General features: G+C 42.7%; 4 protein-coding genes across 13 annotated transcripts in view; 2 read left to right on the top strand and 2 right to left on the bottom strand.

The window, feature by feature from the left end:
- Window positions 1-4,661, top strand: part of ADIRF (adipogenesis regulatory factor) — a 5,446-nt gene extending 785 nt beyond the window's left edge. Inside the window, exons 2-3 of the mRNA XM_073354915.1 lie at window positions 2,644-2,706; window positions 4,555-4,661. Coding sequence (XP_073211016.1) covers window positions 2,644-2,706; window positions 4,555-4,661 — 170 coding nt within the window. The remainder of the gene's footprint in view (window positions 1-2,643; window positions 2,707-4,554) is intronic.
- A 38,822-nt stretch (window positions 4,662-43,483) lies between these two features.
- Window positions 43,484-102,782, bottom strand: GLUD1 (glutamate dehydrogenase 1). The gene is made up of 13 exons (XM_073353343.2): window positions 102,065-102,782; window positions 77,430-77,510; window positions 76,638-76,693; window positions 73,555-73,618; window positions 70,103-70,197; window positions 58,920-59,099; window positions 55,027-55,164; window positions 50,201-50,338; window positions 49,978-50,058; window positions 48,745-48,868; window positions 47,211-47,302; window positions 45,609-45,671; window positions 43,484-44,924 (listed from the first exon to the last, which is right to left on the bottom strand). The coding sequence occupies exons 1-13, from the start codon at window positions 102,765-102,767 to the stop codon at window positions 44,805-44,807; spliced, it is 1,935 nt and encodes a 644-aa protein (XP_073209444.1). The 5' UTR covers window positions 102,768-102,782; the 3' UTR covers window positions 43,484-44,804.
- Window positions 101,962-177,920, top strand: SHLD2 (shieldin complex subunit 2). Of its 9 annotated transcripts, XM_073353338.2 has the most exons (12): window positions 102,765-102,907; window positions 111,485-111,558; window positions 126,280-126,360; window positions 134,530-134,658; window positions 143,714-146,375; window positions 148,595-148,702; window positions 149,421-149,615; window positions 155,376-155,510; window positions 161,853-162,059; window positions 163,869-164,103; window positions 174,524-174,639; window positions 176,197-177,920. In XM_073353338.2, the coding sequence occupies exons 5-12, from the start codon at window positions 144,818-144,820 to the stop codon at window positions 176,367-176,369; spliced, it is 2,727 nt and encodes a 908-aa protein (XP_073209439.1). In that variant the 5' UTR covers window positions 102,765-102,907; window positions 111,485-111,558; window positions 126,280-126,360; window positions 134,530-134,658; window positions 143,714-144,817; the 3' UTR covers window positions 176,370-177,920. The 9 variants fall into 9 exon arrangements, with proteins under 9 accessions (XP_073209440.1, XP_073209436.1, XP_073209441.1 ...); XM_073353339.2 differs by lacking the exons at window positions 102,765-102,907; window positions 134,530-134,658 and adding an exon at window positions 101,962-102,748; XM_073353337.2 differs by lacking the exon at window positions 134,530-134,658.
- A 14,849-nt stretch (window positions 177,921-192,769) lies between these two features.
- On the bottom strand, window positions 192,770-210,447 carry SYT15 (synaptotagmin 15). 2 transcript variants are annotated; one of them, XM_073353325.2, is made up of 9 exons: window positions 209,993-210,447; window positions 204,889-205,099; window positions 203,932-204,074; window positions 202,946-203,241; window positions 202,133-202,303; window positions 200,891-201,011; window positions 197,631-197,675; window positions 196,255-196,434; window positions 192,770-194,778 (listed from the first exon to the last, which is right to left on the bottom strand). In XM_073353325.2, exons 1-9 carry the CDS (start codon window positions 209,997-209,999, stop codon window positions 194,642-194,644), a joined length of 1,311 nt encoding a protein of 436 aa, XP_073209426.1. In that variant the 5' UTR covers window positions 210,000-210,447; the 3' UTR covers window positions 192,770-194,641. The 2 variants fall into 2 exon arrangements, with proteins under 2 accessions (XP_073209426.1, XP_073209427.1); XM_073353326.2 differs by lacking the exon at window positions 197,631-197,675.
- Window positions 210,448-229,465: the final 19,018 nt, after the last annotated feature.

Below are 229,465 nucleotides of genomic sequence, written 5' to 3'. Positions count from 1 at the left end.
TATTCTGAACCCTTACAAATACTCCAGTGTTTTTTTGTTTGTTTTTTTAAATGGTTACTGCCTATGAGCAGTGTGTAACCTTTTTCATATACTGATCTCTAAACTGACCTCTGTAGAAGAAATTAGATTTAACCTGTGGTGGGTGTGTTTGAAACCTGGAGTGAATAACAATGCTTTGCAGAAATCAATTTTAGTATTTATACTGACTAAAAATATAGACTATTTATAATAAATAGAATATAATACTTTGATTTTACTCTCTACTATGAGCTTTCAGATTTCTCTAGCTTTAAACAAAAACCTTTATACTTTTTAATCATAGAGGATGTTTGATGTATTGCAATAACTATAACTATATTATGACTATTATTGTGCATCAGAGGTTTATATTTCAACTTAACATACAACAATTTTCTTTGTAAACTAATATATCCAGTCTCTATATGGCTTATTATACCATAAAATATGTTTGCTGTAGATTTATTTACCCTCTGCTGAAGGTTCTACAGTTTGTCATGAGGTCATATGACCTCCTTAGCCAAGAGCAGATCTTCAGCAGGTAGAGACCGTGCTTTTTGATACAAACCAAGGCTCTAAACCTGCGAATACTTATGTGTGTAGTTGAAGCATCTGAGTAATCCTACTGACTTTAAAGAAATCATTCTTGTGCTTAAAGTTAAGCATATCTGTAAGTGTTTGTATAGCTGCGGACAAATTTTAATATACAAACAAAACCCAGGTTATTTTGGTATCTACAGGTTTTATATTTCCATACTTGGGGAGTCCAGTTTCCAGAGATGCTGATTTTGAACATCTCACTTCAGGTGCTGCTCCAACCACACTCAAAAATGTGTAAAATTAACATATCCCAACCTCTTTAACTGCTGAGTTGCTAGCAATCCAGTTAAACAGCATCAGTTTAAGCCATTGTTCAAATATTACTTCCAAATTCATTCTAGAATCCAGGCTGTGATGCTCAGTTTCTTTCTTAATATATTTGATACTCCTTTTATGGCTTGAAAACAGGTACAGAAACAGGGTATATAAACTCAAGTTGTCCTTCATGGCATAAATACCTTCTCTTGCATTGTTACTCTCATTCTTCTTTCCTTACTCCATCTGTCTGTGTTAAACCAAATGTGCAGATCACTGATAATTGGATTTGGGGCTTGTCTACACAAGGAATTCACTGGGAAGTTAGTACAAAATAGCTAGGGTGTGAATTTAAAGGCACAGTGCCTTTTTGCAGATTAGGTTATTCCATTTCCAAAGTGGATTATCCCAAACCGCCCATAGACATTTAGTGTGGAATAAGAGTATCCACACAAAAAGTTAGTGCAGAATAGGTATTCCACAATCGCTATTCTGAGCTTTTTCTGTGTGTAGATGAGCCCTTAGACACATGCGTGCTGAACTTCAACCTCAGCCCAGCCCGAGCTTCTGACTTTCAGATTTAGGAATCCTACACAAATCTCTGTCCCACCAAGCCCACCCCCCAAGTTTTAGTCAAGGGTATATAGTAAAAGTCATGGATAGGTCACGGGCTGTGAATTTTTGTTTACTGTCCATGACCTGTCCATGACTTTTACTAAAAATACCCTTGAGTAAAATGTAGCCTTAATCATGATACGCTGACCAGAATTTTCCAATACAATTTAACTCCAAATCAGTGTGGATCAAAGAGAGGTGCAGGGCACTTCAGCTGGAGATTTCTATTGCTGTCTGTATAGATGTTCAGCACAGAAGAGATTAGGAAGTAAATGTCATTTAATGTTAATGTTTAATACTAACCTTACAAACTCTTCTCAATGTGGTATATGCACTCCTGTAACATAAGGTTTTTAAAAACAAAACGTACCTAGCTATGTTTCTAAATGCCACATATTTTCAGTAAATTCTTGTCATTGATAAGGTAGGTCACAGATAGTCACCCAAATGCTGTGAAAGTGAGACTGTACTTTCATAAATTGCTTATATCTTTGATGTGAAATGGCTTTTAGAGGGACATACCACATCATTTCTCATTATTGTTTGGTGTTCCTCAGTTGATCCATTATATTTTTACCTCTTGTTTCTCTAGCTGTTCCTTGTAAACATACCCCTTTCCCTGCTGCGGTCTGTCATGTCTCCATCCTTCTTCCCTTCCTGAAACCACACTCCTTCCAAAAAGTCTCCAAAGACTACTTTACCCTTTGAGGAAATGTTAACCACCCAGATGTCGAAACATCTTCAACACAAGAAATGTAAATACATAAATAAAAAACCAGCATCATGGAATTAGCAATATGCAGCTAAACGCTGCTGCTAATCACATAATTCTCCCTCTCTCTCTTCCTACATTGTCGTCTTATTTATCACTAACATGCCCAGAACACTGTTGTTGCTATATAATGGCATAGCACACTTCCCTGGTAGCATGCTTATGTACCTCATACAGACACCCATCAGCAATCTGCATAGCCTCAGCCTATTCTCTATTATTAATCTTCTGATATACTCCCACCATGGTCTGCAGCCCGTTAAACATGTACCAGAGCCAATGGTCATAAGCACTTCATGGGCTGTGGTGTGGAGAGTATGGGAAGAGAGAAGAGGAGAACATAATCTTTAACAGGTTACATGCATTGTTTTTCCTAATTACAGCAAATGCGCTGGGAAAGTCTGCACAGCAGGTAGTGAACCAGGCTACAGATGCGGGCCAGAAAGGTATGAGAAATTATATTACATTCAATGAAGGCAAAACTGGGCACGAAGGGAAAGCTAGCAAAAGACACAGCCATCTTAAAAAATAATTAAAAAAAAATAAAAAGAGAGTACAATGAACCCAGGGCCAAATCCTAATGTTCTTACTCAGTTTTTACTTGGTGTTTTCTCGTGCAAAACTCCCATTGATTTTAGTGAGAGTTTGACCTTACAAAAGGATTTCCTAAAATGTGGGTAAGGATTTCAGGATTTGTTAATTAGTGGATGTGTTTGTATTTACTCTTGTTGTAGCCGTGCCAGTCCCAGGATATTAGAGAGACAAGGTGGGAGAGGTATTATCTTTTATTGGACCAATTTCTGTTGGTGAGAGAGACCTGAAGAACAGCTCTGTCTAAGCTTGAAAGCTTCTCTCTCTCTCACAAACAGAAGTTGGTCCAATAGAAGATATCACCTCTCCCACCTTGTCTCTTTGCGTATTTACTAGCAGATTCACTACAATTTCCCATTGATTCTCTATTTCTATGGCTCAAGCAGTACATTTTGCATTGTGTTCAAAGTTCATCATTGATCACAGTGAGAGCTCTGGCAGTAGTGCAGTCAAAACTTTGTCCCTCTTTCCTAGAGGCTAAGTAAGCATGTGGTGTATCTTGATTTTTCCAGCTCTAAGGGCAGGAGGCCATAATGATCCCAAGCCCAGGTCCACTATGTGGCAGCTCAAGGAGCTGCAGAGCCAGCAATTATGTCAATAATTAAATGGTGCTGGCAGCCCTATGGTTGTTGTGAGGAGAGTATTTGCGTTTCCTTTCTGGTGATGAGAATTGCCAAAACCAAAAAAGGTCACTAAATCAGTTTCTAAGAATGATGGAAGCATTAGCAACTTTGGAGTCTAAATGTGCACTTATTTGAAAACCAGAAGCTAACAGTAATATCATATTCTCTCCCTCTAGAGAAGGGCCTCTCACATTGGTGATTGTGACACCAAGGAAGGTCACCAGGGAGTGGATTTGTAGCAAAATTGCCAAACTATGGTAGCTGCTAGGACCCAGGCAAGAGAACTAAAGGGACACCAGAAGCTCTACTCCTTCTTGCTGCTGCCATTCCCTTCCCTGCCATTCCAGCTCCACTGCAGTTTTCCATTCCTCTCATTTCCCCTCACTACCCACAACATTTATTTGCTCCATGGAAACACTGCTTAAAAATGGTGAAAAACCAGCTATTTTGTTCCTGCAGTCTTTCTCAGCGTGCAGCTCCTTGCATAACTAAACAGTGATTTCCTGAATTTATGCAAGCTAGGGAAGGAAGGGGCCAGGAAGAAGCACCTCCCTGCATGTCTTACCCCACTGACGAACACCTCTCTCCCTTTCACCAGTACCCATCATCCAGCCATACCTTCAGTAGCCACTAAAACACCTATCATCCCACAAAGTAGCATCCACCCACTCAGCCAGACAGCACCTCCACTATTCTTAACCAGCAGCCCCCCAACATCCATCAGTTCCAGCACCAGCCTCCCCAACCAGCATGCCCTATTATCCCACCTAATAGTTCCCCAAACCCACAGACTTCTGCCCAGCAGCACCCAACCTGTGTACCAACACTTAATATATCCCACCACCACCACACCAACTTGCACTAGCATAGAGAAGCTCGTCTTTAGGAAATGTAAGTAGCTGGTATCTGGTGTAGTGAACATGAGTTATATGCTGTAATGAATAAGTACACAGTTTGGTGTAACAACAATAGGGATACTTGAGTGTTTCTCACTTCCCCATTCCACGATAAATATGAAACAACATACATTTGAATGTATTGACTTTGCTTTTATGTTAGCTTCTTCTCTATCCTTCTCAGCTATTGATCAGGCTTGCAAGACTGCTCAAGAAGGTGTCGAGAAAACAACTGGACAAGCATCAGAAGCCGTGTCTGGCCTTGGGAAAAAAATTGGATTTAAGAAATGATGATAATTTAAACAAAAGAGTATGAGATGTAAAATCAATGTTTGCACTGCAATTCAGTAATCATTTGTGTAGAAATATGAAAGCTGTTTGAGATTTGGATCATTTACTGTGCTTAGCTTTATGCCATATGCAGAATGCTCACCTACCAAATAGTTTTAAAAAAAAATCTTGTATGATCTAGTCATAATCTCCCATTCAACACAAATCACAAAAGTTTCAGCATTGGCTAAGGTATTGTCTGTCTCATACAGTGATGTAAAGATTGTGGATACATTAGTTCAATGTGCCTAAGAATTTAAATGATGAAACTATTAATACTCCTGCCATCACATAGGTAATAAACAGCAGAAGGTTTACCTATGACATGCATGTCTTTTTTTCCCAGCCAGAGCTAGGTTGTTGTTACATTTCAAGCCAAATGTTCATTTATTCTAACATTTTAAAATAATGGATAAGGGAATAAGAAAAACATATGATAAAATTTCTTTCACAAAGGAAAAATAACATATCACCCATAAGTACACTGGTTAATTATACAGCGCTCTTCACCAAAGGATCTCAAAATGTTTTACAAACCTCTCTGACCTGATCCAAAATCCACTGAGCGGGCTAAGTAACAAACTGAGTCCCACAGAGGCTGAATTGTCTAAGGCCACAGAGGAACTCAGCGGAAAGGTCTAGAACAGAATAGAAGAGTCTTGGTACCTAGTTCTCTGTTCTAACACTGCCTGCCTCATTTATTGTTATATTGTGCATCTGTGATAGGCCTGGTCCTACTGCCATTGGACTCTCCCCCAATTTCTGCAAATGCCACCATGCTCTGCTCAGCCTGCCGAGGGTGAGGGGAATCTGTCCTTCCCATGCTGCGGGCCCCCCCGCCAGCATGTTTCCTGCCTGCTCAGCCCCTCTCCCTGGCAGCCAGGCCCAGGCGGGGAGCAGAGGGATGAGAGAGAGCTGCTTCTGCTGAAGGTAGCCACTCTAGGTTGCTCTCTTTGCAGCTGGACACCGCCTCCTGCCGGGTCCTAGTGACTGTTGCCCTTGCCTTCAAAGGTGCCTGCATGGCCACCATCTGGTTTCCTGTACAAGAGTGAGTACCTGTGGCGGGGGAGGAGGAAAGGGGATGGGCCAGTGGGGAAGGGAATGGGAAGGGGATAGGGGACTGGTGCGGGGGGAGTGGGGGAAGCAGGAGCCTGGCAAGCAACGTGCCCTTGGCAGCAGCTGTAGCAGCACCGCAAGGCACCAGAGCGGCAGCATGGCCACAGCTCCTGTGCTCAGGTCACCACAGAGGAAAGCAGCAGCAGCTGGGGCTCCCCTGTTAAGCCAGCCCAGAGCCCACCCCTCTCCCACAGCATCAGCAGCCTTGGGACCACTCCAGGCAGGGAGGAGAAAGCCAGTGAGCTAGAGGAACTGGCTTCACCGCACGCATGCACTCTTGCCCATCCTCCCACTCAGTATAACAGTCAAACTAGGTCTATCATGACAACTACAGACTTCATATACTTCACCACAGAGGGACCACATGCCTCATTATGAACTCCGGAACCCCAAATCGTAACCCCCACAACACGACACAGTATCCCAGACCAGAGTGGAACTGACTAGGTACCTCTCACCCTAGACTCCAGTGCTCTGCACCACTATGTGTTGTGATTAATGTTTTATTCCTAGTTATCTTAGGGTATGTCTACACTACGAAATTAGGTCAAATTTATAGAAGTTGGTTTTTTAGAAATCGGTTTTATATATTGGAGTGTGTGTGTCCCCACAGAAAATGCTCTAAGTGCATTAAGTGCATTAACTCGGCGGAGCGCTTCCACAGTACCGAGGCAAGCGTCGACTTCTGGAGCGTTGCACTGTGGGTAGCTATCCCACAGTTCCCGCAGTCTCCGCTGCCCATTGGAATTCTGGGTTGAGATCCCAATGCCTGATGGGGCTAAAACATTGTCATGGGTGGTTCTGGGTACATATCGTCAGGCCCCCATTCCCTCCCTCCCCCCGTGAAAGCAAGGGCAGACAATCATTTCGCGCCTTTTTTCCTGAGTTACCTGTGCAGACACCATACCACGGCAAGCATGGAGCCTGCTCAGGTAACCGTCACCCCATGTCTCCTGGGTGCTGGCAGACGCGGTACGGCATTGCTACACAGTAGCAGCAACCCCTTGCCTTGTGGCAGCAGACGGTACAGTACGACTGGTAGCCGTCATCGTCATGTCTGAGGTGCTCCTGGTCGCCTCTGTGAGGTCGATCAGGAGCGCCTGGGCAGACATGGGCGCAGGGACTAAATTTGGAGTGACTTGAGCAGGTCATTCTCTTTAGTCCTGCAGTCAGTCCTATTGAACCGTCTTATGGTGAGCGGGCAGGCGATACGGACTGCTAGCAGTCGTACTGTACCATCTTCTGCCGAGCAGCCATGAGATGTGGATGGCATGCAGTCCTTCTGCACCGTCTGCTGCCAGCCAAAGATGTAAAAGATAGATGGAGTGGATCAAAACAAGAAATAGACCAGATTTGTTTTGTACTCATTTGCTTCCCCCCCTCCCCTGTCTAGGGGACTCATTCTTCTAGATCACACTGCAGTCACTTACAGAGAAGGTGCAGCGAGGTAAATCTAGCCATGTAGCAATCAGAGGCCAGGCTAACCTTCTTGTTCCAATAAGGACAATAACTTAGGTGCACCATTTCTTATTGGAACCCTCCGTGCAGTCCTGCCTGAAATACTCCTTGATGTACAGGCACACCCTTTGTTGATTTTAGCTCCCTGAAGCCAACCCTGTAAGCCGTGTCGTCAGTCGCCCCTCCCTCTGTCAGAGCAACGGCAGACAATCGTTCCGCGCCTTTTTTCTGTGCGGACGCCATACCAAGGCAAGCATGGAGGCCGCTCAGCTCACTTTGGCAATTAGGAGCACATTAACCACCACACGCATTATCCAGCAGTATATGCAGCACCAGAACATGGCAAAGCGATACCGGGCGAGGAGGCGACGTCAGCGTGGTCCCGTGAGTGATCAGGACATGGACACAGATTTCTCTGAAAGCATGGGCCCTGCCAATGCATGCATCATGGTGCTAATGGGGCAGGTTCATGCTGTGGAACGCCGATTCTGGGCTCGGGAAACAAGCACAGACTGGTGGGACCGCATAGTGTTGCAGGTCTGGGACGATTCCCAGTGGCTGCGAAACTTTTGCATGCATAAGGGCACTTTCATGGAACTTTGTGACTTGCTTTCCCCTGCCCTGAAGCGCATGAATACCAAGATGAGAGCAGCCCTCACAGTTGAGAAGCGAGTGGCGATAGCCCTGTGGAAGCTTGCAACGCCAGACAGCTACCGGTCAGTTGGGAATCAATTTGGAGTGGGCAAATCTACTGTGGGGGCTGCTCTGATGCAAGTAGCCCACGCAATCAAAGATCTACTGATATCAAGGGTAGTGACCCTGGGAAATGTGCAGGTCATAGTGGATGGCTTTGCTGCAATGGGATTCCCTAACTGTGGTGGGGCTATAGACGGAACCCATATCCCTATCTTGGCACCGGAGCACCAAGCCGCCGAGTACATAAACCGCAAGGGGTACTTTTCGATAGTGCTGCAAGCTCTGGTGGATCACAAGGGACGTTTCACCAACATCAACGTGGGATGGCCGGGAAAGGTGCATGATGCTCGCATCTTCGGGAACTCTGGTCTGTTTCAAAAGCTGTAGGAAGAGACTTTATTCCCAGACCAGAAAATAACTGTTGGGGATGTTGAAATGCCTATATGTATCCTTGGGGACCCAGCCTACCCCTTAATGCCATGGCTCATGAAGCCATACACAGGCAGCCTGGACAGTAGTCAGGAGCTGTTCAACTACAGGCTGAGCAAGTGCAGAATGGTGGTAGAATGTGCATTTGGACGTTTAAAGGCGCGCTGGCGCAGTTTACTGACTCGCTTAGACCTCAGCGAAACCAATATTCCCACTGTTATTACTGCTTGCTGTGTGCTCCACAATATCTGGGAGAGTAAGGGGGAGACGTTTATGGCGGGCTGGGAGGTTGAGGCAAATCGCCTAGCTGCTGGTTATGCGCAGCCAGACACCAGGGCGGTTAGAAGAGCACAGGAGGGCGCGGTACGCATCAGAGAAGCTTTGAAAACCAGTTTCATGACTGGCCAGGCTACGGTGTGAAAGTTCTGTTTGTTTCTCCTTGATGAAACCCCCCGCCCCTTGGTTCACTCTACTTCCCTGTAAGCTAACCACCCTCCCCTCCTCCCTTTAATCATTGCTTGCAGAGGCAATAAAGTCATTGCTGCTTCACAGTCATGCATTCGTTATTCATTCATCACACAAATAGGGAGATGACTACCAAGGTATCCCAGGAGGGGTGGTGGAGGAGGGAAGGAAAATGCCACACAGCACTTTAAGCACAGCACTTTAAAAGTTGACAACGTTAAAATTTATTGAATGACAGCCTTCTTTTTTTGGGCAATCCTCTGTGGTGGAGTGGCTGGTTGGCCGGAGGCCCCCCCACTGCGTTCTTGGGCGTCTGGGTGTGGAGGCTATGGAACTTGGGGAGGAGGGCGGTTGGTTACAGAGGGGCAGCAGTGGCAGTCTGTGCTCCAGCTGCCTTTGCTGCAGCTCAACCATACACTGGAGCATACTGGTTTGGTCCTGCAGCAGCCTCAGCATTGAATCCTGCCTCCTCTCATCACGCTGCCGCCACATTTGAGCTTCAGCCCTGTCTTCAGCCCGCCACTTACTCTCTTCAGCCCGCCACCTCTCCTCCCGGTCATTTTGTGCTTTCCTGCACTCTGACATTATTTGCCTCCACACATTCCTCTGTGCTCTGTCAGTGTGGGAGGACAGCATGAGCTCGGAGAACATTTCATCGCGAGTGCGTTTTTTTTTCTTTCTAAGCTTCACTAGCCTCTGGGAAGGAGAAGATCCTGTGATCATTGAAACACATGCAGCTGGTGGAGAAAAAAAAAGGGACAGCGGTATTTAAAAAGACACATTTTATAAAACAGTCGCTACACTCTTTCAGGGTAAACCTTGCTGTTAACATTACATACATAGCACATGTGCTTTCGTTACAAGGTCGCATTTTGCCTCCTCCCACCGCGTGACTACCCCCTCAACCTTCCCCCCTCCCTGTGGCTAACAGCGGGGAACATTTCTGTTTAGCCACAGGCAAACAGCCCAGCAGGAATGGGCTCCTCTGAGTGTCCCCTGAAGAAAAGCACTCTATTTCAACCAGGTGACCATGAATTATATCTCACTCTCCTGAGGATAACACAGAGAGATAAAGAACGGATGTTGTTTGAATGCCAGCAAACATACACTGCAATGCTTTGTTCTACAGTGATTCCCGAGTACGTGTTACTGGCCTGGAGTGGTAAAGTGTCCTACCATGAAGGACGAAATAAGACTGCCCTCCCCAGAAACCTTTTGCAAAGGCTTTAGGACTACATCTAGGAGAACCGCAAATGCCAGGGCAAAGTAATCCTTTCACATGCTTGCTTTTAAACCATGTATAGCATTTTAAAAGGTACACTCACCAGAGGTCCCTTCTCCGCCTGCTGGGTCCAGGAGGCAGCCTTGGGTGGGTTCGGGGGGTACTGTCTCCAGGTCTAGGGTGAGAAACAGTTCCTGGCTGTCGGGAAAACTGGTTTCTCCGCTTGCTTGCTGTGAGCTATCTACAACCTCCTCCTCATCATCATCTTCTTCGTCCCCAAAACCTACTTCCGTACTGCCTCCATCTCCATTGAAGGAGTCAAACAACATGGCTGGGGTAGTGGTGGCTGAACCCCCTAAAATGGCATGCAGCTCATCATAGAAGCAGCATGTTTGGGGCTCTGACCCAGAGCGGCTGTTCGCCTCTCTGGTTTTCTGGTAGGCTTGCCTCAGCTCCTTCAGTTTCACGCGGCACTGCTTCGGGTCCCTGTTATGGCCTCTGTCCTTCATGCCCTGGGAGATTTTCACAAAGGTTTTGGCATTTCGAAAACAGGAACGGAGTTCTGATAGCACGGATTCCTCTCCCCAAACAGCGATCAGATCCCGTACCTCCCGTTCGGTCCATGCTGGAGCTCTTTTGCGATTCTGGGACTCCATCATGGTCACCTGTGCTGATGAGCTCTGCATGGTCACCTGCAGCTTGCCATGCTGGCCAAACAGGAAATGAGATTCAAAAGTTCGCGGTTCTTTTCCTGTCTACCTGGCCAGTGCATCTGAGTTGAGAGTGCTGTCCAGAGCGGTCAGAATGGAGCACTCTGGGATAGCTCCCGGAGGCCAATACCATCGAATTGTGTCCACAGTACTCCAAATTCGAGCCGGCAACGTCGATTTAAGCGCTAATCCACTTGTCAGGGGTGGAGTAAGGAAATCGATTTTAAGAGCCCTTTAAGTCGAAATAAAGGGCTTCATTGTGTGGACGGGTGCAGGTTTAAATCGATTTAACGCTGCTAAATTCGACCTAAAGTCCTAGTGTAGACCAGGGCTTAGAGCCCAAACTCTTTGACTCTTGACTAGAGCCCCTTACACATTCCTTCCCCTACTGAAAGCAGTAACGTAAGTTAGTTTGCCCTGTGAATTTGGGAGAGAATCCAATAAAACAAACTCGTCTCTGTCTCTGCCTGCCCTGCTCTTTCCAACCTAATGCAGCCCCTACCCTCCAAAGTCCTCACAAAAGGGAAAGTGAGGAAAATGCAATGGAGGTGGCACTTCCCCTTTCCCACATAGTCTAGGGGAGAGTCACCTTTGTGCATGAATCTCTGGGGTAATATCTAACCCATGATTTTAAGTTTCAAAGTATCAGAAGTGAGTTTGAGCAGTTCTTTTTAGTCTCTCGCTTTCTAAAAAGTCACCCCAAATTCTTCATGTTAGCTAAGGGAGGCTTAGAATATTAAGTAATGCAGTTTTTTATATGCAATAAAAACATATATATTTTTAAAAACAGCTTTCCAGCTTCAAAACAAAAACAAATCCACAAAGTTACATTCCTGCACTCGTCACAATTATTTGTCATCTTGTAGTTTCTGTTTCCAGCCACAGAGAGGAGCAACTGTCTGTGAATACAACTATGTGGTTTCTTCATTTATGTGGTTGGTAACTGTTACTCAGGTTTCCTCTGTAATTACAGCACCGTGTTTTGTGCAAACACAAAGTAACTTGAAATAAAATGAAAAACATTAAATGAAAAATATCCCCTTTTCAATTACTGTTCTCCCTCACTTTATCCCCCCTGTCCCCATGAGAGGTAAGTGTGAAGACGCATTCTACATGAGTGGTGACATGATTGTGGAGTGGAAGTATGTGGGTGCACCTAGAGGAGGGTGGGTGGCAACAGTACCAGTTGCTGGGCTAGGTGAGGGGGATGCAGCTAGTGAGCTAGACAGCCAGGCACAGACTCCACCACTCAGAGCCAGAAAGAGAAGCTAACAGGGGCTGGGGTTCTGTTGAGGAGGGGGAACACACAAGGGGGGATGGGTGCCTGAGACTAATGAAGAAGCTGAGGTTCAATGGGAAAGGGTCATCTGAGGAATTTTATTCATGTAAATATAATAAAAACAAAACATTTTAAGGATAAAACAGTAACATTAAATTCTGCCCAAAATAAAACAATTATAAAAAGTAAAAATGTCACAGGGCTCTAGCTGTAATTTGTAATTTTTGATCACAAAACACACTGGGTTTGTTTGGCATGTACAGTGACATTGCATCACATTGTGTGATTGGATAGGATATAGGAAAGAGAATGGGAGCAAGTAAATAAATGTATCGGAAAAGAATCAGTGTCTCCAGAGAGACCTATGGCCAGTCTAACCAAAGAGAGAGAGAGAGAGAGAGTGTACACGTGCACCTCTTCCAACACATACACAATAGGGAACTGTACTTTTCCTCTCTACTATGACTCCTACCCCCCACCCCTAATGCAGAGCAAATAGAAGACAGGGCACCATGTCAAAATTTGTTTTGGGGCTCCCTGTGCCCTTTTTGCTACTCAGCATGTCCAAACTTCTCTGAATATATCTGGTGAGCATATGGAGTATGGCTGCATATGTGCACTGATATGGCTTGGTGAGGCCACAGCCTTTACCCTGCTATTGGCCCTCAGTTAAATAATTGCCAGGTTTTCCTAGTATTGCTACCTCTTGCAATTTTAGCACAAGTCTCACATTTTTCAATGTTTTATTACAAGTCCAGGAGCTGGCTGCACGTGTCTGCTCCCAGGGTGATGGAAAGCAGGCAGGCAGAGGCGTTGGTGCGACCCCTCCATGCCTGTCGGATACCAGCCGCACGTGGCAAGTCTGAGGCGAGCAATAGAAACGGCTGGTGCTGCAGGCAGTCTTGTCATCAGGTGAGCAGCTTCGTGATTGGCTGCTTGCCCCGCCCTCCTGCCTCCTGGAGCGGAATAACCAGTCAGAGCTGCTAAGCGTAGAGCTCTCTCCACCCCCTTTCTCAAGAGCTGAGGGAGCTAAAGAGCTAAGCTGCTGTGTTCCCACCTTCCTTGCTGTGAGCAACCAGGATGGTACCTGTGCCCCTCCCCCCCTGCAACACCTGATCTGGACAGGGGTGAGGAGCCCTTGGAGCTGTCGCCAGCCAGAGAGAGACTGAAGAGCCCCAGGAGACGCAGAGGTGAGGGCAGTGGGCAGAACTAAGGGGTGAGCACTGAAGGAGGGGGGGTTAGTGTTCATTGTGGGGCAGGGGATGGGCAGAGGTGGGGGAGGAGAGCTCTTTCAGCACAGGTCTCAATCACCTTATCCAATAAATCTGGGGGGGCATGGGCAACACTAATTGCCACACACCTGAGGGTGGACAGGGAGACATTCAGAAATCAAAAGACAGATAAAAGAAAACTAATGATTTTTAATTATTTAACAGGGCTCAATTTATGACTTTTGATCTTTTGAGGTTGGTACTGAGGGTGCATAGGACAAACGTGGACTGCCACATCATCCTACTCTAGAAGGGAAGCTGGAGTCACATGTTGTCCAACTCTTCCTTGATTGCCATTCAGAGTAATCACTGGGTGGGCAAAGTCATCTGTGGAGTTATAGCAGGAAGCTTAGTAAGATCTTGCTAGTCTAAATGAGCCTGTTCATTTGGCTGTATTATGGAAGCATGTTAGTGACTCCCTAGTGAAGGTTGTGTCAAGTTTTTGCATTTGATGGGATATAAATACCTCTTGTCATTCAAACTGACTGATGTTTTAAAAACAGAAAGTGGAAGCTACTTTTTGAGGACTTGGATGAATTTTTAAAGCCATTCTGGGCAATGACAAATACTACTTGGTAAGGATATAAATATGCCAAACTCTCCCACTTCTAAAACTGAGCTAAGTGTTTCTCCGCTATTTTTCATCTATTGTCTGAACAAATCTACTGTGTACATTCACACCAAACTTGAAATAGAATTGGAATTTAATTTGCGTATGTAATGCAAATATGGCCATTTTCTCAATAGTTTGGTGAAACTGGAGTTATGTAGGAAAGGTTTTTAACCTGTACAGAGCTAGGCCAAGAAATGCAGGTAAAAATCTGGAGTTTCAGCACATCCTTCTACTTCTCCTGCCACAAACCTGACCACTGTAGAGGAGAATGTGAGGCAGGGAGCGAGAGTCAACATGTGGAGGGAAACAGTTGCAGGTGTGGGGAGGGCAAGGCACACAATTCCTCCCCTGTTGCTTCCCATTTTCATTGACCCCCATAGCTGGAGAGGGTCAGCCTCCCCAGTAGTGCTCCCACTTCAAACTTGAAAAGTTCATCAGAGCATGTGGGCTTTTGTGAAAGCATTGGAAATGGTATGGTTGGAGCAGGCAGGGATATGGGGAGAATCGCAAGTTTGGTAGCAGAACTCTTCCAATAATGAAGCTTCAATGTACAATGTGTCTTTTGTGCAACAGCTTCTTATCAACCTCAGAACCCTTACAGTTGAACAGCTGTTCAGAGGAAAGAGAATGAGTGGCTAACTCTGGGAATGAACTGAGACTTGTGGAATCTCTTTTTGGTATCTCCAGTGGGTAGAATTTGGTTTGTGGGTAGAGTTTAGGATAATATGTAGTGTACAGGAACAAGATAGTATTGTTTTAAATTGTTTAAATCCCTAATAGCTCACTGGCTTTTATGTTTGAGAAGCTGCCAGAACCCAACCAGACCAACAGTGCGTAAATGTAGTTAGGCCATGCATGTTGCCTACATTCTACAAATATGGTAATTTGGTAGGCCCTGCCATGCTGTGTGATTGTTTCATATTATATTTCTTGTGTGCATAGGAAAAGACACAACAGAATAGTATCACTTCTTTTTCTCCCATTTGACCTTTGCTCCACATAATAGGCTAGAAGTAGATGTGCTATAAAAAATAACACATGAAACAATCTGCTACTGTTTACAGTCCAGCTCAGATTTTAAAAATCCATTTTTCCCATTTCAGAACAACTTCAACTGCGAGGGCTTTAAAAGCAGCAGAAACTATGGCACAGGCTGCAACCAAGTGCTAGTTTAAATCCATAATAGAGATTTAAAGATCCTGGTGCCTTTAGAACACTTTGAATGGAAACAATGTAAAAAAAAAATGTTTGTAAGAAACATACTTATACCTGTTAGATTTGTTTAAATTTCTTAGTTATTTTTCTTAATGTTGAAAATTCTCATTTTGTGAGTGTAATAACAGATGCTATGTCATACTGGCATATCTGTCTTTGGCTTTATACTTTGCTATATACTTGCAGTGTGCCAGTCCTCACAAATCCTGCTGTTATCACAAATACATATAGGCCCAGATCTTCAAAGGTGTATAAATAGTTAGGCATCTATATACCTTTTAGTATCTAAGCCTATAATTATATATATATATATATATATATATATATATATATATATATATATATATATATATATATATATATATAGTGTGTATAACACACACATACACACAAAATGTGTAATGGGTTATATAATAGCCATTAAAGAGTTAATAGATGGATCAGTTAAGTCTCCAGCAGCAGCTACAAAGTGGCTAGCTACAGCTTAGGTAGAGAAGGGTGATTGCTAGAGAGTCACCTCAAAAAAAGGCCCCAGCAACAGACAGGGAGAAACCTGCCAGAGGGGTAAGACTTCCAGGTAGAGAGAGTAGAACTCTGTGAAAGATGCCCGCAAGCAGGTATGAGGTAGGAAGCAACAGTGGATTTTAAGAAACAGTCCTTTGCTGCCTAAACACAGGGTCGCTGGGCTGGAACCCAGATGAAAGGGTGGGCTTGGGTTCACTTACTACCACCTGAACAATGTGGAGGTGCAATTCTCTGAGCATAAAGGGACAAGGACTACTGAGTTCCATGTTAGAGATGAAGACCTAATTTAAGGTCATTGGACATTTGGTTCTGTCTGAACTTTGGTTACACCAGAAAGGGCAAGACTATGAGCAAACCGGCCCGAGGGCTGATTCTCCAGAAGGGGTAGATCACTGCAGCCATTGAGAGCATTTCCAGGAGGCACCTGATGCAGAGGGGCTGCTTTCTGCGACAAGGAGGTGCACTGACCAGTGAATGACCCTGCAACATTACATAATTTGAATTATGGGATTTCAAAGTACAGTTTTCCAGATAATCTGCAAAATATCAGCTGAGTAGCAGGGAAAACAGCCTCATTACTATTAGACCTGTTGTACCATGTGAGATAGTCACTCAAGAACAGTAGTGAACATTTGTTTGATGGAGACATTTTAAAAGCTATACTTATTGAAGCACTAGAAAATAAACTATAAGGAACAGCCCTTCACTGGCCATTGGGGAATGGAATATAAAGCAGATTATCTATTTGGACTTTTCTATTTCTAGATTCTATTAAAGTAGTTCATTACTTACTGTTAACATTCTGGTTGGCAAGTTTTGGCACTTGTTTGTTTCATTGGTCAGTTATGAACAGGAACTGGAGCAGCAGCAGCCTAGGACATGGAAATTGTTAGTTCCTGAAACCATTGCCAATTATCCCTGGTTAGATTATTTGGAAGGAACTGTAGACACATTTTTTCCACTGTCTTAATGCGAACTGAATCCACAAGGGTCAAATTTTGCTCTTGGTTATACCAGAGTAAATCCAGATGTAGCCTTATCTGTAGTTATGTGTTACTTTAACCAATTACCCACCCCAAAATGAGGGTTTACACCTACTTTAATCTGTGCAAATTCAGTCCCAAAATTGACTACTGTAGAGAGGTTATCAATAGAAGGGCGACCCCATAGTGCACAACAGGGACAACATGGTGCTTTTTTTATAAAAATTACTTTTATTAGCTAACCAAACAACAGTAATTACACTCTGTAGTCTGGTAAAGAAGAGAGAGAGAGATCACTACAGAATGCATAGTATTTGCACTACTCACATCATGCCTTGCAAAAAACCTCAAGTGTTAGTCATCTTCCTCCTCACCAGTGGTTGTTATCCTGGCATCTCCCTGAAAGCACACAGGCCGGGATACAGTTTTTATAATGTTATACTGATGTCCACTGGGATTCATACATATTTATGAAAGCTTTTAAAAAACCCTTTTCCTTATTTGAATTTACACATCCCACTATTTTTGGGGAGCCCTGTTTTTCATAGGCTAACTCATTAGTTCCCCTTATACTCAACATTTACATCACCTTATCAACATAGTAAAAAATGGTTACCTATCTCTCGTAACTGTTGTTCTTCGAGATGTGTTGTTCATGTCCATTCCAATAGGTGTGGGCGCGCGCTGCATGCATGATAGGCGGAAGGTATTTCCCCTAGCAGTACCCATCGGGTCGGCTGTGGAGACCCCTGCAGTGGCGCCTTTATGGAGGTGTATATAGGTCCCTGCCGACCCGCCGCCTGCTCAGTTCCTTCTTGCCAGAATACTCCGACAGAGGGGAGAAGGGCGGGATCTGGAATGGACACGAGCAACACATCTCAAAGAACAACAGTTATGAGAGGTAGGTAACTCTTTTTTCTTTTTTGTTTCCAATAGGTGACTTCCAAGCAGTTTCTCTGCGGGAGGAGTCGGTGTTCACCTGGTTGCTGAGTGCAGGACTGCCCTGCCAAAGGCTGCATCATCCCTTGCCTGCTGGGTAATGGCATAGTGTGATGTGAAGGTGTGGATGGAAGACCATGTTGCTGCCTTGCAAATGTCCTGGATAGGGACCTGCGCCAGGAATGCTGCGGGCAACGTCTGTGCGACAACACTCTGGTGGAGTGCGCCGTAAGCGGAGGGGCTGGAATTTTAGCTAGGTCGAAACAAGTCCTGATACTGGAAGTGATCCATGATGAAATGCGCTGGGACAAGATCAGGAGTCCCCTCATCCTTTCTGCGATTGCAAGAAATGGCTTTGTGGACTCAGTGTAGAATGCTAGGGCACACCTAATGTCCAGGGAATGGAAAATGCGCTCCCTGTTACTGGCATGGGGTTTAGGGAAGAACACAGGTAAAAATGTCTTGGTTCACATGAAACTGGAAAACAACCTTAGGCAGAAACGCAGGATGAGGGCGTAGCTGCACCTTCTCTTTATAAAAGACTGTATGGGGGGTTCAGAAGTCAGCGCTCTGAGCTTGGATACCCTTCTGGCTGAGATTATGGCCACCAGAAAGGCCACCTTCCAAGAGAGGTAGGACAGAGGGCACGTTGCCATGGGCTTGAAAGAGGGCCCCATGAGTGCGGACAGGACAAGATTGAGGTCCCACTGGGGAACGGGCCATTGCACCTGGGGATAAAGTCCGTCTAAGCCCTTGAGAAACCTGCCCACCATGGGATTACCGACCACTGACCCACCTACTGTCCCTGGGTGAAAGGCCGAGATGGCAGCAAGGTGTACCCTGAAAGATGATATTTCTAACCCTTGCTGCTTAAGGTATAACTAATCATCCAAAATAAGGGGAATTGGCACTATCTGTGATTCGGTTGCCCTTTGCCGAGACCAAATGGAAAAACACTTCCACTTTGCCATGTACGTGGCATGAGTGGAGGGTTTCCTACTTCACAGCAGGACCTCCCTCACTGGGTCCAAACACTGAAGCTCAAGAGGGTTCAGCCATGGAGTTTCCACACCATAAGGTGGAGGGACTCGAGACTGGGGTGTTGCAGACGGCCGTGGTCCTGTGTGATTAGGGTCTGACAGACAGAGAGTGCCACTATTCTGTCCACTGGGGTTCAACAGCATGGTGAACTAGTGCCGGCGGGCGCTATGAGGATCAAGGAAGCCCTGTCCCAGCGAGTCTTGAGGAGGACTCTGTGTATGAGAGGGAAGGGTGGAAATGCGTACAGCCTGTCCATGAAAGGCTTCCACGATGGAACCTGGGCTGTGGTTCAGGAAGGAGCAGAACCCCTGGGACTTCCTGTTGCTCCGAACAAGTCTATGCGGGCAGAGCCCCACTTCTGGAAAATCGCGTGCGCAATGTCCAGCCGGAGAGACCATTCGTGGCTGTGAAACAAGAGGCTGAGGCGGTCAGCTAGCTAGTTTTTCGCCCCCAGAAGGTGCGACGCCTCTAGGTGTATCAAGTGGGCAATGCAAAAGTCCCACAGCTCAAGGGCTTCCTGGCACAGGGGAGAGGAGCGAGCATCACCCTGTTTGTTTATATAGAACATCACTGCAGTGTTGCCCCTCAGCAACGACACACGTGTGCCCTGCAGGTGGGCCTGGAATGCTTGGCATGCCAGACGAACCGCCCTCAGCTCCCTTACATTGATATGCAGTGATAGTTCTGTGTGGGGTCCTGATATTACCCAGGTGCGCTCCCCAACCGAGTGCTGAGGTGTCCATGACTAGAGATAGGATAGGATGGGGGTTCGGCAGAGGGTACTCCTGCACAAACAACTTGTGGTTGGAGCCACCAGTGGAGAGACTTGAGGATGCGATGGGGGGAGGGTAACTATCTTGTCCAGCAGGTCCCTGCCTAACCTGTGCACCCATGTCAACCATGCTTGGAGGGGCCGAAGGCGTAACCTGGTGTGCTGGACCACATATGTGCCATATGCCCCAATAGTTTCATGCAATTTCTGGCAGTGGGAAACCATCGAAGGTTCTCGATAATGTCCGTGCCTGTGTGGAGTCCAAGAGAGCCCCTATGAATTCTATTCTCTGCGTTGGGGCCAGTGTGGATTTGGGCATGTTCAATATGAGGCCCAGCCTGTGGAATGTGGCCCAGGCCACAACCGCCATACACTTGGTGAATACGCGGAAGGCCACCGAGAGCCTGAATGGGAGCACTCTGAACTGACAGTGCTGGCCACTGACCACGAATCTCAGAAATTGTCTGTGGGCCGGGATAATAGATATATGGAAGTACACATCTTTCAAGTCGAAGGTGGTGTACCAGTCCCCCGGATCCAGGGAAGGAATGATGGTGGCCAGAGATATCATGCAAAACTTCACCTTCCTTATGAATGTGTTGAGATCTCGCAGGTCCAGGATAGGCCGGAGCCAACCTTTGGCCCTGAGGATGAGGAAATAGCAGAAGTAGTACCCCTTGCCCCTGAATTCCTGAGGAACCTCCTCTATCGCCCCTAGGGCGAGGAGTGATTGCACCTCCTGCAAGAGGAGTTGCTCATGAGAAGGGTCCCTGAAGAGGGACGGGGAAGCAGGGTGGGAGGGAACAGAATTGGATAGAATATCCTGCCCCTACCTTGCTGAGCACCCGACGATCTGACCAAGTGATCTGGGACCAAGAACGGTAGAAGTGGGAAAGTAGATTCACAAAGGATCCGAGACTGAAACTGATGCTCCGTCCTCGGGCGCATCTTCAAAAGTTTTGCTTCGGGCCAGGGGGCTGTTTGGCCAAACCCTGGCCTTGGCCTGAGGAGGACTGTGGTGGGCGCCTCCTATTATTTTTGCCCCATCTCCTTGATGAGTCTCGCCTAGAAGGCCCAAAGTAGAAGTGGGACGGGGCTGAGGCTTAAAAGGCTTTCTTTGAGGTGCCATGGTGTGGATCCCCAAAGACTTCAAAGCTGCCCATGAGTCCTTAAGGCTATGCAGGCGAGAGTCCATATTTTGGGCAAACAGGCCCGCAGTCAAAGGGGAGGTCCTGTATGTGTTCTGGACCTCAGGTGGTATCCCTGAGACCTGAAGCCACGCACTCATTGCGATGGTGATGGCCATGGTCCAAGCTGCTGAGTCTGCTGCGTCCAGCGTGGCCTGGAGGGAAGTTCTAGAGACCACCCTGCCGTCCTTAAGGAGGGCACTAAACTCCTTGTGCGAATCAGCTGGGAGTAACTCCTGGAACTTTGCCAATGAGCTCCAAGAGTTGAAAGCATAGCAGCTGAGTACCGCTTGCTAGTTGGCCGCTCGAAGCTGGAACCCCCAGTCGAGTAGTCTTTTAGGCCAAAAAGGTCCAGCTTCTTAGCGTCCCGTGACTTAGGCATGGGACCCAGCTGTCCTTGCTGCTCTTTGTAGTTTGCCGCATTGACCACCAGCGTCCCCGGCTGGGAGTGGGTGAAAAGGTGTCGTACCCTTTCTGTGACACAAAATATCATCTTTCCACCCCTTTAGCGGTGGGTGGTATAGAGGCCGGAGTCTGCCAAAGCACCTTCTTGGTGTTTTGGATCGTTCTTATGAGGGGAAAGGCCACCCTAGAAGGACCCTCAGGGGTAAGGATGTTTACCATCGGGTCAGACTCCTCCATGACCTCCTCCGCCTGGAGATTAAGGTTTAGGGCCACACTCCAAAGGGGGTCCTGGTGACCCTTAGAGTCCATTGCTGGCAGGGTGTGGTGGTGGTGCCCGCCGCCGCCTCATCTGGTGAGGGAGGAGGCCCACGGGACAGGGTGCTGCGCCTGAGCATGACCGTGCAAGGTCCCTGTCTCCTACGGGATCCTCAGGAGCCCTGGGGGTATAGTGAGCCAGCGACGTTGCTGGGGGCATGGGATGCAGATGTCACTGATGCCAGCCTGGAATCCTGAGCCTGGCGGTAGGCCCAAGGAGTCTAAAAGGGCTATTGGACTGGGCCCTGCCACTGGAGTGGCCATCCGACAGCTGGTACCGATGAGTCCACTGATCTGCGGTGATCTGAGTAGTCTGTGCCTGACCACGTGGGGGGGAGCAGAGCCGGATGGTGCTGGGGAGCGGTACCAGGGAGATAGTGGCGCCATAACATCATAGGCTTGCCATGATGATGAACCAGAGGCAGTACCGCCATCGGGGCCGGAGCCCCTCTCGCACACCTTAAAACCCTGCATGTCCCGGTACCTGGGGAAACTAGGACAGGGGGGAAGCCCCCTGAAGTAAGTCCAACTAATATAAAATGAACTAACAACTATATACAACTAAGAAAAGGGAACCACTAGGTAGGCACTTGTGAATGCAAGAGACTGAGCTGCTCCAACGACCATCACTGGCAGTAAGAAGGAACTGAGCAGGCGGCAGGTTGGCAGGGACCTATATACACCGCCATAAAGGCGCCACTGCAGGAAACTCCACAGTCAACCTGATGGGTACAGCTAGGGGAAAAGCCTTCCAACGATTGTGCACGGACCGTGCACACGCACCCCTGGAATGCACATGAGTAATCATTCGAAGAAGAACAGGTGGTTACCTTAAGGAAGTCTCTAACACTACATCCCAGCTACCAAGAGTTCTTCCATGGTGTCTGCTGATCTCTCATGGATATTATTATCCAAACTAAGTAGTTATTTTCAAAACCTCAGCATAGCACAAACATAAACACAAGCTCAACAAGTTTATTAATTTACTTATGCTAACTTACTTATCCTGGGTCCTAAAGCCTAATTTGGCTAAGCTAAATATCTAACAAGCATGAGGCCTGTAAGCCACATGTTACAACATTAATTAACATTTATATTTTACCTCAATATCCTAAATATAACAGCCTGTGTAGCCAAGAATAAAAGATAATTCCTCCATAGTTAATGGACAGATAACCCTGGTAACTGCAGGCAAAATTTAGCCCTGAGTCTGTAAATGAAGAGTAGACCAGAGTGGTTTATTTTAACTTTGAAACCTAGACCTCTTATGGACTTAATTCTAGGTGTGTCTCATTTAAAATAAAGACAGACAACCAAGATGTTAGTTTTGAAAACAAACAAACAAACCCACAATATATTGTGCTTAGTAATTGGTTTTACATGTGGTATGCACTCCCTTAGAAATTCACTGATGAGAATTGAAGGTAATTTGGTGTGGAATATAACAAAATATTTTTAAAATAGGATTTTGCAGTCACTAATAAACTTCACTGACTGGAAGAAAAGGCGAGAAAAGAGATTAAGGGACAAATGATGCAGTGTATGTCTGGTTTGGTTTTAGGGGCCTTGGGGGGAGAGACATAGGGAACCCCTGCCTCCTCTAATCCACCTTTAGGATAGCAGGGTGAAGGATATTTAGTACTTCAGTGAATGCAAAAGGTGGGAATGGCTGCCCTGGCCGTTAGCACTTCAAGACTCGAAATAGGCATAATCTGCTGTCTGTGGGTGTGACCAGTTCCCCAGCCAGCTAGCTCATATACCTTGGCTCGTGTGATATCCTTCCTGTTCAGGACACTCAGAACTGTACTGTGTTACCACTCTGCTTCTGTTAGAGTTAGCTTTACTACTGTTAAACTGTGTGTCAGTTCCCTGACGCAACAGTGTGTGTGCCTTCCAGCAAGCTCTTCATAGAATATATCAGGGTTGCAAGGGACCTCAGAAGGTCATCTAGTCCAACCCCCTGCTCAAAGCAGGACCAATCCCCAATTTTTGTCCCAGATCCCTAAATGGCCCCGTCAAGGATTGAACTCACAATCCTGGGTTTAGAGGGCACTACCAATCCAAACCTTGTCTTGCAGGTAACAATCAGTGAACCCCAATTCCTGAGTTCCCCAGAGTCTCTTTGTCATGTGCAGTCCCTCTCACTGGACGCTCACAGAAGTACTGAGTTTGCTGCAGACAAAGAGGCAGTATACACACCAGCCTGTTAGGTTAGCTGAGGATTCACCCTTCGCTGTTAATACACTGCATTGAGATGATTGTGTAATAAAACAAGAATTAGTTTATTAATAAAGAACAGAGATTTAAGTGACACTAAGCAAGAATAAAAGACAGGTGTGGTTACAAACAAAAACGAACATGCTTTCTGCTGACTAAAGCTGGTGTAGCTAGCCATGCATGCTTCATCCTTACCCAGGTGGGGTGTGGGTCGGGAGCATGTAAAGGGTGGGCAGGGTTCAGGATGGAGCTAATGCATTCTGTTCAATCCTTGACTAGTGCACCAGCCCCTATGAGATCACTGCAGCTGGCATACTTAAAACAATCCTTAGGCTGCTCTAAAATATGCTATGGACCATTTTGCGCTTACACACCCTAGGCTCTTCCCCCACCACTCCTTAATTGTGCAGTTTGAGCTTGATGCAGCTCAGAATTGAGCCCAGAGCTCGGGAGTTGGAGGGGGAGGGTTGAAATTGGTTTTAATCAACAGCTTAATTAAATTAGTATGATAGAACTGAGTTACTTGGCTCCAGAATAGATATCTTCTCTCAAATGAGATTATCCATATATGACCATTTGGTTAATAAAATTGTGTTTTATGTTTTCTTACACTGAATTTGTCATATTTACAATGCCTTAACTGGATAGGGAAAAATCCTTTGTAAGTGAACCCTTTTCCAAATCAGCCTTTGAAACGCCTGTCTGAGTGTTGGGCCAATGTTTATTTAGTTTTTTAGCTCTATATTCTTGAGCCTTTTTTTTTTTAAGCATGTTCTGCTGTTACTGTGTAGCCTCAGAGGCATTGCGCCTGCTTCAGGCTCCTCCAGCAACCTTCACTTGGAAAATGTTTTATAAGACCAGCTGTGGAATGTATTTTGTCTACTAGCTTCACACTGGGAAGCAAAGCTTTTATTCTAGGGCTATTCTGGATTAAATCCACACCTGCTCCTTGGGGAGAGGAAAACAATAATTCTAAACATCCCTGCCCTTTGATGTCTTAGGTATTAGTCACTCAGTGAAGTCTTGGGCCTCATGTGTTGCAGCTGTGCAGTTTGCCCTGTGGCTAGTGGGAGGAGCTCTGCTTTGTCTATTAAAAAAACAAAATCCAGCACATTTGAGAACAGTGTAACAGAATCAAATTTAGAGCTTTCACTCTCCCATCCTTTTATTGAGGGAAAAGACACACTGACCATTGTTTGGGATTGGAAAGAACCTTGCCAGCATAGGTGCCGACTCAGTAGGTGCTCCAGGGCTGGCGCACCTACGGGGAAAAATTGGTGGGTGCTCTGCACCCACTGGCAGCCCCCCACCCCAGCTCGCCTCTACCTCCTCCTCTGAGTGCACCTCCCCTGAGTGCGTCCCGCTTCTCCCCTCTCCCTCCCAGCGCTTGTGCCGCGAAACAGCCGTCACTACCCGCGGCAGCACTTGAATGTGGGCTGCGTATGGGCCAGTGCAGGTTCTTACTGGTACACCATACCGGCCCATACTGGCTCACTTCCACCCCTGCTTATGAGGTTTGCAGGTAAGTGTATTGGCTGATTGAGATGGAAGGTGGATGCCACCTTGGGAAGAAATTTGGGGTGGGGTCGCATTGTAATCTTGTTTTTGAAGAAAGTTATGTAGGGAGGGTAGGCCATTCGTGCGCTTATTTCCCCTACCCTTCTTGCCGATGTTATGGCGACCAAGAAAGCTACTTTCATGGACATGTGTAGTATGGAGGAGGTAGCCAGTGGTTCAAAGGGAGGTTTCATAAGACCCCGGAGAACTAGGTTCAGATTCCAGGTAGCTGCGGGTAGATGAATCTCAGAGTAAAGGTTTTGAAGGCCCGCGAGGAAGTGTTTTATGGTGGGGTGGGTGAAAACTGAAAACCCCTCCAGTGTGTCATGGAAGGTATTAACTGCTGTGAGGTGTACTCTGAAAGAGCTGAGCGATAGTCCATCTGTTTTTTTTAGCTGTAAGAAGTAGTCCAAGATATCAGAGAGAGGCATGGTATGGGGTGGCAAGTTTCATATGGAGAACTGTTTCCACTTTTGCAGATAAGTCTTGCGAGTGGAATCTTGTCGACTGTGCAGGAGGACGTGTTGGACCTGCTCTGAACAAGCTAGTTCGTGTGTTTGGAACTATGAAGGAACCATGCCGTCAGATGGAGCTTCTGCAATTGAGGATGGAGAATCTGACCGTTGCCTGGGAGAGCAGATCCGGTGTGTTGGGAAGAGTTCTTGGAAGGTGGATGGACATGCACAGCAGGTAAGGATACCATGTCTGTCTGGGCCAGGCTGGAGCAATAAGTATGACCCTGGCCTTGTCCTCTTGGATCTTGCGTAAGACTCTGTGTATCAGTGGGACGGGCGGAAAAGCATACACGAGTGTCTTGTTCCATGGAATGAGGAATGCGTCTCAGAGGGATGCGGTCCGGAGTCCCGCTCTGGAGCAGAATAGATGGCATTTACGGTTTTGTGTTGTGGCAAACAGGTCTACTGACGGGGTGCCCCACTGGCAGAAGATCTGTCACACTATCGTGGGATGCAATTCCCATTCGTGTTCTTGTGAGAAGTGTCTGCTGAGTGTGTCGGCGATATGTTCTGACACCCATGAGGTAGGAAGCAGTGATCTCTGTGATGTTGTATGCACCAATTCCATAGTTTGATGGCTTCTGCGCATAGGGAGTGTGATCACGACCCTGCCCCCGTGCTTCCCCCATCTGTTGATGTAGAACATGCATGCTATATTGTCTGTCAAGACCCAGAATAGATTTGCTCCTTATGATTGGGAGAAAGTGGAGGCAGGGATATCTGACTGCTCTGAGCTCTAGAAGATTTATGTGCAGACACGTCTCTGACTGGGACCATAGGCCATGTGTTGTGTGAGCTTCCCAGCCTATCAGGGAAGCATCTGTTGTGAGCATGAGCACAGGGGAATTTCTCCCATTGTAGGGAGACTAATACCTTTGCTGGAGGCTGTGCCTCCTGGGTTTGTATATGGAGCTGAGCCAACCCTGAAGGCACCTCATATGTAGTCTGGTGTATTTGACCATGAAAGTGGAGGCCACCATATGACCAAGAAGCTGCAGGCATGTTCTTGCCTCTACTCTGGGGCAAACGGATAATGTGTGTATGAGATGTGTGATGGTGAGGAATCTAGTGTGTGGGAGTGAGGCTCTGGTCAAAATTGAGTCCAGAGGAGCCCCGATGAACTTTATTTGCTGTGTGTGGGTATCAGGGTGGATTTTTGGAAGTTTGTTTGCAGGCCTAGACTGTGGAAGAGGGACATGGTAAAACGAGTAGCCTCTAATGTCTCATCATATGAATGGCCTTTGATAAGGCAGTCATCTATGTAGGGGAAAAGTATAATTCCGTGTTTGCGTAGGTGGGCCACTACTATTGCGAGAGTCTTGGAGAACACTCTCAGTGCTGTGGAGAGTCCGAATGGTAGCACTCTATATAAGAACTGTTCATGCCCTACTGTGAATCGCAGAAAGCGTCTATGTGCTGGGTGAATAGATATATGAAAACAGGCATCTTGTAGGTCGAGGGCTGAGAACCAGTCCCCTTGTTCCAGCGTGGGTATTATTGTGCCCAGTGTGACCATCTTGAATTTCTGTATGTGTACAAATTTGTTCAGTCCGTGTATGTTTAGTATAGGTCGCCATTCTCCGCTTTTCTTCCGGGTCGGAAAATAGCGAGAGTAAAACCCTTTCCTCCAATGTTGTGGTGGTACAGGTTCCACTGCACTGAGCTATAGAAGATGAGTCGCCTCTGCTAGAAGTAGGTGCTCATGAGAGGAGTCCCTGAAGAGGGATGGGGAAGGGTGGGTGGGCATGAAGTAGCCTGATTGTACTATTTCCAGGACCCAGCAGTCCTGTGTGACCTGTTGCCAGCTATAGTGGAAAAACTGGAGGCAATGGCCAAATGGGCAAGTAAGCGGTGGTGCCAAGGGATGGTCGTGGAGACCCCCAACCAAGGCTTCAAAATTGTTGCTTCTTTCCTGATGTGTGGGATATAGTTGGTTGCGCTGGGTTTTGTCTGCGCCTAGGAGGTCTGTTGTGTTTCTTCCCATTATCATATGGTCTCAACTGGGGTTGGTGATATTGTTGTGCGCGGGGCCTCTAATAAGGTTGATGTCATTGCCTCGTGGGGAGGGACAGGTATATCCCCAGTGTGTGCAGAGTGGCCCTGGAGTCTTTCATAGTGTGAAGGACTTCATCGGGTTTTTTGGAAAAAAGTTTATCATTATCAAAGGGAAGGTCCTCTACTGTGGTCTGCAGATCTTTAGGGATGCCAGCTGCAGACCGCCAGGAAGACCTGTACATCACTACCGCAGTGGTGGTAGTACAGGATGCTGTGTCCGCCATGTCCATGGATGCTTGTAGCGCCATCCTAGACACCAGTTGACCTTTGACAAGGACTGATTTAAAATCTGATCTCCTGTCCTCTGGGATATGGGAGGTAAATTTAAATAACTTGTTGTAATTGTCATAGTCGTAGCTTGTGAGGAGGGCGGAGTAATTTGCAGTTCTGAATTGCAGAGTGGCCCAGGAGGTCAAGTCTTTTGAGGTCCTTAGCTTGCAGAGTGGGCCGATATTGTGGTTGCTTTGTTCTATGCGTCGCTGCCTCAATCACAAGACAGTTGGGGTGTGGGTGGGAAAATAAGAAGTCTATGTCCTTAGGTGGTACATAATATTTATGTTCAGCCCTTTTACATGCTGGTGGGATGGAGGCAGGGGTCTGCCATATAGTGTCAGCGGGTTCCAGTTGGGCCTCGTTTATGGGTAGTGCGATCTTTGATGGCGCAGAGGGTTGGAGGATTTTCAGGAGTCTGTGCTGTGTTTCCTGTACTTCCTCTAATGGAACGTCCTGACTGATTGCCACTCTCTTAAAAAATTCCTGGAACTGCTTAAAATCATCCATGTTCTGTGGTGGTGGTGGCGGCATGAGAACTTCATCTGCAGCTGATGGAGAATTATGATCAGATGATTCAGGGGAAGATTCATATCCCACTTTTTCAAGGGGGGGCTCAGGAGCTCTGGATGTAGATGGAACTGGAGATTAGAGGTGCAGAGCAGGTCTGCAGTCTGACGGAGGGTCCGTGAGAAGGATTGGCATCATGGGCAGAACAAGGGTACCACTGTGGCCACTGTATAGGGTATGAAAAGATGGGCCCTGCCCATTTGGGGACAAAGCAGGGAAATTGAGGCTGGTTCTTGTGGGGTGCCATGCCTTGAAATAGGTATGGTTCCAGAGTGTTGCTAACAATACTGAATCCAATTTCTCTCTCTCTCTCTCTCTCTGTATATATATATATATATAAAATCAATATCTTAGCCAAAACCAGAAAATTAAGTTGACAATTATTTGTGACAAGTTTGGTTTGGGACAGGGAGTGGGCAAGTTTTCATCAGAGAAACAAAAAATGTTGACTGGCTTTCCTATAGCCCTGTTACTGCTAAACAGAGCCCTCCAACAACTGTAATATGCCCATCTCCTTACTAGTGTATAGAGTGATCATATGTTGTACTAAGATTCTCTTGGAGTTTTTTTTCCCAGTGAGTCAGTATAGTTTTTGCCAGCCCAGAGGTTGGGCAACCAATGTCTTATGTTTTCACAATGCTTTGTCCAACTTTCATAAAGTAAATACATGGTTAATATGAGTTTAAAAGGCCAGTGACACTTCCTTCTGAAGAATCTGTGCAGCAGATCATGCTAGAGCTGTGAAAATGTCAGTTTTTGATGGAACTTTAGAGGCAGTGATTTATCATGTATTTCTGGCAGTGTTCAAAATGTGCTGCTTTTGCTAACGTCTTTCCAAACAAAAATGAGGCACAACAGGACTTCTGTAACATTTCTGTCCTACCTTAATCTAGATGAGATGATTCTGTGCTGACTTCATTTTGGTCACTTTGTGCTTTATCTAGCAATAAAACTAGGGTTCTATTTTCCTGCTGCTTAGAAACCCAGCTTATTAAACTGGATAATGCCAGTGATCTATTTACAGTATAAGGTTGATATAGAGTTGTAACTAACATTAAGACTCATGTCCACTATACATTTAAAACTAAAAAGTGACTTTGTAAAAATGACATGGGTTTCCAACTCTACTGTGTCTCAGTCAGGGTGGAGCGCCTTGTGAGGGGTCTTCACACTAGCTCAAGGTCACAGACTCACAGCTATCCTATATGAGTTACTTTAAATAATAATTCTGATAATCTGACAATAATTTAAACAGTTATTTCTTTAAAAAACACCCTTATAAGTTATGTCATATTGAAAACAACTTTCTGGGTCACAAAAAAGAATATGGAAAGATGAAATAGGATTAGCTATACAAGCACAGAAGGGTTCTGTACTTAAGTTTGTACGTCATGAAAATAACGAAGTTGATCAAGATCATCAAGTAACTGCCAAAGAAAATTTTTATGCAGACGAAGCTCAAGAAATGCAACACCACACGGAGCAATCATTTGAAACAGATGCAGACACAAAACAAGAAATTACAACAGTTGAAACTATACTAGCATGGGATATAGATGACATTGGTGCATGGCTGCAGTCTTTAAACAACGAAGTACCTGCCATTATACTTGAGAAAGGTCCTGTGAGAATAAAAGGTCTTGAATAGCCTAAAGACATTAGAGATAGGAAATTCACAGAAAACAATTACTACAAAAGACCTTCTAATAGTGAAATTGTCAACAGACAGTGGCTTGTGTATTCTAAATGCAAGGATACTGTATTTTGTTTCCCATGCAAGATTTTCAACAGTTGCCATTTTAAGATAGCAACCATGGGTATTAATGATTGGCAAAATCTTAGTCACACATTACCACAACATTAAAAGGCACAACACCACACTGAAAGTATGCACAAATGGTGTGAACTGAGTATAAGGTTTTAAAAAAACCACACAACTCTTGGTGCCCAAAATCAAAAGATTGCTGAAGTCAGAGAAGCAGCTTTGGCGTTGTGTTCTTGAAAGTCTATTATCTATTGTTCAATATCTATCAACAAACAATCTTGCTTTTCGAGGAAGTGTTAAGAAATTATTCCAACCCAAAAATGGCAATTTTTTGGGCCTTGTACAACTGCTGAGAAAACCTGACATAGTGATGAGTGAACATCTCCTAAGAGTAACTGAAAATGAAATACATGACCACTCTTTGGGACCAAGAATTTAAAATGAACTGATCATGCTAATGAGTGATAAAGTGAAAGGCAAAATTATTTCATTGGTTACTTTGGCAAAATATTTTGCCGTAATTCTAGATTGCACTCCAGACATAAGTCATCAAGAAAGGATGTCGTTAGTAGTGAGATTTGTCAACAGTGATTCAGCACAAATTACAGTTAAGGAATAGTTTATCACATTTTTAGAAGTAGAGGCCATTACAGGTTTTGGACTTCTTGAAGCTCTCCTTGGTGAACTAAAACAAATGGGATTGTCCGAAATGAACATTAGAGGACAAGGCTACGATAATGGCGCCAATATGAGAGGATGCATTTCTGGTGTGCAAACTAGATTACTGGCAGAAAATCCACAAGCCTTTTTTGTTCAGTGTGCATGCCATAGCCTTAATTTGATTTTGTGTGATATGGCCAAGTCTTCTGTAGAAGCTATTACTTTTTTTGGTTTGCTGCAACACATTTACGTGCTCTTTTCAGCTTCCACTCAATGATGGCAAATATTCAAAGCACATGTCAATGGTATTACTGTTGGGATAGCAGAATAGAAAGTGCAGAAACATTGAGATATCAATCTGAGGAAGTTTACGAAGCACTGGTTGCTATTTCAGAAGAAGCCAGAAATCCAAAAGCTAAAAGTGAAGCACAGTCATTGGCCTCTGAAATATCCAGCTTCAAGTTTCTAACATCTGTCGTAATCTGGTATGACATTCTTGTTAAAAATCTCAAGTGTAAGCAAAATAATGCAGAGTCCAATGATGCAACTTGATTCAACACTTATCTTACTAAACACCACACAAGACTTTGTAGGAAAATACAGAGAAAATGCATTCAAAGAAGCACAGGTTACAGCAAGAGAGCTTTCACAGGCACTTGGTGTAGAACCAAAATTTCCATGTCCGAACAGGACACAAGTTTCAAGGAAAAAATGGCAAGCAGAATATGAAGGAGCAGATGAGCCCACAGAAGATCCAGAAAAGAAATTTGAGGTTGAATTTTTTAATGTTGTGATGGATAAAGCAATATCTGCCATTGATGAAAGGTTTAATATCTTATGAGTACACCATGAACAGTTTGGATTTTTGTATCACATAACTAAATTCAACAAAATAGGAAAACAAGAGCAGCTAATGACGAAGTTCAAGAACCTATTGAGCCTCCTGAAGCACAGTGATAGTTTTGATATAAATGGACTTTAACTGTATGAAGAATTGAGTCATCAATGTTGCCACATGCAAAATCAGTGATGGACATTGTAGTTTATTCATACCAGCAAACTTGTTGACATATCCTAATGTGTACATTGCCACTCATATTCTACTGACAATTCCTGTAACAGTAGCATCAGAAGAATGGAGTTTCTCAAAACTAAAGCTCATTAAAAACTATCTCCGTTCTACAATGAGTCAGGAATGCTTGACTGGCCTTTCCATTCTTGCAATCGAACAAGACATCACTTTGTCTTTGTCATATGATGATATTATTACTGATTTTGCAGTCAAAAAAGCCAGAAAGATTGCTTTTAACTAAAAACAAATCCTTGTTTCGATACCTCTTCATAGAAATTTCCAATAAAATGTTGACAAATTAAAAAAATTATATTATTTGCATCATTCTGTCAATAAATCAGAATTTTTTCTATAGCGCTGCTACTTTAGTGCAAGTATAGTCCATCAGCATTAGTGTGCTTAATTAGTTTAAACTGTTTTTAATAAAGTGCACGTGGCAAGTTTTCCAATACTGTAAGCTTATGTTTGTGTTGCTAAGAGCAAGTTGGGCACCATAAAACCTAAGGATTGTCCTGCCGAGTCCGTTCGTGGTGCCGGCAGGTTCGGTGCCGAGGAAAGCTGCCTGCTGTGGGGGGTCGAGTCCTTGTTTCTGTGTTGCGTGTGAACCGTGTTTGAGGTGCTGGGACGGTCGGCTGTGCCGGTTTTTGGTGCTGTCAGGACCAGGGGAAGTGACTTTGCCAGAGACCTTTTTCGTTTCTGTAGGTCTCTGAGTGGAGAGGTTGGGGCTTCCTGTCTCTTTGCATGAGAGGGCGAATCTGCGCTCCTGGTCAGTTCCGACCTGGAAGGGGAGCGTGAGGGAGCGGGTTTACTTGTGCCCATCTCTGCTGGTGGCTGCAGGGATTTCTCCATAAGGACCATTTTCAGTCGCAGGTCTCTGTCGCGATGAGCCCTGGTTTTCAGGCTATTACAATGGACACACTTTGCAGGGACGTGTGTCTTGCTGAGACACTTCACACACAGTGAGTGTCCATCAGACCACAGCATAGACTCATTGCAGGAGCCTCATTTTTTGAATCCAGGGGACCCTGGCATCATGAAACTGATTGCCTGGGGAGAAAGTCTCAGCGGGAGACAAACATGAGATGATTTTTTTTTAAACTAACAAACAATGAATAACTATTTTAAAGAAAGGGAAAGAACTGCGATATTTCTAGCTAACTATTTCTACTTGTTTCCTTCAGTGACCAGGGAAGAGGTTCAGCACTGTCCCTGAGTCCCGTCTTCAGCCAAGGATGGTTGAGAAGGAACTGAGTGGGTGCGAGACGCGCGCACACAGACAGACCCTAATGATGCCGTGAGACAACAGCTGGGCACCTGCGTCCCAACCAGGCACTGCTACCGAAGATCTCTGATCAATGGCACCACAACGCACCATCACCTGGAGTGGAGCACCCTCAGGGACAGCACTCGAAGAAGAAGCTTCAGCTGTTCATCCGTAAAGTGGGGATAGTAATGCATACCTGCTCACAGGAGTGTGATGAAGCTAAATTCATTATTGTTTATAGTTACTAGACTTAGATATTAAGTATCATTATAACCAGTAATAGAACTCCACTAATAGGTTAGGGTGGAGGAAACAGTGAGGAATATGCAAGTGTTAAAATGCAGGAACCCATCAGATACTCTGAAGGGTGAAGAGGACAGAAAGAAGTTAGGAAGCTGTGTCCCTTTCCATCCCCAGAGTGGTAGCACATAGATGCTGAGGCAGCCTTAGTGAAATTACTTCATTGTTTATGTATCAGAGGAGTAGCCGTGTTGGTCTGTATCCACAAAAACAACGAGGAGTCCGGGGGCACCTTAAAGGCTAACAGATTTATTGGGGCATAAGCTTTTGTAGGCATCTGAAGAAGTAGGTTTTTTACCCACAAAAGCTTATGCCCCAATAAATCTGTTAGTCTTTAAGGTGCTACCAAACTCCTCGTTGTTCACTGTTTATAGAGCCTTTCAATCTAAGGCAGGAGAGCTTTAAAGTTTTAGATACTCCAAATCACTCATTTTTTTTCTCCTGGAATTATTTTAGTCTTTTATATACAACAGTCACACCCTTTTTGTTTATGATGCATGTACCTGGTGATTTAGATCTTTTTGACACCCCATGTCAGTGTCTTTAATTGCATAGAGTACATAGTTCATCACGTCATAAGATATGTAATAACTGTGGTGGTTAACAAAACAGAAACATGGGTTTCAGTACCAGGTTTGCTCACCATCTTCCTACTCACTCTGCCCTCCTGGGACTGAGATCTCACTGACATAAAATGCCCATAACCAGAGGCTGATCACAGGTATGCTGACACCCAAATTCTCATTAGTATGTGCTATGCTGCAGTTGCTTATTACATGCTTTCCCACTGATGCTGCCCCATTTCACATATACATATATCTTTCTACAGAAGATCTCTTCCCTCCCCTCCCCACAATGTGAAACTACAGTGGTCTATGCAGATCTTTTTGAACAAGCAAAACACTGCTTTGGGCTGCAAAAGGAAAAATATTACAGACTAGGGGCTGCATTCTTTGATCCATGTTCACATTGTGCTGCTGCCACAACAAAGTGAACTGGAGGAAGAAGCTCCACAAACATAAAACTGGCAGAGGTTGCTCTAAGGCCTTCTGTACTAGAGCCTGATTGGCCCAATGTAAATGGGAGGGAGAGGCATATTGGAGAGGGCGAGCAGGTGTGATGGAACAACACGCTGCTTCACTCGATTCTCCAATAGGGTGGGGTCCCAGAGGGATCTTATATTGGTGGCACAAGCTAAAAGCCTCCCTAGCCTTAACTTGCACCAGTGACACCCAGCTGAGAATCAGGGAGCTGACACCACCAGCTTCTCTTCCACACTCTACCTGCACATCATTCCCCAAGAAAACATTCATTTGACCTCACAGTTGCTACCACATTAGACAGACTGATCCAAATACTATTAGAAATTCCTTAGGGGAACAGCTTTAACATTAAGGGGTGGGAGATATAAAGCAGGTTTATCTCGCATATTGTTTTTTTGTCCTAATTCCAGTTAACTCAGCAGACCAGACTGTGCAGCAGGTAGTGGACCAGGCCCAAGGATGCAGGTCAGAAAAGTGTGATTAAATTACCTTATGCAAATAAGCAAAGGTAATCAATGAAATACCAGACAAATACGAGAGGGGCTACTGAGTGATGCACTTTGGTAAACCATTAATTTTTTTTCCCCAGCCAATGGGAGTACGGAGCCAGTGTATGGGGCAGGGGCAGCATGTGAAGCCCTGTGGCCCCCTCCCCCTGCCGAGAAGCCAGACCTGCTGCTGGCAAGTCCCGGGGCACAGCACTGTGTCGGAACAGATAGGAACTAGCCTACCTTAGATGGGCAGCACCACTGGGACTTTTAAAAGCCTGGTCAGTGGTGCTGACCAGAGCTGCCACGACCCAGTGCCTTACATTCCACGACCCAGTACTGGGTCACGACCTGCTGTTTGAAAACCACTGCACTACTCTGCTGTCAGAACATAAGGCCAGTACTGTTCAGAGAAGCCAGTCTTGTAAGGGCATCTAGCCCACCCCTTCCCAGCGCAGGATTGCTCCCTAGAATGTAGTACACTATTTAATTTTAATCCTCACAACACTAAATTTTCCTGACATACCATTACTCCTAGTTGTGTCCTCATTATCTACCTTAAATAATTAATCTTTCCTTGAGATTTATTCTTAAATTGTCCTTACCCATTAAATACATTAACTGCCTATGGGACTGCAGTTGGATTAACTTTCAATATAGATCTTCTAGTAATGATGCTTATGAAGGAGACCGTGAGAACTGAAGTAAAAACTACATAACTGAGTCATAGTAAATTCTGAAGAAAGAGTCTGAAGTGGTAAAGTCCCCCCTCCCCCCCAAATGTCTGATTTGATAAGAATCTTCATATTCGTCTTGCCTCAATAATGAATACTGGCTTCCCATGAAATTTACCCCAATTTGTATTTCTTTCATAAGCTACACATGAAGTAGCTATCAATTTAGAGCAAACAGGACAGAATCAGGTGGGTATAATGGTTATAGGTCACTTGCTTCAGTTTCTCCCATGCTTTCCCCTGTCTCTAGTGGGAAAAGTAACAGACATTTGATTTGCCCACATGACCCTAAATTTACCTTCCACCCCACCCCATTTTGAAAGTGGCTAACATGTGCAAAGCTGCTCAGGAAGCTGGTGACAATGCTGTACAGAGTATACCAAATCTAAGCAACTGTTAATTGCTTATTTGATATCCTGGACGAAGTCACACCAGGAAGTATCACTGTTCCATAGCAGTACTTCTGGAAGTTGCAGCAGTGAAAGCTGATTGGGCCTTAATAGTTGTTCATTCCCTAGGTTGTTTTCAAAGGTGGTACTCATTACTGAAACTATGATCAAAACTTCTTGATTTAAACAAAACCCCTAACATTAACCTAGGTAGCTGTAGGAGAAAATGCAGGCAGAAGCCCAGCAGCAGAGTAGGGGCAATCCTATTTATTGCACTCAGTGTAGCATGTATGATTACCTGCCCTGTGGGCGGGTGGCGTATGTGTGCATTCAATGCAAGGAGCTCCTGGCCCTCAGAGAGTGTACGGGCTTTGGAGGCCAGGGTGGCAGAACTGGAGGAGCTAAGGGAGGCAGAGAGGTATGTTGATAAAGCTTTCCGGGACACTGTAGATTTGTCCCGCCTCTGGTCAGACAGCCCCTTTGCCATCAAGGAGGATGATAGGCCCAGAGAAGGAGAGCAGAGGGAAACCTTCCCATAGTTGGGACCCTCCTTCCAGATGATGTTGTGGTATCCTCTCGCACTGAGGTTACCTCTCCGGGGGAGGGAACTCCAGTCATTAGGAAAAGGCAGGAGTTAGTAATGGGAGATTCGATCATTAGAAACATAGTTAGCTGGGTTTGTGATCACCGGGAGAACCGTATGGTGACTTGCCTGCCTGGTGCGAAGGTTGCGGATCTCTCGAGGCATTTAGACAGACTTATGTGTAGTGCTAGGGAGGAGCCGCTGGTCGTGGTACATGTAGGTACCAATGACACAGGGAAGGGTAGGAGAGACGTCCTGGAGGCCAAATTTAGGCTGCTAGGAAAGAGACTGAAATCCAGGACCTCTACGCTGGCATTCTCAGAAATGCTTCCAGTTCCACGCACAGGGCCAGGTAAGCAGGCAGAGCTTCAGAGTCTCAATGCAAGGATGAGACGATGGTGTAGGGAGGAGGGGTTTAGATTTATTAGGAACTGGGAAACTTTTGGGATAGGGGGAGCCTATATAGGAAGGGTGGGCTCCACCTAAACCAAAGTGGATCCTGACTGCTGGCACTTAACATTAAAAAGGTTGCAGAGCAGTTTTTAAACAAAGATAGGGGAAAGCCGATTGCTGCAGAGATGCACATGGATCGGACAGTGACTTCTTTTAGAGTCTATTGATAGAGATTCTCTAGGTTTTAGTCAGGAGGAGGGGATGGAAGAGGATAAAGTATGGGCCAGATCAGATGAGAAACATTCACATAAAGAATCTGACACATCAGAAAAGGGCAGACAAATAAACAGTGACAAGTTTTTAAAGTGCTTGTACACAAAAGCTAAAGTCTAAATAATAAGATGGGTGAACTAGAGTGACTTTTGTTAAAGGAGGATATTGATATAATAGGCATCACAGAAACCTGGTGGAGCAAGGACAATCAATGGGACACAATCATTCCAGGGTTCAAAATATATCGGAGGACAGAACAGGTCGGGCGGGGGGTACTTATAAGTGAAAGAAAATGTAGAATCAAATGAAATAATCTTAAATGAATCTACATGTTCCATAGAATCTCTATGGATAGTAATTCCATGCTCTAATAAGAATATAACAGTAGGGATCTATTATCGACCACCTGACCAGGACAGTGATAGTGACGATGAAATGCTAAGGAAGATTAAGATTAGAGAGGCTATCAAAATAAAAAAACTCAATAACAGTGGGGGATTTCAATTATCCCCATATTGACTGGGTACATGTCACCTCAGGATGAAATGCAAAGACAAAATTTCTCGATACTTTAAATGACTGCTTCTTGGAGCAGCTGGTACAGGAACCCACAAGGAGAGAGGCAACTCTCGATCTAGTCCTGAGTGGAGCGCAGGATCTGGTCCAAGAGGTAACTATAACAGGACAGCTTGGAAATAGTGACCATAATATAATAACATTTAACATTCCTGTGGTGGGAAGAACACCTCAACAGCCCAACACTGTGGCATTTAATTTCAGAAAGGGGAACTATGCAAAAATGAAGAGGTTAGTTAAACAGAAATTAAAAAGGTACAGTGACCACAGTGAAATTCCTGCAAGCTGCATGGACACTTTTCAAAGATACCATAATAGAGGCTCAACTTAAATGTATACCCCAAATTAAAAAAACAGTAAAAGAACTAAAAAAGAGCCACCATGGCTTAACAACCATGTAAAAGAAGCCGTGAGAGATAAAAAGGCATCTTTTAAAAAGTGGAAGTCTGATCCTAGTGAGGTAAATAGAAAGGAGCATAAACACTGCCAAATTAAATGTAAAAATTTAATAAGAAAAGCCAAAAAAGAGTATGAAGAACAATTAGCCAAAAACTCAAAAGGTAATAAAATGTTTAAATACATCAGAAGCAGGAAGCCTGCTAAACAACCAGTGGGGCCTTTGGATGATCGAGATACAAAAGGAGCACTTAAAGACGATGAAGTCATCGCAGAGAAACTAAATGAATTCTTTGCTTTAGTCTTCACAGCTGAGGATGTTAGGGAGATTCCCAAACCTGAGCTGTCTTTTGTAGGTGACAAATCTGAGGAATTGTCACAAATTGAAGTGTCACTAGAGGAGCTTTTGGAATTAATTGAGAAACTTAACAGAAACTTAACCAGATGGCATTCACCCAAGAGTTCTCAAAGAACTCAAATGTGAAATTGTGGAACTATTAACTATGGTTTGTAACCTGTCCTTTAAATCACTGTACCCAATGACGTGGAGATAGATAGCTAATGTAATGCCAATATTTAAGAAGGGCTCTAGAGGTGATCCTGGCAATTACAGACCAGTAAGTCTAACATCAGTAGCGGGCAAATTAGTTGAAACAATAGTAAAGAATAAAATTGTCAGACACGTAGAAGAACCTAAATTGTTGCGCAAAAGTCAACATGGTTTCTGTAAAGGGAGATCATGTCTTACTAATCTATTGGAGTTCTCTGAGGGGGTCAACAAACATGTGGACAAGGGGAATCCAGTGGACATAGTGTACTTAGATTTCCAGAAAGCCTTTAACAAGGTCCCTCACCAAAGGCTCTTACATAAATTAAGTTGTCATGGGATATGAGGGAAGATACTTTCATGGATTGAGAACTGGTTAAAAGACAGGGAACAAAGGGTAGGAATAAATGGTAAATTTTCAGAATGGAGAGGGGTAACTAGTGGTGTTCCCCAAGGGTCAGTCCTAGGACCAATCCTATTCAACTTACTCATAAATGATCTGGAGAAAGGGGTAAACAATGAGGTTGCAAAGTTTGCAGATGATACTAAACTGCTCAAGATAGTTAAGACCAAAGCAGACTGTGAAGAACTTTAAAAAAAATAATAACCCCAACTATACATACAATATGCTAGGGGCTAATTTAGCTACAACTAATCAGGAGAAGGATCTTGGCATCATCAGGGATAATTCTCTGAAGATGTCCACGCAGTGTGCAGCAGCAATCAAAAAGACCAACAGGATGTTAGGAATCATTAAAGAAAGGGATAGAGAATAAGACAGAGAATATTTTATTGCCCTTATATAAATCCATGGTATGCCCACATCTTGAATACTGTGTACAGATGCAATCCCCTCATCTCAAAAAAGATATACTGGCATTAGAAAAGGTTCAGAAAAGGGCAACTAAAATGATTAGCAGTTTGGAACGGGTCCCATATGAGGAGAGATTAAAGAGGCTAGGACTTTTCAGCTTGGAAAAGAGGAGACTAAGGGGGGATATGATAGAGGTATATAAAATCATGAGTGGTATGGAGAAAGTGAATAAGGAAAAGTTATTTACTTGTTCCCATAATATAAGAACTAGGGGCCACCAAATGAAATTAATGGGTAGCAGATTTAAAACAAATAAAAGGAAGTTCTTCACTCAGCGCACAGTCAACCTGTGGAACTCCTTGTTCTTTGGTAAGCTTCTTACAGCTACTCACCCTGTAGGAAGGCAGTATCAGTTTCAATGAGTAGCATTAGATAGCTTTCTGTAATTCAAGGAGAAGCTAGGTATTTGCCTAAAGCACATGACATTGTAGCCTATTAGTCTAATAAATCTGAATTTGTTATGCAGGTAATAGCTGTAGAAGATAGTTTTGATTAGATAATACTTCAGGTTAAGCCCTATGCATGAAGGATGTCTTTATACTGTACCTAGGAAAAGGCCCAATTCTACTGTGCTCTACTGTAGCAGGGCTTTTTTGTGTATGTAATATTAAGGGGCTGAGTACTGGCAGCCTCACATCTACATTGCAGCCTCAACCCCAGTCTGCACTGGTAGCCAAATTATAGTCTGACACTGGTGCCCTCAGGCTACTTCCCAGAAGACAGGTGTCCAACATTACAAATATTACTCATTATAGGCTCAGGATATAGGGCAAGAATTGAAAAAGCATGAAGAATGTGGTCCCAGCAGGATAAAATAGATTCCTCACAAAGATGTGCTTCTTACATGTGTCATAACTTGGGGCATATTTGGTGCGGAGTTCAAGTAGAATTTCAAGCTGCGGGGTTGTCATTCCAGGGTCTTTTACAAGGATATTTCAACGGGTCACGCTGCCTTTTGAATGGCTGGTCATTTAAAAATGCTGGAATGTTACAAGATCAAGGTTTAAAAATCCCTCTACAGCCCTAGCTGCAAGACATCTTCCAGCAGGTATTATTGCAAGTCACTATTTGTTTGGCTCTGGGATTGACTGCTCTGTCTGTGTGCAAGAAGAGGAACAGTGGCTACCTTAGTCACCACTACCTCAACATGCTCTTATATGTTTAACTGCTTCTCCCTAATGCCTCATCTTCAAACACAGTCTACACATTTGACACAATGTAGCAGAGTCTTTCTTTCTGAAGCACTCAGTGATGTTGGCTAGGTATATCAGTCTGAACAGAGTTCATATAACTGTTAAATTTATATTTAAATAACCAATCACTGCCATGGTGGAACTGAGATTAGGCGTGACCTGTGGAAGACAAAACATCCTATATGTAGAGTGCAAGTGGCTGACAGCAACTCAGGGAAATTTTAGGAAGAGACTGCGTCTCAGTACAGCTTACTGCCTAGCTTCCAATGCATGTTACCTTCAAGAGCATGGACAATGCCATGAACAGCCTGGTTATATATGATTTTCCAAAACAAGAGGCTAGGTGTGAGTTCAGCAACAGCGGATAGTGGCAGGAGTTCAAAACCCAGCCAGTCTATGCCCTGCTGCTGACACCACCCTTGGGCTGAACTGTTCCTGATCTAATTAAGCTGGAAAGAATGATGGGTGCCTGAGCAACTGACAAGTCTGCCAGAGGCAGTCAGAACTCACTGTTGCTCAGAACAGTACAGCTGAATGACTTGCCTATTACCCTGGAGCAAGAAATACTCTTGGGTTAGACCCAAGTATACCTGTAAATCCATACAGCTACACAAGAGTGTGCCCAACTGCTCTGACTGCATAACGTCACAGGAGTCTTCCTCTCAAGCTGTTTATTTCCCGTAAGTTTTTTGTAAGCCAACTAGACTAGTTTAAAAACAAACCTATATTCTTAAATTGATAGCCAGTCTGTTCTTCTCTACATTTATCATAATTCAGGGTATGCGTACCACAAAAAAGCTTCTTTGCCACAGATATCAGTCAAAATATAATTTCAGCATATCTTACAATTTTATGTAAGCCTCCAACTCAAATACTATTATTAATCATAGTACATAATCCATCTGTTAAATATGCATCAAGTTGGCTACAACTGAACCCAACTGGTCTAATTTCAGGGCTAGATCCTTGGGTCCAATCAAGCTATACTCAATGCAAGCCCTGAGAAGAGGGGACAGAGATGGCATAGTGCTATTATTCCACTCACCCAATAGCTGGGGATTGCTGGAATATGAGGTACTCTGAGCAAGACCCTAGGAGCAGATGGTATAGAACCAAAAGCAGCAGCTTTTGCCATCCAGGGACTCCTTTATGTGAGACAAATTCCCAACTGGCAGCTAAGGCCTTGTCTACACACAGGAATAGCTCAGAATAGCTATTCCACAGTAACTCCTTGTGTGGACAATTATTCCGCACTCAGAGTAACTTTGGGTGGTTTAGCTTAATCCACTTTGGAAGCGGAGTAGTGCAGAATCACTATTGTTTTAAATTCACTCCTATCTTATTTTGCAGTAGCTGCCCTGTATGGACAAGCCCGATGCCAGATTTCCATTACCTTTGTGCATGGCTCCAACAGTGCAAGAGCACATGACCCAGGCTCTGGCTCTATCTTCAAAAGCAGCAGTGCCAGGGTATAACAAAGACAAGGAAGATATTAGTAATTTGCCCCAGGAAAGCACTAAGGAATTTTAAGCACAAGTACCCGAATCTCCTTACTGTTCCTTTTTTACATTATCTAGGCCATAAAAGATTCTGAATCCACTACAATTAGAACTGATAAGGTTTCAAAAAGTGACACCCACCCCCTTTCAATGTAACTGATAAGACTAAGGTTACTATTATTGATGTTGCAAACTTGTTGAGAGATTGATGCCACTTAAAATTTGTAAGGAGTAGATGACCTTAGACAAGGTCTTATTTTAGCACTTCATGGAGATTTACATAAAAAGCTATATTGAAAAGTAACCTCCCAGAAGTTCATTTTTGTTCTCTAGCTTTTGGATCTAGACTTGAGACATCAATACAGACTTACCTAATTTTTACTTTAGGTCTCTAAATAAATAAATAAATAAATAAATGCTCTGAGCACTTCAACAATCCAGTATCAATAAGCTATGCCGGCATGTGCATTATTTAGCTACTACTGCACTTCTTCGACAGCTGAAAACTCTATTCTGGCTTTCGGCCTCACCACACATGAAGGGGTAAGACACTAAGTGCCTCACCATGTTGTAGTTTATTGCTTCATATTTCTTCTATGAAGAAGGAGAATGCTAATTTCTTCTCAGAACTCTAGAAGACATGGAAAACAAAAGGCTGAGATGATTAACAAAGTTTCAAAAGTTATGTTGGGTAAATAAGTAATTTGTTTGGGGGTGGAGGTGAGGAAAGGTATAAAAATATTTTTATTTGTCCTGGGAATCAGAATGACTAGGGACTTACCACTAGTGATGAGTTGAATAAATGTGGAATTGTGTGACATTTCAGAGATTTCACTGTTTAGCAACCGCTACACGACAAAGCTATTACCATGTAAAGTGATTGTTGAAAACAGTAATACACCAGTATAGTAGGTTTGGAAAGGTCAACTTTTTAATAACTGCTTTTCTCACCCTGTTATGTCACGCAGTTACAAAGTACTTAGAAAAAACATGAGTTCCGCAGAGGGATTAGGTTTGGTTGTTTTTTAAAAAAATTCTTATTCATTACATAAATAACATCTGGCACTTCAATGGGACTCCACTGGACTAAGGCCTTGACAAAAACTCAAAAAGCTATGTTTGATCTAATACTATATCAAGGTCCATTTTGTTACAATTGAATATGTTCAGAATATGCAAGCTTTCCCAATAAAGAAAAAAAAAATAGAAAGTCAATGTGTGTTAAGACATTGCATAAGGTCTACAGCAGCAGTCTAGCTCCTTTGTAGTTAGCCCAACAGTTTCAGGGTTAGACTCCACTTCTAATTGTTCATTGAGGCAACTTAATGTTCAGAAAAAAGCCTCTAGAAATAAGATGACTGAAAAGAATTAACGTTAAAAAAAGTTAGGGTTTGCTGGACTACATATATATATGATTATACACATCAACTTCAGATAATCTTAAAAAAACCTATAATTGAGTGGTTATGTAGAGCGACTTGATTAAAACATAACCAGATATATGTTTGCTGGATATTTGTACACAATGATACTGTTTCACCTTATAAAAATTCTAGCTCCTGTCACCTCTCTAATGTATCTCATAATGCTTGAGTCAAGTTCAGGTTCAATTAGTGATTAAAGGCAGTCCTATAGAAGACACACAGTTTATAAAAGAGAAAAAACATTGCCTAAAAAAACCCCAGGCCTGGAGTTCTGCAACAAGAAGAAGTTAGAGAGTTCTATCAAAGTTACTCCCTGCAGGAGGCCCATTCTGCCTTGGACAATGCCACAGCATTGATCATACAAGGCCTTACTGAAAGTGCCAAAGCCAAAATTACATCATTAAACAAAAGTGCATGAAGTAATAGGATGAACTAACTGCTCATCTAGTACAGTATGTTATGAAATTTGATAGGTTGCCCACGTAACATGACTGTTTATCCATTCAAGAAGTGTACCTTTTTATTTTAAAGGTGAAATACCCAGAATGGCCCCCACAAGTGCAGATGAACTGGTTATCTTTAGATACATATTTGTATTCAATACCTAATCCATGGATTTTTCTTTATTATTTTTAAAAAATATATATATATATTTGGACTGTAACTAATTCAGAATAGTACCCACTATAATGTCAGAGGAAAGAGGAATTTTGTGGTTACATATAAACTTGCGATAAGCTTCCCAAGAAGAGGGTACACAATGGCAGGAAAAGTAAGGGTATCAATAAGGATAGGTAATGACCCGTTTATGTAAAGGTCAAACCAGCCTCATTGTACACCTTGAAGACTTTCTCAATTGCATTGACGTAGGCAGCTGTTCTCAGGTCCAGACCCAGGTTGTACTTCATGGCAGTGCGCATGATTTGCTGAAGAGAAATGAAAGAAGGAAGTTTTTTATGATTGCTTGAAAAGCCTTTCCATGTACACTGTTTTCAAGGAATTTCAGAGAGGGGCTAAGGCTCAGTACAGAGGGATCCTAGTATTCAGATTACAGCCCAGCATCCATAAGGCTTAAGTCTTTCCTAGATTTCCATGGTGCCACTTCTAATCATCAAAGACTCTATCCCCTCCATGTTTGTAAAATCTTCACAAAAGCCATGGAGTATCCAGTGGACTTCATGCCCCCTTCTGCAGTATTTTCCATTGGAGGGACAGTATGGTCTACATATATGTGGTGATATTAAATATAGCTTTGAAAATATTTTTGCCCCAAGAGATTTCTATAACATAAAAAGATAAATGATGGGGCTCTCCAATGGGTAAACTTTTTATCAAAAAATATGCTTGCTAAATCCACACAAGTTGACTTTAACTTTGTTTTCAGTTTCTGGATGGCCTACAACATCCAATTAAAGGTATCCACACAAACATCTATTCAGAGGAGCGTTATATGTGCAGTGACTACTACTATTGTCAATAGCGGTCTTCTATTTTAAGTGCAAGGAAATAGTGCTGTCCATTGATATCACTACATGCTGACTTAGTTTGCTTTTGTGACGGTTATGTTTATGTCCCCTTGCTACAACTCTGCATGTTAATGCAATACTTACTCTGGCGGAACGCTCCATGGTGTAAGCCAATCCAGAGTGGACGATGTCTTTCTCAGATGCACCCTGAAAGGGAATGAATGCAATCCGGGTTCAATAGGACATGAATAAATATGCAATATTATTGACTCTCTCTTAGTACATCAGACTAACACGCTGGGTTCCGATAATTAGTCAGCCTGCTTTCACGGTAGATTTCTTCAAATTTTTAATATATTTTTTTTAATACCTGGTGAAAGGAGACTAATATGTGAACACTGCTAATTCAGTGGGTGATCTTACAGACAGTAAGCCCTAGCATATGGTATGTGAAATGTTTAGAGGTTCAATAAAAAGGGAAGATAGACTCTGGATATCAAGCCCGCAGCGAATAAAATGCCCAGTAGTGGCACTCTGACTTTAATGTTTCTACAGAGAACTACAATTTCTTACTTTTACATTTATAAATTCAATGAAGATATATTCTGGAATAAGGAAGATTCTTTTTACAAAACACTTCTAGGATAAAATGTTGCTCTACTGAATGAGTTGGTCAGGACTTATGCAAGAATGAACAAGCTATTTGGTCCCGGTTTCTCAATACATTTCTTATGCAGAATACAGGAATACTTAAAAAATCCTGAAGTGAGATGACTAACACAAACCTCAATCTTCAATATTTTTATTCCTAGGGCAGCCACAAGACTGGTAAATTAGGACTGGATCTCATTCTAAGAGAATTTCTGTTTGAGATACAGCATATATGATCTTGACGCAACAGTTACAGTCTGAAGATCTACGGCCTGTGTTGTGAAAGTGTTCAGAACACATCACCCCACTGGTCCCTTCCGGCCTTAAACTCTATGAAATCAGTGTACTAGGCTTCTGACTCAGTCTAACATGTGACCTTTCATGAATATTTAGCTCACTATTGAGAAACTCTCTGCCTCTGAAGTACCTATTTGCAATTCCTCTTCCTTTCAAAATGATATAAAACAGTAACAAATTAATTGTCTATTGCCCCCCCTCAAAAATCTTTTAACTATATTTTCATATAGTTATGTATGTGTACGAAAGGAAGAGTGTTTTTTAGAATACTGGAGTTGGTGATCACTTCATATAAACAAGCAACAATTCTGAGTAACGTTTTTGGAACATATCATCTGAAGAAGAAGAGGTAGGCACATGAGAAACATGTTCAGTAAATCAACCTATGTATATAGTGTTACTGTAGAAGAGACTAAATACAGTTTAGATTTTGTAACTCTGCAAAAGGAGGCAGGTTTTTGCACTCTAAACAGTGAGTGGTATTACAAAGCAACCGTCTGATTAACAATGTAAGACCAAATGACTTGTATGTACACACTAAATTTCAGCTTTAGAAGAACTTTAGAGCTAAAAATGTTCTGTGGAGTCAGGTGCAAGATACCAACTGGACATAGCTAGCCAGCTTGCCATACTACTGGGCATTTCAGATCATCCTATTCGATCATGTAACTAACCACACATTAATGCCTTATGGCAAAAACATATGCCCAACAGAAAAATAATGGATTTTATTTACAATTATAATACCAGAATACAACTGGAGTAACAAAGATTAAAAGCATCACAGCAGCTACTTACTGATATCCTATCCTGGAATTCTGCTGTAGGCACAACTGGAATAGTTCCACCATGTTTCCCAAACTTTCTTTCCAAGCTTTCCTGGACAGACACTGGAAAGGGAAGGAAAACAAGGCAAGTTAAATTTCAGCAGCAAGAGAATAACTTTCCAGTGAGAGTATTTTTAAAGAGTTTCAGCACTCATTACTTCAACCAATAGCATAAACTGAGCTGTGCTAGGTAACCTTTTAAAGAACTGCAACAAAATTTGAGTCCGATTACTTTGATATACAAAGGCTTCAAATTAGAAACCTGAAGGTCCCAAGTACTCTCTTTGCTGCAAGACAATTTGGAAGACTGGGATGGCTAAGTAGAGATGGAGGTGGAAGAGCTGCAGCCTAAACTCAACCAGCTAATAGGTCACCATCTCAGTCCTCTATAAATGACCGCCTGAAGAGTATAGACCAATACTTCTAATGTAGAAACTTCAGGCATGGAGTTTCAGAGAGTAAAGTGAACAACCATTTCTCCTTTTTAGCTTATATTTAAGAAGGACAGCACTAACTAACAATAAAGCTTAAGAAGTTTTAAAAGCTTTCTAAGTTCCAAAGGAATTTAAAATGTCTGCACATAAGACACTATCTCTTATGCAAGTTTTTGCATTTATATTGGTTTTTGCATTTATATAACCTAACCATGTTTCAGATAAATGCAATTTTAAGGCATTGTTCTAAATGCTAGGAAGGACCCTCTACTACTTGAGCAATGCCAGAGCAGATGGGGTACACTATGTGAAGAGGCTATGTTTAAAAAAGATTCCTTATCTAAATTTTGTCAACTCCATTAAGTTCTGAGAAACTAAGGCATTTGTTACTGCTATTTCGTTTTGCGATGAAGTGTTATTTAAACCTGGTGACAAGTCTTACAGTTCTTCTACTCCATGAAGCTTATTTTTTTCATAAAATCAGCATTCTGGTCAGGAAATGGGAAGCCCAAACAATGGCCTCCAAGTCAGGAGCCAAGAGGGCCAGAAGCCACATTTCAAGAATAGCCATATCAATTACACTATTGCACTTCACAGAAATCCTACTGTGCTGTATACCTGCTCAGTGTCATAATGCAGGGATCTTCAAAGCTGTAATTTGTTGATTATATTGCCAAATACACAGTTGAAGGTTTTTGGATTTTGTTTTTACACTGAAGAGAGCTATATTTTCTTTCATAAGGGATTTGAATTAGTATTTGTAAGGCATTTTGACAATATCAAAAGCTAAGTATCACTTCATGAAGACACTGTTAGTTTTCTACAATGTTTTCCTACGTATTACTCAATACATTAGTTAATCTTCACACTAGGTACATTTGTAAGCTTTCCCACATACACTAGGAGCAGATTTAAAGAGAAGTCAAATTTAGAACATCTCTGTATTTGATTTCTTCCATGTTTGGCATAGAAATGTCAAATGTAACCTTGGTTAACTACGTAGTTGGTTAGAGTTCCTTTCTAGTTCAATTTATTTGTTGAAGAGCAAATAAAAGTAGAAGTAAGGCTTACTCAACAAGTGGTAGTTTGAATCCCTTTCGTATTTAAAAGTCAAGCGGCCATAGCTGACGTGGTTCAGGTTTTTCAGCCACTCAAAATAAGACACAGTTACACCACCAGCATTTAAATAGAGATCCTGCACGGAAACAACATTAACAGAAAGCTTTCTGAATGATAAACCTATAAGACACGACAACTTAGTTGTATTTTTAGAAGGCAAATTAAAATGCAAAAACATGAAAATCCTGTTTAAACATCACAGGCAGCACAGAGAATAATTCAGTCATTAATTCCCCTCAGGAGAGCACTGAAGTGATCAGGATTACAAGTTTTATTAATTTAAAAATGTATGAATTTAAAAAGCCTCAAATACAACTACACATGATTAACTGTTATTTTCCCCTCTCTCCACCTGTAAGTTTTTGGCAAGAAAATAAAAAAGCATGCATTAGAGTAGCCAAATGAGCAAGATTTAAAATAAATCACTTGGCAGCAACACCACTTTCTTTAGAGATAGCATTCCCCTTCCCCAAAACGGACCTTGCTGTCCTAGATAAGGTTTCTTTCAAGTAATCAGTGCAGCATGCAACCTTTTGTTATGGCTATACATTCCAGATTCATCTGTAGCACAAAGCTCTATCAAAACACCCATGTTCAGGTTTATTTCTAGAGCGCAGAAGACAATGGCCAAACTTTTCCCTACTTGGCTGCCTAACTTTAGGTACCCAGATAGGCAGCTCTGAGTTTCAAAAACCCTCCCACTGACTTCAATAAAAGTTAGACATCCAAGTATGAAAAATTCAGCCACTGCATTTAGACTCTCTCTCCCTACTCCACTCACTGGACTGGGCAGTTAACGAAGTGTCAATTCCCAGAAAGGAAAACCAAGGTTTTAGGGATTTGTGTCAGTCTTTGATAGGAATAACTGTAAATTGTTTTTCTTTTGAAAATGTCGCTCCCATGCAATAGATGAATTTAAGTAAGTGAACATGGCTGCAATGAGAGATCTGGGATTTGAGGATAGTTACCTCACAAGTCTTGAGTGAAGTTAGAACACCAATTTTCAAGGTAAGAGGCACAGAAGGGAGGGCATTGTAGGAATGGTTTTCATAGGAAAATTATTCTGAACACGTAAGTGATTCTTAAAGAATATTAATTCTAAGGTTGATCCTGTGATCAGGAGAAAGAATGCATTTGCAGACAGACCCAGTCTACTTTCCATTAGTGTTGGCAAAATAATCTTACAGGAATGACCATGATATTCCGCTCCAAAAAGATTTTATCGGCCTCTGGGGTTGTAGGTCCATTGGCACCTTCAGCAATAATCTAGGGAAAGAACCATGACACAATAATTATTGACACACAGAGGCATATATTTATATTCACACCAATAGCTGGAGTAAATATGGAGAAAGACATTTGCCATACTGTTTCTTGTTTTAATATTTAGTTTAACTCTTCTTCTTACTTTTGCTTTGACCCTGTGAGCATTGGATTTAGTCAACTGTTTCTCACTGGCAGCAGGGATGAGAATGTCACAGTCTGATTCCAAGATGTTGCCATCATATGGTTGTGCCTTGGGGAAGCCGACAATTGTCCCATGTTGCTGTTTGAGGGGAAGAGAAGTGTGACTATCGGTTATTTTCAGCATCACTATTGCACAACATAATCGTCACTTACTCTTTTATATTAAAATGGGAAAGACCATTGCTTTGACAGCCATGCATCCTTCTTTGAAGAATGTCTTTGCATGTGTCTGTACAACACTTTCCACAGCATGTCTACTGCACTACATTTTTAAAACTAACACAAATGCCCTCCTTCCCCTCCTACAGCTACTACTACCGCAAGTACCATAAAAAAATCCAAATACCATCAAATTTTCAATTAAACCTTAAATACTTCTAAACAGACACTGTACCATTCTATTAGGTTTGTATAAGCACTTTACTCCATTCGAGACAGGTGAAACACTTCATTTACTTGCACTTTAGAGAAACAGAATGTAAGTTTACCATACTAGAAGAGTGAGAAAAAAGGGGTCTGCTTCCTTGCTTGTTCCCCAATCTTGAATTAAAAACAATGTCAATTCAAACACCTACTAATCCATCTCAGTAAGTAAAAGAGATAGAAGGAACAGCATGTTCAAAAAGACAGTATAAAATGTGATTGCCATTCCTATTTACATGGGCAGCCAAGGATCATCCCACTAAGGCTGTTGGATAAAAAGTTGAGACTTAATACAGTTCACATTAAAATTAAATCCAGATCAGCCAGTGTCAATTAATTTTAATGCCTGAAATACATTCATATTGGTTAGATTCTACAATCTGTTTACAGTGCATCTGTGGGATAAGAATGAAAATTAAGAGTATGCTCACCCTAACCTCAAAAATACACTCTAAAAACAGAGGTGAATCTCATGCAGCATCTATGGAAGATCCTTACATATATTTTCAAAATATCAGTCTAGATCAGGGGTCGGCAACCTTTCAGAAGTGGTGTGCCAAGTCTTCATTTATTCACTCTAATTTAAGGTTTCACGTGCTGGTAATACATTTTAACGTTTTTAGAAGGTCTCTAAGTCTATATATTATATAACTAAACTACTGTTGTATGTAAAGTAAACAAGGTTTTTAAAATGTTTAAGAAGCTTCATTTAAAATTAAATTAAAATGTAGATCTTATCAGTTTAGTGCAGTGGCTCTTAACCTGGGGTGCACGACGCCCTTTCTGGGGGTGCGAGACGCCCTTTCTGGGGGTGCGAGACGCCCTTTCTGGGGGTGCGAGACATGCAAGATTTTTTTAAGAAGGTAGATCATCAAAAACAAATTAAGCACAGGCACACAAGTACAACTACACCTCTACCCCGATATAACGTGAATTTGGATATAATGCAGTAAAGCAGCGCTCTGGGGAGCGGGGCTGCTTTACCACGTTATATCCGACTTCATGTTACTGCAAGTGGTTCCTCTGCGCCCGCCCTCCCCCACCCCGCCGAGCATGCTGCAGCTCCGCAGCAAGCCTGGGAGGGGGGAGAAGCGGAGCTGTGGCATGTTCGTGGGAAGCGGCGGAGCGGAGGTGAGCTGGGGCGGGGGGCGCCCACAGCAAGTAAGGGGGGGGCCATGCAGAGGAATCACTCCCTGCCCCAGCTCACCTCCGCTCCGCCTCTGCCTCCTTCCCTGAGCGTGCTGCTGCCACTCTGCTTCTCCCCCCTCCCTCGCTTCCAGGCTTCCCGCGCCAAACAGCTGATTGGCGTGATAAGCGTGGAAGGGAGGGAGAAGCGGAGCAGTGGTGGTGCATTCAGGGGAGGAGGCAGAGGCGGAGCAGAGGTGAACTGGGGCGGGGAGCGGTTCCTTTCCCTACCCAGATATAACGCGGTCTCACCTATAAGACAGTAAGATTTTTTTGGTTCCCAAAGACCACGTTATATTGGTGTAGAGATAGATGTACTTTGTTTCATCAAATCTATGTATTTATTAATATTATACATTTTTAACCATTACTGTAATATACTAAGTTTTTAAGCTAGTTGTAGTGTAATTTTTGATAAGGGCTAGGCCAGGAGCAGAGCCCTGGGCTGGCTGCAGGTACTCCTCGACCCCAGTTAGCGGGGGGGCTGGGAAGCTGGAACCCCAGACCAGCAGGGATGTGAGCGGGGCCGGCGGCTAGTATCCCAGGCTGGCAGCAGGCTGAGCTGGGTGATGGACAGAACCCCAGACCAGCAGCGATGTGAGCGGGGCCGGCGGCTAGTACCCCAGGCTGGCAGCAGGCTGAGCTGGGTGATGGACAGAACCCCAGACCAGCAGCGATGTGAGCGGGGCCGGCGGCTAGTACCCCAGGCTGGCAGCAGGCTGAGCTGGGTGATGGACAGAACCCCAGACCAGCAGGGATGTGAGCGGGGCCGGCGGCTAGTATCCCAGGCTGGCAGCAGGCTGAGCTGGGTGATGGACAGAACCCCAGACCAGCAGCGATGTGAGCGGGGCCGGCGGCTAGTACCCCAGGCTGGCAGCAGGCTGAGCTGGGTGATGGACAGAACCCCAGACCAGCAGGGATGTGAGCGGGGCCGGCGGCTAGTATCCCAAGCTGGCAGCAGGCTGAGCTGGGTGATGGACAGAACCCCAGACCAGCAGTGACTCACCTGCTTCCGGTCTGGAGTTCTGCCTGCTCCTGCCAGCTGGGGTCCCGGCCGCCGGCCCCGCTCAGCCCACTGCCGGCCGGGGGTTCTGTTCATTCAGGCCATCAGCAGGCTTAGCGGGGCCAGCAGCCAGGACCCCGGCTGGCAGCAGCATGCCAGTAAAAATCGGCTCACGTGCCGCCTTTGGCACGCATACCGCAGGTTGCCGACCCCTGGTCTAGATTTTAAGTATATCAGAACATCTACAAATAATCACTACTGCTGCAGTACACAAATTACTATTTTATATTAAGATAGAAAAGGCACTTTCATTTTAAGCACTACATCTCTTGTCTCTAATATACACCTAGGGGAATTCTGCACCACTATGCACACCCAGAATTCATGCCCTCTGCAGATTTTTTTTCCTCCACAGAAAATAGATTCTGTCAGGGAGGTGCTGCAATTACAACTTTGCCCACCAGAGCCTGCTGTGGTGCTAGAAGAGAGGGAAGCAGGCTCAGGGCCAGAGCAGCCAGCTGCAGAGAGGGGGCAGTGGCTACCTTCCTCACAGTGCCCTGTCTGTGAGGCCAGGTGAAGAGACACTCGATATTAAGGGGGTGGGGGGGGGACGACAAAACGGGACACATTGGCTGCTTGGGAGGTCATAGATTGGGGCTCAGAAGGGCTAGTGGGAGGGATAGACTGGGGCGGGAGCACAGGAGCTAGTGGGAGGACACCAATGAGCCAAGTGCTGAATGGGAGTGGGGGTGCAGGGACAAGGGCAGATGTGCCTGACTGAATGGGAGAGACTAGGGGTCAGCCAGGGTCTGCATGGGGGAGGCTCCACAACTCCCTAACAACCCCTCTTCCCCAACAAAAATACCTGTTCTATACTTCTCCCCACCACACCCAACACCTCTCCAGGTTCACTCCCAGTCTCCTTCCCAGCAATTACTTCCCTCTCCCTCAGCTCCTTCACTACCCCTCACTCCCACAAGCCTTTGTACTGCTTCTGAGGGGTGCAGAAAATACATTTCTGTATTATAGTTTGAATGAATTATTACTCAAAGTTCTGTATTAATATGCCTAGCAAGGAATCTATTTGTCAAAAAATATTTCCTGAATCTTTTTAGTCATCTGTATTGTTAGACATGCTTGCTAAAAGGTATTTTGAAATAAGCGACCAAAATAATTGAAATTGGCATATTTATATTGTGTAATTTTGGCAAATAAAATATGCTGACTTTTGCAGCATTTTAAAATATTGTGCAGAAATTTTTTTTTTTTGGATGCAAAATTCCCCAAGAGTACTAATACGACTAATCAAGAGCTCTTCCTGGGAGCACGATAAAAGCCTAAAGCAAATGGTTAAATGCTAAGGATCCTAGTCTATTTAAAAAAAAAAAATGTAAGGAGTTTAGTTAAACATGAAGTAATATTTTATGCCTAAATGGACAGTGCCCCTTTAAATGTCTACTCAACATTGCTATATTTGGAAGCTAGCAAGTTAAAGCCACAATTTACAAGACCATATTCAGTTTCCTCAAAATGAACTTCATCTCTTTTCTTGAGCATGGAAGTTGCTCAAAAAACTTCTATCTGTCCATATAACAGATGGCACAGAGGCTGCAGCTATGCAAGCTCGCCCGTAGTACTACACTAGGAAGTCTAAATGAGAAGTTCTCATCCTTTTCCAAACCAGGACCCTTTCCTTCCCACCTTCTGCAATCTAGCTGGGACACTGCTGCTATTTAGCAACATGGGGGGGAGGAGGGAGATTGTGACACCCCCCCCCACACACACACACATTAAGAATTATCTAAACCAGGGTAATTTAGTCTGTTTGGATGCAATCCTTTGCCTTTTTGCAGAGACTCCGATCCGCAACTGTGCCTATCTGGGTGGCAATGGGCAATGTAGGGAAATGAACAGACTAGCACCACTCAGGCTATCAAAGCCATGAAACCAATTATTATTAATCAATTTGGTCTGCATTCAAGCTAGTGAAAATGATATACTAAAAACACAGTTGCCAATCCTGAACATAGTCTGATGAGCAATTTATAGAGCACTGCTGATCATAATTTGCAAATATTCCGCACGATTAACACCAGCCTCTAGTCATCTCCAGTATTTTCAGAGTTTACACACGGAGCAATATGTAAGTCTCATACCAATTTGTAATCTTCTAGTTCTTTTGGGTCAATCCCATCAGGATTCCAGATATTACCATCAATCTCTCCAATACCAACACATTTAGCACCAAAACGATGAAGGTATCTCATAGAATGCAAGCCCACATTACCGAATCCCTGTAAATAAAAATGGGGAGAATAGAAGGAAGAGCAGTTAAATCATGTGAAATGAGCCCACAAGTCTTAAAACATTTGATCCTTATAAGCATATATCTGCTTTTCACCTTTTTGTGTCATATGTTGGCATGGATATGGGATGGGGACATATTTGTGTACATTAACCACATTGGCCTGATGTTCTAGAGAGAGAATTACTGTTATAATGTACTTTGCAAGATTAGTGACAGAACTTACACATCATTCCAATATTTTTCTTCTAAAAAGTAGCATGCAAGTTTCCACTGAGATTCATTCAAGCTGCATATACTTGCAAAGATGCTACCAGTTACGTGATATGAAGAAGGTATTTATTTTGTGAGAGAAAAACTAGCCAAGATGAAGCCCTCTCCTATTCCTAAATTCTGCTTTTCCATGTTTTTTTTTTTTGCTTCCAGTTCCTGAACTATGTAGCAGAGTGCTCGTGGTAATTTTGGGGATCATAAAATTTCAAAGACTAAAACTTCAGTTGAAATTTGTCATAAGTTACTTTTAATTTTTACTGTATTAATGTACTTGTAAGTTTTCTTGAGGCTAGATGAACAGCTTTAAAGCTATTAATGTAGTCAATGTAATGTTTCATAACTACATTTGCCTTAATCACATATTTTCTGAATGTGCACATAACTGAATGTTGTATAGAATTCTGTGGACTTTGAAATGACAATTCCAGAATTTGCTTTACACTTGTGTTCCTCTGGTCACTATAGATATGGGATGCCTGCAAAATTTAAAGCCTCTAAGAGTGGCTCAAGTTCATTTTATTTATTAAAATACAACTGAATTATTTTCTCATGTTGACTCTTTAATGGAGCCCTGTTCTTCTGATAATCCATTTTATTGTCTCTAAAGCAGTCTTCCACAAAAACTATCGTTTTAAAGGATATGATCTTCTACTCTGCACTTCAATAGTAGCCTCTATCCATACATCAGACTGCTTTACAAATGTAAATTAAACCGTAGCTCCCTGGGATGTTATGCTGGTTTCTATATTTTACAGGTACGGAAGCAGGGATTAAGTGGCTTGCCCACGGTCACCCAGGAAGCCTTTGGCAGAGCTGGAAAAAAGATTAACTACAGGGAAGAGTGAATATGAAACTCCTCAATTTATTACTTTCAAAGTATTTTGCACAGTTCCCCTTTTACATTAGAAGCAAGCTTTGATACAAGAATTAAGTTCTATTTATGTATGGAGTTTATCTTCAGTGCTGTGTCCTCATTTTTTCTTGATTAGTCTTCAGCTGTTTTGCCAAGTTTTCAGTTTGCTTGTTCAGTTTTAGACTCTTATATTTAGGCGCTGCCAATATGTGAATTCCAAAGAGCGGGGATGTTGATGTGCTATTGTGTTTCTACATAGGGTACAGGATGTTTGTCTCAGGTCACTGGTTAACTGGCACAGGACAGTAGGTTGCAATTAGGTGATGTTGTGGATTCATTACTAAAAATGTAGCAATCAGTCCTCTGCCATTTCTAACACTAGCCACATTGATATGAGAACAGTTCCAAATAAAGCATTCTAGACCATCATCCAGATTCCACATTTAATTTAATAGCTCACTAATTATGTATTTATCCAACCTGATAAACAGGACAAATTTCAAAAAACCCTTGAAAGGATATAATTATGCATGTTAAGTAGTATTAGAAATCCATTTCTCAGTGTAGTCTCTTTCTTCTCACCCAATATTCATGTCCTAAAACATGTAGCAGCATAGTTTGAATTAAGGGTCTTTTGAGGTCTCACAAAAGCCAAAATAATTCAGAACTAAAATTGAAAATCTAGGTCATTATGTTGTCCTAAATACATCTCATAATACCACAGATCAGATCATATTCAAATTTTTCTGAGCTCTGCATTTTTTTCTTTAGGATCCAAAAATAAGGTAACTAAAGGGCTCGTGTTTCCATTATATGGAAGTAATTACAGAATATAATTTTGCAAAAAGTGGGGTTACATTACACATGAAATGTGTAATATCCCTTAGTTTAAAATCTCCAAGAACTTGGAAAAGTTGTCTAGAGCTGTAAGAGTATGTCTCCATAGCAAAGAAAAACCTGCAGCTGGCCCGTGCCAACCGACTCGAGCTCATGGGGCTCAGGTTGTGAGGCACTATCATTGCCTTGTAGACTTCCAGGCTCAGGCTGGAGCCCTAGCTTTGGGAACCTCCTACCCTACAGTGTTTAGAGCCCAGGCTCCAGCCCAAGCCCAGAAGTCTACACAGCAACAGAATCATAGGAAGGGACCTCAAGAGGTCTTCTAGTCCAGTCCCCTACACTCAAGACAGGACTATGTCTTATCTAGACCATCCCTGACAAGTGTCCCTTTGCTCTTAAAAATCTCCATTGATGGAGATTTCACAACCACCCTGGGCAATTTATTCCAGTGCTTAACTACCCTGACAGTTAAAGTTTTCCTAATGTCCAACCTAAACCACCCTTGCTTCAATTTAAGTCCATTGTTTCTTGTACCATCCTCAGAGGTTAAAGAACAATTTTTCTCCCTCCTCCTTGTAACCTTTTATACACTTGAAAACTTATGTCCCCTGAATCTTCTCTTCTGCAGACTACACAAAGCCCAATTTTTTCAATCTTCCCTCATAGGTCATATTTTCTAGACCTTTACTCATTTTTGTTGCTCTTCTCTGGATTTTCTCCAATTTATCCACACCTTTCCTGAACTGTGGTGCCCAGAAGTGGACATAATACTCCAGTTTAAGCCTAATCAGTATGGAGTAGAGCAGAATTACTTGTGTCTTACTTACAACACTCCTGCTAATACATCACAGAATGATGTTTCCTTTTTTTTGCAGCAGCAGCGCTAGACTGTTGACACATATTTAGTTTGTAACCCTTTATGACCCCCAGATCCCTTTCCACAGTACTCCTTCCTAGGCAGTCATTTCCCATTTTGTAACTGTGCAACTGATTGTTCCTTCCTAAGTGAAGTACTTTGCATTTATCGTTATTAAATTTCATCCTAGTTATTTCAGACCATTCCTCCAGTTTGTCCAGATCATTTTGAATTTTAGTCCTATCCTCCAGAGCAATGGTTCTCAACCATGGGTACACGTGCCCCTGGGGATACGTAGAGGTCTTCCAGAGGGTACATCAACTCATTTAGATATTTTCCTAGTTTTACAACAGGCTACATAAAAAGCACTGGCCAAGTCAGCACAAACTAAAATTTCATACAGACAATAACTTGCTTACACTGCTCTACATGCTATACACTGAAATGTAAGTACAATATTTATGTTCCAGTTGATTTATTTTATAATTATATAGTAAAAATAAGAAAGTAAGCAATATTTCAGTAATATCATGCTGTGACACTTTTGTATTTTTATGTCTGATTTTGTAAGCAAGTAGTTTAAGTGAGGAGTAACTTGGGGGTACACAAGACCACTCCTGAGCTGGCGGGCATGGGCCAGCCATGAGTTTTCCTTTGCTGTATAGACATACTCAGTCTATGAATACAATGTTGTTCTTAGAAAATGGCTGGAGTTTTGGCTGTGTGCCTATGTATATAATTTTTTTTAAAATGCAAAATAAAGGATAACTCTTGTCTGGAAAGTGCTTCTGAAGTTTAAATTGATTGCAAGACTAATCTCTACAGTTATAAAACCTTACCAGGTCTACCATTTTAATAGTGATTTTAAAAGCAGCTACATTTCCAATTTTCTTCACCAAAACAATTGCATTTCTAGACAAATTACCTGGACTACGAATGTCTTATCCCCAAATCCTGGAGTCATTCCCAGAAGGCTCATATATGAAGCTTCATTGATGAAGTTTTCAATTCCATGGAAGAGACCACGACCAGTGGCAGAGATACGTCCGTGGATACCACCTTGGCTGATAGGTTTACCAGTGACACAAGCATGGGCATTAATATCCTGCAAGACAGTTTAGAATTCTATAAACTGCATCAATCTTTCCAAGAAAAGGATCAGTCAAACAACAGCTGAGGTATAATGTGTAGGTGAGCTTCAAACACATTAACAGATTTCTTTCCATGATGTACTTACATTATAGCTTTTACTGACAGCAATAATGAAGATATGAACCACCTTTTTAAGCTTACCTCTCCAAACTCCCTTGCTCAGCTTACCATAAGCATCTTAGAAAAATTCTACCCTGCCATACAATGTAGTGTAATTACATAACCACAGTACTTGAGATACTGTGCAATTTTCTGAAGTGTTGTGATTTGCACAATTCAGCTCTATGTTTACATTAATTTACAGTGGTCTGTTTAGTGATGTTGTAAGGATGAAGGGCCCAGAGAGAAGCTGCCATCTGACTAGCCACAGAAAGGTAGTGAGCTGTATGACTACAATTGTGATAACCATCATTGTTCTTGACAAATTAATCCTTTAAAACAACATAAAAAGTTTAGACGTATCTATGGGCAGTTTAAAGATGATTAAACAGTTTTAGCTGCAAACAGTCACAACAGGAAACATAAATATTATTATCTGAAAGCATGCAGTACAGGCATACTAACAACTTTAGAAGTGAGTACACACTGATCTGGCTGAGATGCTATCATAAGAAATTTACCCCCAAGTAACAGGTTTTACCCACACATGTTATGAACTAGTCTTTCCTACTGTCTGAAAAGAGGGGCCACAGTTGACCTCAAGACGATAGCCTACAGTGCAAAGTCATCTGGAAAAACAATAGATAGGTATCTTTTCCCACATGGAAAGGCACTCACATGCCACCAAACCCCCATTTTTTACACAGTCTCAAACGAAATAAACCTTCTACCTAGTTGCCTTACATGTGCTTGATACCCAAAGTAAACCCTACTCCTTAAAACTCTGACAAAGATTAACGTATAGGAGTCTCATTATCCTTCATTTTCCAACAGTGAGGTCCATCTTATTAAAAACTTTATTCCAAAATCTAAATTTAAAGTGTTTCCTTCAGAAAGTATTCAGAGTAGCAGCCATGTTAGTCTGCATCCACAAAAAGAAAAGGAGTACTGCTCCCTCTGGTGGTAAGTCAGCTGTAACCACTTACCAGGGGTACAACCATCTTGGCCAATCCACAAAGTATTACCAAGTTTCCAATCAGTTACATTTAAAAAAAATCTAAACAGAAATGAGTAGCCTATAAGCACATAGCTGATGAACACAGCTTCTTTCCACAATTCCCTCCATCAGAGAGGCCAATGCCTTAGAAAATACAAGGGAATGTGGAAAGAAAGCAAAGAGTTGTACTAGTGCACTAATGTGAATTTCAGAGCTGAGAAGTTTAGTCATATTTCTTCATTCAGTGATCAAGAAACTTACTGTGGGTTTTCTGGACAACTTAATATGGTACCCATTAAAGACGTAATTGGTTTGGCAGGAAAGGGCCACTATTCTTAAAGCCATCCACATTCAGATAGCAATGTTGTATATGCCTCTGAGCCCAACTGTAGCATAGCTGAGAACTTGGATGATGAAGACGTTGAACAGTACAGGGGCAAGGACACAGCCTTGTTTGACTCCATTTGAAATGGGAAAGGAGTCAGTGAGATCTCCATTAAAAAGTACCTGACCTTGCATCCCCTCATGAAATAAACAAATGATCTTTACCAGTTTTGGTGGGCAACCAAGTTTGCTGAGGATCATCCATAATCCTTCTCTATTGACTGTATCAAATGCTTTTGTCAGATCGATGAAAACACTGAACAGATTCATGTTTTGTTTGATACATTTTTCTTGTATTTGCCGGATACTGAAAATCATGTCTATGGTGCTATGACCAGGTCTGAATCTGCACTGAGTCTCAGGTCTGGTCTACACTACGGGATTAGGTCAAATTTAGCCGCATTAGGTCAATTTTAAAATGAATGCATCCACACAACCAACCCCGTTCCATCGACTAAAAGGGCTCTTAAAATCGACTTCTGTACTCCTTCCCAGCTATAAAATCGACCTTGCTGGGTCGAATTTGGGGTAGTACGGACACAAATAGATGGTATTGGTCTCTGGAAACTATCCCAGAGTGCTCCATTGTGACCGCTCTGTACAGCGCTTTGAACTCTGATGCACTAGCCAGATACACAGGAAAAGCCCCAGGAACTTTTGAATTTCATTTCCCGTTTGGTCAGCATGGCGAACTCAGCAGCACAGGTGACCATGCAGCCCCCCAGAATTGCAAACGAGCTCCAGCACAGACTGAAAGGGAGACACTGGATCTGACTGCTGTATGGGGAAAAGCATCTGTGCAGACAGAACTCTGATCAAAAAGAAGAAATGTAAATATATTTGCCAAAATCTCACAGGGTATGTTGGAGAGAGGCTACAATAGGGACACACAGCAGTGCCACATGAAAGTTAAGGAGCTGAGGCAAGCCTACCAAAAGAAAAAGGAGGCAAACAGTCGCTCCGGATCACAGCCCCATACATACCCCGCTTCTATGATCAGCTGCATGCCATTCTAGGAGGGGACACTACCACTTCCCCACCACTGTCTGTGGACACCTGCAAGGGGGAAGTCTCACACAACAGGGAGGAGGATTTTGTGGATGAGGAGGAAGAGGAGGAGGAGGAGAACGCACAGCAGGCAAGCAGTGAATCTGGGCATCCAGCCACTCCACTCCAGAGGATGGCCCAAGCAACAGAAGGCTGTCATTCAAACAGTTTGATTTGTAGTATGGCTAAAATAAGCCATGTGGCCTTGTCCTTCCCTCCTCCACCACCCCACCTGGGCTACCTTGTCAGTTATCTCCCCTTTTTTTTTTTAAATTAATAAAGAAAGAATGAACGGTTTCAAAACAATAGTTACTTCATTTCGAAGGAAGGAGCGTGGTTGGCTTACAGGGAATTAAAAATCAACAACGGGGGCATGTTTGTATCAAGGACAAATACACACAACTGTCACACCAAAGCCTGGCCACTCACGAAACTGGTTTTCAAAGCCTCTCTGATGCGCAGTGCGCCTTGCGGTGCTCTTCTAATTGCCCTGGTGTCTTGCTGCTCAAAATCGGATGCCAGACGATTTGCCTCAACCTCCCACCCTACCATAAACGTCTCCCCCTTACTCTCACAGATATTATCGAGCACACAGCAAGCAGCAATAACAATGGGAATGTTGGTTGTGCTGAGGTCTGACCTAGTTAGCAAATAGCGCCAGCGAGCTTTTAAGTGTCCAAAGGCACATTCTACCACCATTCTGCACTTGCTCAGCCTATAGTTGAACTTCTCACTACTGTCCAGGTTGCCTGTGTATGGCTTCATGAGCCTTGGGAGCAAGGGGTAGGCTAGGACCCAAGGATAATTATTGGCATTTCAACATCCCCAACGGTAATTATCTGGTCTGGGAAGTAAGTCCCTTCTTGCACTTGCTCAAACAGCCCAGAGTTCCTAAAGATGTGAGCATCATGCACCTTTCCCGGCCATCCCACGTTGATGTCAGTGAAACGTCCCTTGTGATCCACTAGTACTTGCAGCACCATTGAAAAGTACCCCCTGCAGTTTACGTACTGGTTGGCAAGGTGCCAAGATAGGGATATGTGTTCTGTCTATCACCCCAGCACAGTTAGGGACACCCACTGCAGCAAAGCCATCCACTATGACCTGCACATTTCCCAGAGTCACTACCCTTGATAACAGAACGTCAATGATTGCATTAGCTACTTGGATCACAGCAGCCCCTACAGTAGATTTATCCACTCCAAATTGATTCCCGACTGACCGGTAGCAGGCAGGCATAGCAAGCTTCCACAGGGCTATCGCTACTCGCTTCTCAACTGCTAGGGCAGCTCTCATCTTGGTATTCCTGCGCTTCAGGGCGGGGGGAAAAGCAACTCACAGAGTTCAAGGGAAGTGGCCTTATGCATGCGCAAGTTTCGCAGCCACTGTGAATCATCCCATACCTGCAACACTATGTGATCCCACCAGTCTGTGCTTGTTTGCAGGGCCCAGAATTGGCATTCTACTATATCAACCAGCCCCACTGCCACCATAATGTCCCAATTGCCACAGCCTGTGCTTTCAGGAACGTCTGTGTCCATGTCCTCATCAAAATCATCTTTGTGCTGGCGTCTCTTAGCCTAGTTCTGCATATACTCCAGCATAATGCGCGAGATGTTTACAATGCTCACAAGAGCAGCGGTGAGCTGAATGGGCTCCATGCTTGCCATGGTTTGGCGTCTGCAGGAGAGCAGAGTTGCAGTGGAAGCGGTGGACGACAACAGATGCCACGAGAATAGATATTTATACAGAACGATGAGAGGACCTGCGAGGTGCATTCATGGCACCAGGAGAGGAGTAGAGCAGAGCTGCAGCAGAAGTAGTGGAGGATGAGAACATGGAGAAATTTGCTATTGAGACTGAGTTCATTTACAAGAGCAGGAGAGCAGAGTTGCAGCAGAAGCAGTGGATGACTATGGTTAGCAGTCGTCCTGCACCATCTGCTGACAGCAGCACCCAGAACACAACAGCAGCGGTGACAGTGAGCTGAGCGGGCTCCACTTGCCGTGGTATGGCATCTGCACAGAAAAAAGGTGCAAAACGATTGTCTGCTGTTGCTTTCACAGACGGAGGGGCGACTGACGACGAACCCAAAACCACCCGCAACAATGTTTTTTTCCCCTTCAGGCATTGGGAGCTTAACCCAGAATTCCAATGAGCGGCAGAAACTGTGGAATAGTTACGCACAGTGCACCACTCCATAAAGTCGATGCTAGCCGTGGTAGTGAGGACGCATTCTGCCGACTTAATGCGCTTCGTGTGGACATACGCATTTGACTGTATAAAAACAATTTCTAAAAATCAACTTCTATAAAATCGACTTAATTTCGTAGTGTAGACATACCCTCAAGTAGATTGGCTTCTGAGACAGACGAAATTGTTCGGGTTCAGGAGGACATGAGCAAAGATTTTTCCAGCGACAGATAACCATGTAATATTTCTCCTACTATCACAGGATATGTTGCTGCCTTTATTTTTAAATAAAGGAATAATTGTGGCATCTTTGAAGTCTTGTGGCATTTCTTCACTGTCCCAGATGTCAGTAAGGATCTTCTGGAGTGTTATCACTTTTGGACCAGCAGATTTATATATTTACCAACAGTAAAAAGCGTATCTTCCAACTTTAGTGACCAAAACTTAATGCAAAGTAGGTCTGAGTACGCCCTGGTCTACACTAGGACTTTAGGTCGAATTTAGCAGCGTTAAATCGATGTAAACCTGCACCCGTCCACACAATGAAGCCCTTTATTTCGACTGAAAGGGCTCTTAAAATCGATTTCCTTACTCCACCCGTGACAAGTGGATTAGCGCTTAAATCGACGTTGCCGGCTCGAATCTGGGGTACTGTGGACACAATTCGATGGTATTGGCCTCCGGGAGCTATCCCAGAGTGCTCCATTCTGACAGCTCTGGACAGCACTCTCAACTCAGATGCACTGGCCAGGTAGACAGGAAAAGAACCGCGAACTTTTGAATCTCATTTCCTGTTTGGCCAGCGTGGCAAGCTGCAGGTGACCATGCAGAGCTCATCAGCACAGGTGACCATGATGGAGTCCCAGAATCGCAAAAGAGCTCCAGCATGGACCGAACGGGAGGTACGGGATCTGATCGCTGTTTGGGGAGAGGAATCCGTGCTATCAGAACTCCGTTCCAGTTTTCGAAATGCCAAAACCTTTGTGAAAATCTCCCAGGGCATGAAGGACAGAGGCCATAACAGGGACCCGAAGCAGTGCCGCGTGAAACTGAAGGAGCTGAGGCAAGCCTACCAGAAAACCAGAGAGGCGAACAGCCGCTCTGGGTCAGAGCCCCAAACATGCCGCTTCTATGATGAGCTGCATGCCATTTTAGGGGGTTCAGCCACCACTACCCCAGCCGTGTTGTTTGACTCCTTCAATGGAGATGGAGGCAGTACGGAAGCAGGTTTTGGGGACGAAGAAGATGATGATGAAGAGGAGGTTGTAGATAGCTCACAGCAAGCAAGCGGAGAAACCGGTTTTCCCGACAGCCAGGAACTGTTTCTCACCCTAGACCTGGAGCCAGTACCCCCCGAACCCACCCAAGGCTGCCTCCTGGACCCAGCAGGCGGAGAAGGGACCTCTGGTGAGTGTACCTTTTAAAATACTATACATGGTTTAAAAGCAAGCATGTGAAAGGATTACTTTGCCCTGGCATTTGCGGTTCTCCTAGATGTAGTCCTACAGCCTTTGCAAAAGGTTTCTGGGGAGGGCAGCCTTATTTCGTCCTTCATGGTAGGACACTTTACCACTCGAGGCCAGTAACACGTACTCGGGAATCATTGTAGAACAAAGCATTGCAGTGTATGTTTGCTGGCATTCAAACAACATCCGTTCTTTATCTCTCTGTGTTATCCTCAGGAGAGCGAGATATAATTCATGGTCACCTGGTTGAAATAGAGTGCTTTTCTTCAGGGGACACTCAGAGGAGCCCATTCCTGCTGGGCTGTTTGCCTGTGGTTAAACAGAAATGTTCCCTGCTGTTAGCCACAGGGAGGGGGGAAGGTTGAGGGGGTAGTCACGCGGTGGGAGGAGGCAAAATGCGACCTTGTAACGAAAGCACATGTGCTATGTATGTAATGTTAACAGCAAGGTTTACCCTGAAAGAGTGTAGCGACTGTTTTATAAAATATGTCTTTTTAAATACCGCTGTCCCTTTTTTTTTCTCCACCAGCTGCATGTGTTTCAATGATCACAGGATCTTCTCCTTCCCAGAGGCTAGTGAAGCTTAGAACGAAAAAAAAACGCACTCGCGATGAAATGTTCTCCGAGCTCATGCTGTCCTCCCACACTGACAGAGCACAGACGAATGCGTGGAGGCAAATAATGTCAGAGTGCAGGAAAGCACAAAATGACCGGGAGGAGAGGTGGAGGGCTGAAGAGAGTAAGTTGCGGGCTGAAGAGAGTAAGTGGCGGGCTGAAGAGAGGGCTGAAGCTCAAATGTGGCGGCAGCATGATGAGAGGAGGCAGGATTCAATGCTGAGGCTGCTGCAGGACCAAACCAGTATGCTCCAGTGTATGGTTGAGCTGCAGCAAAGGCAGCTGGAGCACAGACTGCCACTGCTGCCCCTCTGTAACCAACCGCCCTCCTCCCCAAGTTCCATAGCCTCCACACCCAGACGCCCAAAAACGCGGTGGGGGGTCCTCCGGCCAACCAGCCACTCCACCACAGAGGATTGCCCAAAAAAAAGAAGGCTGTCATTCAATAAGTTTTAAAGTTGTAAACTTTTAAAGTGCTGTGCTTAAAGTGATGTGTGGCATTTTCCTTCCCTCCTCCACCACCCCTCCTGGGATACCTTGGTAGTCATCCCCCTATTTGTGTGATGAATGAATAAAGAATGCATGAATGTGAAGCAACAATGACTTTATTGCCTCTGCAAGCGGTGATTGAAGGGAGGAGGGGCGGGTGGTTAGCTTACAGGGAAGTAGAGTGAACCAAGGGGCGGAGGGGTTTCATCAAGGAGAAACAAACAGAACTTTCACACCATAGCCTGGCCAGTCATGAAACTGGTTTTCAAAGCTTCTCTGATGCATACCGCACCCTCCTGTGCTCTTCTAACCGCCCTGGTGTCTGGCTGCGCGTAACCAGCAGCCAGGCGATTTGCCTCAACCTCCCACCCCGCCATAAACGTCTCCCCCTTACTCTTACAGATATTGTGGAGCACACAGCAAGCAGTAATAACAGTGGGAATATTGGTTTCGCTGAGGTCTAAGCGAGTCAGTAAACTGCGCCAGCGCGCCTTTAAACGTCCAAATGCACGTTCTACCACCATTCTGCACTTGCTCAGCCTGTAGTTGAACAGCTCCTGACTACTGTCCAGGCTGCCTGTGTACGGCTTCATGAGCCATGGCATTAAGGGGTAGGCTGGGTCCCCAAGGATACATATAGGCATTTCAACATCCCCAACAGTTATTTTCTGGTCTGGGAATAAAGTCCCTTCCTGCAGCTTTTGAAACAGACCAGAGTTCTTGAAGATGCGAGCATCATGCACCTTTCCTGGCCATCCCACGTTGATGTTGGTGAAACGTCCCTTGTGATCCACCAGAGCTTGCAGCACTATCGAAAAGTACCCCTTGCGGTTTATGTACTCGGCGGCTTGGTGCTCCGGTGCCAAGATAGGGATATGGGTTCCATCTATAGCCCCACCACAGTTAGGGAATCCCATTGCAGCAAAGCCATCCACTATGACCTGCACATTTCCCAGGGTCACTACCCTTGATATCAGCAGATCTTTGATTGTGTGGGCTACTTGCATCACAGCAGCCCCCACAGTAGATTTGCCCACTCCAAATTGATTCCCAACTGACCGGTAGCTGTCTGGCGTTGCAAGCTTCCACAGGGCTATCGCCACTCGCTTCTCAACTGTGAGGGCTGCTCTCATCTTGGTATTCATGCGCTTCAGGGCAGGGGAAAGCAAGTCACAAAGTTCCATGAAAGTGCCCTTACGCATGCGAAAGTTTCGCAGCCACTGGGAATCGTCCCAGACCTGCAACACTATGCGGTCCCACCAGTCTGTGCTTGTTTCCCGAGCCCAGAATCGGCGTTCCACAGCATGAACCTGCCCCATTAGCACCATGATGCATGCATTGGCAGGGCCCATGCTTTCAGAGAAATCTGTGTCCATGTCCTGATCACTCACGTGACCGCGCTGACGTCGCCTCCTCGCCCGGTATCGCTTTGCCAGGTTCTGGTGCTGCATATACTGCTGGATAATGCGTGTGGTGTTTAATGTGCTCCTAATTGCCAAAGTGAGCTGAGCGGCCTCCATGCTTGCCTTGGTATGGCGTCCGCACAGAAAAAAGGCGCGGAACGATTGTCTGCCGTTGCTCTGACGGAGGGAGGGGCGACTGACGACACGGCTTACAGGGTTGGCTTCAGGGAGCTAAAATCAACAAAGGGTGTGCCTGTACATCAAGGAGTATTTCAGGCAGGACTGCACAGAGGGTTCCAATAAGAAATGGTGCACCTAAGTTATCGTTTTTATTGGAACAAGGAGGTTAGCCTGGCCTCTGATTGATACATGGCTAGATTTACCTCGCTGCACCTTCTCTGTGAGTGACTGCAGTGTGATCTAGAGGAATGAGTCCCCTAGACAGGGGAGGAGGCAAATGAGTACAAAACAAATCTGGTCTATTTCTTGTTCTGACCCACTCCATCTATCTTTTACATCTTTGGCTGGCAGCAGACGGTGCAGAAGGACTGCATGCCATCCACATCTCATGGCTGCTCGGCAGAAGATGGTACAGTACGACTGCTAGCAGTCCATATCGCCTGCCCACTCACCATAAGACGGTTTAATAGGACTGACTGCAGGACTAAAGAGAATGACCTGGTCAAGTCACTCCAAATTTAGTCCCTGCGCCCATGTCTGCTCAGGCGCTCCCAGCCGACGTGGCCAGGAGCACCTCGGACATGACGATGACGGCTACCAGTCGTACTGTACCGTCTGCTGCCACAAGGCAAGGGGTTGCTGCTACTGTGTAGCAATGCCGTACCGCGTCTGCCAGCACCCAGGAGACATAGGGTGACGGTTACCTGAGCGGGCTCCATGCTTGCCGTGGTATGGCGTCTGCACAGGTAACTCAGGAAAAAAGGCGCGAAATGATTGTCTGCCCTTGCTTTCACGGAGGGAGGGAGGGAACGGGGGCCTGGCGATATGTACCCAGAACCACCCATGACAATGTTTTAGCCCCATCAGGCATTGGGATCTCAACCCAGAATTCCAATGGGCAGCGGAGACTGCGGGAACTGTGGGATAGCTACCCACAGTGTAACGCTCCGGAAGTCGACTCTAGCCTCGGTACTGTGGAAGCGCTCCGCCGAGTTAATGCACTTAATGCACTTAGAGCATTTTCTGTGGGGGGACACACACTCGAATATATAAAACCGATTTCTAAAAAACCGACTTCTATAAATTCGACCTTATTCCGTAGTGTAAACATACCCTAAGAAGGTGCCATTGTTACATGCTTAGAACTAAATGTTTTAGTTATTGGTTTTTGCTTTCAACTTTAAATTCATCTTACTAAAGTTTGTCTGTGTATAGCTTACACCTCCGCAGAACCTGGCAAAACAAGTTGGGTTTATGGAGTGGGAAAAGGAAGCAGGAAAACTCTCAGTGCTGTAGAGTTTACTATTTTCCTGTGCAGTGGTTCAGCTCTTTTTAATAAACGTTTAGTTTTCCATTTAAGAATTACAAAGAAGATACTACAAGAACCTTCCATAAATGGACAGATAGTATTGAAAAGTATGGAGAAACTTCATTTTTACAGCACACAAGTCTTAGGTCCCTGCCTTGAGTTCTCAGCAGCACATAACCGACAGGTTGTTGGGTTATAATGAAATGTGTATTTTTGTATTTTAAGAATGTTTTACTGTGCTGGCGGTATACTATTTATAGTGTCTAGCTTTTAGTTTCCTTAAGGACTTCAATTTTGTAATTCACGACAGGGCAATATATTAGCACTATATTAACAAGTATGGTCAGAGTTACCAGGGGCTAATGACAGATCTCACTGAAAATTTGTTTGTGGGTCTTTATTTTTAAATACTGCTGTGAAAAGACGATGACATTGGACAAATGGTTTAATGCAGTTTGAATAGGACCATACTATTTGTTCCATTATATGCAACACACGAACACATATCAAATGATTGCTGAAGCAGCTTCTTTTTTTGGAAAATGGTCATATCAACTGAACTTTTACATTGTGATGTCTGAAGAGGAGGTCTTCATGCTTTTTTTTCATATACATGACCTAAAACCCCATCATTGAAGTGCTATAGTTACATGCACAATTAAATAAAATTAGAGGACTAGTCAACAAGGCAATAAATCTCTGACATAATGTTGGCTGGGTTTCTGCAAAGAGCAAGGAAGCTCTTCTACTTTGAAGCATTTGCTCAGAACTTACATAGTGTCCTATGGTATTGGCGTAGGTATCTGCAATCCAGGACATCTCCCGCTCACCTGTGCTCATATCAGGGGCAGGCACATCAATACCAGGCCCTATTAGCAAGAGTAAAAACAAGTCTCAAGGATTAAATACAAATATTTATCTTCAAATTCTCTCTCTCTGCTCCCCTTGGTGTGACAGCTGAGATTGGTTAAAATGACCTACTTTCATATTTAAACCTCAGTTATTCAAGGAAGAACAGACCATACTTTTAACAACTGTGGATTTTAGACACCATATCTTGTTTTAGTAACCTGGCAAAACCCCTTTAAGCTATCAAAATCATTGGCTATCTGGTCCACATTTTATTTAATCAAAAATGTAGTTAGTGTTAAGATAACACATCAAAAGCGTGTTTGTGCTTTTGCTTTATTTATCTAATATATTTCATGTGGACCATTGTAGAAAGGAAGGAGAGAAAAAGCTACACACATATACAACTTATACTTAGCATAACTACACTTGGTTTTAAATGTAAAAGCCATATACTTGAGTTTCATTCTTCTTTACATCAACGTTCTCAGTTTGAGTAAATTTTCTTGCTTGCAAATATTTGCTATGCTGTTCTAGATATTGCAGTCTAGTTTATTGATAACAGTTTTTCCTCTACTCATTTCTTATTCACTGTATCAGAGGTAACCTCTTAAGAATGGGAGAGGCAAGGTGTCTTTCATGAAGAACATTCCTGGAGGCATCTCCATGTAACCCCTACCAGTAATTACATGTACTCTTCTGGGTAACTGCTTACGGACTGTGCTAAGCCAAACTATTTGAAATAAACAAGGTCTAGATGTCCTTGGCAAGAATTTAAACAAATCAAGCCCCCTTTTAATTTTTCATAATTTCAAACAAATTACACAGAAGCTCATAAAAAAAAAATCAATGAAGACATTCTATCTAACCATTTCAGTTGACAATGCATCTTAGCTACCACTAAGTACAATACACAAATCATTTATCATTTTGATAAATATATTTGTATCGACACTGACAGACTCTCATGCATCCTAGAAAACAGATACTTCTGCCCATGTAGACAGCAATAAAATGGAAGATACATGAATATGCTTGTTGGGACAGCTATAGGGACTTTGTTTTCTTAAGAGGTCAGGAATGAAAGAAAAACCTTGCCTTATTCCTCTGCTGCTCCTATGAAACTAAGAGCTCTTTGCCTGCAAGTGTTTCAGCAAGTTCAACTAGGAACTCTTCAAGTAGATAGGCTTAGGTGTTCAAAGAGATTGAATGAAATGTATCACCTATAAATGTGCCACACAGGCTATGGGTTCATTTAATTGCCTGTGTTTCTTTTGAAACCATTTCTTGGTTGCTATGGGGTGGATCTTCTATTTCCTTCCTCTGATATCAGCCAAACACCTTGATTTTGAGACTACAGGAAACAGGGTAGTAGTGAACAGTTCAATCTAAAAAGACCATACATAACCAACCATATTTCAAGTGTGACAAATTAAGTGTTCTGAGCTAACCATAAATTAAGCATAGAGCTACACTTATCACCTAAAAAGAAAAGGAGGACTTGTGGCACCTTAGAGACTAACCAATTTATTTGAGCATGAGCTTTCGTGAGCTACAGCTCACTTCATCAGATGTTTACCGTGGAAACTGCAGCAGACTTTATTGCTAACTGCTAACTTTAAGAACTAACTGCTGCAGTTTCCACGGTAAACATCTGATGAAGTGAGCTGTAGCTCACGAAAGCTCATGCTCAAATAAATTGGTTAGTCTCTAAGGTGCCACAAGTCCTCCTTTTCTTTTTGCGAATACAGACTAACACGGCTGTTCCTCTGAAACTTATCACCTAAACTATTTTAAACTTTCATAGAAAATTTACTGCAACTTGAGAGTATGTAGGGAATTTAATTCTTTCTAAATGGGAATGTCATTACCTTAATATGTACACAGCAGAATTGGCATAAATCCTTTATTGCTAGGTACTCAGCAATTTGACATTAGCTGAAGCATGTTTGCATCACAGAGCCTACATCATACTAAAGATACCAAACACCTTCTTAAAAGCAGAAATCCAAATGATGTGCATCAATCTCACATTAGACCAGAAGGGGTTAATGAGAGCCTGTGAGCTTAATTTGCCTTACCCTGCTACACTCGCAGAAGATGTCAAGCATGGAGGGAGAAGTTAAAAGGGTTGGACCCAGCTCAGTTGGGGGCTGACCAGGAAGGAGAGCAGATGGCCGGCTGTCACTCAGTGAGAGAATTCTACAGCAAGAGAACTGATTTGGACTGTGGGCCAGCAGCACCTCCCTAAAGGTAGGCCTATCACAGGGATCTCAAGACAGTTGGGAAGGTAAGTGGGAGCAAGTGAGTCCCCCCAGAATTCTCTATTCTGCGAAAGGGGCTGCAGGAAGACTTCTGCAAGGTCATGGACTGCCCTGTCAGGGAACCAGAGAGAACTTCTACAGCAGAACCAGGTGGGTGGTAGAAAGCACGAAGAAGCTCTGCAGTGAGCCTATGGAAGAGGCTTAGAGAAAGAGGCACTGATACACTGTGAACCCAGGAAGAGGCTATGGCAAAGACTCAAGACAGGTGCAGGGATACAGCAAGGGATCTGTGTAGTCAGGCTCTGATTGCTTAGAAGAGTCCCTGAACCAGAATCTAGTGGAGAGGGAGGGCCATAGTTCCCCCCACCCACTGAGGAAGGTGTAACAGAAACCCCCTAACCAGGGGTAAAGACTATTGAAAACCCCTAATATCCAGAGTAAAAATTAACAAATCCTGAGTTGGACTGAAGGCCGAATGTGAGATTGATGAAGTATTGTCTCACTCTGCAAGGCAGGGGCACTATATCTGACCCCATCAGAGGGCCAAGTTGCAAGACGTATCACAACAGGCTGGAGCAGCTTAGCAGCAGGGGTGGTAATGGAGGAGAGCCTGCTATGCTACACCCAGCCACCAGGGGTGTACTGACTGGGGTGAGTCACATGTTTACAGGATACTATCTAGTCTACATTGCTAACACACATGAAATTAGATTCCCAAGTTTACTAGTATCAGGGGCATAGACACAGGTGGGCCAAGGCCCACCCACTTAACATCCAGACCCACCCAAATCTGAGCAGGGATGTAGTGCTGCCACAGCGGCCCGGAGCATCACTTTCGCACCTGAAATTCAGGATGGAGCTAAGCGCCCGCCCTTCAGAAAGCTACGCTCCGGCAGCTCTGCCTTGCTATTTTCTGAGCCGCCTCATGCACGTGCCCAGCTCGGCAGGTGAAGCCCCGTGTCTGGGGGCACCAGTGCTAGGAAGAGAGCATGACATCGTGGGAGAAGCTGAGCTAGCACAGTGTCATTGCTCGTCCACCCAAAAGTCAGGGCCCACCCAAATTCCCATTCCTAGCTATGCCACTGACTAGTATTAGTCACTGTACTTACATACCAATAAATCCCTTCTTTGCCAGCTCCATAGTAAATCTTCTTGTGATCTTTTCCAATTCATTATCCTATTAAGAAAATATAGTGAGTGCCACAGGAGTCATTAAGATTTGGTATAAATGTTCAAAGTTGGCCTAAAATTTCCCACGAAGTGTTTTTTTTAAAGCTGTTGATGTATTTACGCATCAATTTCCATATTGTCTGCCTGGTAACTCCCTTTTTTGTAAGGTCAGTATAGTAGGTGAATTGCTTAGGGAGGTCTTATTTTCTTTATGTATGTTTTCAGTTATTCAAAAGAAATCATGAATGCATCAGGGAAACAAAGGTAAGGACACTGTTTGGTCAAATATTTCAGTGTTGAAGACAACTTGTAAAACAACCATTATCCTAGCAAACAAATGGAATATAAATTAGATACATAGTAGATGAAAGCAATCAGTCCTGATTATTGCATAATTAACTCAAAGCTTCAGTAATTCATACAAATATTAAGTTTATTTGAACTTTGACATTTCATGTAGTGGCTCTTCTAGTTCTATAACATCTGATTACTGGAAAACATGGCTGCAATTGGCCCTCTTTAAAAATCAGTAAGCTAATCACCCATGTTATATAATACTTGGACTTTAAAAATGTGTCAACCTTATTGCTAGAGAAAGTTTATGGTACACTAAGTGCAAAATTATTCTGAGAAGAAAGGTAATGGTTGGGATTAAGCTTTCTGCATGAATAGCATCATTTGAAACAAAAATCTAGGCTGCAGACTAGTTGAACTGCCTTTAAGTTTCAGAAAAAGACTTAGCAAATTAAATGATATGATGTAAAAGAGTATTTGACCGTTTACACTGGGAGTTCTTAAATATCAAAGTGTTTTTGATACATCTTTGCCTGCCAGTTGGACACACTGTACACCTGGGGGAATTCTGCACCAAAATATTAAAAATTCTCCTAAATTCTGAAATGTTGTCAAAACAACACAATATAATCACTCCAGTTTAAATTATTTTGGTAATTTATTTGAAAATACCTGTCAACAAGTATGTCAACAATACACACAAAAACAAAAAAGATTTCCCCAGGCACAGACAGTTAAAGAAACCCCTATAACAACCCAGTTCCAGTTGGGGGTGTTGGAAGGGGCTGTGTGGGGGCCCCCAGAGCCCACTCCCCCCTCCAAGTCCAGGCACAGGGCATCTCCCTTCCCCAGAGCCCAGCCACAGAGCACCCCCAGCCCAGACACCTACACACCTCCAGAGCCTTTACTCTCCCCCACTTCTTTACTGTCCGACCAGGGGAGGTGGTGTGGTGCAGCTCTGCCCTTCCTCACCCTTTGCCAGAGCTGGGTCTCCAGGGCCAAGAGAATGAGGATCAGGCCTGGCAGCCAGAGTGTGCAGCCTCCATCCTCACTGGGCTGGGCATGCTGCTCATTGCCAGCAGGGCACTGCAGAGTCCAGCAGCCCCTAGTGGCAGCCAGCAGCCCCAGTTCAGTGGGAGAAAACATGGAATTCTGTGCAAATTCTCCCAGGAGTAACACCAAGACTTCATTTAATCCAGGGGTGGGAAATCTTTTTGGCCCGATGGCCACATCTGGGTGGGGAAATTGCATGCAGCACCATGAACAGGAAGGAAGAATCCCATGCACTGCTACAGGCTAGGGACCAACTGGGTAAGCAGCAGTTCTGCAGAAAAGAACCTGGGGATTACAGTGGACTAGAAGTTGGATGAGTCAGCAGTGTGCCCTTGTTGCCAAGAAGGCCAACGGCATATTGGGCTGTATTAGTAGAAGCATTGCCAGCAGATCAAGGGAAGTGATTATTCCCCTCTATTCAGCACTGGTGAGGCCACACGTGGAGTACTGCATCCAGTTTTGGGCCCCCCACTACAGAAAGGATGGGGAGGAGTACAGAGAGTCCAGCAGAGGGCAATGAAAATGATTAGGGGGGTGGGGCACATGACTTATCAGGAGAGGCTGAGGGAACTGGGGTTATTTAGTCTGCAGAAGAGAAGAGTGAGTGGGGATTTGATAGCAGCCTTCAACTACCTGAAGGAGGGTTCCAAAGACTATGGAGCTCGGCTGTTCTCAGTGGTGGCAGATGACAGAACAAGAAGCAGTGGTCTCAAGTTACAGCGGGGGAAGTGTAGGTTGGATATTAGGAAACACTATTTCACTAGGACGGTGGTGAAGAAGTGGAATGGGTTACCTAGGGAGGAGGTGGAATCTCCATCCTTAGAGGTTTTTAAGGCCCAGCTTGACAAAGCCCTGGCTGGGATGATTTAGTCGGTGTTCCTGCTTTGAGCAGGGGATTGGGCTAGATGACCTGCTGAGGTCTCTTCCAACCTTAATATTCTATGATTCTATGATAATGTAGGGCTGGGGCATGGGGTAGGGGTGCGGGAGGAAGTGCAGTGTGCAGGAAGGGGCACAGGGCAGGGGGCTGGGTGCAGGAGGGGGCTCAGGGCAGGGGGTTGGGGGCTCAGCACAGGGGGCTGGGGTGCAGGAGGGGACTCAGGGCAGGGGATTGGAGTGCAGGAGGGGTTTGGGGTGCGGGCTCCAGCCCGGTGCCACTTACCTTGAGCGGCTCCAGAGTGGCAGCGGCATGCAGCAGGGCTAAGGCAGGCTCTCTGCCTGTTTGCCCTGGCCTCTGGGGGGGGGAGGGCAGAGGGCACCTCGTGCTGCCCTCACCTGTGGTACCTCTCCCAAAGCTCCCATTGGCCACTGCTCTCTGTTCCCAGCCAATGGGAGCTGCAGGGGGGCAGTGCCTGCAGGCAAGAGCAGCTTGTGGAGCCCTCTGCCCACCCCCTCTCCCCCAGGGGGCACAGAGTCGTGGTGCCAGCTGCTTCCAGGAGCAGTGTGGGGCCAGGCAGGCAGGGAACCTGCCTTAGCCCCGCTGCGCCATGGGGCTGGTAATCCCGCAGGTCGGATCCAAAGCCCTGATGGACCGGATCCAGCCCATGGGCTGTAGTTTGCCCACCCCTGATTTAATCTCTTCAAAGGAAGAAATAATAGGTGGATTTCTACTGAGCTTTCAATGCTGTCCTACAAAAGAGCTTTTGTTAACACAATACATGTATATAATTTAGACTTACAGTATAGTTCTTAGTATTGATCTTAACACCAGCCTTTGCACCACCAAATGGCACATCTGAAAAAAAATGTAAAGGAGAAGAGTTTCATTTTTCAAGATAAAAGTAGAACAGAAATGACAAGATCTTTAAATTATGCAAAAAAGGGTAGCTTCGATAAGTTTGTGTAAACATAAGTATTTGAAACTTATCAGTCACTAAACCCTCACTGTCAACTGCAAAGCTGACTCTGCCGCATCCACAGCACAATTTCACTAATATGTTCACTAAAAATCTACATTCTGTTCATAAAAGGGGCAGTCTTTTCAGATCAACTGGAAGAGGATCTTCTAAACACAGGAAGTGTAAGATCTACTTGAATCTATTTCTTTCAAGTTTTGCTGTTTATTAAGGACACTTTTGTTAAAATACAATCTTAGACCTTCCTTACAGCCCCATCTACTCAATCCTGAAATAAGTCCTTATGGTCAAGTGGGATGTTTCCATGTGATAGTAACATATTAAGCATGGGATCATTTTACTGAGAGGAAGCACAGTAGAAGAGCTGAATGCAGAGAACAAAGTACTATTCAAAAACATGTAGCTTCAATAATAGCAAAGGAAATACAGCACTACAGTTACTGGGTAAGCATTCAAAATCACTTGTTGCAGATTTTAACAGGTCAGATTTTAGTAAAAGGAAATTAGTATCTAAAAATAACTAAATTCAGTCCTTCAGCTATTTCACAGTGACTTAAATCAATGCTAATTCAAATGACAATTAGAATCTGTACTTGACAAACTAGTATCACTTACCAACCACAGCACATTTGTATGTCATTAGAGAGGCCAAAGCTTTCACCTCATCCACGCTAACATCTGTGCTGTAACGAATACCTGAAAAACGGAGGAAAACAAACAAGAATAAAGTGAGTTTGCAATTAGCATTTGCAAATTGAAAACAGCAACTCTAGGACACCAGCCCACTACATGCAAGTGGGCAAACTCTCTCTCAGCTTGTCAAGATTGAAGTAAGAGATGATGTACACCAGCCTCAAAATAACAAAAGCAGTGTAGGAAATAAAATGCAAATCATTAACCTCAAGTTAGCAGTTTCTGGTAGTTTTCAATGGTAGAAATGAGAGGGGCACTTAATGTATACCATATAGTTAACTTGGGACAAATGATGTACCTTCAAATGAGGGGCAGTTGACAGGTATTATAAGAGTGGGACAGCTTTCCTGTAGCTAAGGTTAAGACCAGCTTTCTGTTTAAAGCTTGACTGTTCTAAGTGCTCTAAAATACATAAGGTTAATCAGATGGCCTTGAAATTTGGTGTGTGTCATGGAAGTACAGGGTAGAGTCAGTGTTCCAAATTTGGGTCCATTTGACTACGGGGTTCTAGAAATACAGCCCCCAGAAAGAGAACAGCTTTTCTTTATGTTGATATATTCTGGCACCTTTTTTTTCCCTCACGGATAGATATCAACTTGCACAGGATACCACCAAAAGCTATTATTTCCCCTACCTATCATTAAATCCACAGACTGTTCTCATATCCCACCTCACAACTGAAAATACCCAGAGGAAGAAGACCTCAGTGCCCTGCTACTGACACAACCTACACAATTCTGTACTGTAACGATGCAGACTGGAACCTCAAGGTATACATCCACCTCTTTCCTTTAATAAAAGCACGTAGGTGAATCTGATCCAGATTTCAGTGAATCATAATCACAACTCTACAATGCTCCTCAAACTAATCCCCAGATCTCATCACAAACACAACTCTTCCCAAGCTGTTCCAATTTACTCTACCATTCTGTACAACTAGGACAGTGAATGCAGCTTGAGTGCATGCAGATAATTCCCAATGGCTATTGCTAGCTTGGGGGAGAAGGCAGAGCTAAGTACTCTATACTTCCTGGTGTTCAGAAGCTGAACTCGACATTCTGGAAGGATATAAGCTATCACTGGGCAACCTTAACTCTGTGTTAACAAAGCTTGCCATTTAAGAATCAGTAGCTTCCAAAATGAATCATTCAGCAACATAATGCTAAAGCTTGCCAGCATTCCTCTAACCCAAAGCTTTGCAACTCATTCACTTGATACAAAATGAAGTGATTTGTCACTGGACATGGAGACCTTTACAATAAAAGATCTTGAGTATGACCTTGCAGGTAGGGTAATACGAAACAGCTTTTGTAAAATTTGAAGGGCTTGTAATATTTTGTACCTTTTTGACTTGGAGGCAGTTCAAAACAAACTGGAAGCTAATTTCACAAGGATTGGGATTACAAATTGTGTCTAAGAACTTTTATCTTTTTCTGATTACTGAAGCTGAAGACAGTGTGTCATATGTCAGAAATTGGTTTTTAAATCTTTTTATATTTAATTTTCATGGCAGCATCATACCACATTACCTGTTACAGCTGCAAAGTAGATAAATTTTTTTAGTCAACCCTATCTGGGTACATAAATAGAGCTTTAGATGCTCAGACTTGCAGTTTAGAATGTGAACTTAGTGCCCACAAAAGCCAGGGGATAACAGCACAAGGTTGCAATCAAAAGTAGCTACTGTGCAAGTTTCTCCCACAGCTCTACAGAGTCTAAATTCTAACCTACAATGATTCTCTACCCTAGTCCTATAATTCTTGAGCACAGGCTGTAAATTGTGCCAAACTTCGGGGGTGCGGGGGGAAGTAGTTGTAGCAGGGACAGAGTGTACACTGGAAACTAGAAAAAGACTCCACAGATTTCCTATTATCCAAAGAAGAGCACAAATCCAGGTCCTCAAACTTGAAAAGCAGTATCCAAAGTAAACTCCTGAGCTCCTATGAAAGCCATTCCTGAATGCACTGGAAACGATCCCAAGTCTACAAAGAAACTGAGTGCAGCTCAAAAGTTTGCAGCCAAATTTCTGCCCTCCTACGTGAACACACTTTTCAATAAGTCTAACAAAAGTTATAGGGCTGAATGCTTCCCTCAGAACAGGCATATGATTTTAGTTTTTGACTGACAGTGAATTAAAAGAGACTGTTAGATTTTTCATTGCAAATTCATTACATAAATGGCTACTGTTGAGACTAGAAATAGCACAAACCATTAAAGGAAATTTTAAGTTTTAAAAAAGGTACAGTGCATTAGAATAGTAATGTTTAACCTCTGAAATGCAGTTTACATGTTCTCCCCACTCTTGCTCTAATAACTCAGAGGAAGCGGAATTAACTAAGTTCCTGAAAATACTTCATCTGGAACGTACACTACATAGGGCACAGCTTGTTCCGACTGACTACAACATTCAATCTTTGTTCAGTTTTTCTGACACACCCATTTTTCTAGAACATGCTTGCCACTCAGTGTCAAACTAGAAGAGGTTGAAGCACCATCTACACCAGGGGTGGGCAAATTTTTTGGCCCGAGGGCCAATCAAGGTTGCAAAACTATATGGAGGGCCGGGTTGGGGAGGCACAGCCTTCCCTAACAGCATGGCCCCCACTCCACCCCCTCCCACTTCTCGCCCCCTGACTGCCCCCCTCAGAATCCCTGACCCATCCAACCCCCCTGCTCCTTGACCTCTGACTGCCCCCTCTTGGGACCCCCACCCCTAACTGCCCCCCCAGAACCCCGCCCCCATCCAACCTCCCCCCCCCCCCCGTCCCCTGAATGCCCCAACCCCTATCCACATCTCCGACCCCTGACAGGCCCCCTGGGACTCCCGTGCCCTATCCAACCTCCCCGTTCCTCATCCCCTAACCGCCGCCCCCCCAACCTCTGCCTCATCCAACCCCCCCCCCACTCCCTGCCTACCCCCACCAAACCCCTGACCCATCCAACCGCCCCCTGCTCCCTGTCCCGATTGCCACCCCGCACCCTTACCAGGCCGGAGCCAGCCACGCCATCTGGCAAGAGCGGTGAGTCAGAGCACTAGCAGTGCGGTGTGGCGTGCTCAGGCTGCAGGGGAGGGATGGGGGGGAGACAGTGGGGGAGGGGCCAGGGGCAAGCCTCCCTGGCCGGGAGCTCAGGGGCCAGGCAGGATGGTCCCGCGGGCCGGATATGGCCTGCAGGCCGTAGTTTACCCACCTCTGATCTATACTAAGTAGAAGCCAGCTTTTCTGTTACCAGGTTATGATATGCTTATTTGACTTAGTTACAGACATGGTTGTCTGTCCACACAGCAGCTGTTTCAACTATATGTCTGTCAGGGTTCCTTTCCCACTCCTAACTCTAGGGTACAGATGTGGGGACCCACATGAAAGACCCCCTAAGCTTATTCTTACCAGCTTAGGTTAAAAACTTCCCCAAGGTACAAACTTTGCCTTGGCCTTGAACAGTATGCTGCCATCACCAAGCGTTTTAAACAAAGAACAGAGAAAAAGACCACTTGGAGACGTCTTTCCCCAAAATAACCCCCAAGCCCCACACCCCCTTTCCTGGGGAAGGCTTGATGATAATCCTCACCAATTTGTACAAGTGAACACAGACCCAAACCCTTGGATTTTAAGAACAATGAAAAGCAATCAGGTTCTTAAAAGAAGAATTTTAATTAAAGAAAAGGTAAAAGAATCACTTCCGTAAAATCAGGATGGAAAAGGCTTTACAGGGTATTCAGATTCAAAACACAGGGGATCTGGGCAAAACCTTAAAGTTACAGAAAACAGGAATAAACCTCCCTCTTAACGCGGAAAATTCACATAAAACAAAAGATAAACGAATCCACCTTGCCTGGCTTACTTATACTGGTTGCAATATTGGAGACTTGGATTAGGATGGTTGGAGAAGATGGATTTCTGTCTGGACTCTCTCAGTCCCAAGAGAGACCAAACATGTAAACAAAGAGCACAAACAAAAGCCTTTCTCCCTCTCCCCCCCCCCAAGATTTGAATGTATCTTGTTCCCTCATTGGTCCTTTGGGTCAGGTGAAAGCCAGGTTAGCTGAGCTTCTTAACCCTTTACAGGTAACAGGATGTTGCCTCTGGCCAGGAGGGATTTTATAGCACTGTATACAGAAAGATGGTTACCCTTCCCTTTATATTTATGACAATGTCAAACAACATTTCCACAGAGATGTAGACTACCAGTCCAAGTCTATTTGGCCAGGCAGCAGAAGACCAACTTTGATGTAGTGAATAGACCCAGTCTTCTTTTTTAAATGGATGTATCCAAAATTTAAAAAAAGAGACATTATATGCTTGCTGAACTTCCTGGACACTGATGCAATTATTTTTCTCAGTTTAAACAGAGTTTAAGCCAGTATTTACCAGTGTCCTGTCCTAAACTATTTTTTCCTGGGAAATTGCCAGCATTTGCAGGAGGATACACAAAGATAAGACTTAATTTCTACTATACTAAGGACTTCAGTGAAATCTAGTTTGACAACTTCCTAGTTTAGCAAAAGACTCCGTCCAAATTAGATTGGAAAACAGCATTGCTATGCATCTGGAAATCCCTTCTGCACTGTGTTCCCACCAGAAAACTTGTGCACATTTTTCACATTAGAAGAAAGAACAAAGCTTGAAGCAATCCAACATTTTATGACACCCCAAAACATTTAAGAAACATAATGAAGACTATCACATACAAGCTGCACACCAAAATTAACATTTTAAAAATCCTAGCATGGTCCACACAATGTCTCTTGAACCAGTAACTTTTAAAGAGACAGTTAGACAAAGTTATCTTTTGTAATGAAAGCCTTAAGCTACAGTATGACTCACAGCTATGGAACATACTTTCCACTGGAAAAGACCCAGAAAGTCTTGTTTATAAGTGAAGGATTTTCTTTCCCCACCACACCCAAAAAAAGTTAAGCGAAGCCACAATACAGTAAGTTATTAGTTTCTTGTTCATTTTCTTTACATTGTTTAAATTGCTTCAAATTCCAACCTACTTTTCTATTTAATTGCTGAGGAATAGGGAAAGAAGTTCACATTGCAGGATCTCAGCTTTTAAACCCAGACACATACAATTTTCATTACTGATCAGTAGTACATTAGAAGAATAAAGGACTGATTTCCCCAACCTGTGACTCTGCTGTAGAGACAGAGGCCAGAGGCAAACCAGACAGCTGAATCACCTTTAGTCTGAATTGTCAGAGGTTAAAAATTAGTTCATACCAGAAATATTTAACTGTATAGTATATCAGGAAAAGTCCATACCAGCAGAAGGAAAGGAAAAAGTAGTAAAAATCATAAGTAGAACGTTGCCAAATACAATAATTCACTAAATATCACCTACCTCACCAGTCGGCCATTCTAGAATTTTTTTTAGACAGAAGAATAAAATGCAGAAGGTTTCAATAGTTAAGTATATTGATGCAATAAGTTAATTCCACAGGATAGTGTGTAAAAGAGTACAATCACTACAGTTAACCATCTAAAGCAGGGGTGGGCAAACTACGGCCCGTGGACTGGATCCGACCCTTCAAGGCTTTGGATCTGGCCCGTGGGATTGCCACCCCATGGTCCCCTGGGGCCAAGGCAGGCTCCCTGCATGCCCTGACCCTGTGCGGCTCCCGGAAGCAGCCACCACCATGTCCCTGTGGCCCCTGGGGGCCAGAGGGCTCCACGTGCTGCCCTTGCCTGCAGGCACTACCTCCCACAGCTCCCATTGCTGTGGTTCCCCGTTCCCAGCCAAATGGGAGCTTTGGGGGAGGTACCTGCAGGCAAGGGCAGCGCGCGGAGACCTCTCCCCTCCCACAGGGGCCACCGGGCCCTGACTCCCCCACACTCCGTGACAACTCAAAGGTGTCACCTGGCCTCAACCCCCCCTCCTGGGTTCAAGTTACATGCTCAGGTATCATCCCTCAAGTGAAGTCACACCCTGATATCCCCATCACCAATGCAGACAGTCCCAGTAAAACTCCCACACAACATTCCCAGGTCAATCCGCCTCACTCCCTACTCCCTCACAGCCGGATGTTTCTGGGAGTGGTGTGGGGCCATGGAGCCTGCCTTAGACCTGCTGCGTGCCACTGCCACCCTGGAGCCGCTCAAGGTAAGCGGCGCTGGGCCAGAGCCCACACCCCAAACGCCTCCTGCACCTTGCACCCCCTGCCCTGAGCTCCCTGCTGCACCCCTTCTGCACCTGCACCCCCTGCCCTGAACCCCCTGCTGCACCACGCACGCCTCCTGCACCTCAACCCCCTTCCGCACCCTGCACCCCAACCCCCTGCCCTGAGTCTCTTCCTGCACACCGCACCCTCTCTCACACCCCAACCCCCTGCTCCAGCCTTACATGCAATTTCCCCACCCAGATGTGGCCCTCGGGCCAAAAAGTTTGCCCACCCCTGATCTAAAGTCACCAAAGTTGAATGTGTACTCAACGATTACCCCTCCAACATATAACAGGACTGAAGTTCAATAATTTTTGGATCGGAAAGAGTAAGTGGAGGGTTTTTTTTTCTCATGTATTCAAAAAAGGAAGCCAGAGAAACCTTCACTACTGGATATCCTAAGGCCTAAATCAGATCACACTCTGGCAGATCCCTAGAACATATTTTTAATGTCTGACAAACTCAGATTTCAAAACAGACTTGCACATTTCTCACTGTGTCCAAGTATCACCCTCTAAGGGTCCTCGATGATTCAGTCACAGATACTAAAGCCACAAGGGATCATTAGATCACCTAGTCTGATCTCCTATAGATTGCAGACCATTAAAAATTTCACCCAGTTACCTCTGTACTAAGTTCAAAAGCTTTTGTTTGACTGCAGCACAGCTTCCAGAAAGGATGCTTGGACACGAACAAACAGTATTGCAAGATGAAATGGAAACTTTAGATCTGAATTTCTTCTCTTTACAAGTCCTGAATCAGTTTAGATGAGATTTTTGTTAAAGGACATGTCAAAGTAGAAGCTACTTATTAGCATAAGAACATCTTTTGGATTCTATGGGATACCTAATGTCAATGGAGTCTGCAATGGTGCTCTTATCTACAAATCATACTCCAGATGTACAGCAGGAGTATTCAGCCTAACCAGTTTAAATAGGAATTACAGAAATGAAGAGAACTGTCAAAGTAGCCATCAGGAACCCCATGAAAGACCTTGATTTTTTAAGTGAAAAAATAAAATCAACCTGGCTTCTCATCCAAGACTTGAATGTGTACAAGTTTTAATGTGAGGCATATTAATATGCTAAAAGAAAAGGAGTACTTGTGGCACCTTAGAGACTAACCAATTTATTTGAGCATAAGCTTTCGTGAGCTACAGCTCACTTCATCGGATGCATACAACCGATGAACTGAGCTGTAGCTCACGAAAGCTCATGCTCAAATAAATTGGTTAGTCTCTAAGGTGCCACAAGTACTCCTTTTCTTTTTGCGAATACAAACTAACACGGCTGTTACTCTGAAACCTGATATTAATATGCTGTGGCTTCTGAAAGAAATGGACAGTATGTTACTTTTAGACACTACAGAATAACCAAGTAAGTTTCAAATGCAAATTAGATTTCCAGGCATACTGAGAACCTAGTGATGCTTAATAAAATGTACCCATTTGCAAGTGGATAGATTCAGAATGTTTCTAGACCCTTTTAGTTTAGTTATCTCACAGCATGATCTCTACATTAAATACTCTAACATCTACAGAATATAAAGTATTCCTTCCATTTAAGGAGCAAATAAAGGTTCTCTAGTCACCATAGTAACACTCATAGCAAAACATCCCAGTCCACTACTCCCACTGAATTAAACCTCTTACAGAACTCGGCAAGTTTGAATAAGAGTTCATCACAATTTGGAAGCGTCCTTGCATCTGCTGGTTTGAATCCACTCATGTAAAGTTTAGGGTTTTGTTTTCTACTTTGAATTTCATCTGTTAAAAAACAAAAACAAAAAACACCACGCATACAACAACCCAAAAGAGAATCAAGATTGGAAGAGGATACCATACTCAGGCATTTTTAAAGATCACAATTTACCACACCCACCTTTTTTTTTTTTTTTTTTTTTAAGTGTAAGAAAAATATATTTGTTCTGTACACCTCTCTATATGCAAAACATATAGGTATCAGAAAATAAGCTTTTTCATGGCAGGGACTATCCTACCCTGATTGTACAGCACTTACCACAATGGGGTCCCAGATCTCAACTGGGACTTATAAGAGCTACAGCAAACAGATATTAATTGTAATCCCACATTAGCAACAGCTCTTTCGATGCTGCAATAATCAGTTTAAATAAACTTTCATTGATATAAAGTAATTCTGCTATAGATTCTCATTTTAGACATGTGATCTCCTGGTAACATTTTCACATAGGGTAAGTCTGGGAAGACTACAAGGGAAGAGGTTAGTTGGTTTTTGTACTAAAGGATTAGTCCATATTATGGATTTATTAACATTCAATTGTATATATAAAAGTACCACAACCACCAGCTTTCATATGTGACACTAGGAATAAAACTCTTAACTGCCTGCTCCTGGACACTACAGTGCTAATAAACCATGGTCACATAAACACCACCCTATACCGGAAACCTACTGACCGCTATTCCTACCTACATGCCTCCAGCTTTCACCCTGACCACACCACACGATCCATCGTCTACAGCCAAGCTCTGCGATACAACCGCATTTGCTCCAACCCCTCAGACAGAGACAAACACCTACAAGAGCTCTATCAAGCTTTCTTACAACTTCAATACTCACCTGCAGAAGTGAAGAAACAGATTGACAGAGCCAGAAGAGTTCCCAGAAGTCACCTACTACAGGACAGGCCTAACAAAGAAAATAACAGAACGCCACTAGCCGTCACCTTCAGCCCCCAACTAAAACCCCTCCAACGCATTATTAAGGATCTACAACCTATCCTGAAGGATGACCCAACACTCTCACAAATCTTGGGAGACAGGCCAGTCCTTGCCTACAGACAGCCCCGCAACCTGAAGCGAATACTCACCAACAACCACATACCACACAACAGAACCACTAGCCCAGGAACCTATCCTTGCAACAACGCCCGTTGCCAACTGTGCCCACATATCTGTTCGGGGACACCATCACAGGGTGTAATAACATCAGCCACACTATCAGAGGCTCGTTCACCTGCACATCCACCAATGTGATATATGCCATCATGTGCCAGCAATGTCCCTCTGCCATGTACATTGGTCAAACTGGAAAGTCTCTACGTAAAAGTATAAATGGACACAAATCAGATGTCAAGAATTATAACATTCATAAACCAGTCAGAGAACACTTCAATCTGTCTGGTCACGCAATCACCGACATGAAGGTCACTATCTTACAACAAAAAAACTTCAAATCCAGACTCCAGCGAGAAACTGCTGAATTGGAATTCATTTGCAAATTGGATACTATTAATTTAGGCTTAAATAGAGACTGGGAGTGGCTAAGTCATTATGCAAGGTAGCCTATTTCCCCTTGCTTTTTCCTACCCCCCTCCCCCGACGTTCTGGTTAAACTTGGATTTAAACTTGGAGAGTGGTCAGTTTGGATGAGCTATTGCCAGAAGGAGAGTGAGTTTATGTGTGTGTGTGTGTTTTCCCGAGGGGGGGGGGTGAGAAAGCCTGGATCTGTGCTGGAAATGACCCACCTTGATTACCATGCACATTGTAGGGAGAGTGGTCACTTTGGATGAGCTATTACCAGCAGGAGAGTGAGTTTGTATGTGTATGGGGGGTGGGGGGGTGAGAAAACCTGGATTTATGCTGGAAATGGCCCACCTTGATTATCATGCACATTGTAGGGAGAGTGGTCACTTTGGATAAGCTATTACCAGCAGGAGATTGAGTTTGTGTGTGTGGTTTTTGGAGGGGGGTGAGAGAACCTGGATTTGTGCAGGAAATGGCCCACCTTGATTATCATACACACTGTGAAGAGAGTGGTCACTTTGGATGGGCTATTACCAGCAGGAGAGTGAGTTTGTGTGTTGGGGGGGGGGGGGGGGGGAGAGGGTGAGAAAACCTGGATTTGTGCTGGAAATGGCCCACCTGATGATCACTTTAGATAAGCTATTACCAGCAGGACAGTGGGGTGGGAGGAGGTATTGTTTCATGGTCTCTGTGTGTATATAATGTCTTCTGCAGTTTCCACGGTATGCATCCGATGAAGTGAGCTGTAGCTCACAAAAGCTCATGCTCAAATAAATTGGTTAGTCTCTAAGGTGCCACAAGTACCCCTTTTCTTTTTGCAAAGACAGACCAACACGGCTGTTACTCTGAAACCTGCTCCAACATGATTCACAGGCCTCTTCAGAATGCATGGTCATTTTTCCACATGTGAAAGTTAACCAAGAGGTGCGCCAAGGGTTCCATACCAGGACTTGTGTTTAATGTTTATTAATCAGCTGGAAATGGGGGTGAACAGTAAAGTGGCAAACTTGCAGATGGAAAAAAATAGGTTATTTTAGTGAAACTCTAGAGGGACCTAACAAAACTAGGTGAGTGGGTAACACAATGCAAGATAATATTCGTTGTTGACAAATGCAAAGTAACTTACATTGGAATAAAGAAATTTAACTACTCATACTCATTCCTGGGTTCTAAATTAACCACCCAGGAAACTACATTAAACAGTGATTAAAAAAGGAATAAAATCCCTGCTATTCCCAGGGATTAGCCAACCACTAAACTAAAAAGTGGTTAGTTAGGGTTAGGAAAAAACCCTCTCTGTGGGTAGATTAGCCTACAGTTGTCTGTAATAGTGATTCTTCCATTTTACTTTGACATTAAAGACATTGTTAGAGCAGATACCAACTATGTGGACCACCAGTTTATTTCACTATGACAATTCCTGTGTTCCTAGCAGAAACAGCTCGACTACTTCAGACCTACTTAGCTGCATGTACATTCCCTCTTTGGATGGCTTATTTCTTCCAGGAGAGGGGTGAAACAAGACTGTTTGTTTATTAATGCCCTACAAAGATTCATTTTAATAAGCAGTGCTTGTCGTCCAAGTGCACAGGACATTAAGTAAATCATTCTCTACCAGCAACAAGTCAACAGTAGCTCTTCAAATCTGATATTTAAATATATACTCACAATTGCATCTATTCTAGCATGCCTAGTTTCAACTAAAGGGGAATGCTAAACCTAAATGAAAAGGAGTACTTGTGGCACCTTAGAGACTAACCAATTTATTTGAGCATAAGCTTTTGTGAGCTACAGCTCACTTCATTGGATGCATACGGTGGAAAATACAGAAGATGTTTGTTTTTATACACACCAATCATGAAAAAATGGGTATTTATCACTACAAAAGGTTTTCTCTCCCCCCACCCCACTCTCCTGCTGGTAATAGCTTATGTAAAGTGATCACTCTCCGAGGAGAGGAAAGTGATCAGGAACAGTCAGCATGGATTCACCAAGGGAAGGTCATGCCTGACTAATCTAATCGCCTTCTATGATGAGACTACTGGTTCTGTGGATGAAGGGAAAGCAGTGGATGTATTGTTTCTTGACTTTAGCAAAGCTTTTGACACGGTCTCCCACAGTATTCTTGTCAGCAAGTTAAGGAAGTACAGTCTGGATGAATGCACTATAAGGTGGGTAGAAAGTTGGCTAGATTGTCGGGCTCAACGAGTAGTGATCAATGGCTCCATGTCTAGCTGGCAGCCGGTGTCCAGCGGAGTGCCCCAGGGGTCGGTCCTGGGGCCGGTTTTGTTCAATATCTTCATAAATGATCTGGAGGATGGTGTGGATTGCACTCTCAGCAAATTTGCGGATGATACTAAACTGGGAGGAGTGGTAGATACGCTGGAGTGCAGGGATAGGATACAGAGGGACCTAGACAAATTAGAGGATTGGGCCAAAAGAAATCTGATGAGGTTCAATAAGGATAAGTGTAGGGTCCTGCACTTAGGATGGAAGAACCCAATGCACCGCTACAGACTAGGGACCGAAAGGCTAGGCAGCAGTTCTGTGGAAAAGGACCTAGGGGTTATAGTGGACGAGAAACTGGATATGAGTCAGCAGTGTGCCCTTGTTGCCAAGAAGGCCAATGGCATTTTGGGATGTATAAGTAGGGGCATAGCGAGCAGATCGAGGGACGTGATTGTCCCCCTCTATTCGACATTGGTGAGGCCTCATCTGGAGTACTGTGTCCAGTTTTGGGCCACACACTACAAGAAGGATGTGGATAAATTGGAAAGAATCCAGCGAAGGGCAACAAAAATGATTAGGGGTCTGGAACACATGACTTATGAGGAGAGGCTGAGGGAACTGGGATTGTTTAGTCTGCAGAAGAGAAGAATGAGGGGGGATTTGATAGCTGCTTTCAACTACCTGAGAGGTGGTTCCAGAGAGGATGGTTCTAGACTATTCCCAGTGGTAGAAGAGGACAGGACAAGGAGTAATGGTCTCAAGTTGCAGTGGGGGAGGTTTAGGTTGGATATTAGGAAAAACTTTTTCACTAGGAGGCTGATGAAACACTGGAATGCATTGCCTAGGGAGGTGGTGGAATCTCCTTCCTTAGAAGTTTTTAAGGTCAGGCTTGACAAAGCCCTGGCTGGGATGATTTAAATGGGGATTGGTCCTGCTTTTGAGCAGGGGGTTGGACTAGATGACCTCCTGAGGTCCCTTCCAACCCTGATATTCTATGATTCTATGAATGTGTATGATAATCAAGGTGGGCCATTTCCAGCACAAATCCAGGTTTTCTCCCCACCGCCCCCACACACAAACCCACTCTCCTGTTGATAATAGCTTATCTAAAGTGATCACTCTCCTTACAATGACAGGTTTCAGAGTAACAGCCGTGTTAGTCTGTATTCACAAAAAGAAAAGGAGTACTTGTGGCACCTTAGAGACTAACCAATTTATCTGAGCATAAGCTTTCGTGAGCTACAGCTCAGTTCATCGGTTGTATGCATCCGATGAAGTGAGCTGTAGCTCACGAAAGCTTATGCTCAAATAAATTGGTTAGTCTCTAAGGTGCCACAAGTACTCCTTTTCTTTCTCCTTACAATGTGTATGATAATCAAGGTGGGCCACTTCCAGCACAAATCCAGGGTTTAACAAGAATGTCTGCAGGGGTGGGGGGGTGGTTAAGAAAACAAGGGGAAATAGTTACCTTGCATAATGACTTAGCCACTCCCAGTCTCTATTCAAGCCTAAGTTAATTGTATCCAATTTGCAAATGAATTCCAATTCAGCAGTCTCTCGCTGGAGTCTGGATTTGAAGTTTTTCTGTTGTAATATCGCAACTTTCATGTCTGTAATCACGTGACCAGAGAGATTGAAGTGTCCTCTGACCGGTTTATGAATGTTATAATTCTTGACATCTGATTTGTGTCCATTTATTCTTTTACGTAGAGACTGTCCAGTTTGACCAATGTACATGGCAGAGGGGCATTGCTGGCACATGATGGCATATATCACATTGGTAGATGTGCAGGTGAACGAGCCTCTGACAGTGTGGCTGATGTTATTACGCCCTGTGATGGTGTCCCCTGAATAGATATGTGGGCACAGCTGGCAACAGGCTTTGTTGCAAGGATAGGTTCCTGGGTTAGTGGTTCTGTTGTGTGGTATGTGGTTGCTGGTGAGTATTCGCTTCAGGTTGGGGGGCTGTCTGTAGGCAAGGACTGGCCTATCTCCCAAGATTTGTGAGAGTGTTGGGTCATCCTTCAGGATAGGTTGGAGGGGTTTTAGTTGGGGGCTGAAGGTGACGGCTAGTGGTAATGCTAAGACCTAATGTTAAAATGTGGGAATGCTAAATGGTAATGCTAAGACCTAATGTTAAAATAAGGAGCTGTTATGCAAAATATACACACAAATTTAACTATTGGTAGAAGTGGTATCATCATAACAAGGCTCATTTCCATAAATGTTTTCCATCCAAGTATCCATAATTTGAAAATTAAGTTTTATTAGCTTTCAGGGTTCATTTTAGGTTGCAAGTGTCATACTGCATCCTCTGATGTATGGCCTCCTGTGACAGCTAGTAGCGTGAGCTGCACTAGAACTGGTTGACAATTTTAAGGTCCTTGTGGTAAGGTCCTGTAACTTTTTAAGGTCTGGTCTATATAGTTTTTGCACTGGTATAATTATTTGAGTTGGGGTTATTTAAAAGAAAAAAAAATAGTTATACCAGTACAACCCCTCTTTCTACTGACATAAAGATGTCTTAGATCAGTACAACTTATTCCCCTTCCCATACATGAATAAGATATACTGGTAGAGGCACCTTTTATATCAATATAATGGGGGATGGGCTTGTACACTCAAACTATATGGGTACAGTTAAAGTAGTACAATGTGTATATTCATAGATAAGGCCAGAAGGGACCACTGTGATTATCTAGTCTGACCTTCTGTACACCATAGGACTTTCCTGAGTTACAGCATCTCTCCAGGAAAAGCATCCACCTGAGTGACATAGCTTATATCTCCCACCAACTTACCTTCTGCATCTCAGCGAGGTCAAGTACTGAAGTCAACGGGAGAGCACTCTACCATCAACTTATCGCATCTTCACCAGACCCAGTAAATCGACGCTGCTGCATCAATCACAGTGGCACTGATTTAGTGTGCCAGCGTAGACAAGCCCTTAGAGAAATCAGGCCTTGTCTAAAAAAAGCCTGTATAATAGAGCACTGCCAGCAGCAGAGAGCCAATATTAGCAAACATCTAGTGTCCGATCGTAGAACCCCTGTTGGGGGAAGAGGATAACAGCAGAATGGGGAAGATAACCATAGAGGAATGAGTTATTAGGGTAAGAAACACACTCACATGCAGATACAGGACAGGAGAGAAGGTGAAATCTACTAGCCAGAGGAGAACAGAAAACAGAAGAGATAGAGACTAGAAAGTTTCTCAGCAGAAGTAAGTTCCCCTTGGCAGTCAGTCAAGCTAAGCTGCTCCATAAAGAAATGCAGATTCATCATCCACAGGCTGCAGGAGCAATAATTTAAGGCAGTCATCTGTCTCTAAAATAAGGAATAAGGACTGGGCCATGAATATTTGACCACTGTCTTGTGACATTCCATTTCAAGTTTATTGAAAATCCCTAACATCACAGGACTGCGAACGGTCTGACCAGAGATGCAAAATGTGTATGGAAACCAGAACCCTTAACTCTCAGCTACACTGGAACTAAAATATATGCTTGTTGCATCAGTTTTACACTATTTAAGGTAGCCAATGTGGACAGGGGCCAACCTGTTTCAGACCACATGGTCAATTTGGAGTAATTGACAGTGGATTCCTAAACAGTTAGCATAAACAAGCTTTAAGCTGTTTTTAAAAAGTGTACAATGTAAGCCCCAGTGTAAATGGGGCTCTATGAACATCAGTGAATCCATTCCTTACTACCAAGTAGCTGAGAACCCCACAGCAGACGTTAATATAAAAGAATGCCTTCACTGTCCTTAAGCTTTCAAGCCCCATTAACTCTAGGAAACCGACCTGTTTAACAATTGTTCTCAACTCAATCATGCGAAAAAGGCTTAATTAAACAACTTTGTCCCAACTATGCTATCAGTTACACAATTTTTAGACTGTTAAATAAGATTATAGATTTTAGTTAGAAAACAACTAGTCTAGGTCTACTTTGCCTTAAAGTCAGTTGTGTTCTGCTGACTCCCATTTCCTGTACCCTATTTGGATTGGTTTAGTTCTCTAGGCAGCTGTCGCTATGATGAGCAACAGCAGCTGTGGTTTCCTGTTAACTCCAGCTCTTAGCACGCAGGTCACCATGTAAGCAAAGGAAGGAAAAATTATTCTTAGCATCTCTACAGCTTTAGAAAAAGATGAATTTAGGGTAACAAGTAATTAACGTAATAAGCTGCAAAAGTTACACCAAAAAAAAAAGGGAGAAAAGGACCCTTACTTCTCAGAATTTGTAGAAGTCTTATTCTTCCTTGTGGTCATAGAAACTGGCATGTGTAAGATTTATAAAAGAATGATCTAGGCTGTCTCAAACAGAATATTTCAAGGGACAGCTAACTTGATAAATTAATGGCAGTTTTTGAAGTGTTCCTAGAGTTTATAGAGGAGAGGCACCAAAATGTAAAGAAAGAAAGATTTATGCTGCTGGGTTCCATGTTTGAAACCCCCAAAGTATATAATTAGTATCCTCTTGACTACTTAATCTCTTATAATAGAAGTGCCATGAATGCTTGAGCAAAAATGTCATTTGAGATGCTCTTTAATGGTTTCTGATGGCGAGTGCTTTTAATGATAAATTGCCTGTTTTTCCGAAGGCGCTCAAAACACTTCCCTTCATGTACCACTGAAATGAAGCAGCTGCTCCTTCCCTGAACTATTATTGTGTAGAGTGTACTATTCGTAGTGAATTATGGTACTCAAACGGATCAGATCCATTTTTGTTTTTAAGCCTTTAAAAAAAGGGCCACCAAACAAGTTCTTATCTATATTACCAACACCTTAGACTACTGAATCTAGAAGTATTAAAAAAACTTATTTAACTATTTATGCTGCTTACGCCTTACATTTAATTGATTGGACAGCCAAGTCAGTTTCACTTTTGGGTGAAAGACTCAGCACTAGTGTTTGAGTTGCAAATACTGCAGGGATATGTGAGCAAAGCCCACTTCCCACTGGAATACCAAATTATGAAAAGATTTCTATTTGTCTTAGATTTTGTAAATGCATATTTATAAACTTTGAGGTAACTCAAAGTTTGACAGGGTTATTGCAGAACTACTGAATCCAACAGATATCTAGAATATTCTACTTTTAATTTAGGTAACTGTATTAAAGTAAACTGGCCCAAGTATGACATTTTAAACCAAAATACATACAGGCATTAAAGACAGTAAATCACCATAAATGAATTACGGAACTTATATGAAGGAGATGGCAACAAGTGCAAAAGTACCCTGATCTAACGGAATAACATGTACCTAAGATCTTAGAGCCTTTGGTCTATAATCTTCAGACAATATTTAATCCTGATCCTTTTAAATAGCAGCTCTTATCTTTCAGCTTAGTACCTGGTATGACCTGGATTTTCCTCAGTTACACTTAAAATAAAGATGTAAACCCAAATTAGATTACTGTAAGTATTTGCTGAAGCTCACAAATAACCCAATGATACTGGAGTTTAATGTACAATGCTTATGCTAATTATTGATGCCCATGTACTTACTAACAGTACTTTGCACAGAGGTCCAAGACACCTGTTCAATCATGTTTATTTGGAGATACATTTGGTAAAGCTTGAAATAGGAAAGATTCCTATTTTGCCCCACAGTGAAACCCTTCCTTTCACCAGTGCTCAAAATTTGGGTTCACCAGCTGCAAGTGAAAAGTCTGTTTTGGTGATCGAACAGATCTATGAGCTGTGTGTGTCAGCTAGTACCATTAAAGCCTTCCCAAGAGCACTACTTGCCACGTCTCTCCTTGCAACAACAACTTCTGTTGCAGAGGCCTTAATTTCCCTATCTGGTTCTTGCTGCTTCTGACCATGGTCCAGACTATCTTCTGGCCTCCATAGCCTGGAAAAACCATAGCTAGCAATTTTCATATTTGACAAACAGTTTGCAGTACTAATTTTTGAGCTCTGCTTTCATACACTTAGCTTTTGACTCCAATTTAGTTTATGCAGACATCTAAATGTATAATAAAAGAACCAAGTGTTTTAAACACACAGGCAAGTCCTTAAAAATTAACTTACTAGAATAACAGGTTTCAGAGTAACAGCCGTGTTAGTCTGTATTCGCAAAAAGAAAAGGAGTACTTGTGGCACCTTAGAGACTAACCAATTTATTAGAGCATAAGCTTTCGTGAGCTACAGCTCACTTCCTCAGATGCCTCAGATCTGAGGAAGTGAGTTGTAGCTCACGAAAGCTTATGCTCTAATAAATTGGTTAGTCTCTAAGGTGCCACAAGTACTCCTTTTCTTTTTACTAGAGTAAGAAAACTTCTCTGGTTACTAGAAGGGCCTAAGTCATCAATTTCTGCAGAATGCACGTTTCCTGATCACAAGTATAACTTCCCAAATGTTTATCCAATACAGTACAGTATCTTCCAGAAGCTCCAGACAGTTTCAAAGCTTCTATTGCTACTCAGAATTTTGCTGAGCAGCAGCATATTAGCAAGACTTTGGTTAGACTCACTGCTGCTATGAGCAGCAACAAACAGTAAAGAATCATGTCCATTTCACTACACTGCTGCATGTGAAAGCCAGAAGTGGCAAAAGAGGCAGAGACTGGAGGACTCACAACGTGGAGTATTGGAGACCTGCCATCTCGTCAGGGCAACAAGGCAGCTCTGAGTGAAACTGAGTGAGAAAGGAGAAACAGAAAACTCCTTCATCTTTCTAGCAGTAAAGTGATGGTGCTTGAAGTTTAAGAGATATACTAGACAGAAGCTCACAAAAGTTGAAGCACTCGAAGAAAGGTCATGGGGTAGCACCAATGCAGAAATATCAGCATCATCCCATTCTTTTTCTACAATTCTCAGGAAATGGATTTTTTACCAGGGTTTCTTTCTGCCCTTAGCCCTTGCTGGTGCAGATCCCCCCCCCTCGTCTATCATAGCTACCTGCATAGCGGGTTTAGTCCTCCAGCTACCTGATGCACAGCAATTGTACAAGTCCCATCTTTATCATCTGTTTAAATATGATTTCAGGTACTTGAAGTCATCTGATGAACTATCAATTCCCAGTTACTGTATGCTATTAATTTGGTCTCCCAATAGGTAAATTACCAGTGTTCAGCCTAGATCAAATATGAAACATCCTATACAGCATAAATTAGATTTGTATTACATTAATCTTCAGGTAACAGCTCTCTTCCCTCCCACAAACCCATCTCCTGTTATTCGAACATTGAACAACATGTTCAGAGGTGGGCCACTGACACCAGAAGGGATGGAATGTTGGAACCTGAAAGTTCCACAGCAATTGGAAGTGACAGCTGAAGAGAGGATCTAAAGAAAGTAGAACACTTGCCCCACTGGGGAGAAAAGAGATGGGAAAGTGCACAGGAACTATGAGAGCAACAATGTTGGGAATGGGACAGGAAGGAGGAAGAAAATAAATGAAGAAACCAAGGCAGACAGGAAAGAGACTGAGAAAGACCCTTGGTCTCACTGAACTGAGGGGAATGAGGAGTTTCAACTATCTGGTCCACTGGGAGTAATGGAAATGCTCCAGAGTAAAATGTTTGTGTAAGGCACTGAGTTGAAAAATAAAATAAAATGTGTTTAAGACCTGACAGAATTACAATCAGAACTCAGATATTTAATGGTAAAGAACAGGGGTGGACAAACTTTGCGGCCCGAGGGCCACATCTGGATATGGAAATTGTATGGCGGACCATGAATGCTCACAAAATTAAGGTTGGGGTGCAGGAGGGGGTGAAGGCTCTGCTGGGGGTGCAGGCTCTGGGGTGGGGCCAGAAATGAGGAGTTCAGGGCATGGGAGTGGGCTCCGGGATGGGTCAAGAGGTTGGGGTGTGGGAGGGGGTGAGGGCTCTGGCTGGAGATACAGGTTCTGGGGTGGGGCTGGGGATAAGGGGTTTGGAATGTAGTAGTGGGGCTCCAGGCTGGGACCGAGGGGTTCGGGAGGAGGCTTCGGGCTGGGGCAGGGGACGGGGGTGTGTGAGGGCTCCAGCTGGGGGTGCATGCTCTGCTGGGGCTGAGGGGTTTGGGGTGCAGGAGAGTGTTCTGGGCTGGGATTGAGGGGTTCGGAGGGCAGCAGGGGGATCAGGACTGGGGTAGGGGGCTGGGGCGTGGGAGGGGCTATGGGGTGTAGGCTCCGAGCGGCACTTACCTCAAGCAGCTCCCGGATGCAGCAGCATGTCCCCCCTCCAGCTTCTAGGTGGAGGCGTGACCAGGCAGCTCTGCGTGCAGCCCCGTCCGCAGGTGCTGCCCCTGCAGCTCCCATTGGCTGCAGTTCCCGGCCAATGGGCACTGAGGGAGCAGCACTTGAGACAGGGGCAGTGTGCTGAGCCCCTGGCTGTCCTTATGCGTAGGAACTGGAGGGGGGACATGCTGCTGCTTCTGGGAGGTGTGGCATGCGCGTATGGAGCGGCCCCGAACCCCGCTCCCCGGCTGGAGCGCAGCAAGCCCCAGACCCCACTCCCCAGCAGGAGCTTGAGGGCCAAATTAAATCAGCTGGTGGCCCGGATGTGGCCCATGGGCCATAGTTTGCCCACCCCTGGTGTAGAAGGTTCAGGCTAAAAAGGTCAATTACCATAGTATGAGACATCCCAACAACCAACCCTCATTACATTTACCTGCAGAGTAAATTGCTACAGAACATTATTAACATTGATGTTAAAGACATTTTCTGGATAATACTGCTAATGGGTTTACAGTAAAAATCATTATGTTCATAATAACAGCATTTAATAAGTCACGCAGTTTTTTAGGTGAATCTGAAACTGGACTAGCAAAAATTAAATGTTAACATGATGACTGCAGAGATGTGGCTCTGACCAACAACAGCGGTAACACAAAGAATGGCTTTCTGCACAACTGCAGTATGTTGGATAAGATAACTTACAGAGCAGGAAAGACAGAGAAGCTATTACCAGAGAAAGCAGCATACTGCCATCTGTACTGCAGGGGAAATCTACACTACAAAATTAAGTCGACCTAAGTTACGTCAATGTACAGTCACTGAACTAATTACATCACTTTTGCATGTCCACACTACACTCCTTGTGTCGGTGGTGTCCATCCCCTCCAGGAGTGCTTGCACCGATTTAACTGTCAGTGTGGGGCATTGTGGGACAGCCTCTGAAAGGCATCAACAGTCAATATAAGCAATGCAGTGTCTACACTGACACTGAGTCAGCCTAAAAGTGCTATGCCTCTTGCAGAGGTGGAGTTATTAAGTTGGTGTAGTCGGAGCTACATTTTAGAGTAGATACACCTCTACCCCGATATAACATGGTTCACATACAACGCAGTAAAGCTCCGACACACTGCTCTGATCAGCGTGTTAAGGGGACCAGGCCGGGCCAGGGCTGAGGGGTTGGATAAGGAGCAGAGGGTCTCGGGGGTGGTCAGGGGCTCCTCCTCCCCCAGAGTCTGGGAGGCAGAAGTGGGGGGGGCACTTTTGGGGGCCCCACAGTGCCAGAGTGGCCTGGTGGATTAACGGGGGGGCCGGGATCAGCCCACTCCGCTTCCCTCGCCCTGGCCCCAGCCGTGTTGCTCAGGGGAGAGGGCTTGGGGGAAGGGATCCCCCCTGCACCCACCGGCAGCGGCGGAAGCAGAGCAGCCCAGCCCCAGACCGCTCCACTTCGCCACCTCCCAGCCACGGCGCTCCGCTTCCCGCCGCAGGTGAGTACGGGAAGCATCCTTTCCCCAACATCCCCGCACTCACCGGCGGCGGGAAGCGGAGCGCCATGGCTGGGAGGTGGCGGAGTGGAACGGTCTGGGGCCAGGCTGCTCCGCTTCCCGCTGCTGCCAGTGAGTGCCTCTCAGGGGGTGGCGGGAGGGTGGACAGGGGTCGGAGCAGTCAGGGAGCAGGGGGGGCTGGGTAGGGGGTGGGGTCCTGGTGGTGATTAGGGACGGGGGTCTCTGGAGGGGGTGGTCAGGGAACAAGGAATGGGGGAGGGGTCCAAAGCAAATTCGATATAACGCGGTCTCACCTATAACGCGGTGAGATTTTTTTGTCTCCCGAGGACCGTGTTATATCAGGGTAGAGGTGTACTTACAGAGTTAGGTCAACAAAAGTTGTCTTATGTGGACCTAACTCTGTAGTGTAGGCCAGTGAAGTGGCCCATTAACCCCTTTGTAAACATAGGCAAAAGAGGTGTTAATGAGTTACACACTGTTGTAAGAAGACACAAATCCAGTGTCTTTATTAAGACCAGATTTTAGTGTCCAGCAAAATTATGAATTTAAGCGCCCATGCACATCTTTTGACATTGTTGTGCACACTTCCTTTGAGGACGAGGACTGGGTGGGTCCCCATGTCTGGGCTCCAGCCCAAGCCTGAATGTCTACACCATAAGTAAAGTGCCCTGTAGCCTAAGCTGTGTGAGCCCAAGTCAGCAGACACATGGGTGCTAAACTGCAGCTAGGGTGACCAGACAGCAAATGTGAAAAATCAGGACAGGGTTGGGGGGTAATAGAAGCCTATACAAGAAAAAGGCCCCAAAATCGGTACTGTCCCTATAAAATCAGGACATCTGGTCACCCTAACTGCAGCACTGATATAAAGTTAAAAACTACGCAAACAGTCCAACTTGCAGAGCAAAAAAAAAATCTCTAAAGTAGATTATCTGTACCAAAAAACAGAAGAAAACTTCCTCTTGAAAGACTGAGGCACTTAAGGAATCCAAATCCTAAGCATAATTCCAATAGTCATACCTAGACACCACCTATATTTAATGATTTATGAGTAAGTGTTCTTAACACTCCCCCCCAATCTTTTTCTAGCAACTATAGAGATGAGGTCCATTATGACAACATGCAGGGGTGTGTTCTGTACAGTTACAATTTCAGATGTCCGGCAAAGGTAAGGTGTTTAGTTTGAAGTCGTATACACGCCTGTAATGATCTCAAAGTGACGGTTTTGAAAAATTAAGCAGCTAACAGAGTGCACAGTGCTGACTGATCCAGGCCGGAAGCCAGGGTGTCTAACTATCTTTCAAGGGGATATAGTACTGGTTGAGTCCTTAATGGTAGTTGGGAGTCTTGCTTCACAGACTCACAGCCCTGGAGGTATTAGGGATGCATGGTTGTCCATACTGGGTCTTGGGGTGGGACAATCTTTTCAATTCCCTTATAAAAGGTGTGACGTTCTTTTCCTAGAAGACCACTAGTTTTTGGCTTTTTCTGTACATCTACCTAGAAACTTGACCAATTGTCTATTTTCCTGTTCTGGGCTGGAGTGGGATTTTGTACGAAATCAAAGTATGTATTAGCAACAGCCCTTACATTATAATGTTTTCAAGTTATTTATTGTTTTTCCCCAACTTTTCAATTAATAATTAAACAATGCAAGTGTACACAGTTCCTCAAATTTCACAATTCAAGTTGTGAAAGTTTGAGATTTGCTGAGAACTTGGGCTGTTTTGGATCCCTGACATTAGTGTATAACTTTGGGATGTCACGATCAGATCTCCTAAACACACTAGAAAAGTTGTTAAAAGCACCTTAGCATTTTAGGGGTTAAGCGACCATTTAAATATTAACAAGAAATGAAATCCCTCTACTTCCCACCTTCTTTGTAAGCACAGAAATATTGAAAATATGGGAAATACGGTACTAAAATTATTTTCCCTTGTAGAAGGTGCTTATCAAGCTCTAAGTGCCCCACAGATGTAAGCCAAGTTCCTCCTCTTCTACAAATTGAAGTTTTGTTACAATGCAAGCTGAAAACAGGAAAGTATGTGCTTCAAATGACTTGCAGTTGAATTTATGTAAATACACGTATATTTACACTCTACTGCTAATTGGCAGGCATGTGGCTAGGTTGGGACAGAGATAGGAGTAGACCTCTCTTGCAGAGAATGCATGGACGGATGTAGGGGGTCAGTGGCAAGGAGCTCCCCACCAGCCTTGGAGGGGCTGCAGGGCTATGGATATGCAGTATTGGGAACATGGACTCCTTTTTGGGGTTCAATGTTGGCTATATACGTGTTTCCTAGTTTTTGCAGGGAGCCAACACTAGCTGAGAAACAGAAAAAAGACTCTCATACTCCTTTCACAAGGTACCGTTCCAGCTGTGAAGTATAGGAGGGAATCTCATTACTCTTACAGGTTTCAGAGTGGTAGCCGTGTTAGTCAATATTTTTCACGTTCTCGGTGTATATATATCTTCCTATTGTATTTTCCACTGCATGCATACGATGAAGTGGGTTTTAGCCCACAAAAGCTTATGCCCAAATAAATTTGTTAGTTTCTAAGGTGCCACAATTACTCTTACAGTGGATATATTGCTAGCTGTGTTTGGAACAGTTGATAACTAAGGGGGAATTATAGCTCCTACTCTGCTGAAAGCAGATGGGAGCTCTCCCTATTTGTGGGTCTGGGTAAGCAGTGATTCCCCAATAACTGCCCTTCCCTCCTTGGCTGGTGCAGCGAAAGCTCTCACTCCTGTTTCACTCTACTTTGATCACTTGTTTGTTGGGTGTAGCGCTGGCTCTGCATGCATGGGACATAAAGAGATTCTCTCCTGCTTTGCAGAAAGTTGGAGGCTACCTATGTACAGATGGAAAATGAAGTGTTATCCATCCATGGGGCTAGGGTGTCCCCTTTCCTGCAGGTAGTGCAGTACTGGCAACGCATATGAGGAGGTCTCACCAACCTTGCAGGGGTTGCCCCGGGTATGTATGGCTCTGTCTATGCGTGATCTCATGCGTGGATCTCACTTTGCAGGTTGGCGGGGTGCTAGATGTCTGTATAGCAGGGTAGCGGGGCTCTCCCCTCCCTTGCAGCAGGTGCAGGGCCGGCTGCATGAATGGTGAGGGGGGTGCGGAGCCGGCTGCGTGTAGGGTGGAGGCGCAGGGGGGCGCGGTGCTGGCTGTGTGTGTGCGCGCACGGAGGTGCGGAGCTCACCTCCCTTGCAGGGGGTGCGGTGCTGGCTGTGCTGCGCCCGGTAACCCTCGATCACCTCCCACTCGCCGTTGTCGCGTTTGATGGGGAAGGAGACGCTGAGCACGTGGTTGCAGGGCTTGATGATGCGCAGGATGCCGCGGACGCGGTGGCGCCGCTCCTCGGGGCTCTCCCGCGAGCGCAGCCCCTCCACCAGCTTGTCCTCCACGATGCCGGCGCCGCGGTCGAAGAAGCCCTCCACCATCTTGAAGAAGTTGGGGTCGTCCTCCCGCTCCGCCTCGCTGTAGCGCCGCCGCTGCGGGAGCCCCCCGCTGGGGCCTCCCCACAGGGCTGCCCCTACCGCCGCGCCGGGCTCCGTGCCCGCCAGCACCGAGCCGGCCCCGGCGCGGGACGCCAGCAGTTCCCCGAGGTAACGGTACATGGCGGCAGCTGCAGCGGGGCTGGAGGCCGAGCCGGTGCTGAGAGCTCTGGCCCTGCGCGGCCCGATGGCACAATAGAGGCGGCCTGCCGCCGCCGCCGCCTTTAAATGGCCCCGGGGGGCGAGGCCGGAGGGGGGCTCGGGGTCACACGCCACCGCCCTGCCGCGCTTGCGCACACGCCTCGCCCGGAACTCCTCCCCTCCCTTGGCTCCGCCGGGAGCAGCTGGGCGCGGTGCCAGGCTTCGGCCCGTCTGCCGGAAGGCCCGAGGTGGGTGTGTGGTGCGCATGCGTGTCGGGATCTAGCCTCGGTCGGTCGTGGCGCTCAGTCCGGGGCGCTGGTGCGGGAGCGCGAACCTAAAGCGCTTCCGCCCGGGCAGGGGGTGCGGAGCGGTCGTTTCTCCCGCTTGCGGGCGCGGGGAGCCCCGCGGTAGGTGGCTGGGGGGGCCCGCGCCTGCGCCGCGTACAGGAGACCCCGTCATCCTTCCCCTTCCGCTGCGGGGAGCGGCAGAGCCCCTGACTTCCCCGGGCCCCGCGGGCACGGCCGCCCGCCCCGCTGCACCCACCTTTCCTGTTGCAGCTGCCCGCCCGCCTCCGAGCCATGGCCACGCTGGCTATCCCGGCTGAGCGAGCTGTAGCCCAGTGGCTCTCAACCTTTCTAGGCTAGCGTATCCCTTCCAGGAGTCTGATTTGGCTTGCGTACCCAGGTTTACCTCACTTAAAAACTACTTGCTTACAAAATCAGACATAAAACCAAACGTGTCATAGCCCACTATTACTAAAAATTGCTCATGTTCTAATTTTTTACCATATAATCTTGAAATAAATCAATTGAAATATAAATATTGTACTTTTCGGTGTATAGGATATAGAGCAGTATAAACAAGTCATTGTTGAAGTTTTAGTTTGTACTGACTTGGCTAGTCCTTTTAAGTAGGTCTCAGAGTAGCAGCTGTGTTAGTCTGTATTCGCCAAAAGAAAAGTACTAGTGGCACCTTAGAGACTAACCAATTTATTTGAGCATGAGCTTTCGTGAGCTACAGCTTGAAGTGAGCTGTAGCTCACGAAAGCTTATGCTCAAATAAATTGGTTAGTCTCTAAGGTGCCACTAGTACTCCTTTTCTTTTTGCTTTTAAGTAGCCTGTTTTAAAACTAGGCAACTATCTAGAAAAGCAATGATTTTCAACGTACCCCTGGTTGAAAATCATTGCTTTAACCTACAGTGCTCTGATGGGCTCTGCTGCGTCGCATATCTGGGGTACAGGGACCTTCTACCCTAGGTAACACAGGGCTCAATATGCCACCCTTTGTATCTTAGCTTTGGGCATTCCCTGTTCTGCCTGCCAGGCCTGTCACAAGGTGACACGGAGAGCCTTGTTCTCTGACCCTCTCAGAGCAACGTTTTTGTACTTTTCGATGGGAGCCAAGATTAGAGCAGACATGCATAGCCAGGGAGGAGAGCTGCACAAGTAATCTATTGGTCAGTAAAAAGAAAAGGAGTACTAGTGGCACCTTAGAGACTAACCTACTCTCTAAGGTGCCACTAGTACTCCTTTTCTTTTTGCGAATACAGACTAACACGACTGTTACTCTGAAACCTATTGGTCAGTGTGTGTTGTGTCCCCTTCTGGGCCCAACCCACAGAGGATGTGAATATGATTGTGGTGAAAAACAGTGCACTAACTTCCTTGACAGAGTTAGACAATAGCAGTCTCTTTATCTGTTATTCAAGGATGTCATTTCAGGGGGAAAAACTACTGGTGTATAGAATATATGTGATAAAATTATATCCTGCAAAATCTTGGGGTGGCAGGGAAGGAAGTAGAGCATATAGATTTATGAAAACTTCCCCGAGGGGGGCAACAGCTGCCCCTCTGGCCCATAGCAAATGATGCCACTGGTTTTCTGAAAGACTCATTTTTTGTGGGAAAATATCCTTCCTAAATAGGAGCAAGGAGGGAAAGCATAAGTGGAAATATTTATTGTTGAATACAATTTCAGGCTTCCTAACCTGGACGGGATATTTTTTCATTTGTTCTCTAGTTACAGATGAATAAAAGTACTGTTTAGTACAAATCTGGCTAATTTTGGCTAGAGCATATAACCCCCTTGCCAAGCAAACATGCTGCTCTCCAGACAGTGGAAACAGAGACATCTGTCTATCTAGGGTGGATTGGTCTATCTAGATAGATATGCTAATCTCAAAATTCTTCAGGCATTTACAAGATATATGTTGTACAGGAATCAAGCCACGATCCGGGGGGGCTTGAAAAAAATGGGCCAACTGAAGTAAAATAAGCCTACCTTTTGACAGGAAGAGAGTTTGACGTCCCCTATATGGGAAACAAATTTCAGGACACAGTCAGAAATAAGATTATTTCCTGGAGGCCAAATCCAAGCACTAATGCTTTGCAAACTGTGTGGACAGACCATCTAGCGCAGGGGTTCTCAGACTGGGGATCGGGAACTTTCGGGGGGTTGTGAGGTTATTACATGGGGGGTCGGGAACTGTCAGCCTCCACCCCAAACCCTGCTTTGCCTCCAGCATTTATAATAGTGTTAAATATATTAAAAAGTGTTTTTAATTTATATGGGGGGGGGTTGCACTCAGAGGCTTCCTATGTGAAAGGGGTCACCACTGATCTAGCTGCTGTGCAGATGTCTGTGATGGAAATACCTCAGGGCTTGTCATCCTTGCAGTTAAATTGAGTTTTTCCCTAATTTGAGTCACGTCCCTCAGAGGTCATGTTTTCTAGACCTTTAATCATTTTGTGTGGAAGATTGAAAAAATTGGGTTTGTTTAGTCTGGAACAGAGAAGACTGAGAGGGGACATGATAAGTTTTCAAGTACATAAAAGGTTGTTACAAGGAGGAGTGAGAAAAATTATTGTTCTTAACCCCTGAGGATAGGACAAGAAGCAATGGGCTTAAATTGCAGCAAGGGAGGTTCAAGTTAGACAGTAGGAAAAACTTCCTAACTGTCGGGGTGATTAAGCACTGGAATAAATTGCCTAGGGAGGTTGTGGAATCTCCATCATTGGAGATTTTTAAGAGCTTGTTAGACCTGTCAGGGATGGTCTAGATCAGGATGGGCAAACTTTTTGGCCCAAGGGCCACATCATTGCGAAACTGTATGAAGGACAGGGTAGGGAAGGCAGTGCCTCCCCAAACAGCCAGGCCCCTGCCCCCTCCCACTTCCCACCCCCTGACTGCCCCCCCCACGCCAGAACCTCTGACCCATCCAACCCCCACCTGCTACTTGTCCCCTGACCGCCCCCTCCCGGGATCCCCCGCTCCTAACTGCCCCCCTCGGAAGCCCACCCTCTATCCAGGCCCCCCTGCTCCCTGTCCCGGGACTGCCCCGACCCCTATCCACACCCCCACCCCCTGACAGGCCCCCCGGGACTCCCATGCCTATCCAACACGCCCTGCTCCCTGTCCCCTGACTGCCCCCCCCCCCCCCCCGGGATCTTCTGCCCCTTATCCAACCACCCTCTGACTGCTCCAACCCCTACCCACACCCCCGCCCCCTGACAGGGCCCCTGGGACTCCCACGCCTATCCACCCCGCCCCCATCCCCTGACTGCCCCCCCCCAGCCCAGAACCTCCGCCTCATCCAACTGCTCCATGTCCCCTGACTGCCCCTTATCCAACCCCCCCCCCCCCCCCGACTCCCCGCTCCCTAATCATGTTTCTCAGAGCGGCAGGACTGGCTTATTGGAAACCCCGGGAGGTGGGCGGGCACAAGCTGTGCTGCCTGCACAGCGGCGTGGCTGTGGGGGAGGGGGCTAGCCTCCCCGGCTGGGAGCTCAAGGGCCAGGCAGGACAGTCCTGTGAGCCGTAGTTTGCCCACCTTTGGTCTAGATAGTACTTAGTTCTGCCATGAGTGCAGGGGGCCGGACTAGATGATCTCTTGAGGTCCCTTCCATTTCTATGATTCTAAAACTCCTTATTTTTAGTGTGGGGTGTGCTTTTAACTTTAGTTGGCCCATCAGGGGTATAGATAAAGCTCAAGTTAGCATGATTTGCTACCTGCTAACACAATCAGTTTGTGCAGCTCAAAGTGTTTTGTGGTGGGGCAGCTTTTGCTCAAAATAAGGTAACTCGAGAGGAGTTAGGTATAGATAACTTGATTGAACTTGAAACTGTACGCTAAGGCAGACTGTGGTGGCTACAGTGTCCCAGTTTGAAGAAACTTTGAGGAGGTCATCTAATTTCAGATTAACCAGGTCATAGCAACATGAGGAGCAATCAGACATCAGTTTAGTTCTCTGGGTTGCAGCATTTTCCAATGAGTTGGTTTCAAAAGAAAAACCCACTTGTCTTTCTCCCTGGAGCTAATGACTGCTTTACTGATAAGAATTTTCTCAATGGGTGGAGTTATTTCCATTATTTTTGTTTTTAATAGATGTTTACTATAAAAGACAAAGGTACATAATGGAAGTATAAAAAGTAGCAGTTGGCAGGTAAGCACTACACAATTTGCACTGGATGATAAATGCTCTTCCTCGCAGTTCTGTGGGGCCTTTGCTGGTTTCAAGATTGTGCCAAGTTCTCTGGGAAGCTCCCTGGCCCCTTGTTATGAAACAAACCCTGTAATTCATTCTATCATGTCAGGCAGGAGCTCATACCTCTCAGTGCAGTGAAACTCAAGAGTCTTACATTAATGGGGCTTTTCAAACTGCCAGGAAACCTTTAAGTTCTGACATTTCAACCTTTCTCTGTGAGAGGCATCACCCAGAACATGTTTGCTGTAAGAATTGCAGGAGAGACCGAAAGAATGGCTCTCCCCTCTGTATCCTGTTGTGTGGACATCCTTATGCCTGCTTTTCAAGTATTGTATTTAGGAACATCTGGGCCCAATTTTGGCTTCAGATAAATACATGTAACTTTCATTGAAGTAAATTAAAGTTGTGTGTGCTAATCAGAAGTCAGAATTGGGCTCGGAGTGTGTGGCTGCCCAATACTGCAGTTGGTGAAGATATCATTTGTTAACGTCAGAAGCAGGAGGTAATATCACAGGAGCAGGAGGTGCCGGTCTATATAGACACTTAATTTGCAGCAAACCAGAGTGTAAATCTACCTTGTGTTAGCCTGCACTAAGTGCCCATATGGATGTGCTGCTGCACACAAGAGTTCTGTAGTGCTCTTTGCTCTACTTCGCTTTGAAACAGACAATTAAAGCACACTAGAAGTTGCAGTGCATGGCAGCAGGGTCCACACAGGTGCTTAGTGCAAGGTAGATTTATGCCCCAATTTGCTACAAACTAAGCGGTCACCTAGACAAGCCTTAAGTGACAAGCTGAACTAAAGAACAGTCATAAAAAAGGAATTTCAAAAAAATACACAAAACCTCCTGTGTACTCGTCTCAAGAAGTGATATGGGTAACCTGCAGTTAGTGAACATCAGTATATTTGATGCTTTTTATTGTGGGGTCAAAGACAGAAAGGTCTTTGCAAAAGTCAATCTGTTTTTGTTAATTTTTGCAGTTTTGAACGGGAAAGACTGTTGTACATGAAGTGGGAAAAAGTCCAAATTATATGGAACAAAAGTACTATGTACAAGTGCAGTCCCACATCACACAGTATACACTTATGCAACAGTATTACAAGTATTTTTTACAAAGGGGTTTTTACATGTACACAGTAGATCAGCGTTTCTCAAAATGGGGTCCGTGAGGGTACTCCAGGGGGTCCACGGGCCCTGCTAATCATCTCCCGCTCCCTCCCAGTGCCTGCTGTAGGTCGTGGAACAGCTGTTCAGCAGTGTACAGGAGGTGCTGGGAGGGAGAGGGAGGAGCGGGGACAGGGCGTGCTTGGGGGTGGGGCGGGAAGAGGTGGGGTGGGAGTGGGGCCTTGGGGAAAGGAGTGGGGTGGGCCCTGGGGCTGAGCAAGGGACTTGGAGGGTCTGTGAAATTTTTTTAAATCAAAAAGGGGGTCCTCCGGTTGTTAAAATTTGAGAACTGCTGTAATAGATCAATGAATAAAGGAAACTGAATAGATAGAATCCCAGTCTCTGTTTTATATTGTATCTGCATGATAAATATCCCTAATTGTCAGTGATAAGAAGTAGGGAAGACCACTGAAGAGAGAATGGCAACTCCTGCTCACCTTCAGGATTTGTGTGGTATATCATTATGTATTATTAATCATGTTTATTACGGTAGTTCTTAAAGGCCAACCAAGAATGGGACCCTGTTACACTAGGTGCTGTGCACTCGGGACTGCCCTGACCCCTATCCACACCCCCACTCCCTGACAGCCCCCCCGGGACTCCCATGCCTATCCAACGCGCCCTGCTCCCTGTCCCCTGACTGCCCCCCCAGGATCCTCGGGAATCAGGGCAGTCAGAGAAGTACATAGTCCATGCACTGAAGAGCTTACAATCTAAATAGACAAGGCAGGCACAGGATGTGGGAATGGGTATAACACACAAGCAGAGAACAATATGATGGCAGCAAATTACGTTAGTTCTATGATTTTTTTGGAGGGGGGGGCGTAGGGGCTTACTTAGGAGGGGATAAACTAAAGAGGAAGGGGAGGAGACAGCAGGGGTTATAATTATCATGTCCAGAGTCTGAAGATGCCTGTTAGTAAAACACAGGGAAGCAAAAGCAAGAAATGTTTCTTTTTAGGGAGAACTGCTTATGCAGGTATTGTCAAGCCTGCTTTAGAGACTCAGCCTCTCAATATATTTACATTATTAGAATTGCTCAATTACTTTGATATATGAATATGGGGATAGGTACAGTCAAGGCTAATTCCCCACTCTGGCACTTTGAGTGCAGAAGGTGGAGGCCCACAAGGATTCAAAAAAATAATATTGGCCACTCCAGGCTGGTATTAAACTCCCAAGGTCACAGTTTCTCTCTGACCTTGGATGGGTAGATGCTGGCACCAGCCATGTGCAAAAGAACCCCTTGAGAACCAGGAAGGCACACTTGGGAATTCCTTCCTGTGGGGTACTCTCAAGCCCTTTCACACCCTCCATTCTGGGGAAGAGCTGAGAATGAAAACAAAGGAAATTTGCTGTTGCTCCCAGCTAATTAAACAACATATCCACAAACCTCTTAGGACACCAAAAATCCAATCCTGTTCTTAAAAAAGGTAAATTTTATTAAAAACAAAAAGAAAGAGAATACATCTGAAAACTCAAGCTATTGCTAGATTTTAAAAGAAACAATTACAAAAATTAAGCATCAAGATAGCTCTCTTGAGGTTCAGCTTAAAGGTTACAAGCAAAACAAAAGCATCCGGGGTTAGCACAGAGGAGTCCATTAGCTGTAAGAAATAAACAGAAATAACCCTAATCACATCTTCCTAGTCATTACCTGATTTACTTACATATTTGAGGTTTCAGATAAGTAGGATTGAGGTATGATTTGTTGCTTTTTCATACCTAGTTTTAAAGCTGCTTACAGCATTGCTGCTCTGTGTCGCTGCTCCCTGGAGAACAATAAAAGCAGACAGGGAAGTTTTTTTCCCCATTTTAAAAAGTTCTAGCCCTCCCATTGGCTCTTTTGGTCAGGTGCCCACTCCTTTCCTTTTACCTGTATCAGAGTAACAGCCTTGTTAGTCTGTATTCACAAAAAGGAAAGGAGTACTTGTGGCACCTTAGAGACTAACCGATTTATTTGAGCATAAGCTTTCGTGAGCTACAGCTCACTTCAAGTGAGCTGTAGCTCAAAAAAGCTCATGCTCAAATAAATTGGTTAGTCTCTAAGGTGCCACAAGTACTCCTTTCCTTTTACCTGTAGGCTTGTTAACCCTTTACAGGTAAAGCAAGTAGAGTGCAGCTACTAAGAGGAATTTTTTTGGCTGGCTGGCTGGCTGGATGCCCATAAAAGGGAGCTATTCCCTCCCCTTCATTTATCACAGGTACTAATGAGAATTTCATAATAGTGTCAGAGAAGTGAGGAAATGCAAAAGGAAATACACTGTCATTTCTGTGGCCTCGGTAGGGAAACATTTGGCTTCCATCATAAAGCACTGAAGCAACAGCTGCTCCACTGCTGAAACACTGAGTTTAAAATGTGTGTGTAAAAGAATATGAACTAAGAAACAGGTATAGAGACAAGCACTAAGTTCTAATTATTATTATCAACCAATTCTCATAGACCCCTGAGGTATAGGAAATAGTATTCCTATATTACAGATAGGAAAACTGAGGCGGGTTAAGTGGAAAATGTGACAATTATTTGACTTGTTCAAGAGCTCAGAAAGGCCTACATCAGAGTTAGAACCATAAAGTTCCTGGCTTCCAGTTCTGTACTCGATCACTAGAATACACCTCTCTGAAAGTGTTCCTTACTTAGTTATCAGCTGCATGCATTGACCCAGATATGTTTGATACATTACTTCATATGTTAGGGATTCAGAATGGTAAAACACAATGCAAGAGTGAAAATGAATATTCTTTTCCACCAGTTTCACTAGCATGTCTTTCTATGAAATAACAGCATGAGCAGAGCCCTTCTGCTTTGATAAAGGTGAAACTTCAGTATTACTGAATTCCTACAAAATATTCAAGTTACACTTGGAACTCTTCAGAAAAAGTAAATCAGAAATTATCTTTTATTTTTGTAATGTTTGAAGACAATCACATGTGAGAAGAATAATTGTGTATGTGTGTATAATATATATATATAAACACTTCACCAGCATAATTGACTTTCACTGCGCCCATGTGAGGTTGATAATGAGGTGAATGTAGAGGTTAAGTGACTTGCCCAATGACACAGAGCAGGTCTTGAGTAAGAGTTAAGATTAGAATTCAAGAGTTCTTGTGTCTTAGTTCCTATAAGCTAGGCCGCATTTCTTCTCTCTATTCCAGTCAAATATCTGTCTGTCTTGTGTTAAGGAGTAAGCAGTAATTAAGGGAGCTATTTCTCGTGGTCTCAGAACATTGCTCAGTATGCATATATGTCTGTTGTTAGTTTACTGTGACTTGTAGATATGAAAACAATAATTGTAATAATGAAAGATACACTGTATGATCTTTGTTTAGAGTAACACATGGAGGACATTGGAAGACTCTCCTTTCAGTTAAACTGGTAAAAGATCACTTGGATGGTTTTAAAGGTAATTTTTTATATTTTTTGTGTGCAACTAGAAATTGCAGTAAATTTCAGTTACTTTCATACTGAAATTGAATTATTTTTCTCCCAGTCATTTAAACACACAAGTACAATGATAAACAAATGTATGTGCTGAAGGAAAATTATCTGCGTGGATGATGGACTTATTTAGCTCTAATTTATGGGACACGGTGATATACTTGTTCATTACAACCTAAGAATTGGGAAAACATTCTGAATTTGGAAAAAGTAGAACAGACAACTTTTCCTGTGCCAACTATTTTGAAAATAGCTTTTACTTCCAACTTTAAATATTATGGCTTATTTCATTTTAGATGTAATATAAACACCTTGTTTTATTTATTTTGTGCTTACCCGAATTGAAAAGATCCATGTCTCTTTAAAAAGATTAAAGATGTCATTTTTAAGATATGGATACTATTTTGGCAAATTTCATTACAAAAAAGTATATTGGCTAAAATTATTGTTCAAGGTGTACTAAGAAAATCAGAAAATCAAAGCCAGGAACCCAGTAGACTTTTGCATTTGCTTTGATGACAGAGTATTAGTCAAAAGCTTATATAATTTTACTATCTGAAATTACACAGGAATGGCCACTGGGTATCCTTGTTTGCTATTCCTGAAACTGTGATTTCTTCACACAAAAGAAAAAAAAAATCCCTAATAATTTTACAGAGTTAAAACTAGAACTGGTCAGAAAAAAATTAGAAATATTTTTTTCTTCAGAATTTGTTTATTTCATTGAAATCAACACATTCTGCAGGACTGTGTCAGTTTTGACAGAATTCCTCTAGAAGCTTGGGGGGGTTTCATCAGTTTTCTGCCAGTTTACCAACTTGATTCCTCTTCTGCACACCTGCTAGGCTTCTAGGCAATCCTGGCTCCTCAGCAGCCCATTTTGTGGGCTGCCCCCAGCTCCGAGGCTTGTAGCTTCTGAACAGCCTTGGTTCCCAGGGCTTCTAGGCTTCCTGGCTGCAGGCGCTACCTTGGAGTTGGAACACCCAACCGGGCAGACTGCCCTGGAGTCAGCACTCTAAGGGCTTCCAGGGTCCCTGGTTTTGTGGCAACCTACCAGGCAGACTCCCCCAGAACCCAGGCTCCTAGTAGAACTGGGTATAGAATGAGCATTCCAGTTTGCAGAAAATTTTCAAAATTTTGAATTGGGTTGAAACCACTTTTTGGAATCTCAAAATTCTCCGCTGTTGGCAGTTCACATTGGCTGCTTAGAAGTGGGCCTGGTCTTTATTTGGATGGGAGACCTCCAAAGAAAATCCAACTACTGCAGAAGATCGTATTGATGATCTGTTAAGTGATGTTGTTTCTCCAAATCAATTCTAAATCAGTGCCAACAAGATATAAAACTGAGGTTTTGGCCAAATGTGGTCATTAAAGATCACATGATACTTTAAATAAGTGATGGGGGCATTACCCCCTTAAACTTTGTATTCTGTTGAGACTCCAGTCTGAGCAATTACATTCTGCCTACCTAAATTTCAGCTGCAGTTTCAATCAGTTAAAGTATCTTTCTTTATTTCCTATCTTAACCTGTTGTGTAGAGTTCACTTAGGCATTTAATGCTTGTGGTAGGTGAAATGATACCTGTGTGTGTTTGTAAAGCAATGTGCACAATTCTGATTGAGGTCTGTGGAAGTTCTGTGTTTGGAGCAAATGTGTGAAATAAATGCAGAATATACCATTGATATCTGCATCGTAGATAATAAATTTGCAGTGTGTATAGAAGGTAGCTATTTTGTGTATAACTTATACCATTTTGAGGTCCTTGGGATCAAAAGTCCAGTCTAAACTTCAGTTGTAGCAGTCTTTATTTTTAAAAGAAGCAAGGAGGCTAGAAAGCAAAAGATTGTTTTAGGATTTTGGGGGCAGGGTTTGAATGTATAAAACAAACAGCATCTTAGACATGCAAAACAGTCACAGAAAAAGTCAACCAGTAAGTATCTGAGCTAAATACATTGGTTATGTCAGACAAAATCAAATAAATCTATTATTGAAACCCTAGATATGTACATTTTTAGCTAAAAATATTGATTGCTGCCTCTGGATGTTTATATTATACAATCAGATAAATGGGCAGTTTTTTACTTGAGGACTATGATCTGTCTTAAGATGGAGTTTCTCTGTTGAGCAAGAAAAAAAATCTTGTTTGCTGTATTTAGCTGAATGTTGCAGCTGGTTCCCTTATGAGCCACTAAGCCTTATAAGCTCCAAGAATTCATTTTCTCTCATCAGTAATGCTCAGTGTATTAGAAGATCACTCCACTCAGTGTTCTTATCACTTAGTATTCTGGTGGTGTGTTTATTCCTTAAGAATTTTTTCCCCAATCTCTCCCTCTTCCCCCCACTCTTGTAATTCTACTGATTTTTTTTTTCCCCTGGTTACTCTGGGTTATTGAATTTCAACTAATTCTACATCATATGATATTTTTCAAACTGAATTGGTGTCCAAATAACTGCTCTTTCCAGTGTAATAGCTCCAGAAAAGTGAACATTTGGAAGAATAATCAGATTTTTTTTTTCACACTTATTGGCGGGAGGGGTAGCTCAGGGGTTTGATCATTGGGCTGCTTAAACCCAGGGTTGTGAGTTCAATCCTTGAGGGGGCCATTTAGGGATCTGGAGCAAAAACTGGGGATTGGTCCTGCTTTGAGCAGGGGGTTGGACTAGATGACCTCCTGAGGTCCTTTCCAACCCTGATATTCTATGATTCTAATACTTCTTGATACAGCCTTTAATATGGGTACTAACGTATGTGACAGCAAATGCATTGGATTATATAAAGACACAGCTGTCATTTTTTGCAGCTTCATGTGTTGACATTACATGCCAATTATTGAATGAACTAATTTTCATATTTGCAAATAATCTGCATATACGTCATTTTAAACCATTTTGGGAATTCGTGCTTATGAAAGGTATCCGCCTCAGTTCAGCCTTGAGTGTCTAGGAATTAAGATTCAGTTTCATAGTATTTTCTCCCATATGGATCATCAACAGAGATTAAACCCAAGGTTTTCAGCTCAATAATACAAACCTTTTCTACTTGAGCTGCAGGATTAGTTGATGAAAGTTATTATCAGGATAGACTGATTCTATTTAAATCAAAACAATTTAAATCACTGATTTTAATTGTGATTTAAATCAGCAAGAAGGAAACATTGATTTAAATCATCCGTTTTAATTGTGTTTTTCAATAGTACTTTTTAATTATTTTCCAAAAAAAGATTAATTCTTATTCATGTCCAGTAAAGCAGTGCTTTTCAAATTTTTTTTTCTGGGGACCCAGTTGAAGAAAACTGTTGATGTCTGCAACCCAACGGAGCTAGGGATGAGGGGTTTGGGGTGTGGGAGGGGCTCAGGGCTGGGGCAGAGGGTTGGGGTGCCGGGAATGAGGGGTTCAGGGTGTGGGAGGGGGCTCTGGGCTGGAGCAGAGGGTTGGGGTTTGGGGGGGGGTTAGGGTTCTGGGCTGGTAGTACAGGCTCTGGAGTGGGGCCGGGAATGAGGGGTTTGGGGTGCAGGAGGGGCTCCGGGTTTGGGGAGGGGCTCAGGGCGGTGTCGAAACAGGTAGGCACTAGCCTACCTTAGCTGGGCAGCACCGCCGATGGGACTTTTAACGTCCCCGTCGGCAGTGCTGACCAGAGTGACCCAGTGTCTGTCATGCCGCAACCCAGTACTTGGTTGCGACCCAAAGTTTGAAAAATACTGTAGTAAAGCTTGTTGATTTGCAACTAAATATAGACTTTCCACTAATTTTGCTGCTTCCTTTTACTCACGAGGAGGATATACTCTATCTATATGTTTGTTTAAGCAATTATGTAGCATAACTTACATTTTTTTCAGATTCTTAATTTTTATGTATTTTATGTTAGAAAATGGTGACCAACTCATTTTATTTACTAGATGATTATTAATATTTTACTTGCAATTTGCATCAAGTTCTATTTGGATGAATATTCAAATACAGCACAATTTTAATTGTTTTATTAAATAAAACTACATTAAATGTACTGGCTACATAAGAAAAAAAGTTAGCAAATGTGTCTTACTAATTTATTAAAAGGAAGTGTTATCTTTAGTTAGCAAACTGAATGATTGTTTCTGGTCAACATATCCTTCAAGGTTCTGGAACTATTAGATCTTCTTCTCTCACACCTAGTTGTTGTTCCTAGGGCGGAAGAGGAAAATGAACTTTCCTGCTTTTTCAGCTCTCAGTTGGTTTCTTAACTTAGAATGAACTAGTCATTGAACTGAACTAGTTAAATAAACTGAAATGAAGAAAATATTCTCTCTGCACTTGGAGAAGAGGCTTCTGCTGTCAAAAGCTGGTTTAGCAAGTCGTCAAACTCTGCTCCAGATGCTTAGCCAGTGTTTTCCACCAATTCAGTAGTGTGATTTTCTTTAAAACTTGGCAGCAAACATGTGCTTAATATTTTTTTTGTATTTAATTTAAATTATTTTAATAGATTATAATAAGTTTAGGCTTTAACATAGGTTGCCAATTTCAAAATTAATTTACCATAGGTTAATTTAATAAATATGGATATCTGACTTAAATAATAAAAATAATTTATTGTTTTTAAATCATCAGGTTTTTTTTATCCACCCTAGTTATTATCCTTGATAGGGACTGACCCATAGAGGGGACACAACACACATTTGACCAGTACACTGTATAATTAATTATACATGAGATAGCACTGAAATATCGGGGATCAGGATTCCCAGATTCTATTCCTGATTCTGGGAGCAGTGTGTGGTCTGTCGATTAGAGGTAAAATAGCTAAGGACATATTTTCGCATATTCATTCTGAAAGGTAATGTAGCTAAGTGGTAGAACAGTGATCTGTTATCTTAGAGACCTCAGATTTGTTCCCAACTGTTCCTGAAGTAATCTTGCACAACTTCTCAGTCATGTAAAAATGGGTGAATGATAATTGCTTTCCCTAAGATGGCAACGTTACAGGTCTGTTTGAGGTCTCCCTGTTGGATACTCACCAGACTGGTGTGAGGGGATCCAAATGCAGAATCCCACATGCCCCTCACTTGCTGGGGCTGGGCACTCTTCCTGGCTTTGGCCTCTAGGCACACGCCATGGTATAGACCTCATATCTGATACCTCTTTTGGTAAAGCCTGGATTAACCACTGTGCACTCTGTACACTTGCACGGGGCCTCCATCTCAGGGGGGCCCTTGACCAGCAGAAAACAAAACAAATATATCCCATTCACCAGGTTGCAATGCCAGTCTCTCAGATTTGGCCCAACTACTCCTCTGTCATGACAGAGGGGCAGCCAAGCCAAACCTGAGTGGTGTGGGGCTGTGTAAGTGAGGGGCACGCAATGAGAGTGAGTGGAACTGGACATCTGGCATCAGGAGGATCCACCCTAGCCTGGGACAGGAGCAGTGCCAGTGAGTGGCCAGGAATGTAAAGGGACTAGTGGTGAGTTGTTGGTGGGCTCTAAGGTGAGTGGGGACTCTTTGTGGGTGAGAGGTTGGGGATGAGTGGAAGATGTTGGAGGGAAGGACCAATGCAGCTGAGGTGTTGGGGGCTGCAGTGAGCCAGATGTATATCAGGGCTACTGGGATGTGTGTAGGGATTGTCAGAATAAGTGAGGGCTCTGATGAAGAGTTACTGGCATATCTGTGGGGTGCGAGGGCCATTCAGGAGTCTACGTGAGGGGTGGGGAGAGGAGCATTTAGAGTGTGTGTGTGTGTGGGGGGGGGTACGTATGGGGCAGGGGCACTTTAAGGAAAGTTGGTGAGGGGACAGCTTCCACTGCACAGGGCCCCAAAACTCATTAATCTGGGCCCCATCTTGGTAGTGGGGACCCTGCCCTTGATCCAGTTGGACACGCCCTGAAACTAGTGCCCTCTATCCCAAGCAGCTCTTGCACATGCCCCAGAATTGCACCAAAGGGGTATGAAGAAGTCCGCAGGAATACTAACAGTGTAGGAGCTGGGACTAGTCCTCATGGTCTTCTGGTTTTGAAGTCCAGTGCATGTTCCCCTAAGCTATTAGATATTTTGTGGTGAAGTCTCTAGCTCATTTTTCTTTGTCTTCCTCACCTACTCGCCATGAAAATGCATGACATTTTACTAGTTAATTTTTGTTTTTTCTCACTGTCTTCAGTACAATATGCTATACCATATGGAACCTTCCATCTGTGGAAAAGAGAATATATAACAAATATATATACAATGCAGCAATATAGTTTGTCACAATTTAAAAAAAAAACACACATGGAAACATGGCTTCAATATAAAGAGAATCTGCTTTGATTATAATTTTCATCCCAAACTTCCAGGTAAATCACAACTTTCCATTCATCAATTAGGTCAGCAGTTAAGGCTCACATTTCTGGGCTGCTTTGTGGCCTATTATGCCAATCCAGTTAGGGCATGTCAAGGTCAGGAGCAGTTCTCTGGCTATTCTGGGCTGCCAAATGGCTCCATAGGGATCTATCACAGATGTTAATTTTTATTTGAGAAATATGTGGTATTATGTTTGATATTTCTTTATATGCAGCATGGCCAATTTAACATTAGTGTGGGAACCTTCACCTAAAGGTACCCCGTAAAACTGTTCAGATTGAAGCTGGTGTAGAATGCAGAGCTTTGTTTGAGTGCATCATCATCCTGGGAACATATGACACCAGTGCTGTTAGATCTGCTTTGGTTGCCCATTGAACTCCAAGTGGAGTTTTGAGATACTGTTTAGAATCCATAAAGCCCTAAATGGCTTGGGACCAACAGGCCTAACAAATCATTTCTCTCCAGGTCCTTCTGCCACAGCTGTAGTCCCCAGAGGTTCCTGAGCTGGAAACTTCTCATTAAAAAAGACAGAGGAGCTAGCGAGCAAACCATTTCCTGTGAGGGCTTCCGAACTTGCTCCGTCCATTTCTGATCTGAAATAGCCCAAATCTGGCAACTGTCCAGACACACTGAAAAATACTTGCATGTATCTGGGCTTTGGAAGACAGCTGAGATGTGCTTTCCTCAACACTGAACAGCTGGAAAGGACCTTTTTGTAGGTGGCTGGCCGAAGTTCTGTGGAGATAACTTTAAAGCTCCTGGGATTTTATTGTATTGTAAATGATGTGTAAAGGCATGTAGAGTATTGGATAGGTGTCTTTTTTTTTTTTAATTATATAAATACATTTTAAAACAGAATAAAATTAATATTTTCGTGAACATTAACCAATGGAGTTTGCTCAGACTTAAAAATAAATCACTTTTGGTCTTAAATTGAACATGGGGAGCACTTTTTCAGAAAGTCATAAGCAACAATGGGAGTGTCAAATGGAGTTCCCTTTTGTTAGCTGAAATATTGCTGCCAACAACACTGATAAATTCAGCAAGTAAAGTTAAGAAAAATGCTGACAGTAGTGTCATTAAATATTTATACTGTATAGTAACATTTGAAATATGGAAAATAAGTAGGTGTAACAATATCTGTTTAGGACCTCACCCCGCGCTCATTAAAGTTAACAGTAAAACTCCAGTTGACTGCACTGGCGCAAGATTGTGCGGTGCCATATACTGCTATCAGTTTTTAAGATATTAGCTATTTAAATCAGTGGGGAGTTACTTATAAACAAATGGCATGATATGGCTGTTCTTTCAAAGTTTTGGTTCCAATATGAAGATCAGTTCCAGTTTTATATTCAGTATGTATTAAATGAAAGGATTCCAAAAGAATACAATACCTGGACTCTGTAACTCCTTCTTTGCAGAAGGATTTTTTTATGTGGTTCTCATAATCAATACATAATGTCTGGTGGAGCTTTGGGTTTCCAGGTAGCTTTTCTTTTTCTTTTTGCCATTAACATTGAGAATGAAGAAATGTTGTATAGGTCTCAACTAGGGCTGTCGATTAATTGCAGTTAACTCTCAAGATTAACTCAAAAAAATTAATTGCAACGAATCACAGTTTTAATCGCACTGTTAAACAATAGAATCCAATTGAAATTTATTAAATATTTTGGATGTTTTTCTGTATTTTCATATATATTCTATTCTGTGTTATAATTTAAATCAAAGTATATATTTTTATTACAAATATTTGCACTGTAAAAATGGTAAAAGAAATAGTATTTTCATACAAGTACTGTAGTGTAATCTTGTTGTGAAAGTGCAATTTACAAATGTAGATTTTTTTTTTGTTACATAACTTCACTCAATAACAAAACAATGTAAAACTTCAGAGCCTGCAAGTCCAATCAGTTCTACTTCTTGTTCAGCTAATCACTAAAACAAACAACGTTGTTTACATTTACAGGAGATAATGCTGCCCTCTTCTTATTTACAATATCACCAGAAAGTGAGAACAGGTATTTGCATGGCACTTTTGTAGCTGGCATTGCAAGGTATTTACGTGCCAGATATGCTAAACATTCATATGCCCCTTCATGCTTCAGCCACCATTCCAGAGGACATGCTGCCATGCTGATGACGCACGTTCAAAAAATGTGTTAGTTAAATTTGTGACTAAACTCCCTCTCGGATGATGAAAATGAACATGCATCAGTCCGCAGTGCTTTGGATTGTTATCGAGCAGAACCAGTCATCAGCATGGGCATGTGTCCCCTAGAATGGTGGTTGAAGCATGAAGGGACATATAAATCTTTAGCACGTCTAGCACGTAAATACCTTGCGACACCGGCTACAACAGTGCCATGAGAATGCCTGTTCTCGCTTTCAGGTGACATTGTAAACAAGAAGCAGGCAGCATTATCGTCTGCAAATGTAAACAAACTTGTTTGTCTGAGCGATTGGCTGAACAAGAAGTAGGACTGAGTGGACTCGTGGGCTCTAAGATTTTACATTGTTTTATTTTTGAATAAAGCTTTTTTGTACATAATTCTACATTTGTAAGTTCAACTTTCATGATTGCACTACAGTACTTGTTGGAAAGTACAGTACTATTTCTTTTGTCTTTTTACAGTGCAAATACTTGTAATCAAAAATAAGGTGAGCACTGTACACTTCGTATTCTGTGTTGTAATTGAAATCAGTATATTTGAAAATGTAGAAAACTTCCAAAAAATTTAAATAAATGGTATTCTGTTATTGTTTAACAGTGCAGTTAATCACAATTGATTTTTTAATCACTTGACAGCCCTAGTCTTAACTTATTTTTCACATTAAGTAATAGAATTTTGGGACACACAGGAATTCCTATGGTTTTTTTGGCATTATGAGCTAGAATTGTATCCCAGTAATTTGACAACTTTGGACCAGTCCAAAGCATCTGAAACAGGGTACTAATCTTATTTTACATCTTTAGCAGCAGGGTGGCATTTTTGGCAAGATGCCAATTTGCATGGAGTAATTAATATCTTCTGTAAAAGACTGTAATATGACATGAAAATTTTGCACTAATTACAATGGTTCTTTTATTGCTACATATCTCTTGCTAATGTGTTTCAGACCAAGTGTCTCTGATGGCAGTTTCCCATGCTTTTAAAATGTTACTTATTCTTCTGTGGGAGCCAAATAATACTGAATAGATTCTGATAACTGCCTTATGCATAAAAATAATCTTGATTGCACTGTGAAGCAGCGATGCTTATGTTTGTCTTTTGTCTCCATCTGTTTGCATTGTTGCTGGTCGTGATGATTTAAGACTGTCAACTGCTTACTTCATCTCTGTGATAGAACAGATATAAAACCGCCTCATGTGCACAGCAGATAATACTCTCATCTCTTGTTTAGATAGTCTGCAGACATGCAAAGACTGTATTCTAAGTTATGTTTAGGTACCTTGTTGCTCTGAGCCCTGGTCTACACTAGGACTTTAGGTCAAATTTAGCAGCTTTAAATCGATGTAAACCTGCATATGTCCACACGATGAAGCCCTTTATTTCGACTTAAAGGGTTCTTAAAATTTATTTCCTTACTCCACCCCTGACAAGTGGATTAGCGCTTAAATCGGCCTTGCCGGGTCGAATTTGGGGTACTGTGGACACAATTCGACAGTATTGGCCTCCGGGAGCTATCCCAGAGTGCTCCATTGTGACTGTTCTGGACAGCACTCTCAACTCAGATGCATGATTGTTTGCCGTTGCTCTGACGCAGGGAGGGGCGACTGACGACACGGCTTACAGGGTTGGCTTACAGGGAGCTAAAATCAACAAAGGGGGTGGCTTTACATCAAGGAGTATTTCAGGCAGGACTTCACGGAGGGTTCCAATAAGAAATGATGCACCTAAGTTATTGTTCTTATTGGAACAAGGAGGTTAGTCTGGTCTCTGATTGATATATGGCTAGATTACCTCGCTGCCACCTTACCACCTTCTCTGTGAGTGACTGCAGTGTGACCTAGAGGAATGAGTCCCCTAAACGGAGGGTGGGGGGGGGGTTGCAAATGAGTACAAAACAAATCTGGTCTATTTCTTGTTTTGATCCACTCCATCTATCTTTTACATCTTTGGCTGGCAGCAGACGGTGCAGAAGGACTGCATGCCATACACATCTCATGGCTGCCTGGCAGAAGATGGTACAATAGGACTGCTAGCCATCCTCATCTCTTGCCTACCCAGCAGAAGATGATGCAATAGGACTGCTAGCAATCCGTATCACCTGCCTGCTCACCATAAGATGGTTCAATAGGACTGACTGCAGGACTAAAGAGAATGACTTGATCAGGTCACTCCAAATTTAGTCCCTGAGCCCATGTCTGACCAGGTCGTCCTGATCGACCTCACACAGGCAACCAGGAGCACCTCGGACATGACGATGACGGCTACCAGTCCTATTGCACTGTCTGCTGCCACAAGGCAATGGGTTGCTGCTGCTGTGTAGCAATGCAGTACCACGTCTGCCAGCACCCAAGAGACATACGGTGACAGTGAGCTGAGCGGGCTCCATGCTTGCCGTGGTATGGCGTCTGCACAGGTAACTCAGGAAAAAAGGCGCGAAACGGTTATCTGTCCTTACTTTCATGGAGGGAGGGAGGGAACGGGAGCCTGACAATATGTACCCGGAACCACCTGCGACAATGTTTTAGCCCCATCAGGCATTGGGATCTCAACCAAGAATTCCAATGGGCAGGGGAGACTGCGGGAACTGTGGGATAGCTACCCACAGTGCAATGCTCCGGAAGTTGACTCTAGCCTCGGTACTGTGGAAGCACTCCGCCGAGTTAATGCACTTAGAGCATTTTCTGTGGGGGGACACACAATCAAATAGATAAAACAGATTTCTAAAAAACCGACTTCTATAAATTCAACCTAATTTCGTAGTGTAGACATACCCTTAGTGTTACTAATAGGCCTCGCAAGTTTATGCATTTGCAAAACAAAAGGCATCACAAAACAAGTATATTTACTTCCTACAAGTCCAGTATTGTTTTCAGATGAGTAGAACTTGAGAGGGCTTTCTATGGAGTACACAGGCCTGATCCTATGCCCATCTGAGTCAATGGGAGTCTTTCCACTGTTTCAGTGGGCTTTGAATTAAGCTGTATCAGCACAGCCATGCACGAACCCAGAGATATTACGCAGCGCGAGAAGAGGACTCTCTTCCTTTCCTAGGGTTGCCAACTTTCTAATAGCAGAAAACTGAACATCCTTGCTTTGCCCCTTCTCTGAGACCCCACTCCCTGCTCACTCCATTTCCCCCTCCCCCACCTCACGCACTTTCTCATTTTCACTGGGGTGGGGCTGGGGATGAGGGGCTTGTGGTGCACGAGGGGGCTCTGGGCTGCGGTCATGGGGTTTGGAGTGTGGGAAGGGGCTCTGAGCTAGGTCGGAGCCCCCGTGGCCATCACTCTGCCTAGGAGCCAGACATGAGGGCCACTTCCGGGAATTGTGGAGAGCCTGCTAGCCCTGCTCCGCCGGCAACTAAACTTTTAATAACCCAGTCGGCAGTGCTGACTGGAGCCACCAGGGTCCCTTTTCGACCGGGTGTTCCAATCGAAAACTGGACACCTGGCAACCCTATTTTCCCCCTGGTCCAGGGACTCAGAGAGCTGCCGCTGCAATGTTTGTTGGACATGCTCGTGAAGCAGGAAAACGGACTGTGTCAACTCTCCGTCTTTGCAGAACACAATGAATCATAGAAGATTAGGGTTAGAAGAGACCTCAGGAGGTCATCTAATCCAACCCTCTCCTCAGAGAAGGACCAACCCCAACTAAATCATCCCAGCCAGCGCTTTGTCAAGCCAGGCCTTAAAAACCTCTAAGGATGGAGATTCCACCACCTCCCTAAGTAACCCATTCCAGTGCTTCACCACCCTTCCAGAGAAATAGTTTTTCCTAATATACAACTTAGACCTCCCCCATTGAAACTTGAGACCATTGCTCCTTGTCCTGTCATCTGCTACCACTGAGAACAGCCTAGCTCCATCCTCCTTGGAACTCCCCCTTCAGGTAGTTGAAGGCTGCTGTCAAATCCCCATTTCTTGCACAATTTTTGTTTCCAAAACTTTTTTTTTTTTTTTTAAATCCACTTGTTTTTTACTTTTAGAAATGTTGGCTATTGAATTCTGAGTTAAGCCTTCCAAAACTTTCTGGTAACATAAAGTAGACTACAGCTTTTAGTGATCTGTATGGAATGTCTTTGGAGGTTGAGGTCCAGATCCTAGAGAACAAGATATGCCTTTGAAAATCACCAGCACAACTGGCATTGATTGGCAGTTTCACCAGAGAGGCCAAGCATCAAACAGACCATTGAGTCCAAGGATTGAATTAGACCTCTCATCCCAGAAATGGTCCAGCCAGGGTGGGACAACAACATAGCAGTCCTGGGAAAATTGGTGCTTCTACTAACCAGGCTGTAGCTGTTTTCTGTATGAAAAAAATCTATAATTTTAAAACAGTAATACAGTACACCACAAATTCATTTTAAAAATATATTTTTACTTTGTAAAAAAGTAAAATAAAAGACTTCCTTCCATTTTGTAATTCAGAGTACACCAGGCTCTGGGAAAACAGTATGATACGTGTAATGCTTGATTAAAGGCCTCGTTTAGATCTGTGAAAATCCACTGATTTCCATAAATTTGCATGGATGTAACTGAGAACAGAATTTACCCTGAAAGATTTATTGTAGCTCTATTTAGATGCTCATATCTTGTTGTTGTCCCCCCGCCCCTCCTTCCTTCCACTGTCCCCAAAGGAATCTGAGCATTTATTTACATGCGTTTCTGTAAGTACTGGAGTTATTCCAAAATTGCACATATATCAGAAAATGAATGACTGTTTGGTTATTTCATTTACCAAAGGTAAATGAAGCAGATATTTATGAAGTCATTGGGAGGTAAATTATCTTCAGTTCAGCAGGTTAATCATTAATATTTGGAGGATTTTTCTTGCCCTGCTGTATTAGGAGGAGAACATCACCCGACAGACATTTAAATTGTTTTATTTAACTAAAACAACGATATGTATTCTGGATTTTTTTCTTCAACAGCAAACATATAATATTTTAACAAAACAAGCATTTGAATTTAGTTAAACATCCAATTTTTTTAAAATCAGGTTTGTTTTTCTTTGTTTAACTAAAAATAGTTAAATTAAATATTTTTTAAAAAATAGACTGTCAGCCAGCTCAACATGAGAAACTTAAAATATTGGCTTCTGCAGCTAACTCAATTGTCTTCACCTTCATTTTCCTGTTTGTTCATAATCTGGGAAAGAAAAACAAGATATCCTGCTTTTTCAGGTCCCAAACGATTTCTCAGTTTGGAATGAATTAGTCCAAAGGAAGAAAATATTCTTTCTACAAGGGCAGAAGAAGCTACTGCCGTTAAAAGTGAGATTATCACTTCAACAGACTCTGAATCCAAGGGCTTAAGTGACTTCCACCAGTTCACTGGTGTGACTTTCTTTAAAACATTATCAGCAAACGTATATTTCTTGAATGGTTCACCTTTAGCTCTGAAGTTTATTGTAGTTGCCATTGTGGAGGGATTATTGCTGGATGTCCATGTCATAACCAACTCCTTTTCTTCAGCAGTTAAGGTTTGACCTTGGTACTGAGTATTGAGACTATTTGCAAGAAAATGAGCTGGAGATAGTGCTTGTCCCATTTGTTTTTTAAAAGCTTGTAATTTAACTCTGTCATTGCATATGTCTCTTTTTAAGATCTCCCTCAGTTCCTTGCAAATTTCAACAGCGTCAGCAGTAAAACAGCTATTTCCCTGCATTTTGTTCGAGGCTACAGAAATAGGCTTCAGGGTACTCAGCATGTGTTCAACGTTTCTCTTACGCCCAATGTTAAGAACTTTGGCTGTGACAGGGCCCTCTATTTTTTCACGATTTTGTTCACAAACTGTGATCAGATTAGGCCAGTTCTTGATATAGTGCCCAAAACAGTCCACTAGAGTTCCATCACACGTGTTGTGGGAGAGTTACCTTGGTTCCTCCCACTTTTTTCAAAGCACCTGCTGCAAAATGGTTGTTATGGAAGTATTTTGCAATTTCAACAACATTAGCCTTTATTTCTGGAACACTGAAGTCTTTGGCTAGGAGGTGCATCAAATGAGCACTGCAGCTGTATATTATTAGCTTGGGACTCTCTCCTAAATAATTTCTTATCTTGGATACATTTGTAGCATTGTCTGTGACCAAGCTGCATACTAGACATTTAAATTTTGTTTTCCACAGTTCGGTATAGCTTTTACTGCTACTTTTTGTAAGTATTCTGCTATGTGTGCATTTCCTCATGTATCAATTGTTTCTGTAAGGAAGACCTTCCCTCCTTCTGTTGTCACACGAGCACATACAGCAGGATCGCTGGGGACATTGCTCCACCCATCAAGACTCAGGTTAGCAATTTTACCCTCTAGACCTTTTGTACACTGCTCAATTTCTCTTTCATACACTTTATCCAGCAATTTGCCTATGACATCTGGTCTTAATGGCTGAACCATATTAATGAAGTGTGGGTTCTCAGTCGTACAGAAAGGAGAGTTTGTTGCATAAACAAATCGGGCAAATTTTTCATCAATTACCTCTTTTTGTAATCTGCTGGTTCTTATCACAAATTTATCTATGGTTGTTTCTGGGTGATGAGGATTTTTTTTCTTTTTGCTACATGTGATATACTGTGGCTATGTGACATACATGATGTGGCTGAAACACTATCATTAGCAGATAACTCTGAAACTATAGAAAATGATGGTGATCTTGAAGGTGGATAGTCTTCAGAATCCTGTATGTTGTGGATGGATTCTCCTAAACAGAATAGGTCAATGCAGTTATTCAATTATTATTACCATACTGCTCATTTAGTATTACTCATTGCATTCACTGACACTCAGTACTACTTTAAAGGTGAAATTGAAAAGGAAGATCTGCCTATTTCAGCTATTTATTTTTTATCACAACTGCATCTGAAATGATAGTACCATTGAGCAAAAAATATAGCTGTTACTCTAACATGAGAATTCCAGAAGAATAGTCCAGAAGGAAGACAGGCAGTCCTTAAGAACGAAGTATGAAATAAAAAAAAGTTTACCAGCCTGAAGATTCTGCATTTTCAGACATATTCCTTTCATCGTCTTCAACATCTCATGATGTTGTTTCATTTAGGCAACCAGGCCTTGCATTTCATTGTTGCACTGTTTGCATTTTGCACGCGTGCCTGTCTTACCCACAGTACAGGAACTTTATTAAAATATTCCTAAAAATATTCTTTTACAACTTGCTGCCATTATAGATTTTTCCTTCTAGTGAGAGAATGGTATGGTAGATCTCAAATCAATGAAGGCTACGCTCGGAAGGACCTCAAGACTTCTGGAATATGCTGCTCAAACAGTTCAACTTTTGTTTCTACTGCCTGTCCCTCCTTTGTCACATTTGTCTCCAGACTTCTTCTCCTTATCCAGATCTGTTCCGCCCCCAACAATCTTCTATTCATTGAACTTTCTGAAACTTTGCACTTTTAGAGACAGGGAAGGAATTGACTCTATGTACACAAATTTGCAGAGGGACAATAGGGTTGAGGTCTGTTATTTGTCCCCTCTATATGTTGTTTGTTTATTTAAAAACATTTTTGCTCTTAACATGCTTGTTATCTCTGGAGACACAAATCCACAGTTTGAGAAGTGCAAAACTAAGCATCTCTGATAGTATCTTCTAGACTGAGCACTGAGTCCCATTGGGTAGATAGAAAGATTAACCTAAATAATCTATACAGAAGCCCCTGGAACTCCATAAGATTGGATCCCTAATCCATGAACTATTGTAACTCATTTAAAAACTTTTCTTAAACATTACTTGAATATATTGTTTCATTCTATAGAAGTAGAATTTATAATCCCTATTCCATGATGAGATATCTTTGAGCTATAATGTATCTTAATTAAAACTGTAGCTCACGAAAGCTCATGCTCAAATAAATTGGTTAGTCTCTAAGGTGCCACAAGTACTCCTTTTCTTTTTGCGAATACAGACTAACACGGCTGTTACTCTGAAACCCTTAATTAAAACTATCTTTCAATAGGTTTGTTCCTCAAAAAGCATTTTATCAAAAAAACCAATTTTTATCTACCCTGTTTATAACTGTATGGTAAAATGAGAAAGTAGGCAATTTTTCAGTAATAGTGGGCTCGGACACTTGTATTTTTGTGTCTGATTTTGTAAGCAAGTAATTTTAAAGTGAGATGAAACTTGGGGGTACACAAGCCAAATCAGGCTCCTGAAAGAGGTACAGGAGTCTGGAAAGAGAACCACTGTACTAGGTTGTTAATAGATTTCATTACTTTACTGGAAACAGTTTTATATAAAGATGGGTTTCCATTTTGTCACTGAAGCACTTGAGACTTTTTTATACACTATGGTTTATTGTGAGCAAAGAAAATTGATATGTATGTATATTATCCACATAGTACTGTAGCAAGTTAAACCAATAAAAGTTGCTTTTGTTCTACTGATAGCCTCTAGGCATCAGGGATTTCCAAACATCAGGATTATTTCTTGACATCGTGCTTGGCACTGTACAGAACATTGGAGAAAACCGTTTCTTAGAGGCAAATGTAAGATAACAGATCAGGTTTTTTTGTATAGGGTTTTTATAGGCTGTCCAGGGTCGAAGAATAGATATCTGGAGGTGGGGCCACTGAGTTCTGTAATCCTCAAGTGACCAAGCGTATTCCCTTTTGAGTGGGCAGCTAGAGAGGGACTTACCTCTGTGCCCTATGAAGATGATGATCTATCATGGCTTTTGTGGTCATAAGAACGGCCATACTTGGTCAGACCAAAGGTCCATCTAGCCCAGTATCCTGTCTTCCGAAAGTGACCAATGCCAGGTACTTTAGAGGGAATGAACAGAACAGATAATCCTCAAGTGACTCATCCCTTGTCACCCATTTTCCAGCTTCTGGTAAAACCGAGGCGAGGGACACCATCCCTTCCCATTCTGAGGCCTTTCAGAAACTGCTCAAGGAGGAAGAGATCAGTTAAAGGGTTTGTCTGCACTAGAAAGGGTTTGGCAATATAGCTATACCAGCAAACTCTCCTAATGGGGAGACAGCTTATACCAGCAAAAGATATATTTTGTTGGTGTAATTTATACCAGTTCCCCCAAACAAAATAAGCTATGCTAGCAAATCGACACTTTTGACAGTATCGCTTCCACTACACTAGAGCTTTTGCTGGGATAACCATGTAAGATAGGGGTGTGATTTTTGTCAAACACCCAACTTTCCCAGGTGCCAGCAAAACTTTTAAGTGTGGACCAGGGCAAGATGTTAGCAGTCTGCAATTCATGAAGTTGACAAGCAGCTTGTTTCATTAACAGAGAGAAATATAATCAACCCATTGTGAGAACAAAATTAAGTGCATTTATTTCAATACGATTTGTGTCTCTGCCTTAGAGCAGTGTTTCTGAACCACTGGTCTGGGGCCTCCTGGGGGGCCACGAGCAGGCTTCAGGGGGTCTGCCAAGCAGGACCAGTGTTAGACTTGCTGGGGCCCAGAGCAGAAAGCCAAAGCCCCACTGCATGGGTCTGAAGCCTGGAGCCTTGAGCCCCCTCATCCAGGGTTGAAGTTGAAGCCTAAGCAATGTAGCTTCGTGGGGGGCCCCCTGTGGTGTGGGGTCCCAGCCAATTGCCCTGTTGGCTAACCCCTAATGCTGGCCCTGGCTTTTGTATACAGAAAAAACAGTTGTGGCACACATGGGCCATAGAGGTTTTTATAGCATGTTGAGAACCCCTGCCTTAGAGCACACAGTTTAGTTTAAAGGTAGAAGAAAAAGGAAAAGGAGTGGGGCAAACTACATCTAAAATGTAAAAAAGCACCTTTGGTGCAGTCATGTATGTTTGATAGTTACTTAGGGCTTGACTACACTTACATTTTATAGCGCTCTAACTTGCTGGCTCAGGGGTGTGAAAAATACCCCCCCTGAGCGCAGCAAGTCAGAGTGCTTTAAAGCACGAGTGTAAACAGGCTTCGAGCATGGCTCCCAGCGCTCGGAGCTAATCCCCTCATGGAGGTGGATTACCAGGAGCGCAACCACACCTGCTCTTCAAAGCACTGCTGCGGGAGCACTTTGAAGTTTCCAGCGTAGCCATGCCCTCAGTCACCTGTTTTCTGTTAAAGCTTAACTAGTTTGCCGAACTAATATCTATCCATACAACTGAAAGCTAAAAGATCATGTATCTCCTATTCTGAAGGACACCAAAACTCCCTTCTTCAAAACTGAGGTTTTGGAAAATTGTGTCTCTCATCATAATGTGCACTTGCTGTGTGTGAGAAGAGTACCTTGATACTTTTTTCTTGAAGACCTGATACCAAAGCAGTCAAAGACTTGAATATTTCATCCTTTTTGTGTGTTTCAGTTTTACCTGACTTTTTACCTTTTATCTCTCATTCTCTGAAAGGTCACTGTTCTAAAGGACTTTTAACTTCTGTTGGTTGTAATGGTCGCTGTATCCTCATGTCTCTAATTGTGTGTGCTGTATGTATTGCAAAACAAAAATCAATGTTTGTTCCTTTTCAAAAGGAAAAATCCTGCAAGTGATGCTTCAAGAATCAGCAAAGGCAAAGTAACTGCTCCTTTTATTCTAATTTTTAAAGACAAAAGGACGACATCTCAGTTGTCTGAATGTTTTAATATTCAAAACTCGCAGCCTTATTTCTATATTTCAGAGTAGCTATTCTGGAATACAAGTGACTTTACTTCAGTTATTCTGGTAACAAAAGTGTAGTATTTATTCTGGAACAGTGTCCACATGGGCAACATTCTATGAGGACAACTATTGTGGAATCATTCCACAGTAGCTATGCTAATCAATCTCCCCACTTAGTCAATCCCTATGTCTATTATTTTCCTGTGAGGCTCTTCTTATAGCAAGGATGAAATTGGCTCCATGTAAATAGTATTTACACTTTTCATTGAAATTCAAATCTACATTAATGATGAATGGGAAAGCCATTTATTTTTAACAATATTAAAATCCTGCTCCCCCTCAAAATTATCTACTTAGTACAGGGGTCGGCAAACTATGGCCCACGGGCTGAATTCGGCCCATCAGGGCTTTGGATCCGGCCCATGGGATTGCCACCCCCGTGGCGCTGTGAGCCCTGCACCACTGCTGGAAGCAGTTGGTACCACATCCCTGCAGCCCCTGGGGGCGGGGCAGGGGCAGAGGGCTCTGTGCGCTGCTCTCACCTACAGGCACTGCCCCCCGCAGCTCCCATTGGCCAGGAGCGGGGAAATGCGACCAATGGGAACTTTGGGGGAGATACCCTCAGGCGAGGGCAGTGTGTGGAGCCCTCGCCGGAGCCACCGCCCCAGGGGCCACAGGGACATGGTGCCAGCCGTTTCCAGAAGCGTTGTGGGGCCAAGGCAGGCAGCCTGATTTGCGCCGCTGCACACTGCTGCCACCCTGGAGCCGCTACCTTACCCAAGTAAGCAGTGCCGGGCTGGAACCCACACCCCGAACCCTTCTTGAACCCCGCATCCCAACCCTCTGCTGCACCCCAACCCCCTGCCCTGAGCCTCCTGCCACACCACTCCTCGGCCTCAAGCCCCCTGCTGCACCCCGCACCCTCCTGCACCCCTGCCCTGACGCAGGGCTGGGCATGCGGGTTCCAGGGTGAGGCCACAAATGAGGGGTTCAGGGTGCGGGAGGGGGCTCCAGGCTGGGGGTTCAGGTACAGGTGGGTTCGGGCTCTGGGGTGGGGCTGAGGATGAGGAATTTGGGGTGCAGGAGGGTGCTCCTGGCTGGAACCAAAGGCTTCCGAGGGCAGGAGGGGAACAGGGGTTGGGGCACAGGAGGAGGTCAAGGGTGCAGGCTCTGGGTGGCGCTTACCCCAAGCAGCTCCCAGAGGCAACGGCATAGCCCCCCTCTTCCAGCTCCTATGCAGAGGCATGGCCAGGCTGCTCTGTGCACTGCCTCATCCACAGGCGCCGTCCCCTCAGCTCCTGGAAGCAGCAGCATGTCCGCCCTCCAGCTCCTACGTGGAGGCGTGACCAGGCGGCTCTGCACGCTGCCCTGGACCCAGGCGCCGCTGCTGCAGCTTCCATCGGCCCTGGTTCCTGGCCAATGGGAGCTGCGGGGGTGGCACTTGGGGCAGGGACAGCATGCAGAGCTCACTGTCTGTCCCTACACAGAGGAGCCGGAGTGGGGACTTACTGCTTCTTCCGGGAGCTGCATGGAGCCACGGCACACGCGGAGCAGGGCAAGCTCCTGACCCTGTTCCCTGGCAGGAGCTCAAGGGCTGGATGTAGCCCATGGGCCATAGTTCGCCCATTCCTGTTCTGAAAGAACAGTCAGTTCAGAAAACAGAGCCTAGAGTTTAAAGCTGACCTCACTGTGAGATACTTATTTCTTCTTCATAACCCCTTCATACAGTGATTTTACCATTACAATAGCTTACTGAATGGGAAGTAGTCCAATGTGACTACTCAAGTGCTTGAAGTTAAGCATGTAAGTGTTTGCAGGATCAGGACCAGGAGTTTCTCAATTTCTGCTCTGTATTTTGTTTTTGCTTATAATGGGCTAATTGATTTTGTCTAGTTATTCCCTGAAAATAGACAGCTTACGTTTGGGTATTTTCAGTTAGAGTTAAATATAATAGACACATTATTCATTTTAAAAGATGAAATGACATAGTGGCAATATAGATTAAGACTAAGTAGATAATTTTGAGGGGGAGCGGGATTTTAATATTGTTAAAAATAAATGGCTTTCCCATTCATCATTAATGTAGATTTGAATTTCAATGAAAAGTGTAAATACTATTTACATGGAGCCAATTTCATCCTTGCTATAAGAAGAGCCTCACAGGAAAATAATAGACATAGGGATTGGCTAAGTGGGGAGATTGATTAGCATAGCTACTGTGGAATGATTCCACAATAGCTGTCCTCATAGAATGTTGCCCATGTGGACACTGTTCCAGAATAAATACTACACTTTTGTTAGCAGAATAACTGAAGTAAAGTCACTTGTATTCCAGAATAGCTACTCTGAAATAACTCTACTAGCTGATTTTGCTAAGTAGTTAAAATCATAATCTCTATGCAAAGACTTATATTTAAGGTTTAGATGAGAGGCATTGTGTGTCGGTTACAAGCCATGAAATTGGGATAAGGAAAAAAGGAGGACGAGGATGACAAAAAGAACTCATGCAGTTCTCTTGTGTGTGCACAGATTTTTTGATTTCTTACCATCTTGCACTGTGACTGCTACTCCAACAGATCATCCAAAATCATCTTATTTTTCTGGACCCCCACTTAATGGTGGGACTGGATACTCTTCCAAGCTCTGCCCATATAAGAAATTACTTAGTATATTGTGCAGATGTTCAATATGATCACCTGTGTCATCTTATCTGGCTTTCCTTTCCTGATACGTGTATGTTCCTTTGGCATTCTTGTGCATGTCTCTCCATGGGAGGGCTCAGTGTCCTCATTGGGCTTTGCTAGGCTCCTGGGCTTGGCTTTTTCCTGATTTGGGGGAAACAAAAAGTGGTGATAAACTCCCTAGCTTTCCTCACTTGTGGCGCCAACATGAGCGGTCATTGTAGATCTTCATAACCTGATCCTTCCTCTCCTTTCTTATTTGAATTAATGAGCAGTGACATGGTTACCAATGTTGATATTTAAAGGATTATCACTGAGCATCTGAATGCTTATTGAGATGAATGGGGCAGATGTGACAGTCTGTGCAGATTACATCTTTCAGCATTTCCCATGCTGGCAATGCAGGGAAAAGTCAGTACGTTGGTTAGACTTGTTTCACCATGTTTTGAGGCTATCTCAGAGGTCACAGCAGCTAGAGACTTACTTTAAAAAATAAATAAATATATGCTGCTATTCTGGAGAACATGAAAAAGATGCCACTATGTCATGCAGCTGTGTACCAGTGCAATCCTAGCCCTGATCCGTAGCGATCTCTGACCCCTTCATTCCCACTGTGATATTCCTTGTAGCTGACACCTTACCTGACCAACCTTTCACCACCTAGGACAGATTATTTTTCACCACGGACTCTAAACCCTACTTTGAACTGAATTTGAATGTGAGATAAACGAGATTATTAGCAAGAAGACTTTTTTTTAGTTCCTTTGCACTGCACGGCCAGTGGAACTTTAGTTCGGTCTTATCTTTGTGTAAACTGAAGATGGGAAAAGCCTGGAAGTAACAGTGAAATGAACAAAAAATAAAAGCACTGCCACTCTTTACAACTGCAGGGGAAATCCTAATTTATTTATAAGACACTAAACATACAGGGCCAGATTCACAGCTGGGCTCAATCTGCATAGCTCCTTTTAAATATAATGGAACTACTCAAGTTAGTAACTATCATCCTGAGTAAAGGGGTTCACAATCTGGCCCTTACCTATTACCATCACAGAACACCAAATCAAAGGTTTAAGTGCAATAACATATTGGCATTTTCACAGAATGTATTGAATGAGAATAATTAAGCTTTATGCACTCCATGAATCTATTCCTATTGATCTTTTTTGGTACTTTCTACCAGATTTTTTTTAATTTACCAATTGAATGTATGAGCCGCCATACTGGGTAAGACCAAAGATCCATCTAGCCCAGTATCCTGTCTTCCAGCAGTGGCAAATGTCGGGTGCCCCAGAGGGAATGAACAGAACAGGTAATCATGAAGTGATCCATCCCCTGTCACCCATTCCCAGCTTCTGGCAAACAGAGGCTAGGGATATCATTCTGTGTTATAGATATATATTGAAACTATCATCTGAGGTGGAACTGTAGTAATTTTTTTTCTAAATAGGGAAATAATCCTTCTGAATCAATACTGGAGCTGTGATATTTTTAATTTTTTTTCCAGAAATTTAAAGGGAGTTAGGCACCTTACTCGCATTACATTTCAGCTTGAGTCAGACCCCTTTAAAGGTTCCAATCTTATGTGTAACGATTAATGTACTAGCTTTAGAGGATGCAGAGACACATAATTAGGTAATGGAAATGGACTTGTAAATTCATTTAATGGTGTTAAGCATCTATCTGTTTAAAACTATAGACATTTAAAACTGCTTTGAATATTAGGCAGGTCACAAATTTTTACAAATGCTAATAAATGATATTGGCATGGTGGCTTCAAAAGAGTTGTGTTAAAATCAGAATTTGTCTTATTGTGTAAGCTGGAGAAAAACGTATTAATGTGCTCTACCAGATTTTATATGATAGCAGTTTTAATGATTAGTTGCAGTGCATTGCAAATGCAAAACTTGCTGAAGCAGCTAGTTGTGTTTTAATAGATCATTGACCCGTCAATCAGACTCTGACCACTTCAGAGATAAGAAGCTATGTTTCCATTGGTCTGAGTACAGCACCCTTCTGCAAATTGAGAAATGGTGTAATCATTAACAGGAGTAATGGATGTGAGCATTCAGGTTTCAGCTAGTATCTCTGAGTTTCAAGTCCTATTATCTTTAGTGTGATTAACTCTTTAACCTATGTGTGCATGACCAAATGTGTTGTAAATAGGCATTAGTTCTATGACAATGGTACATATGTCAGCAGGTACTCAGGTGGCTTTTTGATCATTTTAAAGGTCTGCAATCTTAATAAGAAATTCTGATTTGTTTCTTTTTTTCAGACTTGTTTCTTTGAGTGCAAAACATGTAAAGACAGAGAAAGCACTCCGGTAGTGAAACTTATTGAAGTAAATAAGTGATAGAACTACCTACCAAAGAGAGTTGTTTTAAAGTGCCATCAACGCATTCAGATTTATAGAGAGATTTTTCCAGAACCTCATTAAAATATTACCTATTTTTCCATGTGAATACTGATTATGTAGAGCTATTTAATGTCGTCAAAGTTCAGTGCATTTGATGTAGTAAATCACTTGGGTATTGCCAAAGCATATTGCTTTATTGTGGCATCGCTAAATGAATCAGGGAGTAGACCAAAGGCTGATAATGCTTCTTCTTAATCTTCCAAAGTTCAAAAGAACATAAGAAAAATCACAGTGCAAAAAGCTTGAAATGAAGTGGAATTAATTTCTTTACCTTACTCAATAATTTCTGTAACCTCTCCTTCTTAATTGTGTGTTTGTGATGTAATTTATTTACTGCAGAAAAAGTGTGAGGATACAAGGTTCATCGTATAGAGGTAGATGTTAGTGTAAATTGAGGCTAAAAAAGTTATGCTTTCAAATAGGAGAATACCTGAATTTACATGCAGATATTTTGCTTTATCAGCAAAGATGAGAGAAAAAGAAATGGAGAAGAAACATGACAGTTTTAATGAGAAGTTGCTAAAACATTCCCTAACTGAGAGCTTGCCAGCTCATAGCGTAGATTTCTGATGTTTTGAAAACTGCTTTGTCATTTAATAAGAACCAGACATCTTTAAAGCAATGCTATATGTTTAAGTTGCGTACATTCTGCATAGAGCAAAATTTATTCCGAATACGTTTTCATGTACCAAAAAATTTGTTTCAAAATAGATGACTTGCTAGAGTAAATGACATCTTCATGCAAGTAACGTTTTGTTTCTATATTAAAAGTTGACAAAAAATCATCAGATTGCAGTCTCATTTAATCCACTTCAGGGAAAGCATTTAATGTAATGTCACAAGGTGCCCCCAGGATTGTACGGTACATGTACGGTATTACACCTTGCCAACATTCCAAGTTTATTTCCCCATCTGCAGCTGGCAGGTCTTTCTCTGCTTGACAGCATTTTGGTATTTCAGTAAACAAGTCTTTTTGTTTATATAAGGCATGTGTATATTGCTAGATCATGAAATAGCTGAGGCATTAATGCAAAAACTGTTGTCTAAAGAAGAGAACATGTTAAAATGGCTTTGAAAATATTGTAGTCATGTATTTATATAGTGCCTCTTACCAAGGTGGATCCCAAAGCAGAGATCGGTCTCTGTCTGTATGTGTGTGTACACGTACAGACACGCATAGATGACTATCACTTTTCGCAGGCATACATATAGATGACTATCACTTTTCCCAGTTCTGAAATCCTCTGGGAGGAAATGAAGTAACTTTCATTATTAACCTGTCTTTCCTTCCCTCCATCTTCTTGTGCTCTGGTATACCCTACTTCCTTTACCATGTGTATACTTTACTGCTTTTATCTCATGTATCACAAACCCTATACACACACACGTATGAACAGCAAGCACAATTACTTAAAACAAAACATAGAGCTATTTAACCCACAACGAACCAAAAAAGTACATAATCATAGTGTTATAAGCCTCGTCCTCCCTTCCCACTGTTTGTTTGTATCATTTGTTTTGTTATGTCTAAACTTAAATTGTAAGTTTTTGGGGGGCAAGAACCATGTCTTCTTTTTTCCCCTTAAGTTCTATGACAACACTGTGCAAAATGAAGAGAGAATGTTTCATCCAGTTGAATCTTCAAAGGAAATTTAGATAGGTAGAGTGTAATTACCTATGTTAGAATGTGGTAAAATCCATGCTATGGAACCTTTAAAGACAGGTCTGCTGGGACCTCATGTCTGCCAGGACCTCAGTTTTACATCTAATCTAAAATACCAATATATACTGGGATAAACGGCCATAAATACTGTTCATGTTCTCATACATTAACAGAAAGGAGCTAACTTTGGGCTTCTTTAGTTTTACCTTTTGCAGTTTTATTCTCATATGTTGATGCAGTTTTTCATGGAAACTAAAGATAGTAGTGCCTGGGGATTAAAAACAAATCTAGTTCCCATGTTTTTAATAATAGCCAAAATTACAAAATAAAAGAACTGCATATCTTTGAATGTAATTTTCCACCAATGTTTTCCCTTCAACAGTACAGTTAATCTATTAAGTCTGAGCACAGTCATCTTGCAGATAGAGTATGTATGAAACATGGTATTCAGCACACTGCTGGAAATATTGTAAAACAACACCACATTTCTAAGATATATTTCTTTTTCATATTTGAAATTAATGCTGAAATTATGTATTTATCCCTTTTAATTAAAATGATTTTTCTGTGTCTCAGCTAAACACTGCTGGAAGCTGCTTTAGACTGCCATTTGAATCCCTGCATAGTATTTACAGAAAACAGCAGCTGGGTTTTCATTTTAACTATGATGACTGTACATTTTGGTGACGTTTTTAAATGCCAGTTTACCTTCAGATATGAATATGTGATGAGATATGTCTTGCAGTGTTGATTTGTAAACAAGTTACTCTCTAAGCACAGGTTTCAGAGTAACAGCCGTGTTAGTCTGTATTCGCAAAAAGAAAAGGAGTACTTGTGGCACCTTAGAGACTAACCAATTTATTTGAGCATGAGCTTTTGTGAGCTACAGCTCACTTCATCGGATGCATACCGTGGAAACTGCAGCAGACTTTATATACACACAGAGAATATGAAACAATACCTCCTCCCACCCCACTGTCCTGCTGGTAATAGCTTATCTAAAGTGATCATCAGGTTGGGCCATTTCCAGCACAAATCCAGGTTTTCTCACCCTCCACCCCCCCACACAAATTCACTCTCCTGCTGGTGATAGCCCATCCAAAGTGACAACTCTTTACACAATGTGCATGATAATCAAGTTGGGCCATTTCCTGCACAAATCCAGGTTTCTCTCACCCCCTCACCCTCCTCCCAAAAACCACACACACAAACTCACTATCCTGCTGGTAATAGCTCATCCAAAGTGACCACTCTCCCTACAATGTGCATGATAATCAAGGTGGGCCATTTCCAGCACAAATCCAGGTTTTCTCACACACACCCCCACCCCCATACACACACAAACTCACTCTCCTGCTGGTAATAGCTCATCCAAACTGACCACTCTACGTAAAAGAATAAATGGACACAAATCAGATGTCAAGAATTATAACATTCATAAACCAGTCGGAGAACACTTCAATCTCTCTGGTCACGCAATCACAGACATGAAGGTCGCTATCTTAAAACAAAAAAACTTCAAATCCAGACTCCAGCGAGAAACTGCTGAATTGGAATTCATTTGCAAATTGGATACTATTAATTTAGGCTTAAATAGAGACTGGGAGTGGCTAAGTCATTATGCAAGGTAGCCTATTTCCCCTTGCTTTTTCCTACCCCCCCCCCCCCAGATGTTCTGGTTTAACTTGGATTTAAACTTGGAGAGTGGCTAAGAACTGAATCACACCGTGGGCACACAATTGTTCTCTGGACTCTATCTCAAAATCACAATCCACCGGCCTCCTTTTTCCTAGAAGCTTATCCTGAGGGAGGGTGAAACAGATAAGAGAATTGAATAAGAGAACTTTGACTCATACGCATTTCATTCAATCTTTTTCTCTTGAGGTAGATGACAGTATTGGAACTACAGTCTTTTCACCAAGCTTTCCAGAGGTATACAGTTTAGTTTCCACAGATATGACAGGAACATGTTTACATATTTCTACATACAAAAATTTTCAAAGATTTTGCCCTTCAGGGACATACATTTTTGAGGCACCGCCTTTCCTTCCTTCTATCTGTGCCTTTGATCCCATAAGGATTTAAAGGTTGTTTTCATCCTAGTCTACAGGTATTAAATTTGTTATGTTTAGAAGTCATCCTACTTAATGCTGCATCCAAAGATTAGCTTATAATCAAAAGATAACTGATATCCCTTTTTATCTCCTTTAATGTTTCCTTTATCTCTTTCCCACGTAGACAATCTGTAAATTCAGAGTGAGTTATTCTGGAATAAGCTAGTAATAGTTATTCCGTGAAAACTTCTCCACATAGGCAAGCCCTATGTCTTTTTTTCAGGCTGCCCCATATGCTTGGAACAACCTCCCTTTTCCCATGTGACAAGCATCTGCACCTTCTCCCAGCCTTTCCTTGGAAACCCATTTTGTTAGGCTTCCTTTCCATTACCAATCACTTCTGATTATATTTGATCCCACCCTCTTGCCTTGTCCTTTGTTTGTTTTGCAGCAGTACAATTTAGATTGAAAACTCTCAGAGAAAAGGACTTGTGTTGTTATAAAGTATTCATCTCACCTATGACAATAAAGTAATTAATAAAATAAAAGAATTCTGGGGGCTAATAACACAGGAATAGCCTATACAAGAGCTGAAAAATTAAATTACTTCTTAATTTTTTACATACGGCTGTCTAGAGCCAAGGTACCTCAAGTGGAAATAAAAGTTCCAGGAAACGGTAGTTTCACTATCACATCTTAAAAAAAAAAAAAAAAAAAAAATTAAAATTAAAAAAAAAAAAAGGTATGCGGGTCTTAAATCACTGAAAATTCTAGGACCAGATGGGTTAAATACTAGAAAGGACCCTAGAAATGGAAGCCTAAAGAGATTGTTCATCCAGTATTAAATAATTTTAAGACATCCTTGGGGCCACTGAATGGAGTAAAGACATAACTCAATATTTAGGAGGCTAAGGAGGAGGTAGGACATTGTCAACAGAAAATCTGACCTCAGTGATAGATAAATTGATAGAGGTATTCCTAAGGAAAGTGATCTCATAACATTTGAAGAAATTACATGATCAAATAGAAATTAGCAAGGTTTTCTAAAGTATCTGACAAATCTAGTAGCTTTTTTTTTTGGGGGGGGGGGGAGATAGGGTTGGGCCTTAATCCTTTTGGGTTTTTAAAAGCGTACTTGTCACTGCAAACCACACTGGCTGACATGCTTTTATATATAAAGGAAACAAGTACAGTAGAGAAGACCCAGATTTTGAGTGGGTCAGAAGCTGGTGAGGTGAGCTGAAGCTGATAATAAGTGCAAAACATTTGGGGTCAGCAAGGAGAAAAATAACAAGTGGAGTGCCACGTGAATCTATATTGGGAGTAGACGCGCTGCACACACAGTGCATGACCTATAGGGCATGATCTGGTATCTCAGATTGCAGACAGAACTAAACTGGGTAGACCAACTGATATACAGGAAAGCATCTGATCAAAGAAGACTTAGAGAGAGGACAATTATTGTAATTTTTACAGCAAGTATGAGCTGTTCTACATTCCTAAATGGCTCCATTTCCTATCTCAAAGTGAGCATACTGTGAACTCCCCTATGGGCATCCAGGCACTGATGTGCTACAGCTGTTTTTACAGATTCTAATGAACGTTTTTCCCCAGATCCTGTGTCCTAGGGATGCATGAGCTCATAGATAAGGTAAAGGGACTTGAGGCTTCATTTGCTTTCTAGTTGTGACAACACTTTTCATAACTGAGAAAGTAGGCACTGCTATTTGGCAAACAAACTTATCCTAAAGGAAATGGCTGGAAATATTATTTTCAACATGTCTAATTTGAAGTGTGGGAGGGAAGACCAGGTATGTATAGGGAGCTTGGAATATCCTACCCTAAGGAGTATCTGGACAATGTCTGCCATTCAGTGAAATCTAGCCCTGTTCAAAGGCAAAGCATCTGCTCTTCAGAAGTATTTTTATGAGACCCAAGGATAAGTTGTTTTTGTAAGGGATGATTTAGCAGAGCTCAAAGGAAAGAGCCGATTAGAAGCAGGAAAATCATTTCAATCTCCCTTTCATTTTGGAGGTAGAATTTTAACAAGAGCCTCCTGGAAGTCCAAATACCTCTCTCTAGCTTATCTGTGCATCCTGGTGCCTTAGCTGGTACAGTATGATGCTAATACATCAGGACTCTTGCTATTTAGGTCAGGAACTGGGGGCATTGGAAAGCTAGTGCTTTCAATACTAAGGGGAAAGAATAACATTTGTCAACAGAAACACACCCTAGAAAATGGTTTTGGAAATAAAAATCATAAAAGAAGATGCTTGTCTTCATTTTGACAGGATAGATACTGCAGAAGGGAGGTAGAGAGTGCTACTGTATTTTAAAGAGGATTAAAAATGTGCAGGAAAAACTGCAGCCTGCAACACAAAGACAGATGAAAATAATTAAAAGGGCTAATACCTTTGAGGTAGTAGTCATGGACCACAAAAAGAGAATGAAGCTGTTACTCTGTGAACAAGCACTGTATTAATAGTAAAAAGAAAAAGAGTACTTGTGGCACCTTAGAGACTAACCAGTTTATTTGAGCAGGAGCTTTTTTTGGTTAGTCTCTAAGGTGCCACAAGTACTCCTTTTCTTTTTGCGAATACAGACTAACACGGCTGTTACTCTGAAACCTGTATTAATAGTGTCAATTGTCAATCACAGTTAATTCAAGCAATTAATGCAAAACAGATTAAAAAATTAGTCACAATCACAATTTGAATCGCACTGTTAAACAATAGAATACCAATTTAAATTTATTATACATGTTTGGATTTTTTCTACATTTTCAAATTGATTTCAATTACAAAAGAAGAATACAAAATGTACAGTGGTCACTTTATGCTATTATTTTTATTACAAATATTTGCACTGTAAAAAAGATAAAAGAAATAGTATTTTTCAGTTCACCTCATACAAGTACTGTAATGCAATCTCTACCATGAAAGTGCAACTTACAAATGTAGAGTTAATTTTTTATATAACTGCACTCAAAAACAAGACAGTAAAACTTCAGAGCCTACATGTCCACTCAGTTCTTCTACTTGTTCAGCCAATTGCTAAGATAAACAAGTTTGTACATTTATAGGAGACAATGCTACCTGCTTCTTATTTACAATGTCACCTGAAAGTGAGAACAGTCATTCGCATGGTACTGTTATAGCTGGTGTTGCCAGGAATTTACGTGCCAGATATGCTAAATATTTGTATGTTCCTTCAACCACCATTCCAGAGGACGTGCTTCCGTGCTGATAATGATCATTAAAAAATAATGTGTTAATTACATTTGTGACTGAACTCCTGGGAGGAGAATTGTATGCCTCCTGCTCTATGGCTTTACCCACATTCTGCCATATATTTCATGTTATGGTAGTCTCAGATGATGCAGCATATGTTGTTCGATTTAAGAACGCTTTCACTACAGATTTGACAAAACACAAAAGGTACCAATATGCAATTTCTAAAGATAGCTGCAGCACTCGATCCAAGGTTTAAGAATCTGAAGTGCCTTCCAATGTCTGAGAGGGACGAGGTGTGGAACATGCTGACAGAAGTCTTAAGAGAGCAACACTCTTATGTGGAACTACAGAACCCAAACCATCAAAAAAGAAAATCAACTTTCTGTGGTGGCATCTGCCTCAGATGATGAAAATGAAGGTACGTTGGTCCGCACTGCTTTGGATCACTATCAAGTAGAACCCACCTGTTCTCAGTTTTAGGTGACATTGTAAATAAGCGGGCAGAATTATCTCTCAGAAATGTAAAAAAACTTGTGTCTTAGCGATTGGCTGAACAAGAAGTAAGACTGAGTGGACTTGTAGGCTCTAAAGTTTTACATTGTTTTATTTTTGAGTGCTGTTCCATTAAACTACAATCAGAGAACATTATTAAGGTTGCAAAGTCAAGCACTAAAAAGTTAGGAAAGTCCAGAATTGAAGTTGCATTTGCCTCCTTAATTCAGCCTATTTATGTGTATGCATTATAATGAAGTCTTTAACTACATAATCACATACTATTTTTTCCAGCTTCTGAAATAGCACAAGTCTCTGTGTCACAGCACTATTATACTGCCTTTCTCTGGTTCCTTTTATGAGTTTTGTGAATGTGAAGTTTGTCATAGGGTTTGGCGACCCCTAATGGGCAATTAAGAAACTGACTATTAAATAAATGAAACTAATAAAAAATATCGTTTTTTTTCATTGTGGTGTTTAAATGTTTTTCTCTCTTCTATCTGCAGCTGGATCAAATTTCTGAACTTCCTTCATGTGATTTTTTATGCTTGCAGCTTCAACAGGATTCACAGTTCCATGACTTCCAAAACATTTAGACAGAAATAAGCAGATGTCTACACTTTCCTGAAATTCCATATTAGGCAGCTATCTTCGGACAGTATCCGGATTAGGGTATTATTCCAACATACAGTTCAATTTGAAGACTCATAGCATCGATGAAAAATCTGAGAGTCCTTTTTTTTTTTTACAAACTGTTTGTTTAAGATGGACACACTGTTGTTAATTTGGAGAAGAGACTAGTAACTTCCTAGACAGGGTGTCATTACTTACATGAATAAGAGCTGCTGCTGAAGCAATTTCTCAGATATAGTATGGGCTTTTTTAGTGTGTATTGAAAAAGTAATTAGAAATTCTGCAATAACATTACCTGCTTTGATAAAATAGTCCTATAATCAATGTCATTTTTATGTTAAAGTAGTAAGCTTTTCAATTTGAAAGTAATTTTTAAACCAGATTCAACCTTTTAAATTACTTCTTATTTATTTGAGAATTTTCCCCCCCATAACATGAAAACGACTGGTAATCATGCAGTAAGAAATTTCTGATATAGGTATTTATTTCTGCCAATATAAAATGAAGATGTAAATAACCAGTTCATGTTAAATTGTTGTAGTAGTTGATGATGATGATATTTGAATCTTCACAGAAATAAAGGAGGTTTAGCTTCCCGGGAATTTGTTCAGGACTGTTCGGTTTTCCTTTGTTTGCACTGCAAATTTACATATGTTTCATAGTGACTAGTATAAAAATGAAAAATGTAGCCTAATTATCACTGTAGTTCTATTTACAGCTGTAGGGCAGACAAACTTGTTCCAATTTCTCTATATTATGAATCTGTGACTATTCAAAAATATAAAATGGTGGTATTTATAGCTTTAGCCAGTTAATGTATAAAACACGTTTATCTGTATGAATTAATTATTTGAAAATTTAACATGACTGCCAGAAAAATAAGTTAATGATGTTTTGTGGCATTTTATGTTAAAATTTGAAGTTTTATATTTATTGCACAAAAATATATTTTCTCAAAAAAAAAAAAAAAAAAAAGCATGTCTGGAAGACCCCAAATCCATATTTTTTTGGGAGCACCCATCATTCCAACCCCACTGGAGGTGTCAGAGGAACAGAGTTTTTCAGTAGTCGCGACTGAAACATGGAAAGAACTCCACCTTTCATCTGACAAACATGCCTTCCATCTTTTTGCTGGAAAATGCAAAAGCATGGATCATGTGGAACATCAGGCACCAGACCCTAGAGACTCAACTGTGTACATAAGAGATCATTTCTCTGTGAACTCTGAACAAGGGAGGTTTGGAGTGGCAGATTATTTAACATCATGTGTACCTGTAGGTGGAGGGATGAAAACTCATGGCAGTACATTGAAGAGGACTGGTGATGTAACTTCCTATTGTTCTCAAATATCCAGAGATAGAGACACATGCACAAATATGATTCAAGTTGCATATCAACAGCTTCCTCCTATATTTACAAAAACAGATGGACAGTATACAAGACCCTCAAATGACTGCCTTCCAAACCTCTCTGTAAAAGGTGTCAGACATCTGGAAGATAAGTGCTGTGATATTTCTGATTTGGTTTCTAGTACTAAACAGATCAGCATACATTTAAAGTCTATGGGAAAAGAAGATGTTCCATCAGACAATCATAGTGTCCATCATGAACATCTTAGTCAGTACCTGGAAATGTTTTTTCCCAAAATAGCAAAGGAGTCAAAAACAAAAAAAACACTGTGTGATTGTTCAGACTTTGCAATATCAACAGACACCGAATTTCTTAGTATCATGACGTCAAGTCAAGTTGCTATTCTTTCACAAAGGTCCTTTAAAGAACAGAATCAAATGCAGAGAGAAGCGATGAAACTAAAGGGAATAGAAGGAGGAAAAAAATATAGAGAAAATAAAGTATTAAATGAATCTTTCCAGACTAATTTTGTTGTTGGAGCATGTATTAATGTGCCTGAGAGTGACCACCAACAAGAGTCTGCAAACTCCCTTGAACTTTTCAGTTCGGAGGGTGCTGGGAACATTATCTGTCTTGAGGCTACAAGAAGAGAAACAAGTTCTCAGGAGAATGCAGAGGACTCTCAAGAACTTGTCAGTTATGAACAACTGCTGAATGAGATCCGTATTGAACCATTGAGCGCAGGAATATTGTGCTCCCAAGAAGATAATTATTATAAAGGCTCTTCTAAAAGAACCCGAACATCTGAAGATGCCCTAAGTATTTCTTACTCTACACTTAAAACTCAGCAGAAATCAAAGAGACCTAAATTGGTTTGTTCTCCAACCAGTCCTGAAACAAAAGTAGATCAAGAGATGTCAAGGTTTTTGAAACTTCAGAAGAATCCATTGCTACTTAAAAACTGCAGCTGCAAGAGCCAGAAGTACAGTGTTTTGGTCACAGTAGTACATCCTTGTCATGTCAAAGAAATACAGATAAAGTCAAGACCAAAATCTTCCTCTAAAGTTCCCATAGCAACTATTGTAGTTATTGACCAGTCAGATATCGAGAGGAAGGTTGTGCTGTGGCGGGCTGCTGCATTTTGGTCACTCACAGTGTTTCCTGGAGATATTGTACTACTCACAGGTAAAAACTCCATTTTTAATGCGTTTGCTCTTTAAAAATTTACCTTTTTAAAACGCTTTCTGACATAGAATAATTTATATAGAGAGACTTGTAATCATTAGTTTATTCACTGAAAATTATCTCAATTATCCTGCCACTTAAAAAGCAACAAATTGTGATTTTTGGGAGTGGGAACTTTACATTATCGTACAATATGTATTGATTCTTTGATCTCATGCATGCACCATGTAGAAGAGCAGTATATTGACCTTGAGATATTGCAGTAAGTCAAGTCAGGTATATTCTGTGTATGTAATCTATCTAGCCAATGAGCGTTTATAAAGCAGCTATCATTGTGGCATCTAGTTGCTGCACACATATCATAGAAAACACTGGGATCTCTCCAGAAGGAACAATTTGTTCAGTGTTTTGCATTTTGATTTAATAGTTCTGCTTTTGAGATCCATATTTGGATTTCTTCTGTTATAGTTTATCATTGGTAGTCCTGTACCAGACCATTATAACTGTTGTGACAAATCCCAGAAGGAGAGGCAGTCCTTGTCAGCTTTGGCCTATGCCATTAAGGACTTTGTACATCAATATTAGAAACTTGAATTGAATATTCAGTGGATGGGGAGCCACTGTAGGTTGCAGAGCATTGGCATAAAATGCTCTATTTGGTTCATCCAGCTCAGGATAAGTTAGTTAAGATTGATGACAGCTCCTTATTCTACTTGCTATCTCCTGGAACTCTTTTGATACACTTGGGATCAAATTCATCTCTGGTGTAAGAAGATGCAACCCAGGGAGAGCTACATCCGCTTAAGATATGGCTGGATTTGGCCAAAATAAAGCAAAAAAAAGGAGGAGGATGTGGAACTTTAGAACTGTCATCTTGTCCATCCAATCAACTCTACAATACATTTAAAAGAGATTCCAGGATGTATCTACCCAGCCTGTCCCATTTCATATGGTGTGATAACAGTTCTAAACTGTTTCTACACGTGAAAGTGGGAACGTAATCCAGAATCTTCCAAGGTCTGAACAAAATCCTCACTGCTATAGGGTTTCATAATCTGACCATTTATTCCTTGAAGGTGATATAGGATTATTCCTATTATCAAATCCCACAAGCACTAATGCTGGGGTATTTTTATCTGGTTATCCCTACTTTTATGTAGACTCTTATACTGTGCCGAAGACTGATACGTTGAATTCTTAGAAGTTCAGATGAGAAATAATTGTGATTCCCCTGCCCCCCCCGACATTCTAACAGAATTGTTTCTAATATTGATAGTTTACATTACCTCTTGCATGTTGTGACTTTTTCAGTCAGAGTTTTGAATGTTTGTTTAAATTCTGTTTGTGTATAGTTTTAACTTTTTTACTCTTGCTTAGATACTGTGGTATTACATGTTCTAGAAAAACTGAAAGTAAAGATAGAGGAAAGGGGCAGGGGGGAAGCTTTTTGTTTGCCTTATCTCAGACTCCATCCGACCTATTTTTAAGCCAACCTACCACTGCCTGCCTCAGTTAGGCTATATGAGTCAATAAGAAACTGTTAGTCTATCTGCCTTACTGTTTGGAAATCATACTTGATAAATGTAATTCCCTTGCACAATGTGTCTTTATGAGATACTTGGTGTTGGACTATTAAATATCATACAGTAGAGAATGCCTACCATTGAGGAGACTTGATAAAGCAATGCTTTTATTGGTTCTCTGTGAATTCTGAAAATTATTTGTTTTAAAATTAAGCTGTTGTAAAAAGATAGTCTCTTCTAAAAACACTCTTCAGTCACAAGTTAGTGCTCCAGTCCTGCCAGCGGCTCTGCATGGGCCATGCAGAGTTCCAGTGAAGTAAACAGGGTTCTGCATATACATAGAACAATTTTTCAGGCTCAGGTCCTAGGAATATATTTAAAGCCAAAGTAACAGCTTGGCTGCGTCTTTCAAGGTCAGCCCTAGATCACTGTTTAGATAGCACATAAAAGGAAAGTAGCCTACCTGAGTAGTGGAGAAGGCCACTGGCAAGACAGGAACAGCAGGTAGGCCATAATGCGTTGGAAAAGACCAAGGAAATAGATGGAACAACTTAAACATTAGAGGAGTGAAATAAAGGATTCCAAATTCAGATTCAGAGCTAAAGTCACTTTAAAGATTTCCAGTGCTGAAGTAGGACCTGTATATATATCAACCATTAATGTGCTGTGGATTGATGTCTGCTTTTTTTGTTGCAGATGTCACAGTGTTTGAGAACCATTGGTATGGAGAAATGATGCTGCAGTCAACATTTACCAGTCAGTTATTTAATCTGGGGAGCTGCTCAGCTATCGATCCCAAACAATGTGAGACTGCAATATGTGAATAAGAGAATCTTTATATTTTATCTAATTCTCAACTTCTCTAGATTTGAATTCAAAGAGAATTGTTTACAGATTAAATCACTTATTTTCCAGATTTTAGTTCAAAAGAAAATTGGCTATTTAAAAAATAATCTTTTTATTGTTGTTTGGCTTTTCCTTGCTAAGGTAAACATCTAAAGTGCGCAGAACACTAGAAAGTGATCTGTAAAGAGCAATCCTGGACTGTTAGCCAGATGGACTATGTGACACAATTGAGCGTTCATCATACAAAGCAAACATTTACAGAACTATCTGAGTTCCCTGTACTTAGAATAAGAAATAACTGCTATATTTCAGATACAGTTCTTTAGTAAATGCTGACTTTTTAATGAGGACCACTTTATATGATTCTGTACCAATGTAAGAGCTATTTTTGTTTGTTACTAATTTTGGGTGCATTTAAAGCAACACACATGTTGTGCTGAAATTCTGTCAAATAATAAAGTATGGTTAGTTTGTTTTTTTTTAAAATGGCAAAAAAAATTTGAATGTCAAGTCTGAATCAAATGATAAACTGTTTATGATGATACTTCCAGGTGCTGTCCTTGTTCAGAATTATTTTTTCAATTCAAACACTCACTAATCAGATTATAATACATTTCTTGGCCAAAAAAAGAGAAGGGTCAGATGATTTTCTTTTTTTTTCTCTTCTTTTTTTAAGTTTCCCATGTTGTAGATGTTGATGGTCTCCAAGATTTATTGGCATATGTGTCTTCAAAATTTGCCTACTTGAAAGATCTCCCACACAGACAACCGCAGAAGTTGGATAGCATACAGCATGTCCAGCTAGACCAACTTCAGCCAGATACATTGGTGCATTCGGTACTAAAACTTGTCAGCATCACTCTACTAACAGGTAAGTGGACTTGTTAGACCTTAAGTGACTCAAGTTCATGATTATGTTGCAAGCCCAGATACCTTGCCAATATGCTAAAAGGTAGTTAAATCCTGCTCCACAAATCAGCATTTTTAACTGACAGTAAATTTTAGAGAATTTTTTTCTAACTTCTTAAAAATCAGCACTTAAATTTTAGATGATGTTTGCTCTTTCCCACCCCATACCTCCATATTCTGCTCTGGTCACCCCAGAGAGGCCAGGCTTTGCTTTCAGTCAGAACTGTGTTCCAGCACAAAAGATGATTGTTGTACCAATGAAAATTGTTTTCCCCTCTGACTTCAATTCAGCATGAAATCTCCAACAGCTGATTGTTGGGGTAGCCGGGGGGAGAACCTGAAAACTGCTGGTTGACTGGGAAGGGGGTATGACCCCAGGAGCCCATCGATGCCAACTGGCAGAAGGCTCATCATACCATAACTCACATCAGGCCTGACACACTCATTGCCCAAACTCATTGTTGTCATAATCTGTATCTAAAAGGTGTCATGTAAGGTATCATATGCAAATTGGTAACATGCTGGTCATTAATATTACTGCATTACATATGTACAGGTGGTATATAACGAATTATAGATGTGTGCTTGAAACAGTCTTATAAAGGAGTTTGGCTGGCAGTGTATAAGCCCAGTCTGTCATAGACAAAAGAATGTTGTTTTGTCTGCTTGATTGTCTTTTCAATGTAAATTGAGCAAGATGCAACCAGAAACAATGGAAGTACATTTACATAGATGGGAAACAAAGCCATCAAACTGCAAGTAGGTGAGATGACCACTTAATGATCATGATGGGGGATGGAAGGTGCACCTTCAGGAAGCCGTCCTGGCTCTTGAAACAGAGACAGTGAAATTATGGAAATTATAAGCAGAAACAGAAAGCCATTTTGTCGTCATCACTAGAGAAACACAAGAGGCCAGAGCTCTTGAAATCTGAGAAAGGTGGATCTTTCAGCTAAGGGGGTTGAAGTCTCTGGAAATTGACTATAGGTGAGAAACCTGCTTGGACAAGGATTGTAACTTGCTGAAGTTAAGTTTTAGTCACTCGAAAGCATCTTTTGTTTGTAACCTTTTCAATCTTTTTCACTTTTACTTGAAATCATGTTGGATCATATTAAAGAAGTTCTGTAGTAAAATCACAAATGAATTTGATTCCCCATAGTTTAAATTCCAGGGTATTACTAATTAAGAGGTCTCTTGGTTTTTGGTACTGTTTCTCTCCCTCTATGTGTGAAACTTGCAAGCTGCTAATTGTGTTAGTACATTCTAAGACAGAGTCTGTTCTCAAAGCAATTCTTCATAACAACTGCTACTCACACAGAGAGAGACTCAAAGCAATACTTTGTAACAATAGAAACAGCACCTAGAGACTCCCCGCCCTTTTGTTGTCTTCATCTTGCTTTGTTAACAATTGTGATTAAAATAGAGATAGAGGATGTATGTGGATGGATGTTTGGTATGGATAATAACTGAATGATCAGGGAGGTGCCAGCCTAAGAATCCAGTGTCCATCGGCTGAAGAAGGCGTCAAGTGGAAATAACCAGAGGACCCCCGGAGTGCAGACTGGAATCCACCCAACAGCCTCAAGAATGGAGAACCAAAGAACAAGATAACATCTAGCAACACGGAGTCGTCAGGAATGTGCCATCTGCTGATTGATTCAGCAACAGCATGATGAAGCAATTCCCATAGACTGGCATAGGAAGAAATTCCTATAAAAATGGACTCTAGAAAGTGATAACTTGGGGGGGGTCTGATTCTGCAAACCAACTTCCAGGAGCATCAGATGAGCATCTGACAAGGCCCTTCTCCCTCCTCATGTCCAGGCCACCTGGCCAGTGGCTTGGCATGAGCAACTCTAAGGCTGGTAACTATGATAACAACCTTGCAGAACCTGTGTGTGTGTGTTTGTGTGTGTATGAATGAATGTGTGAATAAATATGAGATTGAATGGAATGTTATAACTATAACTAACTGCTTACTATGATTCTTTCTGTATTCACAATAAATGTGGTATTTTGCCTTTTCCCCTTTAATAAGATCCTGCTGGTTTTTAATTTATTGGTACAACAATCACTCAAACCTGTGTTTTTTGTTGTTAAACTTATTCCTGTTTCATTACAAAGCCATCTCAGTGCTATGTAAGTGCTGTGTGCATTGAAGTGTAAGTCTTCTGATAGGCTTTCTGTGCTCTGTCTCTTTGGAGACAGAGATCTTAATAACTTCGATGAAAGTCTAGTGGACATTGCAAGAAGCTGTCTCCAGGGAACCTGGAAAATGGTGTTCACTGATTGTTACCTGCAAGGCAGTATTTGGACTGGTAGAGTCCCAAGGAGTTTGCTGACCAGCCGGTGTGACAGGGAGCTAACACATAGCTTAGCAGAAACAAAGCTCACTCTTGCTGAGACAGAGCAGTAACGCAGTGGCTCACAGTACTGGGTGACCTGAGCAAGACATAACGGGGTCAAGTGTGAGCATGACTTGACAGAGGGGGAGGGAAGCTGATAGCTTTTTGCCTAGAGCAGAGAAGATAGCCTTTGGTTTCTCTAAGTGGTCCTAGACTGGGATCACTGGCATGAGCTGGCTCCTTCCTTCAGTGAAAGCAGTAATAGTCTCCCTTTTACCTGTATCTTCTACTTCCCCACACTGTTATCTGTAACTGTCAATATTGTCTTTATTCTCCTACAGACTGAACTGTCTAAAGGTGCAATTCTCCATGATGTATGCTTGCATATACTGTACATACATCTCAACAGTTATATTTTGACCAGAATTTGCTATTGGAGAACTATGTTAAGTATTTGTGAGAAACACTGAATGTAGGTTTAAAGCCCTAAACTATCCCAGAATACTGAAAGAACTGGCACATGAGATTGCTAGTCTCATAGCAAGGATTTTTAATAATTCTCTCTGTTGGGAGGTAGTATCATATGACTGGGGAATAGCTAACATCATACCTATATTTAAGAAAAGGAGTGGGGGGAAAGTGATCCCAGCACTTACAGATCTGTTAGTTTGAGCTAGGTAGTATGCAAGACTTTAGAACAAATTGTGAGGGGAAAGGATAATTAAATTAATGGAGGTAAATGGTAAAGGAGATATAATCATAGGTAGGTAATGCCAGAACCATTGGCTCTTTTCCTTTGAGAAAACAACTGATTTTTTTAAAAAAAGGGAAATGCAGTAGATCTAATAATGTACTTGGACTTCTGTAAAGCTCTTGACCCAGTGCCGTATGAGAAATTATTAGTTAAATCAGAGAAGGTGGGAATTAGTACAAGAATTGTAGGATGGATAAGGAACTGGCTAAAGGGGAGAAGGCAACAGGTTGTGGTAAAAGGTGAACTATTGGATTGGAGGGAGATTACTAGTAGAGCTCGCCAAGGATCAGTCTAGTGCCCAGTCTTACTCAGTATTTTATCAGTGACCTTGATATAAAAAATAGGAATGTACTAATGAAATTTACTGATGATACAAAGTTCGGAGTGATCATCAAAACAGAGGAGGATCAGAATATTATACAGGAATATCTGGATGACCTTGAAGACTGAAGTGGCTGTAATGGGATGAAAGTCAATAGTACAAAGTGCAATGTCATGCAGTTAGGGTCTAATAATAAGAATTTCTGATACAAGTGTAGGCTGATCATCTGGAAGTGATGGAGGATAATTGTGTGTATCGGTTGATCACAGAATGACTGAGCCAGCAATATGGTGCAGCCGCAAAAATGGTAAATGCGGACCTAGGATGTATCAGGCAAGGTGTTTCCAGTAGAGAGAGAGAAATATTAATAAAAATTTTGTATAAGGCACTGGTAAGACCTCATTTTGAATACTCTGTACAATTCTGGTTGTCCATGTTCAAGAAAAATGAATTCAAACTTGAATAGCGCTGAGAAGCGCTATTAGGATGATTAGGGGAATGGAAGGCCTATCATATGAGAGGATACTAGATGAGTTTGGCTTGTTCAGCCTAGCAGAAAGAAGGGGAGTAAACAGCAGGGAGGGAGGGTGAAGATCTATTTTAGCTAAAGGACAGTGTTGACACAAGAACAAATGGGTTTAAACTGGCTATGAACAAATTCAGTCTGGAAATTAGAAGGAGAACTATCAGGATTGAGGTTCTGGAAGAGCCTCCCATAGGAGTTGTGGGGGAAAGCAACTTGCGTTTTGAGAGAGCTGGACGAATTTCTGAGTGTGATTGTATGACTAGTTTGTTTTGTGGTGGCTGGGGGCAGTGACAGCCCTGGGGCTCACTTCCAGTTTGTCTTCTGTTCCTAAAAGCCCATGCTTCAGGGCTTCAGCCAGCCACCTGCAGGGTTCCCCAGCCCCCTTCCTCCAGTATATTTTGTTTTTTTGTTTTTGTTTTGTTCTCTTTAATCTGAAGTATTAGAGATGGAAATGGGCCACTGGAATAGGTGGGACGCGTGCTCTGATATGTAACCAGACATTCTCACCCTTATGTGCTTCAGTGCCTGGTTTTTGCTCAGATGCTCAGCATCTGATTGCCATATAAGGGGTTGGGAAGGAATTTTCCCCCAGGTCAGACTGACAGTGACATTGAGGGTTTCTGGCCTTCCTCTGCGCTCTGTGTTGGGGCGGGCGGGCTGGTCATTTGCCAGGATTATCTGGGTATATTTCACTTAATCAGTGCACTGCCATTACGGTGGCCTCTGGCACTGGTGCTCCTTGGTCCTTCCTATTCTCTTCCTGTGGCACATAATAGTTTAGTCTTCTGTGGACTGTAATATTTTGGTCATTGGGTTTAATATGTGGGTGCTGGTTGGTGTTGATGATCTGTGATATCATGATCTGGTGATCCCTTCTGGCCTTAAACTCTGTGACTCTAAGTGACTTCAAGAATTAAGAGATGAATAGGACTCTTATAATTAATAAATTCAAGATTTACCACTGTTATCCCTTTTAGTCTGTTTGTACACACTGCAATAATTCTTGTTTTGAGTGAATAGTAGTAGAAAAATATTTCTCTTTGAGAAAGCGGTTAAAATATTATGGCATTTTTTTTCTAGCTTTGACTTAGAGCTTCATCCTGAGACCTGCTGAATGCCCTCTTATCCCACTGACGTCAATCCAAGGGGCGCTCCGTGCCTGTCAAGATCATTGCCATAAATGTTTGGGGCAAGATTTTAAAAAGTCCCAGTACTCGGCACCTACCACTAAAGCACCATTAATAGTGGCGCTATTTTCAAAAGTGCATCTCCCCTGTTCTCAACGGAAGTCTCCTATTTCTCTGACCCACCCAGTGCTTGAGCCAGTGTCGCCACAAGTTGACTTCTTGACAAACTCCTGTGCACTGTGCTGCAGGAACAGACTTGCCGCATTCCAGGTCGCAACACCATTTGGCCCGGCCACCCCTCCATCTGGTCACAATGCCTCTCACTGAAATTTGGCCTGGTTGCAACTCCATCTGAACAGAGTTAGGTCCAGTTTCAGTGCCATTGTGACCAAAAAGCTGAAGCAATGCTCTATGTGCAATGATATAGTATGGGACCACTGCTTAAAAGTGGTCAGGCTGTATCCCCCACCCCCCATGGCTCTGACTTATGGAACTTGAGCAAGTGCAAAAATGTGGGAGTGAGGGGAAATATTTGCTGCCCCTCCTCACTCGTCCCTAACTGGCGCTGTGGGTTCACAGGTATTTTCATGTAAATTTTCAATACGTTTTTTTGTAAAATCACAGTGATATCATTTAAAACCTTTTCAGAGTCTGTATACAGTTACAAAGGAGAAAAGCAAAGAAAAATTATTCTAACAGTGGAACAGATCCGAGATCAGCACCATCTGATGGTATTATGGGGAGCAGGGGCAGCCTGGTGTCCTCAACTTCAAAGGAAAAAGGGTAAGTATAAATAAACTCTTTGTATGTATTATCCAGGTGAATGATTAATATGTGTAATCTGCAGTCATAGTAAAGGTCAAGAGAAGAGTGAGAAAAGGTAGAATGAGAATATGTTTTGCATGGTGCTGTTAATTGTGTTAAAACATTCATTTTGTAAATATTTTTATTCAATGGGTAAATATCCCTCAGTCCTATTGTGACAATGTACTTGAGGTTTTTAGATGTTTTAACAATTCCCACAGCTCTACGCTATCTTTTGTCATGCAAGTTGGCTCAGAAACTTCAGCTTGCTTCATCCACTTATTCTGGAACACCAATGAGAGTTTTAAATGGCTGTTTAAGGGTTTAGCAGTGATTTTGTAATGCTTTATCTATATTTTCATATATCAGAGTCTCACAGGGCTTTACAGATGTTAGTCTAGCTTTTACTTAGAGCTTGATCCTGAGAAATGCTGAATGCTCTCTTATCCCATTGATGTCAATCCGAGGGTGCTCAGTGCCTATCAAGATCATTACCATAAATGTTTGGGGCAAGATTTTAAAAAGACATCACTTTAGTGAGGTGCAATATTATATACATTTTTACAGATGGGGAAACTGAAATACATAAAGGTTAAGAAACTTGCCCAAGTAACATAGTGAATCTGTAGTTGAGCTGGAAATAGATCCTGGAAATTCTGACTACAACTTCTCTTGCCCTAACCTCTAGTCTAGAACATACTCTCTTTCAGAACTCAAGTAGCTGCAGGTAGAACTAAAGCAATAAGACACAAAAAATAATAATGGGAAGAGAGTAGACTACCAGCAGAAGTTGAGTATTAAGATGATGAAACCTTCATGACCTTTATTTTTGGTATGTTGTAATAAGAAGGGAATAGGACATGTGAATACTGTCCAAGAGAAATAAGGAACTTATGGGAAAGTAACATGAGGTGAAATCCTGAACCCACTGGAGGCAATGACAAAACTCCAGTAAGTTCCTTATAGAACTGAGAAAGGTGAAGTATTAACTGTTAAATAATATGGGAGATCATTGAAAAGTTTCTTGACGCTACAGTATGTGCTGCAGCAAGTTAAATAGTCACAGCGAATAATCAAGCCATAAGCCATTATACTACAATAAAGGCTTTGTTGTTTGGTCCCTTCAATGGAAGACAACAGGAAATTTTAATAACATATAGACATGGATAGGATTATTATAATTGTTTTAACTGTGCCAGAGAGCTTGTAATTTATTCTCCAGTTAGTGTTCTATGAATCTAGCAATTCACATATTTTAATCATTAAAAGACGGTATCTAAAATACAAGATAAAGGACTGATTTCTCAACTGTCCAAATACCCATCACTGATAGACAAGCCATGAACATTTGATCCCAGCAAGACAGCCAAGAAAAGTCCACGTCATGCCAAACAAGTGTATAGGTCACAAGAACTAATTGGCATGGCTGGGTCACAAAAAGACAGCACATGATGGTCATTCTTGCCAGGAGACAAAAACAGCTAGGCATGTGATGGCCATGTGTACTAGAAGGTTAAACTTTACATAGTAGTCCTGATAAGTAGGGATGAGGAATTGCAGCTTTTTTCATACTTCCCTAGAAAGACAGAAGGATATTTAGCGATATTAATAACTCTACCTTGAAGCATAAAAGCAAATTTTTTTTAACAAACAGGTACAGTTATTTTCATCTGTCACTGAAGTTGTAAAGAAAACTCTCATATTCTGCCACTAAAAACTGTGCTGGTTCTATAGACTTTCTTTGTAATAGCATCAGGTAGTCAGACTCCGTTATCTATATTACTCTGATCTGGCTGAGATTACCAAACATGATGCCTTGAATAATGAAATACTTTTCTATAGTCAAACAGCCTTTGGAGAGCAGAGCAGGCCTAGTAACATGGGGTAAAATCCTGGACACATTGAAGTCAATGGCTAACTTCCATTAAGGACAGGATTTCACCCATGAAGATTTTACAACTAAAAAGTTTTTCCTTATGTTCCTAAAAAATGAATTTGTGGAGCACACTAGGTAAGGTTAAGTGTCAAAATATTGCAGTCCTGACTAAGATATGTAAGTAGCTCGTCATGACTAAGTAGCAATATGCAGTTTATGTCAAAATCCTAGTACAAGTAGAGAATTTACTGCTGATAGAAATTAAGCTTTTGTGAGACCAAAGAAATAAATGTACCATTAAAAAAAAAAAAGGCGGTAGTCTCTGCTGCCAAGTTGAATGAATGTCTTCCATGCTATAAAGAAAGACATGAAAATTAACATCTGAGAGTAGTAGTTATTACAACAATTATTTTTATACTGCCCTGGAAAGAATACAGCAAGAGCTACTAGAATGATCCCAGCTTTTAAGAAAAGTGAAGCTCTCTCTATTAGAGAAAAGCCAATGTGGGTTAACTGAAGCAACAGAGAAAATTATTATGAAAGAGTTTGAAAAAGACGAATTCTCACACTAGTGAGGAGTATTAAAAACCATAGAGAACAATCTGAGAATTGAGAATACTGACGGAATTGTTTCCCCCCAAAGAGTAGTAGTAGTAGCACTGGGGACTGGACAAGTTGCCAGATGAGGTCATAAAAGCAAATAGATTAAAAGATATTATAAGAGCTAGATAGACCAGGCTACAGTGACCAAGCACGCAGCGAATGGTGACATGAGCATGGCAGATATGATCGAAAGCCCATGGAAGTCTGTGGAAAGTCTCTCATTAACTTTAGCGGCCTTACAATCTTCTGTGCTTGTTGAGCCAGTAATGTATTTTCTCAACCATAGTAAGGTGATTTTAAAAAATCAATTTAACATATGAAAATTGCTTTCTCTAGAAACGGCTTTTGAGATGATTTTCTGAAAAGAAATTAAATTATATGGCAGTCGTGTTTAGGATCCATGTGATATTTTTTTCAAGACACCTAAAATACAATTCCGCATAATTGCGGAATCTGCACTAACCTGCTCTAACCCAGTGTTCATAGTGACAAGGCAGGACTTTCTTCAGCTTGATGCAGAAAAAGAGCGAAAAGGCAAACAAAAAGTGGCTTGCTTCAGCCAGAGGAACATAGTCTTTAGTATTACTTCTGGGCAGTATAATTTGTCTGAGGCCTTGTCTACACTACAGGGGAAATTTGATCTAAGCTATGCAATTTTAGTTACATGAATAGCATAACTCAAATTGATATAGCTTAGACCTACTTACCACAGGATCCACACTATTCGATGTCAACGGGAGATGCTTTCCCATTGACTCCCCCTACTCTTCTCAATCCAGTGGAGTACAGGAGTCAACGGGAGAGTGATCTGGGGTTGATTTAGCAGGTCTAGTGAAGACGCGCTAATTTGACTGCTGATGCATCGATCTCTGCTCCTCAATCCGCTGGTAAGTGTACACTAGCCCTGAGGGCCGGTCTACACTACACAGTTAGGTTGACAAAGGCAGCTTATGTCGACCTCATTATGTCAGTGTCTACACTACAGCCTTTGTCCTGCCAATGTAAGTGCCCTACTTTGCCGACATCATAACTCCACCTTCACGAGAGGCATAAGGCTTATATCGGTGTAGTTAGTGTGGACGCAGTGCCTGTGTAGATGCTATGTCCCTTACATCGGCTGTCTTGTCAGTTTCATGGCAGGAGCCATGAAATTGACAAGAAAACCCCCACTCCCCTTGTGTATCTTAGTCTGAGGTAACTACACTCTCTCACATGTTTCATATGTTATTGCATCCAAAAAGAGACACTACATAGTCTTCACATACTAAATAGTATGTGATTGTGATCATCCATAGGCAACCTTGATTGGCATTCTTAATTTTTTTGCATGACTTTACAACCTTAAGATTCTTTGATATCATCATTTTGTTTAATGTAGCTTCCTTCATTTTTAAAAAAAACTTTAAAAATTGAAAAAACAAAAATGTCATCTATAGAATCATATTGGCCTCCCACATGAATCATTAGCAGGGTTGGGACATTTAGATTCACAGTGTATGTAGTCCTCTACCGCTTGAGCTAACAGTGTAATGAGTAGCCGTAGAGAATGTTATCTTCTGTGTAAACCAGTCATTAGGGTGGGCTGGAGACAGACACTTTGCCCCTGGTTTTCATAGCTAATTGCTAGACAGCAAAGGAATTTTGAGATTCAGGAACAATGCGTTCAGTTTCAAAATCTGTAGGAGAGTATGCTCTAGCAGTGATCATACACAATTCTGCTCCTGTCATCTCCTTTCCTCCCAGCTGTCCTGTGCCGCCTTCTGCTCCTATCTCACCTCTGCCCAACTCCTGCCCCTCCACTCTTACCCTCCTTTTTGACTCTTGCCCCTACCTATCCTATCACCGTCTCCTGCCTCTGTCCCCCACCACTGTTACTTCTAATCTCTGACTTCCTGCTTTCATCTTGTAAGTAACTGAAAACAGGGTCTTTTAGTGGAAAGTGTCAGGCAACCTTAACTATAGGTGGCATTACAAGCACCACCGGTAATATAATTGTAATCCCCATATTGACACTTTTTTCCTCCTTTCTCCAAAAATAGGTGCTTCTCATCTAAGAAAACAAGTGAATAACTGAAGTTTGTAGGCTAAGCCATTTTGAAGATCTGATAAGCTGAAAAAATTTAGGAGAAGTCAATGCCAGGAAATTGTTAAAGAAATATAAAAACTTTTAAGCTCCTTTTCTGATTTTCCCCACTCCAGACTTTCCCTTGCATGAGATGTGTGAAATTTCACATGGGTTGGTTTCTTTTGAGAAGTTTGGGTCAAGGGTTGAAAATTGAGTTCATTATAACCCTCAAATGTGAGCTTCAGCCTCAACTATGGAGTGACTAGCACTGCTCCATAAAACAGTTAACATTGTAGGGGTTGTATTCTTCTCTCGATGGCATGCATTTCTCCCACAGAATAGAGGAGCAGATTTAAACCCCATTTGAATGAAATACCTACTCAAAAAGATAGTCACCCCATTGATTTAAATTTTGGTTGAAAAGTAGTGTAACGCTTAGAGGGTACTGAACTTCATGCCTCAGTTATGCAATGGAGCTTCATCAAGTGATTGTGTTTCAAGAATATGCACAGGCATGTGGTTTAGTGACCCCTGAAGCAGATAGCAAATGACGAAGGCATTAAAATACAGAAATACTACACTATGTGTGATCTGTAATTGTGCAAATCGGTAAAATGAAATGTCCTGAACAAAGTACAGAGTTTTGGGAAGATGGATCAATGTTTGGACAATGGCAAAATGACACTTATCAGTGATACCCACTATAATTCTCCTACTAATGTAATTTCCTTCTTCAAGTTCCAGGATTCAACTCCATAACCACATGCCAATAAACTAATTCTGGACAACAGTTGGGTTTAGCAGTGTGTATTGACAGTTGGGCCCTTTTTACAAGTCATAAAGGGAGAAAAAATCCACCTTTGAGCAGTTGCTTTATTGTAAGTTGAAGGATTGCTGTTGCATATTTACAGCTAAATTCACCACACCAAACCCCTTTCCCTCCCCCCACAATTGATTTCTTCATGGCTGTTCTACTCTCCCAACATGCACTGAACTTCTTTCAATAGGAGTTCCAGGCATAAAGAGAAACCAGAATAGCTTTAAAGAGACCCATTTTGTGGACTGGAGAGGAGAATTTAGCTTAGTGGTTTTAAGTCCTTTTTTCCTAATTAAACCTTTCAACATTTAGCACATTTTTCCCTTTGTTTTCCCAAACACAGGTAGGAACTTTTTTATAAAAAACAAAAATATAAAAAAAAATGTTTAGTTATTTTATAGGTAACGCCTAAGGAATAGTAGTATTAATAATACCAGGTGTTCTGAAAAAGAAATTTTACAAGAAATTATTACAATACTATTTCACTGCATTAGTTAAGAATGTTTTATAGTCTCATGACTGTCCTATGTCAGAGAGCAACAGCATTGCCAAAGACAAGCAGACAGTATTATCAGCCAGCACCCCACCCCCAGTTATTAGATTGCCTTAAAAAAACATGAGATTTTTAAAAGGATAAAATTGGGGTTCATTTTACTTTCTGGGTTTGCTTTTTGTGTACATTTGGATCATGTTTTCAAATTTTTATATGGAACCATGAATACTAAAAAGCTTAAAATTTTTAGTGAAACCTGAGAGTCTGGTGCAATCAGTTTGATCCAAGAACTGTTTTTAAGAAAAATTCCAGCTATCATGAAACTTATGATACAATCGCGATAGCAGACAACACTGAGCACATTATTTTGTTTTATTAAGGAATCTCATAGGTGTTTGCAGCTTTCTACAAGCATGGAAGTTAACTCAATTTCTTGGGTCTTTATTTGTTCTTGCTTTATTTTTCAGATCACATATGGGAATTTAAATATCTGCTTGCCCAGCGTAGTTCTATTTCAGGTGACATTGAACTGCACACAACTCCATGGTCATCCTGTGAGTGTCTATTTGATGATGATAAAAGGGCAGTTGAATTTAAAGAGAAATTTCAAAAAAGTGAAAAGTCTCTCATGAAAATGACAAATCTGTCAACACACCTGGAGGAAAAATGTTCAGGTGAGATTGTAATCCATAGCTCTTTGTTGACTACCTATTTAAGTGAGAGACACATTGCTAAGCAGGAAAGCTGACTATATTTATGATAGTTAACAGTGTTTTCATTAAGAAAAGGAGTACTTGTGGCACCTTAGAGACTAACCAATTTATTTGAGCATGAGCTTTCGTGAGCTACAGCTCACTTCATTGGATTAAAACCAGACACACGCAGCTAGCTGTAAGCCTGAAATTGTGTGTCTTGGAAGCAGTTGTTCAGTATCCCAGTAAAAGTGTGAATGCAGCCTTCATTCAGAAGGCATAGAGATGACCTGTGAGGGGGAACAGAATAAAAACAGCTTGGATTAAATGTGTTCGTATCGCCATCTACTCTCCACTGTAACATTTCTTTTATTGTGAGGATAATTAAGCATTGGAACAGTTTACCAAGGAATGTGATAAATTCTCCATCACATGAAGTCTTTAAATCAAGTTTGAAATCTGTCTAAAAGATATGCACTAGTTCAATAAAAGTTACTGGGGCAGGTGTAGGAACTACTAGATGAGGTTTTGTGGCCTTTATTATGCATTATGGTCCTTTTCACTTTAAAAACTATATAAACCCCTGGAGCAGAACAAAAGAGACCTTTTCTCTCGGAGCATAGAATGGACACCTATGTCTGTGTATAGTCATTCAACAAAACTGTGCTGGAAGAACATTGTTGAGGATGCAAAGTCAAGTGTTCAGAAGATAGGAAATGAAAGAATTATAGTTTCCTGTGCACTCTTGTGTGTATGCATTATGATATAGCTTTTAATTATATTGCTATGTACTGTGTTTTCCACAAGACCCCTCTCTGGTTCAGTGCACAGGCTGGACAAGGCACCTGTTCAATATTTTTTTTATCCAGATCAATAACCAGTTGTTTTCCATTGCCTGTAATTCTGATCAGTTTGAACAGTACAGCCATTTTTGGGAACTTAAGTAATGAAAATAAGGAGTTTTGCTAGTATATTTTTTTGTAATCCCATTTGGAACAAATCTAACGCCTTCAAAGTTTGAATCACAGACTTAAAATTTGGCAGGGGCATAGTCCTGAGGTTGGAGAGGTGTCTTTTGCTGTACCCATGAAACTCTGTCCAGATTTGGTTAAGTTATAAGCTGTGGAAAATCACCATTTACACGTACACAGTAGGACTTGTTTAACATTTATCCTTTTATTTTCTGAATGTTCCAGCTGCACTGCTCATGCTCCTCGGGCACACAGAGCTAGAACTCCAGGTGGAACAAAGGCAAAACAAATTCTCGTCCTGCTGCTGCTCCCCTCCATCAAACTGCCCTTTGATGCTATAAACTTTTGGTGTATCATAGCATCCTGTTTCCCCATTGTCTGTTGTTGTACCTGCCATAGAAAGTTTTATGTTTCCAGGTTTACTTACCAAGACACCTCTATATGTGAGAAATGTTTGACTAATCCCTGGCATTGTTATAATCAGAGAACATCTAAGTTATTATTATGTATTGCCTGTCTGATCTCAGTCTGTTTTTTAAAAAAATATAGGCATCTATCACAGTAATATTTAAGCACATAGGTCATTACTTTCAGATTTTTTTTTATCATAATGATTTTATCACTGAGGAAATCATTCTTTGTAAAGCATGTCAATATGCAGTTCCAAAAAGATAAAGTAAATCTCAGGCTATTGTTATGTTATTTTTATACGCAGTGTTTTGAATCAGTTGAGCTATATCTTCTTGTTACTGCTTTCTATGATAATATTATAAAATACTAAAACGGCACAAAATTTGATCTAATCCTTTTGTTTTTGTAGGAGTGATTCAATTGAAAGCCCATGTCTTAGACTTGAAGTTTACCATTGCTACTCCCCAGTACAGGCAACTCATCTTAGATGCTGACACTTCATTAGAATGTATTTTGGCTTCTCTTCCTATGATCATCTATTCAGGTTGTGCAAAATGTGGGTTGGAACTACAGACAGATGAGAACAAGATCTACAAGCAATGCCTTAGCTGCTTACCATTTAACAAAGTGAGAAAGTTCTACAGGTAAATCAAATAAGAAAACTAAGACTAGTAAAACCAACGTTTAGCATTAAAGAGAGATTTAAAATATATTGAATAACCATAATAAATTTCATGTAAATTTGGCTTCACATACATTAACATTGTGAATGGGAATGTGTTTTATTCTTTACTATACTGTATGTGTGCTCTTTCAGAAATAGCAATTTTTGGTGGTCAGAGCACATTTCTGGGACTCAGAAGGCAGTTCTGTTCCTGGCCTTGCCACTGACTTTTTGTGTGACATAGGGCGAGTCCTGTAACTTCATTTTGCCTTAGCTTCCCTACCAGCAAAATGAGGTGCTAATACTTATCTTCTTCAAAAACAATATCAGGTTTACTACATTTGTGTTTGTAAAGTACTTTGGATGGAAAAATTTACAGAATGCAAAGTATCCTTATGTGTTATATTATTTTTTATCATTACTTAAAGGTTATATTCCATCTTTAAATAAGCCATCATAATTTGTTGACTCCCATTTAATGTGATGAGGGGATAGTAGTGATGTTTGGGGGTTACTGTAACGCTGGACTGGGATCAAGGAGGATCCTGGTTCTAGTGCTTATGTGAGAACCCAAGAAATCCATTTGACCATCCATGCTTCCTCCTAGCTTTCAAATTTGGTGAAAGCAGAGCTTCATCCTAGAATGAGATACGCCATCTAATTTAAACTAAGGGGGACAAAAGGCAAAAAACCCTGCATCTTTCCAATTGATTGCATACCTCCAATAATGACCAGCAGGTGGCAGCATGAGATAGGCTGTGCAAACACTTGCATTTATAACAGGTTCAAGCAAACGTAAGCCTCATCGTTTGATTTAACAACATAATTATTAAATGTAGAAATCGTTATTTGTTTTAAAGAATTTATTATTTCAAACACATATTTACCTTTAACTTGTTTGCAGAGTGGATTAAGCATAGCATGCATGTAGTACAGGCGAATTCTGAGGCAATGAGCATAAAGTCTGGCATATAATTTGCTTTTACATATAACTCCTTATTTTCCTAAGTTATCCTAACTTGCTTTATAATGGGATAGAACAGGGAGTGTGGTGATTGAGTACCAGCAAATAAAGCAGTCATTTCTCACTCTGTACTAGCTCACACAGCAATTAACATAGGAGTCCCTTTTATTGAATAAGGTAATATTGGCTTGGTCCTTGGAATTACCCCCTACTCAAAAATACCAGGGCATTAGTTTTTGTATTATTAGAGTATTATTAGTAATTACTGTTTTGTTGTTTTCTGAGTGCTGACAGCATGCTTAGGACTGTATTAAATTATCATAGATGACAACATGATCCCCTTCCCCAAAGAAAGCATACAACCAGAATTAGTCATGGACTATACAATGTGAACATACATGGGTACAGTCCTGCCTACTACTGTGAACTACATAAGTGGGGAATAGACACTGCACAGTATAACATATGGCTAGAGGGAGCTAGAGAGTCTAGCCAGTCCCAAACTTTCAGACTGTACTCCCTAGAACTGTAGTGTGCCAGCACCTGCAATTAGGTAGGTCCCTCCCGCAGCGCTCAAGAGAATGGTAGAACAGTACCCTGCTGCTTGGGTGCTGAAGTAGTAGGACATCATCTGTACCTTCTCTTCTTTATGCAACACTGTGACAGCCTGCTGGAGGCCTCAGGGTCCAGCCACACACTATCCCAGAAAGAAGCAGAAGAGAAGTCCTTCCAGTGGCCTAGAGTTGTTGAAGGGAAGAAGCCAATGAGAGAGGCTTCAGGGAGCAGCAAATCAGGGCCCAGCAGGGCCATAAAAGAAGCAGCTGCAGAACAGAGCAGTAGTCAGTTGCTGTCTGGAGCTGGAGGAGAGACGACTGTGTTCCTGGCTGGCTGAAAGAGCAACAGGACCATGGACAGCTGCGGGTGGGCAGGGACTAGGGGAGCTAAGAAGGAGCTCCTGGCTGACTGCTGGGACTGAGCCCAAGACAATGCTGGAAGGGACTGGGGGAGCTGAGAAAAGTCTTGGCTGGCTGCTGGAACTGAGCCCAAGAGAATTGCCGACAGGGACTGGGGGAACTAAGAAGGACCTCCTGGCTGACTGCTGGGACTGAGCCCAAGACAATGCTGGAAGGGACTGGGGGAGCTGAGAAAAGTCTTGGCTGGCTGCTGGAACTGAGCCCAAGAGAATTGCCGACAGGGACTGGGGGAACTAAGAAGGACCTCCTGGCTGGCTGCTGAGACTGAGTAAGGACTGAGCTCAGGGAGGGCTGCAAGAAGACCATGTCTTCAGGGAGGAATCCCTGGGGTTACAGCTCCCATACCAGTGCCAGGACAAGGTAAACACTGTATACCCTGGAAGGGGTTTGTTCTGTTTCACCTACAGACAGTGTGTGTGACTCGGCCGGAGGGCTGAGTCACTGAAAAACCGCCTGAGAAACCACTAACAGGAGTCACCATAAACTGAAAGATTGCAGACATACCCGACCAGAAGGGGGCGCTTGCGGAAGGTGGGTGCTGCCCTGTTACAAATACAGATAAGGATTTGGCATTATTTCTTTAACAGAAGGCATAACAAGAATACCGAACCCAAACTAGTCTAAACCTTTTGAGAAAAATACATAAATTACCAGCTGCATAAGTTAAAATCCATATGAAGTAGCCATCAGTCAGTCAGCCTACCTTATAATAAAGCCAAGCCTACCTACCTACTGTAGATACAGAAGAAAACAAGTGTGCACATGACCAGTCCTGCAATAGGTCTGGAGCACATGGGAGGAGATTGCTTCTGTAAGATGTTAATAATGCTCATTTTGTTCTTGTACAGTTCCCTAGACCTTCAATTTGTATATATCAGAATTGTTAGTAGGGGATTTTTCGGAAGAGGCCCTTAACTCTGGAATTTGCTTCTCACCTTTGCTGTAACCCAGGCCAAATATTATGACTTTCAGGGCACATTGCAAAGTTTATCTGTTTACTCAGTCTTTTCTTATTAGCATGAATTAAATGAAAAAGGTTTGGTTTTGTTCAGCAGGGAGAGATTTCTTTTAATAATGTTGACATTTTATCAGAGGAAATTTTTTTTATATTTGTTTTTCAACTTTTTGTAAGAGCATGAAAGAAATATGGTAGATTCACGATATAAATAAAATAAGGTGCCCCTGCCATGGAAATTTTTAACTTTCTCTTTTCAAGATGAGCCTAAAGGACATCTGTGTAACCTCTCACCCAAGGCTGGCACAATGATGGTGTGACAATCTCCTAGAGTTGCATTGTATATCAGTTCCTGAGACTGAGCCTTTATGTGGACCTTGAACCCATAACTTTTTTAAAGAGTAGTTGTATCTAATGTTTTCACATTGACATTCTGGTCTTTGGTGTTCTAGTAAAACATATGCACATCTTAATAGCAATTCCAAGTTGCGTGTTGTAACACTACTTAGTGCATGCTAACAAGAGAAGTCTCTTTCCCCTGCTTCACCAGAGAGACATCTCATCTAAATGAATGAGATACAATTTTTTAACAAAACATGTTGTTCTCCTCTATTTCTGTATTTTTGTAAGAGCATGAAATGTGAAAATTGGTTCAATTTAAAATAGTTAATATTCGTGATTGAGATCAAATAACATTTTTCTCCTTAGCCCACTGAATCATATCCCCCATGACTTCTTCAGAAGGTTATTTAAATCTGTTTGCATGAGAGTGTTGTAAATTCAGCATGATTGGTGGTTTCAGAAACAGAATTGCTCCTTGAACCTTTTTTGCGAGTCAAATTTTTATAATCTGCATGTTGTTTGTACTTTGTTATATGAAGAGTTCTAATATGGATCATCTGTGACCTTTAAACAGGTCTCTTTTTAACTAATTCATATTCATAATCTTAAACACTTTCACTAATTTTTAGGGCATAATTAGGAATAAGATAATATCTCATAGTACATTTGTTTGTGTTTCTTCTGGTGTCTCACAAAGCAAGGGAAATGTCTAACATGAAATAGCATCTGATTTTGATTCAGTAGCAGCACAAGAAGCTGATAAGGTATTAAAACAGTTAGCTCAACAAATACATCATTATCCCTAGAATTATAAAATATTTTGACAGCCTGGGCTAGATTTTTTTTTTCCTTTTCAATGTTTAATCTTTATTTATGAAATGCAACCATGATCTGCCCATGCCCAGGTTTAGTAACCTTCCAGCATGTTATAAAGCTCATATTTCCCCCCATTGACTTAGGCTGTACATGGCATGGGCTGACGTGGCTATTACGGTGTTTATATATAAATGTTTGTTTTAGATTTTTAATTTAAGGACTAAGAGCCCAGAGCACTGAATGGGTGCCTACAGTTGTATTTTAAAAACTCAAATAAATAAATAATAAAAATAAACCATATTCCTTCTGGGCTATGATTACAATGGCCCAGAAAAAATATTGTCAACTAAGGGAGATTGTATTAAAAGTTTACTATTCTTTCTAATCATGTCTCTCTCTTGAATTTCAAGGGTCACAATGCTATTTCTTTTCTTCCTCTTTCCATGTTTTTATCCCAGATATCTACCCTTTTCCTCCCCTCCTTCTACTTTCTTTATGGAGGATGAATATGTAATAGTGTTTCCTTCAAGTGGCACACAGCCAGAAGATATTTTCTTTATCTATAGCTAACAGCACTTTGTTAGTTGGTTAGAACACAGTAGTGCCAGAAATAATGAGCAAACAGATTCCCAGTGCACAGGGAATTACACACACAATGCCTGTTTTAGTTCTAGGGGGTTATATGCTTTAGTCCTCAGGGGTTTCTTTAAATGGAGTACACATAGCATCAGACTGTTTTGGCCCAGAAAACTTGTATATGTTGTATATTGCTGTGAAGAGCTGGAATTCTGGCAGCATTTAAGGATTAGAGAGTATTCTGGTAACATGGAATGAAAATACTCAGTTTCCCAGTACCTATCTGTACCATTAGTGAATTTTAGGGGTATTTTTAGAGAGCATGTTTGACTTGACAGAGGTGGCTATATATATTCTCTCTCCATGGTCACCAAATTGTAGCTGGATATCTAGTTTGTAGTTGCTTAAAGTAGCCATATTAGAAAATATAGTACTTGTGCAAAAGAGATTAATTACAGATCAGTATTTTCTGTGGTATGTTACTGTAAATAAAAACTGACATAGGCTATGTCTACACTCCAAGCTAGGAGTGTGATTCCCCTGCTCGCATACACATACTTTCACTTATTCTCATTGAGCTGGTCATGCCAAGTACATAATCACCTAAAACCAGTGGGTATGAATTCGGTGTGACTACGCTGGTCCTCTGCCGCTACCTGTGCTGCTGTGACTACATTGCTATTTATATTTGCATTAGCTTTCATCGAGCTAGCTGAAGTATGTGTATGTGAGCAGGAAAATCCCACGCCTAGTTCATAGTCTTAGTCGTTGTGTCATGCACCAAACAGAAGGTTGATTTGAGAGTGACAGACATTTGAAAAAATTACTTCTAGGTATTACAACAAGATGTTGATTTTTATTAAACCATGTAAGACCCTGTAGCGGGGTGGTCACCCCACTCTGGCCCTGAAGGGGTTAAAGCAGCTGTGGGGAGGGCTGCAGCTGGGGAAAAGCTAGGCTGACTGGAGGAAGCAGCCACAGCTGGGGCCATGCCCCAATCAGGCCACAGTTGGCCCTTATAAGAAGGCTGTGGGCCAGAAGCTGGGAGGAGTCTACTCTCGCCCTGGAGTGGGAAGGGCTAGCTGCCAGGAAGCAAGGTACCTGAAACAGAGCAGTGCTGGGGAAGGGCAAAGGGAGCTGGAGAGCTCCAGCCTGGTAAACTCCCAGGCCGCAGGCCTTGGTAAAGGCCCAGAAAGGTACTGGGCTGTGGAGGGGCAGCCTGGGAATAGGCTGAGGCAGCTGGTCCTAACCCCTTGTCAATTGTGAGTGGCCATTACACTGCAGTCTGCCCCAGTGAGCGGTGGCTAGATGATGACTGGCAGTAGCCACTGAGGCAAGGTGGGTTTAGAGGGTTGGGGTTCCCCTGGGAGGGGAGACAGAGTGTGGGGGTACTGCTGGGGACAGGATCCTGAGGTAAAGGGCACTGGGGTTCGTGAGGGACACGGGGCCAGTGGCAGGCGAGTCACCAGCCTGCAGAGGGTCCTCCGAAGGCTGAAAAGAGCTAATTCCCAGGACAACCAGCAGGAGGCGCTGCACCAGTGAGTCCTTGCCTCGCTACAGACTCTCAGTGAAGTTAAATGACATTGGGAAGAAAGTCTGAATTAAGAACCTGAGATAAGGCAGCATCCCAGAATAAGCAGAACCAAGTAAATGTAAATCTTTTCCAAATGCCTCATCTGATCCACTAAAGGCTTTTTCCGCAATCTATTTTGTACTGTGGATTGCAAAAGTTTTAAGTTTTGTCCAGAGCCAGTCTAAAAAAGAAATCTACCTAAGTTTGTTAACCCACTGCCCTGAGAATCCCAGAAATGATGAGGCAACAAGACTCACCCACAAAGTATTAAGGATACAATTTGTAAGAAAGATACCATGCAAAACGCAATATTTTGCATTTCAGAAATCTAAAATGAAATCATTTCTGGCTTATCTCTGATGTAAAGATTTTTTGCAGTTAAGCAGTTTCTCCAGGAGATTATTTGAATTTATTAGGAAATCCAGTGGACAGTTACTTATTTCCATATTTTTGGAGGAAGTAAACTATATTGGATGAATGCCCACAATTTCATAGAAGATGAATAATCAGACTAAATCTTATACAGAACAGAATCCCCTCTTCTTTTTTTGGTTACTTTTGCCTTGGATAGTGCTTTACTTTCATTATCTTAAAAAGTATCCCCCAATTAGGTTTTTCTCATCTTTTGTGATTTAAAAAAAAAATGGAAATAAATCCAGCTTCTCTGCAGTCTTCTTAACCTCTTTGATTTTACCACTTTACATTGTCATGGTCCCACAGACCCTTGCTTCTTTCTTTTGATGCACTAAAAGAATTTCTTGTTTATCTTTATATCTCTAGGTATTTATTCAAATTTTTTCTTAATCGACATCTTCGATAAAGTTTGTTCCTTTTTTTTAGCTGATTATATGAACTTTGATTTCCTAACTCTTCCCTTCAGGCAATTTTAACTAACTTCCTCATTTTTAAAAAAGACCTGAAGCACCAGGTCTTGGTATGTTCCCCTGAAAAGGTATCTAAATTAATTATAGATTCATAGATATTAAGGTCAGAAGGGACCATTATGATCATCTAGTCTGACCTCCTGCACAAGGCAAGCCACAGAATCTCACCCACCCACTTCTGCGATAAACCTCTTACCTATGTCTGAGCTACTGAAGTCCTCAAATCGTGGTTTAAAGACTTCAAGGTGTGGTTTAAAGACTTATATTGCAGTCAAGGTGTGGAAGTGGCATTTCTGGAAGCCACTAATAATTACTTACACTTACATATGTCCAAGGATCACAAAGTGATCTAAACTATCTACACGGAAATGTAACCATCTCTTCTGAAGTAAAACATTGCATCTGTTCAACAACAATTCTCCATAACAGCTTAGGGAATTGAGTATATAGCCTCCAGTTAAAACTACTGGGAGAATTTTGAGGAAGCAGAATAGCAGTACCCAAATTTAGAATTTAGCCAGGATACTATGGTTATTAAAAGTATCACCAGATCTTTGAAGACCACATGGTCAGGGCCTTGATTTTATTTAATCCAACAGATTTCAGCAGCACAGAGCTAATATCACCAACACCACTTTCTATAGCTCCTCACTAACTTCTTAGAGGTCTCCTATCTGAATTATTTACCAGGACTGTCCATGTTTAGATAATGAGATGTGGTTCAAAGAAATATGGCTATGCCCTAAGTGTTAAGGGGATAGCAGATGGTGTGTCAAAGAATTTGCCCATAGAGAAGATGTCACAGGCACAATCAACTTAACTACCTGCTGCAGAAATGTTGAACGTTAAGCATTAAAAGGTAGTGCAGTTTGGTGCATTTTCTCCTTGTATTTCCTGCTCAATTATTATATAAATCCTGATAACAGCCAAACCTACCCCAAATAGGATGCAACACACTGGAGCTAAGGAAATCTGCCTTTCTTACGTTGTACCTTATCTGTGGTTGCAGATCTCTTCTACTGAAGTGACTCCTTCCCTTTCTCCTGTCTCCCTCATGCCATCCTAGTGTGGTGGCCCCTGAGATGTGGGCATATCCATTGTAAAGACCCAGACTTGGAATGATTTTGTGCCTGCCTTTTATTTATTTATTGTATTTATTTATTTAGATTTAAAATGATTAAAAATACACTTATCCAAGGCTCTGGATACTTATCACAATTAATGATACAATACAGTGAAACTCCAGCAGCATTAAAATATTCATTCCAACAAGGAGTCAGACAGACACCTAAAAAACGTAGGGTTGAAGTTCAAATTATTATTGATTTGACTCTGAATTATCTACATTATCTATCTAATATTTGCCTGAACAAAATAAGCTATATATATATTTCTTAGCATTATACTTATTAATATCTGCATGTGATAGCTGGTGTCATTATAGATTAATTATACCTTTGGCTATTTCTCAAATGTCTTTTACAGTGAATCCTGCAATGTCCTTAGTTCTTGTCAGTGTTTGTTGGGAACTCTACTAAATATAAATGCAATTGGTCAGTCCTTGTGTAGTCTTATGGGCTTTGAGCTTGCTTATTAGAGTGATGAACTCTTAGTTTTGCTGTGAACACATGGACTTCCGAGAATCAATTTCTTGATGTTTATCCTGTTTACGCTGGTAGGCTACATTGTGATGTCAGCACCAAAATAGGAGACATAATGTGAAGAAAAGATCCAAAATGTGAGCAATTAAAATATATTAGAAAAGGGAAAAAATCGATTTCATATGATTAATTGGGAGAGTGAGGATGAGTCTCTAAATGTGGGATTATTTTCTGTTTCTTTAGATCTGATGATAAAGCTTTCTGTGGCTGACATTCTGTTATACACTTGAAATAATTAATTTAGTTTGTGAAAGTTAATAGAGAATTTTTTTAAAGATTTTTAAATTGTCACTGGCTCCAAGAGTAATATCAAAAACTGATAAAACCATAAATTAATTAAAACTTACTGTTCTATTTTCATTATTTATTCATTTTTATTTATTTCTGAAATAGAAACATCTGACTCTTTTTCTCTTTGATATTGCAATTTATTCTTAATTGATTAGAAGTTTCAGCAGGGAGTCTGAAACGACTGCTAAGCTGCCAACAGGTTCTGCTAGCTTAATTGCTTGCATACAGAGAGTACGCTGATTAGGCTGAATCACTGGTCAAGGGTCTGGAGTTAAAAGCAGAGAATGTCCTTGGCTCCTGAAATGCCATAGCTTTAGGCACTTGACTATATTTGTTTTTGCTATAATTTAATTGTAAATTGTGGCAGGAATGGTAAGCACACTTGTGCACTCTTATGCTCTCTCTCTCATATATATACACACACACACATCTTTGATGTGCTCATTCTGGGCAGTAGAGAATTTAGCATTTCACCCTCTGTTAAAAATATCTACACTTTTTTTAACCTCCAGAAAACTTAGTTAAAGAAAACGGTTATGACTATATCCTTGCCAACTTACTTTGGAAACAAATGCCCTTTCTGTTTGTGGAGGTCAGGCCAGATGTTATCATTACTAAGGTACAACTTTCCTTTGCTGAATGGAAGTTGTGCCCGCTAAAGATGGCAGTTTTTGGCTCGGAGTGAATAACTCATGTTAATACATTTAATTGAAACAAAGTTGAATTGCCAAAGGCTGTAGTGCATTCTCTGAGTGATGAAGGGAAATAGTTATTTCCCATTGAATCACAGAACTATCAATTCTCCTGGCATCTTCTTAAGGAATCTTAATCTCAAGACTAAGGTTTTGAGCTTGAAGAATGTATCAGATACTCGGTCTGGTGCAAATCAGTAGAGCCCTACAAATCTGTGGATATTTGTTTTATATCCATGGATATCCGGAGACCATGTTTGTGGATTGCGGGTTGGATGCAGACACAAACTTTGTATCCGTGCAGGACTCTACAAATCAGCCTAGCTCCACAGCTTCATCATCTGAGGGTCTGGCCCTAAACGTGTTGTATGGTGAAATTTCATTTTCTTTCAATCTAAAGCACAGATTGTGAAAAGCATAAATCTATCCCTATTTTCTAAAATCCCAGCTTGGTTGATAATTCTATGGCATCATCATGCACAGCCATTAGAGAATCCATTAGACTGCCAGGTTGGCAGAAATCAAGAGCATAAAAGAGATTTACCAGATGAAAATATTAGGTAAATAAAGGCAATATTATATTTAATTACCTTGACCATAAATTTTGTTTCTGTTGCAAAAATAAAACCATTTCAAATGCAAGCATGTATGGGAATCTGTTTTCTGATTTAGACCAGCCCTGATGACTGCAGAAGACAAAGGATGTGAGATTTGTATTCAAGTGGTGTCAGAGTTAATGGAGAAAATCTTCCTGAATATTCCTGCAGACTGGTTGAACAGATTCATAGGTACTGTACCATACATCATTTGTTAGAAGAACAATCAACTGCAACACAAAACCAGAAACACTAAACTGAAACAAAGTTATAGTTACTGCCCACACACACCAGAGGCCAGGACATTGATCTGGTTTGGTATGATCTTTCTGAGGTTTTATGTAACATTTAGCTTTAAAAGAATTGCATATGTTTCACTGTGGATTTGTCAGACATTTATACTTAATTCCAGACTAATAATGTTTGGGAATTAAGTTTATAAACATTGATCAGTTGTTCAGAATCCTGAAGGCAAATATTGTAGTTGTCACAAAAGACAAATGTGAGAGATCTAGGAAGTTCAGAATAGAATTTAGGTAACAGGAGGTATTGTGAGATGATTATTTATAACTAGGACTATGTTTTAGTCATGGATATTTTTAGTAAAAGTCACGGACAGATCATGGGCAGCAAACAAAAATTCACGGCCTGTGACCGGTCTGTGACTTTTACTAAAAATACCAGTGAATAAAACTTGGCTGGGGGGGAGGACTGCCGGGGGCCCCGTGAGTGCTGAGGGAGGGCAGCCTGGTTGCTTGGGGGGAGCGAGCAGTACCGCACGGTCCAGGACCTGTGCTAGTGCTGGAGGGTTCCTGGCCAATGGGAGTTGCAAAGCCTGCGCTCTGGGCAGAGGCAGCCCACAGAGCTGCCTGCCCACACCTCTGTCTAGCAGCTGAGCAAGAGGGATATTGCTGCTTCCAGGAAGTCCCCCAGGTAAGCACCGCCCAGAGCCCACCTCACTCCGTCTAGTGCCCCTGCCCCCTCCCACACCCAAACACTGCTGCTGGGGCGGCGGGCATGGAGGCCCAAAACTGCCCCAGCAGCGGACAGTGCGTCTGGTGCAGGGGCTGCTTGAACTGCACCTAAGCTAGACGTGCTGGCTGCTGCAGAAGTCAGACTATCACGGAATCCATGACTTCCATGACCTCCGTGACAAACTCACAGCCTTAATTATAACATTACATAGCTGAATACAGTTACGAGCTGAGAGAGAGAGAGAGAGAGTGTGTGTGTGTATGTACATTCGTGTGTATATATATATGTATATATATATATATATATATATATATATATATATATATATATATATATATAATATGGATTTTCATCTCAATTTTTAAAAATAACTGCCATAGTTTCAGAATGTATATAACTGCAAATGTTGTTGGTGTCTTGCTGAGAACTCCCGTGTTGCTGACACATCCTCAAAGTAGACCTCCTGCTTGGGAGCTGCTATAGGGTAAGTCACAGGAATTGTAGTTTAGCTTATGAATGACAGGCTCAGCAAATCAGAACCTGTGCAAAACTCTTCTAGGAAAAGGTATACTTTTTTTAATTACTAAATTAATTATTCAGTGTTGTTGAAATGCTGAGCGGTTTTTCCTGTGTTTTATCTCTTCCAAGGAGGAGATCTAATCGGAGGATGTGACATTACAATGGCAGCTCTTTGGGGCTTGGGGGAAGAACTCAAGTGTAGATGTTAGCATGATAACAATGAAGCATAACTCTCTGGTTCACTGTCTTTTGCAGTGCCTCCCTCAGATACTACCTATGGCATGATAGTGGCAGACCTGTGCCACTCCCTACTAGCAGACACTGAAGCATCCTACCTGTTGGACATTAGGAGCCATTTTGTGCTGGATGAAAACAGCTATCCTTTGCAACAGGATTTCTTTCTGCTGGATTTCCATCCTGATCTCTGAAGCCTTGTCCTCCACAGTGACTGATTAACAGAGACCTTATGAACAAGCAGATTGGGGAAAAAAAGAGAGAGAGAGAGAGAAGAAAAATTAATTATCTCATGGAAGGAAGTTGTAAAAAAGCACAGTGAAAAAGGGCTTTATCTTTACTTTGTACCAAAAGCTAAAAGACTAAAAATGAAAATCCACCAATTATATATATTGCTTCTGTAGTATTTTATGAATTGTCATATAATAGTCATATAGGTTGTATATGCTGTACTTAAAGATTTTTCATATATCTTTATTTTAAAAATGATTTCACCAATGTTTTCTCCTCGTCTTCCTCTTTTCTCAGCCCCTTCAGAAAAGTCTTCTGATGTTGATAGACAGTGAAGTTTTATGAACATTGGTAGAGGAGAGGGAAGCCACTATTCTGTAGTATGGTCTTAGTTGTTAGAAACTCTGTTTTCGTTATTTCTTATGTCTTTGCTTTGGTTCCCCTCCTCTCTCCTTCAGATAGCAGAGTCTTCTTCATTTTCTCCTAACAATATAGTCTTGCCTCCCTCCCACCAGAACACTTCCTCATTCAAGAATCCCAGTTTCTGAGCCCACCATACAAATTGGGACTGGTCTTCACACACAAGTCACACTGGTTTAACTAAAACTGATATTAAAAACCTGTTGAGTTAAATTGCTGCAAACTCCTTTGTGGACCCTCTTAAATTAATTTAACCCTGGTATATATTGATTTATCTTAAGCTGTCAAGAAATTGATTGAAGCCAAATCAATATAAGCCAAATTTCTATCTCATTAACAGTGTCCATGCAGGGTTTTTCACCAATTTAAATGGATTTAAAAACACATCTTCAGTTACATTTTGGCTCACCTTTGCATGCAGACTGGGCCTAAAGCCAATGGGTAGCAAATATACAGAAATTATGAGTTGACTCCCATCTGGTCCACAGTTTCACTGCTGGAGGGGCTAATAGAGCCAGTCCGTGTGTGGATAGTTCTGTGTCTAGCCTTAACAATTTTCCCATGTTTAGTATTTAAGAGAAATCTTGTCTGAGCACAGGATTGGTACCGAACAACTCCTGAGTTGTAATTCTGGCTTTGTCATTTGCTATTTCTGTTTTCTTGGACCAGTCATTTAACCCTCTATCATATTTGTACCTCCTGCTCTAAAACGGGATGACCTCTCAGGAATGTCATGAGGATCAGTTAATGTTGGTAAACCACTGAGAGAGCAAAAAGTGCTGCCCAGCACTTTCCAATCTTATCCAAGTATAGACCTTTTCCATCTTTGTTTTGCTGTAGTCCTCTCCCCTCTATATCCAGCCCATTTTAGTTGTTTCTTATCTCATTGTGTTATTGTGTTCATACTGAGTTTGAAAACTTTAGCTTGCAAATAAACTATAAAGCATCTTATGATACAAAAGTAGGTTGAAATTCTATTAATTCCTTTCCTGAAGAACCTCTCATCTGGTGCTTGCAGACCTGCCCATCATAGTTTTAACTGCTAATTCAACATCTATAACCACAAATCAAATAAATTCCTTTACGCTCAACTATATATGCATGCCAGTTTATCGGTTATTTCATCTTACTTCCTGGATATGCATGAGGGTGGCTCTGCAGAGCAAAAACATATGTCTATCTCTTGGACAGTAACATGGTTTTAACAAACTAGGGAAAAAAGATTGTTATACTAAAACTGTAATATTTAATAAATGAAAATCAAGAGTTCTGGTAAACTTAAACAGATACACAAAACAACAATCTGCTTATTAAGCCATATTTCTTGGCAGAGCACGTCCCGTTGGTGCTCTGCATTGCTGCCTATACAGTTGCCTGTAATAACCTGGATCTGCTGACCTTCAGGGCATACTACAAGGTGTAACCATTGGCTTTTCTGTGAAGGGAGCAATGTAAAGGGAGCTAATGGGGTTGGGGGAGGAGTTCTGTTGTGAACTGAATTTTTAGGGAGCAGTTGAAGTGGTTAGCTGCTTGTTTCAGCTTTTATTATTTTATTTTATTAAGACCAAGGTGTGCAAAGTGCTAGATAGGCGCTTTTTTGAGTACTTTTTATACATCAAAATAAACTATGCTTTCCTCTTTGCTGATTTTTATTGCCAATACATGCTTGTCATATCTTGTTCTGGGTTAGTTTTTCATGGCAGTTAAACAATTGTCACCTTGTGCCACTGATAAAAAAACAAATTAGCATGTAAATGAAGATCATTCGTTAACATGTATCATCCTATGTTTCCTTAACAGTTAAGGAGGGAGTTGGTGAGCAGGAGGGATATTTTCTGCTCTCATTGTCTAAAGACCTCAGATGTAGGCTGGAGTGAGAAGTAAATGTTTGTATTATAACGTCTTTACTCTTAGACTTGGTCTGTACACAGTATTTTTACCCGTATAACTATTTCTGTCATGGGCCTGATTTTTTTACCAAGATAGCTACATCAGTACAAAATCTAGTACAAAATCTAGGGGACGCTTTTATCACTATAAAGATGACTTATACTGGATGTAGCTTATTCTCCTTCCCCTGTGGGACTAGGTATGCTGGTATAAATCCCCTTCTCATCAATGTAACTGGATGTAGGTTAGGCAGAGTCTTTTTGTGACCAAAAAGATTTTGCATCATATAAGACACTGGTTCTCAACTGGGGGTCTGTGGTCCCCTGGGGGTTCATGAGCAGGTTTCAGAGGGTCTGCCAATGACTGGACTTCACCCCAGGCAGTGGACCTCAGGCTCAGGCTTAAGCCCTGGGCAGCGGGGCTTGGGGAGGGAGCGTCACCTCCATCCCCTGACTCACCTGAGTGGGCCACCCAGCCTGTCTGGATTAGGGGGACATAACAAAAAAGTGCAGAGTCACTGCAGGAGAGAGCTCTCCCTGCTATCAGAAGGTGTTGCCTTATAGCCATTGACTCTGTGAGCAGGCAGCAGCTAGCCAAGAAGACACACCACTGCTCTTCCCTGCTACATCAGCTCTTCAGGGAGCAGGGCCAAATGGAAGGCAGAAATCTGGGGTGGGGAGAGCATGTGGCATGGGCCAGCTGCAGGTTTTTAATTGCAGTGTAGAAATACCCTTAGTCTCTAGCGTCTGCAAGCCTTCAAGGTCTTCAAGTCCATGGTCATGCCCTTTTTTCATCTTAAGTACTTCCTTGCCCATACTTCAGTGCATTGCCACTTGTCCTTTCGCTCTGTGACACAATTTTTTTTAGTAATTCCCAAATCAAGGAGATTCTGGGATTTATAGTCCAAGGACCATTGGAGTTGTAGGGCCTCAGAGCAAGCAAGGCCTGCTGGAAAAGGAAATGGAAGAAAGGCAAGCCACTTTTCTCAGGATGAGGAGAGATCTGGGGAGAGTCAGAGCTGCTGGCAGGTATCTCCAGTGATTGGTGTGTTCAAGAACTGTGGTGGGGCTTCTGCTGAGAAGGAGTTGGAGAAAGCCCAGGAAAGGCTGTGCTGAAGACACGTGTGGAAAGGCTGAGTTGGAGGCCCAAGAAGCAAGTAAGCAGAGGAAGTAACATGGAGGGGAGAGTGAAATGAACATTTTGAGACTGACGAGGACATTTGCTTCAGAGCTTAGGGCCTCAAGGCTGGAGACTATGGTAGAAGAGAGAGGATGGGTTCCCCACATCTTAGTAGTCCACCTTGAAGTGTTGTGCTGAGACTCCTCCAAACAAAGAGGCAAGGACTGTTTGTGCCAGCAAGAAGGATGAACTCCTGATACAACAGAAGAAGTTTGTGCTCTCAGATTTGGAGAGTCCTGTAGCCCAGGAAGGTGTTTGTGGAACCTTCCCTGAATGGTGGCAGTTTGGACTTATATTCTAAACTTTTGTTTATCCCAGAAGAGGAGGACATTTTAGTTTAGTTTTGAAGGCTACAAGCAGAATGAAACAGAGGCATAGAAGGGGAAAATGAGGCAGTGATGGCCATACCATGACATGTATATTAGTAAGGGCTGGTAGTTTCTTCTCAAGTGTAAGGTGAATCTGGCAATGTTGGGAGTGGGAGAAGCTACAACACAAAAATATAATTTGACTTGTTCTCTCTCTCTGTCTTTGCAGGTCTTATCTCATTTATCATCAATCTCCCTCCTGGTAAGCATGACTCCACTGAGCTCCCATGGACTGTTGTGGAATTGGTTGGACCTTTTAAACCTCTCAACACTGTTTCCAGGAAAAATTAATTTCCTAATGAGTCAAACTGTCAGCTGCAATAGAGAAAATGTTTATAATCTAGTGATACAATTGAGCTGAGACGATACTGAACAGACACAATTTTCTTTGCTGTCTGATGTAAATAGTTGCTTACAAATGAGAAGCACACTGTTCTTCAAGTATCTGTCGCTTGGACCTTGAGCATGCAACGCTAGAGGGTTTTTTATTTAATACAAGTATCTGTAGGGGCCACATGTATGCCCTGTACCTCCTCTTGCTCCCATATGAGAGCAGAAGGGGCAGCAAGAGTCCAACCCCCTAGGTCTTAACTTAGGCTAAACCTTTTTAAAATCTTCCATATTCTTCAGTTCCACTTCTGATTATTATATCTGACTACATGAACTGATCCAAACTGTCTGTCTGGCCCAAACTCTGCGGATCAGACGCTTCTTGCAACCACACCCCTGTACAGGATTCCTTATCCTGCTAGACTCAAAGGTTTCAAGCCTTGTCCATCCTGTGATGGATTAATTCCCCTGAAGATGGACACAGCAGGTGTCTCTTTTGCCTTGGGGGACTCATGTATTCTGAGTAGATGCTGTTTGCTTGTCCTTCTCTGCTGGAACATGGAAGCTCTGGGACGAGGCTAAAACTCCATTTTCTGGAAAAATCCTTGAAAGTCTCATCAGACCCTAATTAAACGAGCTTCAGAATCCTATTAGTGGATAAGATCTCTTAATCCAGCAGGCAACACCTAAGACAGCACCTAGGAAAGATTTGGTACTGACTGCAGCACCAAGCTGGTCCTGACTGCAGCATTGACACCTCCAATATTGAAGCTAGGCACTGAGGCTGCTCTAAATATCAAGAAGTCTGAGAAAGGGGCTCAGTGTCATCCCATAAATTCAAACACAGCAAAGCCTCTGGAAAGGACTCTGCGAAGCCTAATGTGGTGTCAAGGACTGGGGAGAAGGAGGAGTTTGTGACACAGCAGTCTCTGCTGGCACCATTCCTGGCTCCAGTGATGCACCCCTCAGTGTCTACCCCAGCCTCGGTGGAGGGGAGTAGGCCTGAATATGAGTCACCATTGGTACCAAGATACCTAGTGGCACTGGTACAGACTTCAGCACCAAGAGTGCCTTATGTGTTGACACCACCTGAGAAGAGGTTTGCTCCGCACTGTCACCGGAGCATACATTTTCCCCATCATCAAATAGAGAATCCTGTCCCCCGAGATCTGTGATCGCACGACCAAGACCAACTTCATCTCTACCATCCTGTCAAGACTGGCACCAGACTGGCCAACCCTCATTAAATCAAATTGTACTCCTATAGCGTGTCACCGTGGCCCTATTGGGTAGTGAAGGTCCACCATCACAGGCATCAAGAAGCTGGTCTCCATTGCCGTCAATGCCCCACTGAAGGCTCTCTCCTCTTTGTCACTGGATGAGGCAGTATACTTTGCACCGATATTAGCACTGGATGACTTTTAAAGTATTCCAAGAGCTCTTTGTGATGATAAGATTAACTCAGGACTGAGATGTTTGTCATACTGAAGAAATCCCACAAGCCGTTCAACATCCTGTCAACTTCTGGTGTAGCCAGGATTGCCCTCCCCATTGATGAGACTCCTTGACCCAGTCAAAGCTCTGTGACAAACGCCAGTCACAGTAACACCAACAGCAAAGCAAGTGGAAAAAGAAGCACCAGGTTCCCTCTATGGGGTTTGAGTACTTCTGCACTTAACCCAACCCAGGCTCCTTGGTCATGTCTGCCATACAAGAGAAGTCGACTTTGAACAAAAGAACAGCCAAGGACTCTAAAAGACTTGGAAGGAAGGGTTGCATTCTGCTTTACTGCAACAGCATTTGGCGAACCGCCAGGTTGTGCTGTCCAACTACGATGTTCACCCTGTCCCATGTGAGACACCTTTCCTCATGACAGCAGAGAGAAGCTTAAGGGTATAATTAAGGATGGTCAGTGGATGGCCAAAATAGACTTGCTGGTGGTGATTGATGCCTCAGACATTGCAGAGAGGTTATGACCACCACAGTGACCATGCATAGAGCATTGTAGCTGCAAGCATTAGGCATACTGAGAGAGGTACAGGCCACAATTGAGGATTTGTTCTTTGAAGTCTCAGAGCTCTATAGTGTGAAAGGAAAGATGGCACACTGCACTCACTGAAGGACTCTGATCACATTTCCTGTTCCATACCACAAGTTGTCCCGTCTTCAGCAATACCTGTGAGAATTCACAACATCCTACCATAGAATATCTCACCAAGAAGAGCTCAAGTCACAGCAGAGGGCAGCAGCCTTCCTCTTACTGTGGAACACACCGTGCTCCTTCAACATGGCAGCAGATTTTACAAGACCATCAAGAGCTACATCAGACCCAATCTACAGAGCATAATGTTCAGAAGCTACCTTTTCCCATTCCATTATGTGACATCTGCCATTACATCAGACAGGTGGATACTAGAGATTATTGCCCAAGGCTACCTCATCCCTCTTTAGGGAATCTTCTTACAAGAGCCTGCTACAAACAGAATTGTTCTTGTTACTTTGTTTAGAAGCCATTGAGGAGTTCCCAGTAGAGTTGAGGAAAAGAGGCTTCCATTCCCAGGATTTTTTTCCTCATTCCAGAGAAGAAAGTGTGTCTTCTTTCTATCCTAGGCCTGATCATTCTCAATAAATATATATGCCATCTCAGGTTCAGGATAACAACACTTGCTTCCATCATTCCATGTCTCCAAGCTCAAGACAGGTTTGTGGCGCTGGCTCTTGACTTTCAGGATGCATACTTCCACATAGCCATCCACCTGGCCCACAGGAAGTACCTAAAATTCACAGTGTGGCCCAACCACTATAGAGCTCTATCATTCAGACTTTCAGCAGTACTCAGTGTATTCATGAAATGATGGCAATAGTGTCAATGTGTTTAAGAAGACAGGGAATCCACATCTACCCATACCTGGACACACCTGGCTGATTAGGGAGGGTCCCAACAGGAGACTGCAAGAGCCTTGCAATACATCCTTTCCCTGTTTTCTCGATTAGGACTCCTGGTGTACTATGAGAAGGGGTGCCATTCTTGGTCCCTTCCCTGATGATAACTCTTACCATGAACGTTTGAAGGACAGATTGGGGTGCCCACCTGAACTATCAACAGATGCAAAGACATGTCTCAGGACAACCTGGAACCTCAAATGACAGTCTTAGCTCCAGGATGTTCATACTGGGCTGCATAATATTCCTGCCAGTTCTATGTAACTTCACGGTGCAAATCCTGATGGACACGCATCTGCAATGCGCTCTGTAAACAAGCAAGGAGCTGCTCAATCATCCCTTCTTTGCCATCAAGCTGTAGATATGCGGTTATCAACCGGGGGTAGCCCCACTAGCTCTACATGTTCCATGGTTACCAACAACCTAGCAAACTTCTTGAGTAGACAATGATGACCAACCACAAGTGTCACTGCAGAAATCGATCTTCGACCCAATATTCTGTCATTGGGGACCTCCATCATAGACTTATTTATCACAGAGGTCAACACCAAGTGTGTTTGTACTTCTGCTCCAGAGGACACATGAGCCTGGGCTCCCTATCAGACATCCTTCTCCTTCGATAATCTCAAGGATCCCTTTCCCTCCAAGTCCCCAGATCCCCAGGATAATATCCAAGATCAGACAAGACAAGGCCTTAGTCATCATGATAGTCCCATACTGGCCAAGTCAGTTTTGGCTTGTTAGAGTGTTATAGATATGCAGGTGGCCTTCCACTCATCTCTAACCTTGTCCAGACATAATTTCTCAGAATCAAGATAAGATACCACACCTAGGCCTACAGTCGTTGTACCTGATGTCAGCTGGTTCAGCTCCCTACAGGTTAAGGAGATTCTTACACAAATCAGGAGTTCTTCCACCGGGAAGATTAGTTCTCAAAATGGAAGGGAGTCTCCATATGGTCAACTCAAATAAGGTTGACCCAATGGAGGCTCTGATACTGAAGATCCAGGAGTACATCCTGCTCCTTAAACGCACAGGGTTAGCACAACTGTCTCAAGGTTCACTTTGCTGCATATCTGCATGTCACACTCTGGTACAGTCATACTCAGTATTCTCATGCCCTATGTTATCAAAATTCCTCAAGGGCCTTCTTCACGCTTGCCCTCCAGTCAGAGACCCAACTCCCACATGGGACCTGAACATCGTCCTCCTGAAGCGTAAGGAGACACTGTTTTATCCACTGTCAGAGCACTTAATACACCACCTTTCCATCAAAATGGTCTTTCTCATGGCCATTACCTCAGCATGGAGAGTGAGTTTGAACTCCAAGCCTTTATGACTGGACCACCTTTACATATCCTTCCATAGGGACAAGGTGTAATCACACTCCAAGTTCATTTCTAAGGTAGTCTCAGAATTCCACTTAAACCAATCAGTTACTTTAGCAGTCTTTTCCCTGAAGCCACACTCAACGTTAGGAGAGCAAAAACTGCATATTTTGGACATCGCCAGAGCTTTGCCCTTATTACCTCATGTGACATATGGTCAGAAAATGTTAAACAGCCTGCAAAATAAATAACCCACAAAAGACATGTGAGGAGATAATGTTTGTGTTTTTGTGTATTTACATATATATGAGTAGGGTCAAGGATGTAATCAACAGTCCCTGTCTATGCTGTATTCTGATAGTTCAGAGATCAAAAGAACATCCTAGCATTTAAATGAATTGTAAACATGGGATATCTTTGTATTCATCTCTCTTTGAAATGTACTGTGAATGGTGGAGGAACAAGCAAATTGCCTCATGTTAATTCATATAGCTAAGTACCAGTGATGGACCTCTTTCAAAGTCATCCTAATTACCTTTTGTTCCCTGAGGAAGTCCCAACTTGTCAAAGAGGACAATGAAATTGTATAAAAGATCCTTGGGTCCTGATTCTGTCATCTCACATCTGCTTAAGCTTCATCAGAGAAGTTTGAGTCGCAAGATTCTTCATATTTGACTTAGGTATCTGGATGGAGGCCTGAGGCTGGATCATTTTAAGGGAACTGTGTTTGGACTTCTGAGTAACCAGTAAGGTAATTAAGATGCTTTCAGGCTGTCTCCCCACTTCCTTGTGTACATTGAGAGGCCAAAGTTTCTCATTGTAGCAACTCTCTAAGTGGATCACACTCTGTGTTTCCACCTGCTGTCAAATAGCTGGTGAGCCTCTTCCTCTGAATGTCAAGGCCCTCTCAACAGGGACAGGAGCTGCATTCTCTCCTGCTTCAGAAACATGCCAGTCTCTGAGATCTGCAGGGCAGCTACATGAAGCATGACCTTTGGTAAACATTATGCACTTGACATGGCAGCAAGATCAAATGCCAAATTAGGCAGTGTAGTACTTCAGTCACTGTTTGTTTGATACAGGTGAAACTCCTCATGCCTGCCATCCAAAGAAGATACTGTTTGCTGGTCCCCTACAGTGCGATCTACACTGACATATATACTCAAAGAAGAACAAATAATTAGTGTGGCTCTTTGAGGTGCTGTAGTCAGTGTTGACTCCATGATCCACCTTCTGTCCCTGTTTTTGGAGACCTCAGCAACATGGGCTTTGAACTGCAAGGAACCTGAGGGAGGGTCGTGGCTGCCCCATCCTTTGTGCTCTCACATGGAGGAGGCAGAGAGTGGATGTGCAGCCCCAAACGACACTACTATTAAAGAACCTCCAGCCTTGCACTCATGAGGTGCATGTACACTTACAGTGGTATCCACACCTATTACATCTCAAAGAACCACACTCTCTGTAAGGTAAGTAACACTCAAGTGTTACGCTTAAGGCAATGGAGTTAATCCACATTTACACTGCTATGAAATCAGACTCAGGCACTCGTAGAACAATAAGTTTTAGACTACGCCGGGAGAATAGGATTTGCCTGTCTGCAAAGCCTCACATGGAATTCTTTTCAGACATCTTTTGCTGCTGTTTTCTTTTGCTGTATTAAATTTGAAGTACTTTCTGTCTCAATCTCTTCTGTTCATAAAGCCTGAATATGGATCTATTAGGACCTTAGCAAACTTCAGAAGGAACAGACACTGCACTGAGATGAGAATATAATGTTGTGTACAGGAACTGGTCATCAGAGACAAGTGAAACAGCACTATTCTAAGCTTTGCATACACAATCACCATAACTCACTGTTACAAAAGAAACAGTTGCTGAGAAATGACTGTGTTGTGTTTTCAGCTCTGGCCTATGGGGCACTCATAGGTACACATCTGACTCTAAAAACTCTCAACTGTCCTTTCCCTCAGAACCTATGCTTCTTGGCTATGCTTCTTGGCAATGCTTCACATTGCAAGGTGAATGTTGCAGAGGGCCTTACCCAATCTGGCTTTGAGCCCTGCCACTGCCTCAGTTTCTTCCCCTTGAGCTCCTCAGTTACTGCACTTAGGCTCTCATTTGTCAAACAGTACCCCTTGTGGTCTGGTTTATTAACACATCACAGTTCAATGTAAATTTAAATAAAAAACAGACTTTTTTCAGCACAACAGTTCTTAAAGCCCCTTGCTGGAGTCAATGGTTCCTGAGCCCTGCTCTACACTAGGAGTTGAAGTCAAATTTAGCAGCGTTAAATCGATTTAACCCTGCACCCGTCCACACGACGAAGCCCCTTTTTTCGACTTAAAGGGCTCTTAAAATCAATTTCCTTACTCCACCCCCGACAAGGGGATTAGCGCTGAAATTGGCCTTGCTGGGTCGAATTTGGGGTACTGTGGACACAATTAGACGGTATTGGCCTCCGTGAGCTATTCCAGAGTGCTCCATTGTGACCGCTCTGGACAGCACTCTCAGATGCACTGGCCAGGTAGACAGGAAAAGGCCTGCAAACTTTTGAATTTCAATTTCCTGTTTGGCCAGCGTGGCAAGCTGCAGGTGACCATGCAGAGGTAATCAGCAGAGGTGACCATGATGCAGTCACAGAATCGCAAAAGAGCTCCAGCATGGACTGAATGAGAGGTCTGGGATCTGATCGCTGTATGGGGAGAGGAATCCGTGCTATCAGAACTCTGTTCCAGTTTTCGAAATGCCAAAACATTTGTCAAAATCTCCCAGGACATGAAGGACAGAGGCCATAACAGGGACCCGAAGCAGTGCCGTGTGAAACTTAAGGAGCTGAGGCAAGCCTACCAGAGAGGTGAACTGCCACTCCAGGTCAGAGCCCAAAACATGCCACTTCTATGATGAGCTGCATGCCATTTTAGGGGGTTCAGCCACCACTACCCCAGCCTTGTTGTTTGAGTCCTTCAATGGAGATGGAGGCAACACGGAAGCAGGTTTTGGGGACGAGGAAGATAGCTCACAGCAAGCAAGCAGAGAAACCGGTTTTCCCGACAGTCAGGAACTGTTTCTCACCCTGGACCTGGAGCCAGTACCCCCTGAACCCACCCAAGGCTGCCTCCCGGACCCGCCAGGCAGAGAAGGGACCTCTGGTGGGTGTACCTTTTTAAAATACTATACATGGTTTAAAAGCAAGCATGTTTAATGATTAATTTGCCCTGGCATTTGCAGCTCTCCTGGATGTACTCCCAAAGCCTTTGCAAAAGGTTTCTGGGGAGGGCAGCCTTATTCCATCCACCATGGTAGGACACTTTACCAGTCCAGGCCAGTAGCACGTACTCGGGAATCACTGTAGAACAAAACATTGCAGTGTATGTTTGCTGGCGTTCAAACAACATCCGTTCTTTATCTCTCTGTGTTATCCTCAGCAGAGTGATATCATTCATGGTCACCTGGTTGAAATAGGGTGCTTTTCTTAAGGGGGCATTCAGAGGTGCCTGTTCCTGCTGGGCTGTTTGCCTGTAGCTTAACAGAAATGTTCCCCGCTGCTAGCCACGGGATGGGGGGAGGGGGTAGCTACGTGCTGGGGGAGGCAAAATGCAACCTTGGAATGAAAGCACATGTGCTATGTATGTAATGTTAACAGCAAGGTTTACTGTGAAAGAGAGTACCCATTGTTCTATAAAATGTGTCTTTTTAAATACCACTGTCCCTTTTTTTCTCCACCAGCTGCATGTGTTTCAAGAATCACAGGATCTTCTCCTTCCCAGAGACTAGCGAAGATCAGAAGGCGAAAAAAATGCACTTGCAATGAAATGTTCTCTGAGCTCATGCTGTCCTCCCACACTGACAGAGCACAGATGAATGCGTGGAGGCAGACAATGTCAGAGTGCAGGAAAGCACAAAATGACCGGGAGGAGAGGTGGCAGGCTGAAGAGAGTAAGTGGCGGGCTGAAGAGAGGGCTGAAGTTGAAAGGTGGTGGCAGCGTGATGAGAGGAGGCAGGACTCAATGCTGAGGCTGTTGGAGGATCAAAGTAATATGCTGCAGCGTATGGTTGAGCTGCAGGAAGGGTAGCAGGAGCACAGACCAACAGCCCTCCTCCCCAAGTTCCATAGCCTCCTTACCCAGATGCCCAAGAATGCGGTGGGGGGGGGGCCTCCGGCCACCAGCCACTCCACCCCAGAGGATTGCCCAAGCAACAGAAGACTGGCATTCAATAAGTTTTAAACTTTTAAAGTGCTGTGTGGCCTTGTCCTTCCCTCCTCCATCACCCCTCCTGGTGCTTCTCTCATCCACCACCTCTCCTGGGCTACCTTGGTAGTTATCCCCCTATTTGTGTGATAAATTAATAAAGAATGCATGAATGTGAAGCAACAATGACTTTATTGCCTCTGCAAGTGGTGATCAAAGGGAGGAGGGGAGGGTGGTTAACTTAGAGGGAAGCAGAGTGAACCAAGGGGCAGGGGGTTTCATCAAGGAGAAACAAACAGAACTTTCACACCGTAGCCTGGCCAGTCATGAAACTGGTTTTCAAAGCCTCTCTGATGCGCACTGTGCCCTCCTGTGCTCTTCTAACTGCTCTGGTGTCTGGCTGTGCGTAACCAGCAGCCAGGTGATTTGCCTCAACCTCCCACCCTGCCATAAACATTTCCCCCTTACTCTCACAGATATTGTGGAGCACACAGCAAACAGTAATAACAGTGGGAATATTGGTTTCACTGAGGTCTAACCGAGTCAGTAAACTGCGCCAGTGCGCTTTTAAACGTCCAAATGCACATCCTACCACCATTCTGCACTTGCTCAGCCTATAGTTGAACAGCTCCTGACTACTGTCCAGGCTGCCTGTGTATAGCTTCATGAGCCATGGCATTAAGGGGTAGGCTGGGTCCCCAAGGATAACTATAGGCATTTCAACATCCCCAAAGGTTATTTTCTGGTCTGGGAATAAAGTCCCTTCCTGCAGCTTTTGAAACAGACCAGAGTTCCTGAAGATGCAAGCATCATGTACCTTTCCTGGCCATCCTACGTTGATGTTGGTGAAACATCCCTTGTGATCCACCAGTGCTTGCAGCACTATTGAAAAGTAGCCCTTGTGGTTTATGTACTCGGCGGCTTGGTGCTCTGGTGCCAAGATAGGGATATGGGTTCCGTCTATGGCCCCACCACAGTTAGGGAATCCCATTGCAGCAAAGCCATCCACTATGATCTGCACATTTCCAGGGTCACTACCCTTGATATCAGCAGATCTTTGATTGTGTTGGCTACTTGCATCACAGCAGCCCCCACAGTAGATTTGCCCACTCCAAATTGATTCCTGACTGACCGGTAGATGTCTGGCGTTGCAAGCTTCCACTGAGCTATTGCCACTCACTTCTCAACTGTGAGAGCTGCTCTCATCTTGGTATTCTTGCGCCTCAGGGCAGGGGAAAGCAAGTCACAAAGTTCCATGAAAGTGCCCTTACGCATGTGAAAGTTTCGCAGCCACTGGGAATCGTCCCAGACCCGCAACACTATGCGGTCCCACCAGTATGTGCTTGTTTCCCAAGCCCAGAATCGGCATTCCACCACATGAACCTGCCCCATTAGCACCATGACGCCCACATTGCCAGGGCCCGTGCTTTGAGAGAAGTCTGTGTCCATGTCCTCATCACTCTCGTCACCATGCTGACGTCGCCTACTCCCCCGGTTTCGCTTTGCCAGGTTCTGGTGCTGCGTATACTGCTGGATAATGCGTGTGGTGTTTAATGTGCTCCTAATTGCCAAAGTGATCTGAGCGGGCTTCATGCTTGCTGTGGTATGGTGTCTGCACAGAGAAAAGGCGCGGAACGATAGTCTGCCATTGCCTTGACAGAGGGAGGGGCGACTGACGACATGGCTTACAGGGAATTAAAATCAACAAAGGGGGTGGCTTTGCAAGAAACTGAATGGCCCCCTCAAGGATAGAACTCAAACCTCAAGGATAGAACTCAAAACTGGGTTTAGCAGGCCATTGATTTCACGGAGGGAGGGAGGAGAAAATGAATACAAAACAAATCTGGTCTATTTCTTGTTTTGATCCACTTCATCTATCTTTATACATCTTGCTGGCAGCAGACTGTGCAGTACGACCGCTAGCCATCGTCATCTCCTGGGTGCTCGGCAGAAGACGGTGTAGTATGACTACTGGCCATTGTCTTCTGCTGGCTGCTGATTAAAAGACAGCACACTGCCGGTAGGACTGAATTGCCACGAGACGAAACAAGGGAAATGACCTGGCTGAGTCACTCCCATGTTTGCCCAGGCACCCGATTAAAAGAGCACCCAGGACTACGTCGATGATGGCTACCAGTCATACTGCACTGTCTGCTGCCAAAAGGCAATTAACTGCTGTTGTGTAGCAATGCGGTACCGCGTCTGCCAGCACCCAGGAGACATACGGTGATGGTTAGCTGAGCGGGCTCCATGCTTGCCATGGTATGGCGTCTGCACAGGTAAGTCAAGAAAAAAGGCACAAAACGATTGTCTGCCCTTGCTTTCATGGAAGGAGGGAGGGAAGGGGGGCCTGATGATATGTACCCAGAACCACCCGCGACAATGTTTTAGCCCCATCAGGCACTGGGATTTTTACCCAGAATTCAAATGGGCGGCGGAGACTGCGGGAACTGTGGGATAGTTACCCAAAGTGCAACGCTCCGGAAGTCAATGGTTGCCTCGGTACTGTGGACACACTCCACCGACTACATGCACTTAGAGCATTTGTGTGGGGACACACACACAATTGACTGTATAAAAACGCTTTCTACAAAACCGACTTCTATAAATTTGACCTAATTTCATAGTGTAGACATACCCTAAGACTTTTCTCCCTGTCCCTCAAAGCAAGAAGCTCCAGCCAGGCCTTTCCATCTGGTTGATGTGGAAAGACCCATCCCAGGGCCTTCCTAGCTCTGGGTCTCCTGCAGGAGCCTTCCTGCTCCTTGCAGGTCTCTTGTCCACTGGTTGATAAGGCCCCTCTTATGAGAAGCATCACCTTTTATCTGAGGATCAGGTGACCTCCAAGCAAACACCTAATGCCTAGCTTCAAAAAATCCATCATCTGGGAAGGCAGTTTAGACCTGGTATGGATGAGTGTAAGCACCAAATCCCTTAAAGGGCTATCTCATCCTATGACATATGTCATTTACATTGTGGAGCTGTGTTGACATGGCTAGAGAATGACTCAGAGAAGTACACATCTCTACATGCTAACTGCAGAACAACTGTTGAATAAGCAATTCTCATTTGTGGGGATAGTGATAGGAAATACTGTGAAAGATGCTGCATCTTATACAAACTTACAGCTTCTGTTTCTTCTTTTCTATCTACTTTTAGGATCTGGATTAATTGAATCCAGGAATTGAATGATTGCTTACATTCAACTGTGAATATTTGTGCTTTCCATATTTAGGAAGTGAGGAGATGCCAGCTAGGAAAGTGATTGAGGACCGGTAAGTATTACAGTTCATTCCTCATCTTCATAGACCTCTCTCAAGGACAATAAAAGACCCATGGGCTAAACATCAGCTGGTGTGACTTGCCATTGCACCACTGACTTCAAGTCAATGGAGTTATGGCATTTTACATGAGCTAAGGATCTGCCCCCAGTTCTGTCATGTGTCTTTTTTGTGGTTTTGTATTAGAGCAACAGCATTCTCTAGTGAGGAATCAGATGTGACCTTTCCAACTTCTGTTAGTCAGATTAGCCTTGAACAGCAATTCCAACACCCATGACAACAGCCCAGGTGCAAGGTTATTGATGAGTATCCTTTAATCCCCTCAGATCCATTTCTCCATCACTTCATTTAGAATCGATGAATAGCAAACCTTCCGTTGTCACAGTACTTGTCATTCTGTAATGTATAACAAGCATGGATAAAGGAGACCGCATTGGTGCAATGTACTGGGTTTTTTTTAATTACATACAGGATACTGTGCAGCGAGACAGAGATGGATTTGCTGTCAACTTGAAAAGTGCAAGCAAAGAAACAAAAATCCTTTGTTTCCTAGCCTAGCAGCATTAACAGATATAGTACGTTACAAATTTAAACTACATAAACACACACATCATCTAGTAAAACCTAACTAACTGAAACACATTATTGTTTACCTTCATTTACAGCCAAATTAGTTAGGTTTTACTACCTTAAGCGGGGGATGCACAAAGAGTAATTTTAGCGTCCATTACAATTTTACTATAACAATATAGTTAGCACACTGTCGTATATTGTTTTCCTCCTCAAATCAGACTTGCTTGATATTAGACTGTTTTTAAACAGCTTTTGGGGAATAGAATTGGGAAACCAGATCTATTCAAAGTTTCGGGGACTTAATAGTATTGATTCAAGACAGACGTAGTGTGTCCAGGTATTTTACAAGTTTCTTCACATAACCAGTCCAATATGTCTTCACCTGATTCACCAATATTGGACCTCTCTTGTACCATATTCATAACAAACTATGAGATATGAGGATCCCACATGACTTCTCCCAATTAGATTGAAGCCCCCAAAATATTTCACTTGGCACCTCAGGCAGATTTGAACCTACTGTACTATTGCCCATTTCAGACATATTCCAATTCATGCTACCACCTTCAGACAGCAGCAATGTTTTCAAAAGGAAAAGTGCTCTGGTTCTCAAGAGAGCTCTACTTTTAACATATTAGGTTAATTAACACTGTATCCGGTTTTAAAGGAAGTCTGTTTTATCTCAACTGCAAAGATTACAATGCTGATTGAAACATATTATACTAAATGCTGCATTAGAAGGCAGTTTGGTGGTCTGGTTTATGAATTTAGGTTAGGATGTAAAAAGTACTGTGTTCAAGTCCTAGGTGAGCCATCAAGAAGTGACAGCTGTCCTGTTGCTTTTATTCTAATTAAAATATAGTTGATCCACTTTACTTAATAAAGAAATGAAGGAATCACCACTACCTCCACCACAACAGTTCATTCTGCCAGAGTTTAAGCTAATAACAAGGCTGTAATATGATCAGAATTTTAGCCACCATTTTCAATACTTTTACCTTGTCTTCAGTGTCACCAGAAGGTGTGTTATATTTTGGAGTCAATAGCAGACATTCAACTAAACTGTTGATAGAAGTACAGTGTTATGTTGAGATTCACAGAAATGTGTTATGGCTGCTGGGTCATTATAAACCAGATTCAGATTTACACTAGATTTGAAATATAAAGCAGTTGTCCTGGATAATTCAAGTATTTCTTGTGCTTACTGTATTCAGCTGACATATTTTGAGCCTGATTGGCCCCATTATGTTAGTCCAGTTCTATGCCTTTGGCACTCCATTAATTTCAGTAAAGCTGCACTCGTCTAGAACTGAAATAGTGTAGTGGTGAATCAGGCCCAGTATCCTTGAGGACCGTTTGTAGCTTGTTTGGGGTTCAGTCCAAATGAGGAAATTAGTGACCAAGGGCCAAGATTAGCAGCTCAAATAACTGGTCACGGGATTAGAGCACTCTTGGTTTGTCTTTCTGCTTTGTGTGATCTATTGTATGTTGATCAAACAGTACTGGAAAAACATTTTGGAGGGAGAGAGAAGACTCTGTTTCAGCCAAGGAGAGATTGAGTTTTCTGTATGTTTAATGGAGGATAAATGTTAAGTTGTTGGCTGGTTGCAGAGGTTAATGGTGGAAAGGTTTTCTGTGCCTGTCTTTGGATTCAGAAAAAATATGAGTGTGTCTACATTTTAAAGGAGTCCTTTGTCTTTCAGGTGCTGTTCAGAGAGAGTGATGCTGCTCAATTAGGTGTTGCGGCACAGAGCATGCCATCGTTTAACCAGCTCCTTGGGCTTGCTGATCATTTCATTCCAGTGTTCCAGCTCTTTGCCCCTCGTGTACATGAAGGGCCCAACCACTACACGACCCAGCAGGTGGGTTTCTGAATAGAAAAAAAGAGTGTGGTTAGTGGCCAGCACCCTTACTATGTTCTGGTTAGATTCTTACCTCGGGGGGAAACAACAGCATTTCTTTTACTCTCTGTATAATAGGAGAGAGTATTTTTTAAATCAAAATTTCCAATCAAAGTGTGTGCTATAGATCTGGGGATATAGTGTTCTCTCAGTGTACACACACATTAAAGATGATCACCCCTACCACGGCAGAGTTCCCACCAGTGACTCGGCTATTGGGAGCTATTGCAGGCGGCGCACACCCAGTCAGATCAGCTTCAGCCTGTTCCATCACTTACAGTGTGCTGCCAGTCAGAGCTACAGTTCTGGGCAGACCAATCTTTATCTCCTCAAATCCTTCCACCTAGAGATGTATTTCAAAGATGTGCCCTGCTGTGGTCACCACCAAGTTGGCTAGGATTCAGACCAATGTTGGAAGGTGAAAGGCTTTTGGCTCATGGAGGAAGCATATTTAGTTAGTGGAGCACCTGACTGGGAGTCAGAAGATCTGGGTTCTGTTTCTGGCTCTGCCAATGACTCTGAGACAGTGGGCAAATCACTTAACTGTTCCAAGCCTCAATTACCCATATGTAAAATGGGGATGTCATCTGAACCTGTCTCACAGAGAAGTGTTCGTGTGTGTAAAGCACTTTAAGATCCTCACATAAAAACGGTTATACGTTTACATCTTAATTACAATGCAGGCCATTACCAATCCCACAAAGCCAGTCCATTCACCTAAACATTTTATATGGTAACCCCATGAAAGCTTTTGCGTTTCAATACTGAATTCATGCTTGGGCTAGAGAGAGAGCAGAATGCAGCTGCTAATATACAGAAATTGACTAGATTGTAGCAGTTCTGGTGCTGATTTAAAGTTTCAGTTAATCTCAAATCTTTGGAACAGGTTCCCTCTTTCCCAACCCAAATTTCAAATGACAAACTGTTGTCTGTCTAGATTACTTCTTTACTGATGTTGCTGTAAAGCAAGTATTGGATTTATGAGTATATGTGTGGAGAATTTCCAAATGTCATTCTAATATCATATTAGATATCTAATATCAAAGAACATTCCAGATATATCCAATCTCTGAAAAATATGTAAGGAACATACCCAAACAGACTAGTGAATGGCTCTAAAATGATTGTTTTTCATTTTCCTCACTGTGAGACTCAAAAATGTACATGATTAGAATGCTATAGAATGAATGACAGCTAACATGAATTGTATTTAAAACCATTTTTTAAATGCCAGCTCTTTTAAGCTTTCTTCTGGTGGTTTAGTCATCTAAACAACAGCCTCTGAAATACCTGGCTGTCCATTAGCTCCTGATGGTTATCATGCAGGTTACTGTGACTCTCCTGTGTTTAGAATTATCAAGAGTAAACCTTGCCTTTCTGCAAATGTACAAGAACCTAGGAAGAGCTTTAGTATATCTCAGATATAGTAAATTCTGTTTTCTTACTGTCTCCCTCAGCACTCTGGAGCACAGAGAGGCTCAGGCTTGCTGTATCCAGCTCCGTCTGGTCTGCCTTGAAGCTGAAGGTTTCGTTATAGACTGGATTGGGAGATCCCAGAACAGCTGTTGTCTTTTTACATTTAATGAATTTATTGTGGTTCATTAGGGACACTTTGATATACACACCTGAGGTGAAAAAAAATTCCAAGAAGAAGAAAACAACATGTCAGGGGCACTTGAGAGGAAAAAGATAAAGATAATTCAAAACAATTTCATGATTTCAGAAACTATATTTAAATCAAATTAGGTCATAAAACTAATCAGATGAAAGCCTAATGATACATGCAGAAGGATGGCAATATGCAATGACATTATCTAGTGAGCACACTAACTATTTAGACCCTCATTCAGGAAGGCAGAATCCCTGTTCAAGACTGCACTTAAGCAGATAGTTGCGTCTCATTGACTTTTTATCCTCCCTTGAGTGGATGGGTAAATTTGCAGAAGGTATTGGCAGTTGGGAAATAAAGAGGTGTCTGGTGGTTGTTTAAAATTGTCTCTTTGGTTGGTTGATTATTTCTTCTACAGACAGTGGTTCTCAAACTAGGGCTGCCCCTAGTTCAGGAAAAGCCCCTGACGGGCCGGGCTGGTTTGTTTACCTGCCGCATCCGCAGGTTTGGCCGATCGCGCCGCCCACTAGCCGCGGTTCACTGCTCCAGGCCAATGGGGGCTGCGGGAAGTGGCGTGGGCCAAGGAATGTGCTGGCCGCCCTTCCTGCAGCCCCCATTGGCCTGGAGCGGCGAACCACGGCCAGTGGGAGCCGCAATCGGCCGAACCTATGGACGTGGCAGGTAAACAAACCAGCCTGGCCTGTCAGGGGCATTCCCTGAACAAGCGGCGGTCCTAGTTTGAGAACCACTGTTCTAAGAGACCGTGCAAAATAGAAAAAGAAGGGTGGGGTGGGGAAAGAATAGCAAGAAAAAGTCTTCCTTGCTTTCTGTCTGGACTGACCCTGCTCCTCAGTGGTGTTCAGCCAACATTTGAAAATAAGAGCCAAAGCAGCCTCTAAATGATTCCATTTTCCCTCTTCAGCTTCAGTATTCACTGGCAAGCATAGAAGAAGGTTGATCTTGGTGGCTAAACAGTAATGTTTTCCTGAGGGAGAAATAAGAGCTCCTCTGCTGCAATTGTTTATTACTCCCTGCCACTCAGGCACACCATCATTTCCAGTCTTTATTGCAAAACTAATTAAAAATATGCTAAGGCTGGTCCTGAACAGTCTGATTCACTGGGGAATGGTATGGGGAGCCCAATCATCTTCAGAGTAAGAACATAACCCCACTTTCAATTAGTAGTTTTTGAAGATAAAGTTTAGGAATTACCATTTTGAGTCAAACTCAAGGTCCGTGTAGTCCAGTATCCAGTCTCTGAGGGAAAGGGGCAAAAACGCAGCAATAGGCAAATGTAAGATAATTCCCTTCCACACTCACCCAGCATGGATCTCCTCCTGGTCTCTGTGGTTAGGGATTGACTTAAACCCTGAAGCAGATGATTTAATATCCCTTCCAAAATGTTGTTATAGTTCATTATGATAACTAGATACATAATAATTGGATATTCTTGATTTCCATATAAATATCCAGTCTCTTTTTTAATCTTGCTAAATTGGTTTTGAGTGATGTAATTTCTCAATTCCTTTTAGCTCATATCTTGGTTTTGCATGAATAATGGTCTTTGATCAGAAGAACAATTGTTTTGGTATCATTGTGGATTATCCTTATAGCTAGAGAACCAGCTTTTGAAGGGACATTTGGAAGTTCAAGTAAATTATAGATGATGTTTTAGATGCTCTGTGACCCACTGTAGATAGTACATGAGATTTTCATCTATAGGGACCTGAGTTCAACTTAAATCTCAGGTGACTTATTGATCCTGCTCCCCTTCAAATCAATGGAAATCAGTGGTTCCAAACAGGAGTTTGGAGATTAACATTTTAGTCCTGGTTTATCTACATCACAAACTTAGTTAGTCAGCAGTTTCTCCTCAAGAGAGACCATGGATTTTTCAGAGTAGGTGGCTTTTCACCCAATGACTGAGGTATGTCGATTGTGGTAGGCCTTGGCTTAAAGAAGTTAGCCCATAAACTGCCTGCACTAAGCCTGGCTCAAGCTACTCCTCATTTACACAAGCACTAAAGTCACTCAAGTTTTAATCAACCAGTAAACATTCCCTTATTGGCCTATACCTTGCTATAGAATTCAAAGCCCTTGCTCTCAAGATCAGCTTTTTGGGGAAGGGACCTTTTCTTTGTTCTGTGTTTGTACAGCACTTAGCACACTGGGGCCCTGGTCCATGATTGAGGATCCTAAGGGCTATAGTAATACACATAATCATAATTAACAACAACCAGTATGGAAACAGACAGCCTATAAACTGTAAGAGCCTTCTCAATCAAGTTCTTCCCTTTAGGATTTGCCAGAGAATCTGCAGTCACTAAGTCAGCTGTAGCAGTGGGCATTATCAAAGGAAATAAGGGCTGTTTGTTTAAAGGTCTTTAAATTTTAGCCATTTATCCTGAGGAATTGCTTATTGACAGCATTTCCTTCCTTCCTTCCTCCTGGAGAGCTTCCACAGCCCTGTCAGTGCACTGATTACTGTAATAATGTGCAAGAGCCTGGCATCAAATTAACACAGTCGCTCAATGGCCGATGTGTTGAAAGAAGCAAATTTAATCAGACTTTTACTGCTGCAAAATTTAAAATCCTGCACTTTGGGCCAGAGCAGAGATGAGCTGTGAGAGGAATGCGCTTGTGTGTGTGCACGCACACACAGAGTTCACACACACACACACAGAGTTCACACACGTTGCAGAACCCCTGCCTTAGCCTCTTCCAATCTAAGGACCCTACATTCACCTCATTTGCAATTCATCTCCCGGAAGTCAGTTTTATAAACATCCTTATCTTAGCTAGCTGTTCGCTGTCTAGTGCCATTTATAATAGTTGTTCTCTGCCTGTCCATTATTTACCTCTTACTGCAGAGGCATTGCCTATTAGGTCATGACTTTGCTTACTAGAAATATGGGTATTTTCAGTGCTGCTCCTACTGTACAACTCCTCTTACAACATTCCTGGCCTAAACAAGGCAAATTCATCTCTAGTAATGTTATAAAAAATTTTGAGAGAGCATTCATTCTGGGGTTAATAGCATGAGTCCCACTGCCTGGATCTTTATAGATATCTTGTACAAAGACCGTTTATCTCCATCAATGAGACTGTCACTCTACGCACTTTACAAATACAGCTACTGAAGATCTCTGTAGAGAAAATTAAACTGTACTCAACTGTAAGAGAAAATCTTTTACATTGATATGGCTCCTTTTATCTCCAATCACTTCACAAATCACTAGAGACGGACACTGTTGGATTCAGAGATGTATTTGAATATCCACCAGTTCAGGATGTTTGGATCTGCGGGGTTTTGGACCATTCTCTACATACATCAACTCTGAAATGCAGCCCCCGTCTCCACTTTCCCCCCAGACTGAAGGACAGCAATCAGCTGATATTCACTACATAAAAGGATGTTGGGAGAACAAAGCTTGGCCAAGGACACCAGGCCAAACCATTTGCATCCACAGTTAATTGCAGGCACAATCCCACACGCCTCCTTATTTGTAGACACAATATTATGCCCCACAAAAATGGAGGCCCGGTTGAGACCTATTTCAAGGACAGGGCCTACTTATCAAGATGTGCCACACACAAGCTTTGATTCACATTGGATCTACATACTGGAAAAAAGCCTGACTGTGCACTCGTATATGGCCATCTTTAATTAAAGAGCCTGTGTGATTTTAGCACTTGGAGATTTCAAATCATTAAAAAGAACAGGTATGATCAGACCTAAAACTAAGGGAATGTCAGTGTCTTGCTAGCTATTACCTGAGCAGCAAACATCTACTAACAGACTATATTAGTGCTGTTACAAATATATATGCATTTTAAACCTATATACATTTTTCATGCTTTGAAAGTTCAGTGGTAACTGTATACTTGTCCAAAGCCATGTTTCCTGCCTCCTCTATCTGCTGTGCTTTTTCTTGCCATCAATCTTTGTCTTGAGCAACGGACATGTTCAACAGATTTCCTTGCCCATTGAGCCCTAGTCTGCCTTCAGTCCACATGCTGAAATCCCAGGGACATCTCCAAAATGGCCCAACAGACCTTCCAAAAATCATTTGCTTCTGGGCTGAACACTAACTTCAGAAATACAGGGTTTGTCCTGGACATGCTCTCTCAACTGTAACAGCAGATTCACCGGTGCAATGCTCTACCCGCAGCTTCCTTAGGTTGTAATGGAGGCAAAGCAGGACACAACAGGATTTGCTAAGTGTCTTGCCTTCCTTTCATTTCCCTCCTCTCTGCAAACCACTTTCCCACCCAATGAATACGCAAACAGCAAATATCCAAATCTAGTTAGCACCGGAACACAACACAGTTTGCTTCTGTGCAGAAATTAAATCTCCCTGGTGTTTGGCCGGTCAGTGGAGTCACTTAACGTAAGCACTGGGAAGATGGGCCAGGAAGAAGCAAACCAGAACAGGAATCCAGGGGTAGTAACAGAGGAAGGTAATACTCACTGGCAATCTCTCTCTCATCCTGGAATTTTAATCCCTTCGCTCTCAGCACCACTACAGTGAGACGGCTCAGGTAGTCATTGTAGCTGAGAGAAAACTGGATATCGCCGTACTCTGAAGGAGGCTTTGGAAGCGGAAGGTCACTATTAAAATGCATCTAAAAGGCTTTCTTTTCAGTCAGATATATTGGAAAACAGTGATTTCTGCAACTTTAGGAATGGGACATGAATTCTAGCATCTCTGAATTTCACTGTTAGAGGTATTTGAAAGGAACAATCCAACACTGGTATAATTGCCTACATAGTGATTATTGCTCTTTGGTTCTTTGCAGGAGATTCTGACTTTATCGCCTCCCACTGAAACCTGCTTGCCCTTATTCACATAAATAGTTATTTACATCAGTGAACAGGATTTGACCCTTCTTTGTGGATCCCAGTCTTAGCTGTGCCTCTTATCCACCCAGCGCTATCAAGGTGTCATTTCCCACCCTCCACCCTTATACACACTCTCTCTCTCTCTCTTCCCCCCCCTGCACCCTCACCCCCCAAGGCAGGAAACCATCTTCTCCTCCTCCCAGTTCCCCAGCACCAGCAGGAGTAACCCTGCACTGTTCAGTATGAGGTAGTCTTAGAACTGTCACTAACCAAGCTTCTGGCTTTACATAAATGGTGGTCAAACCGTCTTGATGTGTTAGGAAAGTGTTACCCACGGAGTCATATTAACACACACGAAAAACTTTCCCTGAGGGCTTGCCAGCAGCTTTCCTGCATTCCTATCCCTCCTCCTAATTTGGGATACAGCATCGTTCATCCTGCTTTGTCCTGGGCCTTTCTTGTGTCCTCATTAATTCATAACAGAAGCAAACAGCAGCAGGTGTTTTTTCATTTGGCTTTTACGCCTCATCCTAGCTGCTGGGGAGACAGCTGTGTACAAATGCAGCCATTTCATTCCTGTGCTAAACACTGTGACGAGAAACATTAAAGCGTTAAAGTGCTGCATGTGACACTGCCTCCTCCACAGCGCACGTTAGGACCCCGGTAAATACTAATCCCCATCTTTTAACAGAAACAATCCCATATTCGATCTTGCCTTCCTCTGCCCCATCTGAGCCCATGTGCGGATACTACATATATGTTCTGTAGAACTCCCTAGTCTCCCCAGTAAGCCCATCACCATGGGAAAGCTCAAAAATACAAAACAGAGTGGTATTTGCCTAATGAGTGTACTCTTTAATTAGTTGCCTACCTCCAAGTTTTCTGCTTCTAAATCTCTCCAAATTACTAGTTTGCTGTCACCAGTTAATGTCTCATTTTTCAAAGGAAAAATCACTTGGCCTAGGAGATGGTGCTTTTTCTGTTTATCGACATGGTAGAGTGAGAACTTCAGAGTCCGTTGACACAATGTCTTACTAGAAACCTGTACAAAAATAGGCAGAACATTTCAATATAACAATGTAATTTATTACATAGCCCTGCAATTTATCATTACCACACGTGTGATGCATATATCTCTGAAATATTTTAGGGCATGTAGTTTCTGTACTTAAAATAGGATATATATTTATATTTCTTACAAGCAAAATAGCTATGATAATCTGCATCCCAGTATGCCCACTGCTTCTTCTGGGTTTTGAGGTTGTATTTTGATTTGTATAAATGCACGGAGAACTATGATAAACGTAATATATTATAAAAAAATCAGAAATTAAGATGCCAGTATCTACGCTACTTGAGGCAAAATGGTGTAAACTAAATAGTGGAGATGAAATATCAAATGAGATTTGTTTGACTTAGCTTGTAAGTTTGTTGGGGTATGGGACCATCTCTTTTTTGTGTTTTTTACAGTGCCTAACATAAACACACACCCTTGCCTGGCCCTGGCAGTGCAAATAATAATAATAAACTGCCTCACAGCCAGAGGGCATTGTGACAATGTATGTGCCGGGAAAGGTTCGCCATGAGATGACATAGACCTCCTGGCTGCACAGCCTAGTGATCTTGTTTCCCTGACATCCAGAGTGACACATCAGATGTACCATTCCAGTTAAAAGGCAAGTACCTGAAAAATAAAATTTTCATCAAACTGAGGGTTGAGGGTTTTGCGTTTGGTTTTGGACTGAAGGTAACGCCTTTCATCAGGCAGCAGATAAATTTTCACAAAGGGACTGCAGGAATCTGTAGGAGGCTGCAGTTTTCTAGCTTTTATCAAGGAGACGAGAAGCCTTTCAGCCTCTTGCTCATATTCCACTGAGAACCAAAGACGGCCAATGTTGCACTCAGGGAAGTCTGTCTCGCTCTTGTCTTCAGGGAACTTGTACAGCTCTGGGTTGATAGACCCTATGACATAAGCTCCAGCTTTGCAAAATAAAAAACAAAACCAAGCAAGTTAACCTCGGACTACAGCAGTATTTCTTACAGCTACTGCCTCTTTAGGGAAACCATGTAAAGCTTTTATTTATTCACAGTCTTTCTCTGTTTATAAATTCTGCCTCTGAATTCCCTTTCCCCTAAAGGTTGAGGAGAGTGTGTACACTCGTCTCTTTTGTTCTTAATATTGTTATGGAGGCTTCTGTAGTGACTCTGCCTTGGACAACTACTGGGGGAATGTAGCTGCTGTTTGTTCCAGCCCTCCAGAGTGCAGCACGTGCTCCCTTCTGCAACTGGCCACGCCTGCCCCTTGTGGGAGATGCTAGCACTGACTGGACACTAGCCCCCAGCAGCTCTTGTGTTGTCCCTATATTGAAGGGACTTGCAAGGAAAGACTTGCTTCTTGTGCTCTACCCTCTCCCTTGTACAGCAGTGTAAGGGGTGGCCCCACTCTGGCCCAATTCCTATCTAAACATACAGTACAGTGTTTGGGGCTATTACTGTAGAATACTGTAGTGTAGCTACACTTTGTGATTGATATATATATATATAATCAATATCACTCCAGAGTGTGGACAGATAACAATTGTAGTGTATAATATTTGCATAGCAAATGTGTTGCACAGTACTCAAGCTTCCTTTCCAATAATCTGTCCCACCTTTGCAGTGTCATCATACCCAAGGAGTGAAAAGAACACCGGGGTCCAGACTCCGGAGTCACGTAGGGGTCACTGTCCTTCTGAACCTGCTCTCCATTTGTCAGGTTAATCCAGTCTCGCCCATGAAATTTTGGTGGAATGATGAACGGAACGCTTCTAGTTCTGCTCAGAACAACAACAAACAGCTCTTCCAGTTTAACTAAGGAAACCAAACTCAATCAGAGAATAATACATTTAGTTGTAGTTCCATAGTTCTGCAGAAATCGTTTGTAGCTGCATTAGTCCTTAGGTGGATGTGATTGATAATGCAATACCCCTTGTTTAGCCCATATAAAAATCATAGAAAGTTATTTATTTGTATGAAGGTAGCACCTAAAGGTCCCAGTCAGGGATTTGTGGCCCTCATTATGGCGGGCACCTTACATACAAGTAAACGTTCAGTCAGATCCCCTCTCCTTATCTTTAATTAATGCTTCAAAGAAAAAAAGAATCAATTGAACTTTTTTGTTTTAGAGATTGAGATTGAGCAGATCAGTAGCTCTCCAACTTTTTCAGTCGACTACTTCATTAGCTCATTAATTACCTTCCCCCATGTCCAAAATTCTCACTGCTTGGTTCTTAAAATGTTTCATTCTAAGGACCACCAGGAAGGGCTCTGGGCCATGGATCAGAGTTTGAGAACCAACAAAGTTATCCATGTTCCAAGTCAATTTGGTTTCCCCACCTTTTTTATTGTTAAATTATATTATATACATCGGAAATAAAGAATTACTGAACTGAGGTTATAGTAACAGTCACTTACCCTAAAGGCATGAATCCCACAGCATTTTACCTTTCCTACATGACTGATTTCTCCCCCTCCCCGCATCATTTTGGGTTCCTGTCATACATTGTCCCACATTTGGGTCTTTGGCAGGTAGAGAAGTATGTAGCTTGATAAACAGTAGCCCATAAGAAGAAGGAGACGTCTATTCACCTTATGCTTTTTGGTTGAATTGCCGAAGATTGCTGGCTTAAAGTCTGATCCTCCAGACTGGCATCTGGATGTGTTGGTGTGACTGAATTGGGGAGTTCCTCATAGGAAGGTAGGAGGCATATCTTCTTCCAAAGCAGATACACTGCTATTCCAATAAGGATCAATAAAAGGATTGCTCCTATTACACCTCCAGCCACAGCAGCTACCTGTTCTGGTTACAGGAAAGCATACAAAGTGGGATCATCAATACATATAGGGTTTTTTGGACAGGAATATTTAAATTTAAGAAAATGCTCCTAAGACTAAGAGCTTACAGTTTTTTGGTTTGCTGAAAGATTTATGAGAATGGATTTGCTTATTTCACTGTCAATTATACTGGCTGAAACTTTGGAAATAGAATTTGACCCTCAAGAGTTTTCTTGGGGGTCCAGTCTGAGACTGGAATGAATTCCTTCAGAACCTAGTGGCCGTCACAAACCCTCACCATCTTCCACTCCATCTGCAAAGCACATTTCTTTGACCTGCTTTCTCTAACACAAATATATAGCAACATATAGTTAACAAAAACCTACCAAAACAAAACACTCCCGTGGGTAGAGGATGGGAGAACCAAACACCTGATAGATATTAGTTACATCTCTTAATACTCTACTGGAAGATGATCAGATACTTTGATGATGAGCATGGAATAAGAACCTGCATGGAATATAAGTAAATGCCAAAGCTTTCTTATTTTTATTCCAATTATCATGAGAGATCTTGTAGTACTCCCATTACAGGAAAAACAGGCTAGACAATAGAGGTGAAATACCAGGCATCACATTATACCATTACTTTGATTTGTTTCCTTTTTCTTCAATGTTCAGTTGAGACAGTGTGTCCAAATGAAGAAAAAAGCAAAACATAGTTTAAAAATGAAACAAAGCAAAGAATCTTTAGTACAAAGGAGGTTTAGAAACACAACAAAACAGAATTAGAGGATACGTATGTTTCCTGATCTGAAAAGATCAGCTCAGGCACGTCATCTAAAAGTTGTATCCTGAATCCTGATTTCTTAAGATAAAAATGAAACCCTGAAAGAGCAGTTTTGTAGCCAGCAAAAATGAAGATAATTTATCAAAATATCAAAGATGCTTTAATTTAAGATGAATATGCAGAGATTCCTTGATGAGGATCTCTTATTCAGTAAAGAACAAAAGTTGGATGTTGATAATGGACTCAATTCATTGGTATCCCAGAGCTACTTTATGCTATCTCTGCTGGAATACAGAAGCCATAAAGAGACCATAAGGCCCCACCACCACCCAGACCAGGAACTCCATTGGAAATCAGAGCCACCATAGCCAGTGCTATGCCACCCCAAGCAGGAGTCTTTGGTGCAAGTGGCATGCCACATAGATTCCTAGTGGGGAGAGATGCATTCCTATCCAGGGAACCTGGCTGTTCCTGGCTGCTGGAACAGTCTGGGGCATTGGGGGCATTGCGAAGTAACCCCTCAGGCTGCTGTAACCTGAGCTGGGGACTAAAATGTCAACCCTCAGCCCCAGAATAGAGGGAGGCGCTGAGGTGGTGTAAAGCCACTTCCTTCAGTGTGGCCTCTCAATCTTCTTACACATAGGAACAAGAGCCCCCTAAATCTTTTAGTGAGCATAGTCAATGGGGCCCCTCATCACTTCCCTTGTATAGCATTCCAAGGGCATAAAAGAGGGAGTCGCCACAACAGTTCTGCAATTCCTTCTGATTGCTGAAAGTGTGGTGAGCTCTGAATGTGCTTGGTGTCCTCTATGAGGTTTCCTTGCATTTCCTTTTCTTATGCCTCACTTTTTGTAAGTGATTAATTTTACCGACAGAATCACTTCCCTCCTAACTGCATCTGTTGTGTTCTCCTACTCCAGGACTCCCCTTAGGCTTTTAACTCTCTCTTCTTTTGAAGGCTCCAGACAACCTCCTTCTATTGCTTTAAACCCCTTCCTTAAAACACATTTTTTTTTCTGCAAAGACTTTTAATGCTGATCATTGCAAAATTTCTCAAGTTCATGCTATTCCCTGGTGATATGTTTTGGGGTCACATGGGCCGGAGCCACAAAGTCTAGATCTGGAGCTGAACTTTCCCAGAGTTTGGTGTTATTTGAAACCAGGCTTCTCTCTGATTTCTGAATTGTTCTGGCTGTATTTGAAGTTCTGAACTAGATTCTAAACTCTTTTTGTGATGGAAGAGGAATCCTGTCTTATTTGTACAACATCAAGCACAGTCTGCTTTCAGTAAATAATACTGGATAAAATATTTGTTCAGATTTTGAAGTGACCAAATAGTACAAAGTGTGTAAATGGTTCTCTGGTAGCGATACTTCCAATTATACTTCACACATACATGTTATTTCTGAATTCCCTGCTCTTCTTTATCTCCTCCTGAGGTGTGGTAGAGGTGCTGTATTTAATCAGCAGCTCTCATGGCAATACAAGCAAAAACTATTCATTCAAAGATTTTTAGGGCCAGAAAGGACCATTAGATGATCTAGTCTGATCTCTGTGTGATTAAATAGAAGTTGTGATCATACTTCTTTTTTGTTTATTTTTTAATCTGCTTTTATATCTTCCCCTGCCTCTCAACCAACATATGGACTTTTCAGAACAATGAATGTCATCTTTTTCTTTTCTCTTGTAATCTGAAGAGAGTGTGTCTAGAAACCAAAACATATCCAACCTATGATTGTAATAATTGCTTTGGGAAACTCATTTGCCTGTTTGCTGTGGGTTGAAAGTCTGGATGTGCTAAACTGGCAACCTAATTTCTTAACTGTTGCATAACTTTGAAGTTTGGGGAAACTGGCAACTCAGAAATTCGCTCTTGACCAAAGAACTTCTGTAGATGCACATTACCTGTTAGTCTTTGAGAGCATACTCATAAATTTCCACTGAAACCGTCATGTAGGTAAAACTGGCATATGTACAAATCTTTATCCATTGCTTTTTGAAGAGCAGAGTGAGAAGTGTCTGATGAAGGTAAGTCTTCTAGCTAAATTCCATGATAAAATGAACACTGGTAAAAATGAAATAGTTCCACAGGTGTAATATCTGCACTGCAAATGTTTGTATGGTTCATGGTTTTATTCTCCACCCTGATGTATGTATATTAAAGAAAGGCAAGCATTTCAAGGGCCATAAAAGCTTAACCCACTTATCTTCTTTGCTATTTCTCTGTTTTCAATATATTTCCTTCTCTCCATTTCTGAGCACTTACTCCTTTTCCAACCATCCTGTGTTCTGCTTAGGTAGCCTGCCCATGCAGCCTTATCCACACAACCATCAGTGACAATAAACCAATAGGTGTTGTGGTGTAACTACAACAGCCATCCATGGAATGCAATGAAGTAAATCCAAAGAGAATGAGCTCTTAACATTTGCGCAAATTCAGTGAGATTAATTTGTTCACTGTTGAATCATGCCATTAAACATTTCTGACCCACTGACAGCACATTAATCTTTTATTCATATTTGGGTAAATCCACAGGAATTTTACTGGATTCAACAGACCTGCTTAGAATTCACCCGTTTATCTAAAGCAGAATTTGGCTTATTGTCTTTTTTTAAGAGGTTTGCCTTATCTGGTTAAGCCAACAGCAGTAGCCAACAGATTAGGAGGATACAGTGTGGCATAAATCAGAAAGACAGCTATTAAAATAGGTGTGATTGGTTGTGTATAAGAAAAAAAATGTTTGTATGATTAAATAACTACCTATGTTCATGAGAAATTGGTGTACTGTATGTATGATATAGAGCATAGAAGTTAGAGATGGACAGAACCAGTTAGAACATTCAGTTAATCTCCTCCAACCTCTTGCTCTGTAAGGATGAGCTATCAACATATGTAAGATATTATCCTTGATTTTAGCACACACAATATTTTGATGGGTGGACTTTCTGTCTCCCTCAGGCTTATAGTCTCTTGTTTATTATTTGCAAAAATAGCTGTGCATATAAGCTTTCTCCTCCTACCACTCCCCATCCTTCCCACCGTTCTCTGGTAAATCTGCAGCCTGAAAAATGACCATACTGATACCATACCAAATAAACTGTATTGTGGTTATATAGTCAGGCAGCAGTGCCTCACATATTAATTCATACTCAAGTCTCAGATCTGCAATGTATTTTCCTCTTCATTCTCATTATAGTTGAGAACCAAGGGCATATAAACCATATGAACCAAGGGCATATAATAAAATCAAGTGGGAGACCTGAGAATTAGGGGGACTGTGCTTCATAGCTGGAGTTCTGGAGGAGAGGTGAATAACTGTATAGTAGTTCATGTTCACAATTGTTACTAGAGATGGGTTGAAGGAAGCTGCAAAGTTCTGCTTTGGATCCATAACTAAGCTTTTCTGAAGAGTTTATTATTCTATTTATTTAAGGAGCATATTAGCAGATTGGAGCAGGGCAGTCCCCCAGCACAGAAGCAATCTGGAGATTTCAGCAACTCAGGAACCTTAGAAAATCGTTTGCCTGAGGAGCAGTGTGGACAGGGGCTGGATTTCTGAAGAGGAGGGAAATTTCAGTTCAGATTGGGTTCACAGGAACCTATATCAGAGAAGAGCAAGGATGAGATTGATGCAGGCATGGGGTCCTGGAGGCGACCTAGCCTGGTACTGACATGCCCCCTCTCCTAGGTGATGAATAGCTGGTAATGGTTTGGTATCCAGGCCCCGGAGACATTGGGGAGGTGAAAGGGGGAGAATAGCTGTGCCTGTGTGGCCCCTGCATACCAGGCATCGCCCTCCTCTTGGTGCTTGGGCAGCTAAGTGTCCAGCCCCAGCCCTGACCTCCCCAGGACAAGGGGTACTGGGGGTGCTGTTGCACCCTTTGGCTTGAAGTGGTTTCCAACATATGCAGGGTTTAGAGTTGAGTTCAATGGCTCAGCACCCCCACTGTGGGGGTTTAGTTCAATGGCTCAGCACCCCCACATTGTTCCAAGGACACTGGCCCTAGGTGTGGGGCGGGCAGAGATCTGAGCCCCAAGTTACACCTGACTAGCTCCCCTTCGATTGCGCCCCACAACCCCCTGGCCGGGGGATGCCCTGGGCCCCTACAGGCCAACTCCGGCACTTACCAGACATGGGTCCTGGGGCCTCAGCTGCTGGGCTGGATCCTTCGTCCCTCAAATTCACAGGCTCAGCCCCATCTCCTCCAGTCCCCGGCAGGGCGATCAGCTCCTTGCCTGCCCTTCCCCCGGCGGGCGGCTGGGTGCACGAGCTCCCTGCCCCCCACCAGCACTCGCACGGCCCCAGCTGCCAGCTGGTGATTTTTTCCCCACGTGTGTCTTGTGTTCCCGGGCAGCAGCCGGAGATCAGGGAGCGGGAGGCAGCGAGTCCTTGGCCAGCTGGCCGCTGCTTCCCTCGCTCCTGCGGCCCAGCCTGCTCCTCCTCTAGTCACAGATGAGCTGCTCGGTATTTAAGGGCTGCGGGGACAACGAAGCAGGCTCTGCAGTCAGCCCCTGCCGCCCACCCCTGGGGTTTGTAGCATCCGTACAATAAAAGCACCAACACCAAGCCGCTTCCTCCGTTGGCTTCCTGGTCCTTTAAGCTGCGCTCTTCGGCGGGAGGGGAGGCGCCTGGTTCCTGCCTGCTGCTGGAAAAGTCACGCCGGGCTTTATCGGGGCGATGTTTGTTCAGCTAAGAAAACCGCCCGAGTCCGAGTGTATTTAAGTGTACAGATATCTAGGGTTGGGAGAGCATGTTATTAAAAAGGAGTTTTCTGCTCGCAGAGCGATGCCCTCTGCACTGGAAGACCTTGAAGGGCCCATTCTAAGCGGAGCTGAGTTGAATAGGGCTCAAACTTCAGGGCAGGGCCTGTGGCAAGCCTGACATTCGAACCAAGGTTTTAGCTGGGAGGCAGGCTGCAGCGGTCACAGGGGAGTGGGATTTTGCCACTGACTTGCTGTGGGTATAGCGCTTCACCTCTTTGCTTCAGTTTCCTCCTTGTTAAAGGGGGAGTTAATGATTCCTACCCTCCTTTGCAAAGATCCTTGTGCCTTAGTGCTATAGGCGTGCAAAGCCGTATGCAAGAATGATCAACTATTTATGCATTTCTTAGTGTAAACCTTGATAGGCTGGTTCACTTGTTTTAAGCCCCATAAAGAACAATTAATCTATTGTTTTTATTGCAGAGCATTTCACAAAGTTGAAAGGTGAATTAAGTCTTCTCCTTATCCACTGGGCAGGCAAAGACAGCAGGAGAGCAAACTTTCTCATGATGCCCCACCTATATACCTCAGACAGGTCCTGAAGGGGTTCCCTGCAGGCAGAGTTCTGTTCTCATTTAACACCTTTATAAATGGGCTAGAAGAGAGAGAGAGTAAACTGCATAGTAATGAAATCTACAGTTGACACTAAATCTGGAGGAGTTCTGAATACCCCTGGGGACAAAGAAATAATACAAAGGGGATAGATTGGAAGCATGGGCATAAATTAAAAAAAAAGATTCATGTTGGAAAAAAGTAAAGTCCCTCATCTAGAGGAAAACTAACTGAAACACAGGGTATTAATTGGGGAGGGAGATAAAGGTGGAAAGCAGCAAGGCTGAAAGAAATCCAGGGGTGATCAGAGATGTCAAATAAGACTCAGGCCACCAATTAATTTCACATAGATGAAAGAGCCTAGCTTTCCTACAACTGACACTGGATTTGGACTGGCAACTTCTACCCCCTTATTAAAGGTGAACTCAGTGGTGTAGTGATTAAAATAAAGAAGTAGGTAAACTATATTTTCCATTGGAGAAGTGGGTAAACACTATTTACCTGTGATTACCATCAACTATACTACTGGGTGAAATGTAATGGTTTATAGATTGTAAGCTCTTCAGGGCAGGGAATGTGAGTGGGATATTCAAAAGAATCTAAATGAGGAGTATAAGTCCCACTAAAAGTCAATGAGACTTGTGCTCCCAATTCACTTAGGCACTTTTGAAAATCCCACGCCATGCCGTCATATTTGTTTGTGCCGTGACTAGCACAATGGTGAAGAAAGCAACCCTGACTGAGGTTTCTGGGCCCCACTATAATTTTCATAATGACGATTGTAGGCAGGGCTGGTAGCACCATCTATTATTAACGTTTCCTGTTATAAGACCCCATTTTCAGTTGTTTATATCTTTGTCAACCATTAATCATTTGGGCTGAAATTTTTCTGGCTAGGCATCTTCCACGGCCAAAATGGTCCAGCTGTTTCGAGTAACAAGGCTATGGAAAAACACGTTGTTTTGCCATGTCAGAAACTTCCGGCAACCTTTTCTTTTGAAATGCTTTAGTGCCCCAAGCTTTGGAACAGGAACTTGAAATTTAGCAGCTGGGGAGGGCTCTCTGTCAGGCCTTTTTTCATCTCTGAAAATCCACCCAAATTTGACCAAGTTATAAGTTTTGGTAAAATTGCAGATTGTTCATGCTCAGTAGAGACTTTTTAGCTTTTAGCAGCTAAAATCTCTGAAGATTCCTGTGGGAAAATAGTATGTTATATATTTTAAATATTGTATCATAATGCATATACACGCAGGGGAGGATTAAGGTAACACAGGTAACCTTAACTCTGGGATTTCCTAACTTTTTTGTGTCTTGACTTTGCAGCTTTATTACTGTTCTTTTCATGTTGATTTTGGGTATAATAAATATACACAGACTCCAATTAATTAACAAAATATATGTGTGAACTTAAAAACGATAAAGGAGTATATTTGAAAACAAAATTGTTCAGTTTTCAATTCTTCTTTCACTTACCTGCCAAGACATAGATAGAATCCTGAATTCTTTCTCCTACAGCAGCAGATGCCATTACTAATAAAACCTTAAGTGCTGTAAGGAATGCAGCTCCCTGCTTTCTTACATCTTTGAGTGACATTGGCTGTTTTAGAAGAGCTCCTGAACTTAGACTATGGTAACTACCAAGACTTTCAGTGTAATTTTAGACTGATTTATACTTTTTGGATGTGTCCTGTTCATAACTTGGGCTCTGTGATGGGGTGTGCATACTCCACACCAGGCAGGAAAGGGTTAATCACACACCATGGGTGGAGGAAGTCCCGCCCCTCAGATCCTGCTGGGCATGCTCCAACTGCTGTGCTAATATGAAGGAGAGCAGCCCAGCCCACTTTGGGGCTGACCACTAAGGAGGAAGGATGCTTGGTGAAGGTTCCAGCCTAGGAGCCATTACAGCCCTTCCTTTGCTAGAGATCCCGAGACACAGATTGAAGACCTGTTGCTTACAACTGACTGGCTAGAGTCAGAGTCCCAGGGAGTTACCTGTGCTGAGAAGACCCTGATGTCATATGGACTGCAGCTTCAGGAAGCCCGGTAGAAAAGGGAGGTGGAGTGAGTGGTGTCTCCCACCTGTGTAAGGTCAGTGTTGCAGTTGGATTCCCTGCTGATGCAGTGGCTGGCCACTCTGCCACTGTTAGGGCCCTCGGTTGGGACCTGATGGAGTCAGTTGGACCTAGTTTCCCCTACCCTGGCTGCCACCCCTTTTGGTGACTGCCACTCAATCTGGCCATTAGGCTGTGCTGCCCTGCACTCAAGGATTGCCATATTGACCCTGGCCACTTAGCCACACTGCCCTGCCCTCAAGGACTGCTATATAAACTCTGTCTGCTAGACCACACAGCCCTGCACTTGAGGGCTGCTCTAGTGACTCTGGCCACTAGGTGACACTGTGCAGCGTCTCGAGCCATTAGGCCATGCAGCCCAGAACCCAAGGGCTGCTGCTTTGACTCTAGCCATTGGGTCGCACTGTTATGAGGTCTATGATAGTCTGGTAGGTTGTAACCGCTATATCAGTGCACCCATGATCCACCCCAAATGGGGATGGGGTGTACATACACTACCACATGCTCTCATATACTTTAAAAAAAAAATTCTTCTTAATGCTTATAGAAGTTAAGAGGGGATGAAACCAATAAGGGTCTAATGAAATTAAATCAGATTCAATAAAATTTACTTTAAAATCCTTTCTATAGAATATTTGAATCCATCTTCATAACACTTAAAATTTCCTGCTATAACTTTTAGCTAGATTGGCTTAATACTCTAATTACTTTGTATAGGACTTTTCCAGCAGGGAGATAGCATTTCAGGTTACCTTTAAATATAAAGCCATTTATCTCTCATGTATATTTAATTTCCACCTTCTCACATGTTGCTAGTTCCTGAATGTATTTATTTCCCAACTGATTTTTTCTCTGTCAGTTGCTTCTACTATATTTATTTCTACAATGGATTCATAATAATTCAGGATTTGGGCTAGACACCCACCCCGCCCCCCGTGCTCCCCTCCCTGAGCAGACTTCTTGCTGCTTACCTGGAAGGCATGTGGAATGCCATCACCACAGTATCATGCCCCTTTCCTTGTACACTTGTAGAAAAGCCTTTCTGCTGAGCACTGCAGGGTTGAGACTCCTCAATGATTGGAATTGTGTGGGGACTGCAGAGGACTGACAGCTTTCCATGCTACTGTCCCCTCCACAGCCAACAGAAATATTAGCTGATATCCTAATGGGAGTGACTGCTTCATGGACTCTTGGACTGCTACAATGCTCCATGGACTGCTACAATGCTCCATGGACTGCTACGCAGCAGTTACAGGGATACCAGTCAGTGCAACTTGTTTCCTGCTGGAACCATGCTGCCAGTGTGGGGATTACCTGGGGATGGACAGTCATCCATATGTACATCTCCTGCTTTCATGGAGTGGGTTCTTTCTTTGCATATCTTGCTATATTAGTAGGTTTAATTCCCTACAAACTTTGTGGCTATCTCATACCTTTCTGTCTGATTTTACTTTTTTTCTCTCTTTTCATTTTACCTTTTAGCAAATAACCATTACCAAAACAACTTGTCATCCAGAGCAGGTATGAGTGTTTTTGCTATATTTTTGTATCCTTGATTGCTATATATTTGTATTTGTGTACACTGTAGTCTTGGGGCAAAAAAACAAAAAATCCCAAACCAATTGCAATTTGTATTCATAAAACAAGATCCAGGTGATGTCAGCAAATCTGATATATCAATGGAGTGATATCAATTTTTCTTCCTAACAGAAAAAGGGATTCTGGTTTATTAGGAACTGGAGAATCTTTTGGTAAAGGAGGAGTCTATACAGGATGGATGGTCTCCACCTAAACCAAGATGAAACCAGATTGTTGGCATGTAAAATTTGCCAACAGATGTGGAGGAGAACACACTTCAGACAGAGACATCATGTAGGGGAGGATTAATTAAAGAGGATACACTATATCCTAGAAAAGAGAAGTTGATAAAGTACAATAAGAACTGAAAATGAGAGTCCCATTCAATAACATCACATGACCACAAACAACTGAATATTGACAAATTTTATAAGTGCTTGAATACGGATGCTAGAAGTCTAAATACTAAGATGAGTGAACTTAAGTGCCTGGTATTAAAACGAGAATATTGATATAATAGGCATCACAGAAACTTGGTGGTAGGACAAAAAAATCATTGGGACACAGTAAAAGCAGGTTACAAAATATATAGAAGTCCAAAGCAGACTGCGAAGACTTACAAAGGGATCTCACCAACCTGGGTAACTTGGCAACAAAATGGCAGAAATTCAGTGTTGATAAATGCAAAGTAATGCACATTGGAAAACATAATCTCAACTATACATATAAAATTATTGGGTCTAAATTAGCTGTTACCACTCAAGAAAGAGATCTTGGAGTCCTTGTGGCTAGTTCTCTGAAAACATCTGCTCAATGTGCAGCAGCAGTAAAAACAAAAAGCTAACAGACTGTTAGAAACCATTAGGAAAGGGATAGATAATAAAACAGAAAATATCATATTGCTATAGTTGAAATCCATGGTACGCCCACACCTTGAGTACTGCATGTTGTTCTGGTTGCCCCATCTCAAAAAAGGTGTATTAGAATTGGAAAAGGTACAGAGAAGAGCAACAAAAATGATTAACGTATGGAACAGCTTCCATATGAGGAGAGATTAAAAAGCCTGGGACTTTTCAGGTTGGAAAAGAGACAACTAAGAGGGGATATGACAGAGGTCTATAAAATCATGAATGGTGTGAAGAAGAAAGTGGTGGTCTTTGCCCCTTCACATAACACATGAACTAGGGATCACCTAATTAAACTAATAGCAGATTAAAACAAACATAAGGAAGTACTACTTCATGATGTTCCATGCCAATGAGTTCCACAGGTTATGACTGTGCATTGTGTGAAGGCCAAAAGTATAACTGAGTTCAAAAAAGAATTAGAAAAGTTCATGGAGGATATAGGGTTATTAGTCAAGATGGTCAGGGATGCAATCCCATGCTCTGGGCATCCATAAACTTCTGACTGCCACAAGTTGGCACTGGATGGCAGGGGATGGATCTTTTTTCCATAATTGCCCTCTTCTGTTCACTCCCTCTGAAGCCACTAGCACTGGCCACTGTCAGAAGACAGGATACCAGCCTAGATGGACCATTGGTCTGACCCAGTATGGCCATTCTAATGTTCTTAATTAATCACACCATATATATCCTCCTCAATATGCAGCATCACAAAATGCTTTTCGTAGAAAGCTGTTGCTTTCAGGCTGCAGAGGAAAAGGAAGTTTTAAAGCGAGCAAGTGGCTAGGAATGAGAGAAACTGATGGATGGTCATTTGAAGGAATGACTCCACTTTCACTATGGAGACTCGGAGGAAGAAAAGAACAGTGGGAGGCTCCAGGAGATAGGATGCTAGCCTGGGGTTTGAGAGACCCAGGTTCAGTTCTCTGCTCCACTGCAGACTTCCTGTGTGACACTGGATAAGTCACTGAGTCTCTCAGTGCCTCAGTTCCCCCCAATAAAATGGGGATAATAATACTTCCCTACCTCACAAGGGTATTGTGAGCATATATAAATGAGGATTGTAAGATGCTCAGATACTACAGTAATGGGGGCCATATAAGTACCATAGGTAGTTTCTTCTCACTCAGCAGATCTGCTCCCTATGTGTATTCAAATAGCACAGGGAATGATGATGGCTCAATTTTGTAATTATTTTATTCTCCACTCCCCCACCCCCCAAAATCAAGTGACTGAGGATGCATTTCCATTTTAAGCCTCTCCTCTTCAGCCTTAACTATATAGTGTCTACTATGAGGCTATAATACTATGGGAAACAATATAAACAACCAATTGCTTGTGGGAATAAGCTTATTTAAAACCCTTACCACCTCATCCAATCTTTATCAGAAAGGAGTCCATTTATGCCAACAATTACATTTTGGAAAGCAATTTAATATATCCTTGTTCCTCACTTCACCCTTCCTTATGGATCAGTATAGTACTATTAAGCCTTCCCTTACATATTTAGAATAAGAGGTGTTTACTGCTATCTTTCATACCAGTACTTCTGATCTATATGATCACTTGTTATGTAATAGCATTCACAAACATCATAAATATAGATGTAGAATTATTGACTCTGGATCCCTATATCATCTGTGAAGGAAAGGGGTGTGGTCACAGCCACACAGATGATGTTGAACTGCCAGTGATTGAGTCTCATGTTCCTGTGCCACCTGAGGTATGCATGAAAATATCCCCACGTTCACTTCTTTCAGCTGTTACCTCTTGAATGAGTTCATCCTAAGGAATGATTCTAAACACTTCTTGGTGTGATGTCTTCTCTAATCAACATGAATTATACCACTGAGAAATTATGCAGGCAGTGGGCACAGTCCCATAGATAAGGTTGAGTTGAATTCTCTAGATACTATAGAACAGTGTGATGTCTAATTTAGGATTCTATAGACCCCACATGGTATAAATGTAACTTTAGTACATTACCTTCCTCACTACCCTAGCTTCACCTTGTAGATAGAGACCCCTCACCACATCTTTCAAACCAGCCAAGCCATCTAAGCACACTCCAACCTCCCAAGGCTAGAACTTCAAGAAAAATTTGTGACAATACCCAGGACTCTGCAATGTTCACCACATTGGCTGTTTCTTTGCAAACTGTAATATTAAAGGCTTTATACAACTTCTTGTAGGAAGCAGACTGTTAACTCCCTTCTGTCTTGGCCAAATTACAATTTGGGTAATTGCACTTGGCTTCCTTTAATTGGCTCTGTTTCAATTAAGTAAAGTAGTTTTCTTCAATTCCTGTTGTAATCAGTCCTTGGGGTATTGCATTAAATAGCTACTAAAAAATCCACATCTGAGGACGTTGCAATTTAGTGAAGTGTAAAGCTCCACCTGTGTGTGTGTGAAGCCTTTTGTGAACGTTCAGGATGAAAAGCACTAAAATATTTTAGCAAAAGTTTACTTTTCTGTTACAGTATATACAGCTTCCTATACTTATGCAGCTTATACATTACAAAGCAGATGACCTCAGCCAGTCAATATCGTGAATTTTAACTCATCCCATGTTTCTCCAGGATTTTAAGACAAGGTGGGACTGGCCAAAATTTGGTTGTCTGAGAAATTTTCTTGACCTTCAAAATGTGAAAATGTAAATTCTCACAATTAAATGAGAAGAACTTCAACAGTACTGTGTACTTGTATTGTTATTTGTTTGTATTTTGGTAACACTCAGAGCCTAGTTAGGACCTCATTGCACTAGGCACTCTACATAAACAGAATAGAAGATGGTTCCCATTCTAATGACCTTGGTAATCTAAAGATCAAACAGATAAGTAGCAAAAAGGTAAGTCTCAAAATTTTCAGCACAGTGTCCCGCACTTTCCACTCACATAGAAACTCCTTCCTGCCCTCCTGTCTAGCCAGCTGACAATCAAATTCCTTCACAGCCCTTATTTACCACAAAGGCCCTGCTCTTACCCTGTACATCCTGTAGTAAAACATTTGGCCTCACTGTGCTTGGAGAAGGTAAATTAAACAATCCAACGCACATACTGCCTGCCAAAAGCATCTGGAGGTGTGTTCCGGGACACTTCCACCTCCTGGCAGACGAGGGCCCCATTACCACTCCATGGGAAAGGGGGCAGATGTCCATGGGGTTACTTTCTGCCCCCTATCCTCTGTGTCTGGCTGCAGCCCTAACTACTTCCACCTAGAATCTGGAATTTATTTTTCTCTGTCTTAAAGCATAGCCTTGGGTTTAACTACAGGAAACTGCCCATCCACTCCTTTTCACACTTGCACAGAAATTTGTTAGCATGCAGGGAAACTAGAAATGCCTCCAGGGAGAGTTCAATACAGAGGGCTAAATTCTGCCTCTCAAACAGGCAGACAACTCCCATTTAATTCCATTGGAGTAATACGTGTGTGTCAAAGGTAGAATTTGGCCCTTTTGTTTCTCGCTAGTTGGCTGATTTTGAACGTTCTTCTGGGAAAAAAATCAGGATTAAAATTGCCAGTGCTCTTTGTTTCCAAATTCGTGCTGGAGTATTTACTCACTTGCATTGATTATCTATGGTAGGATGAGAAATAGACATTTGACATGAAGTTTCTCTCTCTCTCTCTCCCCCTAAAAACAGAGCGAATTTTAATTCTAATTATTACCCTTGGAAGATGTTGGGGGCAGGCATAGTGTTTTGTAGATGTTCTGTAGGGTTCCTAGCACATTCTTAGGTGCTGTAAAAATAATAAATATTTCTGCTGTAAAGATCAAGATTTAGTTTCTAATAGCAAAATCTAAGAGTTTAAAGGCACAGCATCCATGTGAAAATCTCATTTTCATCTCCAAATGGCTGTACCTGCTGTTGTTATTCAAGGTAACAATTGAAATGACTTTTGTTATAGCAAATTGAGGGGGTGGGGGAAACAAATTTTTCTCCATTTTTTTTCCCATGGCGTTTACATTCAAAAATTGTCAGAGCCCAGAAGATTAAAAAAAAAAACTTTGAGGGTTTGGGTTTTTTTGTTTGCGTTCTGGTATTTGAAACTTCCTTTCAAACTCGGTCATTTTTTCAAAAATGAGGGTTAGAAACATTCCCTGCAACATTTAACAAAAAAAGAAAAAGTTGTGATTCTAATGAAATAACATGACCCCAGGAGCTGAGGAAATACCAGTTATCGCAAGACTCACTAAATTGTGAGAGTTGACAACACAGTGGTGACTTCATGCAACTGACACTGCTTCATATATAGGCAGTGTCAGGGTTTTGTTAATGGGGAGTTGCTCTTCCTGTCTCAGGCCCTAGAATGAGGACATCACTCTAGTGCTGCTCAGGTGCAGGCTCACCTACAACAGCTGCCGCAAAGAAGGCAGCAGGCATGTACCCAGAGAAATGTGGTAGGAGAGAGCTTGGACATGTTTGAGGCAAGTCTGAGACCAAGACCACCAAAGATCATTCTAAACATCAGTAGGGAAGCTGGAAAAGGATTAGAATTATTTAAGGATTTTTTTTAAGAAGTCAAAACATGCTATTTAAAGGGCACTCCATTAGAAAAGTTTTCTTAAACGAGTCAGTTTAAAAAAGACCCTTCAACTTGTCAATGTCCTGTCATAAATATAAAGGGAAGGGTAAACCCCTTTGAAATCCCTCCTGGCCAGGGGAAAGCTCCTCTCACCTGTAAAGGGTTAAGAAGCTAAAGGTAACCTCGCTGGCACCTGACCAAAATGACCAATGAGGAGACAAGATACTTTCAAAAGCTGGGAGGAGGGAGAGAAACAAAGGGTTTGTGTGTCTGTCTGTAGTCGTCTTGGCCGGGGACAGAACAGGAATGGAGTCTTAGAACTTTTAGTAAGTAATCTAGCTAGGTATGTGTTAGATTATGATTTCTTTAAATGGCTGAGAAAAGAATTGTGCTGAATAGAATAACTATTTCTGACTGTGTATCTTTTTTGTAACTTAAGGTTTTGCCTAGAGGGGTTCTCTATGTTTTTGAATCTAATTACCCTGTAAGATATCTACCATCCTGATTTTACAGGGGGGATTTCTTTATTTCTATTTACTTCTATTTTTTATTAAAAGTCTTCTTGTAAAACACTGAATGCTTTTTCATTGTTCTCAGATCCAAGGGTTTGGGTCTGTGGTCACCTATGCAAATTGGTGAGGCTTTTTATCCAACATTTCCCAGGAAAGGGGGGGTGCAAGTGTTGGGAGGATTGTTCATTGTTCTTAAGATCCAAGGGTCTGGGTCTGTAGTCACCTAGGCAAATTGGTGAGGCTTTTTACCAAACCTTGTCCAGGAAGTGGGGTGCAAGGTTTTGGGAAGTATTTTGGGGGGAAGGATGCGTCCAAACAGCTCTTCCCCAGTAACCAGTATTAGTTTGGTGGTGGTAGCGGCCTGTCCAAGGGGTAATATTTTGTACCTTGGGGAAGTTTTGACCTAAGCTGGTAAAGATAAGCTTAGGAGGTTTTTCATGCAGGTCCCCACATCTGTACCCTAGAGTTCAGAGTGGGGGAGGAACCTTGACATGGTGGCACAGTGGTGGGATTAACCTGAAATCATTTTGAGATCCAGTTGAGATTTTTTGAACTAGAAATACAGATTTTAAAAAGGAATTTTTAGGAAGTCCAGAAGGCAGCTTTGAAACTGAAAGCAGCTTGGTTTCTCTCTGCTTTGTGGCCAAGCAGAGACAAAAGGGGATTATCTTGTGAATTGCAGATTTTCTTTGCCTGGAGGCAGGGTACTTAACTCCTGCAGGGAAATTCACAGTCTTCCAACCCAGAGGTTTGTTTTTTTTTCTCTTTTCTTCCTAAAAGTAAATAGGGGGTGTGTGCTCTACCCATTTGCCTGGAGACAAAAGTGGCAGGGTTTTTTTTTAGGATTTTGATTTTTTTTTTTTTTTTTTGTTTTACAAGGAGCACAGGTTTGAAAAGAAATTTTTTTCTTCTTTGGGCTGGGTAAGCAGGTTTCCAAGTAGTTGGAGGTTTTTTGCTTTAATTTGGGCCCAGAGCAGAGACAAGGGAATTGTCTTTTTCTGTAGGCTGACAATCACTATCAGAGAATAGGTATTCTATTCCAGCACAGCAAAATTTTACAGCCAAGTTTTGTTTGTTTATTTCTAAACCTCGGGTGTAAAGTTAGTTAAAAACAGAGAGGTTAGAATGGCCAAATCCTCAGCTCGACTACAGCTGGAATTAGCCAAATTTCAGGCTGAGGAAAAACAAAGGGAACATGAAAGACAGATAGAACTCATGCAGCTGAAGAAGGAACAAGAAAGGGAGGCAGAACAACACCAAGAGGCTGCCCACAAGAGGGAAATGGAGGCAAGGAAGCATGTGGAGGAGGAGAGGGAAAAAGAGAGGAAGCATGTGGAGGAGGAGAAGGAAAAAGAGAGGAAGCATGTGGAGGAGATGGAGAGGATAAAGGCCCAGCAGAATATACCAACAAACCCTAGCAATCCTTCTCCAGGTACCACTTCCCATCCCAGAAAGTTCCCCACCTACAAGGCAGGTGATGATACTGAGGCCTTCTTAGAAAACTTCGAAAGGGCCTGCCTTGGGTACAACATCTCTACTGACCAATACATGGTAGAGCTGAGGCCGCAGCTCAGTGGACCCTTAGCTGAGGTGGCAGCTGAAATGCCTAAAGAACACATGAACAAGTATGAACTGTTTAAATCCAAGGCGAGAGTCAGAATGGGGATAACACCCGAGCAGTCTCGTCGGAGGTTCAGAGCCCTAAGGTGGAAACCAGACATGTCATTTACCCGACATGCCTACCACATTGTAAAACATTGGGATGCCTGGATATCAGGAGCAAGTGTTGAATCTCCAGTAAATTTGCCCTTCCTAATGCAAATGGAACAATTCTTAGAGGGTGTTCCTGAGGAAATAGAAAGATACATCCTAGATGGGAAACCCAAAACTGTAATTGAGGCAGGAGAGATTGGAGCCAGATGGGTGGAGGTGGCAGAGAAGAAGAAAACTGGTCGCAGTTGGAGCGGAGACCAGAAGGGACCACCCCAGACCACACCCTATTACCGGGGGCCGCCCAAAGCCCCACCTACCTCCCAAAGAACCCTCCAGACCCCTTATCGTCCCACCACCCCGTTCTCCAGCAACCCTCCTCGCCCCAGTGACCCGTCAGCTGGACGATGTTTTAAGTGTAACGAGCTGGGGCATGTAAAGGCCAACTGCCCCAAGAACCCCAACAGATTACAGTTCATTGCACCGGAATCACACCAGAGGTCCACAGGCCCAGATACCTCCCAGATACCCTTGGAGCGGAGGGAAACTGTGAGTGTGGGTGGGAAGAAGGTCACCGCGTGGAGGGACACCGGAGCACAAGTGTCAGCTATCCATGCTTCCTTAGTGGACCCCAATTTAATCAACCCAGAGATCCAAGTGACGATTCAACCCTTCAAGTCCAACTCTTTCAATTTGCCTACAGCCAAGTTGCCTGTCCAGTACAAGGGCTGGTCAGGAATGTGGACTTTTGCAGTCTATGATGATTATCCCATCCCCATGCTGTTGGGGGAAGACTTGGCCAATCATGTGAAGCAGGCCAAGAGGGTGGGAATGGTCACCCGCAACCAGGCTAAACAAGCCGTGAGGCCTAGCTCTGTTCCGGAAACTTCTATCAGGACCCAGTCAGAGGTGATGGACCTGGACCCCAGGCCAATGTCTGCAACAGCAGTAGTGGATCCAGTCCCAGAGACCCAGACGGAACCAGTCCCAGAACCGGAACCAGCCGAACAACCAACACCAGACCCCGTGTCAGCACTGAATCCAGTACTTGCAACCTCAACACCAGAGGGCCCCACCGAACCTGAACTGGCAGCAGCCGATAACCCTACACAAGAGGCTCAGCCGGAGCCTGAATCCCAACATAGTACACCAGCGGAGAGCGGTTCACAGTCAACAGAAACAGCTCCATCCCCTATATCGCTTCCAGAGGGACCAAGCCTAGGTCCACAATCCCATGAGGAACTGATGTCTCCAGCATCAAGGGAACAGTTCCAGACCGAACAAGAAGCAGATGAAAGCCTCCAGAGAGCTTGGACGGCGGCACGGAGCAACCCACCGCCTCTCAGCTCTTCTAATCGATCCAGGTTTGTTGTAGAAAGAGGACTTTTATACAAGGAAACTCTTTCTGGGGGACACCAGGAAGACTGGCATCCTCAGAGACAGTTGGTAGTTCCAACTAAATACCGGGCCAAGCTCTTGAGCTTAGCCCATGATCACCCTAGTGGCCATGCTGGGGTGAACAGGACCAAAGACCGTTTGGGGGGGTCATTCCACTGGGAGGGAATGGGCAAGGATGTTTCTACCTATGTCCAGTCTTGTGAGGTGTGCCAAAGAGTGGGAAAACCCCAAGACCAGGTCAAAGCTCCTCTCCAGCCACTCCCCATCATTAAAGTTCCATTTCAGCGAGTAGCTGTGGATATTCTGGGTCCTTTTCCGAAAAAGACACCCAGAGGAAAGCAGTACATACTGACTTTCATGGATTTTGCCACCCGATGGCCGGAAGCAGTAGCTCTAAGCAACACCAGGGCTAAAAGTGTGTGCCAGGCACTAGCAGACATTTTTGCCAGGGTAGGTTGGCCCTCCGACATCCTCACAGATGCAGGGACTAGTTTCCTGGCAGGAACTATGAAAAACCTTTGGGAAGCTCATGGGGTAAATCACTTGGTTGCCACTCCTTACCATCATCAAACAAATGGCATGGTGGAGAAGTTTAATGGAACTTTGGGGGCCATGATACGTAAATTCGTAAATGAGCACTCCAATGATTGGGACCTAGTATTGCAGCAGTTGCTCTTTGCCTACAGAGCTGTACCACATCCCAGTTTAGGGTTTTCCCCATTTGAACTTGTATATGGCCGTGAGGTTAAGGGGCCATTGCAGTTGGTGAAGCAGCAATGGGAGGGATTTACACCTTCTCCAGGAACTAACATTCTGGACTTTGTAACCAACCTACAAAACACCCTCCGAACCTCTTTAGCCCTTGCTAGAGAAAACTTACAGGATGCTCAAAAAGAGCAAAAAGCCTGGTATGATAAACATGCCAGAGAGCGTTCCTTCAAAGTAGGAGACCAGGTCATGGTCTTAAAGGCACTCCAGGCCCATAAAATGGAAGCATCATGGGAAGGGCCATTCACGGTCCAGGAGCGCCTGGGAGCTGTTAATTATCTCATAGCATTCCCCACCTCCAACCGAAAGCCTAAGGTGTACCATATTAATTCTCTAAAGCCCTTTTATTCCAGAGAATTAAAGGTTTGTCAGTTTACAGCCCAGGGAGGAGACGACGCTGAGTGGCCTGAAGGTGTTTACTACGAAGGGAAATGTGCTGGTGGTGTGGAAGAGGTGAACCTCTCCATGACCCTTGGGCGTATGCAGCGACAGCAGATCCAGGAGCTGTGCACTAGCTACGCGCCAACGTTCTCAGCCACCCCAGGACTGACTGAACGGGCATACCACTCCATTGACACAGGTAATGCTCACCCAATTAGGGTCCAACCTTACCGGGTGTCTCCTCAAGCTAAAACTGCTATAGAACGGGAGATCCAGGATATGTTACAGATGGGTGTAATCCGCCCCTCTGAAAGTGCATGGGCATCTCCAGTGGTTCTAGTTCCCAAACCAGATGGGGAAATACGTTTTTGCGTGGACTACCGTAAGCTAAATGCTGTAACTCGCCCAGACAACTATCCCATGCCACGCACAGATGAACTATTAGAGAAACTGGGAAGGGCCCAGTTCATCTCTACCTTGGACTTAACCAAGGGGTACTGGCAGGTACCGCTAGATGAATCTGCCAAGGAAAGGTCAGCCTTCATCACACATCTCGGGCTGTATGAATTTAATGTACTCCCTTTCGGGCTGCGAAATGCACCCGCCACTTTCCAAAGACTTGTAGATGGTCTCCTAGCGGGATTAGGAGAATATGCAGTCGCCTACCTTGACGATGTGGCCATATTTTCGGATTCCTGGGCAGACCACCTGGAACATCTACAAAAAGTCCTTGAGCGCATAAGGGAGGCAGGACTAACTGTTAAGGCTAAGAAGTGTCAAATAGGCCTAAACAGAGTGACTTACCTTGGACACCAGGTGGGTCAAGGAACTATCAGCCCCCTACAGGCCAAAGTGGATGCTATCCAAAAGTGGCCTGTCCCAAAGTCAAAGAAACAGGTTCAATCCTTCTTAGGCTTGGCCGGTTATTACAGACGATTTGTACCGCACTACAGCCAAATCGCTGCCCCACTGACAGACCTAACCAAAAAGAAACAGCCAAATGCTGTTCAGTGGACCGGAAAGTGTCAGAAGGCCTTTAACAAGCTTAAAGCGACACTCATGTCTGACCCTGTACTAAGGGCCCCAGACTTTGACAAACCGTTCCTAGTAACCACAGATGCATCCGAGCGTGGTGTGGGAGCAGTTTTAATGCAGAAAGGACCTGATCAAGAATTCCACCCTGTAGTGTTTCTCAGCAAAAAACTGTCTGAGAGGGAAAGCAACTGGTCAGTCACTGAAAAAGAATGTTATGCCATTGTCTACGCTCTGGAAAAGCTACGCCCATATGTTTGGGGACGGCGTTTCCACCTGCAAACCGACCATGCTGCACTAAAGTGGCTTCACACCGTCAAAGAAACTAACAGAAAACTTCTTCGGTGGAGTTTAGCTCTCCAAGATTTTGATTTCGACATCCAACACATCTCAGGAGCTTCTAACAAAGTGGCTGATGCACTCTCCCGTGAAAGTTTCCCAGAATCAACTGGTTAAAATCGTCCTTGAGATGTGGAAAATATTGTTAGTCTTTATGTACTTGGTAGTATATTTAGAGATGCATGTGTCTTATTAACTCTGTTTTCCTAGAGCTCCAGGAAGAAATCCCAGCCAGTGTTTCACCCTAGCTGAGATTTGGGGGGCGTGTCATAAATATAAAGGGAAGGGTAAACCCCTTTGAAATCCCTCCTGGCCAGGGGAAAGCTCCTCTCACCTGTAAAGGGTTAAGAAGCTAAAGGTAACCTCGCTGGCACCTGACCAAAATGACCAATGAGGAGACAAGATACTTTCAAAAGCTGGGAGGAGGGAGAGAAACAAAGGGTTTGTGTGTCTGTCTGTAGTCGTCTTGGCCGGGGACAGAACAGGAATGGAGTCTTAGAACTTTTAGTAAGTAATCTAGCTAGGTATGTGTTAGATTATGATTTCTTTAAATGGCTGAGAAAAGAATTGTGCTGAATAGAATAACTATTTCTGACTGTGTATCTTTTTTGTAACTTAAGGTTTTGCCTAGAGGGGTTCTCTATGTTTTTGAATCTAATTACCCTGTAAGATATCTACCATCCTGATTTTACAGGGGGGATTTCTTTATTTCTATTTACTTCTATTTTTTATTAAAAGTCTTCTTGTAAAACACTGAATGCTTTTTCATTGTTCTCAGATCCAAGGGTTTGGGTCTGTGGTCACCTATGCAAATTGGTGAGGCTTTTTATCCAACATTTCCCAGGAAAGGGGGGGTGCAAGTGTTGGGAGGATTGTTCATTGTTCTTAAGATCCAAGGGTCTGGGTCTGTAGTCACCTAGGCAAATTGGTGAGGCTTTTTACCAAACCTTGTCCAGGAAGTGGGGTGCAAGGTTTTGGGAAGTATTTTGGGGGGAAGGATGCGTCCAAACAGCTCTTCCCCAGTAACCAGTATTAGTTTGGTGGTGGTAGCGGCCTGTCCAAGGGGTAATATTTTGTACCTTGGGGAAGTTTTGACCTAAGCTGGTAAAGATAAGCTTAGGAGGTTTTTCATGCAGGTCCCCACATCTGTACCCTAGAGTTCAGAGTGGGGGAGGAACCTTGACAGTCCCTGTAAAGGGACACCATCAACATAGGTTACACTTCTGTCTGAATAGCTTTGCCTATATTGTTGTTACAATTTACACTAAAGAGAAAATTGTCTATTTTGTTTTTCAGTTTCTGCTTCATGCTTGTGCTTTCAGTTCAGCTTTGTGTATTTGACGTTGTGTTTATATTCAGACTCTGTTTCTCCTGTATAATCACTTTTCCATGTTGTGCCGTCACAGCAATAGGGGGGAGAGACCTATTTTTAAAATATAGGGTTGTAAAAAACACAACATTGGTAGAAGGATCTAAGGGACACAAGTAGTATCTAAAAATAGCTTTATAATTGATTAGCTTTCAAGTTGACAGTGTCTAAAATCTAAAACCTACTGTATTTCACTTATAATTTTAGAATTATTACTGACACCTGTACAAGAAATGCCACTCTCAGTAAAAACTGGTATCAACCAGAGAATAAATACAAACCACAGGAGTTACTGAAATAGCAAAGTATTTTAATATACTTCCTCTTCTCCTGCCTCCCACGGTTCATGAGTTTTGACTTTCACATAATTAGCGCACTAAGCTAAAATAATGAGCTCAAGAAAGAGGTAGATTTTTTCCAATTAAAAATGGTACTGACTAAGAGACAGGTTTTGTTGAAGTTGGTGAATCAGCCAGAGAGTTGTCCAATTAACAGGATCTGGAGTATATTCGTGTAACTGAGATTGAAATTTCAATCTGCTACTGAAATTATATTGGCATTTACAACTTAAACTTCACTAGACTTCAGATACTTGAATGTACTAGAAAAGAAAGTTTGAGACAAAGACTGAGCTTTGCAAAATATTCCTCATTGGAACTTATTCCAGGAAGCAGCAGCTCCTCATGCTTCAAAATGAAGGCTGATAAATAGGGAAAGCAGGAAAATCCTAATGGGGATGAGCCTGTCAGACTTGTTTTTTGCCAGTTTTATTGCTGAATTTGACTTACCTCTAAGTATTCGTAAGCCTCTCAGATCTGAATCCAGAACACACTCCAAACAAAATTGCACAGAGGGACAAATCCTGCCGACAGTGACAGAAGGGAAGAAAGAGGCATGAACAAGATGGATGAAAGAAAAAGCACTCTGATATTTCAGTGATAGGCACCAATATAAGAGCGACCTAGATAGACAGAAAGAATAAGAAGACAGAAAAGGGGGAGAGCATGAGGCTGCAAGAGGAAGGATTGGAGGCACGGGGCCCTGCTTTGACATCTTGTCTGAAGCCCTGGGAATGCTAGCTGTGGCAGGCTGGTAGAATGTTTTGTCCACCTGCAGAAGCCCTGGCACTTGGCTGTATCAGTCCCTGTCAGTCGTCTTCTGCAGGAGTGCACAGATATTGCCACAGCTGGCACAGAGAGAGGATGTGTGTTTGTTTTTTATATTCTATTTCTATCTGAGCACTAGTATGCCCCCCCCCCACCCGCCGAGTCCCTCACAGACAGTAATTCATTTATTGTCTCTACTTAGACCCCTCTAGAGCTTGATTGCCAACCTTTTCAGTGTAACTGTAATGTGCCTCCTGATAAGAAAGACTAACTCATTGGAGTGACAGGTTTCAGAGTAGCAGCCTTGTTAGTCTGTATGTGCAAAAAGAAAAGGAGGACTTGTGGCACCTTCGAGACTAACACATTTATTTGAGCATAAGCTTTCGTGAGCTACAGCTCACTTCATCGGATGCATTCAGTGGAAAATACAGTGGGGAGATTTTATATACACAGAACATGAAACAATGGGTGTTACCATACACACTGTAACGAGAGTGATTAGGTAAGGTGAGCTATTACCAGCAGGAGAGAGAGAGAAAAAAACCTTTTGTAGTGATGATCAAGGTGGGCCATTTCCAGCAGTTGACAAGA

This window comes from Lepidochelys kempii, chromosome 7 (assembly GCF_965140285.1).
Source record: "Lepidochelys kempii isolate rLepKem1 chromosome 7, rLepKem1.hap1, whole genome shotgun sequence".
Classification (NCBI taxonomy): domain Eukaryota; kingdom Metazoa; phylum Chordata; order Testudines; family Cheloniidae; genus Lepidochelys; species Lepidochelys kempii.
The sequence above is the reverse complement of the archived record's forward strand: the minus strand, read 5'-3'. Positions and strand labels throughout refer to the sequence as shown.

Coding starts and splice junctions, on each gene's coding strand:
- GLUD1 (XM_073353343.2), bottom strand. CDS start 102,767: ATGCGCACCACACACCCACCTCGGGCCTTCCGGCAGACGGGCCGAAGC. Junction 59,100..70,102: donor CCAATACCATAGGACACTAT/GTAAGTTCTGAG, acceptor ACTGTCTTGCAG/GATATTAATGCCCATGCTTG. Junction 55,165..58,919: donor ATAAGACATTCGTAGTCCAG/GTAATTTGTCTA, acceptor TTTTATTTACAG/GGATTCGGTAATGTGGGCTT.
- SHLD2 (XM_073353340.2), top strand. CDS start 144,818: ATGTCTGGAAGACCCCAAATCCATATTTTTTTGGGAGCACCCATCATT. Junction 146,376..148,594: donor AGATATTGTACTACTCACAG/GTAAAAACTCCA, acceptor TTTTTGTTGCAG/ATGTCACAGTGTTTGAGAAC. Junction 155,511..161,852: donor TCAACTTCAAAGGAAAAAGG/GTAAGTATAAAT, acceptor TTTATTTTTCAG/ATCACATATGGGAATTTAAA.
- SYT15 (XM_073353325.2), bottom strand. Junction 196,435..197,630: donor CTTGAGTTTGACTCAAAATG/GTAATTCCTAAA, acceptor TTTTCACCTCAG/GTGTGTATATCAAAGTGTCC. Junction 194,779..196,254: donor CCAGAGTGCTGAGGGAGACA/GTAAGAAAACAG, acceptor TTTTCTATTCAG/AAACCCACCTGCTGGGTCGT.